This window comes from Balaenoptera musculus, chromosome 19 (genome assembly GCF_009873245.2).
Source record: "Balaenoptera musculus isolate JJ_BM4_2016_0621 chromosome 19, mBalMus1.pri.v3, whole genome shotgun sequence".
In the NCBI taxonomy this organism is placed as follows: Eukaryota; Metazoa; Chordata; class Mammalia; order Artiodactyla; family Balaenopteridae; genus Balaenoptera; species Balaenoptera musculus.
This window is the reverse complement of record NC_045803.1, coordinates 18,406,350-18,693,406: the sequence shown is the minus strand read 5'-3', so window position 1 is coordinate 18,693,406 and position 287,057 is coordinate 18,406,350. Positions and strand designations below refer to the sequence as shown.

The following is a 287,057-nucleotide window of genomic DNA, read 5'->3' as shown; positions in this document are numbered from 1 at the left end:
GGACTATCAGAACACAGGCCAGAACTGAAGACGAGGGACGAGGAGGGATGAGGAGGGACAAGGAGGGACAGAGGAGGTGGCAGACAGCCCCCAGCACCGGGGGCCGCCAAGTGCGGGCAGTTGAGGTGACAGTTTCACATCCACCCTGCACTTCCAGGCAGAGGAGAGAAGAAGCCCAGCCTCCCTGGGCTGCTGGAAAGCCACCAAGCTGGGAGTCCTTTGTTTTCACTTCCAAATTCAAAGGCCCTGGGCGGGCGTCAGCCAGCATCTGATCCCAACTCAAAGCCACAGCGGATCCCTGGTGAGCCCAACACAGAGTCTCAGCTGTGCCAGCCTTGGGGAGCTTGGAAAATTAAGGCCCCAGAAGCCAGCTTTAGAAGTTTATGAATAATAAATGCAATTAATGTGAGAGAAAACAGAATCTGGAAGCCGAGGGGAGGCCGCGGGATGGGTGACTCAGCAGGTGGCCTCCCTCGTCACTTCCGGCTGCCCAGCCCCTCAGAATGGACAGGTGGTCAGGAGGTGGGGGGGTGCCAGGCCCCTCCCTCACCTGGCCACAGCCCAGAACAATGAACAATTGGGGCCTGGGTCTGACTGGGAGACAAAGGCCCCCAGAACCCTCCCCCTGGTTCAGCCCCAGGCCGGGTCTGCCCTGGTGCTGGGGTCCTGGCTCCAGAGCGTGCCTCTCTGGCCTTGACCACACTTTTGACTAGATGTTGTCACATAAGTGCTGATCCTACGACCCTCCGCTCTCACTCACATCAGCATCCTGGGGGTCCGAATCGCCAAGGGCTGCAGGCTGAGGGCCGCCTCGGGCCCCTCACACCACATTCCCATGGGGTCCCCTGGCTGGTCTTGTGCTAGTCCGAGGCCCGTCTGCAGGTCGGTGTCCCCCCCAGAGCTCTCAGCAGGTCCTCTGCCTTCCCAGTGCCTGGCACTGAATATCCCTCAACGAGCGTCACTGGAAGGTAGAGCAGGTGTGGAGGAAGAAAGAGGCTGGCCTCCAGGAAGCAGTGAGGAGGAAGAAAGGTGGGCTCCAGTTGGGGGAGGTGAGGAAAAGCCTGAAGTCAAACTGGACCAGAGCTTCCCCCAACTTCTCGGCTCCCAGCTTGGTTTCAGGGTTGCTTCTGGAGAGAGGAGCAGGAGAGGGGAGGAGAGGTGGAGGAGGAGGGAAGGGGCGGGAGGGCTCAGACGGGCAGCCTTCCCAGTGGACCCCCAGAGCCCCACCTGGAGGCTAGAGTGAGCCTTCTCCAGCATCTCCCGCTGGCAAGGATGGGCTGCTCCTGCGTGACCAAGACCAGCACAATCCAAGCTCCAGGGCCCCCCAGGCTGAGGAGGCACCTGCCCCCGGCATGGGCCATGAGACTAATGCCCACCAGTGAGGCCTCGGGGGCTGCCCCAGATGAGGTCACCAGAGAGACTCTGTCCACTAGCCCTGTAGGGACTCAGGGGCCCATCGGTGAAGATGGGTGAGGAATTGCCAGGAAGCTTCTTTCACTTACTATAAATTGCACCTTTATGGGAAAATCAATGATATTGCCTCCTCGATCTTCCACACTTGTTGCTGGTCTAAAGTAATTACTCCACAGGATGACAGGCCAAAACCGGTGATTCCCGAGAGCCCGCCTGCCTCACGCCTGCATCCCAGGAGGGCCCGGGATGGGATGCTGCCGGGAGAGATTCATCACGCCCAGCTCCCCGGCTTGTCCATCAGGTCCCTGGGCAATACCATCCACACACCTACTATGCGCCAGTCGTGACATACTGTGACCACAACAGGATGAGTGCGGCAGACCCAGGCCCTCGTCCACGGAGAGACAGACACTACCTGATTAATCGTGACAGTGGGGAGTTGGACAAAGCAGAAGCCATGTGAGGGCGAGCACAGCCAAAGTGACGGGACTCACAGGAAGACTTCCTGGAGGAGGGGGTCTGCAGCAGAGGGCAGAGCAAGTGGGAAATTCAGAGGCGGAGAGAAGCAGGGCATGCGAGAGGAGCGGCAACAAGGCCCGAGGAGGCAGCCAGAGCTCCGGGGGCTCTGACCCTCAGAACGCCTGTGTCGCCCATTCCTGGAACTCTGAACGTTAACTTCTTCAAACAGTCTACTTTTTCCTCTTTCAAGGTTCTTTTAAATGATAGCTTGTTTAACTACCAACATCAATTGGCCAGCCATTCCATGAACAAATGGTTCTCTGCTTATCTCTGCGTTCAATCACTTTTATTTGTCCCCAAGTATTTGGCAGGAACCAGTTACATCAATAAAGAAACGTCAATTTTTAACTGCCACATGAGATGCAAAAGCTTCAGATGGATTTTCCATCAGCAAACAGGGTGCCTGGAGGACTATTATTAACAGCCATTAGAGACACACAGGCAGGCCCGGGAGACAGGGCTCTAGATTTAGACCGGATTAAGGAGATGCTGTAGACGCCGGACCTCTCGGCATCATAAATAATGCTGAAATTTTAGACTGTGGCTGAACTCTCTGTTGTCACAATCGTTTAGGCCACGGTGTGTCTGATGTTGTATAGCAAAATGACAAATATCTTTCTCAACTGCTAAGTGCATAGCGCCCACAGAAATAAATCCAACCAAATTGCCCAGTACAGGTAAGGAGACATGACATGACGGTGGGTTGAGGGGGTGGGGCGGGTGGTATCAGAAGCAACTCAGACAGTGATTTCCAGAGGTGTGTGGGCCGTGTGGAGAGGGGCTTGTTTTCTCGCTGACTCTCAACACTTCCTGTCGTGTCACCTCACTGCTGGAAGAGGTGGGGTTCCCAACCCTCAATAACATGTGGGGTCTGATACCCAGCTCTCCCCAACAACCACCACATCGCAGCAGAGCCAATGACATGGGCAGAAAAAAAATAACGCAGGAAGAATGATGGAGTGATGCGTCTAACTGTGAGATATAAGGAGAGAAGTGCATTAAAGCCATGGGTGATCCTCCCGGACAGCTGGAAATCGCCCTCCACGTCCCGCTGGCTGGCCCACTGCCCAAAGGCAAGCCCCCAAGGATGTCACCAACCAGCAAGACTTTGTGCAACGTCCAGAAACCGGGGAGGGCACTCAGAGGGCAGCCCCGGGGGCTCTGGGCTTCTGGCACAGACACTCGGCTGGGCACAGGGTGAACAGATCCATCTGCCCCTGGGCCTGGGAAATAACTGTCCCCGGGGCAGGGACGCCACATCTCAACACCCATGCCGTGCCCGTTCTGCAGGAGAAACGATGCCCATCTTAGGATCCTGCCCCAGCTCGGAGCCCCAACCAACACGCTGGGCCACTCCCTCTCTTGGGCCAGACCCGCCTGATTTTGGGGTTGCCGGAAAATGAAGACTGCAGGGCATTGAGAGAAGAGGCAGGTCAAAGGGTTCCACTGGCCCTTTAGCCCTATTCCTTGCAAGACCAAGACCTCTGCCGGGGCCCGTGACACCCCCAGCCTTGCCAGATGGTGAGCTCTTCCACTGTCCAGCCGGCCAGGCCAAACCAGAGTGGCCCCTGGGTGATGGAGGTGGGTACGGCAGGGCCCTGCTCGCACCAATAGCCGGCCCTGGCGGGGCAGCTGTCCTGAAGGAAAACAAGTCTCCCTGCACTGGTCGCTCTCACCGGAGCAGAACTGTGGAGCCAGACCAATGACGTCTCTGGGACTGAGGTGTGCTTCTATAAGAACACAGGAAACAAGGAGAATGCTGTCTAACAAAGAGGGACCTGTGCTCCAGGACAGCCCACTGACACACTTCTCCTCCCTGGCAGTGCACAAGTGGCTGCTCTCGGAGGGGACCTGAAGTGGAGGTCTGAGGGGTTGCTCCATGCTCCAGACAAGCCATGGCCTGGGTAGGGAAAATCGTGACCTGGCCAGGGCTCTCATAACCTGCCATGTCTCACAGGCACCCACAGACCCCAGAGGGTACCAGCAGTGCCTGGGTCCTACACCTCCTGGCCCCGCCTCCCCTCGGCTGGGCACCTAAGACAAGGGGCCCCAGCTGTTGGTGGCCATGACTTCTTTTTTTTTTTTTTTTTAAAACAGCTTTTGCAAATGCTAGAAGCTACTGCTTATCTTTTGTTTTGGTTTGGTTTTTTATTATTATTATTTATTTATTTATTTATTTTTGGCTGACTTGGGTCTTTGCTGCTGAGCATGGGCTTTCTCTAGTTGTGGCGAGTGGGGGCTACTCTTTGTTGTGGTGCGTGGGCGGCTCATTGCAGTGGCTTCTCTTATTGCGGAGCACGGGCTCTAGGCGCACGGGCTTCAGTAGTTGTGGCATGCAGGCTCAGTAGTTGTGTCTCGCGGGCTCTAGAGCACAGGCTCAGTAGTTGTGGTGCACGGGCTTAGTTGCTCTGCGGCATGTGGGATCTTCCCGGACCAGGGATCGAACCCGTGTCCCCTGCATTGGCAGGCGGATTCTTAACCACTGCACCACCAGGGAAGTCCTGGCCATGACTTCTGCCAGGACTGGGGAGCAGCACTAGACCCTCCAAATCCTCTCCTGGAGGGGCCAAACCTTAGACAAAGGTGGGTCGGCACAAAGGCTTTCTCCCCTGTGCACAGGGGCAGTGGGGAGGGGGACCGGGCACAGGGCAGGCTGGCATGCCCGTCGAGCCTCCCCAAGAAGCAGGGTCTCTGAGGGTGACCCGGCAGGGCCCCTGGGGCCCAGGCAGTTGGTTTTAGCTTCCTGGGGGCTCACCAAAAAGAAGATTCCCAAGTGAGAGGGCTTGGCCCAGAGATGACCACTACAGCTGGCTCGTCAGGGGCCGGCGGGCCACGCAGCCCAGCACCATCCTCGTGAAGGGTGGCTGGCGCCCCCAACTGTCAGCGTCCATGATTAAATCAGACCACAGCCTCTCAGGTGCTGCCACCCTCAGGCCTTGATTAATGCCTTTCATACATTCCCTGGAGCAAATGCCAAACCTTACAAGAAAACAGTTCCAAGAAATGTTCTGAATGATTGTATGTTGGTTTTTCCTCAAGCATAGCAATGGTTCATTTATAAAAATTCTAGACGACGTCCAGTGGGACCTGTCACAAGACGGGTGACCCTGGCTGGAGATGAACCTTTCCCCTCTGCTGCCTCAATCTCCCCAGGCACAGGTGGTCCGGACTCTTCTAGCCAGTCTCCCCCCAACCCCAATCATTTAATAGCAACTCCATCCTTCCAGGTACTCACGTCGAAAACCCTGCAGTCACCCTTGATCTGACAACAAATCCTGCTGGCTCTACCTTCCAAATCAGACAGGGACCAGATTCCACGATAACCTCTGAGCCTTCGGGTTCAACAGGTCCAGCATAAAATACACCCAGAACCTGTCTGCTTCTCCCCTCAAACGTTCTGACCCTGGACTGGGGCCCTGTCACCTCTCACCACTGCAGGGGCCTCCTAGTGGGGCCTGCTGCTGCCGCCCTTGCCCCACTGCTGTCTCCGCTCAGCACAGCTGCCAAAGGCTACTCGCCATCATCAGACAGTCCCTCCGCTGCCCGACCTGTCGCCTCTCGGCCCTCACCCCCCAGCCCTCTCCTCTCTGCCCCTCGGGCCTCTGCACTGCTCCCCTCCTCTGCCACCCCAGGGCTCGGCCCCCAGCCCCTCTGGGTCGTACCCAACCTCTCTGCGAGGCTGTGATGCCACCCAACTCAAAACCGCAGATCACTCCTAGGACTCCCTCTATCACTTTTCACGGTTTTCCGTTTTCTGTAGTATTTGTCACCAACGGATATTCTGTACATTTTACTTACTTATTTTGTTTCTCTTTCCTCTAGAGCTTCGCAGATAGGTTTCCCTCTGTTCTGTCTCTCTGCTCCTAGAACACTGCTTGGCACCTGTAGTTCCCCCAATAAATGTTTGTAATCCAACCAACTGGCACAGGCAAGCTGGGAATGAGCCAATACTTGCTGGCCGGCGGGCAGGATGGGCCCAGGGGTGGCCTGTTTGCCAAGGACAGGCAGTGTGTGGGGGGCATCTGTCAGCCTGCTCGGCCAAGACCAGCGGGAGGGTCCAGAGGGCTTCCGCTGCCCTCCCGGCGAACCCTCTGAATGGTCAACTCAGAACTCTCTGCGACGGACAACGCTAAACATAGTTCTGAGCCAGTTTTCGCCGCACGGACTATATCTGGAAACGACTTTGGAAAATCCTGGTCTTGAAGGGACAGTGAAGCTGGTTTCTGTAGGTTCTGCCAAGCCCAACGAGGTCAGCCCTGGCTGTTCCAGGCCTGCGGAGGTGACCTCGACAGCCTGCCGTATGAACATCCTTCTGGCGAGGCCGGCCTTTGTCTGGCCTCGAGACCACCTGTGAACGATTGCGCCTCATTGCGACACCAACACGCCTCTTATCTGCCAGCGCAGAGGCACAGACCCAATTCCTCAATAACCACTGGGCTGTCAGGTTCACCAGGGCCAGTGACCACATCCACAGGAAGCGAGGCTGCCTGGAAGAGGGCATGGCTGTGGGTAGGGTGGGGTGGGGTGGGATGGGGGTGGGATGTGTTCTTGCCCTGACATGCACGACTTTGGCCCCAGCTGGCCTGGAGACTCCCTGGCTCCTGAATCCTCCAAGGGTTGAGCGAGGGGCCTGTGGAGCCCTCCTCTTCCTCAGGAATAGTTACTGAGCACCTGCTACGCACCAGGCTGCCACAGGCCCTGAGGCAGGGCCTGTTCTCTCTGCCCTGTCTGCAGTCCAGAACCGTCCATCCCTGCTGGTGACCTCTGCCCGCTGGTGACCTCTGCCCGCTCCCGCATGTCTACCCGACCGCTCCCCTGCCCAACCTGTCCCTTTGTTCTGGACCTGTGGTCTCTAAAGGGCCACAGAGAATGTTTCTAGAGGCTGGAGCAACCTCTGAAGGCCACACCCTGGCCTCTAGACAATGGCCCCTGGGCTTCCTGGTTGAGATTGACCTTGACCCGGGGTGTGTGTGGGGGGGAGGTGGGGGGTGGTTTGAATGCCCTGCCATTTCTTAGGCACTTCAGGAGGCCATTTCTTCCACTTTAGGAGGCAGAACCTCTTCCTTACCTAGGGTTGGCCGGATTCCCCCCAACCCCGATTCTGGCATTAGGTTGTATGTCATCATAATTCATAAAGTGATAAGTCTTTGTCATTTTAAATTTGCATAGGTAATTTAAAAAATCAGAACTCCCATAGAAGAGACCTGGGCCTTTCTGGTACCCTGCACTGTGCAGTGATCACTGCCAGGATGAAAGCAGCAGGCCCCCATCCACTGGGCAGAGGTCGCCATGGCCGAACAGCGAAGGTCAAGCACTCTAGAGCCACGGGCCAGGGTTCCAATCCTGGCTCAGTGGATTGGCCTCTTGTCAATGGTATGGCCTCGGACAAGTTACTCAGCCTCTTTGTTCCTCACTTTCCTTGCCTATAAAAGAGTCAATTGTGCCTACATGCAGAAGGTTGCCGTGAGGGTGAAATGCATCGTACCCTCATTTGACGGCAGAAGGGGGAAAAGCCCAGGCCTCTGGAAATGCCTGCAGGGCTGTCGCTGCCGCCTGGCCAATGCCCATGGCCTCCCTCTCCCAGAACTAGCTCCAGGGTAAAGGGCCTCCTTCACTGCTGGATCCCCAGGGCTCAGAACAGTGTCTGGCACACAATTTGTGCTTAATAAATGCTTGCAGAAGAAACGAATGGGCTGAAAGAGGAACAGCTGAGGGAACTCGCCCCGGCCTCAGGGGTTTTGTGTCTTACATGCTGGACCAAGAACTTCTGATCCCCAAAGCCCCTTTGCCCCTCCCTGAGAACCACCACCTTCCTGTCCGCACAGGTCACTGACAGATCATTTCTAAGACCCCAGACCCACTGCCCCAGCTCCTCCTCACTCCTCCACCTGGTCGTCAGCCCCACGAATGGCTCTGTCCCTCTGGAGATCTGTCTGACCCACCCCACCTCCTGCCCGTGGTCTAAAGGGACCTGCAAGGGCCAGGCCTGTGTGCTCTCAGGCAGGCAGAGTGAGGGGGCGTGCTTAATGGGTGTGCACATCCCTCCACACATACACACACACACACACACACACCCCACACACACACTTAAGGCAGGGACATGCAATACAGCCAGGCCCTAATGAAAGTGCAGAGCCAGGTCCCTAGGGAGCTCTCTCCCATCCAAATGCACGGATGTCATAAAAGCACAGCCCTAAGGCAGAGCCTCTGTGTTTCAGGCCGGCACTACAGTGGCTAGGAGGTAGGAGGCGGGAGAAAAAGAAGCAAGCAGTCTGGAAGTGCGGCACCTGGAGCTGCCTGGACCAGACCTGCCTGTAAGGGGACAGGCAAGGGGCGTCGGGGAAGCGTGACTCGGCCTGCACAGCCTGGCTCGGCACCACTAGGCCGCAAGTCTGAAGCCTGGGACTCCCACCATTCCTTCTCTTCCCTCACCCCCACGTGCCATCCCTCAGCAAGCCCTCAGCTCCAGCTCCAGCCTCAACCATCCTCCAACCCATCCTCTCCTCTCACTGCCCTCCTGTGGCTGCCTCTGTCCACTTGCCACCCAAAGCCACAGCCCCAGCAGGTCAAGTCACGCCAATCACCGACATCTCCGAGGGGCGTCTCACTGACACCCGGCCTGCTACCCGCTCCTCTCTTACCCACCGGGCCCCGGTCCCTGTGCCCCTCACCAGGTGGGTCAGTGCCAGGCTGGCTCCTCAGCCCCTCAGCCTCGGTGCGAGGGTCACGCTGGGCCGTCAGCTCCCTGTTCTTTCCTGGACTCCAACTTACCACCACATGTATTGATAATTCTCCTGCTTGTCTATCTTCCCCTCTGGAATGTCAGTGGTGAACGCCTATGGGCTGAGTTGTGTGCCCCCCAAATTCCTATGTTGAAGCCCTAACCCCAGTGCCTTAGAATGTGACTGTATGGAGACAGGGCCTTTAAAGGGGTGATTAAATTAAACTGAAGCCATTATGGGCACCTTAATCCAATCTGACTGACATCCTTATAGGAGGAGATTAGGACACAGAGACACCAGGGATGTGCACCCCCTGAGGAAAGACCACGTGAGGACACAGCGAGAGGGTGGCCATCTGCAAGCCAAGGAGAGAGCCCTCAGGAGAAACCAAACCTGCCCCCACCTTGATTTTGGTCTCTTCCAGCTTCAACACTGTAAGACTATAAATTTCTATCGCTTAAGCCCCCCGTCTGTGATATTTTGTTATGGCAGCCCTAGCAAACTAATACAGACACCTTCAGGCCAGAAGGATGAGAGGTCTCCAGACGCTCTCAGGGAGGCTGTGGTCAAAAACCACCAGAGCCTGAATCGCCCATGACCTACAAGCTGAACCAGAGTCCCACCAGGGTCAAAGCTAAGACCTCAGAGGCCAGAGAGAGGATATGAGGAGCCACTCCCCCAGGCTAGCTCCAGCCACAGCTTTGTTGCCTGCCAGGAGGGGCCTGTGTCTTCATGGCCGAAGAGAGATGCAGAGCCCCCCACCCAGCCCGCCCCTGGCTGGAGTTCTGGCGCCCACCCCCACTCCCACCCCAAGGAAGGGCTGCCAGTCTGAACCATCCAGACTGCAGCCTCTTGGAGATTCATTTCTTTCCTCTTCAAAGCATTATAGATTGATTGCCAAGTCTTGCCGTAAATCAAAAGAAAGTCACTACTCATTACCTACTTAGAATTCCCTGAGTTCTTCCTGGGAAACCATTTCTCCGCTGTTTGATCTCTGAGCCACCAGCACTACCTGCTAGCGCGCCACCCATCACGGCAGCCACCAGACACTTTCTTCTTCCAGGCTCCTTTCTCAGCACCTAGATGAATTTTTACCTTTCTCCAGTTTCAAGAAGAGCTGCCAAGATAAATGATTCAAAGACTCCAGCTCCTGCTGAAAATATACGGACTGCGCAGAGCCTATTCTGAGTAACCCCGCGCTGGGGAGAAAGGCACCGACCACACTCTCATTGGACGGGCTGTGCTGGCAGCCGGGCCCCAGACTCACGCAGGCACCTGCACACTCCTTCCTGTGTCTTTTCACCCGTGGGACAGTGACTTGTCCAGCTGCAGCCAGCACCAGCTGCCCATGCCTCAGTCAAGCCCTTCCTACCTCTCAGCAGGATGTCACCCAGGGCCCCAGGGACACGCGCCAGCTGGCTGTGGCTAGTGGGACCAACAAGGTACCCCATTTGCAAACGAGGCGCCCCAGGAGGACCCTCTTTCCCCAGTTCTGCAGCTGGTACTGGTACAGTTCCTTCTCCCAAGGAACCCCTACCCCACAAAAGGGCTACTCACCACCCAAGGGGCAGAGCCCAGCCAATGCCAGCCTCTCCAACCCAGGGTGCCCATCTCCAGAGCCACCAGCCCAGTTCCAGTTCGAGCAGTCAAACCCCACTTCTCTTGCTGGGATGAACAGCAAGCCAAAGTAAAACAGCAAAAACAGGGACTTCCCTGGTGGTCCAGTAGTAAAGAATCCGCCTTCCAATGCAGGGGACAGGGGTTCGATCCCTGGTCAGGGAACTAAGATCCCACGTGCTGCGGGGCAACTAAGCCCACGTGCCACAACTACGGAGCCCACACGCGCGCACCACAACTAGAGAGAAGCCCGCGTGCCACAACGAAAATCCCGCGTGTTGCAACTAAGACCTGACGCAGCCAAAAATTTTAAAAATAAATAAAATAAATAAATGTTAAAAAAAAAACACAACACAGCAAAAACAAGCCGAGCCAGGCCCTGACCCTAACAGCCACCAGGCATCCACTGTGCGAGGGGCTAGACGGGCAGAGCTCTCCACCAACAGGCCCCAGTCACCCCAGGCTGGAGGGATGGCTACAGAGCGCCTGGCCCTTGCCAGGACACCCAGGAGAGCCGCCGGGCCGGCCACAGCGCTGCTCCTCAAGGTCGGGATGTGACAACAGCCCCACCTCAGGCCCAGGCACAGACGGTAGGGGGCTGCACTCACAAGCGAGGGGACCCAAAGTGCTGTCACAAGTGCAGGCCACCTGGCTGGCGGGGGTGTGGCACGTTCATGGAGGATGGCCCCGGGGGAAGGCACAGCTGCATGACGCTGGAGCAGAAGGGGACAAGGAGATGTGGCTGCCACAGAACTGGGTTTTCTAACGGAACAGTGGAATCAACATAAACGCAGCCAGCTGGGTCTGTGAGCAGCGGCAACCACACCAGGTTCCCGCAGGTGCTGGCCGAGCGATGCCAGCCTTTGTGGCCAGGGCTGCACCCATGGGCAGGGGCCGTCGTCTCATTCTGCTCGGAGAAGCAGGGAACAGGAAGGGACTTGGGTCATGGCAGTACTGGGGCCTGAAGGAACCCAGGACACTCCACAGTGACGACATGCTAGCCCAGACCCCTGGCCCGAGGCCTGTCACCAACACCGGACATGGCCCCCAGCCAGGCAGCAGCAGCCTGGTTCCTGGACACCCTTGTCTCCTCTGAGCCTCAAGCACAGTGTGAGGAGAGGCCCGGGTCCACGGGAGCTGCAGGAGCCCATCTCCTGACCGTCCACCCGACCCTGCACCCTTCCTCGCCCTGCGGGAGGAGGAGGCCGCAGCCAGGACCGTGGCAGGCCCTTTGACAACAGTAGAAGCTCAAAGGCCCACACGGCCCACCCTCCACGCCAGGGACCAAGGGGAGTCCCGGTGCAGGGCACAGAGGCCGGCCTGGCCTGGGGCGGGGGGGGCTTGTGGGGGACACAACTGTGGCTTCAGAGCAGCCCCTGTCGTTGAAACCTCTAAGTGGGAAACCCTCTCTGTGGTTCCACCATCAATAACCTCCGGGTTTTAGAAGCATACATGCCTGCTGGCAGATATGGGAATGGGCTTTCAGAGTTCCTGGACCAAACCCTTCGTGACATCTACAGAATTCAGAGTTAGGAGGGAAACACTCCCAGCCCAGAATAATTGCTCCCACGGGGAGTATCCTTCTGCACCAGAATGTAATAGGTCTGGATGAGAATTTTCCAAAAACCGGCACCAAACCTTGCAGCAAAATCACAACGGTCTGCTTGTTCTGGGGGCCAAACCGAAATAACAGCTCCTACAGGATAATTCCTCACCAGACGCTCCTGAGACCCAGAGCAATGCTTTCTGACCATCGGACCCAGACAGGGCAGACTGCCCTCCGAGATGGGCCCCTGGTCCACGCACCACATCCTCACCCGTTCCTATCTGCCATGGGGCTCCTCCTGTACAGAAAAGCAGAAAAGCTACTCCAGGGTCGGGGTAAGGGCCAGTACCAGCTCAGAGGCCCAGGGGCACCTGGCAGGTAACTTGTAAAGGAGTGAAGCTGACCAGAGATTTACACACAAAATATGAGAAACAGTCCTTTTATTTTCCCCACAGCACTCCTATTTTTCTTGAAATACATGACCCTTTTGACTATTTTTCCTCTTTCCTTCTTTTGATAGAGACACTGGTATGAGAAATCTTTCTCAACTACGAAAGAACCAATGTCATGAGAGCCATGAGAAAAGGTGCTGGAAGGGGTCTGCCTCAGTGCTGGGGAGGCATCAGGGAGGGGTGGGGCCTGCAGCATGTGCCCCAAAGGCTACTCTGCCCGACTGGGCTGCTGCTCTCTGGGAGTTTCAGCCCAAGGATACTATCAATTTCAATATCTAGGGAAACCCAGAGAAGTCTGATTTTTAACTGCTGACTTAGAACAACCAAAACAAACCAAAAAATTCCACTGTGTGGGCCAAACTAACGCTGCTTACGCCCTGGGTCTAGCCCAAAGGCTACCCACCAGTTTACAACCTCTGGACTTTGTCTTGCTAGAAAATTCCTCCTGGGGAGTAAGAAGTAGGGACACCAGAGATTCCACTCCCCACAAGACCCTAACCTGACAGAAGCTTCTGGAAAGCCACAGGGTCTGCAGCCCATTCTCACCAGGGCCCCCGGGGGAAGGCAGGCCACCTAATGGGGTATGGCCAAAGCTAGCTCCAGCAGCAGCCAGCGCAGGGGAGATGTCTCCCACTGCCAGAGAGAGAAGGCCTGCTGCACCCCCGGTGTGGCTCACGCCCTCCTCAGCTCCCTTGGGTGGCTCAACTTGACAGTGAATCCACAGGCAACCCAAACCTTCCTCCCCTTTTCTTCTGGGCCTCAGCCATTTCAGCGGCACCCTGCATCTCAGGGTCAATCAGACAGCTCTCGGTCAGCTGTGCAGAAGGAGTCAGAGCAAGTCTCCCTTCGGGAAACCGGAGGCGACTTAGAGTCTCTGGCCCATGTTTTTATGGGCTCCACAAGGTCAGCACATCTGAAGAGCAAGAGCCAACAGTCATGGATGGAGAAGGGGCCGCGATGGAAAGGGGCTCTGTAAGACCACAGATGTGGTGGCCAAGTTATAAAATGAGCGTAATAAGGGAGGAGCAGAGCTTCTGGAAGGGGGTCACAGGAAGTGAATGAGAAGACAAGCTTGCAAACTTTCCACCGACGCAGAAGTGGGGATTATGAGAGAAAAGATGAGAGCCCCGAGGCAGGGACAACCCCAGGCCTGTCTACACAGCTGCTGGCATCCAATGGGTCACCACGTTAGCTCCTGTAACTGAGAAGGAAGTCAGAGAGACCAGGGAGTGAAATCTGTCCAGGGTGACATGATATATAATTATATTACAGGTCTCAGATAACATGACCCAAGGGGATAAATGCCTGTCCCTGGGGAGTGACCAGCGGGACAAGAGACAGGGAATACAGAGCGTGTGACATTCTCACCTGACTGTGCACGCGGCCACTGCCTCTGGCCTGTCCTGGCTGGTGGCCCAGCTGTTCCTGACTCCACAGAGCTGTTGCTGGCATCACCGGACCTATCACCTGGATCACAGTCAACAGGCTGTGTCCTCCTCCACCTCGTCTGCTCTGTGTGTAGGTGTGACTGCTTCTCTGCTCTACCTTTCACTGGCTTAGGTCAGAATACACCTGATCTGAGTCTTGCCACTTGAGTTGTGCTGCCCTCCGCACCCACCCGCGCTGCCTGGCTGAAGAGCTGTCGGCTAACACGAGGCCCAACTCATGCCTCTTCTCAAGGAGCCACCTCCAGGGCCTCCCACCCAGCTGGCGAGGCTAGTGGGATCCATGACTCCCAAAGCACGGCTGAAGCTCAGAACGGTACCGAGACAGATCCTCGGGAAATACTGCTGCGCTCAAGAGTCCTAAAAACATCAGGCAAGAAAAGTAAAAGTTCCCTACAAAAGAGAAAGAATATGATTGGCCTAAGATCTCAGGCAACAATGGCGGGAACGTTTTCATAGAACAGAGATTAAATACGCAGTAAAGCCCTCCTTCACATAGGAGGCAACACAAGGACCCTCCAATGTGGGGGGTCAAACTAAATGCTTTAGAGGAAACGGAAAACACAGTACAATATAGGGGTCCACACTGGATTCAGTAAGACAGTGACATCTAAATAACTGTTATTAAAATGATTAACTTTTTAACACCAACTTTCCAACGACAAAAAAAAATTTTCTTTCAAAGCCAGAACAAAAACCAGAAAGCACCAAAGGAGACTCTGGATGAAAAACCAAACATACTGGTCATCACCACAGATGCGAATGGCCCTCCTAACACTGGGAGGGGCTCAATTTGGAACAGGTAAACTGCAACCAATGAACAAAATTCAAAATAAAGGAGTAAGCAAAGATACACCAGGAAAATGCAACAGAAGAAAACATTTAATAGCAAAACCAGTATCAGTTAAAGTCAGATTCAAGATAAAAAGGATTAATTAGGTCAAAATGGTTCTTAAAAGCTGTAAAAAGGTAAAATATCACAATAAAGTCTTAATCGTCAACCTTTATACGTCAAACAACTTGGGATGGAAATGAATAAAAAAAAAGCTACTAAGAATCACAAAGAGGAATTCATAAAACCATCTCTCTTAATCTTAAATATACAAAAATAAGGAAGGAGGCAGAGGACTGCAATAAGGTAAGAAATCTGATTTCATGTACACCAAAGTATGTACTCTACAAATAAAAAATAAACATTTTCCAGTATTCCATAAAAGATTGACAAAGAATATGTCTAAATAGGCCACAAAGAAAAATCTCAAAATTTACATAGACTATAATCTCTCACTATAAAGGTGATAAAACCAGAAACTAATAATAAAAAGTTAACAAACCACAACATCTACCTAGAAATGAAAAGAAATGCTCTTAGTTCGTTTCTTGGGTTAAAAAACAAATCAATCAAAACCTCTTAGGATATGGTCAAAGCAGCATTAAAAAATATATTAGCTAAAATTCACTTATTACTGAAGAGGAAAAAATAAAAAACTAAGATTCAACTAAACAAGTTAAAAGATGGATGTTCAAAACAAGGTCAGGAAGGGGGGAGAAAGAAATCAATAATAAAACTGGGAATCCATGAGTTAGACAAGCAGAACCAATAAATACATTTAATAACTGATTTTATGAAAATACCAATAAAACTGGTATAATTCTGGCAATGCTAAGCAATAGAAAAAGAACACAAATACATAATATTAGGAATGAGAAAGGAAATACAACTACAGTTATAGAGAATTTCTTGGGGGGGTGGGGAGCCACGCTGTGTGGCTTGCAGGACCTTTGTTCCCTGACCACAGATCAAACCTGGGCCCGGGGAAGTGAAAGCACCAAGTCCCAACCACTGGACCGCCAGGGAATTCCCTAGAGCACATATTTTTAAAAATTAAGAGAGTAAAATTGATAACTTGGTTCTAAGAAGTTTAAAATTCTTGATGAAAACAAAAATTTTCCAGGAAAAACTTGAAAAGGCATCAAAGAAATTCTCCCCAAAGTAACAGTGGGTTCTGATGGCTTCAAAAGACTCCTTTATACCTTCAAGGAACAGACAGCCCCAATGCTTTCTAAATTGTTCCAAAAAATGGAAAAATGTGGAGAGCTTCCCAGATCATGATCTCAAAAACTCTCATCTTAAAATATGACTAAGAAGTTAAAAAAAAAAGTCTACCTCAATCCCCTATTTTGAACCTATATACAATGCCAGTAAAATAACATCAAACAATCATTATGTCCTACACACTACTGATGAAAAATCTGAAAGTGAAATTAAGGAAACACTCCCATTTACCACTGCAACAAAAAGAATAAAATACCTAGGAATAAACCTACCTAAGGAGACAAAAGACCTGTATGCAGAAATCTATAAGACACTGATGAAAGAAATTAAAGATGATACAAACAGATGGAGAGATATACCATGTTCTTGGATTGGAAGAATCAACATTGTGAAAATGACTATACACCCAAAGCAATCTACAGATTCAATGTAATCCCTATCAAACTATCAATGGCATTTTTCACAGAACTAGAACAAAAAATTTCACAATTTGTATGGAAACACAAAAGACCCCGAATAGCCAAAGCAATCTTGAGAATGAAAAATGGAGCTGGAGGAATCAGGCTCTTGGACTTCAGACTATACTACAAAGCTACAGTAATCAAGACAGTATGGTACTGGCACAAAAACAGAAATATAGATCAATGGAACAGGATAGAAAGCCCAGAGATAAACCCACACACAGATGGTCACCTTATTTTTGATAAAGGAGGCAAGAATATACAATGGAGAAAAGACAGCCTCTTCAATAAAGTGGTGCTGGGAAAACTGGACAGCTACATGTAAAAGAATGAAATTAGAACACTCCCTAACACCATACACAAAAATAAACTCAAAATGGATTAAAGACTTAAATGTAAGGCCAGACACTATAAAACTCTTAGGGGAAAACACTCTATGACATAAATCAGAGCAAGATCCTTTTTGACCCACTTCCTAGAGAAATGGAAATAAAAACAAAAATGGGACCTAATGAAACTTAAAAGCTTCTGTACAGCAAAGGAAACCATAAACAAGATGAAAAGACAACCTTCAGAATGGGAGAAAATATTTGCAAATGAAGCAACTGACAAAGAATTAATCTCCAAAATTTACAAGCAGTTCATGCAGCTCAATATCAAAAAAACAAACAACCCAATCCAAAAATAGGCAGAAGACCTAAATAGACATGTCTCCAAAGAAGATATACAGATTGCCAACACACACATGAAAGGATGCTCAACATCACTAATCATTAGAGAAATGCAAATCAAAACTACGATGAGGTATCACCTCACACCAGTCAGAATGGCCATCATCAAAAAATCTACAAACAATAAATGCTGGAGAGGGTGTGGAGAAAAGGGAACCCTCTTGCACTGTTGGCGGGAATGTAAATTGATACAGGCCACTATGGAGAACAGTATGGAGGTTCCTTAAAAAACTAAAAATAGAACTACCATATGACCCAGCAATCCCAGTACTGGGCATATACCTTGAGAAAACCATAATTCAAAAAGAGTCATGTACCAAAATGTTCATTGCAGCTCTATTTACAATAGCCAGGACATGGAAGCAACCTAAGTGTCCATCGACAGATGAATGGATAAAGAAGATGTGGCACATATATACAATGAAATATTACTCAGCCATAAAAAGGAACGAAACTGAGTTATTTGTAGTGAGGTGGATGGACCTAGAGACTGTCATACAGAGTGAAGTAAGTCAGAAAGAGAAAAACAAATACCATATGCTAACACATATATATGGAATCTAAAAAAAAAAAGAAAAAGAAAAAAAATTGTCATAAGAAGCTAGGGGCAATACGGGAATAAAGATGCAGACCTACTAGAGAATGGACTTGAGGATACGGGGAGGGGGAAGGGTAAGCTGGGACAAAGTGAGAGAGTGGCATGGACATATATGCACTACCAAATGTAAAACAGGTAGCTCATGGAAAGCAGCTGTATAGCACAGGGAGATCAGCTCGGTGCTTTGTGACCACCTAGAGGGGTGGGATAGGGAGGGTGGGAGGGAGACGCAAGAGGGAGGCAATATGGGGATATATGTATATGTATAGCTGATTCACTTTGTTATAAAGTAGAAACTAAGACACCATTGTAAAGCAAGTATACTCCAATAAAGATGTTAAATAAATAAATACATAAAACAATCATTATGATGCTTACTAGATATACTGTTCTATATACTATACATATATTAATTCACCAAATCCTCCCAACTATCCTATGAAGTGCTATTATTATCCTTTCTTCCAGATGAGGAAACTGAGGCACAGTAAGTGGCGCAACTGGGACCCAAACCCAGGACACCAGTCTCTAGAGACCATGCCCTAACCTCTAAAGTGGACTGCCTCCCCATTTCAATCCTGCAGCTTATTAAAATAGTAATCCACCACAACAAAGTAGGGTGTGCCGGGGATGCCCGGCTGGCTCTGCACCAGGAAGTCTAGTCATAAAATTAATCTAAGGAACAACCAGCGCCCAATCTTGCTATCTGATACCATGATCCAATAAAAGGAACGAGGGCTCCTCAGAGAAATGGCTGATTCAAGGGCTGGAGCAAGGGATGTAGAAGATGAGCCTGGAGCATCCTGCAGTGCCAGAAACTAAGAAAGTGTTCAAAAAGCAAAATTATGCAGTGTGTCAGAGGGACACAGGAGCCAAATGAAAGAGTCCCCAATGGCCAAGCTGGAACAATTTAAGCAACAAAATAATGTATTGATAATATTGGTTTATAACCCAAAGTATAAAATATATATCTATGAGTCCATACAGATATAAGTAAATAAACGATTGAATAAACAGGAGACAAGAGACAAATCTTCCGTACAGAAGAATTACAAATAGTGTATGTAGATAATTCCCCGCTCAAGGAGACAGAGTATAACTCCCCACTTCTTAAGTGTGGGCTGCGTATTCTGCCTTCTGAAAAATACAGTATGGAAAGGGGGAAAACAAGTACGTTTACAGTGGAGAAACTTGACAAATACTAGCTCAGTTAGGTGATCAAGGTCAACATCAGTGATAAGTCAGTTCACTAACATGTACCCTTGAAAAAATGAGATATAAAAGTGGCACTTTACCTCTGGGGTCCTCCTCCCAGTGACACATATCTCCAGTCTAACCATGACAAAAACATCAGAAAAACTAAAACCGAGGGACGTTCTACAAAATACCTGACCAGTACCACTCAAAACTGTTAAGGTCACTGAAAACAAGGAAAGTCAGAGAATCAGAGAACTGGCCACAGCCCAGGGCAGCTGAAATGTAATGTGGGATCCTGGAACAGAAAAAGGTTATTAGGTAAAAGCTAAGGAAAGTGGAATAAAGTATGGACTTTTGATAATAATAACATATCAACACTGTTCATGGACTTCCCTGGTGGCACAGTGGTTGGGAGTCCGCCTGCCAATGCAGGGATCATGGGTTCGATCCCAGGTCTAGGAAGATCCCACATGCCGCAGAGCAACTAAGCCCATGTGCCACAACTACTGAAGCCCGCGCACCCTAGAGCCAGTGTGCCGCAACTACTAAGCCTGTGTGCTGCAACTACTGAAGCCCACACACCTAGAGCCTGTGCTCTGCAACAAGAGAAGCCGCCTCAATGAGAAGCCAGCACACCGCAACGAAGAGTAGCCCCTGCTCATCGCAACTAGAGAAAGCCCGCATGCAGCAACAAAGACCCAACACAGACACAAAAAAACAAAACAAAAACAAAAAAGACACTGTTCATGAGTGGTCACAATGTATCACAATCACATTAACAATAGGGGAAAAAGAGAACTGTCTGTAATATTCCTGTAACTTTTCTGTGATCTAAACCTGTTCTAAAGTCAAAAGTTTATTAATTGCTTAAAACACAGACACACAAGGCTGATAAAATTCAACATCCTTTCCTGATAAAATCTCCTAGTAAGCCAGGAAGAAGACACTACTTCCTTAAACTTATGATAAATATTTATTGAAAATCAACAGCACCAGGTTCAATGGTGAAACACTAGAGGCAAATCCATGAAGATGCCTGCTGGCACCACTGTTACCCAGTGGGTTCTCCAGGGGCAATTCCCCCGGCATCTGAAAAGAAAATGCCTACTTCTGTTGGCTTTGCCCCCAGAAGCTCTAATTAGGGCTGCATCAACCAGGGTGCACATTTGCAGGAAGTCCTTCCCTCTAGTTCTTTGCCCAGCTTTCTGGCTGGATATCATGCTAGTTTATGTCCTATGTGCCCATTTCTGTTACTTTTAAAGCAAGATGAGCTATCCAGGCTTTAAGCCACAGATCCCCACGACCCCTAAGACCCAGCTACGCTCCCAGACACCGGGCTCGGCAGAGCCTCTGGGTTCTCCTCTCTGCTGTCAGGTCTGCAGACAGAGCAGGCTGGGTGGGCACACAGGACCTGCCCTGCCTGGTATCGGGGGGCCCAGGATGAGGTAAAGCCTGCTCAAAACCCCAGGAATTCTCCACCCAAGACGGCCCTGACTCTTCTGTCAGAAAGGGCTCGGCTCAAATATGCCGAGGTGCGGCGGGGTGCAGGACTCATGGGCTGCCTTCCTGACGGGTGCACCAAACCGATGGGGGTTTCCTGACCCTTTCGTGGTGGGCTGTGTGTGGCTCATCTGCAACCGCCGAGGAAGTGCTGGCAGGAAAGCCGCACCGGCCACGCAACGCAAGGCAAAGAGCCGCTGGGCCACACCCAGACCTGGGGGTCTCAGCAGGCCAGGCCGCAGCCTCATCCCTCAAAGTGGCCAACAAGAGTGAGTGACATGTCTGCTGTGGAGGGTGCAGGGCACTCACCGCCCAAACAGTGACCAGGCCCACGGAGGAGGGCCCATCACACCTGTCCTTACCCAGGGGCTCTCAATGGTTGCCTGGACCCAGACCTGCCACAAAGGCCCCAGGCAAAATCTAGCACCTTCCTGAGGTAGATAAACTGAGGGCAGTCTCCCTGAGGCCCAAGCTTGCCTAGGTTGAGACCAGATTACGTTGGGCTACTCCAGGGAATATCTCCAGGACCTCCAGGAAAGCAGGAAGGAATAAGGGCCTCTTGGTGCTGTCCATCACCGATGAAACCTGGATCCCAGCATGACGCATGGGGTGCTCAGAGATATACAGGGCCATGTCTGACCACCACACCCAGCATGCCAGGCAGAGAGAGACCCAGAGTGAGAGGAGGGCCACGCAGGCCCAGGCGTCTAAGAGATGGCCCCGCAGGGGTGACAGCGCACCAGGAGGGATGGGCAGAGAAAGAAGAGGACGCTAACCTGAGAGCAGGAGATGCAGCTCCTGCAGATCTGACAGAGAAGCTGGTCCAGACGAGAAGGGGGTGGGGTGGCACTGCAAAGAGTGAGGGGTGGGTGCAGGGGGTAACTGTGCTGCGGAGGCCTGGGGGGGAGAGACAGAAAAGGTCTGACACACCTGCCTACGCTCTCTGCAGACACAATCACCACGGGTTAGTAGCGGTGCAGGGTTTCCTGTAAACTCTCCCACCTTCCAACTACCCTCACTACAGTTAAATTTTCTAATCCTCAGGAAAAACAAAAAAACAGGCCTTTTTTAACAAGAACACAGCGAGGATTTTTGCAGCCTGCTCCCTGGGTTGATAATCTGAAAGATCAACCACCGATCAAGCACCACGTGGCTTGGATGGAATCTGTGTGTGAGTGTGTGGTATGGTGTACGTGATGTGGGACGTGTGCGTGTGGTATGTGGTGTGAGTGGTGGGGAGTATGTCTGGTGTGTGGTGGGTGTGCGTGTGGTGTGTGTCTGTGTGTGTGGTATGAGTGGTGGGGAATGTGTGTGAGTGTGTGTGTGTGTGTTTTGGAGTGTATGTGTGTGGCTGTGTGTGTGTGTGTTTTGGAGTGTGTGTGTGTGAGTGTGTGGTATGGGTGGTGTGGAGTGTGTGTGGTGTGTGGTGGGGTGTGTGTGTGTGTGTGTGTGTGGTGTGGTATGAGTGGTGGGCAGTGTGTGTGTGCGTGTGGTGTGTGTCTGTGTGTGTGGTATGAGTGGTGGGGAATGTGTGTGAGTGTGTGTGTGTGTTTTGGAGTGTATGTGTGTGGCTGTGTGTGTGTGTGTTTTGGAGCGTGTGTGTGAGTGTGTGGTATGGGTGGTGTGGAGTGTGTGTGGTGTGTGGTGGGGTGTGTGTGTGTGTGTGTGTGTGGTGTGGTATGAGTGGTGGGCAGTGTGTGTGTGTGTGTGTGTTTTGGAGTGTATGTGTGTGGTGTGTGTGTGTGTGTGGTGTGTGGTGGGGTGTGTTTGTGTGTGTGTGTGTATCTGTGTGTGGTATGTGGTGTGAGTAGTGGGGGGTTGTCTGTAGGGGGGAGACCCCCACCCTCCAGCCCTGGGGGGAAGACCCTCAGGCCTGGCCCTGTCTCCCCGCCCCCAATCCGGGCCCAGTGGGCGCATTGAACACACAGATTCCTGACTTGCTCCATCTGGACAAAGGGGAGCAAAAAGCAAGGCGACTCTGAGCACGGAGTAGCCCAGCCGTGCAGTTCAACATTAACAAATGACTGAAAGAAGTGAGAGAGTGGCATGGACATATACACACTACCAAATGTAAAATCCATAGCTAGTGGGAAGCAGCCGCATAGCACAGGGAGATCAGCTCGGTGCTTTGTGACCACCTAGAGGAGTGGGATAGGGAGGGTGGGAGGGAGACGCAAGAGGGAGGGGATATGGGGATATGTGTATATGTATAGCTGATTCACTTTGTTATACAGCAGAAACTAACACACCATGTAAAGCAATTATACTCCAATGAAGATGCTAAAAAAAAAAAATGACAAAGAAAACAGGAGACTCTTATTGTGGGCTGATGCCTGTGACGGAGCACAGGGAAACCCAGGCCTTGTCAGGGGTCTCCAGATGGGGTCCGGTTGTCCGCCAAGAAGGACGCCAGCTGGGGAAGGAGGACAACGCCGTGTTGTCCCCTAGTACACCTCACAGACCCCTCTGCCTGTTAAATGACTCCCACACCCCCCACGGGAGCTGCCGGGAAAGGGCCCGAAATGCCCCGTTCACAGCTTGGAGAGAAAGAGAGCGTTATTTCAATTAAGGTCCCAGACTGTCAAAAACATCAAGTTATTAATCTCCTTGTGGCAAATGTGCACCGGGACCTGCTTACACAGCCAATTGAGCATGCTCTAAATTAGTGTTTGCCGGTAATTGATTCAGCTGCTAGCCCCATGCCAGCCGGCTATAAGCCGTTGACGCCACTAACATTAAGTAACATGAGGAGGTAAAATGCATGCCTGGTTGGGCCTGCAGTCAGATGCCATTAGCACCCGATTTACCCAAACATTAACGTCTTATTGGTTTAACACAATTTACCACACCTCAATCGCAGAAACTGATTTTCATTTTCCCTGGAACCCTGCTTGCAGGCACAGCACAGGGGAGGAGTCTTAATAAATGCCACCAGCTGGCTTCCTTGTTTCTAACATGCCTTCCAGATTTTATGACAAACCTTTGATGATAAAACAAAAAGATGAGGCTTAGAACTGGGTCTCCTGGCCAGCGGCCCTTGTCTGAGTCTGAGCGCCGTTGTGCCGGTGGTATGCCCGCCTTCCAGAAAATCAGCCCCAATCTCCCCCCAACCTGGGCCCACCCCCAGGAGTCCCTGCCCTTCTTGCCCTGTGTCCCTCCGTGGGGCTGGAGCTGGCCATGCTCTCAGCAGAACGTCCAGAAGGTTCTAGGGATGCTCTTCTAAGCCAGGGGTCGGTGGCCTGCCCGAGAGTCGCTGCCCTGGACCTTCCTGGGCATCGGTCCAGCCTGTGTTAAGGAGGCCACACCTCCTGGGGAGCCCCCACCTGCTTTAGACGCAATCTCATACTCCCACTTGGTTAAGAGAAGAATGCTGAAGTTCACAGCGGCAGAGAAGACAGGAAAAAGTAGTTCAGGACATTTTCTTCTCTCTCCTGCCCATCCATCTAACCCGCCCACACGTATTTCCTGATACCAACTGCGGGGCAGACACTGCAGATTAACGAGATGGGGCCTCAGAGAGAAAGTTCCCAGGCTCCAAGGACACAGGCCACAAAACAGCATCCCAGGCTACCTGGGCAGGGACGTGCCTGTGGGGACAGAGAAAGCGACATCGGCCCCCTCACCACTGCAGACGCCCCCGGGCTTAGGCTGGCACTGGCAGTGGGTGGTGCCCTCCTCAAATCTGGCCAGGGACACCCCAATGTCCCGGGAGAACCATCTTCCCACTGTCTCCAGGGGGTGACACCATCTGCCTCCCAGGTCACCCCTCCTACCTGCCCTTCGGGAACAGACTCTGTCTCTTGTCCTCATCATCTCTGCCTCAGCTTTTAAAACCCCTCCCCACACTCCACCCCAGGAACCCCCCTGCTCTCAGGCCTCAGGGACCCAGAGATCAGATGGCCCCCCTGCCGGGCTGAGGGTGCGAAGGTAGCCACTGCTTCCTCCCTGTACCCCCTACGGCCAGCCGCAGGGTGGGCATGACGCATAGTAGGTGCACAACAGGGCACACACCTGGCACGTTGAGCTGGATTAATGCCACTCAGCACCCTCAGGGCGGCTGCTTCGGGCCCTGAGCCTCAGGATCATTTCTCCGAGGGCCGCCCCTGGTCCACAGAGGAGGCAGCAGTGGGACCAACCTGGGACGCAGTGTGGAGCGGGAGGCTGAGCCCTTTGTAGACAAATGTAAGATCTCCTCGGAGCTCAGCTCAACAAGAGGGTCTCCTTCAAACAACAGCCAACCGCAACGTGTAGACCCTGAATCCCAACTCATATAAACCAGTTCTAAAAAGATAGTTTTAGACAACATGAACTAGACATTTATAACATTAAGGATTACTGTTAACTTACTTAGATGTGATCATGACACAGTGGTTACATGAAAAGGAAAACAATACCGTCATCCACTGAGACACCCACTGACACAATGACACAATGTCTGGGGTTTGATTTTAAATACTCCAGTAAAACAAAATGAAACAGAAAACCCTGATGGGGACTTCGACGTTCATTATACTCTTCTACTTGCGGGTGGGGGGTATTTGAAATTTGTCATTAAAAGAAAAGAAAAGACCTCTATTACCTCGGGTTGGGGAGTAGGGAGCTGGGGGAGGTATTCTGAGTCACCAGCCCCCGACCCAGAACTCACACCCAGGTTGATCTGGCTCTGGGACACCGAGGACGGCTCAGGCCCCTCCCAGGAGCCACCTTCAGAGCTGGACTCCCCACAGTTTAGGGCACAACGCAGCAGTCAGCATGGCTCCACACCGGAGCAAGCGAGTCCTGCTCCAATTTCTGGGTTGTTTTATTTGAAGCATCAGCTGTGGGTCACTGTGGGCCAATTCAGCTGGGAACAGGTTTCTGGGCCAGTGCCAATCTGAGGGACCCACTGCCCAGCCCACCTCCCTGGCAGCCCCGCACAACTCCTCCTGTCCCAGGTCGGGGGTGGGGGCGGGGCTGGGGCAAGGACCCTGGGAATCCCAGAGCACGGAGGCAAGAGCTAGACGGCTCCGCCCCTTCCCCGTCCTCCTTGGGCTGGCCTGACAGAGCCGGGTCCTTGATGACTCACTTGTTCCATGCCCCTCCTGGGAAGGCACAGCAGCGGGGCCTCCGAGGCCATGTTAACCTCTTACCTCCCAGGGTAAGGGGAGAGAAATATAGAGGCTCCCTGTTCAGGACTCCTTTAAGGGTTATTAGACTTTGAAAAAAGCCGCCTACCCCCAAGCCACATGATGGTGATTGTAAATGCCCACGGTGCCCACTGCCGACTCTGTCTGTACCTCGCCCTCACTCTGCACTGCTAAGGTGTGGAGGCAGAGTGGGCCCTGAGGGTACCTGGGGCGGACATGGGCCCTGCGAGGTGGGGAAGGGGCAGCAGCACGAAGCTCTTACAAGGCCAGGCAGGAGAGGGCAGCCCAGGGTGGAGGGTCCAAGGTAAGACGCTTTTTCGTACTCACAACACTTCTGATAGCAAATATGTAGGTTTTCCACACTAAGCAATTCTCCACCTCTCTGTGGACACCTTCTGACACTAACTAACTGCCAGAGTTAGTGCAGACCCCACAGGTTAAGGGCTCAGTCCCACGAAACTGCCCCCTCTTCAGGCCCCAATCACAAGTCCAGCCCTCCTTTACCTCTGACCCATCGGCCTTAAATCAGGGGTTCCCACAAAACCTAGCCTTGGGTTTCATAATTTGCTAGAATGGCTCCCAGAACTCAGGAGAGCGCTTTACTTACTATTATCACTTTATTAGGAAGAATACAACTCAGGAAGAGCCAAGTGGAAGAGAGGCACAGGGCAAGGTGTGGGGGAGGGGCGTGGAGCTTCCAAACCCTCTCCAGGGATGCCAGCCTCTCAGCACCTCCACGTGTTCACCAACCTAGACGCTTTCCAAACCCTTTGGTTTAGGGCTTATGGAAGTGCCATTACCTCCTTAGATACAGGATTGATTAAATTACTGGTCAGAACTCAATCTCCATCTCTAGTCCCTCTCTTCTCCCAGGAGGTCGGGGCCTCCGAGAGTCCCTCATTAGCATAAACTCAGGTGCGGTGGAAAGGGGATTATTATAAAGAACAACAGATGCTCCTCTCTATCAGGGCATTTCAAAGGTTTTACAAGCTCCGTGCCAGGAACTGGGGGCAGAGACCAAATACGCATTTCCTATTATGTCACAGGGGGAGAAAACGGCAGCTTCAGTGTCTTCTCCCCACAGGGGCTCCCACGCGGCGCAGTCACTGGTGAGAGACTCGGGAATGGGGGCTTCCTGCCCCCAGGAGGTGGCCGGGAGGGGAGCCACTGGGGCAGTTTGGGTCTGACCCCAGGGCTCCTTCATGCTGTGGGCCGCAGCACGCTGACTGACCCCTGGGTCCTGGCGCGGGGCTGAGGAGCTGGCCAGGCCACACCCAGCACAGCAGGGCAGCCCTGGGAAGGCCCCGGGTGGCAACAGGCTCCCTGCAGCCTAACTGGAGCTGCAGGATGATGGAGCTCTCCAGAACGCTTTATGAGCCACTTAACCAACCCGCAACCCAGTCGTCCAAGCACAGCAGACATAATGGCAGTGTTTACACATAAAAATGGCAAGCTGTTTTACTAGCGGCTTTCAGAGTCACAATAGCAGTTATTTGGTAGTTTCCTGCAAATTGCAGCAACAAAGTCCAAGAGTGGAATGATGGGGCACTAAACCACCCTGAAAAGTAATCAAAGACCATTACCATCAAACACTCTGCCAAGAGCCAGGGAGGCGGCCACAGTCGGAAGAAAAATCCTCTTTGCCCACGACGCCGAAGCCCTACTCCTAATTCCCACTCAATCTGTGCGCCAGGCTGCCGCGCCTCATCTGTTACTTGCTCAGCGAACGTAAATTACTGTTTTTTACATTTTAATCTTTACCCAGAGAAACACAGCAGCTTACCTTTCCATCTCATATTCTTTCATTCCCACTTTTACAGCCTTCATTACCTGGAGGATGGATATTAAGCAAAGACATTTGTATTAAGGAGATAAGTAACACCGCCTTATAAATAATGTAGAGCATTTTTTCAAAAGAGTCTCTTCTTTAAAAAATAAAAATAAAAAAAGAATGATACCTGCACACAGTGGTGCAGAAATGTGACAAATTAGAACTTTTTTAAAGCTCCGAAGTCATACAGTTTATTTAAACCACTCCGGAGCACTTCTGTTCAGAAGTCGATAAACACCTTGGGAGGCAAGCGAAGATTTAGCCAAGACATGTTTGGTGAATACTTAATGCTCAGAAGCCTATGACAACTATCCTAAGAGGTTTCCCTGCTTATAAAACACAGAGAAAATGAACTCGGAGAAGAGATTGTGTTGCCCCCCATGACCCCCATCTGTCTCCTGACACAACTCTGCAAATGTCAGTAAGCAGGTACTGGGCTATCCCAATGGCCCGGACCCATTTCCAAAAATAAACTTCCTTATTTGCTCCTGCTCCTCAGGTAAAGTGGGAAGGTTTGGGAAAGAACCAGGTGAGGGTGTTTTCAAAAAATGGATGATAGTAATAAACGTGCTTGAATCTTGGTTAAGGACCACAGATTCTTTAAAAGGAACTGGGACCGCCAGAACGCGAGGAGGGAAAGTTCTACTGTCCTGGAAGTCGGGACTTCTTGCTGGGAAGTTCCCTGAGGGCGGGTACCTTAAGGTGAGGACAGGCCCTCCCTGCCCTGTCCCCACCGGGGAACAGTAAACAGCCAGCACCGTATCTCAGGTCCGCAGTGACACTTCCTGCCTGCTGGGGGCCAGCGCCCCCCCAAGACCGTCCACCTCGACACCGCCGTCTTGCCCCACACAGAGCAATGCTGCTTCCCCAACCCACCCAGAACGGCAGGTCCAATGAGCCAGCGCCCAGCTTACCTCCTGGTGGGCCTCGCTGGAAATTTTATTGGTGTAGCGCAAAACCTCCAGCTCCATGTCTGTCTTGAAGACCCGGCTGCAGAAAGGAGAAAAACGAAGCGGCAAGTCAGCGACTTCCAGCAGGAGCTGGCAGACCCCTCCAGGGAAACCTCCACACCCTGCACAGCCTGGGAAGGAGCCCAGGGCTGCAGATGGGCTGCCTGGGCATAGGATGGGGGCAGGATGGGCCACCAAGCCCCAGGAGTGATGAGCTACACTAAGCACGGCCCATCCCGACCCAACGCCAGCCTCAGGGGTGCAGGCTGTTTCCAGTTACAAGATCGGGAAGCCGCTGTGGGTGGCAGAAGCCCAGATTCTGTAGCCAGACACATGGTGCCTTACTGAGACTCAGTTTCCTCATCCATTAAATGGGGATACAATCTACATGGCAAGGCTGCTGGACCTGAATCTTGAGTGTGCTGACTCCCAGGGCTCTGCCCAGATGGCTGAAGAGTTCTCCCATTTCCCCCCGCCACACCCACCCGTCCAGGCAGCCTTGGAAAACCATGTGACTCAGGCCCCCTGCGTGAGATAGGGTCAAGCTGGGAATGGGGACGGGGCGGTGCAACCAACAGACCCTGCCGTCCTTTCAAGGCTCAGCTGTGCCTCCTGCCAGCTGGACTCCAGGGGGGTACTGGGGTCCTCACAATAAGCTCATGTTCATTTGCCCAAAATTGGTTAGGTTTCTGGTCCTTGCAATCAATCTCAGCCCCAAGTAAGCCTCCCGTAGAGAAGCTAAATAAATATTCTTTTTCTACTTCTACGCATTTCAAATAAGCACCTCCAGCTCACGGCATGTAAGTGGCAGTGGGCCCAGCCCTTAAGCGCATGGAGTCCTCAGTGCGTCCCTCATGGCTGACCCTGCTCCCTTTATGAAGGTGACCTGCCTTCACCAAAGCTCCCACAGAGCCACCTCTCCCTCTCACAGAGGGAACACGCTCAAGCCCCCTCAAGATCAGCAAAGCGGAGAGTCATGATGGCAGATTAGCGCCTGCCCCTCCGTCCACAGCGCACCCCTCGTCCAGCCACTGCCCACCGCCGAGGCAGCTGAGGATGGCAGGGAAGGCGCCCCCACCTCCACCAGAGGCAGCTACCGACCTGTGCTGTCTCCACAACGCCCATGTAGGACAGCCAGCCATTTGTCGCTGGGAGGGGAGGAAGGCATTGTACAGCACAGGGACACCTTCCTAAGACTGTAAAACCTTCCAGGGGATGTAGGGGAGACAAACCCACAACCCACTGAGACTTCCTCCAGATGAACCCGCCTCCTTTGTTCAGGGGCAGACCCTGAAGCCTAAGCTTGCTCTCCGGCTCCACCTCGGGGCGCTGGGAGCAGCTCTACCCGGGGGAACAGAAAGCTGGTTCCCGTGCCCCGGAGGGTGTGGTCCAAATCCACTCACAGATAACCTAGCGGCCCCTGATGCTTCGTTCCTGCCCTGCTCGGCCCCAGCCCGAGGATCTGTGAGCTGGCAGCGGGTCTCTCTATTCTCCGACGCGGTGACGACCAGAGTGACAACACAGGTGGGAACCAGGCCCAGGCTACAACCGCCTCTGACCCCCTGCCTCTCTCTTCAGCCTAGAGCCCTGGTCCAGCCCTCTAGCCACCACTCCGGCCAACACTTTAGACCCCCTAGGACTTGTGCCCTTCGATCCACACAGGCTCGGCCGAACGCCCGCAAGGGGTGAACCAAAGCCCAGGCCTGTGTGTGCAGGACACGAAGGCTGAGGGGGAAAGCACTCAGCTGCGCGGACGGCACAGCCAGCTGCCACCTGCCTCCACACACCCAGCTCTGCCGGGAGCCACAGGGGGAGCGTCCAGGCTCCTCTCAACTTCCTCCACCTCGGGGCCCTCCCCGGGCTCCTTGTCACATGAATGAACTCATCCCCTACTTCCTGGAGAACACAGAAGCCAGCAGGTGGGCGTACTCTCACCTCTTCTCCAAACTCCCAAGCCCTCCCCACCCCCATCCTCCCCTCTCTCCCCGCCTACAAGGGAAGGGGTGCCCTCTCGTCAGTGAGGCTCAGCCCCCCAACACGCACACATGGGCTCAGATCCCAGCCCCCAACCGCCTCTGTGCACCTGCCCCTCTTACTGGAAGCTCCATGACCACTCACCTCCTCCTCCAGCCAAGCTTTCCCCCCCACCACCCAGCCACGCTTCCAGAAAGGAAACCCTGACAGTCCTTGCCTCTGGAGAGGAGGGAGAGCAGCTTTTACAAACCTCCTCCCCATCTTCTCACTAACCCTCTCCCCTCCCCTCTTCTCCCTTCAGGCCCTGCCACTCTGCCAGCACCGCCTCACCAACACGTGGGATAACAACCCCCAGGGTGCCAAACCCAGAGGCATTCCGTGACCTCCCAAGAGCAAGAGGCACCGTGACGCCTGCCTCTGCTGGCACGTGCTCGGCTGCCTCCCCTCCTCCACCTCTGACGGGCCCTCCCCTCCCTGCCCCCCGGCCTTGCCGCTGCACCTGCTCCCAAACCCCCCGCTCTGGCACAGGCCTCTCAGCTGCGTTCCACCTGCAGGACCCCCCCAGGCACCTCCAGCTCTGGCACAGTCCTCTCAGCTGCGTTCCACCTGCAGGACCCCCCCAGGCACCTCCAGCTCTGGCACAGGCCTCTCAGCTGCGTTCCACCTGCAGGACCCCCTCAGGCACCTCCAGCTCAGCAGGACAGAGACTCCCACCCTTCTGCAGGCTCCCGTCTCCAGCCACAGCTCCCCACCTCCCACTGCTTAATGCAGACACCTGGGCACCTCCCTCTCATCCGTCCATCACTCCCACATCCAACCGACGACCAAGGGCGGCAATTCCACCTCCGCAACCTCTCACGCCTCCCCTTTCGCTCCGTCCAGACCCCACTCTCTCCAGCCTGGACAACCTCTCCTGGCTCTTCTGGCCTCCAGGCCTGTCTGCTCCCCGACCATAGCTGTGGATCTTCGGGCAATGCAAATCTGACCAGGCTTTCCCTGGCTTAAAACCTTTAGTAGCCTCTAGATGTCGTCCAGATGAAGTTAAAACTCTATCCAGCGACCAGGAGGCTCTCTAGGCCACACCCTGCCTGTCTCCACCACTCATCCCCTCACCCCCGACAGGGACTCCTCTGCCTGGAACCAGCTCCTGCACATTCATCCTCTAGCTCCTTTCTCAGAAAGCGGGGAGGGGCTCCCTCCAGCCCCCTCCCAGGCTAGATCCCTCCCTCTATTCCCTGGGCAGTCTATGTGAATCCTCAGTAAGCTATCAGGCTTGTAATTTCCTTTTCATTTAAGTCTCCCCCTAAAAGCCCACAGCCCCGGAGGGCAGGGTCCCAGGGCTAGAACAGTGCCTGGCCCAGAGCAGACACACAGTAACTACAGGTTAGTAACAGTACCTGGGCATTGCACCAAAGCTGGAAAACACCTTACTTCCAACCAGGAGAGAGAATGGTTCATCTCAAAAAGAAAAGGAGGCCTCCTCCACCCCGCCCTCCCTGGGCTGTTCACCAGGTCGTGGTGGGATGTCGCACAGCCGGGCAGGCCCCGGGCAGCACAGGGCGTGGGGGACAGCCTCCCCGGGCCTCAGCAGTCCGAACTCCCACCACCGCTGCCTCACCCCCAGCCACAGAGGCAGGAAGAGGCAGCCCCAGCCTCAGAGGCCCACTTCACAGGCTCTCCGCTCACCTCCTCCCTGCCCCGTAGGCACCCTCAGTCTTGAAAAGAGCCGGGAAAAAGACTCCATCAGCCCAAGGAGAGAGGATTCTTGGAGCCCAGACCATGCTCCCTGCCTATGAGAGATGATAAGCACGTTGCGCCATGGAGGCCCAGAGTCCTGCTTTCTTTTCTGATTTCACTTTGGGGAAGATGACAAACCAGGCCTCTAGCTGGTTGCCTCAGGACTTATTTTTTTAGTCATGTTAAAAAAAAGCAAACTGAACCAGGGCAAAGGCAGTTCTCCAGTGAAGCCGGCCTGGCTGAGCACTGGCCTGGCCCAGTTGAATCCAAGCTTTAAGGGCCCTGAAAGTAAAGGCTGCTGTGTGCCGGCTCACCCAACTGTCCACAGGGTACTCTGGCGCTGAAGTCTCGCCCTGGCGCCAGGCGTCCCCACCTGGCCCCGTTATCTCCACAACACAAGCACCAGAAACTGTTTTTAAGATCACGGCAGAAAACAGTAAGACTTTCCAGCATTCTGCACAGTTTCTCCTCATCTGCAGGAAGACTTCACTGCCCTGAATTTGAGGAGGCTATTTCCTTTACTCCCGAGCACAAAAAGGCAAGGTAGGGGGATTCTGCTGGGGTTCAGTCTCTGTAGGCCCAGCCGCCTTGGAGTGAGGGATTCTGAGTGTCACACTCAGCCCCCGCCTTGTCCAGCCCAAGGACATGTGGGGTGGTGGTTAGAAGTATCATCTGCAAGGCTTCTATCCCCAGGGGAGGACGAAGGTCACCTCCTTCAGGAAGCATCAGAGGACCAAGGCTCAGGACAGGACAGCACTGATGCCACTTAAGACATCTGGGCAGGACTTCCCTGGTGGTGCAGTGGTTAAGAATCCGCCTGCCAATGCAGGGGACACGGGTTCGAGCCCTGGTCTGGGAAGCAGCTAAGCCTGTGCGCCACAACTACTGAGCCTGCGCTCTAGAGCCTGCGCGCCACAGCTACTGAGCCCACGTGCCACAATTACTGAAGCCTGCACGCCTAGAGCCCATGCTCCGCAACAAGAGAAGCCACCGCAATGAGAAGCCCCTGCACCACGACGAAGAGTAGCCCCTGCTCGCCACAACTAGAGAAAGCCCGTGCACAGCAACAAAGATCCAAAACAGCCAAAAATAATAATTAATTAGTTAATTAATTTAAAAAAAAAAGACATCTGGGCAGAAGGCAACTGAGGCTCTTCCGGCAGCAAGAGGAGGTGCCTGACGTGTGCAGGAGATGAAGGCACTCAGGCAGGGTCCCCAGCTCGTGGCCAGGCCTGTGAGTATCACCACATCAAGGGGGCTGCTTGAGGGGAAAGGCAGCACCACAGGCAGGGTGGCGGGGGTGAAGGCACAGAGTCCCCTGCTACTGGCCCGAAATGACAAAAACTGGACCAAGCTGAGATTCATTCGTGCAATCTTTTTTTTCCTTAAATATTCACAGGTCACAAAACTGCCTCTGGGCATTATATGCAGGATTAAGACATCAATTAAGTGAGGTCTGAATGCTCCACTGATTAAAATAGTACCAAGACAGGATGAAGTATTTCCAAAATCGGTCTCTAAGCATCAAAGTGCCACAGCGTTGCACAAAACCTACTTGAAGGGACAGGAATTCCATCTCTCCCGCAGATGAATGTGCAGGGGCTTCTGCGGGAGAGGAGTGCGGGAATTCCATACCGCATAACCCCCACGGCCATTCCATCCCTACCCTGTGACCCAGGGATTCAAAGGGTAAAATCCCAGAACAACAGGAGGGACAGAAAGGAAAGAGCTGGTTGGAATTACATATCCTCAGGAAGCTCAATCCATAAGTCCTCTCAGAGAAACCAGAGCCAGGAAGAAAACGGTGGTTCAGCCCGTGGTGAGCTGAGTGTGCCTGAGACCTGACCGGGGCCAGGCAGTCGCGAGCCACGTGCAGGGAGAGCTGGGACCAGGGCCTGAATGCTCCCACCTCCTGTGTCCAGCCTCCCAGTGCACAGTAAGTCAGGTTCTCCCCCCTACTCTCAGGTCCCCACTTTCCACTTGGCTTTCTCCTTGACTTAGGGTTAAATGCCTATTCACCGGGACACAAAGACAGCAAGCCTACTGGAATACTTTTCATACACACACCAAGAATCTGAGTCATCATCTACGTACCTTTTCTAATTTGGGACACATTACCCAGGATGCAGGATCCTGGTGCATGTCTGCCCCAAACCATTCACCCCTCACCGTCTCCCGTGCACAGATAGGCAGGGGAATAGAAATAGACAGCTTACCCCGCTGCCTGATGAATACACACAGGCCACCTCCGCTCCGTGTAATTAACAGCTCTAACACTGGCATGACACCGACTCAAGTTAACACGGCCTCACTCAAAACCCGAGAAGGTGCATAGCAATGGCTGACATGCTTGCTTTTCTGTGACGCTTCCAGAAGTGCTTAACTGAAATCCACGGCGCCGAGCTATTAGACAGCACAGAAGTATCTCCTTTTATTTCCTACCCCACCTTCAGATCAATTTAATCATCTGCTGAACAGGAAAGCAGAACCACAGCCTAAATTATGGAAGCGAGAGACGCCTGCTCTTATTAAGTTTCAACTTCTGACCTCCACGTTCAAACTGCAATACCTAGCACAAGGAAAGAAATGATCAGCTATGATCTCATGTTTGTGGGGAAGAAGAGTATGATTATAGAGGAATTTACAGGAAATCAAAAAGGTACTGCTTGAGAGAATGGAAAACAATAAAGCAGTCACAGAAAGGAAATGAGTGACACCCAAACATAAATGAGAAGTGAAGCTTCCCCTGTGCTGGGAGAGGCTGCCTGTTGCCTCCTAATCAGACAGGCTCCGGGAAGCATCCCAAATCCCCAGCTCAGCCGCTACCTGGGAGCTGGGGTACATGTGGGTGGCAGGGCGCCGTGCTGGGGGAAGCATAGCTGCACGTCCCCAGGCCCTCCACCCCACCACACCCTGGCCTCCACAAGATCTTTTCTGTGGGCTCTAAGCAGGTCGGATGGCCAAGAATGAACCGAGAGAGAGGCTGACACTCAGGCAGCACCCCCCGCCCCTCAGGGTACTCCTCAGAGCCACATGGGGCAGCATCAGAGCCTGGAACCATTGGCCTGGGCTCAGCTCCTGGCTTTTTCTTCGGCAAATCACTTTCCTGTGCCTCAGTTTGCTCACCTGTAGCATGGGGATAATCAGAGTCCTACCTTATAACATAAATAAAATACCTCTTTAAATAAGGTGACGTGTGTCAAGTGCTTAGCACAGCACCTTGCACAAAGGAAGTCTCAAAAGGTGACAGCATGATTACTAGGATGTGTTGTCACTTGACTTTTGCTCTCACTCAATCCTTGAGCCATCCATCAAGGGAGACCACGTCCACTCTGCAGGTGTGGAAACTGAGGCTTGGTGTTATACACGAACACCGTGTTCCCCCCAAATTCATAGGTTGAAACCTATCCCCAGCGTGATAGTATTTGGAGATAGGATCTTTGAGGGGTACTTAGGTTATGAGGGTGGAACCCTCATGAATGGGATTGGTACCCTTATAAAAGAGACCCTAGAGAACTCCCTCACCCCTTCTGCCATTTGAGGACACAGAAAGAAGACGGCCGTCTATGAACCAGAAAGTGGGTCCTCACCTTGGCCTTAGACCTCCCAGCGTCCAGAATTTTCAGAAATGAATTTCTGTTGCTCATAAGCCACCCCGTCTATGGTAATTGTTAGGCAGCATAAATCTTCACGTCCATGCTGTGAGTTAGGCATTACTACATCCCCATTTTATAGATGAAGAAGCTGACGCTCGGAGAAGTTAAGTGACTTCCTGAGGTGGGTGGGCTGGGGTGAGAATTTGGATATGCCCAACTGGATAGTTTTTCCATTACCCCAGGTAACTTCTCTCCACGGGCCGAGAGGGGGGCGTTGGAAAAAGCATCCAGGACAGGGGCCCAAAGATACATCAATGAGCCATAATTTAATACCATGGAAACCCAGTTTCTCCTGTAAATGAGGGGCCTGCCCGCCATTCCACCCAGAATCCTTTCTCCAGTTACCGGAGGAGGGAGATAACTCGCATGGCTCCCACCAAGAATGACTGCAGTCACTACAGAGGCCAGAACGCACGCTGCTAAAACACACCCCTGAGGCAGTAAGGACAACGTGACATTTCTAAAACAGTTCTACTGCCATCAAATGCCAAATAAGTCCTTTCTGCTGTTGGCTTTAATAAAACTGGGAAGTATCTTATGAACGCAGAATCTACCTAAGAGCCTTGGAAATGTCACCAGAATTAAAGCATGCTCGTTCCAAAGTGACAAACTAATGACTTGTCCCTCAGGAGATGCTGGGGTGCACAACCCAGCCCTGGTCTTCAAAGTACTCAGAATGTAAGCGGCCACAAGGGATGCCACATCTGGGACATAGGTGGACGCGGTCCCTGAGTAGCCAGGATTTATTCTTCTGCCAACTGGGGGCTACGGAGGGGCCAGGCATTTGTTACTTCATCAAAACAAGAAGAGGTGGCTGTGAGCTGGAAGGACACAAGCCCCCATGCTCACAGAGTGTGCGGCCAGGATGGGCACCGGGCCAGGGCTGCCGACAGAGCTGCTGGCCCGCCCACCCGCCAGCTCTCGCAAGGGTCAGTATCGATGCCTGTCGACAGCCCTCAGATCTTCGCCTCTGGACCAGCCTCTCTCCCATTGGCACCTGCCTCAAACTCAACACACCACAAACAAGTCCCTCACCTGCCAAAGCACCTGCCCCATCTTGGTGACACACCACCCAGCTGTTCAGGACAAAACCCCAGAGTCACATTCAACTCCACCCTTCACTCAGACATCAAGGCCGGTTCCTCTCAGGAGCGTTCCCCTTGACTGCCCCTTACTCTCAACTCTGTCACCTACCCCTCCACGGCCACCTGGACCCTGCAGCAGCCTCCTAACTGGCAGCCTGCTCCCACTCCTGCCCCACAGCTTTAAAAAACGCAAACCTGGGCTTCCCTGGTGGCGCAGTGGTTAAGAATCTGCCTGCCAATGCAGGCGACACGGGTTCGATCCCTGGCCCTGGAAGATCCCACATGCCGCGGAACAACTAAGCCCACGCACCGCAACTACTGAAGCCACATACCACAACTAGTGAAGCCCATGCGCCTAGAGCCCGTGCTCCACAACAATGAGAAGCCCGTGCACCACAATGAAGAGCAGCCCCCGCTTTCCGCAACTAGAGAAAGCCCGTGCGCAGCAATGAAGACCCAACACAGCCAAAAATTTTTTAAAAACAAATTAAAAAAAAAAGAAAACCTGATCCTACCATTCTCCTGCCTAAATCCTTGAAGGTTTCCCCTGGTTCCCATTTCTCTCAAGACAAAGTCCAGGCAGACACCACGGCCCACCCGGCCCCTGCCCGTCTCTCTAACCAACCTCAGGGGCCATTTCCACAGTGTGCGGCTCTAGGCTGGCCACACAAAGCCACCAACCTTTCTTGTCTCCAGCCTCTTCAAGGGCCCACAGAGGCGATGCCCAACTGGAGGCACCTTGCCCTGCTGTGACCCAGCAGAAAACACACTGCAGGTAGGGCTATCAGTACCAGCAAAAAAAGAGAGCAGGCAACATAAGACACGTAAAAAGGATGCCAACTAGTCAAGACATATGCATGACATGAGGAAAACATGTTTACCTTTCTGGTATTAGGATCATGTATGATGTTTATTTTTATTCTTTTTCACTAGCTACTTTAACTGAGCTATATACGTTTGGCTCATTTATGGTAAGATTTCTTTTAAAAACCCCTAAAGAAAAAGAGAAATTTAATTGACATTCGAGTGACGTGTGTCCTTTTGGAAAAAACAGACCAACTGACAAACAAAAAATACAAAACAGAAGAGGCTGAGACAAGAGTTCTAGGGACCAGCTTGTCTGAGGGGCTCTCTGAGATGGTGTGGGCGGGAACAGCAGGGTCTCTCACCTTCCTGGGCTGAGCATAACAAAGAGCCACAAGCCACACTCACCATTCCACAATCTCCGGATGAAGAATGGTGTTGTTGACATTGAACCTACAGACAGAAAACAAGTAAAGTCCATTAGTTCAGTGGTCTATCATCTCCCAGCAAGAAATACTTCATTCAAGACATACCAAGAGAAAGCCTGACCAAGAGAACTTTAACTTCATGACTCCCTGGACAACAGAAGGCCTGCTGCTGCTCACGTCCTGCAGCAGACTTGGCAGTCCAGGCCACGTCCTCCAAGTGTCGTCAGTTGGAGAACAAGCTGCTTGGCTGCAAAACGCCATCCTCCACCCTCGCTAGGCAGACAGCATAGCCTCTTCCATCAAGTATACCCACATACACATAATAGGAGTTCCAGAAGAAAAGGAGAGAGATAATGGAGCAGAAGAATATTTGAAAATACAATGGCCAAAAACTTTGCCGATTCAATGAAAAACATCAATGTAAACATCCATAAAGCTCAATGAACTCCAAGTGGGATAAACTCAAAAGAGATCCACACCCAGACACATAATCAAACTGTCAAAAGAAAACCTTAAAAGCAGTAAGAGAAAACAAATTCATCACACGCAAAGGATCTTCAGTAAGATTAGTGGCTGATTTCTCATCAGAAACTACAGAGGCCAGAAGGCAGAATACGGGATGACATATTCAAATTGCTAAAAGAAAAGTATCTGTCAACAAAGATTCCATATCCAGCAAAGCTATGCTTCATAAGTGAAAGAGAAATTAAAACAGTCCCAGATAAACAAAAACTGGGAGAATTCATCACTAGAAGACCTAGCTTATAAGAAATACTAAAAGGAATCTTTCAGACTATACTGAAAGGAGTTTCTAGAGAGTAACTAGGATCCATATAAGGAGAAAAAGGGCACTGGTAAAGGTAATTACATAGGCAAGTACAGAAACAGTGTAAATGTATTTTTTGTTTGTAAGTCCTATCTGATTTAAAAGACAACTGCGTAAAGCAATAATTATAAACCTGTGTAGATCACTGCGAAATGTATAAAGATGCAATCTGTATGCAATAACAGCACAAAGGAAGGGAGCATAATTTTTGTGTACTCTTGAAATCAACTGATATTAATGCAAACTAGATTATTACAAGTTTAAGAAGTCATTTGTAATCCTCTGGGTAACCACTAAGAAAATAACTAAAATATACAGAAAATGAAATAAAAAAGGAATCAAAACTGTATACTGCAAAAAAATCAATTAAACACAAAAGAAGGGAGTAATGGAGAAACTGAGGAACAAAGATTATATATGACACAGAAAACTAATAACAAAATGGCAGAAAGAAGGTTTTCCTTATCAGTAATTACTTTAGATGTAAATGGATTAAATTTTCCAATTAAAAAACAAGGATTGGCAGAATAGATGGGAAAAAAAAAGATTCAGCTATATGCTCAAAAGAGACACTTTAGACTCAAAGACACAAGATGAAAGTGAAAGGATGGGAAAAGATATATTATGCAAACAGAAACCAATATATCCATAGACTGGAATATTTCTCAGCCATAAAAATGACCAAAGTACTGATTCATGCTACAACATGGATGAATTTTGAAAACACAGTGAATGAAGCCAGATATAAAAGGCCACATACTGTATGACTCCGTTTATATCAAATGCTAAAGTAGGCAAATCCATAAAGACAGAAAATAGATTAGTGGTGGCCAAGGGAATGACTGCTAATGGGTACAGGGTTTCTTCTTGGGTGATGAAAATATTCTAAAATTGATTGTGATGACGACTGCACAAATCTATAGACATACAAAAAGGCATTTTAGTTGTACAGTTTAAGTGGGTCAGTTGTAAAGTATGTGAATTATATTCCAACAAAGCTGTTTTTAAAAACTTACTGAATTATACACATAATGAATTTTATTGTATATAAATTTTATTCTAATAAAATTGATTTATAAAAATTGACAGAAATGAGAAACAGATAAATCGACAAGCATAGTTTCAGATTTTCACATACCTCTTCTGATGACAGAACAAGCAAACAGAGAAATCAGTAAAGTTGCAGAAGATACAAACAATACAATTAACCAACTTAATTTCATTGACATATACAGAACACTACAGCCAACAACTGCAGACTACATGCTCTCATTAAGTATACATGAAACACTTATCATGAAACAATAACATATGTTGGAAGTTTCAACAAATTTCAAAGGGATGAAATACAGAGAATATTCATTGGTACAGTAGAATTAAACTAGGAATCAGTAACAGAAAAATATAAAATCCAAAATTGTTTGGGAATTAAGCAATAAACTTCTAAATACCTACAGTTCAAAGAAGAGATAATAATAAAATCAGAAAATAAAACCATGAAATATCGTAATTGGCGAAATGCAGCTAAAGTAGTGCTTAGAGAAAAATTTATAGCTCTAAATGTAGGCAGTAGAAAAGAACGTTGAAAATCAATGATCTAAACTTCCATCCCGGGACTTCCCTGGTGGCACAGTGGTTAAGAATCTGCCTGCCAACGCAGGGGACATGGGTTTGACCCCTGGTCCAGGAAGAGCCCACATGCCACAGAGCTACTGGGCTCACGTGCCGCAACTACTGAAGCCTGTGTGACGCAACTACTGAGCCTGCATGCTGCAACTACTGAAGCCCACGCGCCTAGAGCCCGTGCTCCGCAACAAGAGAAGTCACAGCAATGAGAAGCTCATGCACTGCAAGGAAGAGCGGGCCCCCGCTTGGCACAAGTAGAGAAAGCCCGCGTGCAGCAATGAAGACCCGACGCAGCCAAATAAATAAATCAATAAAAATAAACTTCCATCCCAGAAATATCTTTCTTCTTTCTCAATGAACCAGAGAAAGAACAAATAAAACCTAAAAAGATTAGAAATTTTTTAAAGCAAAAAATCAATGAAATAAGAAGCAAACATACAATAGAGAAAAATCTACAAAGCCAAAAGTTCTTTGATAAGATGAACATAACTGAAAAGGGAACCCAGGAGACAAAAGGATCAGGTTGGGACACTTCTGTCATGTGTGACTCAGAGCTCAAGCTATCAGTGAGACAGCTAGGTAAGCGCAATGTGTCTCAGCACAATGTATGGTCCTCAGCAGAGAAGCCTTGGGAAGCCTTCAATCCTCAAGATTCTGAGCCCTGCTCCATCTCAAGCCAGGATATCACACAGGGCATATAGGATTGTGACCCACCAGGAATCCTCCATGGCCTCACTGATGGGTGTTTGAAAACACCTATCTAATGCTGTGGTTGTGCACCTGGTACCCCCACTTCTGGCTGAAGGAGGGACAAGGAGGGGGAGAGGGAAGGAGGTATTAGCAGGCTGAAAGGATTACAGATCTTCGAAGCTTTCAGGATCCCTAACTATAAAAATAAGACTACTTAATTCAAAGTCTACCAAAATGTTGAAGAATCAAGCCCTACTTGTGAAATATCAAAGAGACCACAGAGAGCCAACGTGGCTCAGAGTGAAGAACAGAGCAGGAGATGACATAAATAAAGACGGCAATATAGACTGTCTCCCATTCTGCCAAATATCACTTTGACGCTAGGAAAAGCGATGGCCTATCTCCTCAAAAGCCAAACACGCCAGTAAAATCTCACGTTACAAAACATACGTACATATACACACGTGCACACACACACACACAAACAGCAAGGTGACCAGGCACAAAGACATAGATGCAAACACACAGAAACACACACAGACAGGCATACGCTTAGAAAAGAGGCGCAGGCAGACACACACAGATGTATATTCATGGACACAGGCAAATACATTCACACACACACACACACACACAAAGGCATAAACTTGGACTAACACACAAAGATCCACACCCAAATATACACACAAACAGAAACACAGACTCACACAAATGCACACTCAGACACAAAAACATCCAGATAGAGAAACACCCTCAGACACACACATAAGAGTCCAAAAGACATTCACTGCAACATCAGTGGTTTAACTCAGGTAATGAAATTTGAACATTCCTTGCTTTCGCCTCTGTGCTAGTTAGAGCTTTCCACAACGAGCATGTAATAACTGTGTAAAATCAACAACAAAGCCCACCAGAGCCCATGAAGATGGGGAATGTCCTGGAAGCAGAGGGTACCTCCCTGGTGGGCTCTAGCTGTGGGCTGGGTGATCGACAGTGAGTAGTATAAGCCCAGCCAGCCCCGCCCCAGCCCCCGGGCTCCTCCCTGCAGTTTCTAACTGGAAGATGGAGAACAGGTCCCAGAAGGCCCCCCACTCCACCCGCAATGGGGGCTGGGGCGGGTTCTTGTCTCTTCAGGAGACTCATGGAGATTCCATGAGCCATAATCAGAACCTCAATCCAAATTGTTAACTTGATACATAAGTTAACAGTAACCAGAAAGCCACTGGTCCCCACACCACAGACTGGCATTTTATTGTAACTGTCGAGTTTTAATAATGTCCCTCTATTTCTTGGGTTTGAAAATTCACATCCCTGAACGTTAATATTCCTGCATTAATAACCCCCAAATTCAGCAATTTCATATTTAACTGCTTATTTAAATGGAATTAATTTGTAACCAATCGTCGTCAAATATGCAAGGCAATTTAAGTAAATGCCAGAAGATAAGAAATATGCTTATCCTGAATAACCAGCTAATGTAAGACATCGACCATGTTTCTCCGTCAGACAACGGCGTGAAACAGCGCTCTCCACTCGCTGCCCCTGCCCAGGGCTCCTGGGCAGCCTGCCTGCCTTGGAGGGAACTGTCTCAGGCCAAGAAGGCGGCCCATAGGCCACCTGGCCCCCCACAGATAACCTCTTTCCCTTCATAGCCAGGGTCTGTCTGTCTGTCCATCTGTCTGAGGAAAGCCTGCTCTCAAGTCTACCTCCCCTCTGATGCTAACAAAGACGAATCACGTCTGCCTTTGCTCCCAGCTGCAGGACCCCGCTGCTCCAGGCAGCTGTGGTATGTGCCGCCCCCAGGAAGAAGGAGTCTTTCCTGTGGAGCTACCCTCTCCACAGACCAGCCCCGGCCCTGCCCTCACCAGCACCTGGCAACGAGCACCTGACCCTGTCCTCTGGCCGGAACCCACTACAGGGCCTGCTCCTTCCACCCCTTCCCCGGGAGCTACCCAGGCTCCAATCCCGCTGTACAGGGAGCTGTGGCCGGGGCTGGAGTCAAATTCAGCACGAGGCCTACAGACTGTCCCCACCTGCTCCCGTCACCCGAGCATAATCACACCCTGGCTCCCCAGGGAGGACAAGGCCACACCCCCTGGTGAGCCCAGGGGCCCCCGGCCATGGGGAGATCCCAGCGCATGTCTACCACCCGACCCCGCCTCTGTCTCCCCGCTCCGAGTCCTCTGCCGACCCCACCACTGTGACACCTGGCACACCCCCTGCCATGGGCAGCGGGCGACCTGGCCCTGATCTGGGAAGGCCAAGGGAGGTCTGAGGGCTCCCAGGACCAAACCCACAGCCCCACCGAGGTGACAGGCCCGAGGCAGCCAACCCTGAGGAGCCACGTCCGGAGAGCTGACAGGCTGACTGCCTAGCTGGGTGGACAGCCGAGGCCACTGTTGCATCACAAGCTCCCTCCTGCCCCCAGGCCAAGCGGTGAAGGTGGCCTGGCGTGGCCCATCAGGACAAACCGAGAGGCCAAAACCTGAACTTCTGCCAGACCAGGTCAATGAAGGATCCAAGATGGGAGGTGCTGCAGAGAAGTTCAAAAGGGTCAAAAACAAAAATTCCAGGAATAAAGCACTGCATTAGGGCAGTGAGAAGCGACCAACGATAGAAGCAGTTGAGTATTGGAAAGTAGGACGACAGCAAGATTCATCTTGCATAGGAAACAGGCTATTATTATCCCTGCAAACTGCTGGAGGTGCTCATGGCTGGCAAGTGAATGCGGTCACTGAGCCGCAACAGCTCTGGAGGACAAGGGCCTCTCCAGCCTGGCGCAGGGGCCGAAAGGTGGCAGAGCTGGGGTGGGTGGGAGACAGGGGGCTGAGCTGCACCCAGACCCCAGGAATACAGACACGACTTTCTGCAGGGAAGGTGCTGGCAGGGGGCCCGAGGTCAGTGGCCACAGCACGCAGGTTGGGGGGGTACCCAAATGGAGCAACCCCTAAGGGCGGAGCTACACGAAGGGTGCCACAGTGGGATGTGAGGCCCAAAGCAAGGTGTGAGGGGACAGGAGGGGAGGGAGTACCACAGGGAGGCGGGGGGACCCCAAGGCAGGGAGGGCTCTCACCTGCGATACTTCAGCCAAGTCAGAAAACTCAGCCTGCCACATGGGTGTGGAAATGAATTCCCCCAGCATGGCGGCAGGCACTCAGCCCAGCAGTGAGGGGCCTGGGGAGCGGCTCGGAGTCAGCCCCCGTCTGGACTGGACCACGGGTTGGAGAGGGCCAGCCTGGGAGAGTGTGCAAAGTTAAGGCTCTCCAAAAAGCCTCCCAAGGTGGGGTGGGGTGTTGGCCAAGCACAGGATCCTCTGGGCTCTTGGCAGGGGCCACGGGGACTCAGGGAGCAGCAGGGAACAGAGGCTGGGGTCTGCTCAGTGGAGGGAGAGGTCAGTTCACAGTGGGACTCCTCCCGGGGGAGTGGGGACGAGGCCTCAACTTCCAGTGCTCACAGAGAGTGATGATGTCCCTGGAGTCCCCCACCGCTCCCCCAGAAAACCTTAGGGAGCAGCCAGGAGCCATCCCCACCACACCACCCCCGGGGCCTGGGCCCTGGGTGCTTGAGAAGGCGTTCTCTGCAGCAGAGACCTCGGCTGTGGGGGCGGGGAAGAAAGACCCCACAGCTCACTGACATCCAGAAATCTTGTCATCGGAGATCCTGAAGTCCACTGGCCCACTACACAGCTGGGGAAACTGAGGCTCGGAGGGGCACTGGGGCGTGATGGGGGTTTGCTCGTGGGCAACTGTTTATTAAGCACCAGCTCCACGCCAGGCTCCGGACGAGCGGGATCTCATTTCATCCCACAGCAAGCCTGAGATGCACCGTGCTTCACATGGGAGAGCTGAGGCTCAGAGGCGAGTTCTGCTAAGGTCACAGAACCGGTCGGTGTGGCAGCAACCACGGCTCCCTCCTTCTAGCTCAGGGCTTCCCCACAAGGCAGGGAGACCCAAGTCGAGACTGGAGAGGCCAGCCCACGGGACCAGAGTGGAGGCAGGTGAGCAGGGCACAGGAGCCGCCCCGCACCGGGCAGTACTGGGGCACCAGGGGAGGCTCGGATCAGGAGAGGCCGCAGCAAGCTGCGCCCCGTACCACTCCCCTCAAGGGCCTGGAGAAAGACAGCGGCTCCACGGCCAGCATCTCAACGAGCTGGGCTAATCACTGCCGGTGTGGGAGGCGAGGCCGCTCTGGGGAGCTCCCAAGAGGATGCGGAGATGCGTGCGATGAAAAGAAGCAAACCTGATGCCCCACCACTCTTATCGCTGGGGGAAGTGATACATATTTATGAGCTCATAATCTCTCCTAATCGCATCACGCATCACACATACGCACAAATTCCCGTGGCTCAGGCTCATACATAATTATAAGGCACTTCCTCGGTCCACCAAAGGACAGAGGATGCCGTGGTGCAGAGTACAGGTGGGGGGGGGAGGGGCTAGGGCCGGAGAAACAGGAGACCAGGCGAGCTGTCCACACTCGGCAGCCCCAAGGAGCAGCTGCCTCCCCTCAAGGGCTCATCTGCTGCAGCCTCGGGCCCTACAGACCACCTCCCGCAGGGCCCGTCAGCAGCCAGCCCGGGGACACAGGGGCCAGGGTGTGAGGGTGGCAAGGCGGGAGAGGTGCTGGCTCCCTGTGCCCAACACCTGCCCTCCTGCCTGGAGAGGCCTAGAAGGGGAACAGAGCTGGGGGGCTCGGCCTGGGGCTACGCTGGGGAGCAAGGGCAGGTAAGGGGGGGGCCATCTGGGACTGGGGCAGCAGGGGACACGGGGAAGTTGTGAGCCAGGCTGCGGCAGGTCAGGGGCTAGGAGTGAGGGGAGGGGGCTGATAAAAACGAAGACCACGGAGCTCAGAGCAGGTCCCTGGAAGGAAAACAGCCGCCCCATGTGTGTGCACGGTGGCCAGGGCTCCCTAAGCACGTGGCGGGCCTGTGCTTTCACGGTAGAGCTTGACAGGGAAGTGGCATCGATCCTTAAAGTCAAGGTTGGAGTGAATTTAGGCAAATTATTTTTCTAAGCATGTCCTCGAATCACCCAATCTAATCCCTTTTTAGCATCCTCCTGTTTGTGTGTTTTGTGTCTAGTCTGTAGACTGGGCCAGCCTGCTGGTGAAAATGTGAGCTGACGGAGGATGAAGGGAGACGGTTCCCGGGGCCCCAGGACTCACTTGCTGATGCCCTCGAAGGAGGCCTCCCTGCAGATGCTGCCACTGTCGGTGTTGACGCCGCGCTGGAGAGAGAGAGGGAACGTGAGGGCGCGGACCCACCACACGGGGCGACGACGGGGAGCCCCCGCCTCAGCCCAGCCAACCCACCCCTGCCCGCCTTTCAGGTAACTCCAGGCCAGGCCCCAGCACAAGGGCAGCCCTCCTTTCTCTGCTGCAGCTTGAAAAGGAGAGAAAGCAAGGCCTCCTCCATCCAAGCACCTTGCTGACCCCAGCTCAGGCTGCCTGGGCACAGGTGGAGGCTGGGTGAGAAGACCTCGGACCAGGACCACCTCCAACCACAAATCCCTCCGCCGCCCCAAGGCTGGCTGGTCTCCCTGTGCACGTGTGTGCACACACGCTCCCCACAGACAGTGTCCTGAAAAGCACTGCCAAATCCGGCCCTTCCAGAGACGCGGGTGTGACCCGACTCAGGCAGGAGGGGCCTTTCTCCGTGACACCGAGACTCTGTGTTACATTCCTCTCCTTTCCCTAATTGTAAGGAGACTCCAACTGGAACTCAGACAGGAGCGGAGACAAAACAGAAGATTCAGAGGAAAACGTGCCATCACCAGAGAGGCCAGGCCTTTTAATTCTTCCTCAAGACCTTCAGGTCGATGTCTAATTGTATCCCCCCAAATAAAACACACTGAACCCTCCATGACCACAGTCGTAACGCTTCTTCTCAGCCATCAAAACAGCAGGGTGGAAAAAAGAGATCATGTGTAGTGCTAACAAAAATAACTGAGAAAAACTATTTCAGTAAACATCAATTAACAAAGGAGAGAAGGGTCACTTTGGGAGGGTAGAAGGGCTGCATACTCTTCATATTTGAAGCTCCCCAAGGTTGAAGAAGTATAAGGAAGCAGACTTCTTCTCAGAGTCATTTCAAAGCCTCAGCACCCCCTCCCCGCCCTGCGAGGATGCACCGTGCACCCCTGCCTACCCCAGGCTGCAGCAGGCCCTCCGTCATTTAGTGCCCCGAGTCCAAAATCTGATGCCACGCAGCCCAGCACCCTCATGGGCAGATGCAAAGGGTGTGTTTTTCAAACTCTATCAACAACGGAGGAGACACAGTGTGGAAGCAAACTGATATTCTACATCCACAAACCCCGAGAGTTCAACCTGACACAAATACATCCTCTAGTCAGGTTTTAACCCTCGGAGTACACGTGGCGTCTTGTCCACAGTGGCCTCGGGACAGGACACAGCCCAGGTCGACTGGAGAATGGAGGACGGGTCCTGGACACGTTTAGCAATTCAGACTGAGGTGTCACTATTTATCATCAATGACCGTTGCTCTCAGTTTTCAATCCTCCCCATGCCCTGACCTCTGCAGGGGCAAGCGGCTCCCTAAAGCCCCTCCCCGTACTCAAACGCTGCCTGGTCCCTGAACACCAGCCACTTACCAAAGTGAGGAGGACGGAGGGGCTCCGTGATGTCAGGACGCTGGCGATCTGAAAGGTCAGAAAGAAAAATCCACTTTAGCGCCACCACGTGAAGCCTGATGGTGATGACGTACCAGCGTTATTAAATACTGACAGCTCACACTGATCAAGCACGTCCTTAAAACAGAAGTTTACAGAGAATAAGGGACTTCTGAAAGCCACACAGCTATCAGGTAACAGAGAGGGATCCAAACCTAAACCTGGCTTCCCCACGTGCTGCCCTGGCTCCGAGCCCCACACAGATCCCAGCTCCAAACAGCCAGACCCACCCGCCCTCCAAGGCTAGCACCTCTGTTCATCTGCCTGGTCCCTCATGGAAGACCAACTGAGGCAATCTCTTCGGCACTGGTGCCCAGGGTAGACACCCTCCTCCCTGCCCCCGTTCATCCCCCTGACCACATGGACTTACCACCCCCAACCCCACATCCTCGCTTTCCATCCCTCCCACGGCCCACTCAGGCCCCTGCACGCTGGCTGTTTCCCACCCGACCCCCTGAACGAGCTTGCCACGCAAGATCACCTCCCCATGCCTTTGCCTGGGCTCTCACCTCTGCCTGGGACGCCTTCTCCCCATCTTAGCCGCTTCCTCAATTTGAACTCAGGACTGAGGTCTCTGGCCCCCCGGCGGGTTGGTCCACTCCCTCCTCTACTGCCCCCCTGGCCGATCACACTGCCTCGGCCATGACATCCTCACCCCAAGGGTGCGGGCCACCCCGGTGGGACCACCTTCTTCCTCTCCTGGCCCCACCCCTCAGTGTGCTCTGCATCTTGGCCACTGCAGCTCCTACCGTATTGAGCCCCCTCCCCACGCTCCCACCCTAAACTCTCACACCCTGACACAGGGCGAGAGTGAGGAAGATTTGTTGTTTGTTGTTTCAACAGCTTTATTGAGTCATCACCGACATACTCTACGCTGCACATTATTTGAAGTGCACATTTTGATAAGTTCTGACACACATATATATATATATATATATATATATATATATATATATATATATATATGCTTTTTAATACTGAGAGGCTCCCAGAGAAAACCTGGAAGATACCGAAAACTATAAAAAGATAAAATACACCTACAAAACCATCCCCTGAGACTTTTTATCTCTGCACATAAAAACAGAGATCTGTAATGACATTTGGATCATATGAAGTTACATGCTTCGCTTATTTCCTGTCATTAAATATTCTTCAAACACGCCATTTTTACCAGTCACTACCGCGGGGGATGGTAAAAGTCCAGGGAACACTTGATTACACAGCCTGTGCCAGTCACTGCAGACTCATCTCATGTAACCACCCAGGAAGCTGGTACTGCAAATGTCCAGATTTCACCAGTGAAAAGGCTTATGGGTTAATCTGCCCATAGTTAAAAGAGAGCACAGGGGTGGCTGTGTCATATTCTCTTAACAGATCTGGCATAGTTTATTTATTCATTCCTCTACTGGGCACTTACATTATTTCTAATTATTAACTTTATAAATCATGCCCTGATGGACATCCTGATATAAAGTCTTTACTTCCTTAAAAAAAAAAAAATTGACCCGGTGAAACTGCTGGGCGACAAGCCCCGTACTTCGTCAAGGTTTTGATGCTCACGGCCAGATGACTCTCTGGATGTGTACCAACCACCCTCCCACCAGCAAGCCCAACGCTCCATCTCCCTGGACCCTCCTCGCTTGCTCAGCAACTGCTCTGAGAATGACTGAAGCCCAGCCTCTGAGCTGCACACACAACAGCGTGGTGAGTCGCTAGCACGCCCCAGGCCCTCTGCGAGGAGGGGGCGGCTCATTAGAAGGAACCAGAGCCGCACTTGTCGGGCCCTGGGTGTGTTGTTACGGCGACTGAAGGGTCTACATTCATCAGCACAGAGCGCGTCCGTCAATTACGGCAGCACAACCAGAGCACGAGTAGGCACTTGGGAATTGTATGTGCTATTGTCCTTGGGAGAGGGGAGCAGGATAACAAATGTGTGGGCTGCTGGTTTTTCTCTCGGCTGTGACTCAGGACGTGCTGCTTGGGGATAATGGAGGAGAAAGCAGCCCTCTCAAAGCCACCCGATGTGCAGACGGATGGAGGAGGCCTGACGAAGCAGGCCGGGCGTCTGCTGGTCCGGGCAGGGCAGCATCTTTTATTGATCATGAACGCTTGAGTGGGCCCTGGTTACCTCTGTGGCTGCAAAACCTCCCCCAGCCAGGCCGCTGCACCTGTCCTTCCCCGTGGAGACCAATCAGTGCTACACTCTCGTCAGCACACCCTGATTCCCTGCCTCCGAAATTAAGGCAACGGACGTTGAGGCAGCTATGCGTCACCGGTGGGAAACACAGCTCCGCACACAGGACGACGTGGCTCTGTCCACACGGGGCCTCATTTCCATGGACCAGTGGTCACTGGGGACCCACCAGCTCTCATGAACCAGTGCTGTTAAACGCCTTGCCTTGCTTCATGCCACAGCATCGGTTTCCCAGGTAGCCTGGCCTCTCCGGCAGGTCACAGTGGACGGCACGCACAGAACTCCTCAGGGCCCTGTGGACAAGGATCCTCCCCTGGGGACAGTCAGAGGCTTCCCGTGGACACCTCACGCACCCTCGTGCCCAAAGCTCCCACCAGGCCTGCTGGCCACTCTTCAAGGGTGATGATCCAGAAAAAGGGGCTGGACAATCTTTGACCAGTGCTGTCAAGAAAGCCTGCACTGCTCCGGGAGCTGGGCTTCACTGTGCAAAAAGCAAAGCTTTTAAAAATAAACCTTTTTCACGGCAGTCTGAAACAGGGCTGCACGCTGGCGGCCAGCAATGCATTTAAAATTTTCAATTTGGGGGGAATTCCTTGGCAGTCCAGTGGTTGGGACTCCGCGCTCTCACTGCCAAGGGTCCGGGTTTGATCCCTAGTCGGGGAACTAGGATCGCACAAGCCGCGTGGTGCAGCCAAAATAAATAGCTAAATAAAAATTAAAAAATAAAAATTTCAATTTGTTTCTAAAATTTAAACATTGGGAAAGACCACGAACAACATGGATTTGCAGCTACTCATGAACAACTGGTGTATCTAGTAACCTGGGGTGAGCAGTCCCACACAGCATTCAGAGGGCCTGCCGCAGACCCCACCACTCCCTGACGCCTCTACCCACCGAAGCAGAGAGGCAGGCAGCATCTATCACTGTGCTGCCACCAAGGCCTCTTACATCCAAGCCAGTGACCCTGGCAACATCTGCCTGGTGCCATAAAGGAGAACACAAAACGTGCCCTCCGCCCGGCCAACTCCCGTCCCCATGAACACCAGCCACTGCACTGCACCTTGATAGCAATGTCTAGTAGCCCCTCTCAAGGTTCTCCTGAGCTCCCCCCTCTCAGGGGAGCCACCATTCACTCTACCTTCTCAATAAACTCAGGATCACCTACAGGAGGAGGGAAACTAGATAGCCAGGTTTGCTACATCAGACACCTGTACTGTACATGTGGTATCGAGTGACGGGCCACAGCCTGGGGTGGGGGCTTCCTGCCTTCTTTCACAGGAGACAAGTGTCAGCTGCTTCTTGTCTGTGATTTATAGCCAAGGCTGCCCAAGGTTAGATCAAGCTGAGCACCACAGAACTGGTCCAGGGAACCCTTCCCCAACATAAAGGGCTTCCTGTCGCTCTCCATGATGGAGTAGCCCCAGGCACCCTCGAGTGCCTCCCAGCCCAGGTGTCTGTACTTGAGTCGGGCACCATTTCAAGCCACAGAAAATCAAAGGCACTTGGGAGCCTTGTCACCTCTGGAGGCGTGTCCTGCAGCATCTGTTCACTTCTGACAGGGCAAAGGCAGAGGTGGAGGGCGAACCCCTGGGGTCCAAAGTTGGTGGGGTCCGTGGCCATGCGGCCGTGGATGAGGCCCTTCACTGCTTGGAGCCTTGGATTCCTCTTAACGGGGTGAGACTGTGGCCCACCACGGGACAGGGTGGAGGGAGGAGGGGATCTGTGTGAGCTGCCGAGGTTGCTGGAACCCACAGGTGCCACCCTGGAGTGAAGCACCTGTCCCACGGTCCACAGGAGCCCTCGTTTCCAATAAGATCCATAGCAGTAATAGTCACAACGAGGCCGATTAACGATGACAGTGATAACGGCGCGGCCCCGCAGAAAGCTCCGTGCTCTCAACTCCACTGAAGCCTTCACTTAAGATTCTGCTTCATAAATACAGACTCAGAATGAGCTGGTCTGTGGGGCTGTAATTCTACACTATCATGACAGGCTTTCCTGGCCTGACACTCAAGACCTCTTCTGTTTTACTGCATTTGGAGGCCGGCTCTCCTTCTCGCCAGAAATCACTGTGTAAATGGAGCTGAGTTCACGGCCACCACCCCCCTCCCCGCCCACCCCGGTCATAAAAGCAAAAACACCAGACTGTGGCTGGGAGGCTGCGGCAGAGAGACGCTCTGACCTGATGCGCTGAGCCTCAGGGCCCATCCCAGGCTGCCCCCTCCAGGTTTCACACCGAGGAGACCCAGAAGGTCAAGGTCCCAAAGAGCAATAATGTTAAGATGCAGTTTACAAAGGCAGGAGGGATACACCCACCAAAGGAGAGGGTCAGAACAAAATCAGAACTAAGGATGGGTGTCCCTCTCTCTCTAGCACTTCAAAAATACAAGGTACAGTAAGTCCCTTACACATGAACCTTCAAGTTGCAAACTTTCAGAGATGCGTAAGTGCATTCCACCAACATCAGGTGTGAGTGAAATTGCAGCTTGCCCTCCATCTCCTATTGCTGATGATCCTTCAGCTCTACCATCTCCCACCTCCTCTTCCTCCTCCAGTCAGTAACTCTTCTTGCCCGTTCACTCAATGCCAGCCCCTGTATGCCAGCTGTTGTACTGCACTACTGTACTTTTCAAGGTACTGTACTGTAAGATTAAAAATGTTTTCTGTATTTTTTGTGTTTGTTTTTTATGTATTATTTGTGTGAAAAGTATCATAAACCTATTACAGTACAGTGCTATATAGCCGATTGTGTTAGTTGGGCACCTAGGCTAACCTTGTTGCACTTACAAATTGAACTTACGAACATGCTCTCGGAATGGAGCTCGTTCATTTGTAAGGGACTTACTGTAAGTGGCAAATGACCTCATTAGGGGTGTACAAATAAATGTTCAGACTATTGGAGATCCTATACCCAAAGGTCGATGCAACACATCACGTGTATATTAACAGACTCTTTAGATGCTATGAGTCACCCCCAATAACCTGGTATTGAAATCACATGACATAAAATAAAGACCCACCAAAAGCCCCCCTGCCTTCACACTCTAGCCAGACAGAAGGTGCTGCAGATACAGGCCCCATGGAAGTAAGGGGCACTCCTCCACGACGCCCTCCTGACTGGGCACCACCCTACGGCTGACTATCCACCCGTGCGGTCACCTTCTGCACCAGACCGTGCCCCTGGCTGCTGAGTTCAGCCCTGGGTCCCAACCAGCTCTGATGTCCACACGTCCCTGGGACTGGGCAGGGAGAGAGTGTGATCGTAAACTCTGGGGAAAAAGAACTGGGCCTTAGTGACACAGACAAGACAGTAAAGGGCAGGGTACAGACCAGAACACAGCCAGGGTCCATAACTGGTCCCAAGAGCCAGAGGAGGATTGCCAGTGTGGACCGGAGCTGGTAGGGGATGCCGTGGGCTGCACGAGGCCTTGGAGGATCGGTAGGATACTGACAGAGAAGTGGGCTGGCCTTCCAGGACAGCAGAACTGCAGCAGGACTGTCCTGTGCCCAGGATGATGCTGGCGCTGGCCTGCCGGGGGCTGGGCACAGGTGTTCATCGAGGTGAGCTGTCTGCCCCTGAGCAGGCCGGGCTGGGACACACCAGTTCCGCACTGTGTGCCTGGCCACAATCCCTGGGAAGCAGCCCCTCACCCACTGCTGTCATTCCCTGGCACAGACTGTGTCCTGCCCAGGGGAAGTGGGGTCGGGGGCTGCTCGGCCTCCAGCTGGCTGGCTCCTCCGGCAGCTTCCACACTGCACCCCAGCTCTTAGTGTACGACGACCTCTGTCTGGGGAAATGCGGCACAGGGGGGCTCCGTGCAGCCGATCCTGCCAGGCCAGGGCTGCACCCCGGGCGGCAGGCACTCACCTCAGAGTGTTCATGCTCTACCCAGCACCGATCTGCACAGAGGATGGGGGTTGTGACAGCACCCAGGGACAAGCAGAGACCTCCTGTGTGCCTAGCAGTGGTGCAGTATCGGGGGGACTTGGTCCCCCAAGGAGACGAGGGGGGCACATGGCTGTGCCCTCACCTTTGCCACGGCCTGGCCCTAACAGCAGTGGAAGTCAGGGGCAGCCCCTTTTGACTGCCTGGATTGGGGGACAGATTCATAGCCCCAGGAGGACGGTCACATACCCACCCAGGCCACATGCCACTGGGCAACCACGCTGGGAAGAGGATTAAAGCCAGGGGCCCTCCAGGTCCACCCCGCCCCACAGGCCTCTCGCTGTCTGGGGCTCTTCTGACAGCGGCACCTGCAGCTGGTGAGGGCCTGTGGGAAGGGCCTCCCAACGCGCGAAGGCCCGGCCAAGCCTGATCAGACCTTCACAGAGACAGCCTTCCTCCGGGCAGCTCAGCGGCCACATGCCGGGTACAAGACACCGGCTACCGAGTCGGGCACCGCCCCAGCAAACCAGGGGCCTCCCGGGGAGGTCTGAGAGGCATGTTTCTTGCCTGCTCTCTCCAAACAAGGGCACTGCTGAGGGGGCTGGTGGCTGGACCGTGCTGTCCCGCGACGTCCAGCCAGGCTGCTGCAGTGGGAGGAGTCGGCCACTACTGACCTCGTCTGTGTACTGGACGTCGTCCACGGCGTACTTCTCCTTGAAGTGCTCCTTCGAGTGGATCCTCAAAAAGAAGCACAGGGAACGCCAGGGTCAGGGTTTGGCCGCAGCTGGGTCCAGGCTGCCTTCTGAGCCCAGGCCAAGAAGCCCCGGGCCCATCCCTGCCCCAGCTGGCACCTGGCACCGAGCCGGTCTGCCCAACACAGGCTCGGAGGGCAAAGGACACTGGGCCACAGGGTGACTGCTGAACCCACCTGCATCTCTCCACCTCCCCCAGCCAACCTCTGCTCCTCCTTCGAGTTCGTGACCCTGGCCGCCTGGGGCAAGCAGCTGCGGACAAACCTCCCTCTACTACCAATGAGAGCCCACTGGGCAGCCAGCCAGCCCACCCATGCTTTGGGGCATGAAACTAGCTCCCTCCCAGGCCCCCACAGAGCCTCTTTAAAGAAAAGTTTAAAAGTTAACATTTTAAAGAAGTCAGTAACAGTATTACTCACTGTGATGAGAAACATTCAAGCTTACTCATCGTCCCTGAAAAATCAGCCAGTGAGAAGACAAAGACGCAGGGCGGAGGAGGCTGGGTAGCCCTTGCCCACCTCACAAAGGGCTCCTGGTCACGGCTGCGCTGAGCAGGGCTGGTGGGTCCAGCAAGCACCATCCCCACCCCCCAGCCTCTTGGTAGGTGGATGAGTCAATGTCACTGCTGGTGACAGAGCTCACATCAGGAGCTCTAGCCGCCTGGGGGAAGGGTGTCCAAGATGCACACACACACACACACACACACACACACACCGTCCCACGCCTGGGCACCACATCAGCATGGGGGATTCACTCCCGTCCTGCCTGTGATTGCATGATATTCTAGTCACCAAGTGTCAGATCTGAAAGAAGCCTCAGAGGAAATAGCAGATGGTTTTCAGATTGTGCTGCCTGGGCTCTCAGGGTGAGCAGACGACAGGCAGGTGGAGGTGCCAAGGACAGTGTACCTGGGGAGGCCCGTAGGGGACAGGGAGGGAGAGCGCTGTGGGACTCGGAAACGACCACTCTAAAAGCAAGCTCCACGTGCCTCTGAAACACCACGGACCAACCAGCACCGCTACCCAGGAAACAGATTCCCACTCCCCTCTCTGAGCCCTGCACCATTTTCCTCTCCACCCAAACAAGCGTCCCAGACCGGACTGTGGCCAGGAAACACAGAGCACAATCCAGGGACAGATGGGCGGCCTCGGGTGTCAGCAGCAGGGAGCTCACAGCCGTAGGCAGCGAGCCAGGCCGGGGAGACAGTGGTCCACTAAGATCGGCGGCCTGGTGCCCCAGAACCCTTTTTGCTTTACCGCCCTTTTGGCCTCTCTGAAGCGGGCACTGGTTATCAAGCTCCATTGTTAATTAAATCTGCACGATCCAATTGCGTTAGCTTCTATGATTGAGACGGGACTCAAAGTTAAATGGCCAAAGGCTGTGCCTCCATTAGCACTGCCTGTAGCAGCTACGTGGGGCAGGAACTGATGACAAGCACCTTGCCTGGATGCTGGAGGCCCCGGTTCCAGGGCTTACCGCAAAGAGCTCGCTGACCCTTTGCTACTGAGCACTGACACCCTCAGCACAGCTGACCCTGCAGCCATTCACAGAAGCATGTGCCAGAAAGGCAAGAGGCAGGGCCATCGGTGTCATCACCACATTCACACGGACTGCCCCGGCTCTAGTCCCTGCTCAGGACAGACGCCCAGAATTCTCAGCAGGTCCCCAATTCACCCCTGGTCCCCAGTCACTTCATCCTCTCCAGCTGTGACAGGCATCAAAAGCAAACCCCAAAAATATTCAGGAAGAGCCAAAGACATGCTTTCGAGGCCAGCCTCAATGATCCCTACAGAGGGGCGTCTCGGCCATTAGCCTGGACACTGACCTTTTCACCTCACCTCCCGTCGGGGACGCTAACTCTCCCAAGCTGTCTTGCCAAAGGACACCTCGGGAAACGTGCTCCTGCCTGCCCTACCTGGGAGTCTTGGCAGTCAGTACTCAGCAGAGACCTAGGAGACTTCAGACCTGGGAACATCTCCGTGTATTCAGCCTGAGGTCAAGGTCTTGACAAGGTGGAACCAGAGGAGGTGGGGGGACGAGGGGGAAAAGGAGAGGAGAACACGAGGCAGCTGTGATCTGTGGGCGGCCCCAGGGCCGTGCGCTTGCCTGTCCACCCCTCACCTACCAGCCACGAGCCACTTCACCTGCCACGGGAGCCAAGGAGTGGCAAGGGTCAGCCAGCCCATGGGAGAGCCGGCTGAAGCCATCCCGATGTCCAGGAGGAAGTGAGTTCAGGGGCCGGCCTCACCAAATGCCCTTCGCCCACCTTGACGCACACTGGGCCTCAAGGGCCCCAGATCGCCCAACTAGCCACAGGCCTGGTTCTCAGCAAGAATAACCACTTGACAGATACAACCCGAAAAGCTGTGAGCATCTTTTCTGGCACTTTGCATGTCATTTTTTTTCCTAAAGGACAGAGATAATTAAGTTTGAATAGTACTTATTTTTCCTGTTTGGGGGCCAATTATAGTAAAAATCATTTAAATGTCACCCTAAGAGATAAGTGTGCCATGCCACCACGTCAAGCCAGCCACCAGAGGTGTTGACAGGAGAAGGAGTGGCATGTCCATGTGAGCCCTACAGAGCTGGCTGGAGGGGTCACTGGGCAGCTATATGCCACCTGAGTGCCAGGCTGGCAGCAGCCTCACAGAGGGCTGCATGGAGCCCTGACTGGAGTTTGGGGTCCAGTAGGGCACCTCATGCCAGACCCCGTCGTGTGGGAGATCCAAGTAGAAGCAACTGGATGGGAGAGGATGGGTCAGTAGGGAAGCCGACCCCACCCCAGAAACTCTTCCCTTCAGAAGGAAGGGGCACCTCTGGCAGGAGAGAGGAGGGAGGGTCCCACTCAAAAGGGTTTGTGTCTTCAAGAAGGAGCCAGTGTCTGGGAACCCGGCCCACGCAGGCCTCTTTCACAGGCAGCTGGGCCCAGCATGCGACAGGGGAGGCCTTTCCCAGAACTCAGGGTCAGGGCAGGCGCAGCGAGTGCCCACACCCTGTGCGGGCCCTCCCATGAGAAGGAGACTCTCAATTAATGCCCATGGTGCAGACACGGTGGAGCCCTCTAGAAAATGAAATTTCCAAGCGCAGGTCTAGCTGGCGAGCTGACCACCCGCATGGGGCTAATGAATAAGTAACAGGGCCAAATCACAGCCGTTACCATCCATCTCCAGCGGCCGCAGCCTGCCTGCAGCCGCGTACAGCGCGGCGGCCTCTCCTCCCGCTCACGCCCGGCACCCCGCACTTGCCCCAGAAGGAAGTCGGCAACCATGTCAAGGCTCTCTTAGCTTGCTAGAGAAAAGCAGGGCTCTCCGAAGCTATGCAGGCGCCTGAACCTGGGCGGCGAGGCAGCACTTCCCAGCGAGGCCGGTGCGGAGAGCAGAGGTGATGGAGAGGAGGCCCGTGGGCAGCAGAGCCCGGGGAGAGGGGCCTAGCGCCTCGCCAGGCCTCGGGCTGACCGGGGTCAGGCTCCCCGCAAACCGCCTGGGGTCAGAGCCAAAGGAATTCCCTTGGCCCTCCTCAGGAAGGCCTGCACCCCTCATCAGTGCCCAGGGCGCCTTCCCTAAAGACGGGGCAGCCGGGGCCAGGCCGTCAGGTGGGCGGAGCCAGCCTTCGTCCTGTGACCCAGTTGTGTGTATGGGGTGGGGGCAGTGACTGTGAAAAACCACACCCTAAACACCCCCCAGACACACCACCCCACAACCCTACACCACACACACACACACACCCATACTCCACCCCACACACACACCACTCCACATACTACACCACACATATATCACATCCCACAGACACACCACCCCACAACCACACACCACACACACACACTCCCACACTCCACCCCCCCACACACACCACCCAGCACACATACTATACCACACTATACCCCCCAACAAACATACCCACACGCATCACACAGGCACACACACTGCAGACACATACACACACACCACAGCACACATCAGTCCCCATCCCAGAAAGTGCAGCGCTCGGGGCCTCAGCTCTGGGGAGAGCCCCCTCCTCCCTACAAACCCCAGGCCGGCCACACTGTCTCACGTTCCAAGCCCGAGGCCTCAGCCAGGGATGGGAGCAGAAAACCGCCAAGGCTCCAAAGGTTCTAGGAGGGTCGCCCAGCCTGGCCCAAAGTTGCTCACCCTCTGTCAGTGCTGAAACTGCCCAAAGAGGCAACTTCCCACCTGCTTAGAGGACCCCAGACACCCCAGCAGCCAAAACTGCCATCAGCTGAGGCTGATTCTGACGAAAATGATGGGAAACACTCTCACATCAAAAAGACACCAAACTTTTGTAAGCAAAGACCCCAGATAAAAACAAAATAGAAGCTACCACACTCCTGTCCCCACAAAGGCCTGCCTGGGGTGAGGAACAGGCGGAGTAGCAGGCTGCCCGCGAGCCCCCTGGCGTCTGCAGCCCTGACAACAGGACAGGCTGTTTACACGGGAAGCGGCAGACCTACAGACGGGGGTGTTGTTTCCCTGGATGACTTTGGATTGCAGTGTCTGCCAGATGGATTTTCAAAAGCCATCAGACAGGGACTCAAAAGGAAGCTGGGGAGCTGAAGGTCAAACGTTCAGCCCGGTGGGTCTCGACTGCAAAGGCCAGGTAATCCCGTCCGCCTCGCTCCCGCCCTGCTGATCATGAGCGTCTGGAAGCAGCTCCGCACATCAGATCTGGCTGCTCCCCGCCTCCAGCCCCAGGCAGCCAACCCCCTCCACTGCCCTGTTCCCATCGTGCCTTCTCTCCCAAAGGCTTGGGACATGGGGACTAGGGGAGGGTCACACCAGAGCGGAGGAAGGGAAAGGCCTGCCGGGGATGGGCACGGAGGGGAGCCAGGTCGGCAAGAGACAAGGGGCGAGCTATCTGCTGCGGAGCCGGAACGCCCGCTGGGACCAGCTTGCTCGGTCTGGCCTGCCCAGCGCGTGCATGGAGCCTTTCCAAGAGGGAGACCCACCCTACGGACCCATCTGTACCCTCCAAGGTGCGTACCAGACAATCAGCTGCCCAGGCAAAGCAGGGACAGACTAAACGAGAACTTTTTACCAGCGGCTCTTAAACCCAGCCGTGGTCAAAGCACAGAACATCATTCCTGTATTATTGGAGATCATGCTCTAGAACAGCCAACCGATAACAGCTGCTCCCTGACCAATCAGGTCCTGGGTTTTAAACCCTCAAGTCGGGACCTCCCTGGTGGTCCAGTGGTTAAGACTCTGCACTTCCACTGCAGGGGACACAGGTTCGATCCCTGGTCAGGGAACTAAGATCCCACATGCCGTGCGGCTTGGCCAGAACAAAACAAAACAAAAGCCCTCAAGTCAAGTGCTGTTTGGCTCCCCAGATGATGGCTGTGGGGAGGAAGGGTGAGATTTGCTCAGGTTTTCCCACTGGCGTGTGGAGTCCCAGAGGCAGGGGCCACGCCCTGGAGGATGTCCACCCTCCCCCACGGACAGGCACTCCCTGACTTCTCATGAGAGTTAGCTCTGCATAAGCAGCAGCAGTCAGAAGAGGGGACGCACTCAGAGCCCCTCCACACCTCCTGACAGAAACTCGCCACTGCCCACGCCCACGTCTCACGGTGCTGCATCTCCGACTGCAGCGCTGCTGAGCAGTGGGCATCTCAGCACGCCCTGAGCCAAGAGGCAGGGCCACAGGGAGGCTGAGAGGGCTGCCAGGCCGAAGCCATGGGTGCCGCCCAGGCACAGGGGCCACTGGCAGGACGGGCTGAGGCTACAGCTCTGTGATCACCTCAAGGTGCGGGAAGGGCTCCGGGAGAATCTTCTCACGGAGACCAGATCTAAACTCTCACCAGGAAACTCCTCCAGTTACCAGGGCTTTGTGACAAATCACCCTGACACGCAGGGGAGTAACAAAGCATGTATCACGTTCATGGACTCTGAAGGTCGGGGCTCAGAACAAAGCCCTGAGAGGGCTGGGGCTTGGCGTCACCCACTCCAGCGGGTGGTGCTGGCTGTCAGTGGGGCCTCTGGTTCCTCCACATGGGTGAGTTTGGGCTCCTCACTGAGTGGCAACTGGGCTTGAGGAGCGAGAACCAGGTGGAAACCGTACCACACTTTACAGTCTAGCCTCAGAAGTCACACGGTGACACGGCCACGTTCACGCATCGAGGCAGTCACCCAGGTCCTGACTGAGTGAAGGAGGAGGGAAAAGATTCCGGCTCTCCATAGGGAATGGCCACAAACACTGTGGACATTACAAGCTGCCTGTCCCCAGCACCCTCGCTGCCTCATTTCAGTGTCACCAATGTAACCACCCCACAGTGACCATCACTGTTGACTACAGCCCTGGAGATGCCTCACGAGGGCCATCATCGCCGTTCCACAGATGAGGCATCGGAGGCCCGACGGTGGCCAGACCCGCTCCCCGGAGAAGCCCGCTGAGGTGTGGGAGCCCTGCCCTGGCCCTCTGCACAGAGCAATGTCCCTGCAGCAGCCGGATGCCTTATCATTCAAACCAGCCGCAGACCCGCCAGCCTACCCGGTACTGAGCATTTTGGGCCCATGAGGCAGCAAAGGCTGCAATGTATACATTAGCCCAGAATAAGCACTCTCCTGGCAGAAATGACACGCTGGAAGGCGGCGAGCATTTGGCAGGATCCTCTGATCACCTTAAGCATCCCCAGTTAAGTACAGCTTCTGCGTCAGCGCCTCTGAGCAGGCAGGAACGGCTCCCGGGAGGGGTGGACAGGGCCAAGGGCCCTGAAGCTGGCAGGCACCACAGATGATGAGGGAGGCAGCCTCTCAGCCTCACCCAGGCCTCTGGCCTCACACTTCTCCCACAGCACGACCCTGTCTCCCAGGTGAGCCAGCTGAGGCAGGGCCTACACCCTGGGAGCCGCAGAGCCTAGCCCAGAGGCCGGCACGCGGGAGGCACCCAGTAACGCCCTGCACTGCACGTCAGTGATGGGCTTCAGAGAAGGGCCCCAGGCTGCTCTCCCCACCACACCCAGGGAGGGGCTGCCTCCCACTGACCCAGGCCAAAGCCTTGGGCATCTTAACAAAGCTGGGAATCCGGAATTTCAAGATTAATAAATAGCACCTCTGAACAAACCGTGGTCTGTGGCTCCAGCTCTGACACCCCTTCCCAGCAAAGGGTAACAGGCTCTGGCCCAGAGTAGGCTGTTAACGGGCCTGCCCGCTAACCCTCCCCCTTGCTAATTCTCCCCCCCCCCACCCCCGCACAGGCCCCCTGCACCCATCCCCACCCCAGCCAGCGGTCAGCAGGCACAGTCACACGCCCCGGGGTGCTCCGTACTTTCCCATCCAGGTGGCGTGGCTGGGAGGAAACCTGGGCACGAAGAGCGTCGACATCCCAGTGTCCACGTCCATCATGCCATAGCAGCCTGGCTCGGTGACACCGAAGGCCCAGTGAAAGAAGGACTCCTGTGGCGGGAACAAGGACCCAGGTCACCCCGTCAGCAGGACAGAAACGTTGAGGTACAAGGAGAGAGGTGGGGTATCTGACCGAGCGCTTTCCCCCCCGCACCCTGGAGAGTCAGCTCGGGCTCCCTGGCTCTCGGTGCCTGACCCCCAGCCTCACACCACCCTCCACCTCAGCACTCTGCCCCCAGCCCCATCTGCACCCCACCTCACCGGCCACCCGCCTCAGGTCCCAGACAGGGCAGGTTAAGACACGGGTGCCCAGGAGCACCACGGGTCCGTCTCCGCCTTGCCCGCACTCCCCTCCCTCCCCCCACCTCTCTGCTACCCCCACTGCCTGCAGGCGGGCAAGATGCCACCTTGACTTAGACGCCCAGGCCGGGCATCTGCTCAGAAACGGATTCCTCCATTTAGGACTTCTTCCTTCCTTCTCCCACCCCCGGGGCAGCTGATGACTTTAGTGTTTAGCATTAAACACGGAGCTAAAATAGCGTTATAAAGGTATGAAGTGGAGGAGGCGCTCTTCTAAAATTAATCTTGCATAACACCAGTAAGGGAGCCAACAGCTGAATTTAGGAGATCGGTTTTTAAGCCACAGACTATGGAAACCTCAAGAAGCATCAAGACTAGTCAGAGAAAACTTATTTAGACCTGCGCATCTCCAGCAACAGGGACGGCAGGCTTGCAGCTGCAAGAACGACGCGGCAGAGGGAAGCCCTGCAGTAGGAGGTGCTTTCCGTAGAAAACATTGCGCCGTGGCTCCCGGCAGTGGGTCTCGGCCTGTGCCCTGCGGGGTGGACGCTGTCCAGCTGCAGAGGCCACGCCTTACCACCCGCTCTCCGCACTTAGCTCCCCTCTCGTTCCCCTGCCTCCTCCCTGACCCGGATGCTGGACGCCCATGTCCTCTCGGCTCTGCCTGCCCCTGGGGAGTTCCCAGCGCATCAGACCTCCGCTCAGGGCAGCGCAGGGAGGAGAAGAGAGCGCTAGACTTGGGGTCGGGAGATGGGTTCTAAATAATCCCAGCTCCACCTCTAGCAAGTCATTTCCCTCTGAGCCTGTTTCTTTATCTGTAAAGTGGGGCCAGCTCAGGGCCCTCCTGGCTTTCTGGGTGAGCTCCTCTGTCCAGTGTCCTTGCTCTTGTTCCTGGGAACCGAGAGATGCCAGTGATTCTCAGCCGAGGCCACCACATCCAAGCTGGCTTCCTGCAGCTGGGCCACCCGCTGCCCCACAGGGTTCCAGAACCTCGAGGAGCCCCTGGACCACTTCCCAGAGGAGGAAACCAAAACCCAGTGAGGGTCACAGGGTCGGCACTGGCCCAGCCGGGACCAATGCCCGGGCCGCCGACTCCTGCTCACATGCCTCCTCCCAGGACCTCTGCAGCCCCCGTCCTCCTTGCCGTGGCAGAATCTGGCCCCAGGAACTCAGCCCGCCCCATCTGCACCTCTCCCGGGCCAGGGAAGGCTGCCCAGCCCGCCCTCTGAGGTCCAATCCTGCGGATACTACCCCCGAGCCCGGAACGCCCATCCCCAGCTCCACCTGTCAGAACTCACGCCGGCCTTCAGGGCTCACACCAAACACTGCCTCCTCCACGAAGCCTTCCTGCTTGCTCCCCCAGGAGCATCGTCGCTCCAGGCTCTGACCTGAGAGAGCGGAGGCTGGCTGGCGACGGCCCTGCCCCCCGCAGAGGGGGCTCCCTGGGGACCCAAGCCTCGGCCTGCTTTCAGAGAGCCTCTTCGGGGTCCCCCAGGGGGCAGAGCTGCCCAGGCCCACCAGGCCTGATGCTGGAGGAGGGCAGACAGCCCACAGCGGGCCTAGTGCACACTCAGAGATGTGGGAGGCTTCCGGCTGGGCTCACCTGGCGGAAGAGGACCCCGGTGTCGGTGCAGTAGCGCTGAGTCTCCTCCCCGCCCTGCAGCACCACGACAGAGCCGGCCTGCAGCGCCGGGTTCTTTCGCAGACGCTCACACAGGCGCCGCCTGTTCAGGGCAAAGAGCGCCAGCGGCACCTTCAGGGTTTCGTTCCCCAGCCAAAATGAGGGTCTGCAAAGACACAAGCACACACCGCCACGCAGGCTTCTGTTAGCACCACCCGGCGCGCCCCCCACCCAGAGGCACGATCCCCATTAGCGTGTGGCAAGCGGGTCCAAGCTCGGCCTGCCCGTGACCCAGAAACAGCCCCTCACTGGGCCGCTGGAGGACCACAGGGGCTTGTCAACCACACCCTCCCCTCCTGTCCCTGAGCACTGGACCACAGTGGGGAGGAGAGGCAGCTGGGTCTGTTTAACTGGTAGATGGGTGGAGCCCACGGAAGGAAAGTCTGCAGTGGTGTGGAGACACACGCCCCCAACCCCCAATTCCAGCCCTCAAGGAGCTTCCCATCCGTGCGAGATCTGGCCCAGCCGACACTGGATCCCTGCCCATGTGTCTGCAGGCCGCCATCTTCTCTGCAAGTCACAGACCCAGCAGCCTGGGCTGTTCCTCACCTGAGCCGGGACACCCGCCTGTCCCCAGCACGTACACACGAACACACACACAGGCCCAGGGCGCGCAGCACCAGGCCCTAAGCCGAGCCAGGCTCGTAGGTGCCAAATGAGCAAGGAGGAAGCACGACAAGACGGACCTGGGAGCGGCAGCCCTTGGGGTGCTGGCCCTGAGGACGGCAGCCAGTAAGCCATGAGCTGCGGCGGCCTCACTGAAGGCCAGGCGGAGGCAGGCCTGGCAGAGCAGGTGGGTGTCTCTCCTCACGCCCACACTGGCTTCCCTTTTCACTGAGAAAACACCCCCTATCCCCCGAGCGCCCACTCTCCAGACCCCTCCTGCCTCGGGCCCCTCTAGACAGCTGCCCCCACCCGAGGCTCCCCCTCCACCTGGGCATGGCCTGCCCCACCCCTCGCCTTTCTCCCCACCCGCACCCCCCCCAAGTTGCTCCAGCATCAATTTTCCCCTCTCAGGATCATTCTCAGCATCCAGACATACAGGAACCTCACCCGGCTTGAAAATAAATAAATAAAAGCACTCCCCTTGACCCCCGTGCTCGCCAGCCGTCTACTTCTCTCTCCCTTTGCAATAAATATCCTCTGAAGAGTCACCCAGCCCATCCCCGTGTCCTGGCCGCCCGTGCTCTCCTCAATCCATCCCAGCAGACCTTGGCCCACCCCCTCCTGCACTACAGCCCCTGCCAGGCCACGATGGCCCCATGCTCCTGAATCTGCAGGTGGGTTCCCAGTCCTCAGGGGGCCTCGGTGCCCAGGACACTGGAGGCCACGCTCTCTGCTGAAACCCGGCCCAGCACCGGCCGCTCCGGGCCGCCCTCCGTCCTCAGCTCACCTCCAAGCTGGAGCCCGGACCATGCAGCTCATCCCCATCTCCCACCTGGACAACCGCAGGAACTCTTAGCTGTTCCCAGTCCCAGACTCTGCCACAGCCTGGTCCGCACCCACCCAGAGGGACCCTTGAAAAATGGGAATCCCAGCAGGCATTACCCCGCTCAACCCCTCCCCGCTTTCTACTGCCCTTACAACACGGTGCAGACTTACTCCCAGCCACAGGGCGCTGAGGAGACCGGCACAGGCGTCCCACCCTTCCCGAAACCCCCAGAACGCTCCCACTGGGGGCGTTCGCTGCTGCTGTTCCCTGTGGGGCGTGCTCTCTCCCAGTGCCTACCAGGCTCGCGTTCTTGCTTTATCCAGGCCTCTGGAGAAATGCTCCCCCTTCCCGGAAGCTCTTCCAATAACCCCATCCAAACCCATCCGCTACTCTCTTCCCGCCTCTCTAGAGCCAGGCATCGCTGCCCAACAGTATATATTTACTTGCTTGTTGTCTCCCCAGGTGAAATGTAAGCTCTGTGAGGGCAGGGACCTTGCCTCCTTCCCGGCACCTAAAATAGTGCCACGTGAATGACTAAACAAAGGAAGGAAGTGCAGTCGTAGCGAGCGGGCCGGGGGCCAGCAAGGCCAGAGCCAGGGTGCAGGAGTCAGGCAGGGCGTGTGATGTGTGCTCGAGGAAGGCCCTGCAGGCTCTCTGGCCAGCAGGGAGCAGGCATGGAGGTCCAAGAGGGGAGGGACAGCCCAGAGCTGGTGCAAGAGAGGGGGCTCTGCCTGCGGCTGCAGTGAGAGTTGGGCAGATGGAACCTGCCCTCACGGCCCTGGGGCACCTCCCACACTCACCTGGCCATGGCACCCTCAGAGGAAGGTGACACCTCCTGCACATCTTGGCTCCAATGGCACTTTCTCAGGATGGCTTTCCCTGGCTTCCCTCTTTAACCTTGCAGCTCAGGCTGGGCTGTTCCCCCACTTAGCCCTGGGCCGGGCTTCCCCCACTCGTGTCTCCAAATCCACTCTCCCACTCTGTCCAGGCCTGGCCCACGAGGACCCCGTTAGCTCCAGGAGGATTTGGTGACTGGGAGGCAGGGCAAGAGGCTGGAGAGTGGGAAGAGATGGGGGAGGACAGAGAATCCATTCCCGCTCCCTCCCTGGGGAAACCTGGAACTACGAAGGCTGCTCATTCTCCCCCCACCCAACCTGCCCACAGCTGTGTAAACCCACCCTGCATTACGCTCTCTTTAGTCACCCCTTGGATTGAGGCTCGTCCAAGTCCCTGCTGAAATGACGTGTTCACTCTCCAACATAAATGCGTACTGGTGCTCACTGGTGAGGTCCGCCTCTGTCCACTAGAATGGAAACCCCATGATCGCAGAGATCTGGGTCTGCTCTAGTCCCTACTGCCCCGTGCCTAGCACTATGCTTAGCACACAGCAAGTGCTCAATAAATATCTGCTGAGTGAACAACTGTCACAACGTGGGGCCACCCACACAGCTGGGTGAAGTTGCCACATCAGCCCCAGAGGGGCAGGAAGCAGAACCCTCGGGCCAGCCTGGCCAGGAAGGGTGGAGGGGTCTTGCCCACCCCGCACATGCTGACAGGACTACAGCCTCCCTGCTGTCCCCCTTCCCGGGCATGGGCCCCACTCACCCTCCTGGGCGGGTGGACACAAGAAGCCAGGGCTTCCTCTAAGCCGTGCCACTTGCCTGCCATGCTCGGCCACAAGGATGAAAGGACAGAGGTGACAGCTCACAAACATGCCAGCGCCCCAGCTGGCCGTGCTATCAGGAACTGAAAGTGCAGCCACCAGCACCCGTGCACAGAGTCCCCCAAGCTCCCTCCCATTCTTTCCCCTCACTCAGCAAAGCCCATGGAGGGGGTGGGCTCAGGGAAGAGCCTCGTCTCTACAGACTCCCGGCGGCACAGAGGGAACGGCACCAAGGCACTGCTGCAGATGGCCTCGGCCAAAGGTGCCTAGATCCGTGCAGGCTCAACAGCACAACTGCCTGAAAATGCCCAGCCTCGGCCGGCGGCCTGCACAGCCCCACCCACCTCATCCCCCCACCCCCCATGCCTCACGCCCCACACACCTTCTTCCTTAAACACACCAGCTACCGGGTCCACCTGGACTGCCACCACGTCCCCACCTGGCAGGCTCTCAGAAGGGTGGGCTTTGTCTTATCCAGAACCTTCTGAGAGACCTAAATTCCTCAGGGCACCCAGACAGGACCTTTGTGGCCCAAGGGCCAAGCAGCCCAGGTCAAGACAGGAAACTCAACACGCTTCCCTCCTGTGAGCTTCAGCTGCTCCTGCAAAACCTACAGCGCTATCTAGTCCTCCATGGGCTCAGCCAGAACGAGAAAGGCAGCCTGGCCAGAGCCCCCAGGCAGGTCGATGGCTGCACTCATTCATTACGGCGGGGTACCCCAGAATCAAGGTTTATAGAGACATGCCCTTTCATTTCTCATGACATAAACTCACCCCTCAGAGAGAGTGCTGGGCCCAGAGCCATCGCACGTGGCTTCTTCCTGCAAGTTCAGCAAAAGCAGCACCCATAAAACATCCCCAACTGGTTTCTGCTGGAGCTTTTGCTAACTGGCACCCGGAATCTAAAAGGCAAAAGCCAGGTCGTCCCCAAGGCCAAGTATAAATAAGGCACACTTTACTGCAGGCAGCCAAGGGCACAGGCAACGCCCGGGGAAGACCGCAGGGGCTGGCAGACAAAGGCTCCAGGGTATCAAAGAGACACACGGAACAAGCTCCAGCCCCCATGGGCCAGCCCATCCCCTGCCAACTGCCAGAGCCCAGGAAATGGCCAGGGTACCAGCTCCCGCAGAAGGTGTGATACCACTGCTCTGAAACTCTCTCCTGTCCCCCAAATCAGTACTGAGTCAGCCCCTCCTTTGACCTCAATGGCCACCTGCAGGGTTCTCACCCAAGGGATCCATGCATAGTGTTTAGGGAGTCCACCTACTTGGATGGGAAAAAAAATTATATCTTTATTTTTTCTAACCTCACCTTTAAATTAACATTTTCTTCAATTATTAATGTAAGCAACAAACCACAACAGTATCAGCAGTGTGTGAATCTGTCACCAACAGAAATCAGAGGTATTTTCATGCCACCTTATTGATGTCACAGTACCTCAAAATACCACTTTTACTCATCACTACTTCAACATTAAGGTGGTTCTTAGACCTGCTGCTTTTATTATTTAATGTATAAAGAAGCATATACTACTATACCACAAATTTATTTCTTAACATCTTGATAACTGTATTTCCATATAATTGGTTTTCCCTGTAATCCTCTGTATTTTATTTCATCATGCTGAGAGTCATGTAAAGGTCTCACGGATGCCCATGGGGTCCACAGCACAGACAAGGACAAGATCCCTGCAGTAGGATGTGACACCACTTCTGGATGGGGCCATGCTGCTAAGCTTCCGGCAAGAGAGGCCAGTCAAGGACCGGCCTGCTTCCTTGGCCACAGCCTCCAGCTCAGGCCAGGCACCGAGCCCACCGAGCCCTCCGGCTGCTTGTCAGCAGGGCCAGACCGCTCACCCTGGCCGGAGGGGCCTCACGGCAGCTGGTCAGCATCTCTCACCCTGCCTACCTTTCTCCTGAGGAGGGTCGCGGGGCTAAGCACACACAGGGACCTGTGTGGAGTCAGACCAGGCCTGGGGAAGGGCATGGGAAGGCAAAGGGGCACTCAGTGGCCAGCCTGCCTCCCACAGACCCACCCCTCCCCCCCAGCCCCCAAGGTCAACCCAATGCGTCTTCTCCAAGAGCACCAGGTTCATATCAGGGTGGGGACGGGCTCTGATCCAGAACCTGGCTCCTCCAGATACTTGCCCTCCAGAAATGCTGACTCCAGCGTGAACTATGACCCCACAGGTACACACCCAGGGCAGCTCACCTGCTGCTTATCACTGGGCAAAAGCCCTCTGGGCAGCAGCTCCCTGAGAGTCACTGAGTTAAAGAATTAAAGATACTCCTTCAGAGATATGGGGATATATGTTTATGCATAGCTGATTCACTTTGTTATACAGCAGAAACTAACACACCATTGTAAAGCAATTATACTCCAATAAAGACGTTTAAAAAAAAAAAAAAGGTACTCCTTCATCCTATTCAGAGTTCTGTTCCCACTCCCGCCCACCGTTCCTTTCCTCAATCACTGAGGGCTCCGTGCAAAGCGGGATGGCATGTTGGACTAGTGTAAAGTAAATCCTCCTCTTATTCATTAGGCACCGTGTCACCCAGCACCAATCACTGGGCGGCCACAGGGCCCTGGAGACACAAACTGAACCGGTCCCTGGGCTTCAAGGATGCCGGAGAGACATGAAGGGGAGCAACCCCTCACCCAACCATGATGGGCAGGAGTGCAGATGTAGAAGAGCATCCTGCCAGTGGGAAAAACTGGGATTCTCTGGAATATTGAGCAGGAAGCCTTGACTGGAGGTCAGGAGGGAGGGGGGTCAGGAAAGGCTTCTAGGAGGAGGAACCATCTGAGCTGAGTCTGCAAGTATGTGAACAATATGTCAGAGGATGAGGACTCTCCAGGGCCAGCCGGTGAGTGGGCAAAGGGAGGTGGAGAAAGGAAAAAGCCATGTGGGGGGCCGATGCAGCAGGTCTGGCAAGAGCAGAGAAGTCTCATCTCTGTCCATGGGAAGCTCAAGGCATGACTCAAGAAGAAGGCAGGGCTCCCTCCCACCAAGTGATATTGGATTAGGGGAGGGGGTGGAGACGACGTCACGGCAGACTCTCTGGGGGCTGTGGGACCCTCTGTCTCAAACTTGAAGTCCCTGCCCAGGCTGGCAGGACAGAGCAGGATCAACCCGTAAACACTCCCCAGAAGAGCTTCTCAAGTTTCTAGTTGAATCTGAGATACTAGCTTAGGGCTTCCACTACTCCCCACATCACGTGGAGTACACTCCAAGCACCCAGGCCTCCCCGGGCCCAGGATCTGGAAGGACTCTACAGGCAACCAAATCCAACTCCTGGGGAGCCTGTGGCTGTGACTTGATGGTATGGTGCCTCGTTATGCCTGACACTCTGATCTGTCCTGTGTATGCAGCTGGGCACCGAGCTTTGCTGGAAACACACTCGAAGCCTCTTCCACTTAAAGAATCTGCTGGGCTCTAAGTGTCCAGCAGGGTAACCCATACCAGCCTGGGATGGCTCTTGCCAAGCAGGTCCTGCCAATCTCTGGAAGCTACCTGCACCTGTCAGGTCTCCCTTCCGATTACACACCTCTCCAAGGCCTCTGTCACTCAGTTTTACTGCTCCATGGCCCAGAGAATCAGTTTTGCTATAAGGGCCCTCCTTCCAGGATTCAGCCAGCTCTAGACTCACGCCCGTCCAATCACCAGCCTGGCTCCCTGTCTCTTCGGGAGAGCAGCAGACCTCAAGCCAGCATGGAGCCCTGAATCCAAATGCAGCCCCTGGAACTCCCTGTGAATACCTGGTGGCCCAGATACAGGGGTAATTGACCCACATGTGGGCACTGGCCTACACCTACTGCTCATTCTGCTGTTCAAGACAGGGTCACAGGCTGGGCTCAAGGATCTGGCCCTAGATTCCTTGACACTCATCTGGGACTTTGCAAGCACAGTTCTCTGCCTCAGGAGTGCTCAAGGGCTAGCACAAATGTCATCCAGGAAGTGAAGCCTACCCACACTCTCCTCTGAGCTCAGAATCCATGCCCGTCAATGGCACACACCAAGACTAGAGGCATGACATCTACCCCAGTGGCCCATGAACACCTAAGGGTAGGCCCAGTACTGTTCCTGGAATACAGCAGGTGCCTATTAAGTGTTTGACTTGCATGTCCTAAGCTCTCCCAACCTTGGAGTTGGGGGCCAACTGAGCGGGCCATTTTCTGTTGCCACTCTCCCTACCTTCCAAAAAGAGAGATGCATTTAGCCCACCAGTTCCCCCATTCTGATCTCAATTCCAGCCTGGCATCTGGGGCACTGCCCTCTCTCTACCACTCCCCTTCCCAGCCCCCAGCATCTCCAGGCCCAAATGCCGCCCCCATAATTGGGCCTTGCCCTGAATTCATACATAGCCCAGGGGATAGTCGTCTCAAAGGCAGATCTGAGCAGATTAAAAACCCTTGGAAGTTTCCAGTCCCTTAGGACAGAGTCTGGAAAAGCCAGCTGGGACACTGTGCCCTCCAGCACAGGGACACGCTCCACTGTCCGCCGTCCCCAGAACACTCTGAACTCTCAACCTTTGTTCAGATGTTCCTTCATCAGGGACACTCCGCAACGCTGCAGTGAGCCCACCCGTCCACATTTCCTGCCACTAGGACCATTCACCATTCTTTCATTCAGCAGAATTTATGAAGCATCTACTGTGTGCAAGACATGTACTAACAAGGTCCAGGAGCAAACCAGACAAAGGCCCTGACCTCACACTTTAAATGGAGAGAAGACAAGAAACAAGTTGTTTCTTTTTTTGTTATGTACTATATAATTTACCAGGTGGTGATAAGAGTAGGATAGGTGCTTAGGGAAATCTTCTCTGAGGAAGTTCCATATGGGCCCTGAAGGAAGAGGAGAAGTGCCGCGCTAGGGAGGGGATTCCAAGCCCATCTCAAACGCTGCCTCCTCCCGGGGGGCCCCCAGGTCCCCAGCGCCCTGGCAACGCAGTCTTCCCATCTGAGGGTCGTGACCGTGAATGCGCGCGTGGACCCCACCTCGGCCGCACAGTGGGGACTCCACACGCGCGGGTGGGGCCTGAACGCCACTGCGGCCCCGAGGGCAGTGGGCAGTGGCCAGGGAGCTGACTCGGACGCGCAGCCACACGCCCCGCGCTGGACGCCCAACCCGCGCGAAGAAGCGCGCTGCCCGCGGCCACATTGCACGCCCAGCGGGGACGCGGCCCTGTAACGGGGCTCTTAGCCACTGTCCAGCCGGGAGGCCCAAGTCCCCGCTCCGCGCCGCCGTGCAAGGGCCGGGGACAGCAGCAGCACTCACCCGGCGGCCGCCGCCATGCTTGCCCAGCTCCAGCGTCACGTGAAGTGAGGCGTCAGCTGAGCCCCACCAGGTCCCACTTCGAGGGGCGGGGCCTGGGCGGGGCCTGGAGCCATTGCCCCGCCCCCTCTAGTGAAAAGGCTCCGCAGGACCCGGAGGGGCGGAGCCCTGAAGGAGGAGAAGAATCTATCCACTCGCCGGCCCCCATCTGCAGGCGAGGGGCGGGGCTGGGGTGGAGGCAGAGGCCTTTCCAGAATAGGAGGGAATTTCCCGACGCAGTGGATACTTTGATTTTGGCCCTGACCTGGCGTCCCACCCTGCCCAGGGGGAAGACACCTTGGGAGAGGGAGCCTCTGACCCAGTCTAGGTACGGGGCAGAGGTGACAGCTGTTGCTTAAGAAGGGAAATGGCTTGAGCAAAGGCCGGGGCAATTGGAATAAACTAAAAGTTCAGTGTCCAGGAGGGGGGTGTGGGAGTGAGAGGTGCAGCCTCAGAGGTAAGCAAGGGTCAGATCTTGCACCACCTTGAATATGGGGCTGGGGAGTTAGGTCTGTTGGGACCTTTCCAAGCTCCTTCAACTGCAGGATGGAGAAGGACCTGGGGACAGGGAGGCCAGTGAGGAGGGCTGGGGAGAAGTGGGCACAGGGAGGGCACAGTTCAGGAGAACTGTGGGCATCCCCCTCTGCCCTGCTGGGTACTCTTGTTGGGTGCAGTGTCCTCCAGAAGGTTGGGGAGTGGGACAGGAAGGGTGGTGGTAAGTAGATGTTCCAGGGGAGCTCCCTGTGTTGCCGGTGCCTTAGAATAATAGTAATACTAACAGGTACGGAGCACTCAGTGTGCCCCAGTGCTTTGCAAGTGTCAGTTCACTGAATCCTCACAATAGCCCTGTGAGGTAGGCTCTGTTCTTAATGCCATTTTACAGCTGAGGAAACCGAGGCCCAGAGAGGTAGATAACTCACCTGAGTTCACACAGGGGCTGATCTCATGCAGTAGTGACTTGGTAGTGATTCACACTGGCTCAGTAAAGGAAGGGGCCCCAGGGCTGGTGGGGGAGGTTACCCCTTGAGTCCTGGCCCCCACGAGGGTTATGCAGATGTGTGTGGACAGGATGTGAGGCCCAGCACGTGCCCATGGGCTTCTTTACCCCAGCCCCCAGCTATCTCACAGCTGGAAGTAGCTTCTCTTTGAAGACCTTGGGTTAGGGGGGTGCCTCTTGTTTCTTTGTCAGAACAAGGATGCGGGTCACCATGGCTGAGCTAGGGAGGCACCAGGGACTCCGAGATGGAGAAGCAGCTGTTGTTTGTCCCCACAAAGCTGGGAAGAGAGCAGGCCCCTTAAATAGGGGGAGGAATCAAACCAGAGCATAAGCAGGGTGGGTGACACAGCGTGCCTGCTTCAAGTCCTAGCACCATCCCTGGTTTCCTCATCTGACAGGTGGGAGCTAACGGTATCGCCTCACGGGGCTGCTGCAGGATTTCATGAGCAAGCATCCCGGCACCTTTAGCCTGTGGCACAGCTAAAATGGCCAAAGCCATGAGGAGGAAGGTGGCACCTCCAGACAGCCCTTCCCACCTCCCTAACCCAGATAAGACCAAGGAGAGTTGATGGAAGAGGGGACATCCATCCTTCCTCCCCCTTCCCACTTCCTCCAGGCAGGACCCCAGGGAGGATCTGTCCGCCCTCTTGCCAGTTTCCAGGGAGGAGAGCAGAGGTATAAGCCCCACACCCGACTGCCCAGCCCATTGCCCTGAGAACTTGGACCCGCCCCCCACTTCCCATTATGCAGTTTCCCACCTTCAGCGAAAGAGACTGGACACTTTTTAAAAATAGCAAAGGGTGAGCAGAATGAACTTCTCATGCTCTTTTGTGGAAGGAAAACCTGCCCCGGAGCTAATCACAGCCCCTCCACCATTGATTTTGACAAAAAATACGTGAAAATTAAGCCAACTGCCAGCTCTGAGTGTTTATTAGTATGAAAAAGAAGTAATTATCCTAAATAGCCACAAAATAATAGGGGGAGGGCACCTACCAACTGAGTGGAGCACCCTTGTTTGTGGGCAGTGCTGGGGGGTGGGAGGGGCCTGCCCCTGCTTCCTGCCCACCCTGGTCTGTCTGGATGGAGGGCTTGCCCTGCCAGTGAGCCTGGCACAGAGGGCTGCCCTGCTACCGCTCACCCCTCCCCATCAGAGGCTCTGGCAGGGCTGTCCCCACCCGCCACCCCCCTCCTGATCAGGGCTCTGGCAGGGGCTCCAGGAGAAGCAGCCTTGGGAGTGGGTGAAGATTACTCATGCAGGGCCAACCCTGAATGCTGCAGGAAGCCAGGAGACAATTGGTAAAAGATTGATTTTAGAGAGTTGGAGCGAGAGAGTATAAATCAGCAAGGGAGAGCTCCAGCCAGCACACTCAGGCCTCACGCAGCGTCCCCTCTGAGGTCACAGACTGTTGGTTGAAAGTCTCCCCTCATCGTGACCTCCAAGTGGCTGAGATGTGTTTGCGCTCAGCCAGCCCAGTGGCCAGGGCATCATGACTCTCATGAAGTGCCCTGCCCCAGCCAGAGACCACAGAGAAACTTGGTCCCAGGAAAGCTTCTCCTTGGAGCTCCCGTGGCTCCCTTTGTCCCTGTGACACTGCCAGGTTTCCCTGCTCTGCCCACACCGCTCGAGCCGGGCACCAAGCTCTTGCAGCTCCATGGACACTGCTGACGGCTGGCTGCCTGGAGACGGTTGGCCCAGAGGAGGCGACCAGCCAGACTCTGACTTGGGGCCTCGCGGGGGCGTCCCTGGAAGAGCACGACACGGGCCCCTTCCATCTTCTGCTACATCTGAGGATGCTGGTCTGCCGGAAGGCTCTGTGTGACCACACTGGATGCCAGCTCTGCCCTTACTACCAAGCTGTCTCACGTGCCAGTCTGGGAGGGGATGGGGCCCAGACCCTGCCCTGGAGGCCTGGGCCGAGGAGGAAGAGGGGCCCTCAGCATTGTCGCCAAGGAGCCCACCATCTGGGAGGGCCGAGAGCAGGGCTGTGTGACGAGTTGGGGGTTACTGAGAGATTCTGAGCAGGAGAGCAGTGGGGTCCGAGCCCACGTCTGGAGCAGGAGGCGCTGGCAAGGAGCTCTGTGCTAACTGCATGGGGGCACCAGCCTCGGGTGATGAAACCCACACGGGGTGGCATGTGGGGTTTTTGTGACTATTTGCTTTTGCTGACGATAGAAGACTGGGCTCAGGAAGCCAGCACCAAATAGACTGAACAGAAAGAAGAGAAGGGTGCAGGCATGTGCGGGTGTGAGACGGGAGAGGGGGCTGGCATAGTCTAACCCAAGCTCTTCCCTAGTAGGGAAAGAAGGAGAGTGATGGAAATGAAATGCCCAGGAGACCACCTCTCCATCACGGATCTGGCGGATACCAACCCTCAGCCTTTGCAACATCAGCAGCAGCGGCAGCTATAGCTCTCCGACTCCTGGGGCCAGCCTAGCCTGCTCCTTCCTCCAGAGCATGCCACAGCCGTCACCACCATCCCTCAGCACCCCCAGAGGAGCCCCTACACCACGTCACACTCCTCCTGCCCTTCCTGGCCCCGCCCAGCCCTCCTGGGTATCCACCTTCCTGCAGGAAAGAGGCAGGCAGGCAGCAGCCGGGGGGGCCTTCCCTAGGAAGCCCCGTCCCTGCCTCAAATGAAGTGGTCGCTGCTGAGCACTTTGCCAAGGTCTATGAGGCAGTTCAGGATGAGAAATGGAACGGTGCCTTCGGAAAGGCAAATCATTCCAACAGCACCTTAAAAACATCGAAGGAAACAAGCTCTTTGTGTGTGTGTGTGTGTGTGTGTGTCTGTGTGTGAAAATGGGAGTATATTGTTTTTCACTCTTTGGAAGACTGTTTTCTCATCTTGAAATCACAAGCTGTTTTCTTCCAGAGAGACTTATAAATACATCCAATTATCGACATTCAATATAGGAAATAAAGTTCTGAAATGGTTTTCTTGCACGCACGTGGAGTGGGCTGGCCAGGTTGCACAGGTGATAATTACTTTTATTTCTTCCAAGTCATATCAGTGCTGAGTGGCTTGTCTCTCCACCTTTTATTGCTTTCACTTTTATTGCATTTCCCGTGTTGTGTGGGGCTATTCATTTGTGTAACTTTATTACCACGTTTCAAGATCTTGATAAAATGAACGAAATTCAAAAGCATGAGTGTACAGTGGCAGCTCAGGGAAATTGGGTTCTGTGGCTTGTGTCCTGGAGAGAAATCTCCCCGGGGGATGGGCTCTCCCTCTGCCCCGCTCCAAGTTATTGAGTGTCTCTGATGTCCCTGCTGACATTCACAACTGCCCCTCTCGTGGGTTTCCGTCAGGGTGTCATTTTAAGGGCGATGCTTTCTGCCCTCCATGAAATCACCCACAGACTATGTCCCCAGCAGCCACCTAACCTGTCTGTGCCACCACCAAGACCAGGGTCACCTGCGACTCCTCGTTCTCCTGACCTCACATCTGTCCACTCTTCCTCCTCAGTGCCTTGTCTTCCCCCCCAACTCTTCCTTCCTGCAGCCACTTCCCACTCCCCCATGTCAATGCCAAGTCTCCGGGGCTGCCTGCCTGCCTGCCTGCCTGCAGTCTCTTGCCATTTTAAGCCCCATGCTCATCAGCGTTCTTTGTAACAAAGAGCCCCTGAGTCTGGTCATCCTCAAGTAGAGGATGTGTCAGGAGGGTGTTAGGAGGCACATTTGCAGGAGAGGCAGACTCAGAAAACAGAAGGGAACCAGGCAGGCTGGTAGCTGAGTGCACGGCCAGACCACACCACACACTGCTGCCCTTAATTGTTGCCACTACCCCTACTCTTGGACATCACCTTGGACTGACACAGCATCCAGCATCCTGGCTTCACTCCCTGCATGGCCAAAGCCCTTGGTGGGCAGTGTAGCCACTGACAGAGCCCAAGCCTCATGCCCACGCTCTGGCCATCTTGTCCCTTTGGGCTTCTGCAGCGGGGAAGGAAGGGTTGGGAGCCCAGCATCTCACTAATTCCAATTCTCCTAACAGGTGGGGGTTAAGATGCTGGGAGATATACACAAATCCCTGTGACACACAATATTGTGGGTACCAATTTGGTGTTCCAGCAACTCCCCCCAAATAAAACCTTGAAAAGGTCAACTTGGACAAACTAGTCCTGAGTATTGCAATCAAAAAGTCTAGAAGGCAGCGATTTTCATTTCAGCACAAGTGTGAGTTTCTTGTTTCATGGTTTTTCTTTTCAGCTTACATGAGAGGATACATCATCTTCATTTCTTTAGCTCTAAACGTCTTACCCAGCCCTGCCTCCATATCATTGCCAAATAAATATCCCCAAGCACAAACAGCCTGTTAGAAATCATGTGGTGGAGAAAGAAAGGAAGTGCATGGACTTCAAAATCAGAAGCCTGGGTCCCCTGACTTCTCTGGTCCTCACTTTTGCCATTTGGAGACAACAGGGTGCTTTTGTTTCCCCTAAGGGGCAGTTCTAAGGGGCAGAGGAGGTCTTGAACACCAGGGCTCTTAGGGAACAGTTTAACACTATACAAATATGGCAGTGGTCACTTTCCTTATTATGATACTTATTATCCGAGAGCATGTACACGGAGGTTAGGAATGTGGATGCAGGAACCTAGATCCCATTCCTGGCTTTTTTACTTTACTCCCTGTGTGGTGCTGGGCAAGTTACCCAACCTCTGTGAGCCTCAGCTTCCGCCTTGGTAAAATGGGGCTGATGGGTCTCTGCTCGGAGGATTGTTGAAGAGATTAGATGGGTGACCCCATGAGACCCTCAGCACAGCCCCTGGCTCAGGATGGCTGCCATACTTATTTCAGTGGTCATGTGAGAAGTAGGGGCAGCAGGAAAGCACCAGGACCCTCATCCTCAAGGCGTGAAGGGGGGGTGAGATGCGCCATGACGTCACTCTTAACCTTGCCCACCTACAGAGCAACTTTGACACAAATGGGTGAGTCCATAGCCCCAAGCCAAGGTGGTCAGTGCTTATTCCCTTCAAGAGGACTTGCTGGCTCTTGGGGCTGCCTAGCCACTGCGAGCCAGCCCTGCTCTCTATACATGAGCTGGCAGCCCAGCCGAACACAGAGATGCTGAAGAGATGCAGGAAAACGGATGAGTGGGGAAGGCTGCAGAGAGGACATCCCTGGCTGCACCAGGGCTTTTGGCCCTGCCTATGAAGCCAGCAGGGCTCTGCTTGTAGGCATGGGTTTGCACGTAGGGAAGAGGGGCTGCAAGGAGTTTTGTGAGAGTGGTTAGGGACATACAGTAGATTGCAAAATCGGTCTCAAATTCTCCTTGCTGTGTCCACGTCCTTGCTTAGTGATGCTGCAGCTCCTCCCACCCAGAAGTACAGTCTCTTTCACCAGCCCTTGAATCTGGATTGGCCACGTGACTTACTTTGGATAACAAGACATTCGCGAAAGCAGAGGCCTCAGAAAGGGCTCACCCACTGGGACCGACCCTCTTGCCTCTCTTGGGAGCCCTGCCACCGGATGAAGATGTCCCAGTTAGCCTGCCAGAATGTAACATGCCCGTTCGACAGCCTGCCAACCAGCAGACACACAGGCAAGGCTGGCTTCAACTATCAGCCTCCAGCCAACCCAAGGACTGATTGCAGACCCACGAATGGGTCCAGCTGAGACCGGCCGAGCAAGCCCCAGCGTCCCGAGCCATGTAAACGGTTGTTCTGAGCCATTACATTGCATGATTTGTTATGCCGGGTTATCACACGGGGCAGAGGGAGGAGAGCCTGAAACTAGCACCCCGGAGGGGAGGCTGGGGACAGGGGCCGTAGGGGCTGCTTTCACGTGGAGCTCTGGGAGGTGCAGGGTCCCAGCAGCACCCACTGTGGGGCCCTGGGGAGAGAGTGCGACCATCAACTCACCTCTACCTGGAGCGTAGTCTGGCTGCCGGGACCTCGATTCTGCCCACCACCGTGTGGTTGCACCGCCTTGGGGGCGTGCAAAGGCACCACCCTCACATAGCTCTGTTTCTGCACGAGGGAGACTGGGCAGCGGTGGTGCAGAGACGTGGTGCCCCCAGTGGAGCTTTCTGGGCAGCCGACTTGAAGCACAGGAAGTGGGAGGACTCTGAGTTTCCGTAAGAATCCCTCTGGGGACCCCGCCAGGAATACCTGAAAGAGACTTCTAAGGGGACTGGAGGGCCCCTGTAATAGAGATGGTGCTGGAGCCAATTAAATCCAAACGATTATGCCAATGGAGCCTCGTGTGCACCTTGGGTGCAGCAAAAGCCAGTGAGCCCGGCCTGGGGACTTGGCCTGCACTGTCACACCCCAGAGCAAGGCCAACGTGGGGCGCACATAGCATGGGGTTGTACCTGGGTAGCCTGGAGGGGTAGCTGAGAGGTGACAGTCAGCAGGGAGTTCACCCCTAGGCTAGCCTTGCTCAGACAGACCCAAACCTTGTGGGAGACCGAGCACAGAGCGTGAGGAGAGCCCTGCTCTTCCCAAAGCAAAGCACCTTCTCACCTAGATGAAGACAAGCGTCCCGCTGCAGAGACGCCTGCCCAAGTCCAAGGCTTGGACTGTCCAAGCTGAGCGCCTGCCGCACTTCCAAGAGCTGGTCATTCCATCCGGGGCATCTTTTAAAAAGATTAATAGGCACCCAAGACGTTGCCGCCGCTGTGCTCAGTCCAGACAGTAGCACAGTCTCCGAATCAGATGCCAAGTTCACCGGCAACTTCAGGAGCCGGCAGGGGTCTCACTCGCTTCCCCATCCTGTCTGGACATTCCGTTCAAACAGTCTTTGGGAAAATTACAATTTTATTTCCGGAGCTCGGAGATCAATATTTAGGGCTTGAGGGAGAATTTACTGAAAATCATCTCACAGTGGAAACGCCAGAAGCAGGAGCTTCGGCACATACGGCTCCTCCCAGATCACGAATCCGCCTGCAGGACCAGCTGCTGGCCCAGCACGGGGCCGCTGTCAGCTTCCTCCGGGGGAGGCTGGGCGGCCGACCAGGGCAGCAGTGCCGGTCGGGGGTGGGCAGCCAGGCCTTCTTTACGGGGGGGTCTGGGAGGAGAACGGACCTAACGTCTCCCCTGGGCACCACCTCTGCTTGAGGGAGAAGGAGGCCCAAACTTGGAAGAGAAGAGCTCCCAGAATCTTTGCGGATGCTCGCTGAACTCCGTCTGCAGAACTGGCTGCACAGAGAACCAGTTTTAGCTTTGGATCTAGCAGACTCTGTCCCTTCTGTCACCAAGGGCACTTGCCATGTGAAGACTAAGGGCCCCTTCTAAGGAGGTCCAAGTCCCCTGGGGACGGCCCACCCAGCACAGGACAAGCTGCAAGCTCTCTCTGTGTCGTTGCTGGGGGCGTGAGGGGTGGGACAGACATGTCACCCACCCCTCAGAGATCTGGATTTGGTGGGCTGGGAGGCGACCCAGCCACGTGGATTTCTAGCCAACACGCTAGCCACCAGTAGTTTGTGGCCGGGTTGGGGTTTATTGTGTGACAGCCACCCAAGGCAGCTAAACCTCTCTCGTGGCCTCAGGTCACACGCAGTCTTATGCTGGCCTGTCAGCTGCCTCTCCAGGGATGAGGCATGGGCGCTGGGCCTCTGTCCTGAGCTCATCACCCCCATCACCCACACATTTATTCCCATCCTTTCTCCCATTGAGGGCCCTTTCACATCCCACTTTCCAGTGAGGCCCCCTCCTCCTGCCCTTCCCACGGCCCAATCAGAAAAGCTCGCTGGCCTGGCCAAGGGACCCCTGGTGTGCACGGGGCCCCAGCCCCTGCTGGCTAAAGAGCCCATAGCCCATCACTCTCACCCCAAGATGGGCATCGAGTAAAAGCGTGCCAAGACCAAATGTTCTAAGGCTGTGGGAAAATAAAATTGGGACATCTACTTTGGCGAGTACCTTGGAAATAGCTATAAAACCCCAAAATTTAAAACAAAGCCTTCTGACCTGTAATTGCAATTCTCATTATCTACCCTAAAGAAATCCTGCCTCATGAAAACGAGAGGCCACAAACCAGCAAGTTCACTGAAGAATTATTTGTGATAGCGAAAAACCAGAAGCAGTCTGCGCGTTCATCCACATGTGAACCCTTGTCTGCTCCTGCACTTGAGACCCATTAAGAGGAATGTCCTAGATCTACAGGTATCAACTTGGAGAACTCTCAACAGCATTTCGTTGAGTGAAAAGTTGAAGAACAGTGCATACTGTGTTATATCATTATGTTTATAAACCGATAAAACAATAGACAGTTCTGTGAATTCTCCGCAGACACGAGTATATGTTGTAAAAGTGCTTAAAAGGTCTGGAGGAAGATAACCAGGGATGAGGGAGGGAATTGTGAGACAACTTGGAGGGGCTATACCTTTATCTAATGGCTGAACTTTTTTTTTTAAGGAGAATATATTCAGGCATTTGTGTAATTAAAAAATAAATAAAACCACTGTAAAAAAAAACACAAAAAACCTCTGTCTCGGGAATGCCCTGCAGCCTATGGGGCTCCTTTGAAAACTGGGGAGCTTGCTTTCATCTGGGGCCCTGGAATCTGTTGGAGCCACCGCTGATGCCCTCTGCACCTTCTACTCTGTCTGAGAGGGGAGGTTGTTTGGTTTGTGACTTTTTTTTAAATTGACATACAGTTGATTTACAACAGTGTGCTAATTTCTGCTGTACAGCAAAGTGACTCAGTTATACACACATATATACATTCTTTTTTTATATTCTTTTCCATTATGGTTTATCCCAGGAGATTGGATATAGTTCCCTGTGCTATACAGTAGGACCTTGTTGTTTATCCATTCTAAATGTAATAGTTTGCATCTGCTAACCCCAGACTCCCAGTTCATCCCTTTCCCTCCCCCACCCCCAGCCTGGGCAACCACAGGTCTGTTCTCTATGCCCGTGAGTCTGTTTCTGTTTTGTAGATTGGTCCATTTGTGGCATATTTTAGATTCCACATATAAGTGATATCATATGGTATCTGTCTTTCTCTTTCTGACTTACTTCACTTAGTATGATAATCTCTAGTTGCATCCATGTTGCTGCAAATGGCATTATTTTGTTCTTTCTTATGGCTGAGTAGTATTCCATTGTATATATGTACCGCATCTTCTTTATCCATTCATCTGTGGTTGGGCATTAAGTTGTTTCCATGTCTTGGCTATAGTGAATAGTGCTGCTATGAATATAGGGGTCATGTATCTTTTTGAATTATAGTTTTGTCTGGGCATATGCCCAGGAGTGGGACTGCTGGATCATACGGTAGTCCTATTTTTATTTTTCTGAGGAACCTCCATACTGTTTTCCATAGTGGCTGCACCAACTTACATTCCCAGGTTGGTTTGTGTTTTGCAGGAAAACGTCTGGTTATTATTGACAAGGATCACAGACAGAGGACTGCAGGGCAGTGCCAAGAGGACAGTTGGGAAGTTGGGGCCATTCGGTAGGGGGACGACCCTGGCTCACGGGAGCCCGGACCGTGTGGCCAACCCCATCTCCCCAGCCCCTGACTCCCAACTCCCCATCCCTACCTCCCAACTCTGCCTCTCCCCACTACTGACCCCCATTTCCCAACCTCCAGTCCCAGAGCCCTGACCCCCGAGCCCCGATCCGCACACCCACCACAGACTGCTCCCCAGGCCCTTCTCCCCTCCCCTGACCCTTGCCGCCCCCCACGCCGGGGCATGCTGGCTGCCCCCCAGAGCCGCAATCCCTCTCCTGCTCTGCATTCTACGTTCTGGTGAGAAATGGGGGCCAGTCCCTCCGCAGTGGGGGGGCCTGCCAGGGAGAGAAAAATGGTACCTTTGGCTTTTCCTCATCAAGGAAAGGAGTACCCCCCTCGCCCTCCCCAGGATTTGCAAAACGGTTCTCAGCCCCCTCCTCCCTTCTGATTTCTGCCTCCTCTGTGGTTTCCATGGATTCAGAGATTGCTCCCAGCACCTGAGCCCGGAGTGAGGGGGAGGGAAGTGAGGGAAGTGGCCCAGTCAGCTGGCCCGGGGAGGTGGAGCTGATCCACAGCAGCTCCCACAGGCACCCCTTCCCAGAGACCTCAGAGGTCGGAGGGGCACCTGGCCTCCCAGGGCGTTTGCTGGGGACTCCCTGGGAACCTGACATGTCTCATCCTCCTGGGTGGCCCCCGGGGGAAACATGCTCTACCCTGACTGACCTCAAAGCCAGCTCACTGAGGGACTGTCAGCCCCAGGCAGCAAATGCCAACGGTGACCACAGCAAGAGAGGACACTGTCCAGACTGGCTGGTAAAGGTCACGCTGTCGCTGAGAAGAGCAGGATAGTTTAGGGAAGGGGCCAAGGACACTGCTGGTCGGTTTCCGCTCTGCTGGACCCAGGGGCCCAGCCAAGAGCTCACTTGGGTCCCCTGTGTCTTGGGGCTTTAGTGCTCCTGCAGAATCTGGGCCACTGGAGAGAAGGTGAGAAAGGGCCATGGTGGGGAGGCACAGACCATCATCCCCTGGGGAGTGTCCATCCTGCCCAGTTTAGCCCCTTCCAGAACAGGTAGAGCATTCCCCGCCCCGCCTCCACCCTGCCAGAGCCCATGGGGCACTGTCACTGTGGCTGCCCTGTGCCTCAACACCCTTTCTCTTTCAAGGGCCGCTGGGTGTGCAGGCCCAAGCCAGGCCGGTGCCCTGCCTAGGGCGCAGCAGGAGAGCCGCCGTCGGAGCCGGCACAGGCAGCTGGGCAGGCTGTGAAGGGAGCAGTACCGGAGGCTGCCCGCCATGGGCTCCTCCCCAGCCCAGGTCTCAGGAGGTTCTGAGAGCTGCCTTACACCCTTCCAAGGGCGTCCTTTCAGTATACATTTGCGTAAGTCCATTTTTGTTGTTTACATCCGGGAGCCCTGACTGACACAATGTCTGCCAGTGGGTGGGTGGTCTTCGGTGGGCAGTTAGATTCTTGGGGGCCAGCTGTGATCTCACATGACCACTACCACATGAGGCCCAGTGGTCCTCTTCCCTGGCTTTCACTGGAATCTCCTGGACAATCTTTAAAAGCTGCTAGTGCCTGCACTTCACGCAGAACAACTGAATCAGAATTTCCAGGAATGGCGATAGAACATTGGGATTTTTGAAAACTCCCTGGTTGATTCTCCTGGAAGCCAGGATCGAGAAAGCTTCAAGACAGAGTCGACAGGGACAGTGGGGTCCCACAAGAGGGAAGGCAAGCATGGTCCCCAGGCAGGACCTTCTGACTCGCAACCAATTCAGACAAGTTCCCCACAGAGTCCCCACCCCCACTCTGCTCCTGTCTCCTGAAGGCTGCCCATGCGCCCTACCCCCTCATCCTCTTTGTCCCTCCACCATTCACCCCAAATTCTGTCTCCGTCTTTACATTCAGCTTGGATGACTCATGAAACCTAGAATGGAAGCTGTTCATTTGAAACCTTAAGGCAGAGTGCCCACCTCTGACCTAGCACCTCCATTCCCTGGTGCGCACCCAGCAGAAACATGAGCATCTGTCCCTCGGCAGACATGGGCAAGGCTGCTCGTAGCTGCCCTGTTCAGGAAAGCCCTGAACTAGAACTACCCAAATGCCCATCAGCAGCAGATTGGACAAATAGAGTGGTGCTGTCATGCAATGGATGTATGCCGCAAAGAGCATGAATCTCAGAAACACGGTGCTGAGCGGGATCAGCCTGACACAGAGCAGGTGCTGTGTGATTCTATGGCTGCTTTTGCATGACAACGGCAGAACTGAGTAATTGCAACAGAGGCTGCAGGACCTGCAAGCCTGAAATATTGATTATCTGGTCTTTTTCAGAAAAAAGTTTTCCGTCTCATGATCTATAAGGTAGGGGGGATGGAAAAGGACAAGGATAGAAGCCAGACTTCTCAATGGGCACACTCTTTTATATCGCTTTGGTTTTTGAACTGTTAAAAGAAAAAAAAAAGGGGAAACAACAGGCTAAAATGGAGTCACTTGTGCTAAGCCCCGACATCAGCAAACTAAGGCTTAATACCTAACTTAATTGCAGTTTCAGCCTCTCCCAGGAAAGTGACCCTTAACCAGTCAATCTGGAATTACTTGGTCAGCACTAGTGAGATAGATGTCCCCTCCCCCATAGGAAGGTGACCTCGCCTGAAACAATCCGCTCTTTGCTAGAATAACTTCCTTGCCTGCCTCCTTCTGCCTATGAAAGTCTTCCATCTTGTACATCTCCTTGGAGCTCCTTTCTATCTGCTTGATGGGATGCTGTCCAATCCATGTTTCATTGAATAAAGCCAGTTAGATCTCCAAATTTACTAGGTAGAATTTTTCTTTTTTAAGAGAACTTAGGAAGCAATGTATTGCCTGTTTATAAAAAAGAAATATTAATAAAATAAAAACAAAATAAATGAAAAACAAAAAAGTTAAGAAGAACACTGGAAAACTCAGCTAAACAGTTGGAAGTCAAAATCATGGTTACCTGTGGCCAGTAGTGCCTGGAAGGGGGGAACAGGAGAGACTTCTGGGGCCAGTGAGGTTGGGTTGGACTCATCTGGGTGGTTCCACGGGTGTATTCAGTTTGTGAAAATGCACAGAGCTGCATGCTTAGGGTGCGTGCACTTTTCAGTCTGTAAAATGTTGCTATAATTAACTAGGCTGCCCTTGAGGAGGATACTAGGCTGCCCTTGAGGGGAAAAAATTGCATTCCCTCTTCCTAAGGCAGGAAAGGAGAAGACACCTAAACTCCGAAGTTTCCTTATTAAAGCCAGCTGAACGTTTACATCCTGCTGGAGGTCTCTCCCTCTGTGCGCCCAAAGCTGCCTTTTACCCTGACACCTGGGCTGCCTGGGGCTCCAAGTAAGAAGCAAGCCTCAGCCTGGGGGCCAGGAGTGGGGGACAGGAGGAGAGCCAGCCCAGCCCAGCCCAGGCTCTTTGTCCCTCCAGATCCACCAGACACCTTTCAGCCTCATCTTACTCGGCCTCTTGGCAGCTTAGGGCGCTGGGGATAACTCACTCCTTGTTGAAACTCTCTCTTGCTTTGTCTCCCAGCTGCCCATCCTCTCCTGACTTCCTCCTGCCTCTCTGGCTGGTCTTTTTCCAACTGCTGAGATTCAGCCCATCCCTCAAAAAATGAAGGCCCCCCACCCCAGGGGCCCTCTGTCGCAGGCCCTCCATCCTCTTAACTGCTGCCCACGTGCTGGCAACTGAAGCACCTTCATCCCAGGTCAGACTCTCCCCTTGGCTCTATTTCTGTATCTCCCAACAGCACCACTCAGGTATCACTGGGCAAGACAAACAGCCTCACGTGGTCACTACTTGATGGCCCCAATTCCCATTGTGATTCCCCATGTCAGTGACCATGCAGCCAGCTGTCCACACAGAAATCTGGTGTCACCTCACCTTCACAGGTACATCCCACCTGTCATCAAATGCTGCCACTTCTCCCCCAAGTATCACTGGAATCCCTCCCTCCTCCCAAGCCCACTGCCCTGGACCAGATTCCCTCTTCCCTCCCTGGGTAATTGCTAGAACATTCAACGAGGCTCTCCCAGCTTCTGCCCAGCAAGCTTTTAAATAAAAGAGATCTGATCTTGTCCCTCCCGGCTGCTCACAGCCCTTCAGGGATGCCACATTATCCTTAAGCTAAAGCCGTCAGGTCTCAAGCAGGGCTGCATCTTAGAATCGCCCGGAGAGCGTTTAGCGATGCTGTGTCTGGTCCCATCTCCAGGCAGGGTCGTGAATGTTGGTACAACTCCACCTGCCCCCTGTTGTCAGCCCAGGCCCCATCTTTCACTGCCCCCGCCCACCTCCCCTAATTCCACATCCCTGATTCACTGGCTCTTCTGCTTCCAAGCCTCACGCATCACATAAGCTGTTCCCCAGCCACCCTCCCTGCCCTCTCTGCCTCCACCACCTTCAGGTCCAGCCTGGACTTTCCCTCCTTCCCTGACGGCCCTGCCTTCTGTCTGCTCAGATGTCTCTCCTCCACGTGCCCCCTGCTCCCGCACTCTCCCCATCACCACATACTCCCCATTAATGTGGCTGTCTTCCCCACTAGAACTCCGTGCCGGGAGGGCTGGGCTTGCATCTGCCTCCATCTCCTTGACAAAGACTCTCTCTTTGACCAAACTCAGGCTCCTCTGAGCCCTCTTGCCCACTGGCCCCAACCTTGGCCTGTAAGGACTGCAGCCTCTCAGGACAAACATTTCATCCACTCCCCATGCTGACAGACATCACCAAACCAGCTCAAGGCCATATCCCTGGGACAGCCCACTCCCCCCACCCCCTTAATTTCCTGCCTTGGAAAGCTCAAGGCTGACAAAAAAATTTACTGTCTATTCCAGCCAACACCTGAAGATAGGGCCCCTGTCTCCCCATCTCTGGGGGAGGGTAGGAGCCGACTTCCATAAGCTTCAGTGAGCAAACCCAGGGGCCTAATCACATTGACCAACCCCCACCTGCTTTGTGCACTTTTTCACTTCCCCAGTTCTGCCTCCGCCCCTGCCTGTTCCCCCTCCCTACCCCCCATCTTCCCTCTAAAACGCCCAGTGGCCTCTACATGGAAGACTTGAGCTCAGTTCTACACTGGAGTCTCTTTCTCCTACTGCAGTGGTTCCTGAAGATCTGTCTTTACTGCCTTTATCACCCACTGGAACGCACGCTTGAGTGAAAGGCAGGCAGGATGTGAGCGGGCTCGTGCCCACCTCTACCAGGATGATGCTGCTGCACTTGACCAAGCCCACCCCGGAGAAAGTGACACATGACTGGCCGAGACCCTGCCCTTAGATGGGCTCCCCAGATGTACTGATTTCCTAGGGCTGCTGTAACAAATTACCTTACACTGGGTGGCTTAAAACCACAGAAATTTATTCTTTCATGGTTTTGGAAGCCAGAAGTCCAAAATCAAGCTGTCTGCAGGGTTGGTTCCTTCTGGAGGCTCTGAGAGGGGATCGTTCCATGCCTCTCTCCTAGGTTCTGGGGGCGGCTGGAAGACCTTGCCGTTCCTTGGTTTGCAGTGGCGTAACTCCAGTTTCTTTCTTTTTCTTTTTTTAATTAAACTTTTTTTAATATAAATTTATTTAGTTATATTTATTTTTGGCTGCGTTGGGTCTTCATTGCTGCGCACGGGCTTTCTCTAGTTCTGGTGAGCGTGGGCTTCTCATTGCAGTGGCTTCTCTTTGTTGTGGAGCACGGGCTCTAGGCGCGTGGGCTCAGTAGTTGTGGCGCACGGGCTCTAGAGCACAGGCTCTAGAGCACAGGCTCAGTAGTTTTGGTGCAAGGGCTTCGTTGCTCCACGAAATATGGGATCTTCCTGGACCAGGGATCGAACCCGTGTCCCCTGAATTGGCAGGCGGATTCTTAACCACTGCGCCACCAGGGAAGCCCCGTAACTCCAGTTTCTGCCTCCATCTTCACGTGGGCTTTTCCCTCAGGCTCTGTGTCTTCTCTTTTTCTGTCCTCATAAGGACATTTATCATTGGATTTATGATCGCATCTTGAGATCCCTAATAACATCGGCAAAGACCTTTATTCCAAATCAGGTCATATTCTGAGATTCCAGGTGGACGTGTCTTTGGGGGAAACACAACTCACCTCATGACATCCGGGTTCCTCAGGCACCCACCCTTCTTCCTGGCACTCGTGCTGGCATTCCCCAGGATGATAAGACAGATCCATGGGGAAGAGGGCTGGTCAGGGAAGTCTCAGGGGTGTGGAAAAAACTGAGACCCCCAAATTCTGGCCAACCCACCCTTCCAGTCTCTGTCAACTCCTCCCCAAAGATAAGCACTTGGCTCAGAGTCAGGAGGCCTGGACTCAAGGCCTGGCTCTGCCCCTTGACTTGCTGGGTGATCTCTGGCAAGCGGGTCCCCTCTCTGGGCAGAGATAATGCTCCAGCCCCTCCTGCAGCGCGGGCTCTGGGACTGTGCATGTGAGCTACAGCATCGCCTGTTCACATCTCAGACAACCTGGCATCCTGTACGTACCCCAGCCTAGGAAGGTACTGAATGAGTGGCGCGGTGTGCCTGGAGGTGGGATGTGCCTGAACTGGGCATGTGGCAGGCTTTGGGAAGCCCCTGAGCTTCCCAGATGGTCGTGTCCCCACTGTGGCTGTGTTTCTTCCAGCATCAGTTGAGTTCCCTGCAGATGGTGAAGGCTGACACATGGTGACCAGGCACAGAGCAGGATGTAGGAAGCCAGATGTCATGGGGAGGCCAGTTCCTCTGGTAACAAGGGTGGAACTGTGAGCCCTCACAGCTGGGCCTCCTGAAAAGCCACAAAGGGGATATGCTGTCCACATCAGTACGTCAGGGGACTCGCTTTCAAAGGAGCCTGTGGGGCAGGGAGGACCTGGGAGGAAACAGGAGATTCATTCCCAAGACACTTGTATTGCCTGCAGACCCATCCTAAGGTGTGCAGAGACAGAGAGAAAGAGAGAGAGAGAGAGAGAGCGTGCACCTGTCCACTGCACCTCCACAAGAGACATGCAGCCTTTTCTGTGCGGAGGTGACAGCCCCCTCCCAATGCACCATTGGTGGCTCTTGCTGGAGGACTCAGGACACGGCACACAGCCAGGATCAGAGGTGTGTGGCCATGCACATGCAGTGGCTAAGGCAGGGGGGCAAGGAGAGGACCAGCATTTCTCAGTTCCATCTCACTCCAGCCTCCTAATATATTGATGAAATAGGTACCATTGTTATCCCCATTTTATAGATGAAGAAACTGAAGCTCAGAGAGGCTAAGTAACTTGCCCAGATCACACAGTTCTTAAACTGTGTAGAGCAGGACCCCAGCCTGGTTGGTCTGGCTTCAGAGTCATTCTTTATACCCCACCATCGCCTCTGAGGGGCCCAGAGTGAGCCAAGACTGGAATAATGAGCGTGTCACACCAGCTCATCGACCACACCAAAGACTCTGCCCACATATTCCCCAGATTATACCTTTAACAACGGTTGTATTAGGATTGTGGGTTTATGAAGGATATTCTTCTGCTTTCCAAATGTTTGTTAGTATGCTTATATTATCTTTCAGGATAATCGTCATTCAGAAGAACTTGTTCAGGGGACAAGCCAACCAATCACAGATTCTCCAGGCCCTGGAAAGTCACACACCGCCACTGGATTTCTCTGCTTTCACACACAGCTATTTTTACCAAACTACATCTTAATGCCCAGCAGCTGTTTGACCCTCATGTCCTTCATAGCCTCACCACAGCTCTGAGAACCCTGGAGCAGAGAAGGCATTGTGCCCATTTCATGGATAAATACACTGAGGCCAAGCTGAACTAATGATGTCTCCTAAGGACTCACAGGAAGCTGATTGCAGAACCAGGGCAGAGTCCAGGTCTGAGACCTGTTAAGAAATACACCCACTGTGGCACCACCCCGTGGCTTGTGGCCCTGTGCACAGCAGACCACCAGCACCAACAAGCTAGTTACCCTCATCCAACTCCCCCCCTGCAGCCGGCCAGGGTCCAGGGTCCATGGCTTAGGGGTACCGGGCTCCCTCAGCAGGAGAGAGGAGGAGGCAAGCCTCCCATGTGGACAGAGACCTGTGGCCACTGCTGGGACAGCATTAAAGACGTCTTTCTTACACCTGATAGTTTGTACCTCCCACTCCTGAGATTCTTAATCATTTTTATCTTTGAACTTGTGCTTTATAAGTGAAGTTCAAAGGGATAATGGAATACATGTTGGAGCTTAGAGTCCCCTCCTTCCACCACCTCCCACATGCCAGCTGCCTACTCCGCGCCCTACCCAGCGACTGCTGTCACCCTCCACTCCTGGGAACCTGAGCACAGGCAGTGGGAGGCCGGGTTAGGCACTGAGTTGCAGGGTGGGACCCCGGGTGCCCACGAGGATCTGCATTCTCCCCACAAGGTTCCCCATGCCCAAGGGAGGGCAGCATTAAATGGCAAGTTAAAAAACACCATGACACATGGCCAGAGAGACTGTTGAAGAACAGAGGAAGCTTCTTCCTGCTCTTTGAACAAGGGGTCCTGCGTTTTCATTTCGAACCGGGCCCGCAATCATGGAGCCGCCCTGCCACCAGGGGCCACTGACGGTGCTGGTGAGGACCGTCCTGAACTCCATCCCGGGCTTCCTACTGGCTGCACTGAAACCCCTTCCCCGAGGGCTTCCTCTGGGGGAGGATGGGGGCTGCTCTTCTGGGGCAACCTCACCCCCAGCTGCAGGAGACCACCCCCAATGCCCCATCAACCTCTCTGAGCTCATGCCCCCCACTTTCCCCTCATCCGCACCCCCCACCTCCGTCCCATCCTCCCCAATCCCTCGCTGTTCCCTTTGCTTGATCTGCTCTTTCCTGCCTTTTCCACTGCTGGGTCCTTGGGCTTCCACTTCCAATGCCACCTTTCCGAGGGGCCCTCCCGAGCCCTGTCGCATTTCCTCCATAGCACATCTGTCTCTGAAGTTCCTTTCCTGTTGATTTGATTATGTGCCTGTGGCACCCTGCCCCTCACGCTCCCTCCACACTCCCTGAGGGCAGGGCTCTTTCTGTTTGGTTCGTTGATGTGTCCCCAGAACAGTGCCAGACACACAGTAGGAGCCCAGTATATATATTTGGGGAAGGTGGGAGAAGAAGTCTGGCTTAGCATCTGGGCTGTGAGTCTCTGTCTAAGGGGTGACTTACAAGGTGATGGGCCAAGACCAAGATGGATGGACCCCCATTGGGCTGACCACAGCAGGGTGCTGTGTGAGCTGACAGGACTCCCTGCAAAATGCCCACCCCGTTCTGTAACCCATTCTCAGCAAGGTGATAGCGAACATCGGTAGCCCAGAGGGAAAACCAGGGCTGCTTCAGCTTGAATGACGAGCGAGGAGGTGAGGTGTTGGACATACTCAGTTGTCACCTCAAACCCTATCATCGATCATAATCTGCCAGAGATAAATCACAGGCAGGTAATTATTATGTCAGGCCGGGTAGCAGAGAGAAGTTTTAAAATAGCAATCAAAGAACTTCCTGGTTAATTCAAATCCATCCTGACTCCCTCCAGGGGACAAAAGTGCTTTTGTAGAATTGACCAGGCATAGAGAAACGGGATTGCTCCATGCAGAATGGGGACTCCTGGACTTAATGTTTCTCTCTGTCAAGTTTCAGAATAGCACACCTGTCAGGAGTCCTAAATCAATGATCACCCACTTGGAGTAAATCATATCGCTGTGATGTCCTATTTCCTGGGTGTCAAATCCAAACTCCCCAGCCTGCTTGCCAGGTTGTAGCAGCCTCTGCTCCGGCCAGGCGTCAGGACCCAGGCCTCCTCACTTTGTCTTGCCTCAGGCCTTTGGCCCCTGGGTGTCCCACACCAGCATGCTCTCCCCCATCCAAATGCCACCAAGGCCCAGCTCAAGCCACTTTGCCCCCAGGCGTCCTGCACCCCAGGCGGTCTTGAGGCTCATCCCTGGATCTGCCTTAAGAGTTCCCACCTGCCGTCTGGACCCTCAAAGGACAATGCTGGGTTTCTCTGTCCCTGCACTGGAGCTGGCTCCAGGGTCTTCCCAGAGCTGGGTCTCCCCATTCTTGTCCATTTGAACAAAGCAGTCCTCTGGGGCCAGCTCCTCCACCCAGCAGCAGAAACCCCTTTGGGCTAACTTAAGCCAGAAAAGGGGGAAGTTACTGGAAGGATGCTGGGCATGGGGAGGTCTCTTGGGGTGGCAAGGGTCAGGACACCCAGCCCACTATGGGTTGAGCAAATCCCATCCAGAGCAGACTGGCCTCAACCACTAACTCTGGAATCTAGACTCTGGACTCTGGTTGACTCTGTTGGTGATATTCAAGGGCTCCACGTGGCGGTCAGGTAGTTTCTCACGTCTGTCCAGGTGCAGGTCCATTAGGACATGGTGGGCACTGCATCCCAGTGGCTCAGACAACACCCTGGGGTTAGTTCTAACGGGGCCTGTCCGTGTGGCCAGAGTCACATGTGTACTGCAGGGCCCATCACCGCGGCACAGGGGAGCAGTGTTCTGATGGGCTTGGGCCCTGGGTCACAAGCTGGCCCCACATAGGGCACAGCTCCAGCCACATAGGCTGAGAACACAGAAGGAGCGAGACCCATGGAGAATCAGGACCCTGAGAAGAGGGAATGGGTGCTGGGCAGCCCCAAACTAACAAACACCATGACTTTGTCTCAGATTTCTAACTGGTCAAATCAAAATGCCAGTAATTTAGGGGCGGTGGACAATCCCCCAGAATGTCCTCAGTCCCCCTTCCCCCAGCTGTGATCTTTCTTACATGAGCCCCTCATCCTCAGCCCAAGACCCTCCGGGTAAAGTTCAAGCTCATTACCTTGGGCATCCCTGCACAAACCCCCATCTGCCTGCAGCCTCGTGTCCTCTTCCATCCAGCCTGGAATCCTGCCCTGCTGGGACCCAGGACTTGGGCGGTCAGTGCTCCTTTCACACCTCTGGGCTGCCGTCCCCCACCTGTTCCCCCCATCTTTCCGCCAGGTGACCCCTACCTCTCTCCCACCGCAGAGGCAAGTCGGAGAGGCCTCTCTCACCTTCAAGCCCAGCAGCTGCCCCCGTCCCCGGCCAATCTCGCTGCACTGTGGGCAAGTCTCCTCCCCCCTCCTCACCTGGTCTTCCCTGGACCCCCAGTCACTGCGCTGGGTGCGGCCGGCAGTGAGGGCCCACTAACACGTGCTGGACGGAAGATCAGACGGCACAGCTGGGAGGTGGGACCATGGTTCTGTGGCCAGAACTCCGAGGGTCATGGAGCCCCCATACCACCCCCCGGCCTGCCAGCCCTTGTTAGGAAACACCCAGATGGGTCTTAAGTCAGGAAACAAGTTCATCCTTGTGGTCAGCACTGTGGCCAGGGGCCCTCAGGAAGAGACACATGGGGACAAGCCAGGAAAATCTCCCTTGGAGCCCCTGGACAAGGAGGTGGAGGGATTGGCCGCCTCCACCCCCAGCCTGGCCCTGGAGTTCCCTGAGAAGGAAGAGAGAGTCCAGGGAGAGGTAAGGCATTTGGAACTGTGGGCGTGCTGAGGACAGGAGCCCCAGCACCACTGGGAACGCTGATAGGTGTGCACAGGACTGTGGGCTCTTAGGGGCCCATCTCTGGGGCCTCAGTGGGAAGCTGGAGGTGACCCTTCTATGTGTGAGTTTTAAACAAGGGTACTTGGCCAGCACAATAAGACTGAAAGTGAAGAAAAGGAAAACCAAAGATTAGAAAGGAAGAAACAATATTCTCATTCTTGGTGAACAATATGTTTACGTTTACCGGGAAGATCCAAGAAAGTTAATTGCACAACAATTAGAGCCACTGAGAAAGCCTGGAAAAGTGGGCTGATGGAAGATACCCTGAGAAAAATCCACAGCTTCCCCTGTACCAGTGAATAGCTGCCTGGGAAATGAAATGAAAACAAAGAGCCTCATTCACAACATCAGTAAAGCTACAAACTATATAAACTGAACATGAAACGTGCAAGACCCAGATGAAGAAAACTCTAAAACACTGAAAGGACAAAAAGACAAGCCTGGTTAGAGAGAAATGATTCTTTCAGGGTTGGGAAGACTCGCTTTGTGAAAATCCTATTTCTCTCCAAGTTCATCTGGGTTCTCACCACAATTCCAATTTTTAAAATCCCCAAAACATTTCCATTGGAGTTTGAGAGACAAACGCTCAGGCTCCTCAGAAAGAGCAGGAGTGGCCGGGTTGAGGACCATTGCTGTCCCCACGCATCAGCCTCACACCTGCCCTGCCCCAGCCCTGCAGGGACATCGCAGCCACGCACAGCCATTGTCACCGTGGGGCTGGGAGTGTGCCGGCTCTAGGTCCTCAGGCCTTGACGCCGTTCCCTGGGCGGATGGCCCAGGTCGGATGGGGTCACCTGCCATACGTACTGAACCTGCAACAGGAAAGAGAGTGTCTCCTGAGGGGAATCGCGGTGGGCCCAGGGCAGGGGCTCCATGGCTGAGTCCAGCTCAAAGTCTAGACCTCTGAGAATGGCTGCTTGGTGAGGTGTCCTTGTCCTTGACGGGGCCGAGGAGACTGGGTTGGGCTCTCAGGGGTCTCAGCAGCCGCACACTCAGAGGAGAAGGAGAGGGTGGGGCAAGGCAGGCAGGACCATGAGGCTTCCCTCCAAGGGCTGGTTGCCCCACCTCTGTCCTGTACTCTCCTGTGGCTCCCTGTGGCTCCCGGGACTGGGGACAGAGACTTGGGGTCCCCTGTCTGCCACTTCTTTTGCTGTGTGACCCTGGACTATTCTTCCCCTTGATGTCTCAGTTTCTCGATCAGTAATGTGAGGGCTTGGCTGGATCTCAGGGCCTGGGTCTCTCCAACAGGGTTGCCTTTGGAGACAGCAGGTGGAAACTGCCCTCTTGTAAAAGGGAACCTGGGTGTCAGGCTGGCTGGGAGGGCTGAGTGGGCCAGACTGGAGCTGAAGGCCCAGGAGAGTCTGGGAGCAAGGTCCAGAGCGGGGCTCGTCCAGGCCTTGCAGGCTGTAACAGAGGGACAGATGGAAAACCGGGCTGCAGGGTGGGGCATGGACCCGTAAATGGGTCAGTGTCCTAAACCCACGTGCAGCCTTCCTGCAGGCCTGAAGACCTTCCCTCTCTCAGCAGGTCTGAGACAAGCTATGGGAGTTGGGGCCTTGCACAGGTGACCCAGGTGTCCTCCGTCTCCCCTCCTCCCAGCCTGCAGTGCCCACACAGGAATTAGGGACATTTTGCTGCAAGATTCATGGCAAGGCCATAGAGGGCCTTCTGCTTTTCTGCCTCAGAATTGGGGTCGCTGTCAGATTCATGGGAGCCATAAACCCTCGCCCTATTTCTGCTCTAATTGAGGTTATTTGTATTGTGACTAAAATAATCAGAGACAATTTTATTGGTAGATTAAAAAAAATAATTACGTCCCATATATTTAAGTTATGTAACTGCAGTGACAGTCCAGTTGGGGTCCCCAGGGCCCCAGCTTGGAGAGCCTGTGCTAGAGGACCCTGTCTCGCCCCAGCATCCTGCACCTCCCAAAATCAAGAGCAGAATTGATGCTGACAGAAGTGGGTCCCCAAGGCCTGGATCACAGTCAGGGGCTTTCCGGGGGCCAGGCAGGAAAGATCTGGGGGCAGGCATGCCAGCCCAGTGACCCCAGAACACTGTAGGGAAGCAGAGAAACGGGGCTTTCTGGAGCCTCCGCAGGCCCTGGCTCAAATCTGGCTTTCGTGGTGAGCTTTGCCAGCCAGCCAGGAGTCATCTGCCTTCTGGTCACCCCATGCTTCTCTGGGGACTCCCCACTCTTTGTCGTCCTGTTTCTGGAGCAGCTGATTGCTGCTACCAACTCGGGGGTGGGCCAATCAGAGCAACACACTCCCCAGCCACGGTGATTGGTTCAGGGCTAAGCACGTGACTGTTCAGAGCCCTGGAGCTAGGGCTGTCCCCGGATTGTTTAGATGCTCAAGCCAGTGCATCCCACTTTTGCTTAAGCCTGTTTGAGCTGGGCTTTAGTCCTTGTGATCAAAAGAGTTATAATTGGACTTCCCTGGTGGCACAGTGATTAAGAATCCGCCTGCCAATGCAGGGGACAGGGGTTCGAGCCCTGGTCCGGGAAGATCCCATATGCCGCAGAGCAATTAAGCCCGTGCACCACAACTACTGAGCATGCGCTCTAGAGCCCACGAGCCACAACTACTGAGACTGCATGCCGCAACTACCAAAGCCCGCGCGCCTAGATCCCGTGCTCCGCAACAAGAGAAGCCACCTCAATGAGAAGTCCGCGCACCGAAACAAAGAGTAGCCGCGGCTCCCCACAACTGGAGAGAGCCTGTGCAGCAACGGAGACCCAACGCAGCCAAAAATAAATAAAATTAATTAATTACTTAATTTAAAAAAATAAAAAGCTCAAATTTTAACAACAACAACAAAGTAGAGTTATAATTGATGTAACTTCTGTGAAGGGGGAGAGCGGTAGCACCCATCCCGTGGGTTTGTTATGAAGGTGCACGGGGAGGTGCTTGTACAGCACCAAACAGAGCGCCCCCCTAAACTGTGGCCATGGCTCTTGTCAGAGGCAGCGTGGAGCACGGATGCTTGTCACCAGTGTAAGGAAGAGAGACCAGGGAGAGTCTAGGAGGTGACTTTGCAGCCCAGGAGGGGGCCTGGGTCTTGCTGGGAGGCCCTAGCCCACATGCTCATGGGTGGCGGGAGCAGCTTCTCTGCTGGCTTGGAGCGCTCGCTGGCCTTCTGCATCAGCGCCCCTCCTGCGTGGGCCTAACACGTCTGATGGTGCTCAGCCCGGGCCACTGGGTCACAGGAGGCGCCCGCTAGGCAACCTCTCCCCCCTCCCGCTCAGCACCTGCCGACTCAGCTGAGCTGGTGGATGCCTCAGCATTCCCTCCACGCTGCTAAGCCTCCGGGCCCTGCGTTCAGAGCTAAGCGGCCCTGAGTGCCCCCCAGCCCCACAACACCACTAGCCACTGTGGCCAGAAGTGTCTGAAGCCCCACCCACTCTGAGCAGGTTTTCTCTCCCCAAGCAGCCACATCTGTCAGAGCTGCTAACAGGCAGCGGGAGCCGTGCCACCCTGTCCCAAGAAAGCCTTTTCTCTCTGTGCTGGACTCAGACCACCTTGGTCCTAAATAGCAGTTGGAGCCGAGGGGAAAGTCTACCTGGGGGAAGCAACACGCTCCATTCCTGGGGCTTATCCGATGGGTCCACTGCCCAGGGGAGGAAGGGCCGAGAGAGATGCTGGGGCTGGAACATCCAGCTGGCTCCTGGGACTCTTGACCCCCCAGACTGCATGGTTCGGTGGAGACACCCACACTTGCACACATGCAAACACACATACACTGCACACACATGCACGCTCACGTGCCCCAAAGCACTTGCTTTTTCTCCCTGTGCCAGAGCAGAGAGAGACAGGCAGATGCCCCTCTGAGGGCCTCTGCAGCAGCCACAAGCCCCGGGCGTGTGGGATGTCAGCCCAGGAGACCACCTTCTCCTGGAGGGCCGTTTCCTCCCAGTCCACAGGGTCCCCAGCCTGAGGGGTAGGTCAGATCCAGCATCTGTTGGTCCTTGCAAACATGAGCCCCACCTACCCACTGGGACGTTCTCTCTACCTGGTCCTAGGAGCCTCACCAGAGGTCCCTGACTTCAAATATTCTTTTCTGTTGTCAGCCCTCAGGTGCCACAGATGTCTTTGAAAATCCAGCCACCCTCACAAGTCCAGACATCAAGGTACAGAGGACACCAGGCCCAGTAGGACATAAAATCCTCGCAGTCACAGGGAGATGAGCAGACCCGGGGACACCTGCAGTACAGCCGAGCCCCTGGAGCTCAGTGTGTGTGTCTGGTGGAGGCACTCCCCCCACCTCTGGGTCTTGGTTATAGGCCTCCCCTTCTTTGGGTCCTAGAGGGCACAGACTGGCAATGGGGCCTCCCTCGCTCCCCGAGCTATGACCTGGCATTCCTCTCCCCACGGTGATGGCCCCAGGGATTCCCAGCCGCTACCCCTCCCTCTGGACCACCCCCCAGCTCCCACAAAGCCACCATCCAGACAAGTGGACACATGGACCCTTCCCATCCCCATCTGCACACCCAGGACAGACAAGGCCCCGTCCAAGTCACTGAGTAGCGTCCCCTCTGCCCCTGTTGTCACTGTGGGTAAAGGACACGAGTCTATCTGATCTCAGACCAGAGTCGGCACGTGCCAGTCCACTCCCGGAAGACCTCCCCTCCCCACCCCAGTGCAGCCCCCTTAGGGGGCCCTTGTGTCTCCCGCCCATAGCCTGGCCAGCCGGTCTGCTCAGTTCTTCCCTGACTCCGGTGTGGCAACAATTGACAAAGACGAGAGTGCCCTGGGAGACTGGACAAGCCAAGAACTCCTCATGGAGGAAGGCCGCCCCCTCCGTTGGCCTCCAGACCAGCGGGAGGCCTGGGTCAGGATGGTCGGCAGGCACCTGAGGGTGTGCAGCCTCGGGCGGTTGGCAGGGAGCTTGGCCTGCAGGAGCTCGGGCCCCTGAGGTCTTGCCTTCAGGCCCCTGATGTGGGCTCCTCAGGGGGCCCTGGGAGACATAACCCGTGTCCCCTGCTGTTGGGAGGTGACACACACAACCTGGAAGTGCCTGGAAGAAAGAGAGGGAGGGAGAGAGAGGGAGAAGGAGACCCTCAGAGAAGCTGATGTGCAGACTGGGGGTTGGAGAGGTATAAGGGGAGTCCAGGTGGGGTTCCTAGAAGGACAGACAGACAACAAACTGGACCACCACCCCTGGCCCCCCATCTGGGCCCCATGGGAGATGAATAGGTCCGTCTCTAAAAGGACCCCGGGAAGACTCTGCTCCCAGGATATCTTTGCCAACAGCCCTAAAGACCCCACCCCACCCCATCCCACTCCCTGTTTAGAGGACGAAACTGAGACCCAGAGGCAGACAGAGCTGCTCTGGGTTACACTGTGGACTGTGGGTGTCTAGAACCCAGACCTGCAGACTCCCAGTCCTGTACTGGGCTCTCACCAGCGACTGCCCCAAACCACGGTGCCTTTCCATCCCTCAGCCGTCCTCACCTACAAAATGGGGGCATTGGGCCAGAAGGTTGTAGATGCCCTTTCTGGCTTGGATACCTAGACACTTAGGACCCATCCCTCTGAGTCTTTGGGAGTCCAACCGGAACCCTTCCTCTGCTCTCACCACTCAGCACCGGACCCTTTTTAAAAGTCAGCTCTGTCAATTACAAAAGTCACCACCTGCCGGCTTGTTAACCTTTTTCAAACAGCACAGAAGATACAAGGCAGGAAGCGGGAAGTGCCTCCCAACCCAGCCCATCTCCACCAGGAGCCCTGAGGTCTGTGCGAATCGAGCAAACCCTCCGCTGTCTCTCTAAGCCCCTCTTCCCTCAGAGTCAAGGAGGACAGCCTGGAGTGCGTGAGCCCGGGACAGCCCTGAGCCCAGCTCAGCGATCCCACACAGGCCAGCCCCTGCCCGCACCGGCCCCTCCCCGCGCAGCCCCCTTCCTCCTACGTCAGCCCCCTGCGCAGAGCCCAGGCACAGGGGCTCATTATCCCATCCTGTCTGCCTTGGATGCCGCAGAGTGACAGCTGTTCCGTGTTTAATTACTGATGGGCTGCAGCTATGCCAACCCATGAATAAAATTACAGTTTTTCTGCAATGCAAATACCGCGGCGCCCGAGTCTGTGGGTCTGTGACGTGCTTATTTTGATTGGCTGGCTTTTTTAATGAGAAAAGTTTTATTACATTTTAAAGAACATTAGTAATGATGAAACTCGTACACCTAAAGATTTATATAGCACCGCAAACAAGTAGCAGGGAGAAAGGAAGTTATTTATAACTTCAAATACACTCCTGCCTTCTGATTGCATTGTTTTAGGGAACAGGGCATTTTTAGCTGATAATTGTTTTAATGATAAATGTGGAAACTCAAGAACCAAAATATCCAAAGCATCTTGAAAAGGCAAAAGCCTCAGCTAAGATGGGGGTGAGTTGACCTTAGCGGAGAGGGTGGTGGAAGGGGAGCTTGCCCTCCCCAGGGCACGTGGTATAAGAATATGTTACAGATACTGGGCACTGGCAGAGGTCAGTCATCTGCGGGTGCCCACTGGGCACAGGTTCAGCCTATGGAAATGGGAACGGAGACGTGACCTCTTCCTGTTGGAGCCATCACCACGGGAATATCTCTCCTCTGCTGGTGTTGAACGTTTTCCTTCAGAGTGATGTATCCGTGCTCTGAGCCGCAGCTGGGTGATAACACAAAGTTTTGAGTCAATGATCCGAATTCATATAGATTTGAATACAGAACGTCTGATTCCACATTTTTCACTTAGAGGATGGAGTTTCCCCAGGAAGGTGGGCCTTTGCAGATTTATGAGGCTGGGAGATGGCATTTTCCTCGCTAAGTTTTCCCTGCAGATCCTTCCCTCTGGGGACACTGCTGAACTCAAAACAGTAGAGCAGAGAGGGAGGGTTCTCAGCTGGCCTAGGTCCCTGTCTCCAAACAGAACAGAACTGACTTCAACTTAGCAACATGGGTGCATTCATCTGTTAATTCATTCCGCCAACACATATTTATTGAGGGCTTACCACGAGTCAGGCTCCTGGCACATTCAGACGAGGAGGATGGAGCCTGTGCTTCCAGAAGGGGTTTATTGGGTATGGCAGAGACAACGGAGCCGCACTACATGACACTGTGAGAGGACAGCCATGGAGGTATGGATGCCCAGCTCAGGGACAGCAGAGGACAGGGGCCCAGCTCTGCCTGGTGGGGGCGGGGGGCACCAGAGAAGGGTCCATCCAAGCCAGCCTGGAGGGGTACATAGGGTTCTGGAGCAGGCACCCACCGCCTAGAGGTCTGGGGGGAGGGAGGGGGGCTTGGAGGGCCTGGAGCATGGGGGTGGAGGGTGGGGTGGGGTGGGGGGGGTGTCCTTGAGGGGGGCAATTTGGGGTGACACAGGCAGCAAGCCAAAGTGCCTGGGCTCTGAGCAACTCTGCAGCTCAGAGCTGGGGTTCAGAGCGACCTGGAGGCCATCTACGGGGCGTGGGGTGGGGAGGGAGCCTGGAGAGAGGGCCAGCGCGTGTGTAAAATGGTTAGAAGGCAGAATCAGCATTTTCCGCTCCCGTCTTTTGGAGGTCAGTCGAGTCAGTGTGTCTCCTGTCCATTCAGCCAAGGGCCCCAACCTGGGACGAGTGGGCCCAGGAAGACCGGGCAGGAATCGCAAACCAGCTTTGGCATATGTGTGCGTGCCGCCTGGTTTTTGTGCACGTGCTTACCTGTGTGCCTGTCTCTCTGCGTGTGTGTGTACATGCCTATACACGTTTGTGTTTGTGCTGTGCATGTGTGTGTGTGTGAAAATGTGTATGGAGTGCTCTCATCTGTGTGAGCCCTTTATCTTTCATGCGTGAGTGTGCATGCTTGTGAGTGTGCTCAAGTGTGCCATTGAGGATTTGTGTGTGTAAGTGTGTGTGCGTGTTCATCACACAGGTTTTTTTTTAATAAAGTCTGACACTCTGGAATTGACACAGTCTGACACCACCACCACTGGCGCTTCTCAAATGAATCTCATACAGCTCTGCGCACTGCTCGTACCCTCGGGCTGCTCATGTTGCAGAGGCCTCCTCGGTGAGAAGAAGAAAATGGAAAATGAAATCACAGCACTGCCTCCTGGGACTGCCCAGGCCACGCTCGGGGGGCTGTAGGGGGCAAGAGGGCATCTAAAGACAGTCAGGTGCCAGGGACAGCCTCGGGGCAGACAGGAAAGGTACCCACAGATGCCTGTGTGTCTGTGTACATGCACATGGATGTGTGTGGTGCAGGTGTGTACCTACATGTAAGTGTGCGCATGTGCACATCTGTGAGGGGTGTGTATGCACAAGTGCGTGTGCACACAGATAAGCATATTGGTGCCTGTATTTGGGCGTGCTCATGACCTGTGTTTCCTGATCCAGGAACACCAATCTTTGTTGACCACAGTGTTACCCAAAGTTGCATCCAAAGAGGGTGGGCATGGTGGAGGGCACATATCTGCACCTGCCCCCCACCCCCATGCTGGCCCTCTCATCTGCCAGCCTCAGTGCTGTCCAGGGAACAGACTGTGCTAAGGGCTGGAGAGATTGCCCAGCAGGTGCAGGACACCCCACAAGCACTCTGCCCCACGCCACAGGGGGATGGGAATTCACTGCCTGCCCTGGAGGCCTGTTCTCTTCTTAATGGCTTCTTGGGGGTTAGCTGATGGCAGGGCCTGCAGGTACAGGGTCACTACCAGGTTTAAGGAATCTTCCTTGGGCAGCTGAGTCTCTTGAGCTCTGTTTCACTTCCCTCATTCAAGCTGAAGGAGGTGGAGGGGCTGGGAACTGGGGGGTAGCTGAGGGATTTGGTGATTAAGTGGAACCTGCCAATTTTGGTGAAAACAGCCGGGCTGTGACACAGCAGCCTGAGTGGGCCAGGGAGTGTTTGGGAGGGGAGTAGGTGGAGACACGAGTGTGGTCCATCTGCAGAGCACTTCTCCCCACAGATGCCCTCTTTATCCAGGAGTGGTGCTGTGAGCCCATTTCACAGGTCAGGAAACCAAAGCTCAGAGAGGTTGTGCAGCTGCCTGTGGCCTGCACCGAGGTCAGCTGAGCCCACAGCGCCACCTCCTCCATGCAGCCCTCCTCTCCTGTCACTCCAGCCAAACAACAGGGCCCGACCAAGACCTCAGGGTGCTGAGACCTTCCAGCTCAGGGTCCAGAGATGGGGAAACAACCTGGTGCAGACACTGAGCAGCTGTGATATTGCAAAATGCACAAGGTTTTCCTTTGATCTCAGCCCCATCCCTGTTTGCAGAGTTGTCTCTATTTGCTAATTTTGCCCAGAGGGGAAGAAAAAAAAGTTCTTTATTTTGAATTTTAGGAAAAGGGTGGAGCTCTGGGCTGCATTCCAGGATTCAGAGGCTCTGAGGGAAGAAGGGCCTGACTCTGGGTCCCAAATTACTACATTCAATATGGTTGTAAAGGGTTAAAAGATTAGTTATAAATTAGTCCCTCTAAAGTCATTATTGGGACTTCCCTGGTGGTCCAGTGGGTAAGACTCTGTGCTTCCAATGCAGGGGGCCCGGGTTCAATCCCTGGTTGGGGAACTAGATCCCGCATGTTGCAACTAAGAGTTCGCATGCTGCAACTAAGAGTTCGCATGCCACAACTAAGAAGCCTGCATGCTGCAACTAAAGATCCCACATGCTGCAACGAAGATCCTGCATGCTGCAGCTAAGACCCGACACAGCCTAAGTAAATAAATAAATAAATAATTTAAAAAAAAATAATAAAGTCATTACTGTGTGTGTGTATATGCGTATGTGCATATATAATATACATGTATATATGTGTGCATATACACATATATTTGTGTGTATATATACACATATATAAATTATATACACATATTTTTCATATATATTTACATACATAAAATATACACACGTATATGTGTGTATCTATGTTTGTATCCATATATGCGTATATATGTGTGGGTGTATATATAACTTATTATTCCTAGATGACTCAGGGACAAGATTAGTTTTATGGGATAAACCTAAATATCTCATTGGTCTTTTATTTCCTCTCGGAAGAGGTATACTTATCCACTGATGTTCTTTAGTAAAAATTTGAATTTGAGGTAAGGCGATAATCCCAACCTTAGGCTATCTGTATTTTGAAGACTCACAGCACATATCACGGTAAATACAGAATGTGCTTTCACGATAAGTAGTGATTTAACCAAACAAGGTCGTGTTGGAACAGGAGTCAGAGTGACGATTTTTCTTATAATAAATAAGGCCTAAGCACCACTTATTGATCACTTCCACTTGCCAGGCACTGTTGTAAGGGCTTCACAGATATCGATTGTCTTAATTAATTCAAGCCACAGAACCTGACGTAGGTGCTGTTATTTTCCTGTCTTCAGATAAAGAAGCTGTGCTTTCTTTATCTCCGCATTTCCCAGAGACAAAACAAAAAATTTTTTTGTCCCTTATTAAAGTTTCACTGGAATAATGACTCATCAATCTCTTTAGCCATTGACATGTGTGATTAAAAAGTATCCAAAGGGCTGTGAAGGACACAGCACACAACTTAGGCATGAGATGTGTGAAGGGAGGGTAAGGAAAATGCCTCATATCTCCCTCCCTGAAATGAAAACATGCAAAAAAGATAACAAAATTCAGGCAAGCCCTGCTGAAAGTCAAGGAAAGCAGCAGCTGCATTTTAAAGACTTGAAGGAGTCTCTGCAAGGTGCTGGGCAGCTGAGACCAGGGTGAGGTGCTGGCTTGAAGTAGACCCACAGCCCTCCTTCCTGAGTATGGAAAGAAGTGAAAAAGTGCGTGGTGTCAGGAAAGTAAGTAAAGGAGATGCTGGTGGAGCATCACACACGTCCCTTCCTCTCCAGATGAGGCACACAGCGAGCACACTCGTGGGGGACATGGCGGCCAGTGCCAACCACGTCTCAAGGGCCTTCAGAGGCCCCAGCCGCAGAGCCATGAGCACGGTCTCGGTTGCACCGAGATGCAGCCCTGGGGTGCTCGAAGCTTTCTCTGACCTGGCCATTTACTGGTGTGGAAGAACTCCTTCCTGAACCCTCTAACTTGGAGGGGTACACTAGAGGCATGAGTACTCTTTGTCCCCGGGGACCACTTGCCACAAGGAGGCTGTGCTGAGCCTGGAAAGGCTGAGTCTTCGCACCAGGCAGAACTCTGTGGTCAGGGCTCTTCTCCAACTGCCGTGGGCTCAGTCGGCCCTCAGGGACCCTGCCCTGAACAAGAGAGACACACCGCACTCACACGATGGATGGAGCACGCCCAACTTGGCAGGAAGAAACCTGGGCATGAGAGTGAACTCAGCCGTATAGCACCTGAAGAAAAGGTGGACGGAGCAGAAACCCATATTGTAATAATATCAAGGAAGGCGAAAAAATGTGAATTTTGAAAATATTTGCTCCGGGAAACAGATGAAGACTTTTTTTTTCAAAATGAAAATATTGACTCTAAAAACCAAGAGATCGAGAGAGAATGACAACAAACTGTAATCAAAATGAAGCTGGAAGTTGGGTAAACCATCTGAGGACACAAATGACACCACAGCAGACTTTTAAAAGGCATCAGCGACAGTAAAAGCCCGGAGAGGGCCTGTGGACAATTGATGCAGTGACACGGAGAGTGAGTTTGAGACGCTTTTTCAGGATGCAGCAAAAAAGGACAAGGGAAGTTGGAAGTAATCAGAGAGAAGGCAACATCTTTGGAGACAAGATATTGGAAATGCAATAAGGGTAAGGGGTGTGATGAAGTACAGAACACAGCTAGCAGAAAAGAAAAAACATTCAAAAATAAAATCGAGGAGAACCTTGCTGAACTGAAGACAGATGTAGATCTGTAGGTTGAAAGCATTTACTCTGTACCAGGCAAAACGAATGAACATCAAAAGAGAGCTGGTGAAATGATCTAATCTCCTGGATTAATGAAGAATAAGTACCCACAAAGAGATCAATACCAGGCTGGCCATAGAGTTTCTCCCTCCACCCCTACCACCCTGCCCTCCTTGAGTGGAAACTTACCCTGAACCTTCAGTCTCTTTCTCTGCTTTCTTGATGACCCCTCCCTTCTTCTGCCCTAGGTCCATCATCGGTTAATCCCAGGTGAGATAAACTTGCACATCCAGTGGCCCTGCCCTCGGGCTGCTCAGATGCCCCAGGGAGTAGGAACATCCTCAGGGATCAGAGGCTGGCCATCCGCATAAGCTGAGTCTCAGCCATTCAGGCTTTCCCAGAAGGGGGTTCCTATCTTCAAATGGGATTTGGACAGACAGAGGAGAGAGACCCGTCCTCCTGCAAATTCAGGTCAATCAATGAGATAAGCCCTGAATAGCAGAAGCCATGTAACTACTGGGCCACATTTTAGACCAAATGCGTATCTTGCTCTCCTGATCCAGGAAGGCCCACTGGGAACTTGCCCAGGTTAAACTGGATGACACCTAGCCGGGCTGCCCAGTCCCTGACCGGATACCTATCCTATGACCCAAGGAGAAACCAGCTGGTCTCCTCTGCAGCAAATGTTGCCTGGAAGGATGAGAAACATAATTAGAATCTCAGGTGTTTTTTCCCAAGGGTCATTCCAGCTGGAGAGCCTAAATATCACACAGGGTATGAATGTGCAGCATTTATTATTTTCACCATGGAGACATCCAAGAAAATTGACCTTTTCAGCTTCAATAAAAACGGATTTTCCTGTAGGTCCTTTGGCAGCAGCTGTGATCATGAGCAGGGCTGAAACTCAATATTAAACACCAAAGAACAGAAAAAGGAGGTGCCTTCCCTTGTCCTGTGAGGGTACTGCTACCTGTTTGCAGTTAGATGCAGGCAAGTGTGTGGGGGCCTGAGACCTGCTCAGAGGAGAGGCCCACTACTTCTCTTGAATCCTAAAGGCTCAGGCATCCTCCCAGCGTCAGAGGTGCCTGTTATTCAATTACATTCAATTCAAGGCAGGTTAGACTAAGAACAAAGCCACAGTAGCAGGCTGCTCTGGAATTCAGCAGGACTGCGTACTGGCATGATTAGAATTCAGTGTCCCCTCCAGTAATATGCCCAGGAGTCCCCAGACATCCCACTTTGACTCATCTTCCCCTAAATGAAACTCAGGGCTGGCCATCTTGCCATTACTTGGCTACACTGTTGAGCAAACCCTTGCAAACTTCCTATTCCACCATTTCTCCTGACCGTGATAGTCAATACATAGAAGGATACAATGACAGTCAAATGGTAATAGTGCTGCCTTGCACTGGAACAAGGTGTTTAGCAGTAGCAAAACCTGGAGTGAGTGCCTATTAAAAACCAGTGGCTTGACCTCAGGCATCTTCTCCTCCCCATCCCAACCCTGCCACCATGAAAGTAAAGCAATTTTAAAAGGTATAAACCAACAAGGACAAAGACAAATGAGGTACAATAGTAGCAGTGAGGGGTTTCAATAAATTTTGGAAGGCAGAAAATAGAGGGAGGAGTGCATTCTGATTGAGCAGAACAGAGAAAGTAATATCAGAGGTGTGTTGGAGGGGGATGTTGGTGAGCACGAGCCCATTAACCACAGAATTCCCAGGCTCAGTATTGGAGGGGCTGGGCTCTGGAAGCTGGGGCTGGGAGTGGGGTTTTAGCGTGATTAAAAACAGGGAGGTTGGGTAGTGTCACTGAAGATGGTAGGGTAGGAAGCTAAAGGAATCTGTCCCTCCATCCAAACAACTATTGAGTTAGCTGGAGTTGTCTGAAGCAATCATTTTGGAACTCTGAAATCCAGTTGAACACTTGTAGTTTCCAGGGGAGAGCTTGATGAAGAGGCTGGTAAATTTTGGTAAGTTCTCACATTTTATATAGTGGTTAGCATTCTCCAGCCACCAGCCCCTTGGCAGGCAGTCATGGGGATGGCAGCCCACATTCCTAGTATGGTTGCTGGTGTCAGGGTGGGCAATGAGGACCTTGTCCTACAAACATAAGGGTTGTGTGTTTTGATTGCTGAATACTGCTTTTGATCACTGAGGGGCTGGCACAGAGGCCAATCATTGTTTGAAGTCCCATGAACTAAAGCAGCTTTCCCACCATGAGGAAATTTAAAGAAAGGGTACCCCCCCTCCCCCAGCCATTTAAGAGAATATCTGTCAGGTCACTGAACAATCACAGAGACTATGGAACAGAAATTTCAGTGACCACACACAACAAAGAATACACACTTCACATAAATAGTTTGGAAAAAATCATAAATAGATGACCCCAGCCCTCAACATGCAAAAGTCAGAAATCCCTAAGAAGTGTGAAAATCTGAGTACCAGAGTTACCACACCATAATCCTCAGAATGTCCAGTTCTCAACAACAAAAAAATTAACAAAACATACAAACAAACAGGGAAGTGTGGCCTATTCACAGGAAAAAAAGAATTTGATAGAAACTATCCCTGAGGAAGACCAGACATAGGAATTAGTAGTCAAAGACATGAAGTCAACTGTCTTTAATATATTCAATGAACTAAATGAAACCATGGACAAAGAACTAAAGGAAATCAGGAAAATTATGTCTTAAAAAATGAGAATTTCAACAAAGAGAAGTTATAAAAAGGAATCAAATAGAAAATTTAAAGCTTAAAAGTACAATAACTGAAATAAAAACTCACAGGAGGGGTTCAGCAGAAGATTTGCGTAGGCAGAAAAAAGGATCAGCAAACTTGAAGATAAGACAATTGAAATTATTCAGTCTGAGGAGCAGAAAGAAAAAAGAATGAAGGAAAATAAACACAGACCAAGGGACCTATGGGACACCATCAATATAACAACATATGCATCATAAGAATCACAGAAGAAGAGAGAGAAAAGCAGAAGAATATTTGCATAAATAATGGTGAAAATGTCCCAAATCTGTTGAAAGACTTGATCTAAACATCCAAGAAGCTTAACTAACTCCGAGTAGGATAAAGTCAAAGAGATCCACACCAAGATATAGTATACTCAAATTGCTGAACCCAAAGACAAAGAGAATTTTTGAAAGCAACAAGAGATAACCACCTGGTCACATACAAGAGATCTTCATAAAATTAACAGCTGATATCTCCTCAGAAATCATGGGGGTCAGAAGGCAGTGGGATTACATATTTCAAGTCCTGAAAGAAAAAATACAACCAAGAATTCTACATCTAGCAAAACTACCCTTCAAGAATGAGGGAGAAATTAAGACATTAATTAAGACATCCAGATAAAAGCTGAGGGAAAACACTACCAATAGAACTTGCCTACAAAAAATGCTAAAGAGAGTCCTTCAGGTTGAAGTAAAAATATACCAGACAGTAACTCAAAGCCATAAGAAGAAATAACACCGGTAAAATCAACTGCAAAGGTAAATATAAAAGCTACTATTATTGTACTTTTGATTTGGTTTGTAACTCCTCCTGTTTTCTTATATGATTTAAAAGGCAAATGCATAAATATTGTAAATCTATGTTAATAAGCATACATTGTATAAAAGTGTAATCTGTGACAATAATAATAATATAAAGAGGAGGGATGGACATGTATAGGAGCAGAGTGTATACTACTGAAACTAAGTTGGCATTATTCAAATTAGATTCTTATAAGTTTAAAATGTTAATTGTAATCCCAAGGTAATGACTAAGAGAATAACTTAAAAAATACCAAAAAAGGTAATCCAAATGGTTCACTACAAAAAATCAACAAAATACAAAGAAGGCAGTCATGGGGGAATTAGGAATGAAAACCATAGAAGACATACAGAAAACAAACAGGTACATATTTGTTTCTATTTACAGAAATAGAAACAATACAGTAAATGGCAGAAGTAAATCCTTCTTTATCAGTAATCACATTAAATGTAAATGGATCAAACTCTCCTACTAAAAGAAAGAGATTGGAAGATTGGATAAATAAAACAAGATCCATTTATATGCTGTCTATAAGAGATTGTAGATATAGGGACACAAGAAGTTGAAAGTAAGAAGATGGGGAAAGATATTTCATGGAAACAATAACCAAAAGAGAGGTAAGGTGACTATATTACTGTCAAACAAAATAGACCTTAAATCAAAAAAAGATTAAAAGAGACAAAGAAAGACTAGAGAGAAAGATAGATAGATAGATAGATAAAAGTTTCAATACAAGAAGATGTAACAATTATAAACATATATGCACCTAACAACAGAGCCTCAAAATATATGTTGCAGAATTGAAGGGATAAATAATTCTATAATAATAGTTGGAGACTTCAGTGCCCCACTTTCAATAACAGATAGGACAACAAGACAGAAAATCGATAAGGAAACAGGACTTGAACAACACTATAAAGCAATTAGACTTAATAGCCATATACTGAACACTCCACTCAGTAACAGCAGAATAAACATTCTTCTCAAATGCACATGGGACATTCCCCGGGATAGATCATATGTTAGGCCACAAAACAAGTTTTAATACATTTTTGAAGACTGAAATCATATAAGGTATCTTTTCTGATCACAGTGGAATGAAACTAGAAATCAGTAACAGAAGGAAAACTGGAAAATTCAAAAATATGTGGAAATTAAACAACACACTCTTAAACTACCAATGGGTCAAAGAAGAAACCACAAGGGAAATTAGAAAATACTTGAGACTAATGTAAACAAAAACACAGCATACCAAAACTCACGGGATGCAATGAAAGCAGTGTTAAAAGTGAAATTTATAGAAGCCAACGCATATACTAAAAAAAGGAGAAATATCTCAAATCACTAACCTTACTGTACACCTTAAGGAACTAGAAAAATAAAAACAAATTAAACCCAAAGCAAGTAGAAGGATGAAAGAGTAAAGCTTAGAGGGGAGAGAAATAAAATAGAGAATAGAAAACTAAAATCAATGAAACCAAAATTCGTTCTTTGAAAAGATTAACAAAATTGACAAACCTTTAGCTAAAATAACTAGGAATAAAAAGAGAGAGACCCAAGTTACTAAAATCAAAACTAAAATTAGGCACATTACTACAGAGTTTATAGAAATAAAGAAGATTATAAGAGAATACTATGAATAAACAATTATAACCAACAAATTGGAAAACCTAGATGAAATGAATAAATTTCTAGAAGCACATAATCTACCAAAACAGACTCAAAAAGAAATATAAGATCTCAATAAACTCATAACTAGTAAGGAGATTGGATCAGTAATTTTTTTAAAAAAAAATCTCATAACAGAGAAAAGTTCAGGACCAGATGACTTCACTGGTGAATTCTATCAAACATTTAAAGAGGATTTAATGACAATATTTCCTAAACTATTCCCAAAAATTGAAGAAGAGGGAACACTTCCTAACTTATGCTATGAGACCAGCTTTTTCATTACACCAAAGCCAGAAAAAGATACTACAAAAAAAGAAAACTATAGACCAACCTCCCTAATGAATATCAATGCCAAAAATTTCAACAAAACACTAGCAAACCAAATTCAGCGGCATATTAAAAAGCCATCATGACCAAGCATAATTTATGCCCAGAATGTGAGGATGGCTCAACATTAAAAAAAAAGAAAGAAAAAAAAACCAGAAAAACAAACCAAAAATCCACAAAGAAAACCAATCAATATAGTACACTACATTAATAGAATGAAGGGGAAAACACATGATTATTTCAATTGATGCAGAAAAAGCGTTTGACAAAATTCAGCGCCCTTTCATGATAAAAACACCCAGTAAGCAAGGAATAGAAAAGAACTTCTTCAACATGACCAAGGCCATTTAAGGAAAACCCACAGCTAACATCATACTCAGTGGTAAAAGTCTGAAAACTTTTCCCCTAAGACCAGGAACAAGATAAGGATGTCTGCTTTCAGCAGTTCTATTGAACTTCTATTCACAACTTCTAATCAGTAGTATTAGAAGCTCTAGGCAAAGCAATTATGCAAGAAAAAGAAAATGCATTCAAATTGGAAAGGAAGAAGTAAGATGATCTCTGTTTACAGATGACATGATCTTGTATGTAAAAATCTCTAAAGTAATAAAAAATGTAGAGCTAATAAATAAATTTAGCAAAGTTGCAGGATATAAAATCAACGTGCAAAAATCAGTTGTATTTCTGTACACTTGTCATGAACAATTCAAAAATGAAATTAAGAAAGAAATTCCCTTTATAATAGCATCAAAAATAATAAAATATTTAGGAATAAATTTAACCAAGGAAGTAAAAGATTTGTGCACTGAAAACTACAAAACATTGCTAAAAGAAATGAAAGGAGACCTGAATAAATGGAAAGACATCATATGTTCACAGATTGATATTATTAAGATAACAACACTACCAAAAGTGATCTACAGATGTAATGCAATCCCTAACAAAATCCCAATGGTACTTTTTACAGAAATAGAAAAACCCATTCTAAAATTCATATAGAATCTCAAGGGACTTGAATAGGCAAAATAATCTTGAAAAGAAGAAAGTTGGAAAACTCACACTTCCAGATTTCAAAACTTACTGCAAAGCTGCAGTAATCAAAACAGTGTGTTACCTGCATAAGGAAAGACATACAGACCAATGGAATAGAAGAGAGAGCCCAGAAATAAACTCTCACATACAGTCAATTGATTCTCAACCAGGGTGCCAAAACTATTCAATGGAGAAAAGACAATGTTTTCAACAAATGTCATATAAAGAACTGGAAATTAGAATGACATCAGGTTTTTCAATAGCAAAGGTAAAAACTGGAACACAATGGAGCAAAAGTTTTTAAATTCTGAGGAAAAATTATTTTCAATATGAAATTCTATATCCAGCCAAACTATCAACCACAAATGAGAGAAGAATAAAGACATTTTCAGACCTTCATGCACTAAAAAGATTTATTTTCCAAATACCCTTTCTCGGGAAGCTGAAGAACATGTTCCAGCAAGATGAGAAAGAACATAGAATCCAGGAAATGGAAGATCTACACAGGAATAGAGTGAAGGCTGCTCCTAAAGTGACAGCTTCACAGCAGATTGTGACAAGAAGGAGAAAGTTCCAGGAGAGACATCTTCAAGAGTGAGACAGAAGGTCTGTTAGAGCAGAGGTTCCCAGATTTTCTTGGTTCATGGTGTCCTTGTCTTGGTAATTTTTTCTTGATACGCCTAGGTTAAAAGAAATACCTAACAGTTCTGTTTATAAAATAGTTAGGTCTGAGCAACTTAATCAATATTTATGTCCTAACAACCTAGTAGCCTTTTGAAAAACCAGTACACATAAATTGAAATCAAAATATATGAATTTCATTCTTTAATAATCACAATTACTTCCTAATGAGGTGTGTGCACCTGTTTGGACACTGCACAGCTTCTCAAACCTTTGAATCAGATTATACACCTCCACCCTCATTTTCTGTTTCACACTGATATTTACCCAGTATTTGCATATTATCACAGTAAATGCTGAAAACCCAGCTTTGCAAAAATGTGACATCAGTTGAAGGAATGTAGTTCACACTAACACTGAAACAGTGAACTGCCTTATGCTAGTAGTTTGTGACAGCTAACAAATGTTGACTATCACTGTATTTCTCTCAAAAATTTAAAATACCCCGTGATGCTTCTGAATGTTCACTGCAATATCCTGGTGTGCCTCGATGCAGGTTGGTAATTGTGATATTAGCATGTATCAAAAATTATTGTTAATAGACTGTGGCAGAGATTTCAAAACATGTGGAAAAAATTAATGATGGGTATGTTGAAAACCAAGCAAATAAAAAAGTGAAGCAATTAATAACTCTAGAGGGAAAAAAACAAGGTTGGATAAGAAAGGAGATGAGATGATTATATATTCTTGACTCAACAATAAACCACATTTGCATAGTCAAAATAACATAAACACTGGCCGTAATTGTAACCAGAAGTGTGATGGGGGACGGTGGAGGAGAAGTAGGGAGGGGATGCCCTAGGAAAGCTGGGAACTCATTCACAGGGTGGCATATCAAAATAGAATGACAGAACCAATGAAGGAAGAGGGGGCCATGGTTGTGAATGTGGATTGGAAACATGGAGGTGAATACAGGAGGGAGCAGGCCCAGGAGGTAAAAGCGTTGTCTCTGGGAACAAGATTGGGATGTAGGGAAGTATTGTTCCTTATTATAAATCTTTTGGCAATATTGGACTTTTTGAACTATGTGCATGCATTGCTTTAATAACAACTTGTAAAAATTAAACAAAACAATACTAAAACCTAACGAATGTAACCCAGATGCCCCTTATGGTCTAAATAATATTTCACATGCAAGAGAAAGCCTAAGAACTCTACTGAGATTTCTGCAGAGCTGAGCCTGAGAGTAGGGGGTGAATTCTATTCTCATGTCGCTCCTGCTCCATTTGCCACCTCTGCTGAATTCTTGTCCTCTGCTCTCGATCATGCCGTGATGACCGTAATTTAGTCATCATGGTCCACCTTCCCCAGCCTCTCCAAATCAACTAAGAATGCAAGCTGAGGCCTGCGAGTTTGTGGACCTTGGAGGAGGGGCTGCTTGTTAGATACCCCTTTTCTCCATGTCAGGCCTGGGCTCCTGGCTTCTGGTCTCTGACCCCCACCTCCACCCCAGAGGCGGCTGCCCCCGGGAGTACCAGTTCTTCCTCCTACAGCTGGCTCCAGGGACACCATGGATGTGCGCAAGCACACACACACACACACACACACACACACACACACGAGGGTCACTGGGGCAGAACAAAGAGCAGGCCCTCTGAGAAGAACAGCGGAGATCCTGGAATGATCATCTTTCCCTCACCAGGCTCCATCCTCCCAGAAGAGAGTGTCAGTTTGAAGCAGCAATTTTTTCCTCCACTGCGCATTATTCCCCCTACCTTGATAAGCAAAGAAAAACAGCAGCTGTGTATTGTGACCGGCTCACAGTGGCCTGAGGATATGATGATAACAAAGCTCTTTCCTGGAAACTGGTGATGCCCACGCCCTGTCTGTCTGCGTGCGGGGAGCCGTGCAGTGTGGCCCGGCCGCCGTACACTTTAGCAGAACACTAAGATGAATGATTGATGCACTGATACACAGACTTGAATTTCAGCAATCCCAAATAGCTCACTCCGTAGGCTCCTGGTGGGAAGCCCGCGGTCAGATGTTTGAGGTGTAAGGGCTTGTGCCTCACTCACCCAGAACAGCTGAGATAGGACTCTGGATCCCTCTGAAGCTCTTGCCGTTCCTTCCCATGTGGGACAAGGACCCCAGTCTGAAGAAGCTTTCTCTGTCCCTGAAGCATAATCCTAACCTCGTGGAGACCAGCACTTTTGCATTTTTCTCCATCTCCCTAGCAGCCCTGGGTGGGCATCTGGAGTCCAGTCCCTCTTTGTGGGGTGGCCAGGACCCAGCTTCAGTCCTCCTGGGCTCCCTGAGGACACTGTCTACCAGATGTCCCAGAAACTTGCTGCCTGCATGGGGCCTGGACCTTCCAGGCGGCTGGCCCATGGCTGAAGCTGCAGGTTCCTTTTCTCCTGCAAGGGGCACTGGCAGGGCTCCCCGAGGACGGGGCAGCCTGCGGGAAAGGGGCCCGATGGTCCTGGCCAGCACCCGCATCTTTGGGTTACACATTTACATCACCCATATGTAAATGATCCTCTCCGCTCTGCCCTGGGGGGCTGCAAGGAGAGGGCAGTGGAGGGTGCAAGGGAAACGTCCAGCCTCCAGGACGAGGACAAACCTCCAGCGCTGGCAACGAAGGGAGCATCTCAGTTAGAGCGCACGCAGAGGCCACTCCCAGTGACCGCTGGCCCGGCTACACCGGCCTCCACTCCAACCTGAGGGTAGATATACCGCCCTTCCCTTTGGGTTCCGGAGGACGAGGTCCAGGACAATAAAAGGGGACAGAGGCCAGCATGCCCTGGACAGCTAGGGCCCCTTCTTGGTCCTGGTGGGCCTGCTTTCCTCCAGATGCCGGCCGTCACCTGCAAGCGTCATCGTCCTGGGGGCCATTGTCTGGAAGCCACATCTCAGGGCTTTTGCCTCATTTAGGATCTGCCTGCCCCACCTCTCCCGCCTCCCAGCTGAGCGGACACAGCCTTCTCCACTTGCCCGGACTTCCCTAAATGAGGCCCTGAAGAACACCGGAAACAGTCTTCGCTTTAGGAAGATCCTCTGCCCCATCGACACCACACCCGCCCCCTCCTCACCAGGACATGCTTCCAGAAAACCCAGCTGCCATGAGCCATGCGAAGGGGAGCTAAGAGCCATTGAGGATGGAATGCCAAAGTCCCATCACATCTGCATCTCAAATATTCTCCCTGGAGCAAGTCAGCCTTGCGGCCATCATCAGAAACCTGAGGCACATGGGCTCTTGTCGTGCCCTGCCTGGTCATCCCACTGGCAGGACTTGTGTGCTGGGCATGCCCTGGGCTGCGTGACTAATGCTCTCCTGAACTGGATGCAATGGGGCTCTTCCTTTCCATTTCTTGGAAGCCTCCTGCCCTGGCTCATAATTCCATGGAACCCCCTTTGGCTTGGAAACTGGGCTTGTGCCCCGGGCTTGTGTCCCAAATGTACCAACTCTGACTGCCTGGGCCGCCATGCCTGCCCCCCAGCCAAGCACAGGGCATGGGGGAGCACATGCTGTCCTGAGATGTTCTTTTTTTTTTTTTTAATAAATTTATTTTATTTATTTATTTATTTTTGGCTGTGTTGGGTCTTTGTTGCTGCACATGGGCTTTCTCTAGTTGTGGCGAGCAGGGGCTACTCTTTGTTTTGGTGCACGAGCTTCTCACTGCGGTGGCGTCTCTTGTTGCAGAGCACAGGCTCTAGGCACATGGACTTCAGTAGTCGTGGCACGAGTTCTCAGTAGTTGTGGTTCGCGGGCTCTAGAGCGCAGGCTCAGTAGTTGTGGCGCACGGGCTTCAGTTGCTCTGCGGCATGTGGGATCTTCTTGGATCAGGGCTCAAACCCGTGACCCCTGCATTGGCAGGAGGATTCTTAACCACTGCGCCACCAGGGAAGTCCCCTGAGATGTTCTGCATCGATTAAGACCTTCAGTGTCTGTGAGGCAGGAAACTCCCCTTTCACAAGCAAGCCTGGTTCTCACTGGCCTCCACGCCACTGCACGGCCGGGATCAATACCAGTGTGAGTGGAGCTCCGTCCTGAGCTGTTAGCCGTCCTTACTGGTTTGGGGCATAATCCATAATGTTTGGCTCCTGGTGCCTGGCTCCCCCGCAGGCTCTGGGGTGATGCCAACGAGCAGGGCGTCCAGTCGAGGTGGAGGCACAGAGTCCTGGGGACAGTTGTGGGAGGCCAATGGGGGGCACGGGGGCTGAGCTGGCTGACAGCCCCTCCAGCAAGGAGCCTGGCTGGCCCTGATGTGGAGGCGCACGAACCCCTCTCCCCTCAGCACCAAGGGCCTGGAACTTTCCCAGACCTCCTCATGGGGCTGAACTGCCCACACATCCCTGTCGGCTGAGGACAATTTGTTAAGAACCGTCTGTTCAGCCAATAATGAGGCTCGGCCCTTCCGCTCCGGCCCTGGTCGGGGGTGTTTCAGGGAAACTAGATTTCCAGGGATGCTTAGGCAGGGCCGTGTCGTATCCTGGCAACCAGACCCAAAGCCAGGTCCTCCTGAGACCCCGGCTCCCGCCCAGCACTGGGCAGCACGGGGAATGGCAACGGTGCAGGCTGCCCTCACTGCCCACCCCACCCCTTGGCTGGACCCGAGGTGTGCAGGGGTCCACACCTCTCCTCGGGTGGCCACACCCTAAGATGCCTTGGCCTGCTTTTTCCATCACCACCCCTCTGGGCTCCCAGGGCTGCCCTCGGCCGTAACCTCATCTGCAAAGGGGCAGGCGTGGGGACACAATTCCTCCAGCTCCTGCCCACGCCCCTCTGCCACTTCTTGTTCTCAGGATAATTTGTTTAAAAGCAACAGCAGTTGAGGTGACTGGGATGGGGGTTTGGGGCCAGAAACAAACCTCCCAGTCTCCAGGTAGCCCTTCTCTCCAAGCCGGGCCGGGCCCAGTCATTCCCGGGCAACTCCCTCTGCTTCTCCGATCCAGCAGCTGGAAAGCGAAGCACCAGCCTCCCAGCCACAGGCCCCCCACCCTCCATGGGAACACTTCTCGAGAGGGTAAAGCTGCCCATGTCCTCTCAGCCCAGAGAGGGCCAGGGCATTCGCTGAAGCCCACCTTGCTCTGGCCCGCTGACCACCCCATCAGACTACTACCCTAACCCTACAGCAAAGCTTGGGGGAGACAGACCCCAGGATGGAGCATCCGCACGCCAGGGTTTCACCCTTGACCCTTAGTGTTCCCCCTCGCCAGGTTTCTGAGAACATCTCCCCTGAGATCTCTCCCAATGGCAGCTCTGCCAGGGAACCCAAGCTCCACGGAGCCCACGGGTAGGCCCCCCACCCCCCCCCAGGGTTCCACAGAGGGGACCTCCTTGAGGGTGAGTCCGTCCCAGTGGCCTTGGATCTGCGGCTCCCTGGGCTTGCCCTCGGCCCCTCTCCTTGGAGAGTCACAGCAGATGGATGCCTCCAGGAGAGACTTTCCCATCCCCACATGGAGGGGACACTGTGGCGTGCCACCCAGACCTCCTCTCCAGGGCTGATGCCGCCACCCCTCGGCTGCTGGGAATTTCACTGTGTACTGAAGGGCTGTCCCAGCTCCAGAGCTCTCATGGGACTGGACGAGGCCTTGGCTGTAACCCCACTGTGGTCGGCTTCCCTCTCTGCCCACTCCCACACTCCTCACTTCCTTACAGGGGTCCGTTCTGAGAGCCCTCAGCATAAACCCCCTGCCCCAAAGATGCCTGGGCTCTGGGGCCAGCTGGCTGTGGGTATGAGGGCCTGGGGCCCCCATCCTCTTGGAATTTTCACTGCAAGCTCAGAGTTGTAACTTCACGTCTCGACCTCCAGCTGACCGTGGCATTGATCTGACCCCCACAGGCCTCCCCTAGCTCCCGCCTCTGTGAAAGACTCCCTGTGTGGTAGACACAACTGATGCTCCTCCCAGAGCCCCTCAGATCCCCACACCTGGGCATCTGTGCCCCGATTCTATGAGCTGCACCTGCAACTTCTCGGGATCTCCCTGGGTCACAGGAGCTGCTCTGCCCACAGGTGCATGTCCCTTGGGCAGCCCTTAGTCGATGACTGACAGGGGCAGGAGTATGAAAGACCAGCTCCTTAACAAACCACATGGATGCTCATCTTGGGGTCTGTTTTTAGGAAGCCCTACCTAAGACACTCTTTTCTTATAGGAGAAAAAGTAGAGTCTGGAGAAAACCCACACGCACACTTGAGCCTGTGGGCCTTGGATTTTGTAGTTTCCATGTCAGGCCTGGAAGGACCTTCTCACACTCAATATATGCCATGTGAAGATCACTCACCCACGTTTCCTTCCATTATTTTTGAGAACTTCAGTTGTTATAATTAAATCTTCAATCCACTACTTGGGACTTATTTTGGTACATGGTATAAAGAAGGAAGCTAATTTAATGTGTCCATAAACAGTTAACTATCACAGTACCACTTTTTTATTTATGTGATTTTTAAGTTAAAAATGAACTGGTAAAAAAAATTTTAAATAAAAAAACAATTGGTATATGAAATGATCTCCAAGATATCATTAAGTAAAAAAAGAAAAAAAAAAAGAACAAAAATCAAAGTGCAGAACAGTGTGTATAATAAGCTTTTATTTGTTCAAAAAAAACTACATACAAGTGCTTCTATACACATGGACAGTTCCTGAAAGGGTTTATAGAAACCCTTTATATAAACCGTTAATGGTGGTTGGTTCCAGAGAAAAGGACAGGGGTCTGGAGTGGAAGGGAGAACTACTTTTTTTTAATTGACCACCCTTTGACCTACTTGAATTTTTTAGCATGTTCAGTTATGACCTTTTTAGTACAAAATATATTCATTTTAAAAATTCAAGACTGTAAGTTGCAAGTAACAAAACACAGCTGAAGCTAGCTTGAGCATAAGGGGGCACATATTTTGAAGGATGCAGTAGTTACCCATGGAGCCCACGGCCAGGAGGGCAGCCAGTGTTGAAAGGCCTGGAACTAGGAATGTAAAGCTAACAGAACCGTCCCTCCTGCCTGTCCATCTGTCCCCATCCTAGATCAGAGGACTTCCTCCCAATGGAAAGGTGCCTAAAATCCACATGTCCCTGTTCCCCGCCCCACCCAGGCAGCTGTGTGGCTCCTCTTCTCAGAGCTCACTTTCTTTTTATAAGGAGCAGGTCACTCTACTACTCCATCGGTGCCTGGTGCCACCCTAGGCTGAGTAAAAACTCATCCTATGGACAGTGGTGAGTTTCATTTATAAGACTGGGATACATTAAGAACATTCTTGAACAGAGATACACCCCACTCAGTTGCCAGTCCAAAGCAGATACCATTTCTTCCTGCCCAGAAAGGATGTGGGAGTGATGGGACCGGAGGTTTCTTGCCTTCCACAGTGCTTTGGTGGCTTGCTTCCCTGGCCAGCACCCATCCCAGGGGGGATCTCCAGATCCAGTGTCCTGTGGGGACCTTCCAGAGAGGAGCCCTGGGGAAGATTCCCCCCAGGGGGTCACCGCCTCTATGGCTCACCCCCAGCTAGAGCCCAAGCTAAGAATTGTGGATTTCCCAAGAGACGGAAAATCCCAAGCCCCTGTTGGCCAGGCTTTCCTTTTTTTTTTTTTTTTTTTTTTTTTATAAATTTATTTATTTATTTATGGCTATGTTTGGTCTTCGTTTCTGTGCGAGGGCTTTCTCTAGTTGTGGCAAGCGGGGACCACTCTTCATCGCGGTGCGCGGGCCTCTCACTGTCGCGGCCTCTCTTGTTGCGGAGCACAGGCTCCAGACGCGCAGGCTCAGTAATTGTGGCTCACGGGCCCAGTTGCTCCGCGGCATGTGGGATCTTCCCAGACCAGGACTCGAACCCGTGTCCCCCGCATTGGCAGGCAGACTCTCAACCACTGCGCCACCAGGGAAGCCCAGCCAGGCTTTCCTTTTCCTGGAAATATATCTCATGAAAACCTAAGCCGTCTAAGTGTAGGGATCCCCTACAGCCTTGTTCTCTGTTAGCCCCTAATCCTAGGCCCAGGAGCAAACAAGCATCATAATTGCTTCTCCAATATTTACCCCAGTTGGGAGGCTTCTCGGTGTTGGATGGGACTCCCCACTGTGGTCATCCCCACTCTCATCCTGCCTCAGTCAGCTCACTGTCTTTCAAGGACTGTCTACTTGTAACTCCACTTCTGGTACCAAGGTTGATATTGCTTAATACTCTTCTGATTATACCATCCAACTAGAATAGGCTTAAACAAAAATATGGGTTTTTAGAGGCTGTAGAACCTGCAAACAGAAACCTCAGGAAGGTTCACCACTCAGAGCCTGGAATGGTTAAAAACAAGGCCACCCAGCTTTCCTGGCTGTGTAGGTTACTGGTTTAGCCACACAAAGGACTGACTTTCTCAACCTGATTTCAAATTCCTGGTCAGAGGACCTTGACTGGCCCAGCTTGGTAACTGCTGTCGACTGAAGAAACATGCACAACCTAAATACTGTGAGTTATGTTTTATTTGGGGACTTTACTAAGGACTATAGCCCAGGAGACAGCCTCTCAGAGAGCTCTGAGGAACTGCTCCCAAGGGGTAAGGGAGGAGCCAGGATACAAAGGAGTTTCTTTTGCTGGAAAAAAAAGTAATCGAACATCAAAAGATTACTGGAAAGCACAAAAAACAGATAGCTCAAGTTAATGATCTTAGTGCTTTTCTAAGTATCGGAAAATGCAAGGGCTCACTGAAATTATTCCTTAGATATACATCTTAACCATCTAGGGCCAGGATTCTGTTTTTCTTCATCCTGGATCCCCTCAGGGTGCCCTATGGTGGGGGGGAGCGGCAGTTGTAGTGGCTGATGGCTTGACCCTTGTAGAACTGGAATGACGGGCAACGTTGTTTACTGGAATGGCGGGCAATATTCTTTATTTATTGGAATGGCAGACAACATTCCCTGTCCACACTACCCACCCCTGGTTCAGCCCCTCAGGCTTGCATGGAGGCAGGTTTGGGGATTGGGAGCATTTAAGCACATTGTACAAGACAGCTAGACACCCACCAACACTGTCAAAATAAGGGGCGAGGATTAGAGATGATTTTGAGTTGAGAAGACACCTCTGAAAGGTACACGAAAGTCTAACAGTATAGAAGATTGCTTTTCTGTTTCAAGAGAAATATATGAAAATTACAGAAAAATCATAAAATTCAAGAAAACAGGAAACACCCTTGATTTCATTTATCCAATTAGCTTGTTCAACTCTCCTGCCCCTCCTCCACTTGGATACACATCCCTCCAGTCTTTTTTCTCGGTTATTTATAGTAAATTTTACATATATGTGGTAGCAGACTCTGCATGCTCAGCCTGCTTTATTAAAGAATCGAAGCTCTTTGATCTTGTTATTTGTTTTGTTGCATTAGAGAGACAGAATGCAAATATTTCATCTCTCCTCCGGGAAGCGTTGCATATTAAGTTCTTCCTGCCCTTGAGGAAAGAAAGGGCAACCAAGTTTTGGTTGCTAAATGATGGGCTTAATGGTTCATCCAATCAGAACTATTGTGAAAGAATGAGGGAAGATAAGGAAGAACGAGGGGTTTGTTGGCATTTGAGGTGAGCAATAACAAGTTTCGAACCACTTGCAAAATAAAATTCAGTAATCAGACAGATGGAGATGAAATCGTCAGCTTTGGGTATGATGAGGCTGACGTGAATTCCCTAGGATATCCAGCCCCTGTTGGGCTTCCTAATATTACACCCGCCACCAACGCCCTCCCCCAATAGCAGGGACAGTGTTTAGTGACACCCTCTGCATACGTATCTACAAAGTGGGTCCTACCATATTCACTTTGCTCTGAAACCGGCTTTGTCCCTTTATTTTATGAACCTCCATTCACTGGCATCAGAGTTGTTTTAACATGGAGACTATTATGAACACCCTTATTCATATGTTGTTTTTAACCTGTTTGATGATTTCCTTATGATAAATTCCAAGAAGTGGATCACATTACAATTGTGTATGCATTCCTGCTATGTTACTCTCAGAAAGATGGTAACAATTCAAAATCTGCCTAACAGGGTATGAACGTTCCTGTTTCTCCCCATGCTCATCAACATTGGTAATTATCCTTTTTTACTCTTTGCAAATATGAAAGACCAGAAACAAATTGCGTTAATGTATATTTCTGATGACCGTTAAAGTTGAACGTCTTTTTTTATTTTTATTTTTTGGCTGCGTTGGGTCTTTGTTGCTGCGCACGGGCTTTCTCTAGTTGCGGCGAGCGGGGGCTACTCTTTGTTGTGGTGTGCCGGCTTCTCGTTGCGGTGGCTTCTCTTGTTGCGGAGCATGGGCTCCAGGCACATGGGCTTCAGTAGTTGCAGCACGCGGGCTCTAGAATGCAGGCTCAGTAGTTGTGGCGCACGGGCTTAGTTGCTCCGTAACATGTGGGATCTTCCCAGACCAGGGATCGAACTCGTGCCCCCTGCACTGGCAGGAGGACTCTTAACCACTGCGCCACCAGGGAAGTCCAAACGTTGAATGTCTTTTAATGTTTGTTGTGTATTTACATTTCTTTTGGAACTGATTGCATTTGTTTTTACATGTTTCTCTTATTGATTATTCAGAGCTGTCTGTACCTTGAGGATAACTTTTGCTCATCGTAATGTATTACAAATCTCTGTCCACATACACACTCCAGTCAAATTTTGTTTTCTGGTTTGGTGGGTGGTGTATGGGAATCATTTGGAAAATTTTCAGTATTCACATGCTGACTACATTTATTAAGTATTTACTGTATGACAGGCACTGCTCTAATGGATTCACATTAACTTGTTGTAATCCATACAGCAATAACCCTTATGAGACAGATATACTATTGTATCAGTTTTATAGGCAGAGAGACATCTTGCCCAAGGGCCCACAGCCGGCAAGTGGGATTCAAGCCATTGCCTGTCCACAGGATTCTTGCTCTAACCATGACTAGTGCCACATGTATTCACTCTAAACCCTGGGGCGTCTGAAACGTTTCCTTGACGTGTGACTGATATATGCGTATTGAGAAAGCTCCCAGTTTTGATATACCCCCAGGATAAGCACCAGTTGTTAGTGGTGTTTTATTTGTTTGTGTTTTGCTGTGTGGAAGTTTTACATTTTTTACCTAGTCAAATTTGTCCTGTTTCTATTATCCTCAAAAAATTAATCAGTAGTCAAACTAAGAAAGAAATGAAAAATTTTATTCGAGCCAACCTAAGGATTATAACCCGGGAGACAGTCTCTCAGAGAGCTCTGAGAACTGTTCCGAAGAGGAAAAGGGGGAGGCCAGGATATATGTGATTTTGGCAAAGGGGTGTGTGCAATCAAGCACACATCTTGGTAGAAGGTTGCCACTAGCCACAAGGAACAGATATCTCAGTTAGTGGTTTTAGTGCTTTTCTAAGTATAGGAAGATGCAAGAAACTAGGTTCACACAATTTTCTCCTGAAAATATCTGGCCCTATCTGAGGGCCAGTTCTGTCAGTTTTCTGGGGGCACAAAGTGTCTCATCCTGATCTTCACCCTGAATTCCTTTCATGGTGTATTGTAGGTCAGGGACTGCAGTAGCTAATGACTTGATTCTTGTAGAACTGAATGGTGGGTGACATTCTTTATTTTACAGTCTCTTCCTTTTTGGTCTTTACTTCAACCAAGGTTTGGAAGGTATTTTATGACCAGTTTGTCCCATGGTGCTAGGAATGCTTATTCCCAGGTCAGGTGAGGATTTTGTTGATAGGACACTCAGTGTGCTATTACTGAACTAGGCCCTGTTAACAGTAACCAAAGGCCTCTGGACCACCTGTCTTACTAGTCTGTTATGGTCCAGGAAATGGTTCCCTCTTGTTGCTTCTTCCCATATCTAGAGTAACACTATTACAATCACTGATCTTATAGAACTATATATATTTTTTGTTTGTTTGTTTTGTTCTGTTTTGTTTTTTGGCCACCCCACATGGCTTGCAGGATCTCAGTTCCCCAACCAGGGATTGAACCCAGGCCACAGCAGTGAAAGCCTGGAATCCTAACCACTAGGCCACCAGGGAACTCCCTAGAACTATATTTTTGACCAATCATTTCAAGTCACCTAATTATCATTAATTTTATCTGAGGCTCAGTCACACTATTTGGCAATGCAAGAAGCATGACCAAATACCTTGTAAAATAGGCAGAATACAGGTAATATAGCTAGTAGCATTAATAAGGTCATAAGTAAATATTTAAGCTAAGAACTTCCATTAGGTGTGGCCCAGTATCTCCCCAGGTCATCTGACTAGTCTGTTCTGCACCAATCTCTATGTTTAAGAGAAATGATATATTGGCATTGTACATAAAGTTCACCAGAGATGTCTGCACGTACAAGGTGAGTGGTGGGTCATCGTGACCCCTTACAGGATTGAGAAGGGAATGTTATCTTCTAAGGAGTTACATGGCTGGTGCCAGAAGAAGGAAAATTGATCTTTATGGTTGAGCAGGTATTTCTGCCATCAGGGAGATATGTTAATACATAATGCATGTGCACAAGGCACACTAGAGGGGAGGGAGGAGGCCAAAGGGCAGAGGAAAAGTTTTATGTTCATATTTTTCTTGTCTTGCCTTAAATGTGATTTTTTATTTCATCACTATCTATTTTTCTTTACCACTGCATTAAAAAAAGCCTTCCTTAGCCCAAATGTATCAGTTATCTACTCAGGTATCAGTGCTCAACACTCCACTCCAAAGCATAGTGGCTTAAAACATTATCCATCTATTATTTTTTATGATTCTCTGGATGGCATTTGGGTGGTTTTTCTGCTGGTCTCTCCAGGGATCACTCACATGACTAAAGCTGCAGTTGTTTCTGGCTATAGGCTGGGGTGCCTCAGTTCTCCAACACATGCCCTCTCCTGCTCCAAGAAGCTAGCCTGGCCTCCTTCATGGCACGGCGGTCTTAGGACTATGAGAGGGTAAAGTAGAAGCTGTAACATCTCTTACATCAGAGGATCCAGACCTGGCCCAGGGTCACTTCCCCGCATTATATTGGCCAAAGCAAGTTACGAGGCCAGCCTAGCTTCAAGAGATGGGGGGACAGATTCCACTTCCTGATGGAAAGAACACCAAGGTCACATTGCTAAGGGGCACAGACACAGGAAGATGTGATTCAGTGGAGGCCAGTATAGTAACGCTCTACCCCAAGGTGTTAAAGTCACTCTTTCCACAGTGTCTTCCAGTACTTTTTTTTTTTTAGGTAAAATTCACATGAGATAAAATTAACCATTAACCATTTTAAAATGTACAATTCAATGGCATGTAGTATATTCACAATGCCGGGAAACCGTCATCTCTATCCAGTTCCAAGACATTTTCATCACCCTAAAAGGAAAACCCATATTCATTGAGTGGTCACTCCCAAATCTCCTCCTACTTACTCTCAGACCCTGGAAACCACTGCTTTCTATTTCTATAGATTTACCTATTCTGGATGTTTCATATAAATGCAGTCTTTCAATATGTGGCCTTTTGTGTCTGGTTTCTTTCACTCAGCATAATGTTTTCAAGGTTCATCTACATTGTAGCATGCATTAGTCTTTCCTTTTCATGGATGAATAATATTCCATGGCATGGACTAGCCACAGTTTGTTTATCCATTCATCAGTTGGTGGACGTTTGGGTTGTTTCCACCTTTTGGAGATTGTGAATAGTGATGAGCATCTAGTACCCTTGATTCTTCTTACATTGAAATCTTTCCCATATCTGGGATTCAATTTTGCACATGATCTGAGGTAGGAAATCTAATTCCATTTTCTTCCTTTTATCCTATTGATAGTCCCATAGACTATCCTTCTTAACCAACTTTATCTGTCACTCTTATCATAATGGTGTATGACCTTGGGCAAGTTATTCAACTGCTTTGTGCTTTAGTTTCCTCATCTGTAACTTGGGTTAGTAATAGTAACCAACCTCCCAGAGCTGTTGTCAGGATTAAATGAATTAATACATGTAAAGTGCTTAGAACAGGGCCTGGCACATGGATTACTTACTCAGTAAGTATCCGTTTTTATTCTTAGTAATATCAGATGTCTACATATGCAAGGATCCATTTGGGGAATCCTGTTTCCTCTTCTGTTGTTTTGTCTATTTCTATTTTTAAGAAGCATCCCTTTATTTTCTGGTTCAATAGCCAATAAACCAAATCTTCTTTCATTGTTCCTCTTTTTTTTTTTTTAATTTATTATTATTATTATTTTAAATTAATTTATTTAATTATTTTTGGCTGTGTTGGGTCTTCGTTTCGTGCGAGGGCTTTCTCTAGCTGCGGCAAGCGGGGGCCACTCTTTATCGCAGTGCGCGGGCCTCTCACTATCGCGGCCTCTTTTGTTGCGGAGCACAGGCTCCAGACGCGCAGGCTCAGTAGTTGTGGCTCACGGGCCTAGTTGCTCCGCGGCATGTGGGATCTTCCCAGACCAGGGCTTGAACCCGTGTCCCCTGCATTAGCAGGCAGATTCTCAACCACTGCGCCACCAGGGAAGCCCCTCATTGTTCCTCTTTAAAGAACAGTTCTTAGTTCATCTTGGTCATTTGGAAATCTTCCAATTGAATTTTATTATGTCTTCTCCCTAAATACTGCTGGGATTTTTTATTGGAGTTACATTTATAGATTAATTTAGGGAGAATTGAAATACCTTTATTACCAAGTCTTCCTATGCCATAACATGGCTCTTCATTTATTAAGCTCTTATTTTATATTTCACAGTACAGTTTTATAGATTTTTTTTGGTACAGTTATTGCATATTTCTTTTGGTTCATCCCTGGATATTTTATATATTTTGTTGCTATGGTAAATGGGATTTTTTTCATTATATTTAGCGAGTTACAATTTGTATATCGGGAAACTATGCATCTCAGTTCTTTTTTTGATATCAATGTTCTAACAGTTTTCCATTTGTTTTTTTTGAAATGCATATAATCTTCAAGTAATTACCTTCTTTTCTATTTTTTGCATCATTATACATATCTATATTTTTTTCTTGACTTATTGCACAGGCTAAGACTCTCAGAACAATATTGGATAAGAGGCGGCAGCAGGCACAAGTGCGTACTGAGGCGTGGCAGTGGGTGGCAGGGGAGGCATTCCAGCAGAACAGCGTGAACGGGAGTAGGCAGGAAGAAAGCAGTGATGCATCTAGAGAATGGTGTAAAGAAAGGAGAAGTTGGTCTTAAATTCCCAGGGTGGGGATTGTGGATTTGACTTGACAAGTGGTAGACATCAGACTGGTGTGGTCAGGTTGTATTTTAGAAGCACGACTCAGACTGTGGTGGAGGGTGGACCAGAGGGATGTGAGACCCAGAAAGGGTGACCAGTTAGGTCCTTACAAATCATCAAAGGGGAGGTGGTGAGGACAGGACCTGTGTGGGAGTGTCTGCTGGTGTCCCCTGTGATGAGCAACACCAGGTTGAGATTAGGTTTAAGTCTTAAGACTTTGGGGCCCTGTGTAGCATGGGGACGTTTGTGCTTTCTCCCAAAGAAGTTCAAGTGTGGCAGGACAAAGCTAACGATCCTCCCCAAGGGCAGCCTCTGTGCTTTCCCTGTCTCACCCTCCAGAAGAATGTCTACACCCTCAGTTATACTTCCAAGTGGGGATGGGGTCTTGTGGGATTTCCTTTTATTTTTGTTATTAGTCATTGAATGTCACATAAATAGCAATCCATAAAAACTCAAGATTTCAGGCCTCAAAGGGCTATGGCCCCAGACTTCAGTGTAACATCTGAAACATCAGAAAGTGGTCAAGGCTTCTCCACCCCCATCCTCCATTTTCTGACCTTGGTTAGTTCAGCCCCATAAAAGTCTGGGACCTCAGTGAGCATCTGTAGGTTAGTGGGGATGGCTGGACCTCAAGGGTGTGGCATGAGAACGGGAAGCAGGTCTGGGAGATGGTGACTCACTGTGGTGCCAATATCTCCCCACTCCCCACAGCGTCTCCAGGGCGGCATTCAGACTGCTTTCTGACCCTCCCTATCCAGCTATCAGAGCAGCAGAAGAGCAAGAGGTGACCAGAGGATGAGCCCAGATCTTGAGACTAGAGAGGAGAAGCCATCTCAGCACCCACAACAGCAGGGGCAACAAGGAACAGGCAGGCAGCAAGCAGGCAAGGGAGGAGGGATGGCCCTTGGGGGACAGAGAGGGGAGCAGGTGGATGGAGGCTGTCCCCGTGAGGAGTTGGGGAAGTGGGGTGTGTGGGTTTTTTTTTAATTTTTTTATGGCTGTCTCACAATGCTGTTTATTGTAACTTTTAAAAAATAATTAGTACAGAACTTTTTTAAAAAACATATATCCACTCTTTTTTAGACTCTTTTTCCATATAGGTCATTGCAGAGTATTGGGTAGAGTTCTCTGTGCTATACAGTAGGTGCTTATTAGTTATTTATTTTATATATAGTAGCGTGTATATGTCAATCCCGATCTCCCAATTTATCCCAACCCCGACCCTGCTTTCCCCCTTGATAACCAAGAGTTTGTTTTCTACATCTGTGCCTCTATTTCTGTTTTGTAGTTAAGTTTATTTGTACCATTTTCTTAGATCCCATATATAAGTGATATCATATGATACTTGTCTTTCTCTGTCTGACTTAATTCATTCGGTATGACAATCTCCAGATCCATCCATGCTGCTGCAAATGGCATTATTTCATTATTTTTTATGGCTGAGTAATATTCCTTTGTATACATGTACCACATCTTCTTTATCCATTCATCCGTCAATGTGTTTAAAAACGGGTGTTTGACCAGGGAAACAGGAACCCCTCAAAGTCCTCAAGGGAAACCAGCACAGGAGGAGTCTGGGAGGAGAGCCCTTTGATCCTTTGACCCCAGACTCCACCAAGGAGCCCGAGCCCTAGTGGTGAGGAGTCTATCCGGACCCCATTCCCAAGCCTTACTCTGGTTCTCGGGCTTTCTGCTGCCCCTAGTCGTCTTTACTGGCATGAACGTGAAAGCATTGCTAGTGTCCATGGCTTCTGGGACACCAAGGTCCAAGGATGATGGTGAACAGGAGACGGACTCCGATTTTCTGCTTAAGCCCAGCCCTGAATTCCTGGCTGGGGACTCTGATTTGGTAGTTGGCAAACGGGTATCTGGTGGTGATGCAGGTGATGGGCTGCTGGATGGGCAGGACTGCTCCAGCCACACCTGACGATGCTCACAGCCTCATCTGGCAGTGCCAACGCCTCACGTGGGCAAGGCAGAAACCTAGATCTATCTTTGGCAATAGAAGGCGCAGTTTTCAGAGGCATCCAAAGCAGACCCCAGACTCCAAATAAGGTGGGAGACAACTCACCCTGGCAAGCTGCTTGTTCTGATTACAGGGACCATGAACCCTGCTTCAAGGAGGACTCTGAAGTTGCAGCACCCTCTTTCTGTGCCAGACCTTGGCTCCTGGGCAGTGCCCCCACCCCGTCTCTGCTTGACCTGTTGCTCACGGTGGGCGTGAAGAACCAATACAAGTCTGATTTGGGCTTTTTTTGTGCGCTCACATTTGCTGGGAGGAGAGCCTATTGGAAATCGGCATAGAGGGAGCATTTTAATTAATATAGCTGGTCTGAAACATTAGGCTGATGCAACTTTGCTCCATGCTAAGGCTGATCACAGTTTAACATAGGGAGAAGAAAGCAATGAAGGAAATAGATCAGATGAGGCAATATTGGGAGTTTATGAATCCTGTGCATTTTCTTGTGGCTTCACAGTGATTGCTTTTAAACTGGCTGTCACCCATACATGAATTATGGCCTCAACCTGGGAGGATGGGGAGGACGACAAGACATACACCCGTGCGTAGGACACCGGCACTCACCCGGCTCATAATTCCTTCTTATGCTGCAAAAGTGAAGACCGCTGTGATAGAAGAGAGAGATGTGACCCTTGTGATGTCTTCAGAAAAAAAAAAAAAAAAGACAGAAAACAACTTGGGGGCAGGGGAGGGAAGAGGAGAGCTAAGAAATAAATAACAAAGCAGGATGCTATTTACATACCCAGGGAAGACCTTTGAGACTGCGCTCGGGGGCTTGGATGTCAGTAATAACTCGGTGATGGAAATAAAGAGATTCCACTGCAAACCCACATTGCCCGAGATGGTATCAGCACAGTTTTTCCCTTTGTTTCCAGACAAATTCCGGCACAGCAGTGGGCAAGACAGTCCCCCGTCAAAGGGAACAGTGGGGTGGGGGTGGGGCTGAGCCCGGTGGTCCCCATGAAAACTCAATTATGTTGGCTGTGAAGAGATTAATTAGAATTGAATTTTCTATTGATGTAAAACTGCCTTTTGCACCTGCTGCTGGCATCCTCATCACTGGTTTTCTATTACAGGGGATTATATGATGCAGTGAAATAAAGTTTATGCTTCCTGAGCGATGCTCTTAAAATAGGTTTACTGTACTTAACTGGTGGAGAAGAGGGTTACCTGAGAGAACTATGATTTAATCCATTTTTTTCTTCTGCTTTTTATTAAACAAGGGAACCTCTATCCACCTCTGGAAATTGCAAGGCACGGGCATTTGAATGTCCACTGGGCAGGCGATAAGCTCTGTGAGGGGAGGTCTGGGCATGGCTTGCTCACTCTGTGCCTGACACTTGCTAGGAAGATGACGTGGAAGGAATTATCAGCTCCCTGTACTGGGATGAGTCACAGCAAGTGACTCGCTGGAATAGGTGGCCCAGAGATCTGCCTGTAGGGAATTGGAATCCCCGAGATTTCTAGAACTTATTTCTTGGGAAGCGGGGTGGAGGTGCGTGTGGAGGGGCAGGTAGCATCCGTGCTCTGGGAAGAGAACTGCAAACAAATGCCAGATGAGAGGAAACTGGCTCCAGTCCCATGAACCACCTGCTCATCCTTTCCAAAGTCAAGTTTGGGAGGCACCGGTCATGAGTGGGACCATCTATGGAAAACAGAGGCATCACCCTCGAGAGCCCTTACTCCTCTCCAACTGGAGTAATCCGGTAACTCCCTGGCCTCTGCTGTCCCAGCTGTTAAATGGGTATAAACCAGGATAAAGGGGGCTAAGGGAAGCAAATAATTCTCAGCAATTTTGTGTAAACCTAATTTCATCTAAGTCACTTTAAATGATGCTACCTTCCAAACATGCCTTGAATTTGGGTCTCCGAGGATAAAGGTTGTACCTCATCTTTGTATGTGGGTACACCTGGAATCCCCGTGTTCTTGGGGACCCTCAAGGGCAGGGATGGGAAGCAGAGCGGCAGAGGGCCTGCACACACCAGTGTCAGCCCATGCTGTCTTTCCCTGATGTTTTCAGAAGGAATCCTCTTGAACCCTAGAGCCCACAGATATCCCTCCTTCTCCCATGGCAGTCACCATGGCAAATGCTTCTCCAGGAAGGGGGAAGTGCTTCTCTGAAGCATCACCAAACTCTGGTTCAAAATGAAGGTGAAAGGATGATCCAGCCCCACCCCTGGCCTGGCCAGTCCTCTAGAAGCAGCAAGGCATCCTTCATAATTGTGGTTCACCAAGGAGGATCTCCCTGTTGGTGGGACGGGTGGTATCCAAATGTGGGCCAGAAAATGACCTCAGAGATGTGGATAGGACCAACTCAGAAACAGGGAGGAGACGGGCCTTTTCGTGGTGGGGTCACAGTAACTTTTATGTGACCGATTACACTATACATTTCTCCCCGACAAAGAGAAACCACTGAGTCCAGCTTCTGTCATACATTCATTCAAGGAATATTTATTGAGCACCTACTACATGCCAGGTGCAGCTGGGAATACAGCAGTGAACACGGCAGGCACAATCTCTGACCATCTGGAGCATTTATTGTGGTGGGTCGTTGGGTCCTTCTAATTAGACATTCGGCATCCTTACTCTGGAGCCAGAGCCCTAAGGCATCATATTGGGAAATCAGTCACAGCCACAACCATTGCCTCTCGGCATGTGGAGAATGAGGATGAAACTAGGGATGGGGAGAATTTTTTAAAGAAGTATTTTCATTGCAAAATAAAACAGACAGAAAAAATAAGCCCAACAAATGTATAGCTTAAGGAGTTATTATAACAACCACCACCCAGAGCAAGGAATAGAACTTCACCAACATCCCCAGCTGCGCCCTCATGTGTCTGCTTTCAATCTCAACTGCCTTCCTCCCTGCATAAGTGACCCCTCTCCAGACTCTGATAGGAATCTGGTCTCTTGTCTTTCTTGACACTTGTATCACCCGAGTGCCTTCCTAGACATGTGCTGTAGTCTTGCTATTTTTCAAAATCCAATCTACCTTTTGAGTCTCTTTTAATCTAGAGGTTCCCCCCCCATCCCTTTCTGTTCTTTATAATTTATCTGTTGAAGAGTCTGAGCTTTTTGACCCAGTTTCCCACTGTCTGGGTTCTGCTGATTGATACTCTTGGTGGAGTTCAAGGTGTCCCTCTGTATTTTCCTGTAAAATTTGCAGCTGAATCCAGAGGTTGGATCAGACTCGGGTTCAGTCCTTTCGGCAAGACCATAGGTGGTGGTGTGTTCTTTCATAAGGAGACACATAATGTCTGTTTGCCTCTCCTTTTGTGAGTTTAACAGCTATTGCTGCACAATACCTACCTCTGTTCATTCACAGGGGCTTTAAAACGGTGATATTCTATCATTTCTCTTTCATATATTAACTTGAGTACTTCTATAAAGAGATGCTTGGGCTTCCCTGGTGGCACAGTGGTTAAGAATCCACCTGTCAATGCAGGGGACACGGGTTCGAGCCCTGGTCCGGGAATATCCCACATGCCGCGGAGCAACTAAACCCGTGCGCCCCAACTACTGAGCCTGTGCTCTGAAGCCCATGAGCCACAACTACTGAGCCTGCGAGTCACAACTACTGAAGCCTGCGTGCCTAGAGCCCGTGCTCCGCAACAAGAGAAGCCACCTCAAAGAGAAGCCTGAGCACCGCAATGAAGAGTAGCCCCCGCTCGCTGCAACTAGAGAAAGCCCGCGCACAGCAACAAAGACCTAACACAGCCAAAAATAAATTAATTAAATAAATTTAAGAAAAAAAAAAAAGAGATGCTTCCACTCATACACTGTTTGGCTACCCAGTGGTAGAGTTCACATATTAAAGGCAGGATAAATGTTTGATTCTTTCCCTTCATTTACCAGTTTTGGAGAGAATAAATTTGTTCTTTCTCCTCTGAAGGTGACTATGTTTTAAGTAGCTTTATGAATTAAAGGTTTAAATACATTTGATGGGTTTTAATTCATTACAATTATAATCTTTGTTGAAGCGCAAATGGTTCCATATTTGGTCACCAGGAGCCTCTTACAGATGGTTTCCATGTCCTTTTGACATGTCTTTTAGTACTGCCAGTCTCCTTGCTATCTATACATAGTGGATTCTATCTATCTATCTGTCTACCTTTTTTTATTTTAAATAAAATGTCAAGAAAATGAAAAGACAAACCATAGACTGGGAGAAAATATTGTAAAATACATATCTGATAAAAGATTGTTGTCCAAAATATACAAAGAAATAAAAAGAATGAGCTATCAAGCCACAAAGAGACACGAAAGAAACTTAAACACTTATTGCTAAGTGAGGGAAGCCAATTTGAAAAGGCTACATCTGTATGATTCTGACTATAATACATTCTGGAAAAGGCAAAACCATGGAGATGGTAAAAAAGATCCGTGGTTGCCAGGGGTTCAGGGAATGGAGGGAGGGAGGGAGGGACGAATAGGTGGAGCTTAGGGGATTTTTAAGGAAGTGAAAATATTCTGTATGATACTATAATGGTAGATACATGCCACTATGCATTTGTCAAAATCCATAGAACGTACAACACAAAGACTAAACCCTGATGTAAACAGTGGACTTCGGTTGAGGTTGGTCAATGTTGGTAGACTGACTGTTATAAAGGTACCACACTGACACTGGATGTTGATGGTACGGGAGGCTGGTTTCGGGGGATGGGGGTGGGTGGAGGGGAACCCTCTGTACTTTCCACTCAGTTATGCTGTGAACCTAAAGCAGTTCTTTAAAACTAACTCTATTAATTAAAAAAAGATAAAATGCCTCATGAGTGTGCACTGATTCTTTCAATCCAATTTGAGAATTATCAAGTGTTTATTTAAACTCTTCTTTCTTATACCTGAATTCCTTTTTCTCACCCAAAATCATACTTCTCAAGAGTACACAAGAATCACAGAATTAGAATATCCAACACTTATTTACTTTATCCCATATTATACGCACAAAAGTCTCAGTGTAAAACACTAATACTACCTCAATCAACATCATTATTAAAAATAGTTAATGATACAATGAGGTATCACCTCACACCAGTCAGAATAGCTATCATTAAAAAGTCTTCAAATAATAAATGCTGGAGAGGGTGTGGCGAAAAAGGAACCCTCCTACACTGTTGGTGGGAATGTAAATTGGTGCAGCCATTATGGAGAACAGTATGGAGGTTCCTTATAAAAAACTAAAAATAGAGCTACCATATGATCCTGCAATCCCACTCCTGGGCATATACTTGGAGAAAACTCTAATTCGAAAAGATGCATGCACTCCAATGTTCATTGCAGCACTATTTACAATAGCCAAGACATGGAAGCAACCTAAATGTCCATCAACAGAGGAGTGGATAAAGAAGATGTGGTATAGATATATATACAATGGAATATTACTCGGCTTTAAAAAAGAATGAAATAATGCCATTTGCAGCAACATGGATGGACCTAGAGATTATTGTATTAACTGAAGTAAGTCAGACAAAGACAAATACCATATGATATCACTTATATGTGGAATCTAAAAAAATGATACAAATGAACTCATTTACAAAACAGAAATAGACTCACAGACGTAGAAAACAATCTTATGGTTACCAAAGGGGAAGGGGGGCAGGGATAAATCAGGAGTTTGGGATTAACATGTACACACTACTATATATAAAACAGGTAAAAAACAAGGACCTACTATATGGCCCAGGGAACTATATGCAATATCTTGTAATAGCCTAAAATGGAGAAGAATCTGAAAAAGAATGTATATATACATATATTATATATATGTATAACTGAATCACTTTGCTGTACACTTGAAACTAACACAACATTGTAAATTAACTATACTTCAATTAAAAAATAAAATAAAAGAATTTTATCATACCAAGTTATTTTTCTTGCTGACAAAATTGGAACAGATATAACAAGATCTTATTTGACTTCTATTAAACCTAGGTACAATAAAAGTATTATACTTAAAAAAATTTTTTCCATATGCTTTCCTCATTTTCTTATTCCTCCCATTAATAAAGAGCTGTACTATGTCTATATTGTCAGAAAGTATAGCCATTACATACTATACTCTTTCCTTTTTAATCCTCAATTATTCTTAATTCCATAAACAACCAAATATTTAGAGCTCGTGTTCATCTCTTTATTCATGTTTCTCTTAGTCACTTTGGTTCTCTGGTAGATTCCTCAGGAAGGGCTCAATATTTCCTGAATTTTTGCATATGGGTAAGAGTTTGTACCCTTTATACTTGAAAGTCAGTGTTCCTAGATTCTTGGTTCACATTTTATTTCCTTGAGTATCTTCAGTATGGTACTCTATTTTCTTGTGACACAAGTGTTACAGTCAAAAAGTTGGTGATAATCCAGTTTTCTACCAAATCATATGCTACTTTCGCTTACCCAAAGGAATTTTATTTTTTTTTAAGTCTCATTATTTTACTAAAATTATACCCTAAAGTTGGTCATTCTGGGTCAGTATTCTCAGGAACATGGTGTGACCCTTCAATATGTAGTTTCAACCCTTTCTTGTTTCTGACAGTTTTCCCTGAATTATAGCTTTTAATATTTGTTACAAGCCCTACTTTTGTTTTTTCTTCAGGGACTCCTTTTCTCTGCATGTTAAGTCATCTTTACCTAGCTTCAACATTTGTCACTTTCTCTTGAATCCTTTGTATCATGTTCATTTCTTATGGATTTTTAATATTTTCCATTTTTTTCCCATCTCCTATTTCTTCTAGTGCAATATCTATCATGTTTATTCACTCATGTATTCTTTCTAGTTTAGTCTTAATTTCTGAAATATTTTTTCTTTTTAAACCAAATTTTTCCTGAATTTGTCATTTCATTTCTGAGTTTTTAAATTTCTGATTTATGTTGTTATTACCATTTCCTTAATTTCTTATGGCTTTTATCTTTGGAAATCGTAGGTTATAGCTTCTTATTTGTTTTGTAAGCATATCTTTCTTTATGCTTTTTCATTGTCTGTGGAGATGGTTATTCTACTCCCTATTCTCTCTCTCCTCTCTCTTTTTTATTTTTTACTTTGTGTGGGGTATGACCTTGGTTCTTTTCTTGTGCTCATTTCTGTAAAGAGGAAATTAATTTTTCTGAATTTTTAGGAGGAAGTTTAGTTCAAGGTAGCTTTTCTAACTTCACAAAGCTCCCTGTTTCGTTTCACGCAGTTAAAAGATCTGGCAGTTTGATTTCCAACGTTCTGGCTCTTATAAACGTGTCTCCACTTTTATCTGGATATTCTGTTTCCTTCCCCTCTTTTATCCCTTCTTGGTTCAATTCTGATTCCTCTTTCAGCAGTGTCTCCTCCTGGAAGGAACACCTGGCTGGTCAGTTTCAGGATGCTCCATCCCCTTTAAATCATCTTACCTGATGCCTTTTGCACTTCCATGCTGTTGGAGGGGGCAAAACGCTCCCAGCTTCAGCTACTGTTCTAAAACGGGATCTCTATGCTTCCCAGTGAATACCTACTGGCTATCTGGGGGGTGCTCATGTTCTCAGGCATGACAAGCACCCTGTTTCTTCCCTTTGCTAGTATTCTGATGTTTGGAGGGATACGTTGCCCACCAGTTTTTTTGTTTGTTCGTTTGTTTGTTTTTTGGTCGCACTGCGTGGCTTGTGGGATCTTAGTTCCCTGACCAGGGATTAAACCCAGGCCCACGGCAGTGGAAGCACAGAGTCCTAACCACTGGACTGCCAGGGAATTCCCATTGCCCACTAGTTTTACTGAGAATGTTTCCCACGGGTTTTAGGTCTGGCTACCTAGTTGGTCTGTCTGTTTTTATTAGGGGATTCAAAATTATACAACCAGCACTGCTGCCATATTCTCAAAAATACCACAGGGAGAACTTTTAACCTTGGCTCTTTAACACCACCAAGGAATGCTTTATCACCACCGAACCAGAGGAGAAAAGCTATGTAAACATTAATTTGTGTAGAGTGTCTTGTGCTGATAATGACATTGTAACAAACTCTATTGATCCCCTCAGCCCATCTGAGTTCAACCCAGGAGATGTTTCCAACCTTAAGCTCCTGCATCTCTTTTCTCCCTATAGAGCTTTCCCTGGAACCATCAAAACTTGTTAGCCTGCCTTGGGCTTCCTGAGGTCACTCTCAAATAAACTACCTGAACCCAAATGCTTGTCTTGGGTCTGCTTTTGGGGGACCATAACCCAAGACAGAGACTAAGCTGTGTTCCAGTAGCTTTGCCTGTTTCAAACATTTCTCATGTCGCATAACCTGCTTATGATTTTCAAAAATGGGAAGATGTTGGCTTAATATTTTTAATAGCTTTGATGAGACATCTTTTATTCCACACAAATAAAATGCTTGTCTTTCCTTGTCTACAACCTCTTTACTCCCTCAAAAGGGACTGATTGATTGTTTCCCCTAGACAGTGTCATTCCTAAATGCTACACTCGTTTTCCAGAATTCAGCAATCCTACTTTCTAATTGTAGAGTCTACCCTTTTTCTGGGCGTGGAAGTGAGAGTCTTTTATCTGTAGGTGCCAGAGTATTCTTGATGTTTAACCAAATATACGTAGAATTATTGTCCCCTTGGTTCTCTGTGGCTGTGAGTCTTTTTTTTTTTTTTGGCTGCGTTGGGTCTTCGTTGCTGCACGGGCTTTCTCCAGGTGCGGGGGAGCGGGCTTTAATCTGCGGTGGCTTCTCTTGTTGCAGAGCACAGGCTCTAGGTGCACAGGCTTCAGTAGTTGTGGCGCACGGGCTCTAGAGCGCAGGCTCAGTAGCTGTGGCGCACGGGCTTAGTTGCTCCACAGCATGTGGGATCTTCCCGGACCAGGGATCGAACCTGTGTCCCCTGCCTTGGCAGGCAGATTCTTATCCACTGCACCACCAGGGAAGCCCGGCTGTGAGTCTTAGGAGTGAGAACAGGCCAGGTGAGGTTAGGTCAGGCCAAATGCTACCTCCTCCGTTAAGCCCTTCCTGATCCCCCCGGGGAAGGTGACTCAGCCACCTCTGTCATGGCTCCATCATGATCTGCCTTGCCTTCTACTCCATGCATCTGTCTTCCTCCTTTACTGTGAGCTGCTCTTCCCTTTGCTTCCCTCATCCTGTCCCTAGCAGTCCGTCCATGAAGGTGGGGCAGGACAGTCTGTGCCTAAAGGCAGGTGGCCAGAACCGTAGAAGGGGCTGGGCTTCACTCATGGGCTTGCCTCCAGCTGCTGCATCATCTCAGCACACCTCTAAACAGGGCTGAGCCTGGTTCATGTCCTGCACCCCGCCCCCGAATCTTGGGACAAGCCACCAAGGCTGGAACAGGCACAAAAGGTGGACTCATTTGAGCCCAAGGCATCCAGGAAGCTCTGTCTGAGGACAGGGATGGGGGACAGAGTGTGACAGGCTCCACGCTGGGACCTGCAGGGCTGCCTCCATGCCACAGGGCCCTTCACATGGTGTCAAAAGAGGCGATTTGGGTTGTCTTGTTTTTTTTAAAGCTAACTTGCAACCCTACTGACAGCAAGATGTCTCTGGCACAAAAGCTGACAGGAAGGCAACGGGCTCAGTGTTTCCATAGCTACTGACAGGACGCCACTGGGCAGTGCTTTGAACTCCAGAGCATTTCAGGCTCTGCTTGCAGGATGAAGTTTCCTCAGCTCTGGGAGAACTCAGCAATGAAATGGCAGTTGCTTATCTCAGTTTCTGTCGCAACTGCCTTCTATTTTCAATGACAGGGTTTAATTTCTCCAGGTATCCAAAAGGGTTTCCCTGCAGAACACTCCTGCACCCAGGAATCCTAGGAAGCTGGAGGTGTCCCTTCCCCCACAAACCTTCCCAGGTGGTGTCATCTCCTTCCAAAGCCTGGTGACCTTGGCACATTTTCTGCCCTGGAGGATGGCTTTGCAAGGTGGGGAGGGGAGTTTCCTGGGTGGCTGGCTGGCTCTCAGCGATGTGCTGGGCATGGAATAGGAGGGGCTGACAGTAAGTTTTAGCATGACCTGCTTCCAGCTTGGAAAACCTTTGGAGGGTCTGAGGAACTAAACCTTCTCAGGATTTTCCAGTTTCTCCTTCACGGGGAACCTGCAGGAGAAGGGTTCAGGTGCTTCCCTCCAAGGTAAACTTGGGTGTCTCCTGTGGAGGCATCTTCCCACGGAGGAGTGGGTAGCAGAGGCTGCAGGTTAGGGACCCGGTTTGGGTGTTGGACCAGGGACAGGCATTCCTGATCTGCTGCCCTTGGATGTCCCTCTTGGGGGCATGCTGCCTGATTGATGGGCTTCTCCTGATCTGTTTCCTTGGATGCATCATGCACCAGGCTTTTGTTTTCAGTCCCGGTGGAGAGATGCATGCTGCCAGGCGTTGTGTGGGCCCCCGGCACACTGTGGAAATGCCACTTGCTCAGGATCGCCTGGAGAAGAAGGGCAGTACCTGCCACTGCTTTATCATCTCTGCTGTGGCCGCCCACGTGGTTTATGGCACAACTCGCCTTTGCTAAAAGGGTCTGAGAAAACCTTGAGACTAACCCACTGCATCTGGGAGATTCTTACAGTATCTGTCTTCAGGAAAGCACACATCGCAACTGAGCTTAGTGACCGTCTTGCTTTCCAGCTCTGTGGGCGCAGAATGCGGCTGTGGCTCCTCCAGAATGCGGTTTTTCTAGCCTGCCTAAGAAATTGCCACTTGTGTGTCCTCTATCTTTGTGTCACATTTCTAAGCTCATCTGATGATAAACCTCCCCCAACGGGGAGGTCTCAGGGTGTATCTCCTTACCCCATGGCATGCTCCCAATGGCACCTGATAAATGTTTCCGGAGTGTCCCTATGGAAGTATTTTGTTCAGTTCAAAGCAATCCTTTCTTTTCAAAAATCTCCAAACATGATTCTTAATGCTAAGCATTAAATTTAGAATAGCATTCAAGTTTGCATTTTTTTAAAAGCGCTTTTAGCTATCTCAGGAACTCAGAGGATACTTAAGCCCCATTTTCTTACCACATAATGGAAAGAGATGAAGTGATTTATGCCCCTTGGTAAGGGCATATGGGCTGACGATGCTAGAGAGGAAATTCTGCCCTCAGAGGCCCCACTGCCTCTCTCAGACCCCATGGAGCCCTGGATGAAGTTGAGTAACCTACAGCCACTCTACTCTGGGCAGTGACCGGCAGACACATGAAAAGCTAAGCCGTGACAATCTGGGCTAAGCCAGAAGGAGTCCTAGAGAATCAGCAAGCTCTCCCAATTAGGGAGTGTTTAAAAAGAAGTGCCATTTATTTATGTCATACAGTAATTTCCTCATTTTAATAGTCATCTCAGTTAATGACTAACAACACATAGCCAAAAAAGAAGGTCAGCCAAGTGAACTTGATTGAATAGGGAGAACTCTTCATAATGAGCTCATTTGTATCTGGATGCAGATAGATGCACAGGAACACTACAGTGGCAAGAGAAGTCAAAACTCATTTATGCTCCAGGTAGGGAAGACATGCCCCCTACCAGCCAATTTCCACTGTCTTTGACTGACAGTGAAAAAGTAAACTTCAGCCCAGCCCCGCATGACGTGAATGCTGAATTCATTTGGTCCAAATTAAATAGCATGTACTGAGTTGTGACATATAAATAGTCTAGAATTTTAAACTCTTTACCCCAAAGTAAAAAGAAAAATCTCTACCATTTATGTTCAAGGTCTATTGGACCCCCTCCTGCAGTTAAGCCCCACCTTAGTGTCCTCTCCCCATAGGCAGACCGCCAGAGGATGATGGGGCTTAAGGATTCGTGGGAACTGAAGGAGTGACCTGCAGCAGACTAGCTCAATAGTGTTTTGTGGTTTGTTTTTGTTTGTTTGTTTGTTTTGTTTTTTTAATTAAGAAGCACCAAAATGAACTTGATATTGGCAAGACTCAACAGAGAAACCAGGCTGGCCCTGAGCCCAGTTTGCATGGATGGGCTGGACTGGGACTTGAATCTATCTGGCTGCTTCTTGGACTCTGGAGTCAACAAAAGGCCATCTGCAGACCTGTGGATCTTAGATTGGAAGCAGGGTATCCCTTCCTGGAAAGCCCAAGGGTCCTCTAGCCCTCTGCCCTGGTTGCTGAGGCTAGGCTCCCTCTCTGCTCTGAGACCCCCAGTGTCCTTTCAAGAAAGCCTCCCTTTTTACTCAAGTTAACCACAGTCAGTTTCTACCATGTGCTACCCAGGAAACCCTATCTGTCCCCAGCTCTCATCGTGTTAAGGATGGACACTGGTGTCCCCAGAAACCTGTTCTTTAAAAAGGAACTGTTCTCACGATGGTGGAATTTGAGAAATTATAACAGGTATCTGGCACGCGTGGGTGCCTGGAACCCCAGCAGCATTGCTAATGCAGCCAACTTTCACACAGGCACGCTGACACTCAGGGAATTTCAGGCAACTCAACACAGAAGGAAGCAAAGCGACATATTCCCTCCAGCTCCTCAGAAACCCAAGGGTGGACAGAAAAGGAGAAAGGTCATGGCGAATGGAGGAAAGGAGCAAGGAAGGGGACATTCATCTGACAAGATCCCAGGTGGCCAAGGGAATCTCTGGGCCTCCTTTCCAGAAGAGGAAATTTTAGGAATCATGGAATCACAGCTCAGGCCTGGAGGAGCCTCAAGAACCTGGGCTGCACTCCCCTCACTATTCAAATAGGGAGGAAAGGCTTGACCACCAGCCCACAGCAGGACTACAGCAGAAGCAGCTGGGAAGCAGCTAGGTCCCCGGGGAAGAGTCGTCCATCTGAATGGTGCTCAGATCAGCATGTCATGATGTGGTGAATCGACTTTGGGAAACCTTGGGGTCGTGATATTTTAGAGGCCAGTATAGGGCCAGATGCTGGATCCCCTCCTGCACCCACCCCTTTGGCAGTAACAGAATGGCTTCTGAACCTCTGTTACCTCTGCTGGGGCCTGGGATGTGGACTCAGGGGGCCATCCAGTGCAAATGTCTTTTTACCTTAGTTGGGATGCAAAGGGAACAGTTTGCCACTAATCTTTCAGTGGAGACACACATATCAAGAATTGTAAGCGAGCACAGGGCTTCCTGCCTGGGATTTGCAGCGTTTCTCCGCCTTCCTTGCTGCAGAGGCTGAGCCTGACTTTCAAAAAAGGGCACACAGCCCTGGACAAATCCCGAGGAGGAAATCTCAGTGTACGTTGGTGCCAGGGACCTCAGGCCTCCTTTGGGGATTTCTCTGAGGGCCTCTCAAAACAAGAAGGAAGTCTGAGTGCAAAACTGGACGTGTAGCGTATGTCAAAGGAATGCAGTATTGCTGATTCCTAGTGGGTCTGCCCGAATATTAGATGCAAATAAGTGCTAATAAGTACAGTTGGAAAAGCTAATGGAAAAACCGTCCTTCCCAGTAGGATCACTGCACACAGATGCACAGGGCAGCTGAGACAGCCTGACCAGCCACACTCACTGTTAGCCTGGCCGGGTTAAAGCCTGTGTAGACACGCCCTGTGGAAGTAGAGCTTGTGTAGACTCATCCCGTGGAGGCACCTGTGGTCCAGAGCCTCCTCCTGACTGTAGGGCTGGGGTTAGGGAATGGGAACTCCTCTCCCCATCCTTTTCCCACTGCCCAGTGAGTGTGTATGTGTGTGTGTGTGTGTTTGCCCGAGTGAGTGTGCATGGTACTGAAGAGGTTCCCTTGACCACCAGGCTTCAGCAACCAGCCCAGCTGCCCAGCCAACCAGCAGCCAGGACCCCAGGTGGTGAGAGGGGGCTGGAGGTGTAGGGACGAGGGGGCACAGGGGCAGGTAGAGGGGCAGGGCACTCTGGGCTCCTCAGGCAAGTAGCTTTCTGCCCACTTCACCACCAACCCCTACCCCTTTGTTTGCCACCTCCTTTCCTCCCTCTCAACTCTGACAGCTTTTGGTCGTGGGATGGATAAGGACACCACTGTCCTGCGCTCCCTAACGCTTGAGTCCTTGTCCCTTACATTCAGTTTGTCCAATCTGCACCTGACTGAGGTGGAGCAGGTAGATTTCAGCCATATACATCCCCCTCCCTCATACACACAGGAGTAACACGCAGCCAGTGGAGCACGGCTGGGCCTAGGGCCTGGTCTGGGAGAGGGAACCCCAGCGCCGAACCCATTCTACTTTGGAATCAGCAACCCAATCCTGGCTCTGCCACCCTCCAGATGTGTGGAATCCAGCAACCTGGTGGCTTGTAACTTGTATGCTGGGGGTAACCTTGTACCTCACTTTCCTCCTCTATAAAACAGGAATAATAATGCCTACTTTGTTGTTGCAGAAACTAAGGGAGATCATGATAGTTTATCAACCGATAAAATGAGAGGAGGGTGAACATCCTTCACTTTATTTTACTAAAGGTTTCTCTACAGGTTTTTGAAAATACTGGGTGTCCCTTCAAGACTAAGAGGTGACTGATTAGCAGTTTCATATAGCTCCTGTGAGAAGCCAGCCCGCCTTCCTTCCTGGCACCAGCCGGCCCCCTGCAGGTGGGGGCTGCCTCTTCTCTGGAAGAACAAGGACCAGAATATCAGAGCCCCCCACCGACTCCCTTCACGTCCCTGCTCTGCCCTGGCTTTGTGTGGCTATGGCTCTGTCACGTGCCCACTCTCCTCTTGGGGGGATGTATGCAGAGGGGTTGGTTGACCCAGGTTGACCTCGTTCAGGACCCCTCCCAGCTCTCAGGCCCATGACACAACAGGGACTTCAAGGAGGTAGCCCTCAAGGGAGAGCCTGAGTCATGGGGCGCTTTCAGCAGAATCCAGAGCCCTAGGAATTTGGGGATCGGTGGGGACACGGGGGCTCGAGGCTGCCCAAGACCTTGACTGAATTCCACCGAGGCTGTAGCCCAGGGACCTCTCACAGTCTTCCTCGGATCTATCCTCTGCGTTTCCCCAGCCCCGCGACCCCGCAGAGTCGGGTCCTAGGCGCGCCCTCCGGCCCAGCTGTGGTCACGGCCCGCTCTGGTAACACCTAGTCCTTTCCCGGGGTCGGCGCCGGCGTGCGACCCCCCCGAGGCAGTGGCAGCACTCTGGCCGCGGTCTGGAGCCAAGTGGCAGCCGGGAGTCCGGCTCTCAGGGAACCCGGGAGACCGGCGCCGCGCCGGGCATCCCCACCCCCACCCCGGCGGCCGCCAGACCGCGCCCAGCGGCGTTTACCTCCCAGCGCGCGGCTCCTAGGGCCGCCGGAGTCGCAGAGCGCGCGGGGGCGCGGAGCCTGTGAGCTCCCAGGAGGGACAAGTCGATTGCAGGAGTGATCCCCTCCCGACCCCGCCACCGCCGCTGCCTCCACCACCGCGGGGCGGGGCCCGGGGCGGGGCCCAGGCCGGGGGCGGGGCGCCGGGCGGGCGCGGCGCTATTTCCAGCCTAGCCGGAGGCTCCGCTCACACTTCGCTGGGAGCCTTCCCAGCGCGAGAGCGGGGTCCGGCGGCGCAGTGAGGAGAGGAGACGACGACGACAACGACGACGGCGACGGGAGGGGGACGGACCGGAGCCGGGGACCGAGGAGGAACACGCCACCGCGCCCTCCCCTCTTCTGCGCGCTCCGGTAGCCGGCCCCACGCCTCTCGCCTCACCCACTGCACGGGGCTCCGCTCCGAGCAGGAGGAGGCACCGGGCCCGAGCTGGGCGGGGGTCCTCCCTGCAGCCCGGGCACACCGGAACGGAGGATTCGCCGTGAGGACCGCGCCCGGGCCGTGGCAACCCGCGGCCCCGCCAGCGCCGGCTGCGCCAGGTAAGTGCGCTGCGCCCCCGCCCCACCCATGTCCCCGCACTGTGCCGGCTCCCCGCCTGGAGCGGCGCCACGAAGGGTCCCGGGAGGGCCCGGGACATGCACTGAGCCACATACCCGAGAACCGACGCGGTAAGAGTCCCAAGCCGCGGGCGGAGACAGAGCGCGCGGGGTTCCGGTCTGGCCGCACTTTGGGGCTGCTCCTCCAGTAGCGGGAACTTTAATTAGACTTTTGCTCCTTGGATTTTAGTCGTTGCCGCGCGTCTGTGAACTGCCACCCCGCGGACTGCCTCGGTCCCTGCGGATCCTCCGCTTCTCTTCTTTGCACTGGATGCTGGGCGCGGGGAGGCAGCGTCGGGCCCGGAGAGAGCCGGGCTGGAGCCCCGGGGCGCCCAGAGCTTTCCCGCGCACTGGGGACTGGGACTCGGGGACCGGTTGTGGCGGGCAGGCGAGGAAGGAGTTAGAGGCTGCCTTCTTGGCTTCCTACGGAACGGCGGAATGTGCCTACGGGTTCCATCGCGCGCATCCTCACCCCACGACTCTCCGGGGCACCAGCTTGTTTTGTACTCGAGGAGAGTGTGTGTGCGTCAGTGATCGTGTGAAGGTGTGTGCGTGCGTGTGTCCAGGAGTGCAGTAGTAGTGCAGGAGCCCAGGAGTGGGCGGTAAAAGGATCCGCTTTGCCGCGGGACCCAGCCGAGCTCTGGCGGCGGCTGCAGCTCCAGCTGCTGGCTTCTAGTTCTGCACACCAGCCTCGCCGGAGGCCTGCCCGGCCGGGCGAAGGCGCGTTCGCGGGATTTAGTTGTGCCAGTGCTGGCGCTTGTGTCGGAGGTGACCTCTCTCCCTTCCCCTAACTTTCGCGGTAGGTCTGGGCTCCAGGCCCCGCGACCCCGACGTGGAGCTGGCGCGGCAACTATGCAGCGCCCTCGGCTGTGGGCACTCGCTGCCCAGCTGTCTGTCCTAGACGAAAAGTAGGGGCCAACCCTGGGACTCTCTGTCCCTTAGCCGTCTCCGATATTGCGGTGGACCCCGGGTCTTTGGGCCCCCTCCTACCTGGAGGCTGAGCCGTGATTGGCTATGCTAAGGGGAACGGGTTGGGCCCTCTGTATCTGTTTGCCTGGGATCTGGCCTGGCAGCGGAGCCTGAAGGAGAGGCCTGTGAGTGAAGGGACGTGTGTGTGTGTGTGTGTGTGTGTGTGTGTGTGTGTGTGTGTGTGTGTGTGTGTTGGGGGAGGGGGGGGGGGGCCGTTGCAGAGGGGTAAGGGGCAGAATAGCTCCTTCCCCATCCCTGGGCTGCTTACCAGCTGCACTACTAAGCCCACTTTCTTTGGCTAACCTCTGACATCTGTGTTCACCTTGACCCTTGCTCACGGGGTGGAGAACTTTTCCTAAGTCCTGCCCTAGAACAGTGCAGCCTCTGGGGCAAGAGTGGCAGAGCCCTCTTTAAAATTTCCCAACTGTCATAGCCTCTCCTACCCACCCCCTGCCCCTGTCCCAAAGGCAAGGCAGATAGGCCACCAGAAGGGGTTGACACTCTGGTCCCTGGAGGAGACCTCGTTTTAATCCAGACAGCCCACTACATATGGCAGGATGGGTTCTGGGAAGCCCTTGGCGGGTTGGAAGCACATTCTGAAGACTTCCTCAGACTTGCCTCTGTGACGTGACCCAAAGGAGGGGTAAAATTCAGACCCTGAAGAGAACTGAGCCTCATAGGATGATCGATAATCCAATAGCATTTGAATAGAAAAAAAAAACCCTCAAAGTCTGACCCCATCCGTTGCCTGGCCCATTCACCCTGGGACAGAGGGAAGGCATAGCTTGTTTATTTATTTACCTGGAATCAGACTCCACAAGAGTGATTTATGTTCCCCCCAGTATTGATTTTTTAAAAGACTCCAAATTAGAAAGTCAAGGCTCTCTTAAAGCAAGGTCAAGGATTAATTATTTATAGAGACACATCAATCAACCAGTGCCGGGGCTCACTTCCAAATTGGCTGAGTGGGCAGAAGGAGCATTTTTTGATTTTCCCTGGTTCCGGCTGGGAGAGGAGCAGCCTCACCTGACCCCCTGGGCTTGGCGGAGCTTTCCTGAACTGTGACCAGAGGAGGATGCTTTGTAACTCAGCCTGCTGTTTGAGATGCCTTTTTAATCTTGTAGCCAGAATACCACTTGGGAAATTTCATGCATATTTGCTGTGTTTCCGTAATGAACATTTACTGATTACAGAGTGTCAGGGGAATTTCATTTTTTAAACATTTATTCAAATCTCTGTTTGTGTAAGCTAATAAGTCTGGGAAAGTTCAGTAACTACTTTTTTGCTGTATGGTTCTTGGGAGAAAGTGCCTGGTGGGCTCATCTCAGAATTCACCTTCAAAAGGAGGAACGTCAGATTCTCCTGATTGGAAACGTCTTACAGGCTGCTTCTCTGCTCTTCACCTGGTTTCTGCCACCGGTGGCCTGATAGGCTTTTTGTGGTTTTGCCGATCGAAGAGATGGGAGCTTTTATCATTGCTAGCTGATGCATCTGGTTAAAGGCACCTGCGGTGCGCACTGGAGTCTTTTGGGGGCTGCTGGGGGAAGGTGTGGTTCCCCATCTCCTGCCTGCTGCCTGGTCTGGAGTCTCAGACACCTGTCTTAGCTGCATCTGCCACACCTCCCTGATTTATCCGTGTGCGGCAGCCACATCGGAGAGATATGGATCAGGGAGGGAGTGTATGGGCAGGAAAGTGGACAAAGGACTATGGCAGCTCCTTCATGAATAGCTATGGCAATTCGAGTTAGTAAACACTGTGAAATAAGTACCCAGCCTTTCAGCTAATCAGAAGGTAATGAGTTATAAACAGGAGATTTATGTAGTGCTGGCCCAAGGAGATCAATGTGGCTCTGACACGGGACAGCGAGAAATAAAAAAGCTATCAAGGATGGCTGTCTGGATGTATATGCGGCCACAGTGTCTGGGAGCCTCAGGACGTTTGACGGAAGCAGGTGGCCTGTGCGGCGACTGCGGGGTGACCGTAGGCTCCCTGGCACTGTCTTTGGAGCCACTGCCAAGGCTCGTCTGACTCCAGAGCAGCTGTGTTCCCTCCCTCCTGGGAAAAGGCTGCCCAAAGGCAGAGGAAACCCCTGGGCTCAGACAACCAGGGGACAGAGCCACATTAGCTCAGGTGGCAGAGGACACCGGAGATGCCGTCTCATTTCTTTCCGGCTGGAGGATGTGTGACCCTGTGGTCGGTAAATCACTGTGGCAGAGCATGAGACTTACAAATTGGTCATGGGATAAAGTTGTGACTTTTACCCTGTACAAAACTACCTGTCATTTGTGATCTGGTGCTCTAACCTGCACCTGCTGGCCACAAATGCAGCCTTGGCCACCAGCAAAATGGGGGAAGCCTGCGTGTGACCAGGTGGGTTGACATCAAGGAGCAAAATTCCATCTCGAAACCCACCTTTGGGGAAGTCAGAGAGTGTCTGCAGGCAAGGGGCCTGGGTCTCAGCATTCCCACTCCCCACCTTGAAGGCTAGGCACTTCTGGGAAATCAGTGCTTCTTGCTACTGGTGACGGAGGGCAAGACACCCTGTCCCTGCCAACCCAAGGTCAGAGCTGGCCCTGGTGAGTGACATTTATCTGAACTAAATTAGAGTTGTCAACATTGAAACCAGAAGCCAAATGATGATCCGTCCCACACTCCCAGCGTCAGACTCCTTGTCACCCTCCATTCAGTGACCGGTATATGAGCATGTATCGGGTTGGCCAAAAAGTTCGTTCAGGTTTTTCCGTAACATCTTATGGAAAAACCTGAACAAACCTTTTGGCCAACCCAATATTTTGTGTCTGTTGTTGGATCAGGCTCTGGGGAAAGCAAGACTAGGAGGGGCACCTGCCCTTGGGGTTTGTCATCTGCAGAAACTCGCTCACCATCCCCTCATCACGCACCGATTCATGCTGTGCCAGGCGATCCCATTACTAAACAAGTCACCAATACAAGTGTGATTCTAGGCCATGATAAACGTATAAAGGAAGCATCTGGGTGGTCACGAGATGTACAATACGGTAATCTGACCTAGACCGAGGGCTCTGGAGGACTTCCTGGAGGAGGTGACTCTTCTGCTGAGCTCTGAAGGAAGAGCTGGAACTAAGCAGGGAGGGAGCTTCCCGCCGCAGAATGTGAACGAGTGAGAGAAATCGCAGAGCGCCGTCCAGGAGCTGTGGGAAGGCCCATGTGGCCAGCAGGGTGAAGGAGGGGGAGACGGGGCTGGAGACACAGGTGGAGTCCTGGCCGTAAAAAGCCTTGAAGGCCAGGGAGGGACTTGGGACTCGATGCTACCAGCTGCTGCAAAGGAAGGAGCCCAGTGAGGAGGGGGGTTGCAGTAATCCTGAAGGAAGGTGTCTGTGGTCCTACAGAGGGGGTGCGTGGACATGAATCTACCAGGGCTTGGTTAGGTGCAGAGAGGAGATGATGACCGTGGTTGGGACCGTGACTTCTGGATCATGACTGGGACCTGTTAGTGCTCCTCGGACCAGAATGTTCCAAGTGCCCATCCACTCTGGTTGGGTTATATCCTCCAGGTCTGGTGGGCCAGGCAGCCACCTGTGTGCCCCTGCCTCTGTGCCCCTGCCCACCTGGGCCACCTCCCAGCTGTCCCCTAAGCCCTTGGGCCTTCTTCTACCTTCTCCCGTGTGTTCACCGTTTAGCCCTGGCTCGTGGTGGGCACTCAGTAAGTGACAGCTGAGTGTCAGTGCTCTCTCATGAGTACAGGCTGCTTGGACGCCCACCTTCATGCCCACCTGCTGGCCAGAGGTGGCCTCGACCTGCGTTTCATCCCTGGTAGGTCCTTAACCTGCCACCCACTTGTATCTGCCGCCTGCCCCAGAAAGAACTCCTCTCCTGTCCCCTCCCCTCACTCTCCATCCTCTCTCCCTTCCCTCCTCCCTGTGCAGCCAGGCTGTGCCTGCCCCCCACCCTCTGTGAGGGGCTCTGCCCGAGGCCCTGAGCTCCCAAGCCCGCTCTGATGCCGGTGAGTTCCCTGCAACTGGCTGAGCTCAGCTCAGGCCCTGGCTTCCCCGCAGACATCAGCTGGGTCCCCCCGGCTCTGTCTTCCAAAACTAGAGTGGGGGGAGCAGGTCTGTGAGTCACCCCGCTTCCTGTTGTGCCCACGCTGCTGGCTTCGGGCCCTGAGCCGAGCAGCCCCTGAGCTGCAGGCAACAGGCCAGGTCACTGTCACCTTGTCCTCACTCTGCCAGCTCCTCCCTGGCTGGGCCCAACTCTGGGCCGGGAGAGATGAGTACCAAGGAGAGGACGCTAGGAGGGACAGATCTACTCCGCAGGCCCCAGGCCTCCCTGGGCTGATTCCTCCAGCCCTTGGGCTCTTTGCCTGGAGTGCGGCCTCACCAGATCGGCCTTCCTTTCTATTCTGGCTGCTGCATTCGCCACTGTGGACCACCGGTCATGCCCTCGTGCTCATCAGTGGGAAGGCAACACAGGAGAGCCCCCTGCCAGCAGCTCCTAGCCCAGGCTCAGGTTGACTCATACTTGGCAGACTAGTTGTCCCAACCTTTGAGGCTGCCTCTTCTTGGGGGGCTGACTCATCTCCCTGGACAAGACCCATCTGTCCAAACCTGTGAGCACTGAGACCCTCTCCCAGCCCGGAGATGGGGGGGCTTTTCTCCCTGTGCTCCTGAGGGAAGCATCCAGGCCCCCAGCAAATACTGACTGTGGTCCTTCACGCGCAGCACCTCCTGCCAGGTCTGGAGGAAGCCAAGGGAACACAGCGGGTCATGATGCTGGTACAAGCACTGCTCTCTCCGCTTGGAGAAAGGTACTCACTGATTGCTGAGGGCAGGCAGAGTGAGCTTAACTGTGCAGTCTGTCTATACTGGTGGAACCAGTGTGTGATACAGATACTTTACACCAGCTGAGCCAGTACATGGTGCAGGCAGTCTGTCTACACTGGCTGAGTCAAGGGTGTGGGCACTGGAACCTTCCGTTTAGTCCATGCCTGCCCCACTTTCTGTGGCATCTTTGCACAAGCTCTGAAACTCTCTCTCTGGCTTCGGGGACTTCCCTGTGGCTGAACTCAGCTCAGGCCCCCGCTTCCCCTCAGACATGGTCCTGCCCATCAGGCTTTGTCTCCCAGAGCTGGGGTGGTTGAGCCCAAAGTGCAACACAGTCTGTCTACACTGGCTTGGCCCAGTTCATGATGTAAGCCATCTGTCTACACTGGTGGAGCCAGTGGGTGATACAGCCAGCCTCTTTGACACGTTTGCCAGGAATACTGTTTTCTACCCCTTCCCTTACACACATCTGGGTCCAAATTGAGTCTTACTTCCAAGGAGCTTTTCTTGATGGTTCCCTCAGTTTCCCACATCTTATTCGAATCTCTTTGGCAGAGGCTGGCACAGGGCTGGGGGTGGTGTGCGCGTGGGGCGTGGTGACCTGGTGCCATATGGCGATCTCAGCCCGATGCCGCCTCTCCCGTCACTGTGCTTGGGGGCCGAGCCTGCCGCTGCTGTGGTGCAGGGGCTGCCTGCTGGCCGTGGTCACGGCCACCTCAGCATCCCTCACAGCACCCACTCCCACACATTTTTCTCATGAAAGTCATTTAGGCGTGGATTACTGCCTCAGTGTGCGTGGTGAACTGCATTGCTCCAGATTGGGTCCATCTTGCCGTCTCCTGCTTAGATTCTGGGCCTCTGTCTCCAACTGATGTTATTTCCACTCCTGAGGGTTGGCCTCATCTGCAAATTTAATTTCATGACCATTCATCCCTGTGAAAACACAATCTATGCCTATTACTTAACGCTTCCCAGTTCCCTCTGCCATGAATTAAAGTGTCAATGGACAGCCATGGCAACCGGCTCCACCCCTTGCCCCACCCCGTGCAGCCGCCTCGGGGCTGTGACAGAAGCCAGCACCTGGAGTCAGACTGCCTGGATTCAAAACCCAGCTTCACCACTTGATCACTTTGTGGACTAGGGACTCAGTTTCCTTATCTGTAAAATGGAGATGATAATAGAATACACCTCATAGAGCAGCAGATAGCCCAGCCCAGCAGATAGCCAGCCCACAGTAAATGGAAACTGCTATTATTTCATCGTCATTATCACCTTCATCTCCTGGGTTTGGTGTTTCAGCCGAGGCTTCCTTCTCCATCTCAGGTGCAAGGAAGCATGTTGATCAAGGGCCTTGTCTGGTGATGTGACAAAGGCTTAGGGGGCATGTGCCCCTACAGACTGGTGTCCCTTTTCTTAGCAATTTCCCATGGATGCCTTTTCCCTGTCCCGCATTCAGTACATTTGAAAACTTTTAAAAAAATTTTATTGAAGCATAGTTGATTTACAATGTGTTAATTTCTGCTATATAGCAAAGTGATTTAGTTATGCATATATATATTCTTTTTCATATCCTTTCTCTTACGGTTCATCACAGGATATTTAATATAGTTCCCTATGCTATACGGTAGGACCTTCCACTCCATCCCTCCCCCACCTCCCTCCCTCTTGTCAACCACAAGTCTGTTCTCTATGTCTGTGAGTCTGTTTCTGTTTCGTAGAGAAGTTCATTTGCATCGTATTTTAGATTCCACATATAAGTGATATATGGTATTTGTCTTTCTCTTTCTGACTTATTTCGCTTAGTATGATTATCTTTAGGTCCATCCCTGTTGCTGCAATTGGCATTACTTCATTCTTTTTTATGTCTGAGTAATATTCCATTGTATATAGATACACCACATCTTCTTTATCCATTCATCTGTTTTTGGACATTTAGGTTGTTTCCATGTCTTGGCTATAGTAAAGAGTGCTGCTATGAACATAGGGGTGCATGTATTTTTTCGAATTAGGGTTTTCTCCAGATATATGCGCAGGAGAGGGATTGCTGGATCATATGGGAACTCTCTTTTTAGTTTTTTGAGGAACCTCCATACTGTTTTCCATAGTGGCTGCACCAATGTACATTCCCACCAACAGTGTAGGTGGGTTCCCTTTTGAAAACTTTTAATTCCAAGTACGGTATGCATACTGAAAACACACAGATGGTGTGTACAATGCAGTGAATATCTGCAAACAAAACAGGCCTGTGTGCCCAGCACCAGAGCAGGGATCAGAACATGGCAGCACCCCTGTGATCCCTTCCTGATACTTCCCTTCCAGCATGGGTAACTGCTCTCCTTACTCATAATGGCACGGATTGGTTTTCTTTGTTTTTATTTTTTAATAAATTTATTTATTTATGGCTGCGTTGGGTCTTCGTTGCTGCGTGCCGACTTTCTCTAGTTGCGGTGAGTGGGGGCTACTCTTTGTTGCGGTGCATGGCCTTCTCGTTGTGGTGGCTTCTCTTGTTGCAGAGCATGGGCTCTAGGCACATGGGCTTCCGTAGTTGTGGCACACGGACTCAGTAGTTGTGGCTCGTGGGCTCTAGAGCGCAAGCTTCAGTAGTTGTGGCACATGGGCTTAGTTGCTCCGCAGCATGTGGGATCTTCCCGGACCAGGGCTCGAACCCATGTCTCCTGCATTGGCAGGTGGATTCTTAACCACTGAGCCACCAGGGAAGCCCGGTTTTCTTTGTTTTTAAACTTGATGTAAGTGGAGTCATAAGTCTGTGGGCCTTTGTGTCTGGCTTACCATCATGTTTGTGAGAGTCCGCCATGCTGCTGTGAGTAGTTGTAGTTTGTTTGCTCTTGTTACTGTGTAGGATCCCACTGTGTGAAGACACCCTGATTTATTTATCCCTTCTCCTATTGATTGACAATTGGGTTGTTTGGAGTTTGGGGCTTTATGAACAGTGCTGCTGTAGACATTCTTGCATGTATCTCTTGGGCATATGTTGTACACATCTTCATAAGCATGTACCTGGAAGAGAGTTTTTGGGTCTCAGAATATGCATATGTTCATCTTTGTAGGTGCCGGCAAACAGTTTTCTAAAGTGGTTGTACTAATTCCCCCAACACATACCAGTTATATATGAGAGTGCAGCTGCTCCACATCTTTCCCAACACTTTGTGTTGTCAACCTTTTTCATTTTAGCTCTTCTATGAGTATGTAGACGTATCACACTGTGGTTTTAATTTTATTTCCCAGATGACTAATACAGTATTTTTTATTTTTGCCAAGGATGTGTTGTAGTTGAAAACATTATTCAACAAATTTGAAAACTCACTTCCATCTCCAAATCATTAAGTGCCTTAAATGTCAAGGGTGCTGGTAATTCCCTCTGCCAGGTGGGTTTCAATCCTCCATGTCGTTAGGCAATGGGTGGAGTAGACAGGTATTTCTCTGGATGAAGCTGGGACCTGGCCACCTGTCCCAGAATGACCAGATGGATTCCCGTGGTCCATCAGTCTCTCCGGGGCTCGTTTTTCTTTCCCTTCACAAATTTCAGGAGCATTGAGACCGCCCTGTCTGTCATGTGCACTGCTGTGTCCCAGTGTTTAGGACAGTCCTGGCGCAGAGTGGGGCCCATACATACCCACTGAACGAAGGGCCAGAGGACGGAGCACTGCCTGTTGGCTTTGTCCTCTCCCACCCCAGCTGACTTGACAGGGACTTGTTGGAAGCCTGGACTGCTATGGGGAGGGCTCTGGAAGTCGAGCTCTCAGACCCTGGAGGGTGTCCTGTCCTGGTGCTCTGTTCCTTTAAATGACCTCCCCCCAGCAGCTGCGCTCACCTCCAGTGCTCCAAGCACTGGCCATTTAGGAGCACCTTGAGGGGGCCCTCATCCCTGATGGGCTTATCTGTCATTGGGTCCCTCTGCAGAGAGCAACATTCCATCCCTGCTCCATGCAGCGTGCTAGGCTTTTCAACACCACCTTTTCATAGATGACACACAAAGGGCATAGATGACATGCCCTCCTGTCAAGTGAAGGCGAAAGGGCCAGTCTATTACCGCCTCATCCATTCCTGTCCCATCACATTTTGATGGGGACCATGATAAAGCCTCCTTTCTTTGGGTGTGACTTGGTCCTTTTCTCCTCAAGTGTGACAATTATGTGGAAAGCAGCACTGCCAGGGGGATGAGAGCTCTGGATCAGACCCATGTTCAAATCCAGGTTCTGTTCTTGTTTGCTTTGGGGACCCAGCCGTTACCTCCAGGAGAGAGATTCACATACAACTCTGATGCAGCCCATGGGGGAATAACGGGGTGGGGGGGGCTGGTTTGAGATCTCTGAGGTTGGGGAGTGAGGGCAAGGGATTCTGGCCAGAACATCTGCCGGGGGCTCTGGAAGAGGGAGGCCTGGGCTGGCCGTCAAAGATGGGGAGCAGGGAGACGACACCTCATGGATCACTCAGTGTGAGCCCCATCCCTGAGGGTCCAAAATGTGAAGTCCTCAGGGAAGGAAGTGCATTGAGCCCCCAGGAAACTATGGTCTAGTTGACACGACACACAAGGGCATAGAGCAGGGATCAGAGTTCATCGGTGAGTTATGGAAGGCTTCCTGGAGGAGGCGTGCTTGGGACTGCACATCAAAGGCCAGGGGTGAGAACTTTATCCTGGGCTGTTACTGAGTCCAAGCTCTCTCTGCTCGCTGCACAACAGGCCACTGAATGGGAGAAAAGGTGTTGAGGCAAGGAATACGACTTCATTCGGAAAGCCGGCAGACTGAGAAGATGACAGACTAGTGTCTCTGAAAAACCATCTTATCGGGGTCTGGATACCTGTTTCATTAATAGAATCAGAGAGGGAGAGGCGGTGAAGTAACGTAAAAGGGCCATCAGTCTTGCAAAACATCTGGAATGACCAGCCTCGGTGAGGGGATGTGTTAGTTTCTTTTTTCTTGCAGCCATTCACACGTGGGAAGGGTTCCCTGAGGCAGGCCGTTATGTATGATTATAATAACAAAAGCAACGAAAAGCAAAGGTTAAAGTCGAACAGATCCAATGTGGAGTCCGATTTACCTCTGCCCTGTTACAGTGCCAGTAGAAATTTTCTCCAAGGTCATGGGGCAGGGGCAGTGTGAGCTAAATACCAATCACTTTTAATAGGGCAACAAAGAATCCATGACACACACGTTGTTTATGCCGATGTGGAGGCGGGTGTGCAAAGATGGAAGAGCTAAAAGCAGTTTGAGAAAAACAACACCTTTTTTTTTTGTGGAAAGACAGATTAGAAAGGTTTATGCTCTTCTGTGATAACTAATATGAAAAGTTTATCAAAGTTAAAAAACCTTTGACACTTTCTCCGAATTGATCTGAAGACTTGGCAGATTTGAGGAATCGTTCAGTAACGTTTTATGGGTTGATGCTAATTTGATGCAGCAGACGCATGCATCGTGCCAATTTACTGCCAAACCAACATTAAGCATGGACCTTTCATGCAGGGTTTCTAGGCGGACAGCTCATAAAGATGCGTGCTTGACAAGGATTCTGCTTCTCTTAGGATGTGCTATATGAAGTGTTTATCAAAACCCAACTAAATCACCCTCGCCTCTTACTAGTAAACAATCTCTGGGGACTTCAGGCCTGAATTCCATACAATATTTCATTCAGTGTTTCCTATGCAGTATTTCATGCAATATTCCACCACTCCAGGTCCTGGAACATGGGGAACCTATGTCTCTAAAAGCCACGGGTACTGGGTAGTGGTAGAAGAGGGAGCCCTTTGGGGTAGAGGATGCCCTAAGGGACCACTTTGGAAATGACTTGTTACCCGGGTCCTGGGAAAGCTGGTGACACTCTTCCTAATGGGGTCTCCTAAAACGAATCAAGGGTTGCACCTAAACGAGATCTGTGGCCCCAAGGAAATACATTTCATGCTTTCGTTTCTGTTTCCTGGGCTGATGTGTGATGAATCACCGCTGCCCATCTCTCTTCATCCAAATACGCTGTCAGAGCCTCGTCAGTAAGGAGATCGCCGCGCTTTGGCACTTTGTTTTGCCTGTGGGAAAGTGTTTAACAATAAATATTATCAAAACTCCTGTCTTCCACCACTGAAAACCACTGCTTTTGTTTTCCACAAAGGAAAAGTGGGCTTTCATGGTATTAGTCTAGTCTGCACCACTCCAATCCCTCGGTTCCTCCCATCCAGTGTTTATTACCCGGGTTTAAATGGAGAAGGTGGCTGGAGAGGGGGCAAGAGGGCAGACCGCCGTCAGCACAAGGCCTCATGGGGTTTCGCAAGGGGAGATTTGATCTTGGGCAAATGTCAAGGCGTTTTTGAAATCTGTGTTATGGTATCAGCTCATTGCCAGGGTAGGGCTTCATCTGGATTTCATAAATGTTGTAGGGGGCTCTCTTCCTGCCACTCGGCCCCCTGAAGACCACAACAGCCATCCCCCCCCACCCACACACACACACAACCCATCGCAATTGCAGGCTATTGCAGAGGTGATATTTCAATCACAATATTCCTGTAACAAATTCCATTCACATTCCGTTGGAAAGGGAGTTAAAGCTTCCTCCTGCTTCAGGGAGAACCATATGCTAAATGTAGCTTCCCGGGGGCCCTGGCAGCTAGCCAGGGCTTTGTAATTTATAGTTCTCCTTCCTGGTTCTCCAAGTGACCTTGGAACCTCCATGCCGGTGGATTCCTTAGGTTCACACGTTGCCCTCTCCTGTCAACCTCTCTTGTGAGAATGGTCCTTAAGCCAAGCGAGCGCTCCCAGCACCCATCAGGCTGGAGCTTGAGAGAAAGGATGTGAGCAGAGGCGCCCAGGGAGCTCGTGGCAGGTGATTGGAAGATTGCTTGTTGCTGCTGACCTTTCCTCTGAAATTTATGTCAGCCATGAAACAGTCCAATATTGTGTTTAAAGGCAGCCTGCAGGTGACAGGAGCCTCTCTCGGGCACACAGCAGGTAATCCTTGGAAAAGAAGGGGAGGGACAATCTGCAATTACATTCATCAGCTATTTTTGGTTGAGGAATAAACAAAATGACCCAAACTGCTGCTGTTACAGATTCTAGCAGAGGAGTGGCGTGTAGGAAAGATTAATGTACAATTAAAACCCGTGTACGGGTAAATTACAGGGTGACAGCTATCTAATGCAAACACTGCAGACGTGTAATTAAGAGGAGTTATGGGCTCTCGAGGGTGGATTTGCTGAGGAAGGTGCCAGGGAGCTGTCTGTGGAGCTGGAAGGGCAGGGACGCATGCTGGGGACAGGTGGGGGCTGTGCGGGTGGTGAAGAGGAGCGCCCCACCCCCCTGCAGCATCTGGGATGTGACGGACCGCAGCTCCTTCAGGTGGCAGCTCCTTCAGGTGGCACAGCCTGCCTCTCCAGCGTCCACCGGTTCTTGTTCCAATCTTCCAGCCCTTTCTGGAGCCATCCTGCTCTCCCCCTCCCCACCTTTGGCTTTGTGGCAGTGAGCGCCCCTGGATGTCTTTTCTTACGTTTTTAATTTCTCCTGCTTTGTCAGCTTTTTAAGGAATATGTTACGTTATGTGGAAATTGGATGCTAACAAGATTTGTATGAATAAATTAGACTCTTAACTTTTTATGTTATTACAAAATTGAAATGGACTCTAATGACAGTCAGAATTAATGTTCTGTTTCAAATAAATGCCGGGATGGGACTGAATTCTCAGCGCACTCTCCGCTCGCGTCTCTAGCTCGTCCTAGAAGGCCTCGCCTGCGAGAGAGCACTGGGCTGGCAGCACCCCTCCGGGACGCTTCCCTGACCACTCCCAGGTGGTGCTCTGCCCACGAGCTCCCACGGGGGCTGCTGGGAAATTCTCCTGCTGATGCTCCCAGTGGTACCCCTCCTCACCAAATAGGAATTGCCCTCGACCTCTGGGGGCTCTTTGCCCAACCCCGTCTGCACCCGATGACTGGCAGTGTCCATCCCCGCTCCGGAGCCCCCTGTGGGACGGGGCTCAGGCCTCAGCTGTGAGGCATGGCCTCAATTTCTCCGTCTGCCCACTCCTGTCTTCCTCACTTCCTCACAGGGGCCTCTTCCAAGAGCCCTTCCCAATAATCCCCAGAGTTTCCAGGAAACGAAGCCCCCAACACTGGCTCTTAGGGATTTCGCTTTTCCTAAACCAACTGTCTGCCAGGTGAGTATCTTCTGCCAGGATCAGAGTTCCCCAGGGACCAACATCCTTCTTTTTGCTCTGTGTCCCCTTCTTGAGCCCAGGGCTGGGGTGAGGCAGGGACCAGGTCTTGGCCTCAGTCCAGGTCCCCCTGGGGAGGGTTTGAGCAGCAGAAGGGCCAAAGGGCTCCCTCGGATCTGAGCTGCCCCCCCACCCGGCTCTGGGTGGGGGGCAGACTTGGAGAGATTTTCTGCAACAAAAACCCTAATGTCCCAAAGGGGCAGGTCAGAACAGGGGCTGAGGTTCCCACAGCCAATGGTAGGAGGGAACAGGGGCCTGGTAAAGTGGGGAGAGGGCATGATGTAGCCCAGATATGAACAGCCCGAGTGGAAAATTCAGCCCCCAGTGCAGCCAGGCTTCCTGGAAGGAAAGTGGTGCAGTTTGGAATGCCTGGGGACACTTGCCCCTTCGGAAGTGGGGAGGGGAGCTCAGATCCAGCTGTCATCGCAGGCAGGGCTAGGGGTTCAGTGTAGCCAGGTATTCGAATATTCAAGAGTGGGTAGATTTTTATATGAAATCTCTCCCCTTCTGAAATCGGGAGACTAATTCAGCATTTAAAATCCAAGTCCTACACTGACCAAACAATATGCCTGTGAACTGCATTTGGCTTCTGGGCTGGAGGAATTTGGACCCCAGAGCTTCACTGGCAAGGTGGACAGTTCCCCACTTGGAGGGTGGGGGCCAGAGCCCCAGAAAGAGACAGTAACTGCCAAGACTGCAGGCCATGCTGAAGAACTGCCGGGCTGCAGGCAGCTGTGGCCTGCCCAAATATGGCTTCCGTCCTGGGACCCCCTTGCCCAATCTGCTAGAAGGGGGTCCTTGCCGCTGTGGCTGCGGCCATTGGGCTGCTGCCTGGACCCTGAGTGCAGCTGGATCCTGGCAAGTCCAGCGCTGGCCGGCTGGTCCACTCAGCTTGGGGTTTGGTGGATGAGTGAGTAGCAGAGGGGCCTGTGCAGACTCCCACCCCACTTCTGAGGGACCTCACCTTAGCATGCCTGCCTTCACCTTCACAAATCTTAGTAACTCCCTGCCTTAAGAGCAAAAAGAAGAAAATAAAAGTCTCATCATCCAACCTACCCTCTGGATCTGGGGTTCCCATACATTTTCACAGGGTGGGAAGATCTTACGTTTAAATCACTTTATGTACATAAACTCATGTCATATTCATTTTCTAAAAGTGCAATAATTTTTATGCCTACTGCACATAACCTGTTTAATCACTCTATACATCACGAACGCCTTTGCCTGGTAACGGATCTCTTTCCATCCCGCTCTTGACACCTGCACGGCATTCCTTCCTATGAATTTATCATAATTTATATAAACCGTTCCCTGTTGGACATTTGGGGGGATTTTCATTGTTGTTTTTCAATTTTAAAGAGTGTCAGAGTGAACATTCTTGCTGTATTCCTTTGTGTCATTTCAGGATAAATTTCTAGAAGTGTAATTGTTGGCTCAAAGGGTATGCCTGATTTTAAGACTTTTAATACTTCCCTACAGATCACCTTACAGAAAGACCCAGTGGTGCATGAGTGTGCCTTTTTTCATACCAGCAAATCTTCATTTTTAAAATCTTGGTTAACTTGACAGGTTAAAGAGGGGCATGCTTATTGCTTTTTTAAAATAACTTATTTTCATCAAGGTAATATGTATGTGTCATTTAAAAAGCATAGATAATAAAAGGAGTGTAATAAACCCAGCAATCCCCCGCTGTATCCTTCCCCACCTCTCCCACTCCTGCTCCCCAGAGGCAACCCCCCAGGACTCTTTGAGCTATTTCCCTGGCGTGTATTACTACTTCTATATTTATTTCCACATCACATACATATACTGCAGGTGTAAAATGGCCAGCCAATTGTCCCAGCTTTATTTATTGAGCACTCACTCTTTGCTTACTTTTTTTAAAATGCTAGCTTCCTCATTTGGTTAATTCTTGTATTTCCTGGGGCCGCTTTGGGACTCCTCTATTTTAGTCTGTCTATTCTAGTACCAGGACCCACTATTTTAATGATAGTAGCTTACGAATACATTTGTAATATCTTAGAGTGGAAGCAAACCATCTCACTGTGCTTGTGTGATATCACATTTTTATTCTTTTAGGTACTCTCGTGGAAATGTTGGATCAAATTTCAAATACTATCCAATAGTGAGTTGTATTGGGATTGTGTTTCATTTGTAGATAAATTTAGGATAAGTTGGCAGATAAATTGACCTTTTACTTTATTTATTTATTATGTTTTACCATATTGAGTCTTCTGATTTATTTATGCAACAAATATTTATTGAGAACCAGTTGTGTGTCAGGCGGTATTTGAGGCACTGGGGATACGTCAGGAAACAAAGCAGAGGAAGATCCCAGTCCCCCATGAAGCCAGCGTGAGAGTTGCTTTGAAGAGCCAAGCAGGGTAAAGGGGATTGGCAGTGGGGAGTGGGGGAGGAGGGAATGGGGGGGTCAGAGTAGGCCTCATTGTCAAGGTGAGATTTGGAGGAACTGAGGGCGTGGGCCATGCAGGTGATCTGGGACAGTGGTTCTCAACCTGGGGCAATTGTGCCCCCCCAGGGGAATTTGGCAACACCTGGAAGATGCTGTTGGTATCTAATGGGTACCACGAGGTGAGGGATGCTTCTCCACATCCTGCAATGCACAGAACAGCCCCCACAGCAAAGAATTGTCTGGCCCCAAATGTTGATGGTGCCGAGGTTGAGAAATTCTGATCTAGGCAGATTTTCCAGGCAGAGGGGCACTTAGTGAAAGGTCTTAAGGCAGGAGTGAGGAACGGTAAAACGGTGGAGAGATGCAATGGGAGGGCAGCTGGGAATGAGGTCACTGGTCGGAGGGCAGATGGGAAGAGGGCCGACAATTTGGGTTGTGCAGGGCAGGATAAGGAATTTGATTTCACTCCATATGAGGTAGGGAGCCACTGTGGGATTTTGAACAGAGGAGTGCCATGATCAAATTATGTTTTGAGAGGATCATTCTTTTCTTGCTGCCACGATAAAGGACAAAGAGAGCTGGCAGGCTGTTGCAGTGAGAGATGGTGGTCTGGGCCAAGACAGTGGCAGTGACATGGAGAGAATGGGTCAGATTCCAGATAGATTTTGAAGGCAGAGCCAACAGGATTTCCTTATGGATTAGATGGGGTGTGAGGAAAAGAAAGCTTTTGTCTGAGCAACTTGAAAGATGGAATTACCCACAACTGAGATGGGAAAGGGGCAGAACAGGTGTTGGAGGGAATTCAGTTAAGAACACACTGTATTTGAGATGTCCAATGCACATTCCACTGCAGATGTTGAATATTTGGTTGGATATATGAGTCTGGAGTTACAGAGAGAGGTGAGAGCTGGAGATGTAAATTTGGGAGTCCATCAACATGTGGTTTTGAAGCCAATAAACTGGATTGAGGTCAGTAAAGGAGTGAGTGTAGATAGAGAAGAAAAGAGGACCAAAGACTGAGACCTGGAATATTCTAACATGAAGAAGTCAGGGAGATGAGGGAGGGACCAACCAAGGGACCAAAAAGTGACCAGTGAGGTAGGAGAAGCAAGAGTGTGGTGTCCTAGAACCAAAGTGAAGAAGGTACCTCCTGGAGGAGAATGTGGTCACCTGTGTCAGATGCTGGTGGCACGTCAGGTAAGATGAGGACCAAGGATTGACTAGTGGATCCACCATGTGCCCTGGCAAGAGGGGCTTTGGTGGAGTGGGGGAAACAACGTTCTGATTTAAGTGGGTCTATGAGACAATGGCAAGAGATGAGATTGTGAATATGGGTAACTCATGTTTTTCTGTGAAAGAGAGCAAAGAAATGGAAAGGAAAAAGAGTTGAGAGAGGTTTTTTGTTGTTGCTTGGTTTTTCTGATGGGAAAAATAACAGGTTTTTTTTTTTTTTTAATAAATTTATTTATTTATTTATATTTATTTTTGGCTGCATTGGGTCTTCGCTGCTGCGCCCGGGCTTTCTCTAGTTGCGGCGAGCAGGGGCTACTCCCTGTTGCGGTGCACAGGCCTCTCATTGTGGTGGCCTCTCCCGTTGCAGAGCATGGGCTCTAGGCATGTGGGCTTCGGTAGTTGTGGCACATGGGCTCAGTAGTTGCGGCCCGCAGGCTCAGTTGCTCCACGGCATGTGGGATCTTCCTGGACCAGGGCTCGAACCTGTGTCCCCTGCATTGGCAGGCAGATTCTCAACCACTGCACCACCAGGGAAGTCCATAACAGGATATTTTTATGTTGATGGGAATGATCCAGTAGAATGTGGAAAATTCTATAGGCTGGTTCGAAGTCCCTGAGAAGGTAAGAGAGCACTGGAGCTGGTAGAAGTGGAGGGCTTAACCCTTGGAGTACAGACACGTAACCTCTGGCAAAGCATAGAGAAGGCTAAGAAGGCAGAATAGTGGGTGCCAATATGGCGATTGGAATCTGGAAGTTCTCTGTTTCTCTCTGTCTTGCTCTCTCTGCCCACCTCTCTAGTATAATTACATACTGTACCATTCACCCATTTAAAGTGTACAGTTTAATAGTTTTCAGGGCATTCTCTGGAGGCCCACGCTCTCACTGCCGAAGGCCCGGGTTCAATCCCTATTCTGGGAACTAAGATCCTATGAGCCTCGCAGTGTGGCCAAAAAAAAAAAAAAAAAAAAAAAAAAACAAAGAAGTTTTCAGGATGTCCACATAGTTGTGCAACCATCAGCACAGTCAATTCTAGAACATTTCCATCACCTCAAAAAGAAATTGTGTACCTATTAGTGGTCACTCCTCATTTATTCCTCCCCAGTCCTGTGCAACCACTAATCTACTTTCTGTCTCTGTAAGTTTGCCTATTCTGGACACTTCATATAAATTGAGTCGTATAGTATGTGGTCTTTTTTTTTTTTTTTTTTTTTGGCTTTTTTCACTTAGCATAATGATTTCAAGGTTCATCCATATTGTAGCACTTCATTCATTTTTATGGCTGAATAATATTCCCTTGTAATGTATATACTACCTTTATTATTTTATCCTTTTATCAGTGATGGGAATTTGGATTGTTTTCACCTTTTGGCTATGATTAATGAAGCTGCTGTGTACACATTATGGGACAAATTTTTTTGTGAATGTGTGTTTTCATTTTGGGGGGCATAGACAGAGGAGTGGAAATCATGGGTCATTTGGTAACTCTATGCTTAACCTTTTGAGAAACTGCCAGACTACATTCCAAAATGGCTGTACCATTTTACATTCCCACTAGCTGTGTATGGGTGTTCTCATTTTTCCACCTCCTTGCCAATTTGTTATTGTCTGTCCTTTTGATTTTAGCCATCCTAGTGGGTATGAAGTAGTATTTGATTTGCATTTAGTATTTGATTTCATTGTAGTTTTGATTTGCATTTCTCTAATGATTAATGATGTTGAGCATCTTTTCATGTGCTTATTGGTCACTTGTACATCCTTGGGAAATGTCTATTCAGATCCTTTGCCCATAACTTAATTTTTTAAAATTATCAAATTGTAAGAGTTCTTTGTATATCCTGGATACAAGTTCCTTATCAGATATATGATTTACAAATATTTTATCCCATTCTGTGGGTTATCTTTTCACTTTCTTGATAGTGTCATTTGCAGCACAAAAGTTTTTAATTTTTATGAAGTCAAGTTTATCTTTTTTTTTTCTTTTGTTGCTATGCTTTGGTATTGTATCTAAAAAGGTCTTGCCTAACTCAAGGTCATGAAGATTTACTCCTTTCTACTTTTTATTTATATATGTTTTTAATTTAATTTTCCTTTCTAATTAAATTGGCAAATCTTCCCAGGGCAATATTAACTAGTAGCTGGCTTCCCTTGTTCTATTCCTGACTTTAATGTTTCATTATTAATCGTGATGCTATCTATGAGATAAGATTTTCAGAATTTAAAAAAACAAAGTATCTCACCTTACTAGTGTTTATATGTAATCAAGGGCTTCCCCCTCCCCTGCAAATGTATTTAATCTATCTATGTAGATAAACATGGTTTTTATCCTTTGACCTATTGATGCAATAAGTTATATTAATAGATATTCTAATATTGAGTCATTCTGTAATGCATTTCTGGATTAATCTTAATTTGTTGGGGTACATAATTATTTTATTATACTGCTTGTTCGATAGCCAGAAGTTGTATAATTTCCTTTGTGATTCTTTGTCTCATGAGTTATTTAGACTCTTAATCATTTCAAAGCCATATTTTTCTGTTCTGCTTTCCAATTTTACTGCATTGTAGCCAGAGATTGTGGTTTGTGTGCTATTGATTGTTTAATTTTAGTTGAGAATTGCTTTGTTTCCTGGTTAGTATATGGTCATATTTTGTTCCATTATGTTTGAAATAATACATATCCTCTAATAGTTGGGTGCAGAATTCTATTATCTATAACTATATTACATTCTTAGCTCAATCTTTTAATTGTATTGTTTGTATCTTCTATATCTTTAAATTTTTGTCTTTTTAATTATCAATTTCAGAGTGAGATGTATTAAAATCTCCTAATAATGGTTATCAATTCCTTGATTTTTTTCTTTGTAATCTTATCAACTTTTACTCTATATTTTAAAAAAGCTATATTATTGAGTGCATACAGGTTCAAGACTGTTATATCTTCCTAGTGTGTAAGAACTCTTTTAATCCCCATTGATGCTTTTTCGCCTTAAATTTGGTTTAACCTTATATTAATATTGTAAAAAACAACTTTTTCTTTGTCTTTTATATGGTATAGCTTTATAGTATCTCTTGATTTTCAACATTTCTGAATCATGTTTTGGAAGTTTCTTGTAGCAAGATTAATCTGTGTGTGTGTGTGGTTACTGGTGTATTTGCATTCTTTTTTCTGTTTTATTTTGTGTTTTCTACTTTCCTTGCTTTTTTATTGTTTCTTTTTAAAAAATCTTTTCTGCTTTCTAAAAGGTTAATTGTATTTTCTTTTTTCTTTTTTGCTCCCTCTATTGATTTGAAAGTTATACATTGTTTTTTATTCTTTCAGTGATTACCTTCAAATTTTTAATATGCATACTTGGCTTAGCACAGTATGAATTAAATAAAAGTTTCTACCTTTTTCCAAAGCAACACAATGACTGTAGAACACTTTAATTCTGATTATATTCCCATCTCATATCTTTTGTCTAATTTTAGCACCATATTGTTGACAAACTCCCCAATTTTTAAATCATTATTACTGTTATTATTACTTACAGTTAGTGATTATTTAGATTTACAACTCTTTACCAACTTTTTGCTTATTGCATCTTACTCCTTCTCTCTGAGTTCCATTTCTAACTGCCCCTCATAACCCTTTAGTAGTCCTTTCAGGGAAGACCTGTGTGGAAGACCAAAGACTCTCTGGGACTTTGTTCATTTAAATACGATTTTGCCCTTAATGGTTAAACCGGGTATAAAATTCTTGGATGATAGTTATATTTCTTTAGCTCTTTGAAGACTTAGTCCATTGTTTTCTGGTGTCCACTATTCCTCAGAGAAGCTGGGAGTTACTCTGTCAGTAATTTGTGGATAATATCTTTATCTCCAGTAGTTTTTGTGATTTTCTCTTTGTTTTGATATTCCTCAGCTTCATTCAGATATATCTACTTATATAATTTTATTTCTCCTGCTTGGAAGTTGAAACACTTATTTATTCAATCTGATGACTTTCTTAAGTTCTGAAAAATTTTCAATCATCATCTCTTCCAATAGTTCTTTTCCTTTATTCTCAATGTTAGCCTTTGAACTGCCAACCACATGTATAGGGACAGTATAGCATGGTGGTTAAGAATATGGACTCTGCAGATAGCTGCATGGATCTACTCTACTTCAGTGCATAACAGTTGAGGAGAATTATATAAACTCTTTCTCAGTTTTCTCATCTACAAGTTGGGCATAATAATATTACCAAACTCTTAGGTTGTTGTGATAATAAGTGAATTAATGTATGTAAAGTGCTTAAAATAGCTCCTGGAACATGGTCATTTCTTTGTAAGTCTTAGTTATTAGTGTTCTCTGGAATGCTCCAGAGACCCTACACTGACACTAACACGTTTGCTTCAAGATCATTATTGTAAGTTTTCTAGAAGGATCTGACTTTCTTTTAGTCCCTGGGGATGCATTTCTGCCAGAGTCTCTATGGTTATTAGCATTATCTGGGACCTTCTCATTCTGTTCTCTTCCTTGTAACCTCAGTCTCATATTTTCTATGTATGAATTTTGGGTGATTGTATCAGATTTATTTCCTAGATCACTACATCTCCTGGTTTACTAATTAATCTGTTATTAAACTCTTGTAGTGTGTTTTTTTTTTTTTTTTTTTTTTTTATTCACACACACACACACTGTATTTATTTTTACAAGACATAAATAGACTGACACCAAGCATTGTACATGGATGACCACAACAAAAGCAACAATGATTGCAATTACCAAACATGAAACACACTCATACTATGTCATAATATTGACATTCAGTCCAGTAATCCTCCACTGTAACAGCTCCTTTACTTTGCAGTGAAAATTGATTTGTATATTCTTTGCCTCTGAGTCCTTGTGGGATTTTTTTTTTTTTTTTAAATTCAGACAGAAAGTCACAAAAATTATACTCATCCTCATCAGTTCACTCAGTCCCATGTAATTAATTTTTTTTTCATCTTGATCTTTTGTTAGCACTTTTATGAGTTCATCAGTTTTTCATTAGAGTTCTGAAAATGCTTATTCATTCAGTTCAGCAGTACAGTCAGTTACCAGAAACCTGTACTTGTCAGAGTCTTTTCCATGAATTTCTTGAAGATGAAACCCTTTTATAGGAACATATTTGCAAAATCATCAGAGTACACCCAGGACTGTCTGTAAATGACAAAAGACTTAAAAATGACCACGGTTAAAGATTTGATGAAAGTTCATAATAATGCAGTTGACAAGAAAATTAGTTATTTCTGAGATATACATTTTAAAGTAATAACTAGGATTATTACTTATAACATTATACCAGAACATATAAGATTTTTAGAAATTTCATGTAATGTCTGAAACATTTATATTAACATATTTCCATACATATTTCCATACAAATACAAATATAAGATTTTTAGAAATTTCATGTAATGTCTAAAACATTTATATTAACATATTTCCATACATATTTCCATACAAATACAAATATAAGATTTTTAGAAATTTCATGTAATGTCTGAAACATTTATATTAACATATTTCCATACAAATAACCCAATGAAAGTTTAGTATTAGTTGTTTTGTTTGTTTTTTTATACTGCAGGTTCTTATTAGGCATCAGTTTCATACACATCAGTGTATACATGTCAATCCCAATTGCCCAATCCAGCACACCACCATCCCCACCTCACCGCAGTTTTCCCCCCTTGGTGTCCATATGACCATTCTCTACATTTGTGTCTCAACTTCTGCCCTGCAAACTGGCTCATCTGTACCATTTTTCTAGGTTCCGCATACATGCATTAATATACGATATTTGTTTTTCTCTTTCTGACTTACTTCACTCTGTATGACAGTCTCTAGATCCATCCATGTCTCAACAAATGACTCAATTTCGTTCCTTTTTATGGCGAGTAATATTCCATTGTATATATGTACCACAACTTCTTTATCCATTCGTCTGTTGATGGGCATTTAGGTTGCTCCATGACCTGGCTATTGTAAATAGTGCTGCAATGAACATTCGGGTGCATGTGTCTTTTGATTACGGTTTTCTCTGGGTATATGCCCAGTAGTGGGATTGCTGGGTCATATGGTATTCTATTTTTAGTTTTTTAAGGAACCTCCATACTGCTCTCCATAGTGGCTGTATCAATTTACATTCCCACCAACAGTGCAAGAGGGTTCCCTTTTCTCCACCCCTCTCCAGCATTGGTTGTTTGTAGATTTTCTGATGATGCCCATTCTAACAGGAGTGAGGTGATACCTCATTGTAGTTTTGATTTGCATTTCTCTATAATTAGTGATGTTGAGCATCTTTTCATGTGCTTCGTGGCCATCTGTATGTCTCTTTGGAGAAATGTCTATTTAGGTCTTCTGCCCATTTTTGGATTGGGGTGTTTGTTTCTTTGATATTGAGCTGAATGAGTGTTTATATATTTTGGAGATTAATCCTTTGTCCGTTGATTCATTTGCAAATATTTTCTCCCATTCTGAGGGTTGTCTTTTCGTCTTGTTTATGGTTTTCCTTTGCTGTGCAAAAGCTTTGAAGTTTCATTAGGTCCCATTTGTTTATTTTTGTTTTTATTTCCATTACTCTAGGAGGTGGATCAAAAAGATCTTGCTGTGATTTATGTCAAAGAGTGTTCTTCCTATGTTTCCTCTAAGAGTTTTATATGTCCAGTCTTATATTTAGGTCTCTAATCCATTTTGAGTTTATTTTTGTGTATGGTGTTAGGGAGTATTCTAATTTTCATTCTTTTACATGTAGCTGTCCAGTTTTCCCAGCACCACTTATTGAAGAGACTGTCTTTTCTCCATTGTATATCTTTGCCTCCTTTGTCATAGATTAGTGACCATAGGTGCGTGGGTTAATCTCTGGGCTTTCTATCTTGTTCCATTGATCTATGTTTCTGTTTTTGTGCCAGTACCATACTGTCTTGATTACTGTAGCTTTGTAGTATAGTCTGAAGTCTGGGAGTCTGATTCCTCCAGCTCCATTTTTTTCCCTCAAGACTGCTTTGGCTATTCGGGGTCTTTTGTGTCTCCATACAAATTTTAAGATGTTTTGTTCTAGCTCCGTAAAAAATGCCATTGGTAATTTGATAGGGATTGCCTTGAATCTGTAGATTGCTTTGGGTAGTTATACTCATTTTCACAATGTTGATTCTTCCAATCCAAGAACATGGTATATCTCTCCATCTGTTGGTATCATCTTTAATTTCTTTCATCAGTGTCTTATAGTTTTCTGCATACAGGTCTTTCGTCTCCCTAGGTAGGTTTATTCCTAGGTATTTATTCTTTTTGTTGCAATGGTAAATGGGAGTGTTCCATAATTTCTCTTTCAGATTTTCATCATTAGTGTATAGGAATGCAAGAGATTTCTGTGCATTAATTTTGTATCCTGCAACTTTACCATATTCATTAATCAGCTCTAGCAGTTTCTGGTGGCAGTTTTAGGATTCTCTATGTATAGTATCATGTCATCCGCAAACAGTGACAGTTTTACTTCTCTTTTCCAATTTGTATTCCTTTATTTCTTTTTCTTCTCTGATTGCCGTGGCTAGGACTTCCAGAACTATGTTGAATAATAGTGGTGAGAGTGGACATCCTTGTCTCGTTCCTGATCTTAGAGGAAATGCTTTCAGTTTTTCACCATTGAGAATGATGTTTGCTGTGGGTTTGTCAAATATGGCCTTTATTATGTTGAGGTAGGTTCCCTCTATGCCCACTTTCTGGAGAGTTTTTATCAGAAATGGGTGTTGAATTTTGTCAAAAGCTTTTTCTGCATCTATTGAGATGATCATATGGTTTTTATTCTTCAATTTGTTAATATGGTGTATCACATTGATTGATTTGCGTATATTGAAGAATCCTTGCATCCCTGGGATAAATCCCACTTGATCGTGGTGTATGATCCTTTTAATGTGTTGCTGGATTCTGTTTGCTAGTATTTTGTTGAGGATTTTTGCATCTATATTCATCAGTGATATTGGTCTGTAATTTTCTTTTTTTGTAGTGTCTTTGTCTGGTTTTGGTGTCAGGGTGATGGTGGCCTCATAGAATGAGTTTGGGAGTGTTCCTTCCTCTGCAATTTTTTGGAAGAGTTTGAGAAGGATGGGTGTTAGCTCTTCTCTAAATGTTTGATAGAATTCACCTGTGAAGCCATCTGGTCCTGGACTTTTGTTTGTTGGAAGATTTTTAATCACAGTTTCAATTTCATTACTTGTGATTGGTCTGTTCATATTTTCTGTTTCTTCCTGATTCAGTCTGGGAAGGTTATACCTTTCTAAGAATTTGTCCATTTCTTCCAGGTTGTCCATTTTATTGGCATAAAGTTGCTTGTAGTAGTCTCTTAGGATGCTTTGTATTTCTGTGGTGTCTGTTGTAACTTCTCCTTTTTCATTTCTGATTTTATTGATTTGAGTCCTCTCCCTCTTTTTCTTGATGAGTCTGGCTAATGGCTTATCAATTTTGTTTATCTTCTCAAAGAACCAACTTTTAGTTTTATTGATCTTTGCTATTGTTTTCTTTGTTTCTATTTCATTTATTTCTGCTCTGATCTTTATGATTTCTTTCCTTCTGCTAACTTTGGGTTTTGTTTGTTCTTCTTTCTCTAGTTTCTTTAGGTGTAAGGTTAGATTGTTTACTTGAGATTTTTCTTGTTTCTTTAGGTAGGCTTGTATAGCTATAAACTTCCCTCTTAGAACCGCTTTTGCTGCATCCCATAGGTTTTGGGTCGTCGTGTTTTCATTGTCATTTGTCTCTAGGTATTTTTTGATTTCCTCTTTGATTTCTTCAGTGATCTCTTGGTTATTTAGTAACGTATTGTTTAGCCTCCATGTGTTTGTCCTTTTTACGTTTTTTTCCCTGTAATTCATTTCTAATCTCATAGCGTTGTGGTCAGAAAAGATGCTTGATATGATTTCAATTTTCTTAAATTTACTGAGGCTTGATTTGTGACCCAAGATGTGATCTATCCTGGAGAATGTTCCGTGCGCACTTGAGAAGAACGTGTAATCTGCTGTTTTTGGATGGAATGTCCTATATATATCAATTAAATCTATCTGGTCTATTGTGTCATTTAAAGCTTCTGTTTCCTTATTTATTTTCATTTTGGATGATCTGTCCATTGGTGTAAGTGAGGTGTTAAAGTCCCCCACTATTATTGTGTTACTGTCGATTTCCTCTTTTATAGCTGTTAGCAGTTGCCTTATGTATTGAGGTGCTTCTATGTTGGGTGCATATATATTTATAATTGTTATATCTTCTTCTTGGATTGATCCCTGGATCATTATGTAGTGTCCTTCCTTGTCTCTTGTAACATTCTTTATTTTAAAGTCTATTTTATCTGATATGAGTATAGCTACTCCAGCTTTCTTTTGATTTCCATTTGCATGGAATATCTTTTTCCATCCCCTCACTTTCAGTCTGTATGTGTCCCTAGGTCTAAAGTGGGTCTCTTGTAGACAGCATATATATGGGTCTTGTTTTTGTATCCATTCAGCCAGTCTATGTCTTTTGGTTGGGGCATTTAATCCATTCACGTTTAAGGTAATTACCGATATGTATGTTCCTATGACCATTTTCTTAATTGTTTTGGATTTGTCTTTGTAGGTCCTTTTCTTCTCTTGTGTTTCCCACTTAGAGAAGTTCCTTTAGCATTTGTTGTAGAGCTGGTTTGGTGGTGCTGAATTCTCTTAGCTTTTGCTTGTCTGCAAAGCTTTTGATTTCTCCATCAAATCTAAATGAGATCCTTGCCGGGTAGAGTAATCTTGGTTGTAGGTTCTTCCCTTTCATCACTTTAAGTATATCATGCCACTCCCTTCTGGCTTGCAGAGTTTCTGCTGAGAAATCAGCTGTTAACCTTATGGGAGTTCCTTTGTATGTTATTTGTCGTTTTTCCCTTGCTGCTTTCAATAATTTTTCTTTGTCTTTAATTTTTGCCACTTTGATTACTATGTGTCTCGGCGTGTTTCTCCTTGGGTTTATTCTGTATGGGACTCTCTGCGCTTCCTGGACTTGGGTGGCTATTTCCTTTCCCATGTTAGGGAAGCTTTCGACTATAATCTCTTCAAATATTTTCTCTGGTCCTTTCTCTCTCTCTTCTCCTTCTGGGACCCCTATAATGCGAATGTTGTTGCGTTTAATGTTGTCCCAGAGGTCTCTTAGGCTGTCTTCATTTCTTTTCATTCTTTTTTCTTTAGTCTGTTCTGCAGCAGTGAATTCCACCATTCTGTCTTCCAGGTCACTTATCCGTTCTTCTGCCTCAGTTATTCTGCTATTGATTCCTTCTAGTGTAGTTTTCATTTCAGTTATTGTATTGGTGATCTCTGTTTGTTTGTTCTTTAATTCTTCTAGGTCTTTGTTAATCATTTCTTGCATCTTCTCAATCTTTGCCTCCATTCTTATTCCGAGGTCCTGGATCATCTTCACTATCATTATTCTGAATTCTTTTTCTGGAAGGTTGCCTATCTCCACTTCATTTAGTTGTTTTTCTGGGGTTTTTTCTTGTTCCTTCATCTGGTGCATAGCCCTCTGCCTTTTCATCTTCTCTATCTTTCTGTAACTGTGGTTTTTGGTCCACAGGCTGCAGGATCGTAGTTTTTCTTGCTTCTGTTGTCTGCCCTCTCTGTAGTGTGTTTTTAATTTCAACCATTATATTTTTTATTTCTAGAAATTCTATGGAGACCTTTTAAACCTACATGCTTGTTTTCGTAGTTTTTGTTCTTTCATTATTTTAAGTCTTCCTTTTACTCACTTAATAATTTAAAACATAATTATAGTATCTTTTGGGGGTTTTCCTTATTGCATCATGGAGTGCTAGTCCTTCTGTTTGTTTATCAGCTGATTTCACTCACGGTGAATCATTTCCTTGAGCAGATTATAATTTCTATATGATATTCTAGGGAAACAAAAATTATCCAAGCTAATTTAAGATTGGTGATTTCTTTCTTTTTTTTTCTTTTTTTTCTTTTTTAATGGTAGCCCTGTGCTTCCTGGGTTGTAAAAGTGTTGCTTCAGTACATTTCAAAAATTGTTTCTGCTGGGAGTTCCATGGATGCAGCAGTTGGGACCCATTTTCCCCATTATTTCTACATGTGGGGATTCTAACACCACATCCATAGTGTAAATTTGGATTTCATGACTATAGTGCAGGGCTGGGATTTCCTTTCTTTCTGGAAACTGCCCCCCTACAAGATCTTTTGTATTTCCCCAGACAGAGGTTGAGTGTTCCAGCCCCCATTTCACTGAGGTGAGATCCCCTCTAGAGCAAGAGCTCAGTTTTAGCTCCTCTTTTTATGAGAGGTGAGAGCCAGGCTGTATCTCCTGCCCCTTGTGGACACTAACGCCCCAGCTCTGCCCTCTTCCATCTGCCATCTGCTGTTCAGGGCCTCAGGGGCACCAGCTGACAGTTTATCGCTCCAGTTCACACATCTCTCCATTTTTTGCACCCAAGGATTTCCCTTTTTTCCCTTAAGCCTGATTATGTATTTAATTATTTTATATTATATTTTATCCAGCATTTCCATACATTTGGAACTGGGGGTGGTGACGGTGGGGGCTGTGTGTGTCTGCCATGATCTTTTATTTAGGATTTTTACATCTAGAGTGACAAGCAAGATTAGTCCATGATTTTATTTTTGTTTCATCTTTGGCAGGTTTTGGTGCCAGGGTTATGCGTTATTCATAAAATTAATTAGGAAGTTTCTCTCCTTTCTTTATCCTCTGGAACATTTTAAATAGCATAGAAAATTTCTGTTCCTTGAAGCTTTGAAATGTTCCAGTGAAATCTGTCTGAGGACAACGCCTCTGGGGGTGGGGATGATTGTTTTCCACACTTACTTTCTATTCAGCTTTTCTACTTCTTAAATCAGATTGTGTAACTTCTGCTTCCTGAGGCTATCATACATTTAATCAAGATTTTAAAATTTATTAGCATAGAATTCCACGTGGTATTCTTATATTTTAATAGTTTTTTTTTTCCGTCTCCGGTTATATCTCTTTCTCTTCAATGTTTTTCTCTCTTTCTTTTCTTGATTAGACTTACCAGAGATTCGTATATTATATTGACCTTTTCTAAGAAACAGTTATTGAATTTATTCATCCTGCTGTTGAACTCTTAAAATTCTGTAGTTTCTTCTTTCATCTTTAATCCCCTTTTAAGGTTTATTATCTTGTTCTTTTTCTAATTTTAAGTTGAATGTCCAGTTCGTTTATTACCTTTTTTCTTTAAGAATAAAACACTTAAAGTGATAAAAATTTCCTCTGAGTACAGTTCTGGCCACATTCCATAAGTTTCGGTGTGCATAATTTGCCATTATCATAATTTTTCATGGTCTAAAAGTGCTGTTTTTATTTTCTCTTTGATATGAGAGAGGTGTTCAGGAGAGTATTTTAAAGCTCTTTATTTTTTCTTTTGTTATTAATTTCTAGTTAGTATTGTATCCCATACATTTTTCTTAAACTACCATATTTACATGAAATTTAAATTGATGCTGATTGTAATGCATACCACTATTTTATATGCCAATAAGAAGAAAAAAAACCAAAACACTGCTAGTTAAACTCTAACATCCCATCTATTGTAAGATGTATCTTGGTTACATCAATGTTATGAAAAAGTAAATCTTAGAATGTATGAAATATGGAGTTTATCATTTATTTTATTAAAAAAATGTTTTTATTGAAGTATAGTTGATTTACAATGGTGTGCCAATCTCTGCTGTACAGCAAAGTGACTCAGTTACACACATACAGACATTCTTTTTTTATATTCTTTTCCATTATGGTTTATCACAGGATACTGAGTATAGCTCCCAGTGCTATACGTTAGGATCTTGTGGATTATCCATTCTAAATGTAATAGTTTGCATCTACCAACCTCAAACTCCCAGTCCATCCTCTCCCTCCCCACCTCCCCCCTTGGCAACCACAAGTCTGTTCTCTATGTCTGTGGGTCTGTTTTTGTTTTGTAGATAGGTTCGTTTGTGCCATATTTCAGATTTCACATATAAGTGATATCATATATCATTCATTTTAAATTTAAGTACATTGTGGTCAGAGAATGTGATCTGTAGTATATTAGTTCCTTGCAATACATTGTAACCTGGTATGTGGTAGGTGGTCAGTTTTTATATATGTTTACATGTTCTTGAAAATAATGTATCTTCTCTATTTGCTGGCTATAGGAATACACACACACATATTTATATTTGCATATTCCACATATGCACACATTCACACACATGCATATATAAAATCAATCTTGAAACGGTGCTTTTCAAATTTTCTGTACCCTTGCTAATTTTTTTATTGGTTTGATCTTTCCATTTCCGAGTGAGACCTGTTAAAATCTCCCACTCTGGTGGTAGATTTGTTAATTTTCCATGTGATTGGCACTTTCTGCTTTATGTATTGTGAGGTTCTGTTGTTAGATGCCTACAAGTACCTAATTGTTACACCTTCTTTTTCAGATTGTTCTTTTTCTCATTGTGTTGTGCCACTCCTTACCTCTATTAATTCCTTTTTTGCCTTGAATTCACTTTTATTTGATAATAATATCAATAATATCATGTCAGTTTTCCTTTGGTTAGTACTTCCTGGCATTCCACTTTCCAGCCACTTCCAGCCTTTCTGTATTGCTTTTTAAAGGGTTTTACCATCAAGATTGATGGTTTTCATCTGGCTGGCAGTAGGCCAGATGAAAGCACCTGTTTCTGAAGGCAGCAGAGAGCATGAGAAAGTGCATAAGCTGGGGATCCTGCGTGTGCAGGTCTATATCCTGGCTCTGCTCTCTACCAGCGCGGGTGCTTGCACACGTTCCTTTAACCTCCAGGGCCTCAGTTACCCCATGTATAAAATGTGATCATAACAATACCTAGCTCATGCACTTGTTTGGAGGATTAAATAAGCCAATACATGTAACATGCTTAGTTTGGCATATAGTGAGCATTGCTAATGTTAGATGGGCTTAATCTCTTAATATTTATTGTTATCACTAATATTTTGGATTTATTTCTATCACCTTATTTGTGGCTTCTGTTTACTTTCCTTTCTTGTTTTCAGTCCAGTCAATACAATTTTCTTTCTTTTTCTTTCTCTCTATTGATTTGAAAACTATAGATTTTTTCTATCATTTGAGGACCCTCAAAATGTTAACATACATATTTAACTATAAATTTTTTAGCAAGTCTAAAATTATTATCTCTGTCATCCTCCAAAACAATCAAGGATCTTTGCACATAGGGACTGCACACCAAACACTTTCTCCCTCCATCTTCCTTGTTGTTATAGTTGAGAATTTTTTGGTACCTTAATGCAAAAATAGTATTTTTAATATGTACGGTTGATGGTTAATTAAATTTGCCAACAAATTTTACCTATGTTCCTGTTTTTTAAATCCCACTCATTCTCTCTGAGTTAATTTTTCTTGCAGAAATGTATCCTTTAGTAATTCTTTTATTTTAGCTGGCACACCCTCAGCTTTCGGTATCTGAAAATGTCTTTATTTTTCCCTCATTCTTGAATAATTGAATAGAATGACCTTTATTTCCCTAGAGCACCTACAAAAAATAATATTCCTCCACTGTTTTCTGGGCATCTCTTGATGCTAAGATGTCTGCTATGGTCTAACTGTTGGTAGATAATCAGTCTTTTCTTTCCGGTAAACTTTAAGATTTACCTTTTTGGTATTCTGGAGTTTTACCAAGATGGGTGAATTTTTAAAATTTTTACCCAGATTTTAGCATTGTGTGTACATTTTCAGTACAAAAAAAAACCATGTTTCTTCCATTCTGGAACATTCTCAGCCATATTCCCTCAATTTATTGCTTTTTCTACCAGTACCCCATTCTCTTCTGCAACTCTGTATTAGATGAATGAGGTGATTCTTTTCAGCAGTTGTATAGGATTCCAGAGTTTGGAAGGACCAAAATTTAATTAAACATTCTTCTACTAATGGGAATTTATATTTTTTGAACTTTTTTCTATTGAAAACAATGCTGTAGCCAACATTTTTACCTCTCTTTTTTTCGTTAGAGTCTATTTTTACTGCATCATGGTAAAGTAATGACTTTTTTTAAAAAAAAGATTTATTTATTATTTATTTAATTTATCTTTTGGCTGCCTCAGGTCTTAGTTGCGGCACGCAGGATCTTTCGTTGCAGCACGCGGGCTTCTCTCTAGTAGTGGCATGCGGTTTTTCTCTTCTCTAGTTGTGGCGCGCGGGCTCCAGGGCGCATGGGCTCTGTAGTTTGCAGCACACAGGCTCTCTAGTTGAGGCACGCGAGCTCAGTAGTTGTGGTGCGTGGGCTCAGTCGCCGCGCGGGCTCAGTTGCCCCGCGGCATGTGGGAATCTTAGTTCCCTGACCAGGGATCAAACCCGTGTCCCCAGCATTGCAAGGCGGATTCTTTACCACTGGACCACCAGGGAAGTCCCAGTAATGACTTCTATTGAGATTTTTTTCTGTAGTCTAATATAAGCCCATATTTCTAAATATTCTAAGAGTGATGAGAAAACTGCATTCTGTTTGCTGAGCACAAAGCTGTGAGAGAGAGCGCCAGATTTTATTAGTCAAGTCTTTAATATTCTCACTTAATTTTGTTTGCATAATTTATTCATTTAAAAAGTGTTAAAACCTTTATGACTGGCGATTTGTCAAGTCTCCTTTTGCCTTTAATCATTTGCTTTATAGACTCTGAAGCTATGTTGTGAGATGTATTGGTGCCCATCTGTGGAGGTCACTCCATGGGGCTGACCCTTGGCGTCCCCCTGAAGCTGTCGTGAACCTCCTTTGTGGCTCTTGGACTGTTCCAGGCACCCTGACCTCCCAGAGGCTGCCCTGTCACCCTTCCTGTGCCCGCTGCACTAGGCTTGCTAGAATTCCTGGCTGTGCCTGATTTCCTGCCCCGTGACCTGACCAACTTTCCTCCATGGATACAGGCTGCACCCCCCCACCCCGCCCATTTCTATATTTATTTGATTCTTTCAAAGTAAGCTTGGAAGGAAAGAAGTTAGACAAATGGTGTTTGTTGTCATCCTTAACACAGAAGTCCCTTTCCTTCCGACAACTGCTTTTCCAGGCATGAATGTTCTTTCCTTACTCAGCTTGACCACCTTCCTTAGCCCCAGCACCCTCAGGTGTCCATCTATACATGTGTTCATGGCAGGAAGGAAGGTTTCTAACATCCCAGCCCCACGTGAGGGCACGGAAGCTGTGTGGAGCTGGCAGCCTTGTCTTGATTCCAATCAATGAATGAAAAGGGACCCAAGGTTGAGCCCCATGTGTGTGGTCATCCAGCCGGTCAGTAGTCCAGTGGGATTTTCACCCAGGTCCTCTATTCCTGGCCGCTTCATGAATTTCAGCTGGAGAGAGCTCAGCACCCCCTGGAGCCCCTCTCTCCTTCCCCAAGAGAGGGTCAGTCTGGCGCCCCATGGTTGGACCAACACGGCTGGACCTTCAGGAGAGAGGCGGTACCCACCTCCCAGCCACAATCTTCCTTGCAACCTGCACAGCCCCTGCACAGTGTGTGTGGGACCCCTGCTCCTTTGGCCGATGTTTACCCAGCGCCACTCAGGCTGCCCCTGGGTGGGTGGAGCAACTTCCTCCATCAGGTCTGTTCTCCATCAGCAGCTGGAGTGGGTCTTTTTAACGAGAAAATTGTACATATTTGGTGGGAGAGGTTCATACCCCTCCCCCATCCCTTACCTGCCCCGCTCCTCCTTCAGTTCTCACCTTGCACATCCTTTTGCCCAGACCAGAGCCACATGCCATGGTCCCTTGCCTCAGGACTGTCTTGGCATCACTGGGAACTCTTTGAGGGCAGTATACACAAGCTGGCACATAGTGGGTGCAGTGTTCAGTGAGGGTTTGTGGAACAAAGGGAGGAGGTAAAGGTGGGGGGATGATGAAGGCAGGGGGCAAAGAGGAGGAGATACAAAGGCGGGGGGAGGTGCTCATGAGTCAAGTTCCAGGCTCTGCCTGTTCCCAACGCCCGCCTTTGCTGCACTGTTCCCAGTGGGTGCCAGCTCTGAATGCCTGTTTAAGTCACTCCGCGAAGCTCAGCTTCTCAATCTGTTTTTTATTTGCAAGGGCCAGATTCATCTTCCTTTTTTAAAAGTCAAGCTTCTGAGAAAGTCATTTAAATTCACAGTGATTCTCCTTTCGAATAGCTCGTTTGAGTGGTGTTTTTGGAGTCATGGTTCTTAGGGAGTCTGCCAGGAGGGGCTGAGGGTCATGCAAAGACTCCTTGAGGGGGCACAAGTTGTAGACAAGGACCAGGGCCTCCGGGGGTGGGGAGTGCCTTCAAATAGATGGGGTGTGTGTGTGCCAGGGGCCTGCAGTGCATCAACTGAAAGGTTGCTTTCTGACGTGACCGGAGGACGTTGGCTCCTCTTTCCTGGGAAGAAGGATAGCTGGTTATGCTAAGCTCAGCGGCCTCTCCAGATGTTTGTGTGCATTGAGATCAGAATTTGCATCACCCAACCTTCAAATATTCTAGGTGGTTAAAAAGCATGTATTTTACTCTGCCTCGGAAAAATGTCCAAAATGTATTGTTAAATTAAAAAGCAGACTGTGAACGATATGTACTTATATACCATTTATGGCTTAAAAATATGTGCATGCAAAAAAAGCCACAACTGTATATTCTCTATTTACATAATTGTAAATACATAGCTAGAAAGAAGTCTGGAAGGAATTATGACAAATTATCCCAGTGTGGAGTGGATTGGATTGGGGTGACTTTCAAAGGGATCTTTAATTGTACTGTTTGAAGTTTTTTCCTATGAGAATATATTCCTGTGTGTATGTGTCATTTTAAGAGATGTATGGATTTAGAATTGAGATTCTATATGGTTTACCTTGAGCTTCTGGGATATTCATTTTTATATCTTTGAGTGATGGTGTTGAATGGCTTACTCAAAGTTTATTGGACATCCCAAAAGTTTACTTGACTGCTGATTTATAAGTGAATTATATTTGCAGTTCAGGTCGGAGGTCAGCAGACTTTTTCTTAAAGGGCCAGGTAGCAAATATTTTAGGCTCTGTGGGCCGAAAGGTCTCTGCTGAAACCGTTCAACTCTGCAATCGTAACATGAAGCAGCCATAGATAATGTGAAAACAAATGAGCATGTCTGTGTCCCAATAAAACTTTATTTACGGAAACAGGTTGCCAGTGAGTTTTGGCCTGTGAGCCGTAGTTGGCGGACTCTTAGGGGTTTAAGACACAGATGGGTATGAAAGTAGAGAAAAATGTCAAATGGAAATATTTTAGGCATCTAATCAGAACCATCATATCGAAAGAATTGTTTGGGGATCTGCAAAACTGAAGGAAAAAGAAAAAAAACATTGCTTTTCTTAAGCGCTGCCCTACAGCCTCTTCCAGGGTGGAGCTAGGCTGCCAGAGCCCAGGAAGGAGAGGCAGGACTTCTCCTCTGTGGCTCTGGGGGAAGCAGGCCCTCTGAGAGGTGCTTCCCAACCCTGTGCTGGTCTGGGAGAGGCCTGAACTTGCACACGGTTGCACTCAGTAAGCTTTGTTTGCCTGAAGAGGACTCTGAGTGGCCTACCCAGCCCTGGGGAGGTGGTGGACAGGGTCAGATTGGGGCAGATGAGCCCCTGGACCACCCTCGACCCTCCTGGCTGGGGCATCAGAGCCCCTCTGCCTCACTTGGCTTTCTCCCGGGCCAGGGGGCTGAGGTTAAGCACCATGGGCTGCAGGACAGGAAGGGCCTATTAGCGCCCAGCTACGTAGGCCACGTTAATTAGACACGTGGCTTAAGATGGAGCACTTGTTTCTGGGACTGAGCACCTTACACCCCATGGGACCCAAGAGTATGTGTGTCTCCTCTCCTTCATGGTAAGTGAGCACGTGTATGTGTGTGTGTGTCCCCGCACATACACATGCAGACGCCTGCAGAGGGGTGTGGCTGGGAAACAATCTCTAACAGGCGAGCACTTCAGCATCCCCTCCTCCCAGCCTCATAAGGAGAATTCTGTCTTCCTGGTGTTTCCCAGGCCTTTGTGTAGTCAGGGTAATGAGAAGAAGAAAGACAGATCCCATTGGTCCTGGAAGGAAGAGGGAACAGGGTTACCCAGGAAAGTGCAGAGTTACCACAGCAAAGAAAAGAAGGGAGTGGAAGGTGAGAGGGGCTGGGTGGGCTATGGAGCTCAGAGCTGGGTGTGAGGAGAGAAGGGGTTTGGGGCATTTGGGCAGAGGGAGGAGAGGGACAGGGACAGCTGGTGTGCATACACACAAAATACCGAAGCAGGATGGGGACAGAGGGCTCTAACAGGCAGCTGGGCGTTACCAGTGGGATCCCTTTGTTATCTTAGTGAGCTTTGGGGATAGATTTAATTAGAGGTTGGTTGTAAAGTGGGTATTTTTTTTTTATAAATTTATTTATTTTGGGCTGTGTTGGGTCTTTGTTGCTGCATGCGGGCTTTCTCTAGTTGCAGCAAGTGGGGGCTATTCTTCATTGCGGTGCGCAGGCTTCTCATTGCAGTGGCTTCTCATGTTGCACAGCACGGGCTCTAAGTGTGCAGGCTCAGTAGTTCTGGCTCACGGGCTGTAGAGCACAGGCTCAGTAGTTGTGGTGCAAGGGGTTAGTTGCTCCGCGGCATGTGGGATCTTCCCACACCAGGGCTCGAACCCGTGTCCCCTGCGTTGGCAGGCGGATTCTTAACCACTGCACCACCAGAGAAGTCCCTAAGTGGGTGTTTTTTAAATTCAATTTATTTAAACTAAAAAAAAAAACCCCACAGAACAGTTCACTATGTCTCCCACCCCCCACCCCCTGCCTCTGGCAACCACCAATCTGTTATCTGTATTTGTGATTTTACTTTTGTTGCTTTGGCTTTCAGTGTCAGATTCAAAAAATCATTGCCAAGACCTATGTCAAGGAGCTTACAACTTATGTTTTCTTCTAGTTTTATGGTTTTAGGTCTTACGGTCTTTAATCCATTTTGAGTTAATTTTTGTGTATGGTGTAAGATAGTGGTCCAGTTTCATTTTTTTTACATGTGGCTGTCCGGTTTTCTCAACACCATTTACTGAAGAGACTCTCCTATTCCCCATTATATATTCTTGGCTCCTTTGTAATAAATTAATTGACCAAGTATGCATGGGTTTATTTCTGGGCTCTCTATTCTGTTCCATTGATCCATGTGTCTGTTTTTCTGCCAACCCCACACTGTTTTAATTACTATAGCTTTGTAATATAGCTTGAAATCAGGGATCATGGTGCCTCCAGCTTTGCTCTGCTTTAAGATTGCTTTGTCTATTTGTTGTCTTTTATGGTGCCATACAAATTTTAGGATTATTCTATTTCTGTGAAAAAGTGTCATTGGAATTTTAATAGGGATTGCCTGGAGTCTGTAGATTGCTTTGGGTAATATATATATATTTTTTTATTTAAAGAGGGGGAGACTTCTAGACTCCCCTCCCACCACATTTTTTTTTCTTTTTTTCTTTTTTTCTTTTATTTATTTATTTATTTATTTGTCTGTGTTGGGTCTTTGTTTCTGTGCAAGGGCTTTCTCTAGTTGTGGCAAGCGGGAGCCACTCTTCATCGCGGTGCGTGGGCCTCTCACTGTCGCGGCCTCTCTTGTTGCAGAGCACAGGCTCCAGACGCGCAGGCTCAGTAGTTGTGGCTCACGGGCCCAGTTGCTCCGCGGCAAGTGGGATCTTCCCAGACCAGGGCTGGAACCCGTGTCCCCTGCATTAGCAGGCAGACTTTCAACCACTGCGCCACCAGGGAAGCCCGCTTTGGGTAGTATTTTAACAATATTAATTCTTCCAATACGTGAACATGGTATATCTTTCCATTTTTTCATGTCTTTTTCAATTTCTTTCATTAATATCTTATAAGTTTTCAGTATACAGGTCTTTCACCTCTTTGATGAAATTTATTCTTATTCTATTTTTGATGTATTTGTATAGGATTGTTTTTCTTAATTTCTCTTTCTGATTGTTCATTATTAGCATATAGAAATGCAACAAATTTTTACATATTGATTTTGTATTCTGCAACTCTGCTGAATTTGTTTATTAGTTCCAACAGTTTTTTGATGAGGTCTTTAGGGTTTTCTGTGTAATATGTGATCTGTAAATAGTGACAGTTTTACTTCTTCCTTTCCAGTTTGGATGCCTTTTATTTATTTATTTTTCTTGCCTAATTGCTGTGGCTAGGACTTAATACTATGTTGAATAAAAGTAGTGAGAATGGGCATCCTTGTCTTTTTCCTGATCTTAGAGGAAAAGCTTTCAGCTTTTCACCATTAAGTATGATGTTAGCTGTGGGCTTGTCATATATGGCCTTTATTATGTTGAGGTATGTTCCCTCTATACTCACTTTGTTGAACGTTTTTGTCATAAATGGATGCTGAATTTTGTCAAATGTTTTTTCATCTATTGAGATGACCATATGATTTTTATCCTTAATTTTGTTAATGTGGTATATCACACTGATTTGCAGATGTTGAAACATACTTGCATCCCTGGAATAAACCCCACTTGATTATGGTATATGATTCTTTTAATGTATTGTTCAATTTGGTATGCTAATGTTTTGTTGAGGATATTTGCACCTATGTTCGTCAGAGATATTGGCCTGTAGTTTTCTTTTCTTGTGGCATCCGTGTCTGGTTTATGTATCAGGGTAATGCTGGCCTTGTAAAATGAGTTTGGAAGAGTTCCTTCCTCTTCTGTCTTTTGGAAGAGTTTGAGAAGGATTGGTATTAATTCTTCTTTGAATGTTTGGTAGAATTCACCAGTGAGGGTGTCTTGTCCTGGACTCTTGTTTGTCAGGAGGTTTTTGATAACTGATTCAATCTCCTTACTAATAATTAGTTGTTCAGGTTTTCTATTTCATCATGATTCAGTCTTGATAGGTTGTATATTTCTAGAAATTTATCCATTTTTTTCCTAGGTTGTCAAATTTGTTGATGTGTAATTGTTCATAGTAGTCTCTTATGATCCTTTGTATTTCTGAGGTATCAATTGTAACATCTCCTCTTTCATTTCTGATTTTATTTATTTGAGTCTTCTCTCTTCTGTTCTTAATGAGTCTGGCTAATGATCTATTTTGTTTATCTTATCAAAGAACCAGCTCTCAGTTTCACTGATCTTTTCTGTTGTCTCTTTAGTCTCGATTTCATTTATTTCTACTCTGACCTTTGTTATTTTCTTCCTTCTACTAATTTTGGGTTTCATTTGTTCTTTTTCTGGTTACTTCAGGTGTGAAGTTTGGTTGTTAATTTGAGACTTTTCTTTATTCTTGAGTAGGCATTTATCGCTATGAACTTCCCTCTTAAAACTGCTACTACTGTATCCAATAAGTTTTGGTATATTGCATTTCCATTTTCATTTGTCTCAAGATTTTTTAAAATTTCTTTTCAACCCACTGGTTGTTCAGTGGCATGCTATTTAATCTCCACATATTTGTGAATTTTCCAGTTTTCTTCTTGTAATTGATTTCTAGTTTCACACCGTGATGGTGAGAAAAGATACTTGATATGATTTCAATCGTCTTATTTTTATTAAGACTTGTTTTGTGGCCCAACATATGATCTATCTTGGAAAATGTTGCATAAGCACTTGAGAAGAATGTGTAATCTGTTGCTTTTGGATGGAATGTTCTGTAAGCATACTTAACAAAGTCCATATAATCTAATGTGTCATTTAAGGCCAGTGTTTCCTTATTGATTTTCTGTCTGGATGATCTATCCATTGACGAAAGTAGGGTGTTGAAGTCCCCTACTATTATTGTATTGCTGTCTATTTCTCTCTTTAGGTCTGTTAATATTTGCTTTATATGTTTAGCTGCTTCTATGTTGGGTGCATTAATGTTTACAAATGTTACGTCTTCTTGTTTGATTGACCCCTGTGTCTGTAATGCCCTTCTTTGTCTCTTATTACCATCTTTGTTTTAAAGTCTATTTTGTCTGATATAAGTATAATACTCCAGCTTTCTTTTGGTTTCCATTTGTATGGAATATCTTTTTCCACCCTTCACTTTCAGTCTGTGTGTGTTCTTACATCTAAAGTGAGTCTCTTGTAGGCAGCATAGGGTCTTGTTTTTTTTATCTATCACCTTTCTATGATTGGAGAATTTGGTCTATCTACATTTAAAGCAATTATTGATAGATATGTGCTTATTAATCGTTTTCTGGCTGTTTTTATAGCTCCTCTCTGCCCCTATCTTCTCTTGCTTTCTTCATTTGTGATTTGATGTCTTTCTTTACAGGTATGCTTATATTCCTTCTCTTTCTCTTTGTGTATTTACTATAGGTTTTTGCTTTGTGGTTACCATGAGGCTTACACATAACAACTTATATCTATAACAGTCTATTTTAAGTTGATAACAACTTAATTTTGATCCCATTGTAAAGCTCAACATTATTACCCCCCCATCCCCCATGTTTTATGTTTTTAATGTCACATTTTACATCTTTTTATCTGGTGTATCCCTTAACTAATTGTTGTAATCATAGTTATTTTTACTACTCTTGTCTTTTAACCTTTATACTATCTTCGTAAGTGATTAAAGTGGGTATTTTTCTGAAAGGGACCTCAGGCATGCCAAAGCCAGCCTCATGGGCTAGGCCCTATGTGGTCACAGGTGTGTGTGTGTGCACGTGTGTGCATTTCTAGGTTTGTACATACCGAGGCTAGACCACATAGGTGCAGCCAACATCGTTTAGCCGTGAAGAGTAGGGTTTGTAGAAGGAGGGTGAACGGTGCATTCATTTTATCTGTGTCCTGGCAGACAATAGTCAGCCCCATGTGGATGTTGCCCAGAGACCCTTTTCCTGGGCCTGGTTGTGGGAAGGGCAGAGGGAAAAACAACGTAGGAGGAAGCCTTAATGCAGCTCCCAAACGGAATTTCCTCCCCTGCTGAAAGTTAGATCCAATTCACACCCTCGCACAGCCTGAAGGCTGGTGCTGACTCTGTTTGGTAACATCACAGCAAACGGCCTCCTTGTCTCTATTTTGGTTCTTGCTACTGCTGCTTCTCTCTGCACCTTTCAAGAAGCGTTCCTTCCTTCTGGAAGGCTGGGGTGCCAAGCTCCCCCAGCTCCTTCCCATTTTGGTAAATTAAGGGACAAATCGTGCCAAATTGTTCTCGTCTCTTTCACGAGGTTATTCGTAACCGGCTTATTTTCTTTTCCTCCATTGAGTGAACACATTAAAACTAAAATTAAATCATTACCCGAAGCACAGACAACGATCCCCTTCATAATTACATCCTCTTAATTGGCATCTGAGGACCCAGCTCATTTTTATGCTTGCTGGAAAATGTCTCAGGCACATTTAATTTTTTTAGGTTTAAAGGTCAACAAGAATATCTTACCTTAATTTGACAAGTGTGCAAGAAATAACGCAAGATGGGTTTATGTTCAGGTAATGCACAAAGAAATCCATAAATCAAGCTGGGGGAGTATTAGATGATGCCATATCGGAACCATCTGCCTTCGATCTGAGAAGAATCGATACCACAGAGAAAGCACCAAAGATGTAGTGATTTATGCCTTTGTGTCGGGGGAGAAATATTGGCCATTTTTAGAGTTACTTCATTTCATCCTAAAACAACAGGGCCTGAGGGAAAGAATGAGAGTGGCCATAACCCTGCACATGTCAGAGAGCAAATCTGACGCTTGGTTTTTAATTGTCTCTGCTTGAGAAAGGATGATTCTGAGGTACCTTCATGCCCACCACTCTGCACCCTCTGCTATTGTATGCAGGAAGGCTGCCATGAGTGCTGAGTCATGCCCAGAGATGGTGTGGAAGGGAATTAACTAAACTGCATCTGAGTGATTGTTGCCAGGGGATAGATAGAGGCTTAGAGCTTGGGGACCCTGGGTTTTCCATGCTAGGCATGCTGCTTAAACCCCCGCCTTCCTTTTGAGAACCTTTACTGGTCTTCATCATGGGGCTGGGAGAACACACAGCCTCGGGGAACTCCACCCTCCACCGTGCTGGATGTTGGGGCTTGGTCCTAACCAAGATGGGAAGAGGTGCTGTGGCTTTGTGGGGAGGGAAAGAAAGTCTCTGAGCAATTAGGGCTTGGAAAACAAGTGGCATTGTTTCGCCACCTTCCCCAGAGGTGGTCGTGGACAGCAGCACTTCTCCAGGGAGATGGGAGGAAGAAGGACAGGCACATGAAGCTCAGGCAGGTGTATCAGTATCTGGGGAGGGAGAGGAGGATTTGAAATGCTTGAAAAAGAATATTTCATAATTGGAGAGGTGTTTTGTGGGGAGGGTTCAAGGTATAAAATTATATTTTCATAATCAAACTATAGAAAGGAAAGCTTTTCACAATTCTTCTGGTGGGTGGGGCTCTGCAGAATTTCGAACAAAAGAGATTTTGCTCTGTGACACTTGTGTATATTGTGGACTGTCATTGTGTGCTTATGTTGCCATGTGCACTGTGGTTCCCATTACATGTCATACGCAGAAGCGTTTTCTGTCTTAACGTGAGGATATGCTTTGAGGAAAAGTTTGATTTTTGTATTTACTAGAGAGTAGCACAGAAAAGGGCCTGTGAGCTTGTTACATCTTCAGTTTTATCCTTTCCAAGAGTTGAAGTTGGTCCTAACACTACACAAGCTGGAAATCAAAGTAAGATCATTTCCATCACCACAGGCGCCAGTACACTGTGCTCACGACTTTTTATGTGAAACAAACCCACAGCCACGTTCCTGCTTCTTGGAGCCTGGGTGTGGATGGACGCCGGGCCTGCCCCACTACCCTCTGGCTGCTGGCCCTGGAGGTCCCACTGCCGTCTGCAAATCAAATTGAGCGTCAGGACTCAGGTTTTGCTTTCTTTGTCCCTTTTGAGGTAGCTGACGATGATGACACATGAGGCTGATATCAAGGGTAGATTTATGTCTCTTGCAAAGATGCGGTCACCTTCCTTGAGGCACTGGAAAATCTGGGCAGTCAATGCCAAACCACCCTCATATCTTAAAATACGTTGGACCAAGATCACATGAAATTTATTCTGAAACCTGTGGGTCTAATTTTTTTTTCCTGCAAAACGTCATTCTCTACTTCACATGAAAGAAACTAACAACATCAGGATCTTATCACCAGTCTGTACAAAACTCTTGCAATCCTAAAGGATACAGATTCTCACCTTACTGGAAATTCCCATGAAAACTACATTGACGGCAGCCAGACCTTGCCTTAGTGAAGAAACTGAGAACATAGCCCGGAGGAATTCATTACGAGGGTGGCAGGCTAAAAGTTTTGCAAAAGGTCAGACCTATTATTTGGCTATTAGCTGTGATGAATGGGTGATAAAGGAAACCATGCATAGCTACCTAGGTGTGTGTGATCCATGGCTCAGGAGGTGATCAGAGAGGAAATGCTGTTTTCCTAAGCCTTGGAAACTACCAATAGAATTGATTATGTCTCTGAACTGGAGTCAAATTTCTTCGAAGTAAGTGAGCTGAATTGGAAAGTAATATTGGACTTCCATTAAGGGTGTTTTTGCAATGCCAAATTCAAGACAAAGACTGTGTGTGTGTGTGTGTGTGTGTGTGTGTGTGTGTGAATACAAGGGAAAACCTCACAAATATTTTCAGAATATACTCCATCATTCCCTGCCAAGCTTCAGCATTTGCCAGTTTTTTTTAGAAGACTTCAACCTTGCTAGTAAAATAATTATGTAAAAACAAAAAAAACGAAACACCTCACAACAACCAAAAACACCCACCCAAACCCAATGCATTGGATGCCGTGCTGTTCTCTTAATTCTCTGAATTTGGATTGCACACTGGGTTCTCTTGGTCTGAACTGAAATTGTCAAAAGTGCTTGGTGAGTAAACAGGCTGAAGGTAGACGTTACCATGTTTTTAATCATCAGGGAAAAGACCGACTGCATCAAGCTTTCGAAATTGATCATTCTGGAGTGTTTGGCATACTCAGCAGACATGATTGAAATAGTTTTGCAAACACGGTACTTTGAAATAAATACCAACCCCATTGCTCGTCATGACACACGCAGTAGAGGCAGCCCAAGGCCAGTGCTGGCTGCAGAGGCATAGTGCTTGGAATGGCTGCTCATTTTCCCTTCTTGATGAAGTGCTCAAGGGCCAGTTTCATGGAAGCCCTTTCCAGGAGCGTCACATTTTTCTGTGGGTCTGCCTATTAGCCTGAGCCCCTGAGACATTTCTCGGAGACCCCCATTGGAAGCTTCCACAACTCCCGTTTCTTGCCGTCATTCAGGCTTTGCTAGAGGGAGTTGTTTCTCCAGGTCCAGGTTGATGGATTTGCCTGAGAGAGCAACACTTTGGGGAGCCCTGTTCATCTTCCCCAAAGCAGCCACTAGCATGATGGAGCATTCGCTGTGTGCCAGGCACTTCCCATTTAGTCCTTATAACAACTTTGGGAGGTAACCATTATTACCCCCATTTTGCAGATGAGAAAAACAAGGCACATAGAGCTTAAGTCACTTGCTCAGGGCTACACAGTTGGTAAGTGATGGAGCTGGGATTTGGAGCCAAGCAACCTGACCACTCCAGCGCCCTCCTTCCAGTCATCACTATGTGTCTCATTATCTCATTTCCATTTCATTTACATATACCAGGCAACTGAGTTTCCTGCACTTCTAGGTATGATAACCAGCTGGGGGGGCCAGGCTTGACATGAAGAGTAACTTACAGTTTTCTCAGGATCCAGAATATTTACATGAGAAAAGCTCAGCAAGTGGACCTGAGATACACATTGATATCAGAGCATCAAAGTAAAAACATATAATTTTCAACATCATAATAAAGCCCTCTTCTAAGAGTACCAATTCTCATGAGAATGGCAGAAGCAGATTTTCATGTTATAGCTGAAATTTCTCACCCGGATTATTATGGTTGCCTGTTCCCTGACCCGCCTGCTTCTGCCCTTGCCTATCTACATGGCCAGAGGGGTCCTGCTGAAATCCAGGTCATAATGTCCTTCCACTGTCCCCCATCTCACTCAGAGTCAAAGCCAACATCCTTTCAACAGCCCACATGATTGGCCCCTCATTACTTCTTTTACCTTATCTCATTTCATCTTCCTTATGTTCACTTCTTTGCAACATACTGGGAGTCAGGAATGCTCCCACTCCAGGGCCTTTGCACAGGCTGTTCCCTAGATAACCACATGGTTCAAATGTCACTTCTCAGTGAGGCCTCCTCCCACATGCTTAGGTCTTGAGACTGCCTCTAGCCTCCAGCTCTCCCATCCCCATCACCCAGCTGTTATTCTTTTCTCCATAGCATTTATCACCCTCTAGTGTTATTTGTAATTTACTCATTTATCATGTTTGTAGCACTATCTCTCTCCTGGTTGGAATATAATTCTACAAGGGCAGGATCTTTGTTTGTTTTGTTCACCAATAGATCCTAATTGCCTAGAACAGTGCCAGGCACATGGTAGGTGCTCATTAAATATTTAACGCATGTGGTTACCTCTAGGGGGGAGGGAGGGGTTAAGTAGTAGGAAGGGGTACAAAAGAGACTCCAAATATTGGTAATTGTTTTATTCTTTAAGCTAAGGGTAAGTGCACTGGTTGTTCTTTATATTATTTTAATATTTTTTTGTCTATCTGAAATGTTTCACAATGAATTTTAAAGAATCAAACTGGGAGGGACTTCCCTGGTGGCACAGTGATTAAGAATCCACCTGCCAATGAAGGGGACACGGGCTTGAGCCCTGGTCGGGGAAGATCCCACATGTCGCAGAGCAACTAAGCCTGTGCGCCACAACTACTGAGCCTGCACTCTGGAGCCCGCGAGCCACAACTACTGAAGCCTGTGCGCCTAGAGCCCGTGCTCCGCAACAAGAGAAGCCACCGCGATGAGAAGCCCGTGCACCAAAACAAAGAGTAGCCCCCGCTCGCCGCAACTAGAGAAAGCCCACGTGCAGCAATGAAGACTCAGCGCAGCCCAAAAATAAATAAATAAATAAATTTATTTTAAAAAAATCAAATTGGGTCAAAAAGTAAGATTTATATATGGTTTGTATCAGTAGGACAGTCCCCTTCCCCACCCAAATGTATTGGCTTACTTTTGTGCACTATCCTGTGTCAGTGGCTGGAAGTGCAGGTTCTTAGGCAGTTGTGTTTGTAACCAGGAGATGAGGAGGGACAGTAAGAGAAAGTGGAGCGAGGGCTCTGACCGTCAGGGCAGCTTGGCTTGGAGGGTGAATGAAATGAAGGGATCCCCTGAGCTGACTTGCAGAGCTGACCGTCGAAACATGTTGAGAACAGACGAGGAACAAGAGCACAGCTGCCCTGGGTCAGCTTCCGAGAACAGGATGCTGGGGGCAGGGTTGGGGGGAGGGCGGTGAGGGATGTGTCTGATGACCCTTGGCAGAAGGGCTCGCATCCCTTCTGTTTGCCAGAGAAGAGACAGAAGAGAAATGATGTTTCCTGAACCACGAGGAAGGTGGAAAGGGCTCAGCTCGGGGACCTGGTAGAAGGCTCAGATGGGAGCTCCTCTGGGCGGAGATTGACCTGAGCAGGACAGAACTCAGATCTCAGCTCCATGACTTCCTGTGGCCCCATAAGATCCCCAAATCCACAAAAGGAGAGCCAGTTGCTGAGAGCCGGTTTTGGCTGAGTGGACGCCCTGGCCCAGCCCAGGGCCAGTGGTCTGCAGGTGAGGTGAGCTGGTCGTGGCCGGGAGGACACATCTTGTCCCCACGCCCGCCGGGCAACTTCCCAGACGTCGATCAATGCTTCTGACGAGAACAGTTCCTTCAGAGGAGCGCCATTGATCAGGCCAGACGGAAAACAAGTGGCGGCGATCGGGACAAGTGAATATTCATTTGGCAGTGTTAGAGGGCACGTGGAGATTATGCTTGCGGTGACCGGCAGGGCAAGATCGATTCAGGACAAGAGATGGACCAGATGTCTACAGGGGCTGAGACTCGGGCAGCGGGGAGAGGGGGCCAGAGAATGTCTGGAACAGCGAGGTTGCCATGCCACCCCACGCACAGCTCTGTGAAAGCTGACTGAAGCTGGGGCTGATGGAATGTTTCTGGGGAGTGTGGAGGTATCCTGTCTGGGGCCTTTGTCTTCAGGTGCACAGCGGCCACCAGGCCTGGGGACATCTGTGTGCATGGCAGGAGTTGAAGGGCCTCAGGACGCACAGTTGCTGGGAGAGAGAAGGGGTCTGCTGAGCCTGCCTCCATCCGAGGGTCCCGCTTCCCTCCTGGGCACACTGTGGGGGGGGCTTGAGGATGTCCAACTGGCGCCATCGCTAATCTCTAGCTGAGACCCTTCTCCCGCTCCATCAGTGCATCCCGCCCTGCACAGATGGGTCTCGAGCCAGGGAGACTGTGAGACTCGGGACCAGGGTACTGTGTTGTGGTCCTCCTTGACCTGGGGGTGGGGGGGGGTGGGGGGATGGACATGGATCCACCCGTTACACTCTGGGAGCCCTAGCCCTTGGCTAGAAGCTTCCTAGATAGAGGTGAGAGGTCATCACTGCTGGCCTGGGAGGTCAGGAGTCTTGTCAGCTCATTGCCAGGTGCACGGTCAACTAGGTGCAGCCTGCCCCCTCCCCCAGCCCCAATTAACCATCTGTAGGAGCTGCTACCAACATGAGGGAGGGGCTCGGTTCCACTTCTCTGTGCAGGCTGCTCAGCTAATGAGGGGGTTTGTGAAATTTTTAATTATGGCTTCCATGCCTGGCTTAATTATGTGCGTATGGCTTTTACAAGTGAGAAGAGGATGCCTGCATGCAGCGCTTCTCCTCAGCCCCACGTTTGACTTTAATTAAAGGCAGAACCTGAGGTCTTTCCATCACTAATGATCGTGAAAAATTAGCTTCCAGTTCCCAGGGGTCACCAGAGTGACGCACCCTGAGGCGGAAAGGGGACGGAGTGGGGAGAGTGGGAGGCACAGCACAGATGGCAGATGGCCTTTCTGGGCTGCCACCCCTGAGCACTGCCCCCCGCAGCCCACCCTCCCGCCACCTTCCCTCCAGGCCCTGCAGAAAAGGGATCCTTGCTCTCCTCTGCCAGGAAGGAGGCCTGACCCCAGGCCGCAGCTGGGGGTGCGGGAGCACCGCTGAGCTGGGAGCGAGGGCTGCTGTGGTCTATGTCCTGGTGGCCAGGAGCTGGGAACGGCCTGGGCTGCAGCTGGACTGCTCCCTGCTGGTGGTCACAGGGCAGAGGGGATGGGAGGTTCTGGAACCGCCACACACGGGCACACACACGCACACGCATCCACTCACACACACATGTCCACTTACACACACGCTCACCCAGGCACACATACCCGGCCCTTCACCCACTCCATCCACAGGACGGAGTCACAGAGACACGTCTGCACGCTCACACATGTGTGTGCACACATGTAGTTACAGACGCTTTCACGCATGAGCCGAGGGCCCTCTTAGGACCTTCCTTGCTCTCGCTGTCCCTCAAGCTCTCACCAAGGCCAGTGTCTGCTTGGGAGCCAGTAGCCCAGTGCTGCAGACAAGGTGCGGCTTAGAGAGGGCTCCTGAGAGCGGCAGAGCAGCCCTGACCGCCTCCCCGCTGACCGACACAGGTCTGTGCTGGCGTGTGCCTGGGATGTGGCTTCCTCAGTCACAGGCAGGGTGAATTCCAGGGCTCAACAGGAGGCGTGGTGGAGAGCACGTCCTTTGGACTTTTAGACCTGAATTCAAATCTGACTCCACCACTTCCTAGCAGTGTGGCCTTGGGTAAGTTATTCAGCCTCTCTAAGTCTGTTTCCTCATCTGTAAAATGGGGGTTATACTTGTTCATGTGGCTTTTATATGGAGCAAAGGAGATTATTGTGCAGTGAACTCAGTGGCTGGCTCCGGGTCACCCCTCCCCAGCTCGTACCCTACTAGTCTTTGGGTTTGGGAGGGATTGACCCCACCCTCAGCTCCAGGGAGGCCAGTTCCATCCCACTGGCTCCAGTAACCCAGGCCTGCATCCACCAACATAGGGCATTCCCCCAGCCCCAGAGGCGCCATTGGCTCAGGGTCCGGTTGGGGACAGGGCTCCCTCTGTGCTGCTGGATGTAACGAGGGTGCCTGTAGGCTGGACTGTGGCCCAGCCATCGTACAGCCATGAAGGAGCCACGTGAGGATAAAACCTGCCTGAGGACAGAGGAGTGGAGCCACAGGAAGGACCCGGGTCCTGGTGACACCGTGAAACTGCGGGATTCCCACCGAGCTGGGTTTTCTATTACTCACCTCCAAACACATGCTGGTTGTCACAGGGCTCATGGCACATGCTTAGTCTGACACTGCACACAATTGATGGCAACCACCCAACCAGGCAAGAGCTGGTCTCCTGGCAACGCCCCAGCTCCTTCCTGTCCCACCGAGGACGCTGTCCTATAGGTGGGGGCTGAGCCTTCTGCCACGGGAGCTGTATTCCTTTGCTGGGGCTGCCATAACAGAATGCCACAGATGAGGGGTGCGCTTAAACAACCAACAAATATTGTCTCACCATTCTGGAGCGTAGATGTCTGAGATCAATGTATTTGCAGGGTTGGTTCCTTCTGGGCGTGGTGAAGGAGAATCTGTTCCAGGCCTCTCCCCGAGCTTCTGGGGGGGATTGCTGGCCGTCTTTGGCATCTCTTGACTTGTAGATCTCTGCCTTTATCCTCCCAGGACATTCTCCTTGTGTGCATGTCTGTCTCCAGATTTCCCCTTTTCATAAGAACATCAGTCCTATTAGATTAGGGGCTCACCTTACTCCAGTGTGACCTCATCTTAATTAATTACCTCTGCAATGACCCTGTTTCCAAGTAAGGTCACATTTTGAGGTACTGGGGATTAAGGCTTCAACATATGAATTTGGGGGGACACAATTCAACCCATAACAGGCGCATACAAGTGTGAGTCTGTGTGTGTGTGTGTGTGTGTGTGTGTGTGTGTGTCACTGCTGGGTTGGGATCCTGTGTCACTACTCCCCTGTCCTACCACGGTGACTATCCTCCAGGTGGAGACAGATGCCCTGGGCTGGAAGCCACTGTTTCTGCGTGAGTGCCATCTGGTTACAGAGCTGTAGGAAGCAGCTCCTGACCAGCGAGGCTGCTGCAGTTTCACTCCACTGCAGCTGACTCACAAGCTTTCTCTCCCCTCAGATGATTTTGCACAAAAATTCTTTGAACTGTTAGGCATCATTTTTATCCAGAGGTTGGGTGCTTTTCCCCAATCCAGGCTATGCTTTTCATGGCAAGACTGGCAACGGGTGGACCCCGGGCCAAATCCAACTTGGACATGAGTTTTTATTGGGTCAAGTCGGTTTTTAAAATGTACATTACTTGCCAATTTGAGAATCAGGAAATATCAAGTTAAAAATCCAGGTTTTCAAACTGGAAAATCTGAAGGTCTGGATCTGCTACCAAGGGATACTTTAAAAGAATTTTCATATTAAAATGTCTTACGGTTATTATAGGAAAGGGCTGCTTTAAACAAGTGTTCACTGAAGACCATCGATTGGCCAGTCTGAGTCTCGTCATAAAAATGTGTATTTGCACCTGTGTCTTCCTGTATTCAGCAACCATATAAAAAGTCAGGGCTCAAGTGACCCTTTGCATGCAGTGTGGTGTAGGGCACAACGTGGGGCCTGTGTTGATGCCGTTCTGTTTTCAGATGCTCCCAGTTCACTGGGTGTTGCCCACCACTCCAGCCTGGCAAACATGCCATAGAGTGCCATGTCCAGGGATCATAAAGGTTTAGCCCCTTTTCTACCTGTGTCCTTGAAGCTGAAAGATGAGAACATCCAGGACACAGGGCAGCAGAAAAGGGGCTGCAGGCTCAGGGAGAGGAAAACCAGAACCCCTCCCCCTGCCTTGTATGTTGTTCAAGGTAAGCAGAGAAGTCAGCAGAACTGTTTGGAGAGAAGGGCAAGACTAACGATGGGGAGCACGTGCCCTGCAGGGAAGGGACTGGGTCTCAGAAGCTCACTCCACCTGCCCTGAGCCTCTTTCCTCCACCCCAGGACAGCACCCCGTCACAGCAGGAATCTTCACAAATACCCCTGTGGTATCAGTCCACCTGGGACTGACTTACTGGTTGGGAAAACTGAAGCTCGGAGCTGTAAAATGACGATCCCCAAAGTCTCCCAGGGAGAAAATTTAGTACTGAGAGTAGCACACACTCAGAGCCCAGTGGTCTTTTCTCTACACTCACTTCTCACTCTTACCTGTGTTGGAGGAAAGCCCAGGGGCTCTTTGGATGCCTCACCCGGCCTGGGGGCTGTCAGGGAATGGTGAGGGATGAGAACGGGTACTCACTTGCCTTGTGGGACATGCTGAGACATTTAAACTTGGACTGTTCGGCAACTGGGCGCCCTCAGACGGTTTTGAACAGGGAAGGACAGCAAATGCACTGCCGGAAGCGGTGTGGAGGTGGGGGAGCTGTCCAGGACCCCGGTGCTGAATCAGCCACACTGAGGGGCTGGAAAAGATAGACAGGACAGGAGCAGGGGACCAGGTGTACGGTTGGATGTCGGGGGAGAGGGAAGGGAGGGGAGGTTGGTCCTAAATTTATGTCTTTCCAACACTCTGTGGTGAAAAAGGGGGAAGGCATTGAGGGGGAGGAGACTTGAAATACAGGAAGTCAAGTGGAAGGAGACATGAGGCAGAGTCTCATAGAGAAGGCAGGCTCCTTACCTCATGCATAGCCGCTCATTAGGACTTCCAGGTCACTCACAGCCTTGGTCCCATCCTGATAGCCTGAGACAGACCCAATTCTCCACGGAACAGTCAGGACAGAGACGATAGACTTGGTTATTCTGCCATATCCTTAGTCTTTGAGCCCTTAGATTGGAAGGAACCAGCCTGTTCTGAGAAGAGGTCCAGGGAAAATCATGCTGGGCTAGTAGGAATCATGAATGTGGCGGTCAGCCTTGGCGCCAGCTTAGAAAGGCCAGCCTGATCCCACAGGACACCAGGGCACACCTGCTGGGCTCCACATGACCTCAACTCAAAGCACCCAGCTGGCCTTAGTGTACAAGCATCCCTTCCCTTCCTCCCTCCTCCTCCTAGCCTTTCATCACTCACTACACATTGCCCAAATACCTCCTCTGTGCCAGGCACTTTTGGCAGCTGGGAGCACAAAGGCAAGTCCTCTGGGGCCTCCTTGCGCCAGCCGCAGGGAGAGGGATTCCCTGGAAGGAAGCCAAACCTCCTTGCCACTCTCTACTCCTCTGGAGTCTGTGGATTCAGTCTGCAACTTGGAGGCAGCTGCACTCTGCCAGGGGCCAGGGCATTCTGGGTTTACTCATACACTCCTTTCTGTTCATATTATACCCCAACTTTCAATTTTGAGAAGTAAATATGCAATTTTTTCCTCCCTGTAATTTTCCCTGCTGTGGCTGTGGATTTCAAAGCAGCTGGAAAATGTGAGTAGCTCAGTGCTTTCTAAAAGTAAAAGGAGGCCGTGCAGCTTCGTACATCGTCTGCTGCTCTTCGCAAGATCCAGCGGCTCTACTGTAGGGAGATGCTCTCCAGGCTGTACTGTCAGGGGAACTTTTAACCCAAATAATCCACGTCCCCGCCTACCATTAGCAACGAGTTAATTGCCAAGAAGTAAGCGTGTGTGTGTGCACAGACGCTGCGTGTTGCAGGGATGTTACTAGTGCGTGTTGCAGGTGAAACAAAGGTATCTGCTTACGCAGTCAAACTTTCTGCATGTTCCTCTGGAGACTTTCAAACCTTCGTGCCTCAGTAACTGAAGGTCAGGATAATCTGATCTATGCTTTTGTTTGGAAGAAGCGAGGCAAACAGATCTGGGATGGCTTATTTACCGTGTAACCTTGACAGTCTCTCTGGGTCTTAATTTTATCATCTGTAAAACAGAGCAGTGGACTTGGAGATACGCTGCCTGGATCCCCTTCCAGGAAGGACTCACTGACCACCCACGGGACAGGTGGTCAGCTGTCATCTCCTTAGGGATCTGCAGCAAACTGCCTGATCCCAGGTCATGCCCTCCCCTGGGCACCCCACATCCAGCTACTGAGTAAGGTAGAGGCATACAGGCGGAGCCATTTCTGCCTGCTGCAGGGTGCTCTGACAGCCAACACCTACTCCAGAGTTCCCATCCAGGCTTTGCTGGACCTGAATCCCTGACCGACTTCTCCTGCTCACTTCCCCTTCCTCCCTTTTCCCTTCATAGATGTTGAGCCTTGATAAACATCTTGTACCCCAAACTCCATCACAGCATATCCTTATAGAAAACCAAACCTGTGACAAATAGGGATAAAGATTTTCACTTCAAGAGGTTATTGTGTGAAAGCTAAATGGGATGTTTATGTGGTACCCAGCATAGTGCCTGGAACGTTGACAAAGCATGACAAATGTCTATTCCTTTTCCTTTTCCCCTAAAAACTGTGACGCTAAGTCCCATTCCAGGCCTTGAGCATTTGTTCGCAGGCTGTGCTCTGTAACATCGGTTTGGATAAGGACCAGAGGGGAAAGTGGCCCTAAAAGTTTGCCCCAGCTGCTAAGTTTGAGAACCTGGCAGAGGACTCCGGAGCCACCCTTGTCCTTGTGAAGTTCTTTATCCGTGGATCACATCAGCCCTCTTCAAGGTCCCTCACTGAAAAGAAATCGAGCATGCAAACACTCTTATCATTGATTATGATAAAAGAGTATTATCCATGGGGAAATTCATGAAAGAGCCGGAAGTACATTGAAATTCAATATTGTTTTAGTCCCAATCAATATTAATAATTGTTTGCATTTTTAAAGTGCAATTTGCAATTGAAAAATACACAAAGATCAACCAGTAGTTGTTAACACATCAAATTTTCCTGTTAAAGACATAGTCCCTTACCTTTAAAATGTTTCTTATTCAACAGAGGATGGTGCTAATCCATGAAAATGGTTATCTGTTATTTATGTGCACAACATTAGAGTGTGCTTCCATTATGCATGAGCTGAAAGGCCAGTAACTTTTTAAGTTCTTGATTTTTTTAATTAAACTTTTTATTTCAAAATAATTATAGATGAACATACAGTTGTAAGACGTAATACAGAGAAATACTATGTACCCTTTATCCTGTTTCCCCCAGTAGTAACATCTTGTAAAACTGCAGTCCAATATCACAGTGAGAATGTTGACATGGATACAGTCAAGACAGAGGACATTTCCATCACCACAAGGATGCCTCATGTTGCCCTTTTACATTGTTTAAGAGTTAAAGATTTTCAAATGACAGAGTTGACCATAGATACAGTGCGATTCAAATCATTAGCCCTGTTTAGATTTCTGCCTTAAAATGATTTTTATCATTAGGTGACACACTGTCCCAACTGGGATCAGTGGGTTCAAACATAGAGCAGTGGTAACCTAGGCAGAGAGTGGACCCAGGAGAGACTCGCCTCGACCACGCAGGCCTCAGGGGTAGATCAGAAAGAACCTGAGAACACATTTTTCAGTTTGACACTTGCATCAGGGTCCCTTGCCCCCTCAAATAAGGATAGAGTTATCTCGAAGAGAAACAGCTTGGCAGCTTTGGTCCCTAGGGGCACAGCATTGACCCAGATTTGTGGCAAGGGGCCGTCAGCAGGTGTGGGTGAGGGACCTGAAAGTGGCCTCACGCAAATAAAATTCACAAGGTGCCTTTCTGTTCTCCAAGATAGGTGTTTGTCTCACACCAGAGCTGCAAGGAATTTGGAAACTCACCTATAGCGCATATTTTGGATGCATCTTGATTTCAAGGTTAGGAAAATCAAACCCTGAGGGTCAACAGTTAATTGGAGGGGGAGCCAGGCCCAGAACCTGAGCTCCCCACTCTGAGCCTTGTGTCCATCCCATGACATCTGGTCACTTTTCGGGGGGCTGCCTGGGTTCATAAACTTAGTTCCTCTATGTCCTGGTTATGTTTCACACAGGCGTGAACTTGACCATTCTGGTCTTCCTCAGCTTCTGGGCCCACACCAAGTCACCTGTGGGATGAGGAAAATGATAACATAGTGATTTCTGCTCAGTTTGCGTTCACTGATTTTTTTTTTTATTGCAGTAGAATTACTATCATTACTATTATTTATATATATAATATAAAATTTACCATTTTAACCATTTTTAAGTCCAGAGGCATTAACTACATTCACATTGTTGTGTAGCCATCACCACTATGCATCTCCAGAACTTTTTTCATCTTTCCCAACTGAAAGTCTGTGCCCATTAATTAATAATGCCCCATTCCTCCCCCCCTCCCCTGCAGCCCCTGGTAACCACTATTCTACTTCCTGTCTCTGAATTTGACTACATGGAATCGTACAGTATTTGTCCTATTGTCACTGGCTTCTTTCACGTAGCATAATGTCCTCAAGGTTCATCCGTGTTACACCGTGTGTTGCTTTCATAGGTTTTTTTTTTTTAAAGAAACTAATAAACAGTAATTTATTTATTTATTTATTTATTTTTGGCTGTGTTGGGTCTTCGTTTCTGTGCGAGGGCTTTCTCTAGTTGTGGCAAGCGGGGGCCACTCTTCATCGCGGTGCGCGGGCCTCTCACTATCGCAGTCTCTCTGGTTGCGGAGCACAGGCTCCAGATGCGCAGGCTCAGTAACTGTGGCTCACGGGCCTAGTTGCTCCATGGCATGTGGGATCCTCCCAGACCAGGGCTCGAACCCGTGTCCCCTGCATTGGCAGGCAGATTCTCAACCACTGCGCCACCAGGGAAGCCCCTTTCATTGGTTTTTGATCAACACATTCAACCTCCAATTTTGTTTGGGAGTTTCCTATCATCATACTGTATTTTAAAGGTTTGGGAATCATCCATTTTACAGCATCTAAATGACTTGTATATTTGTTTGTGCATGTGTTATGTGTGTTAATATACATCTATATATAGAAATAGAGTTGTTATTTACCTCTACAAGTATACTAGTCTTCAAGCCCCATGATTTGAAATCTGCCCTACCAACATGAGGATACAAAAGTGGCATCCTGGTGGTGAGTGTGCCTTGGGTATTTGGGAGCTGTCAGGTTCCGATGGGCTCCCTGGTGGAGCTCAGTTCCTTGTCTCTTCTTCAATCATAGGATTGGACTACTCATTGGACCTGATTCCAACCCAGACCTGATCAAAACAAACCCACAGCTCCCTGAAACATAAGTGACCTTTTTAAAATCCCAGGTTCATGGAGTGCCTCTCTCCAGATGGCCCAATCACCTCTGCCTATTAACTCATGCTCATTCAACATGCAGCGAAGTTTATCGATCACCTGTGCCAGGCACTGTGCTAAGTGCTGGGACTACAGAGATGAGCAAAGAGTCTGAAACAGGCATGTGAATGCTCTCCACACAGTGGGGGAAGGGCTATAACTGAGGTACACATGCTCACAAGATTGGAGGTACTGCCTGGGCAGGGGTGGGGAGGGACTCAGTTTTTCTACCTGTAGAATTACTATTCCACGACCCTGTTCCATTGTCATAAAACACCCTGAAAATATAAGACGCTCTGGGCAGAGATGATCCCCATAGTAGCAGTGGAAGGCACTGCAGCCTGTGACACCTTGGCCAGGCTCTCGGGACCCGCTCGCCGTGGCTGTGTGTTTGCAGGCCTTCGTTCATCCTCTTTGTGTGCGCAGTGGTGGGAAGCTGGGCTGTGGTGTTGCTAGTGGGGCCGTGGGGATATGGCTTGGGGCTGTTTGAGCCTGATTTATGCCTCGGCCTTCACCTTAGCGTTCCCCTTTCTCTCCCCCTGCAGAGAGCATGGGAGATTGGAAGGACTCCCTGCCTTGTAACAGGGGAATGTATGTCAAGTGAACTGCTTCCCCCAGGAATGGGGTGCTGTCATGCCTACTTGGGTGTGCCAAGGCTGGGCCCTGGCCATTTCGGGACCCAGGTCAGCACACACACACACACACACACACACATGTGTCAGCGGTGGGGCAGGAGTCTGCAGCCCCGCCTCAGAGTCTCAACGCTTGCAGCCATTCGTCATCCTCGCAGAGCATTGCAACTTTATGCCTACGCATAAAAACTGGAGGGACTCGTCCCAGAGTTTGCTGCTGCTACCACCACTGCCGTTAGAGCAGTTTTAATTAGCTGCAGGATTTTATAAGGAGCTGAAATCAAGAAGAACCCCATCTCAGAAGTAAGCAGGAGCCACACACACGGAAGAACTCATCTGACAAAACAGATGGAGGCGGTGTTCTCAGGGGACTGGGCTGTGTGCTTTGTTTCAGCAAAGAGCAAATGAGTTACTGAGGCCAGGAGGCTGAGGAGGGAAGCCGGGAGGTCAGCCCCAGCGCCGGCCTCAGTGGGGGGCAGAGCTGGAGGCGCGGCCCCGTCTGCTGCCCTGGCAGAACGCTCGGTGCCGGATTCAAGGTGACGGCAGTGCCTGGTTCCATTCTCCTCAAGTTGCCATAGCAGCCTCTCTCCCGATGAGCAGCTTCTCCTGGAGCCCTCAGCCGGGAGGGACGTCATTCTTCGCTCCTGCCCGTTAGAGGTGGAGACTGACTAGACAGAGAACTTTCCTGGGCCCGGGGTCTGCATGCCAAGTGAGTGCACCCCGTGGGCACGCGGCTGGATGCATCCTGCCGCCTCCAGTGGGGCACAGCGTCCTCTGGGTGACTGGGGTGAGTGTCTGGGCCTCGGAGCGTCCACAACCAAGTGTGTCCTTGGAGCCGTCCGTCCGTCTGCCTGCCGGCCCTTCGCCACTGGAGGTGCGTGTGTTTTGTTGGCTGAATTCCCAAGTCCTTGCTTGTGCCCTGAAGTGAATTTTCTAGAGATGAGTTTTTAAATCAGATAAATAAGGAAATAGGAGAAATCCTTGTCCCTGCCCTGTGTCCCAGGAGGTGTTTACAAGATTAATTGGATTTCTTTTTCTTACTGTAAAAATTGGTGATGCCATTCAGGCCTCAGGGAGAGAAGCCGCTGGGAGCACTAGAAATTGTGAGGAGGGCAGGACCTTCTGGAAACTCAGTGGGCTGTTTATTTTTCTTGCCTCACCCCTCCCCCTTCCACCCCCAGTTATCTGAATTTTCTTATTGTCTGTTGGCCTTGGAAGGGAAGCAGGGAAGTAGGGGAGGGTTTTCCACTTGTCATCGGAGCCGAGGGCGTTGCAGTGCGTGTTGTGGCTGCACCAGTCCTCCCAGCGGGGGGCGGAGGCCTGTGAATGTGTTTCTGGGCCCCGGGCAGCCCGGGCCCCAGCCTGTGATAGAGTGTGGTGTCCCCTTCCCAGGCAGCAGCTCAACTCCCAGGAGAGGGAGACAGCCTTTGGACAGCTCTCCCCACGGCCTTGAAAATAACGTGTGACTCTGCAGACAAGGACCCTCACGGGAACAGCAGGGGGTCAGATGTGCGTACCCTCTGGAGTGTCTGGTGGTCTGCTGGTGACCTCTCAGCTACCTCCCTTTAAAGGAAGGAGGTTCCTACGGATAACGTGATGTTGGCCCCCTCCTGGGGCACTGAAGACCCAGGCAGACTGCAAACCAGTCTCCCAGGAGGGGAGGCATGCTAACCTTTGATTCTTGTTTACGTGGAGCAGGGAGTTAGCCAATCAGATGGTGTCTCAGTGAGAGCCACCACTGGGAGGAGGGTCCCGGCGGGGGGAAGGCTGGGGTCCGAGGCTTAAGGGCTGGGTCTGGGCAGGGGAAGCCATGCACGGCTCTAACACCAGCTTCCCTGGGCTGGTGGGGAAGGGGCTTATATCCTCTTGGGGGCCAACAAAGAGAAGAGTCGCTGAAATGAGACACTTGAATGGTTGACGCTCCTGCCACAGTGAAGGTGCAGGTCCTGGGGCTGTGTTCTCTCCTCCCCCAGATTTGGGGGCGGGGATGTGGTCCTCATCCCGGCTCCAGGCACGTGGGCTGCTGGAGCCTGGCTCCGGGTGGGCTGGGTTTGGGCAGGTTCAGAAACAAGTGAGGACAGGTCGTGGCTGCAGGACAAGGGGAATCGACACTGGCTTGAACGGCGACGGTGTGACAGATTAGGAAGAAAAAGGGACTGACCAGCTCTTCTGTACTCATTTCTGCAGGGCCAGCCACTGTACAGACCGTACGATGATGATCACATGTGCGTCTGAATCCCCTTTTCTCATCCAATAGAGTCTCTGGGTCGAGATCAGGCAGCTCTTTATTAACTGTTTAACCGGGCAGCTGTGTACGCTGGCCATCAATTTGCCATCCTTTCATCCCGCCTTCCTCTCTCCTTCCCTCTCCCCCTCCTTACGAAATGTCCTGACGTCGGAGCTCACCCTAGATCAGATCAGCCTCCTGGCCTCGTGTCTGACTCTGCAGGCCGGTGTGGCTGCAGGAGATGTGCCAACACCATGGCCAGCATAAGCTGGGTGTCCTTACAGCTGCGGCCTTGCTTATAGGCTTACCCTGTGGGCCCTGCACTCAGGGCCTGTCATCGCTGAGGGAAGGGCCTGGGAGACCACAGGGTGCCGGGCATGCTGTGGGCAGCGCTGAGAGTGGCCTCGTCCTTACCCGGAGCCTGGGGCCTGCACTCTTGCATCTGTGTCTTTGCAGGATGATGAGCCAGGTCCCCAGGACAGTCCCATCTGGGGCAACCACAGAGGGGGAGGTCACAGCCCTTCATGAGGGGCTTCAGGGTCTGAGCCTTTGGGGACACGTGGCTACCCATTTTCACCCACCGCAAGCCCAGGGTGGAAGTGTCCCTGGTAATGGTAGGAAGCAACCATCTTTCTCTGCGGCAGGGGCCACCGCAGCGAGGTCAGGGCCAGCTGGAACCCCAGAGCCAACTCCAGAGGCAAACCGAGCCCAGCTCAGCACTGCCTCCCAAACATAAAAGCTGAGAGGCCGTGGGAAACCCCTGCTCAGGTCAGCCCAGAGAGCCCGGCATTCAGGCGCGTTCCCATGCATGGAGGCCTGGAGAAGGTTAATTAAAGTTAACTGAGTGAAAAAATAATTACAGAGACTGTAGAGGGGAGAAACCCAAACCTGCAATTTAACTCTCCTCAGCCTCAGAGCTTTGCTGAGAGCTGTCTAGTCCTTGGGAATCTTTGTCTGGGCAGAGGAGGGAGGGGCTTCTCTTAGTATCACTTCCTGCTTCGCGCCCCCCAGGTTGGATGCAGAGGGAAAAGAGTTAGGGTTTCCTCCCCCAGCATCTGGGTGCCAGGTCGGAGATGGGTTCCCTGACCAAAGTATCGCACCAAGGAGACCCCGGGCAGGGACCATCCTTGTGCCGAGCAGCACATCTGGTCTGGGGCCCCATCAGCCACCCAGCTGTGCCCTTGGAGGCTGCTGGGAGCTGCCCACCTGGCCTCAGCCTCCCTCGGGCACTGCCCTGTGCCAGGGAGGGGCAAGTTCCCAAGGGCTCCTTGGGTGGAAAGAGGGTGGTATCCCTGGGCCCGGGCGGGTAGGACCCAGTGAAGGTAAGGGGACCCAGTGACAGCTTACTGGGCGGATTCCCCTTCCGCACCTGTCCCACCCCACCAAGCCCCGCCCCACTGCAGGAACTTACATCCTTCCCTTGGGCAGATGGCCTTGGGGCACCCCCATCTTTTTTTTTTTTTTTTTTTTCTTTTTCTGGCCGCACCGCGCAGCATGTGGGATCCTAGTTCCCTAGGCCAGGGATCGAACCCACGCCCCCTGCAGTGGAAGCGTGGAGTCTTAACCACTGGACCACCAGGAAAGTCCCGGGGTACCCCCATCTTGACCCACAGCCTGGCCCAACCGATGTCTCTTGGTTGGTACTGGTGTATTTGCAATTTCTTCTACTTCAGGAGGAACGAGGGTTGGGACAAGCCACGCAGGCATGCTCTGGGTCTGCAGCAGCCAGAGCAGTGGGGGTCCATCTGCAGGGACACAGCCTCTGAGCCTGGGGTCTGTCAGATCTGGGTCTGGCTGCCCCGTCTCAGCTCCAGGCCCCGGGGCTTTGAGAGCAGGGACAACCGTGATCTGGCCAGAGCTTCAGCTCCTGCAGGTGTGACTATCCACTGCAGCCTCGATCCCACCAGCCCATCCTTCAGTCTGTCAGGGAGGGAAAGCTCTGGCTGGTGGGGGTGGGGAGTCGCTCAGTCCCTGCCATCCTCTGGGCCTGGGAGGCTCCTTCTCGAAGCCTCCAGTTCCGTGGAGACCCTTGTCCCCAGCACCCTGTAAACAGGAGCCAGGGCAGAGAGAGACCCAAGAGCTTTTCTGTCCAGCAGGCCAGTTGCGAGGGAGAAGGACCCAGATTCCTGCCTGGACATTGCAGGGGGGTGGCCGCTGTCTCCAGCTGTGGGTGATGGGTCTCCACCCTGGGCTCCCCTGGGCAGGAGCTGGGCAGTGTCTCTCTCCATGGTTTTTCTAGGGGTGCAGATACAGGAGACCCTGGCAAGAAGCTGGTGTCTTGGCCACAGGCGGTGACCGGGCTTCCCTTCACCTCCTTGGGCTTGAAAACGTGAAAGGGACGCACCTGAGTAAGGGTGGAGGGATCCAGGATTACGCTGGTCGAGTGCGGTGACTGGGGCCCTGGGCCTCAGTGATGGACCGTCTCTCTCCTCTGCTGCTCCATAGACCGTGGCCTGATGGACACCTGGTGTGGACGATGAGGGAAGAACGCGCCTCCCACACCCGAGAGGTGACCCCAGAGCGAGCCCTGGATGACCCCGCGAGCAGGAACGATGCGGCTGGCCTGCATGTTCTCGTCCATCCTGCTGTTCGGAGCCGCAGGCCTCCTCCTCTTCATCAGCCTGCAGGACCCCACGGAGCTCGCCCTCCAGCAGGTGCCAGGTGAGCCCTCACTCTCCGCCCCGCCGTCTGCTGGCCCCGGCTTTCCCGCCCGAGGGGCAGGTCTCCACGCTGCTCTGGTGCCAAGGCAGGGGTCCTGGCCTCCTTCTGGTGGTCCTCAGCCTCAGTGTGGGAACACAGTGTCTGTTGTCAGACCACCAGCCTCAGGGTTCTGGCCTCTGGCCTCTGGCCTCTGGCCTGTGCGCTCTTCTGGGGAAGGACAGACAGGCTGCCCATCTCTCAGCTGGTCATTGCCTTTGGTGAAACCCAGATTTAAGGAGGATTCTGCCACCTCTCGGGGCCTCTTCCACATGGTCTTGGACATCCGAAGATGAATGCCTTCTCCCTGAGCCCAGGCCTCCCAAATGGGACTCTGATTCTCTGCCCAGCCCTGGGGACCCCTCGAATTCAGCCTCTCCAGCCTGGTCAGGGAGGTCGGGGTACCTCCTGGCTTTGTGAAGCTGAGGTGGCTCCTGCTGGCCCCCCACCTGCTTCCTCCTAACACACTGGAGGGAAGTACCCTCCCTGACTCAGAGGTGGGGTGGCAGTGAGGGGAGAGCAGGAAGGATGGTTCTGGAGCCTCGGAGTGGACAGGATGTGGAGAGGGGAGCTCAGGCCAGGCCCCTCTTGCTGGGACACAGAGAGCACGGCAGGGCTGGAGGGCATCCGGCTCGGGGCCAAGGCCGGGGACCACTCTGCTTTGGGGTGAGAGGAAAGCGTGGTTGCCAGGCCCGAGCACCAGCGTTTCCCAGCAGTGGTCCCGGAGGCCTTGTTAGGGGAGGGTCCGTGATGACGGCCCTGTGCTCCAGGACACGAACAGAATGTAGGAGGTGTGGAGGCTGGGGAGTTAGGCAGAGAGATTCCTGCCATCCCTGCCCACAGCCCATAGCACAGGAGTGCGGGACATGGCACAGGGGCCCCTGGCCCTGAGTGCGGAGGGCTCTCAGGCCTGCACCCTCCTCCCCAGCACCCCCTCAGCCATGGCGCACACGCTCAGGGCAGCCTGCAGCCAGGCTCAGACTGGGGGCCTGTAGGCAACACGTGGAAAGGCAGAAGGAGCACAAGGAGGCCAGAGCTGGGGCGCTGGGCCTGGCAGCTGCTATCAGTGGCCCTGGTGGGAGAGGCTGATGAGTTGATTCTCTCATCACAGAGAGTCAGCTAGAGGCAGCCCAGGCGCTGGGTCTCCAGGAGGCAGTGGGTGAGTCACTGGGGCTGACCCACGCTTGGGCCGGACCCTCCTAGGGGGTGGCCGTCGAAGGTGGGTCTGGCTGCTTCCTGGCTTCTGAAGACGCAAAAGCAGGGGCCCATGACCGAGCTGGTCCTCTGCGGAGACTTTGCAGCCTCACGTGAACCCCAGAGTGGCTGGCTCACTGTGTCAGCGGAACCGGGGTCCACAGGCAGCGCCAGCAGGGGCGCTAAGAGCTGGTCTCTGCAGTTGTGGGCCATATATGCAGAAGCGAGCTCCCAGAAAAGGGCCCTCAGGCAGGGCTTGGGGTTAATGGCACCGTGTATCCTCGGCACAGGTCTTGGTGAGTGCGTGTGGTTGGAGCACACGTGGGCAGAGGATCTGCGTGTCCAGTGTCTGCGCTCTATGGGACGAGCCTGGGAGAGAAGGCATGAGTGTGTCTGCGGTGTCCACCTGGGTATCCCATCCGTGGTGTCCTCTGGGGACAGGTGTTATTTTCCTGGGTGGGCTCGGGGTCTGGTGGCCACGACACACACACCCCACCGTGCTGTAGCAGCTGGCAACGCAGAGCCCTTGCCCCTCATGTCTTCTGCAGACGTGGATTCCTGTCCCTCCCGCCAGCCAGCACTGCCTTGCACAGCTGCCCCAGTGCACGCACATGCGGATCTCCTTGATTACTGGTGGGGTGGGAGCCCACCGGATGGCTGGGGTTTCTGGGGTGGGGTGGAGTGGTGAACAGGAGAGGAGCATGAAGCCTTAGCTGGCAGGGCGTGTAGGATGGCAGGAAGCTGAGGTTCCCCTCCCGCTGCAGCCGGGGATGGCAACGGCCTGGCAAACCCAGGCAAGGAGCACACTTGGGTCTTGAGCTCCCTTCCTCGGGCTGTAGATGGAGCTGGACCACCCCCTCGCCACACGTCAGGTGACGGGCAACCGGGACATTCTACGGAAATCACATCAAACACAGTCATAAAACCTTAAGTAATGCTTACATTACTTTCTCTGAGCAAAGTGTTCCTGACACAGGCTGTTTATGTTGATTTGTTGCTATTCATTTATTCTTTCCCTGTACTTCTCACAGCAGCCTAATTGTGATTCGGTACCAAGAAAGCAATATCAAAGTAATTTTCCACAACATTAGTTACAATTTTCTTCTGATCTTTCAAGTGAAACAATCCCATCCTGTTGGCTTCTTTGAGCATATAAACCTTGATTACATTTATCTGTTGGAAACCAGTACTTACAAAGTGTATGTATCCAGTTGCATGGGTGGGTGGCCCCAAGGGCCCTGGACAAGTCAGGATTTCTACCCACGGGAGGTGTGGATGTGTGGGGTCTGCCCTGTCATCCGGATCAGGCAAGGCCGATGGTGGGGGACACCTTCAGAGGAAATTCCACACGGGCTACTCTGGCTTTCCCAGCAGCAGAAACTTCCCTGGGAATGGAGTGTCTCGTATCTGCTGTTGGTGGCACTGATCAAGGTGGAAGGGGGAGGGTGGGCAGGTGAAGACCCAGAAACAAGCTTGAGGAGGCGGGCAGAGCCTTTAGTTGTTTGTGGTCCCTTGGGGTTGGGGGTGTCCTTCAGATTTCTCCCATGCAACTACCAGCTGTTAAAAGCACCTGAACTTCTCAGAGACCAGTCAGCAAATCTCACCTGGTTTGTGCATTAGATGCAATCCTATGGGGCTGCCAACTTTTGTAAACCAAGCGATATTTTCCAAAATGTTTGCTATATTTAAAATCAAACCTCCTGGAACATAAATCACTGCTGGTTTACCTACCTTCATTCTAAGATTAGATTTTCTTGGGTATCAGAGAATCCACCTATCCTACTATTTTTCAGTCTCCAATATTGCCAGGCTCTGAGGCCTCAGGAAACTCACTTCTTGACCCAGGAGACTACACTTGCCCCTTCCTTAAGTGGAAGAGAGCAGACCAGAACCGGGAATAACACATCCCAATGTGCTGGCCCTGGGGGTACAGAAGGTACACTCCATATGTGTGCTGCCTGTCTTTATGAACTTTGTATTATGGAGAGCTTGGAACACACACAAAAGTAGATTAGCATAGTGCAATGAACCCCATGCACCCAACACCCAGTAGCCTCAAGAGGGCCCCATCCACAGCCCCATCCACTTCTCTCCTTTTGAAGCATATACCATATGGCCTATCAATTCAGCCATCAATTTTTTTTTTAATTGCTATTGGAGTATAGTTGATTTACAATGTAGTGTTAGTTTCTGCTGTACAGCAAAGTAAATCAGTTATACACATACACATATATCCAGTCTTTCTTTTTTTTTTTTTAATTATTTTTGGCCTCGCCACACCTCATGCGGGATCTTAGTTCCCCGACCAGGGATCGAACCCGTGCCCCTTGCAGTGGAAGCACAGAGTCTTAACCACTGGACCACCGGGGAGGTCCCTATCCACTCTTTTTTAGGTTCTTTTCCCACGTAGGTCATTACAGAGTATTGAGTAGAGTTCCCTGTGCCATATAGTAGATTCTTATTTTATCTACTTTATATATAGTAGTGTGTCTATGTCAATCCCAGTCTCCCAATTTATCCCTCCCCCCTTGCCCCGCTTTACCCCCTGGTAACCATAAAGCCATAAATATTTCAATATATTTCTCAGTTTAAAAGATAAGAACTCTTTTTTTTTAACATTCAACAGTTCTTTAATCTCACCAAATGACCAGTGTTCACATTTCTAGTTGTCCCACAAATATCATAAATACCTTTATTTCCAATTTGTTCTATCCAGTATCCAGATAAGGTCCACATGTCGCAGTTGGTGGATGAGTCATTTAAGTCTCTCTCAGTCCATAAGAGGCCCTGCACATCTTTATTTCTCTCTTGCTATTTATTGGAGGAAACTGGGTCGCAGGTCCTGTAGGTTTCCCGCAGCTGGGATTTTTGCTGATCGTGCCTGTTTGGTATAGCTCAGCACAGACTTCTGCTCTTCCTATTCCCTATAAATTAAGTCAATTTAGCAGCTTGATCAGATGCAGGTTGGTTTCTTTTTCTTTTTTTTTTTTTTTTTGGCAAGAATTCATGTGTGGTCCTATGTTCTTCCGTTGGGAGACGCACATCTGCCCGGCTTTCTTTTGGGATGTCAGTTAGCCACTGACCCTGTGCCTAGACCGTTCATTCATTTGGGGCTGTACAATGTGATGTTCTTTTTTTTTTTTTAATTATTTATTTATTTTTGGCTGTGTTGGGTCTTCGTTGCTGCGCGCGGGCTTTTCTCTAGCTGCGGCGAGTGGGGGCTACTCTTCGTTCGTTGCGGTGCACGGGCTTCTCATTACGGTGGCTTCTCTTGTTGCGGAGCACGGGCTCTAGGTGCACAGGCTTCAGTAGTTGTGGCATGTGGGCTCAGTAGTTGTGGCTTGCAGGCTCTAGAGCACAGGCTCAGTAGTTGTGGCGCATGGGCTTAGTTGCTCCGCGGCATGTGGGATCTTCCTGGACCAGGTATCGAACCCGTGTCCCCTGCATGGGCAGGCGGATTCTTAACCACTGTGCCACTAGGCAAGTCCAGCGATGTTCTTTTTTTTTTTTAATTTTTTAATTTATTTCTTTAAATTGAAGTATAGTTGATTTACAATGTTATGTTAATTACTGCTGTACAACAAAGTGATTCAATTATACATATATATACATTCTTTTTTTAAAATATTCTTTTCCATTATGGTTTATCATAAGATATTGAATATAGTTCTCTGTGCTATACAGGAGGACCATTCTGTATATAAAAGCTTACATCTGCTAACCCCAACCTCCCCCTCCATCCGTCCCCCAGTCCCCTCCCCTGTGATGTTCTAAATATTATCATTCCTTCTTCATTCTTTTAAGTGGGATGGATTTTGTTTTAATGGGGTGAAGCGAAGCATTGTAAGTGACCCATGAAGCCAAAGTGAACAGTGGATTGATTGGCTTATTCACTGATATATTTTAAAACTGTGACCTTATGATACAGATTCTGTTGCTGGCACACTACAAATAGGTGTTTTTGTTTTTTGGGGTTTTTTTTAAATGTTTGGTTTTGGCAGAGTGGATTTCCTTAGAGTGAGCCACCCCACGTTTTAGTGAAGTAGCTCTTTGCTTCTTCCAAAGCCATGTAGCTGTGATGGGGGGGGGGTCTCTGGGGACTGAGGCCAGTGCTGGGGTGCCGAGGGAAAAAGGCAGCCACAGTGATGGCTCAGCGGCCCCGAGTGCAGACAGGACAGCCTCTGATGACTTGTTGGTCCATAGCCAGGCCCCAGGGCATCCAGGAATAATAATAATAACAGAAGTTTACCACGTGCCAGGTCTTGTGCTAAGCCCTTTAGATGTTTTAATGCATGTAATTCTTATAATAAATGAGGTCCTGAGACTTACAGGATGGACACGCAGAAAACACTGATGGGGGGCTAACGCTCCCAGCCACTCACTGCGTGCCCACCACTAAGACAAGCACTTCACAAGTACTTAGCACTCATTTAATACTTTCGGAACCCCCTGAGTTAAGTACTGTTACACCATTTGACAGACAAGACGCCCGAGGTAAGAGAGGTTACAAGCTGTGCCCAGGGCCATAAAGCTCTGGGCTTCAGAGCCCGGATTCATCCTTAGGCAGCGGGCTGTTGCCCGCGGCACCTACTGCCTTCCCAACAGCAGTGATGCTCGCTCGGGCTGGCCTGTCTGGTCCCAGAGCAGAACCTGGCAGAGAGAAGAGCGTGGATCGAAGAGGCATGAGAGAATGTGCGTGGGAAGAGCTCCCAGTGCATTAGGGGCTGGAGTGAGACCCAGGGATCCAGACTAGTGGCCGAAGACACAGCCAGGTGCTGGGCCCCGTGAGCCCTTGGAACATTGCAGGGAGCGAGGCTTTGCTGCAGGCTCAGCAGGAAAGCTCTGGGGATTCTGAGGGTACAGTGGCCATCAGAGAGCCCACTCCAGTGACTGCATGTCGTGGACCTGTGGGCAGGAGCAGAGGAGGAGACCACAGGTATAAGGAGAGTGGCTGGGAGGGGTTGAGTGAGGCTGGAAGAGATGGCAAGGCCTGGGGCAGGCAGGCAGGGACTGGAGAGGTGGTTCAGGGCCATCATGGGGTCGGCAACCCCAGAGTTGGTGACCACATGTGTGGGAGGATGAGGAGGGTGAGGAGGGCAGCCGTCAGGGTTCAGGGTGACTCTAGCTCAGAGTGTCTGCCTCTGGTAGATGGGGGTTAGGGTGCCACTCACCGAAGCAGACACTTCAGACAGGGAGTGGTCAGAGGAGGGAGCTGGAGACCACATGTTCTATTTTGGGCAGATGGCATCTGAGATGCTGGGCAGGGTGTGTGGAGTTGCACTGTGACTCCTCCACCCAGGGTTCCAGACTCACAGACCACAAGAACGGGCGAGAAAAGCAGGAAGCTCCCACCCTGCCCATCCCTCCTCCACCGGCATCTTCATTCACGCAGGTCACACACTCACTCCTTTGCTCTCACACACCCGAGGGCAAGGTCCTGGCTGGAGGAGTCGGGAGGGCTTCCTGGAGGAGGGGGGCTGTGGACTGCCTGTTGGCCTTCTCCAGGGCACAAGAGGTGACAAGATGCTGACCTCCAGCAGAAGCAGTGAAGTGGATTTGGATGAGACTCAGTGGGAGCCCGTGGTCTCCCTCCAGAGTGCATGATGCTAAGTATTGTGCCCAATATCTCACAGTTAGAAACGAACAGAGCCAGAATTGACTCAGAAATTGACAGAGCTCCTGCTTTGGTCCCCTGGAGGCAGGGCTGTGTTGGCTGGAGAAAGCGTGGCCCTCACTCTCGGTTCCATGGTTACCAGGGACACATGTGCCAATGTGCAGGGGTCAATGTCAGAGGGTTTGTCTTGTTCCTACAATGACTGTCTTTCTCCAGGTGTGACCCCTTGTAGCCCTGAGACACCACCAGGCCAAAAGCCCTGCGTGAGCCAGGGCCACAGGGGTAACTGCTGAGACGCTCTCAGCAGCTCACCCACGTGAGGGTGATGGAATAACCATAAGTGCGGTGGCCGTCCCTCCTCCCCCTTCTCTGGGCAAGGTGGCCTTGGGGTAGGGGCAGCCTGCTGGAGCCGGTGTGCCTAAGCCCACGCTCCTTCCCCGGCCAGGGGAGCCAGCCCCTCCAGTTTCCATGGAGCTGTCTGCTTTGCCTGGGCAGGTAGGTTTTACTAGAATCCTCTCGAGTCTGTCTCCTGAAACCTTTTTCTGACAGCATTGTGGAACATCATATATATTTCCTACAACCCTTGTGAAACTGACACCTCCTTGTTGTGACTGTGAATATCAGAAGTGACATGTAATTGCAGTGATCCATCCTGTTAAGTAGCTGGCAATATATCATTGCAAAATCAGCAGGGCTGGGACTCTCAGAACCCAGTGTTTCTAAACAACGCACCTGCAAGCGTGTGTGTTCAAACTGTCTTCGCCAAACGCCGCCCAGGGCTCACGAAGGCTGCCTCACCTGCCTCGCCTCGCCTTGCTATGACCACAGCAAAGAAAATTTAACTCTGGTTAAAGCCACCCACTGAGTTTTCGGTTCTCTGGAATGCCGGCTCCTTGTCACAGAACCCACTGGGTTCTCAAAGTCAGGGCTGCAGTCAGGATGCTTGTAGCAGTGCTCCTTCCAAGCGTGGCCCTGGGGCTTCCTGTCCCCCCTTTCCTCAACTCCAGAGTGGCTTTGTGGGGGGTTCTTTCTGGTGCCACAGGGCGGGCAGTGAGCTGGGCCAGCCCAGCCATCACTGTGCCAGCCTGGGGAAGGGAACTGGTGGGGTCAGTGCGGACGATTGGAGGGTTGGGGACCAGGGGTGGCTAGAGCCCATGGCACGATGGCTGAGCCCTGCCTTGGTCAAGTGGGAGCACTGAGGCAGGGCCTACACATGTCAAGGGCACCACTCACACTGTGTTCTAGGCTAATTCCAGGGTAGTGTTGATTTCAACTGTGGTGTGAAGGGCGCCCCCTGGAGTTGTGCAGAGGACAGTACTGATGGAGGGGCAGACATGGGACTTCCACGGCAATCAGACAGTAAGTGCCAGAAAGGGGGACCATGTCAGAACACGCAGCCCTCAAGTGTGGGCACCAGAGCCCAGGCGGGCTGGTAGGCCCTGGGGGGTGCTGGTTTTGGAGCCTTCTCTGAAGTCTGCTTTGGGGGGAGGACCCTCACAGAGCCCTCCCCGGGACGCCCTGACCTCAGGAGTGTCCACTGCGGGCCCGTCTGCAGTGGAAGTTACTCTGCCCCCATCCTCTCTCACCTGAGACACCGCCCCGGCCTGCAGCCCCCTGGCATCTGCTTCTCTGCTGTGGCCCCCATTTCCTGGGCTCCTCCCTCCCCACTGCGGAAGACACCCTGGAGGCCTCCAGCTGGAGCCTCACTTTTCCTTTGGTGCGTTAGAATATGCTAAGTGAAAAATAATGAGCATGTAGGAACTAATAACAGGAATCACCAAATTAAATTAGGAAACAGACATCTTATCACTGTAATCTGAAAACTGATATTAATAGAAAATGGTCCCAGCATTGTTATGCTAAATGTTCCTAGGGGTGGAGAAAGTAAAAAGGAGAGCAGAATGGAAAATGGGGACAATCGTATCCAATAAGAGCAAGACATGTTTTAAAGGAACTAAAGTAAAATGCTAAAAATAGAATACAGGGTCACTCTGAGGCTCTAATGACGTACTGGACAAAGATGCCTTTGAAAACCACAGAGCTCCACACACGTGTACGATGATAATTTTTTAAATGAGACAATGTGATTAAGCTTCAGTGTGCATGAAACCTAGTAATAGTTATCGTTCACTGGCGCCAGGCGCTGTCTCGGGTGCCTTTATTTCATCTTCCTTCACCCAGTGAGACGCAGGCATCATCGTCCTCAGCTTACATTCAGAGAGGTTAGGTCAGTTGCCCAAAGTCCCACAGCCAGAGTGGCCGGAGCTGGGATTCGAACCCAGATTTGCCTGCTTGCAAAGCCCTTCCGAGGCTCACTTTGCCCTCCTCACCTGTTGCTGCTGGTTAATGTCACGGTCAGCAGTTCTCGTATTTTCTGTTTTTCCACCATCTCCTCAAAGGGCATTTCTTGCCGACACCCAGCAGATTTCTTGGCAGCCAGACTCCCTGCCCCAACCCCAAGGCTCCTCTGGCGTCTTGGTTAATAAAACCCACACAAAGACACCTTCTGAAATTACAGTGCAGCTGGGAAACTGGGGCTCCCATTGTGTCCGGGGCTGGGCGGGGCTGAGCGGCCGAGCTGGGCTGGCGGTTCCGATGCTCGTGCCGACCCCGGAAGCCCCGGTTTCAGGTTGTGTCTCCACAGCAGCTGATTGTTCCCCCCCACCAAGCCCCCACCTGGGAGGTGAATCAGGCTCTGTTCACCTGCGACGTGAGTCACTACTCCGTGAGCCCAGAGCGGGGCTCAGGTGTGGGGTGACCCCTTTCCCATCTGCCTGGCCCAGAATGAATAGGAAATATCCAGGGAGGAGGAGGAGGAGGGCTCAAGATCTGTGTGTGAGATGCCCCAGAAGTACCTAGTCTGGGCCACGGCGGGGAGCACGCCTGGGCCGGCATTAGCAGGGACCCCGCACCTCCCCACCTCTGTGCCCATACACCAACCAGGCACCTTCAGTGGGGGGATGGAGGGGGAGTCAGTCACCTGACATCAGAGCCAAGCCCCCCACTCAGCCCAGGAGCTCTGCCAGGGAGAGCAGGAGGGCAGGGCAAGACTTCAATCCCAAAGTGGCACAGGGCTCTGGGGGTGGCCTCCTGCTCCGACTTGCCTCCCCACTCAGCCCCACTTGGTCTGCAGTCTCAGGCCTCTGGGAGAGAGGCTGGGGAGACAGTGAATCTCACTGCCAGCTTGGGGAAGGGTTCCGGTCGGGTCCTGACATGTGCTTATCCAGGCCCTGCTCACCTTCCAGAAGTCCTAGGTTGCTAACGTGGGCAGCAGAGAAATGGTTCTCTGCCAGAACCTGGTCTAAGGACAAGGCTGTTGCTACGACTGTCATCCTTCTTCATAGCTGGTTCTTGTTTTTTTAAACCCCGAAAATGTCATGGTTGTAGTTATGACAACAGAAGTGCCGGAGGCTGGTTCTGGAGGCCGATGCGGGTCCATGGTGAGGTGGGCCGATCAGGGATGCCCTCGGGCCAGGCCAAGTGGAGCTCTCACCTGGGCACCGACTGCCTGCCGGGTGGGCATGCTGGCCCCTCCTATTATGATGATGCCTTTCTTGTAGCCTTCGGGTCAGTGTGGGTCTCCTTCCCGAAATCTTTGCAGGCAGTTGGGTGCTCAGGCAGATCCCATCTAAGCCAGAAGCTCATCGTTACGTGTCTGCCGATGTTTTCGTTGTAAAGCTTATCTCCCAGGATTTATGGCGCTACAGTTTTAACTTGAATCATGGTAGGACTCAGTGGACAATTCTCGCTTTTAAAATTTTTTATTTATCTGGGAAAAATAGCTGAACTTAAATGGGTTCCATTGTCCCCAACAGCTGCTGCTCAGGAGCCCCTGCACAGCTGGCTGGCTCCTGACGGAGGGGTGAAGAGCCCCGGGGGGGGTCTTCCCATTCTCCGTCTGGGGTCCAGGCAGGAAGCTGGGGGCTGCCCCTTACCACGCCCTGTGGCCTAGCCATGGCATTTCCCAGCCCTCCTCAGCAGTCCTGAAGACCGGCCACCATAGAGCAGGCGCTCCCCGTCCAAGCTACCTGCTCACCCCAGCTTGCTTGTCCTCAAAGCAGGTCAAGGGTCCAGTCCCCGGCCAGTGGTTCTCAGCCCAGGTGGTTTCCAAGCTAGGTTGGACCAAGGGGGTGATCTGTGAACCCCTCACCACGTTTTGGTCATGGGTCTGAATGTGCTTAGGTCCTGGGAAGAAAAGGCAGCCTGGAAGGAGTCTGGGACCCCCACCCCACCTCTCCAAAGGCTACAAGCATCTGTGGGTGCTTTCGAACTTTGCCCTCAGGGTCTGGGCCTGCCCCGCAGGGAGGGAGATAGGAAAGAGGAAGGGATGAGGGGGAATGTCAATAAAAAAAAATGGTGTGGGGTCACCAGGCCCATCAGAAAATGTATCAGCGCAGAGCTGCCAGGGCCGGGAGACCACAGGGAACGGGGTGGGGGAGGGGAGGGGGGAACAGATGGTCGGTCCCTGGCTCCTAGGGCAGGGCCGCTGCTCAGCTCCAGCCAGGAGCGCCGTGTGGAATGCGGGCCCAGGGTGGCCAGATCCTCCTTTTTATTTTTTAGTTTTTCAAAGAAACAAGGAATCTGTAACATATAATTATATCATTTCTTCTGATTTTTAAGTGGCAGCTCAAACTTTGGAAGGTGTTTTCAGAGTTGGTTGGTCACGCTTGTCACCGCCTGTTGGTTGGATGGGCTGGAAGGAGAGGCTGTGTCCACTCTCCCGCCCTCCCTCAGGCTGAGACTTGCCCCCTCCCACCCTCCCTAGCTACTCCCCCCACCACCCCCACCCCAGGACAGAGAGGTAGTGGGTCTCCCTGGTGGGCAGGGAACTCTTTATCTTTCCAGCCCTGGCAGGACTCACTTCAAACCAGGCCCCAAGCGAGTCCTGGGCAGAGCTTCTCCAGGTGTCTGCTGACCAATGGTGGCTTCCCAGAGCCCGAGGGGCTGCTGCCCAGTTCAGGGGGCCAGGAACCCTGCCAGATCACTGTTCACCATTCAGGCCTGAGACCTGGGGGGCCCAGAAGATGACTGGGTAGCGGAGGTGTCAGGGAGGCAAGGGCCAGGGAGTGGCAATGACACTGGGGCTGTGAGTGGGACCCGAGAGTCCCAATAGCACCCAGGGAGTTGGCACCTGGGGGTGTGTTGTGGGCAGTGACGATGGTATGAGTGCCAGGTGCCTCCTGTGTCCCAGGCACTGCACTTTACCTGCTTTATAGATATTTTTACACTGAAACCTCACAGCTGCTTGTCTCCATTTTATAGATAGGGAAACTGAAGCACAGAGAGGCAAAGTCACTTGCCCAAGGTTACACAGCCAGGAAGTAGCAGTGCCTAAACTAGAACCCGGGTCTTTGGATCCCAAAGACACAGGGTCTTATGGGTGACTCTGACAGCCACTCAGAGCTGAGACACACACTGTTGGAGGGCCAGCCTGGGGGCCTGCACACAGTGCCACGCTGATGTGTGGGGTGTACTTCATTCCTGTGTGTTGCAGACACGTTCTGGTTTGTGCATAGATCTGCTGGTGAAGGACGTGTGTGTGTCTGGCTCTCATCCGCGATCCTGTGTACAAGTGTGTATGTGCACAACCATGAGGTGTGTGCGTGCCTCGGGCTCACAGCTCACATGGGGAACACTTCCCACTGAAGTGTGGGGCTGGCTCCTTGGAGTGCACACTGACATTGCCATCTGCCACAAGCAGGCGTGGGACACACACAATCAGGGCCTGGGCTGGGGCAAGTGACTTGGGCACCAGGGTGGGAGTTGTCTGCGGGTTGTCACCACAGAAGTGGGTGAGGAATGAATTGCCATTCCAGCAGGAACTTGGCAAAACCAGTTATTGTAACCCCCTGCCTGCGACCAGGGCAGACCAAATAATGAAATTACATTCTTAATAGGTCAGGTCGAGTGACTGCTGCTCGAATTAGTTCCGTCCCAGAACCCAGCCAGAAGTAGCAGCAGTAATTAAAGGATTTTCTGGGCTTAAACCAAGTCTGCTTGTCAAGCAGGTACAATATACAGGGCTTGCAAAATGTGTGTGGGCCTTGTCCCTTCCTGGGGACTGGGATGAAAGTCGGCGAGAGCAGGAAGGCCACTGGCCCAGAAGGAGGTGGGTTCTTACTGCAGGGGGCACTTTTCCACTTTCATTCATTCGTATGAGAAATGTTGAGTCCCAACGTGGCCGGGCACTGGGATTCTGCAGCGAACAGGACCGTGAGGTCCCCGCGCTCATGGAACTCAGCAGCGAGCAGAGTGATGGAGAAGTCCTGGTGTTCCCCACCCCGACTCCCGCCTCCTTCCCAAGCAAGCTGGTCCCAGGAGCCCTGTGATGTCGAGAACTGCCTCCTTCCACTTGGGGACCTGTAAATTAGGGTCTGAGGCTGAAACCGTGCTGGGACTTTCCACGCACCAGAGAAAGAGAAAGGAAGGGCATTAGCGTGGCATGACCCCCATCTGACCCATCCTGTGTCCTGGAGAGAGGGAGAAGGGAGCCAGATCCAACACTGGGGGTCAGTTGGAGCTCACACCCAGGCTGGAACATCCCTCCCCCAAGCCTGTTTTTCATTTCTTCCATTTGCTTCACTGAGAGGAACACACAGCCCTCCTCAGGGAGCAGAAAATCCCAGAATCCCAAGAAAGCAAATATCGGTAGTGTGGCTGACAGAGGCGATGTGCCCACCCACCCTGGGTAAAACAGAACCTACAACTTCCTTAAAACTCCAGAAGGAAACGGAAATCCCAGGAGCCAGAAAATGAGCCGGATTAGCGAAGAAGCAGTGAGTGCCAGGGGTCGCCTGCCACCGAGCCTGCGGCTTTATTCAGGTATAATTTACATGCCATAAAATTCACGTATTTTAAGTGTACACTTCAGTGGTTTTTAATAAATTTACAGAGCTCTGTAATCACCACAATCCAATTTTAGGATATTTCCACTGTCCTCTGCCCCGCCCCCAATTTCCATCCCAAATCTCTCAGGCGCTTTGCAGTCACTCCCTGTTGCCCCAGGCAACCACTAATCTACTTTCTGTCTTTATAGATTTGCCCATAAATGTAATCATACAATATGTGGTCTTTTACATCTGGCTTCTTTCACTTAGCATCAGGCTTGTGGTCACTTTTCATCATGTAGCCTGCATCAGTAGTTCATCCCTCTTTATTGTTCAGTAGTATTCCATTCCATGGATTCTTGGTTTACCCATTCACCAGTTGATGGACACTTGGATTGTTTATACTTTTGGGCTGTTATGAATAATAGTGCTATGAACACTCACATGCAGATTTTTTATTTCTCTTGGGTAGATACTTAGGAGTAGAATTGCTAGATTGTGCTAGATGGTTTAGTAACTTTATGTTGAATTTTTAAAGACACTGTTGCCAAAATGGCTACACTGTTTACATTCCTGCCAACAATGTATGAGGGTTCCAATTTCTCAACATTCTCATCAACACTTGTTATTATCTGTCTTTTTAATTATAGGCATTCTAGTGAGTATGCAGTGGTATCTCATTGTGGTTTTAATTTGCATTCTCTAATGACTAGTGCTATTGAGCATATTTTCATGTGCTTAATAGTCATTTGAATATATTCTTTAGTGAAATATCTATTCAGATCTTTTGCCCATCTTTTAAATTGAGTTATTTGTCTTTTTATTGAGTTGTTATTTTTATTTTGTAGATACAAGTACTTATTAGATTTGCAAATAATTTCTCCCATCTGTGGTTTGTCTTCATTTTCTTAACGGTGTCTTTCAAAGTGCAAAAGTTTTTAAATTTGAAGAAGTACAGTTCATTTTTTTTTTCTTTTATGGATCATTCTTTTGGCGTTGTATCTAAGAAATCTTTGCTTAACTTAAAGTCATAAAGATTTTCCTCTATGTTTTCCTTTAAAAGTTTTATAGTTTTAGCTCTTCCATCTATGTCCATGATCCATTTTGAGTTAATTTTTGTGTTTTGTGTGAGGTAATGGTCTTTTGCACATGGATATCCAGTTGTCCCAGCACTGTTTATTGAAGGCTGTCTTTTCCCCATTGAATTACCTTGCCACGCTGGTCAAAATAAATTGGCCTTGAATGTAAAGGTTTGTTTCTGGTGTCTTAATTCTATTCCATTGATCTATTTGTTGATCCTTACACCAACAGGACAATGTGTTAATTACTATGGGTTTGTAATAAGTTGTGAAATCAGAAAGTATAAGTCCTCCAGCTTTGTTCGTCTTTTTCAAGATTGTTTTGACTATTCTGAGTCTCTGTAAAGACAGTGTAAGTTTCCATGTAAATTTTAGGATCAGCCTATCCTGCCAACAAAAAGCCTGCTGAGATTTTGATAGGTATTGCATTGAATCCAACAGTCAACTTGGGAAGAACTGCACCCTTAGCAATATTGAGTCTTCCAATCCGTGAATGTGGAATGCCTCTCCATTTATTTAGATCTTCTTTAGTTCCTATTAGCAATATTCTATAGCTTTCAGTATACAAGTCTTACCCTTCTTTTGTTAAATTTATTCCTAAGTATTTTATTCTTTTTGATGCTATAGTGAATGAAATTGTTTTTCTTTTTTTTTTTTTTTTTGTTGGGGGGCTGCGTTGGGTCTTCGTTGCTGCGTGTGGGCTTCCTCTAGTTGCGGCGAGCGGGGGCTACAATTCGTTGCGGTGCGGTGGCTTCTCGTTGCAGAGCATGGGCTCTAGGCATGCGGGCTTCAGTAGTTGTGGCACGTGGGCTCAGTAGTTGTGGCTCATGGACCTTAGAGCACGTGGGCTTCAGTAGTTGTGGTGCATGGGCTTAGTTGCTCTGCGGCATGTGGGATCCTCCTGGACCAGGGCTCGAACCCGTGTCCCCTGAAATTGGCAGGCGGACTCTTAACCACTGTGCCGCCAGGGAAGTCCCTGAAATTGTTTTTCTTAATTTCATTTCTGGACTGTTCATCACTAATATAGAGAGATAAAATTGCTTTTTCTATATTGATCTTGTACCTTGCAACTTGCTGATTAATTCTAGTTCTTTTTGTGAATTCCCTGGAATTTGCTAAATACAGGGCCATGTTGTCTGCAAATAAAGAGCATTTTACTTCATTTCCAATCTAAATGCCTTTTTTTTTTCCATGCCTGATTGTACTGGCTAGAACCTCTAGTACAATATGAAATAGAAGTGGTGAAAGTGGACATCTTTGCCTTATTCCTGATCTTAAAGGCGTTCATTCAGTCTTTGACCATTAAGTATAATGGCAGCTGTAGGATTTTTGTAGATCACCTTTACCAGTTTGAGGAAGTTTCCTTGTATTGCCAGTTTGTTGAAAAGAAAATTTTTTTACCCTAAATGGGTGTTAGATTTTGTCAAATGCTTGTTCTACATCTATTGAGATGTTTATATGGTTTTATCCTTTATTCTGTAAATATAATATATTACATTAATACATCAATCTTGCATTCCTAAGGTAAATCCCTCTTGGTCATAGTACATAATCTTTTTTATTTGTTACTGGATTCATTTTGCTAGGATTGTGTTGTGGAATTTTCTTTTTTTAATATTTATTTATTTGGCTGCACCGGGTCTTAGTTGTGGTGTGTGGGATCTTCATTGCCGCGTGCGGGATCTTTAGTTGCGGCATGTGAGATCTTTTAATTGTAGCATGTGGGACCTACTTCCCTGACCTGGGATTGAACCTGGGCCCCCTGCATTGGGAGTGCAGAGTCTTAGCCACTGGACCACCAGGGAAGTCCCTGTGTTGTGGAATTTTTTAAGGGATAGTTGTCCGTAGTTTTCTTTTCTTGTGATGTTTTTTGTCTGGCTTTGGTACTGGATTAACATAGGTCTTAGAATTAGTTAAGAGTATTTCCTCCTCCTCCTCCTTTATTTTTCTGGAAGAGTTTGTGAAGGATTGGCATTATTTCTTTTTTAAATGTTTAGAAGAATTTGCTAATGAAGCCATCTGGAGCTGGAAGATTTTTAAATTACTAATTCAATTTCTTTGCTATAGGTCTATTCAGATTTTCCATTTCTTCTTGAGTCAGCTTCAGTAATTTACGTCTTTCTAGGGCTTTGTTTATTTCACTCAAGTTGTCTCATTTGTTAGCATAAAAATGTTGATAGTATTTCTTTATATTCGTTAGTGATGGCCCCTCTTTTGTTCCTGATTGTCAATTTTATAGATCTTTTCAAAGAACCAGCTTTTAGTTTCACTGTTTTTGTCTTTTTTTTTTTCTATTTTCTATTTCATTGATTTCTACTCTGATATTTATTATTTCCTTTTTTCTCCTTGCTTTGAGTTCAATTTGCTCTTCTTTTCTTTTTCTGGTTTCTTAAGGCAGAAGCTTAGGTCATTAATTTGAGATCCTTCTTTTCTAATATAGATATTACACCTATAAATTTCCCTCTAAGCATGGTTTTATCTGTAGTCCACTTTAGTTGTCTCATTTCCTAGATCTCACTTTAAATTTCTGCATGGTCTATTGCTTCCCTCAACCCATATCACAACCTTGGGCTAGCTGAGAATTTGGAATTATTATTTTCACCAACATTCCTGGGCATGGAATGTTTCAATCTTCTTGGCCTGCTCTACCTTGGTAGAACTTCAACCACCAGGGAACTGAGTCGGGGTGATGGAAGCACCCCGGGCTAAAATGCCATAGGCTTACCTTATTCTTCCTAGAGTTGAGTAGAAGTTCTTGAATAAATGTTTCCTAATATGTTGTATACTGTTGGTCAATTTCCAGAGTCTTAAACAGTTGTTTTGATTTTTTTTTTTTCCTGTTCTGTCATTTCTTTGGGGGAAGGAATTTGCCGAGCTCCTCACTCAGTCCTTCTAGACGTCCCACCTCCAGGACTGGGATCTTGATGTCTACACAGACAGGAAGTGAGGTCTCTGGCCTGACTAAGGTGCTGAGCTGGAGTGCAGCCTCTCTATAAATAGCACCCTCAGAAGGCATCAAACCCTCTGCCCATGGGTCCAGTTTGCTTGGGACAGCCCCGATTTACACCTGTGGCCTGGTGTAATTATCATCAACACTCCCCTCACTCCCAGAAGTGGCTTTATTTTGATGATAAGTCACTGTATAAGTGTAATTCTGTAAGAAGAAAATTTAACCAGAAAGAATGGGATGCAAGAAATAATGGTAAGGAAATAAGTTGTAGGTATGTAGATAAATGTAAATAAATATTTACTGTAAAAAAAATAAACACTCATTTTGCAAGTTTAGGAAGTGCAATAACATGGAAGTGTGTATGGGGATAGTAATTGGATTTAAGCATTCTAAGATCTTAATCTTGTTAGGGAGGAAAATAAGGATAGTAATAAACTTTGGACTTTATTTTAAAATGTGGCTCAGCCCTGGAAGTATAATGTATATCTTCTGAGTCTCTGCACTGGCCCCTCTCATTGTAGCCCCACTCTTAGAGCTGGGCACCTGTTTAATCACCTCCTGTTCACCTCATTGGTAAAAGAGGATTCCCAGCCTATGGTTATGGGGATGGTGAACCCTCAACACTGGACAGATGAACTCAACAGCCATTGATTAGTCACTCACAGCCTGGGGGAGAAAGACACTGCATGCCTTGCCCCTAGGGTCACATGGCGAGAGAACAAGCAGGGGCTGTGGGAGGCAAGCTAGTAGTATCAAGAGGGTGGGGTGCCCCCTGGTTCCCACGGGAGGATGTCATTGATTTGTTTGAATAATTCCATGGGCTGGTAGGTCACTGAAATCTGCTACTCAGGGTAAGCAGAAACTGTGCCTGGTCCCCTTGATAGGTGGTTATTTAGCTAGGGGACCTCATCTGCAGGAGCAGAGTGGGGAGGGGACTTGCAGTTGGGCCATTGGAGGCCCTCCTGATTTCACCAGGTGTCAAGGCAGCATGTGATATTGGGCCTTAATTTTAGACCTTACTTTAGGCAGGCTGTCCCACAGAAGCCTAAGAGTGGAAACATCTCACCCTGAGTGGGGGCAGCCCTGAGCCAAAAGCTGGAGAGAGGGCTTCCTTGCTGTAGTCTCAGGACTCCCCTCACCCCAGCTAAGGTACTGGAACCCTGCTTAGCTCCTGCCCTGGTCACCCTCTGCCCTTGCATCCTGCCTATCTGTATATCCATCTCTCTCTCCACCATCTGTCCAACCTCATTTATAGGAACATGCTATAAAACCCCATAGCCCCCTAGTTTGTGATTCCTTCAGAAATGATGTAGATGGAGACTGGCCAACCAGTGTGGGCCCTCACCCCATGGACAGCAGCCAGGAGCCAGCCATGAGCCCCTGAGCCCAGCATTGGGGTTTCTGGTAATCACAGCCCCTACCTGCCATAGGTAACCCCAGCATCACCTGGCGCAGGTCCCTCCATCCCTGACACACGTGAAAGGTCTGTAGCCTGGCCATGCTCGCTGCTGTTTCAGGAACCAGTGTAGCTCAGTGGGTGGGTGAAATGAGGTTCCACTTGCCACCTGTGGCTTCTCCCAGTCTACAGGGATCTGTGGAGGTGCCACATCTTCCAGTATCTTCTCTCCAAGCAGAAGAACAAGGATTGGTGGCCCTGGCAGTTACCGTTGCAGCAGTAGTGAAGTGGCAGGCTCCCTCCTCAGCTGTCTTTGAGGCACCACCTCAAATGCCACCAGGGCGCACTCACCAGCACAACCCTCTTTCCCTCCCCAGGGTCTTCATTCTTTGAGGCATGTAGCTACAAGGCAAAACCTGAGCATTTCAAACTGTTATTGCTGGAGAGGATGAGATTGGGGTTTTGAATCTGCCAGGTTTTTTGAGCCACGGGTTCCAGACCGAGCCTGGCTGAGGAGTGCAGGGCTGGGTGAGAGCCTGCATGCCACAGCTTCCATCTACCCGGGCACCGGGAGGGGCACCCACAACTCAGAATAACAGTTCTCAGCCTGGGCTCCGTGTTAGAGTTACCTGTGCAGGTGTTAAAAAGCTGATGCCCAAGCTGCCCCATGCCTAAGACCAATCAAATCTGAATCTCTGGGGGAAGAGACCCAAGCAGCAGAAGTTCTCAGAGCTCCCCAGGCAACTCCGCTGTGCAAGTGATTTTGAAAGCCACTGGACTCAGAATAGTGTTTCTCAGAATTTAACATAACTACAGATCATTTGGACAACCTGTTAAAATGCAGATTCTGATTCTCTGGGTCTAAGTGGGGCCCAAGATCCTGCATGGCTAGCGGCAAGGGTTCATCATGGGAATCGTGCTACTTAAAGTATGGCTGTGAACCGGCAGCCTCCGCAAAGCTTGCGAGCTTCCTGAAGATGCAGACTCTCGGGCCTGCCACCAGATCTACTGAATTAGAATCTGCATTTTGATAAGATTCCCAGGTGGTTCTTTTTTTTTTTTAACATCTTTATTGGAGTATAATTGCTTTACAATGGTGTGTTAGTTTCTGCTTTATAACAAAGTGAATCAGCTATACATATACACATATCCCCATATCCCCTCCCTCTTGCGTCTCCCTCCCTCCCACCCTCCCTATCCCACCCCTCTAGGTGGTCACAAAGCACCAAGCTGATCTCCCTGTGCTATGCGGCTGCTTCCCACTAGCTATCTATTTTACGTTTGGTGGGTGGATTGAATGCACTTTGAGGTTGAGACACACTGGTTTAGGAGACTTTTACGGCCCAGCAAGCCTTAGAGAGAGGGGCAGGCTGTGTCCAGGCCTCATCAGACGTCACAGGCAAACATCTCTTCGTCATCAGATGACAAAGCCCAGGCTTGGGTCCTTCCAGAGTCTTGACAGCTCTTTCATTCTCTTGCTCTCCTACTCTGGGACCTGACCCAGCTGGGTGTGGCCCTCCCTTTGCCTTCCCCATGCCCCCTGCGCCAGCCCCTCCTTCCCTATCCCGCCTGGCGTGGGATCCTGACGCCAGGCTTGCTTACACCGCCCGAGGCCTCAGAACTTTGGCTCCGGCTTCGCAGAGCAGCCTTGCCCATCAGGGGGAAGGCACAGCCTGCTGACACACAGCACTCTCTCCAGCACAGTGTCCCCACTGCACCCTCCCTGCAAACCCAGCCAGCCCCTCCCTCCACAGGCCCCTAACCCCAGCGCCAAAGACGCTGGCTGCCACCTTCTCCCACACACCCACTTCTCTCTAGACGGCTTGTCCAGGATGCTTGCCCTGCTGTTTTCATGTTTGCCCTGTTGCCATCTGAGCTGCCCCTCTGCTCCAGCCAATATAGAACTCCAGCCCTGTCTTCAAACAAGTCACTAGCTCCCCCTTGGTCCTCCCCTTCCTCACTCTCCCAGGGCTGCTGTTTGGTCCAAGCCATGGGTGTTCTGTGAATGGCCTGCAGCTCCCAATTCTCTCTCTGGCTGTGCCCTCCCGTGCCTTGTCCCCTGCATGATCTGAGCTCTTTCGGGAGCTGGGACTCCCATTCCCAGGGGTGGGGAACCTAGGGGTCTTGGCTGGCGTCTTGCAGCTTCTCCTGGAACTGGGGTCAGGGAGGGAAAGCAGACCCAGAGGGCTGGTTTCTGAACTGATAGGGACAGGCCTTGAGGTAGGGCTGATAGGGCTGTGATTTAAGAAATGGAAGATAAGACTTCCTGGGACTGTCAGCTCTGCATCCAGCATGCTTCTGGTTGCCTTGGCAACTCAACAGGTTCAGCCTCTTTTCTGGGCATCGCTGTCTGCTCAGACGGGAGGTGACAGGAGTCCTAGAGGTGTGCAGGTCTTCAGCAGGCAGACAGCTCAGCGCCCAGGATGCCCTTCACCTCCTTGCTGGGTTAGCTGACCTCAGTTGTCATCTAGCTACCTGCATGATCATGTGATCGTGTCCCACCAGCCAGCCATCCTCCCATCCATCCATCCATCATCCATCCATCTGTTTATCCAGTAAGCGGTCACTGAGCGTCTGCTGTGTGCCTGGCCTCAGGCTGGCTTCTTCAGGCAGGTAGATGAGTTCCTGGGCCTCCAGGTCAAACACGAATGCCTCTGTGGGTCCAGACGTAACTGGGAAAGCCTGGAGGTCAGGAAAGCCATAGGCATTTTTTTACTATCACATGTGTGAGTCCATTTAGAAGATATTCCCAACCCATAAACACTGCAAGCCCGCCTACCACCCTCTGCCAGGCCCTTCTTATGTACGTGTAATTTGCATAAACGCAGTCACATTCTGCACACTGTAATCTATTTTCTTTCACCTAATGCCACATGGTGGACCTCTTTCCACATAGAAACATAAAGATTATTTTCACCCTTTTTAACAGCCTTATGGTATTCACTGTAAAGATGCACCATTGGTTTATTTAACCAGCTCCCTACTGATTTATGTTTAAGGTGTTTGCAGTTTTTGGCTGGTTCATGAATTATTTCTGTTTCCTCTAGGGTCATCTTTATCTGTTTGCTTCTTTTGGTCTCTCTCGTGTTGGAGGCTGTCCTCAGATGCTTGGTGACCCTTAGATATCGATTCATAGTTGAGAGCAGGTCACCAAACACCTGATTGTTTGAAGTAAGGCCGGGGGCAGGGCTTTACTTCATGAAGTGTGGGGAGGAATCACCCATCTAACTGGAGTCTTCCAAGGGAGAGTGTCTTATCTGCTAGGGCTGCCACAAACTGCCACAGACTGGGGGGTGTAAACAACAGAAATTTATTCTATCACAGTCTTGGAGGTTAGAAGTCCAAGATCAAGGTGTCAGCAGGATTGCTTTCTTCTGAGGTCTCTCTCCTTGGCTTACAGATGGCCATCTCCTCCCTGTGTCTTCACATGATCTGTCTTTATCTGTATTTGAATTTCTTCTTCTTATAAGGACTCCAGTTATATTGGATTAGAATCTACCCGCATGACCTCATTTTAACTTCATTGCCTCTTTAAAGACCCTATCAGTCACATTCTGAAGTACGGAGGGTTAGGACTTCAACATATGAATTTTGGGAGGACACAACTTAACCCATAACAGAGAGATCTGCAATCTCCAGCCTGAGGGGGAGACCCCTGGTATGTGCAGTTAATCCTCTTATTTCAGAGCTGCCCTGCTCCCCTCCCAGCCCGGAGTCCTCAGGCCCTTTGCAGTTTCATCAGAGGTGAGATCTTCCGTCTCCTGCTGGGTGGGGTCAGGGTGCGGGTGGTGATTAGGGGACAGTTTGCCTGGCTGGTGATTAAGGGACAGTTTGCCTGGCTGCTGGACTTTCAAGCCTACACGTCAACCCTGGCAGCTGTGCTTCTCCAAGTCCTGGCTCCCGTGACACAGATCAGCCCTCCGTACGCGCCTCTGCAAGCTCAGCTACGCATCTCCGTCACCTTGTGGGATCTGTTACCACCCTCCAGCCACTTTCCAACTTCCAAAAATCTGTTGGAATCTGTCATCTGCTGCTGTCCCCCTCCGGGTCTCTGCTCCCATGGGCCTCTATCTGTTTTATTCCCTGGCTGTCATTACACTAGAATCTTGGGATGACGACGAGATAAATGTATACGTTCAATCCACTCTGCCACCCAGAAGCCTCCTGGTCTGCAGGGGAGGGCACAGAAGCAGCGTAGACTCAGCCAAGGGCTCTCGGGCCCCATTGGACCCAAAGATGAGGAGCTATAGCCACCTGGGGCTTGGGGGGATGGGTTTGGGGTGAGACCACGGCTGTGGGTGAGGCCTATGGAGCTGCCCTTTGAATCCTGAATCCCTGTTGCTGCTGGGAGCGAGGGAAGGAGATTCCTAGCTCTTGCTGTGCGTGACGGTGGGCTCTGGACCCCAGGCTTGGTTCCAGGGCCTGGAACTGCCTTGCCTGCCAGCCCCTCTCCCCCTGGTGGTGTCACAGGTGTGACACTCTAGAGCCAGAGATGGGGGGGGGGGCGTCTGACACCTCCAAAATAATACATGTTTTCCAAACTGTTGCTGAAGCTGCTAAAATGTTTTTTAAAAACCGTTTACACTTCCCTTGATATAAGGCAAATACCTTCTGTCAGCCGGATGTGGGTCGGGAGGCGGGGCGCCTTAGACTGGAGAAACAGGATCAGAGCAAGGCCTCTCCGTGGGGGAGAAGGACAGGCTTGGAGGGAGACACAGGCCTGGGGTAGGGGACCCTGTGTCTGTGAGGGAGGGGGGCCTGCAGGGCAGGCAGGAAGGGGCTGTGCTGAGTTGCCGGATAAGCCATGGTGACAGTCATCTGTGTTTAGTCCCAGTTGAATTTTTCCTTCCGAGTCTCTCTGTGTCCTTGTGAGGGAGCGGGTTTGTATCTGAGGAGACGCGGCCCCCCCCACCCCTACTTTTGGCTTCTGTTTTGGAAATCCTGAGCTCACTGAGGAATTGTTCTAGGGAAAAGGAACGGGGAATGTCTTTGAAAGATGTGAGGCAGATTCAGTGTCCAAAGCTGGGAGGAATGGAGTTTGCCCAAGGCTAGGAAGGGGTAGGTGTTTGGGGTTCCCTGGGTAGGGGGTGACAGGCCCAAGGAGGTGGCAGGACAATGGGGGACACCTGAGGAGACTGGACAGTGCCTGAGGGTTAGACCTCCACCTGCCTGCAATGACCAAGGAGGACAGAAGGCAAAGGGCCTTCCCTGGACACCCCAGACTGTGTGGGCCTGGGGGCTTCTCAGGACCCTCGAGAGGAAGCGAGGGGGACACACATGGCGGAGCCTGAGCCTCCCCTCAGCAGAGTGGGGCCTGGAGCAATTTAGTTTGGGTCACAAGAAATAAAGAAACTTGTGCAGGGGAACCAGAACCACGCACAGCAAGCCGGGCTTTCCACGGCCTGTGACTGTCCTGCAAACATCTCTCCAGCCAACCAGAGAGGCTGCCGGCCTGTGTCGTGACAGTGCCACCGCACACTCAGCGTGTCAGCTGCTGGGTGACGATGGGAAGGCTTAGGGCCGCAAGGAGACACTTGGGCTCCGGCTTCCCTGCTGCGGGAGCTTCAACACTGATTTCTCCACGGGCAGCGTTTGGAAGGTGGGGCAGCCCCGCTGCCTGCCTCAGTGGCTCTCTCCTGCAGAGGCTGGAGTTACCCCTCCGAGCGGTGGAGACTCCCGGCCAGACCTTCCCGACCAGAGAACCGGCCTGACAGAGGAGGGAAAGGACCTGAGGTTCCTGGTACCTTGGGAGGGGCAGGGAGAAGCTGTGTGGTCCCTGTGGTCCACACACACCCACACGTGTACACACACTCACACACCCCGCATCACACAGTACATCACACACACATACATACACACCGCACTCCATCCCATCGGCTGCGGTTCACCTGCCAAAGTCACGCACAGCCGCACAGCCGAAGCTCTGCTGCCAATCCTGGTGTCTGCTCGCTGCGAGGGGCAACGCTTTTCCCCCTTTTAACCCTCTGGGGCTCCCATGTTGACTGCAGCACCTGCCCTGATGAGAGCTGGGCAACGTCTCCACTCCAAAGCCATGAGGATGCAGCAGGCAGGGAGCTGGGCAGCCAAAGGTGTGCAGGGCCAGAGCTACCAAGGGCAGGACCCTGCCTGCCTATCCTAAGTGCCACCCCTTGGTTCCTTTCCCCCTGCAGGGTCAGCCTAGCCTGGGAACTGGGGTCAGAAGTGGGGGAGCCCACAACAGGGATGGCCGTGCTCGTCGTTGCTGTGCTCTGGCTCAGCCTGGACCCAGGGAGGAATGGTGCTTGGACCTGGCCCAAGCAAGGGCGGCCGAAGCCTGGTCGGACCAGACATGTTCTGTTTGTCCTCGGCCTGTGCCTATGGCCATCCCCAGGTTCAAAGCCATTTGTCCCAGATGTGACTGGTGTGTACCACCAGGAAGCCCAAAGTCCACATATCCACAAATGAAAACTTTGTGGGAACACTGGTGGTCCCTCAGGACGCTTTCTGGGAGCCCTGTGACCACCCCCTGCAGCCCAGTTCCAAGGTCCCTGGAGCCCGCGTTGGCTTTAGAGCTGTGCATGTGCCTTGCCGCCAGCAGAGGGCGCCCTGAGCCTGCTCACAGCAGTCTAGTCTACCCTCAGTTCTCTGTCCTCTGTCCTCCAAGACTGGGCACCCTCGGGACAGGGCCCAGGTCTGTCCCTGCCTCTGTCCACCTCCAGCCACCTTCTCACCTCCCATCACCATAAAGGATGCAGGACTTAGCACCTGCTAAGTGCTTAATAACTGTTGAATGGACGGAAGGATGGATAGATGGACAGATGAAGGAAGGGAGGGAGGGAGGGAAGAAGGAAGGACCTATGGATGGATGGACAGATGGGTGGGTGGGTGGACAAATGGGTAGGTAGGTGGATGGACAAACAACTGGATGGACAGATGGACAGATCAACAGTTGGATGGATGAGTGGATGGGCAGGTTGGTGAGTGGATAGATGGATGGATAGACAGACAGACTGACGGATGGATGGATAGGTAAATGCACTATAAGAAGGAAGTCAGAGGGAAGTCAATAAAGGCTAATTGATAGACTGAAGCTATAGCCCTGGCTGTGGACTAAATTCTTTCAGGAGAAAGAGAGAAAGCTTAATTTTTCCAGCATCTCCAGGAAAAAGGCCCAAATGCTGACATTTCCTCACACCCAGTGTTCCTGTGGTCTTGTCATCAAGTTTCCCTCTGTTCGCTGGTTACGCCCCTTCCCCTCTCCAACCTGGGCTGGGCCCTCACGACTGGGACACAAACCTGGAAGGAGCGTGACTGCTGAGATGATGTTTCTGGGGAGAAAGGACTGTTCCCCACCCAAGCGTAACTGCTGACCCAGCACCCCACCCCTCATCCGCACGCGGCCCTTTCCTTCCCTGCTCCTTGAGTTCTTAGCTCACCCTGGCTCGGGCTGCTGGTATGAGTACACCAAGTGGATCAATAACATGTCAGCTCTTAGTCAAGAGCAAGAGGCATCAGCCAAGTGCTGAGTGACAGCTAGTCATTTTTCACCGGGCACTCACCCTTCCCGAGACCCACGGCTCTCCTCCGAGGCCTGCTGGCGACCAGGAGGCAGTGGCAGGCTCTGTCTCACTCCCCTGCAGGCCGAGAGTGCTCCGCCAGGTCACACTTCCTCTCCCAACACGCAATCCCGCCGTGGCTTAGTGGGAACGTGAGCATGCCCTGGGCTCGTGAGTACACATGTGCATGTGAGCAGCCCAGAGGGTGAATGCCTGGCCTTTGGGGTGTGCCTGAGGGCTTATCTGTAAGTGTGTGCATATGACTGTGAACATCTGTTTGAGAATGTGTGCGTCTGTATGTGTGTGCGTGTCTGTGCACGTATCTCTTGAGTGTCCGTGTGTGTGCGTGCACAGGCATTTAGAAGCCCGTGTCTGTGAGTGTCTGTGCATGTATGTATCTACGCATGTGTGTGTCTACATGAAGGTGTGTGCCAGGTGCCTCCGTTTGTCATCAGGGTGCTGCTGTACGTGCCAGAGGCTGCAGCCCCCTTGGGTACCCCTTTTGAGTCCTCCCTCCGGGAGAGGGGTGCCTGCAGGATGCCCTACCCGGGGCCACCTCATTGTCGCTCCCCCCTTAGCTGGTGCCTGGAAGGGAGGAGTGGTGGCTGGAGCTCTGTTCTCACCCATTGTACCTTTCCTGCTGGAGAAAGCAGGTGCCAGAGAGAGGAGGAGAATCCGTAGGGAGAAGGGTCCTGGGTTGACAGGGACATCTCAGTTGACATGGACGGCATCAGGTAGGGCTGTATTCAGGTGCTGTCTCCGTCATCAGACGTCAGCTTCTCCATTCTTCGCCTCTGCTTTCCCTTTATGGGCTTCACTCCCAGGCAGCCTCTCCCCAGGGGGGTGGCCCTAGCATCTCCAGGCCTCCATTATCATCTAGCTTTGTCACTAAGCTGGTCACTCCAGCTGGATCACATGTCCCTCTTGGTGTGTGTGGTGTTGCCCCATCCTAACTGCAGGGGCTGAGAGTGTGGAGGGGACAAAGTGGGTGTTGATGGGATGGGAACGGGGAGACTGGGTGGGCAGGAACAGGATGTGGGCACTTTTCTCCCTGGTGTAGGTCTCACGTCCCGGGCACGAACAGGTGCAGTCTAAAGGGCACTGGGCCTGCCTCCTCAGTGCCCCAGCCCTTCATGGGGGCTCACAACAGCCACTCTGTAGGCCCTGGGTGAGGCCAGCTCCTCTGGCTTCAGGCTTTCCATGACCCTGGCCTTTGGCCACGTGCCCTTGACCAAGCTCCCCTGGTTACCAGCCACCCAGGCCCTAAACTGGCTCCTGCCCATGAAACCCAAACCCTACCCCAGACTCCCTGACCAGGTCCCATCTTGTCTCCTGCTTTGTTGCCTCCTCCTCCTCCCTAGAGACCCTGACCCACAGGTAGTATCTGCACCCTGGCGTGCGGCCCCTAACCCAATGCAGCCTTTCAGAAGGGGAAGATGCTGGGCCAGCCCCTCTCTCCCCGTGGACAGCATGGGGGGGGCCTCGCCTTCCCAGTGGTCCTCCCATCCTGGATGGAGACACCCAGGACCCCTCTGGAGCCCTGCCAGAGGAGCCGGAAGCAGCCCTCCGCGGGTGGCTGCCGGGTTGCTCGCAGCAGGCAGGCAGCTCGTCCAAGTGTCTATGAATAATTGAAGACACCTTAAAACGTGCGCCTGCAGCCTGGAGGACGCCCCTCCCCCGCTGCGTGCAGGAGCGGGCCCAGACGGTGCTGCTGCCTGGGCCCCATCTGCCGGGGATGGCCCTGGACAGGGTGGAGGCCAGGCCTGGGCCTGCCCCCTGCACCAGTCTCCTTCCTGCCTGCCCCCCTTGCAACCCTCAGGGCAGAAGAGGGTCTGCGGAGGGCCTGCTGCCTACGGCAGGCCTAGCAAGCCTGGAGTTGCCCAGAGCGGCCGCTTGGGGGAGGGGGAGGGGGAGGGGCCCAGGGCATCCCCAGCAGCCCCTCCTCTGCGCGGCTGTTCCAGGGGGCCCAGAGGGAGGGGCCCCACCTGGGCCAACCCCAGCTAGGGGCCAGGTTGGAGCAGAGCCAGCTAGCAGCTGCTCCAAGGCAGATCCCTGGAGAAGGGACCCAGCAGGTGATGCGGAAAGGGGGCCGGTAGTGATTTCTCCGAGCTCTGGGGAGCCGTCCAACTCAGCTGTGCGTGTGACGTGCCGGGGGTGGGGAGGCAGATGTTACAAGGGCCGGGAGTGTGTGTGTGCGTGTGTGTGTGTGTGTGCAGGTGTGTCATACTGTGTGGATGTGTCAGGAGCTGGGTGGCTGTGGGTGTGATTGAGGGGTCGCAGCTGGGTCTCTAGGTCTACGGCTCTGCATGTCACAGAGCCTTGATCAGGGCTAGGAGGTCCCGAGCCTGGAAGGACATCTCCCTTTATCTCCAGGCTGAGCCCTCAAAGCCCCAGAGACAACCCCAGGGCATCCCGTCCTGGAGCGCGTCCCCTGGCCGCTGTCGGGGCTCCTCCAGACCCTCATTCTGAGAGCTGAGCCTGAAGTTCTAATCCTTCAAACCTGGAATTTTCGGTAATGAAATTTGTGAAAGGTGAAAATTAAAAACCAAGGGGCACACTCCTTGGTCACTGTGCCAGCCCGGGCTCCCTGCTGGGCCCTGGGTGGGGTCTTGGAGGTAGTGCATGCCCTTCTCTGACAGCTCCTCCCCCCTGGCACCTTGGCGTCCTCCTTAGTAGAAAGGAGTGACTCTTCCCTCCTTCCCTTCCTCATCTGTTCCAAATGCCCCACGAGTGAGAGGTAGGATTTCTCCTGTGGCTCTTCCTCCCCCTGACCCCCCACCTGGTCCTCACCTGGGACTCTGGGGGTCTCTGTAGAGAGGTGTGAGCAGGGAAGGGGTCAGGTGGGAGGAGAAGCCAGGAGAGCCAGGCACAGGTGACCTCTGGCCCCAGCATTCCCTGTCCCTTTGTGTCCCCTCTTCCAGTCATGGTAGACACTTTGGGGAGGCTCGGCTCAGGGTGGGCTGGGCGGGGGCCTGGGCTCAGCTGGACTTGCCACTTGGGACGCTTGGAATGGGGCCCCTCGGGACTCTCTCCTGCAGGTGGTCCTGCTCTCCTGCCGGTCCAGAGAGAAGCAGCCGGGATGGGGCAGGAGGGTCACTGCTCAGCGGGTGGGGGCCTCCTGCACAGTCCCTCTTATTCCCTCCCTGGACCTGGGAGAGAGGGTGGTCAGCTGGGGACTAGAGTTGACCTGACTCTGTCCTGAGGCCTTCGTGGACCTGGGCGGAGGGTCCTCAGGCCACCGATCTCTTGAGATGACTGTGCTGCCCACTGGGAGTGCAAGGTGGGGCTGTGGGTAGGGCAGAGGACAGAGCCGGGTCACACGGGCCTGGCCACACTGGGCATCGGGCCGCCTAAATGTGAGCAAAGGGAGGCGGAAGAAAAAGTGACAGATGGCCCCGCATTCGGGCCTCCCATCTGCCAGCCTCAGCGCTGCTCCCAACCCACACCAGCATCCGACTGGCCGCGCTCCCCGATGGTTCCTGACCTGACGGGTCCCCCTCCCAGCGTGTGCACCTGCTGGGACGATGCACTCTGTCCAGAGTCACGTGGGAACCATTGACGGCCAAGTGTCCAGCTCCCCAGCTGCGCCTAAGTTAGGATGCTCCCACATCACCTCCCTTTCTTCAGAACCGCGTGTTTCCTTGCTCTGAGGCTGAGTCTGTGTTCCTGCCAGGGGAGAGGCCTGGTACTGTGGGCATCCCCTCCTGGAAGTCCTCCATCTTCATAGCTTGGGATGGAAAGGCAGGGCCAGACCACAGTCTCGTGCTAACCTGGGAGGCTGGACCAGCTCCCATAGCAGCTCTTAGCACCACCCGAGGAGTCCTGCCTATGAGAGAGACCCGAGGACGGGGGGTGGGGCTGGGGGCCTGCAGGCCTGTGGGCGGGTGCATCCGTGCACGTGAGTATCAGTGCACGTGTGTGTGCCACGTAGTCCTGGAGTGGGCCTCAGGGGAGCCGAGAGTCTGCGGCTGACCGGGCTCCTGCTCCCAGCCGGAGGAGCGGCGCCGGGGCAGGGGGTTGCTGCTTGCTGGGGGTCGTGCATCTTGTCTCGGCTGGCTTCTTTATTCATCCATTTGGTGAGCAGACTCGGAGTTCATGTTGTGAATCCGGCCATTTGCTCCTGTTTCCTCCGTGCCTCCTGGGGGGAGGAGCACATGTTAAATATTTGCGGTTTTGCTGCGTTAGGTTTTAAAGTTCAGCTGTAATTACCGTGACCAGGTGCCAAGTGAATCTGCTCCCTGGGGATGCCTTCCGCTGTAGCGGGCTGGTGGCTGCATTCCAGGCCAGCCTCTGTGTGCTGTTCGCAAAAACCTATGTGCCTCCCCTTGCCTCTCCTCCCAGAGTCCCGCTGCCCTGGCCCCACTGAGCCCCGAAACCAGCCAGGCTCTACCACCTGTGGTGGGTCATGGATGGGTGTGTCCTCAAAGGGTCAAGGGCAGGGCCGTGGGCAGCCAAGTGCCGATGTGGGCCTGCTGTGAGCAGAGCCTGGAGGCTCCAGCCAGCCTTAGCCTCATGGCAGGCTCACAGCCCCACCTGTGGCCGTCAACAGAAATTCTGCCTTAGCAGGCAGAACTTTATTTGCAGAAGAGATCTGAATTGTTTTGTTCTAGATCCCCCAGCCCACCTCGTGCAGACTGCTTAGCTACTCTTTCAGATAAATGCAGCCCAACCCATGATTTCCTGGACAAATTTGGGATAATAAACACGACCCCATCCCGTTCAGAAACCTCTCCTGGCTCCGGCCGGGCCAAGGGTGGTGTCTACGGCCTCCATCTGGTCGTATGCACATGCTGCTTGGGGGGTGGCTCCTATTACAGGGGTGGTGGTGCCCCTCAGCTTTCTGGGCAGTGTCTGCTTCTTCCCCTGGCTTTTCCCAGGACTACACATCAAAGTCCCCAACAATGGATGTCCTTCAGAGTAGCTGCCAGATCCAAAGAAGGCAGGTGGAGAAGTAGTGCCAACTGGTGCCAGGTGAAGAACGGGCACATTTGGGCTGGACCTCATATAACCATGCCTCATGCAGTCTCAGGAGAGAGCTCCCAGCCTATCCCCTGATACTTGGGTTTGGTTCAGTCAGCATCCTGGTCTCTCCTCTGGCCATGCCTGGCCTGGCTACAGGTACCCAGACGTGCACCTGCCCTCAAGTGGCTCACAGCCCACTGGGCAGAGAGATGTGGGGGAGCACAGAACAGGGTGGCGGGGCGGGGGGGAGGGAGGCAGACCCCACCCCTTCCAGCTGCCTGGGAGACTGTGAGCTGAGGTCAAGAGGCGCTGGGGCCCCCAGGGAAAGAATGCATCCTAAGGCAGGGTTGCCCCCGAGGGAGCTTTGGGCCTCGGGATGGAGGCAAGCTCGCACACCTGTGGTGTCGGCTGCTCTAGTCCAACTTCCGGCCCCACCCTCTGTGGACCACATCTTGTCCTGTGGGAGGGGCTGGGAACAGGCAGGACGAGCAACTGACCAAGTGCTGACAAAGCACAGGGAACTGGTCTACTGGCATCTAACAGGGGTGGGATGGAGGGGAGATGGGCCCGCCCCTGTCTTGTACCAGAGTGCCCTGGTATGTGGGCATCCCAGGAGCTCCAGACCTCAGTCACCAGTGGAGCTTAGAGGGAAATCCAGTGGACGCTCAGAGCAAAACGGGCCACAGTCAAGGTGTAGCTGGGGCAGCAGTCTCATCTGAAGGTTTGACTGAGGGTGGATCTGTTTCCAAGCTCAGCCAAATGGCTGTTGGCAGGAGTTATTCCTCTCAGGCCTGAGAACTCCCTCAGTTCCCTGCTTGTGGGCCTCTCCGTAGAACAGCTCACAACACAGGAGCTGGCTTCTTTCAGAGCGAGGAAGCAGGACAGGGCAGACCAAACAGGCATCTCAGTGTCTCTGTAACTTACCCTCAGAAGTGACATCCATCACATTAGCTGTCTCCTGTGTGTTGTGTGTTAGAGGCTGGTCTCTCACATGTGGGGAGAGGGGATTGCAAGGGAAGTTACCAGGCAGGGATATCTTTGGGTACCACCGCGGGGTCTGGAGGTGCTTTCATAGGAAAATGACATGTTCTGATTTACCTTGTAAAGGATCACTCTGGCTGCTGTGTGGAGAAACAGTTGGGACGGGGCAAGGATGAAGCAGGGAGACTTTACTTCTCTGAGATTCGTTTCCCTATATGTAAATTGGCTGTAAGGTTAATCACAGAGCCTTCCTCACAGGTCATTGTGAGAGTTAAATGAGATAATATGGGGACCAAGCTCAGCATGGGGCGATGCAGACATGTAATCTTTTTCCTTCAGACATGGTTTTGCCCCAGCCCCTCCCAGGGTCTGGCATTTGCCGCTGCCCCCTTTGCTGTCGAACCCAAGTTTGTGTGCCCGACATACAGCGAAGCCAAACAAACCGAATCATCAGAGTTTGGAGGAGAGAAATATTTCTTGACTGAGAGAGCACCAACCGAGAAGATGGGAGACATAGGCTTGTTTCAAATCCATCTTCCTGGCTGGTCAGAGCATATGGTTTTTAAAGGTATGATGGGGGTGAGGGCTGCAGGGGGCATGAATTTCTTCTGATTGGTTGGTAGTGTTTCAGAAATCTTAATCATCAACCTCTGGCTCCATCCAGTCTGGGGTCTGCATGCTTGTCCTCAGCATGTGGTCACCACCCTCCACCTGGTGGGAGGGAGGGGGGGTTAGTTCCTGCAGAACAACCATATAGCCTTTGAGGAGGAACTAGGACTCTGTTACTGCTGAACTGTTGTTTCTTGACTGCTTTTCCTTTGTTCCTGCTTTCCCTCATTTCCCTAATTAGTAACTGCTTGAATCTGCTCTTTGGAACTCAGGGAAGGCCTTGGAGACTAAAGCCTTTTTCTACAAACAAGAAACAGAGGACACAGAAAGGCCTCTGTACCCAGGAGGGCCCTGCAGGGTCTTGCTCAGCTTCAATCCCCCTTTTCTTTGATATTCCTCAACCCCCCTCAACAGGTGCAAGACCAGAAGGGGAATAAAGTTTTGGATAGAGAGGTTAATCATAGACTCGGCAGGGGAACTCAGTTTTAGGGGGACTCGGTTTCACCTTCATCTCGCTGGATGTGTCTTTATGTGTCTAGATGTTTGCAAACAATGATTGGAGACAAGTTCAAGTTCTTCCCCTGGAGCTCTGGGCCCTGTGCAGCCAAGGGTGGCCCAGTTTTCTGGTTTGCCCAAGAAGACCCTGGGCGGAGGAGAGGTGCGAAGATGTTCTGTTTTCCTTGCTGGATGCCTCAGACCCCATTTCCACCTGAAGCAGCTCACAGTCTCAGAGAACTAGGAGAGGCATCTCAGCACCTTGATCACATGGAAGAGATTGGGGTGCGGGTGTGGCGGGGGGGGGCCCTTCATCCACACGCTGGGGCCGCAGAGCCTCTACTTCAACCCGGCCAGGTCTGCCACCACACTGAGCGTTGCCCTGTGAGTGCAGCTGGATGTGCTGGATGTGCTGCCTTGATGCTGCCTCTTTCTTTGGAGGGTCTGGAAAAGAGCCCCCTGAAGTTCATGATTGCCTTTAATTTAAGCATGAGGTCAACAGGGATCTTTGTTCTGTGTTGGCTCTTGAGAAACTCATGCCCATGTTCTGTTTCTCCCGCCACTGGGAGTGGGGTGGGTTCTACAACACAGTTCTGACTCTGACACCCAGAGTTGGTGTCAGACCCCACAAGTGGAGGGCAGAGTCCTGAGCTTCCTGCAGACACCAGCCACAAGTGGGGTCCCCGGGCCACCCACCCTGCTCACCAATGGGCTACAAATTCAGGGGTTCCACGATCCCCTCAAGTTTGATAACTAGTTAGAAAGACGCACAGAACCCAGGGAAGTGCTGTATTCACAATTACAGTTTCATTATAAAGAATGCACATAGAGCAGGTCCGGGAGGGTCCTGAACCCAGAGCTTCCATGTCCTTCCCCATGGAGTCAGGGCACAGCACCCTCCTGGCACATCATTGTGTTTAACCAGGAGCTCCCCTGAGCCTCGATGTCCAGAGTTTTTACTGAGGTTTCAGAACAGAGGCAGGATCAGTTAATCATTGACCAAACGATGGAACTCAGTCTCCAGGCCCCCACCCACTCCCTCCATCAGACGCTGAAATTTCCAACCCTCTAATCGGGTGGTTGACCTGTCTGGTGACCAGCTCCCATCCTGAAGCTCTCAAGGGGCCCAGCAAGAGTCACCTCGTTAGCACAACAAAGACCCCTACCACTCAGGAAGTTCCAAGGGAGTTTGAAGCTCTGTGCCAGGAACCCCAGGACAAAGACCAGTCATATTCTTTATTATATCACAGCCTGTTCCCAAGTGAATATATGTCATTGTGAAATGCAACTTTCAGCTTTGCTTCTGGATCCGTTTATAGCCCCTCACTTGTTTTCCCTTTGTCAGTCCCACTTTTAATTTATGCTGTCATTTCTCGTATGCCATCTTCAACCCTCTCTGCACAAGGTGGAGTAGAATAGATAAATCATCCCTGGTTCTAGCTTCAGCTCCAAAAGAACATGTGACCTAGGAGTGGAAGCTTCCTATGTGTGTCACACCTGACATCTAGGAGCACGGTTCTCAGGGGGCCCCCACTCCCCCCCTGCGCCTGCTGCTGGGACTTCAGTTGATGATCTTGTAAATTCTTCAAGTCAAGGCGCATTGCTCTGTGAGCAGACAGCAGCAGGATGTGTCTGCTGGGGTGTGCCCCCAGAACGTGACTTGGGGTGCTGCCCTCAGGTGGGGTGGAGAGGAAGGGGTGGGCGTGGTGGCTGGCCAGGCCAGACCCCAGGCTCCTAACTCCTAGGAGTGTGCCCTGCCTTTGTCACCCCGACTGAAGGAGCTCTGTGAGGGGAGAGGGAGGGAGGGCACTTGTGCCCAGGCAGGAGGGACACCAGCAGCAGAGTCCGCTGGGAGTGGGGACCCAGCTTCCTGTTCCCAGAGCGGCCCCTCCCACCATGCCCAGCCCCCCTCCCTGGGAGCTCGGACTTACCCAGGGTATCCTTCCTGCCCAGGGTGTGAGGGAGTGGGTACAAACCCTGCATGGTGAGTCGGGGATGAGGTCCCAGTGACGACCGTGAATCCTCCCGAGTTGGTCCCCGAAACATTCTCCGCTCCCCTCATCAAGCTGAGCAGAGGGTGAGTGGGGTCTCTGTCCGAGGGTCCTCCATGCCGTGGCCTAGAGGCTGTAGTAAATTTCAGGTGGGGAAGTCTGTGGCCCGGGGTGGGTGAGGAGGAGGGCAGCCTCTAAAGGCACGTGCTTTCTGGCAGGCAGCAGTACCAGACCTGGCTTTCCTTTAGAAAAATCCCAGCTGTTGGCAGACATGAAGACAATCCCTGGACACAGCCTGGCTGGGGAGAAGTGGAAGAGAGGCGGGGACAGCTTTGGGCCCCCTCTCCCCGCTGGCACTCATCCCACCACAGAGGCCCCTTGCTTCTCAGCAGGGGGTGAGGGGGCACATCCAGATGAGGCTTCAAACACCTCACATGCAGAGCAAGCAATTGAGCTGGAGAAGAGAACTCACAGACTGATGGGGAAAGACACCAAGTGTGCCCCTGGCAGCGCGAGAATGTGGCTGTGAGAGGGGGCGGTGCCTGCCTCCCACTGAGTGCTGTCTCACCTCCTGGTTCCCCAGCCTGCGGACAGCCAGGGTGTCTTACCTAGTCCGTCTCCCTCCATCCCTCCCTCCCTCCTTCCTTCTATCTCTCTCTCTCTCTCTCTCTCACACACACACACACACACACACACTTTGCTCTACACCAGCCATAGAAAATCAGACTCTCTGCCTTCCACCAGAAGGATCACTCACACCTGTGAATGGAATCGAACGTCTCCTCCACCTGTTTCTAATTAAGGATTGCGCGTTTTCAAAGGTACCATCCCACCACCAACGAGGAGGATGGCTCCTTGCTGAGGGGCCACAAGTGACCTCAGCTCAGCCAAGCCAAGAACTTGTGGTGACCAAGACAGACACCTGAGCCCCAGCCTTCTCTCAGAAAGGCCTCTAGCCTCGCTCCCGTGCATGGACTCTTAGCCTGGGGACAGTCTTGGAGGCCTTCTGGGTGGAGGCGGTCTCGGGAATCCCTTCCTAAGCCTGTGCTCCTCTGAGTTCCTAACAGTAGCCCAAACTCTGCCCTCAGGCTGAATGATTTGCTTTCATTCCTGTCCTATCAGCTGTGCTTACTGAACTGAGAAGTGGACCCCTCAAGGGCAAGAGAGGAGGCTGGAGGACGGATTAGAGAGTGCTTCAAAGTCCAGGTGCTTTTTGGAAACCAGCAGTGAAGCACTAGCCAGGAACTGATTAAGCCAGACTCGGTACTGCCCTGGGGTCCTGCCTGCCTTCCCGGGTGCCCTCCAGGACTCCACTCCCAACTGCTGTGGAAACCGCCTTTCTTCATCAACTATGAGCATGATGGGGTTGGGGGGTGGGGGGGAGGAGGCATTAGTCGAACCAGGGGCTCTCAACCCTGGATGCACATCAGGATCACAGGGGCCTCCCCCAGAAGATGAAGGGGCGGGGTGGGTGGCGCTTCCTACGGGCACTTAGAAAGGCTCCCCTGCTTCCCCTCCCCTGCACCTGGCTGTTTCTTTAGCTGGGCACTGCCATCTCCAGAGAGCGGGGCTTCACTTTTACAGAGAAGGGATCCCTCTGAGGACCCTTCTGAGGCACTCTGGGGTCTGCTTGAGCTCAGACTAGATGCACAGTCCGTGCCTGCCAGGCCAACCTGGGTGACCACTTCCTTGGCAGATAAGTGTGTATGGGCAGTTTGGGGACCTGGGACACTGCAGAGGTCCCATGTCCTTGGCGCTGTCCAGACTCCCTTCCTGTTCCTGAAGAAATGGTCTAGCACCAGCAGACACACTACCCTGCCCCCCACCTCCTTACCCCACACCACTGAAGCTGGGGGTCTGTGGCCATGTAGGATACAGCCCACAGCCCTGTCCCCAACGTACATGAAAGAAAGAATGTGTGGTGTGTCATTGTCATTCTACACCCAAGTGCAGGGCCAGTGGGACATCCATTCAGAACTGTCCCCTGCAGTGGAAATCGACTGCCTGGTGACCAGGGATAAAGGTGGACTTGATTAGAGCTGAGACAAATGGGGAAGACAGTTCACTTCCCCTTGCCATTAGATCCTTACAGTCAGCTTTTCAAGATCCAGAAAAAGGCCACAGGACAGAACTCCAAGAAGGAATTATCGCCAGGGAGTGCTTGGGCCTGTCACGCTCTCCTTCCAGGATGGATGTCCTAGCCATCTCTTCCCCTGGGGCTCCCCCTGGGCCTTCTCCAGTTTGTTCTCCGCCCAGCCTATCCCCTTGCCTAATCCTGGGTTCTCCCTCTTCCCCTGACCGCCTGTCACATGACCTCTGCATTTGATAGCCACGCACCTGGCCCCTGGGCTGTGACTCAGCATTTATCCCCGAGTCCTGGAGAATTGTCTGTCATCTTCAGCAACAAGTGGTTGCACTTTTCATTATCATAAGACCAAAAAAAAAAAAAAAAAAAATGTAGCTGAGAAAATAGAGATGTGCTTTCCACCCTACACTGGGAACATCTTGACATTTAAATCCAATTACCCTTTTCCCATTCTTGATGAGGATATGACATGCAGCTAGAGAACATTCTGCTAGATAAATGTATCATAGTCTCTGCCTGCTTATAATTTCCCAGGGCTGATCTGGGGACTCTGTGTCCCCTGGCCACCCTCGGCCTGTGTGAGAGGATGGAGTCACGAACTGGGTATTTCAAAAGGCCCTGAAAATGTATGTTTGGAAAATTTGGGCAGCATTTGGTCTCTGCCCTTCCCCGAGTCATTAAAATTAATTGGGGAAAGGGCACAATTGCAGAGGCAGGAGGACTCGTGTCAACCTTTGTAAAGATTCTGCGGTCGTTCTGAGCTCACCATTCCCCGGCTTTTGGCAAAACGCCGCAACCCAGGTGGCTGTAGCAGAGTGGAATTTACCAAACACATTCCCATATTACTTCAAAACTTCAGTTCTGTCAGATGCAGGGAGTCGTGGACTTCAAATGAGCCAGAAAGCCAGTACGGACCCTTGTGCTGTTGTTCTGATGTCCATATTAGTTCTCTTGGACATCCGGAGAGATGAGGCACAAGTTCTTTAGCAAGGCACAGATGGTTCCACAGAGGAAATTGCCAGGATTAATTAAGGCTGTGAGAGTCCTGTCTCCTCTCCCTTCCAGCCGGACTCCCTGGGATGGGCTGTGTCCAAGGAGATCGGACACAGCTCCCCCACCCAACCCTGCAGAAATCCATTTACCACTTAAACTCACAGGGCGTGCCTTGACTCTCCTCTCTCCATTTCCATCTGCAGAGAGAGAGGGAGAGAGCAAGGAAAATGTAAGTTCAGGGAGATTTAGAGTCTACTTTTAACTTCATTCCAACCCTAATCTCTTCCCCAGCCCACTCCCAGCCATGGCTATTACCAGCCCGAGCTGATTCTTTTCCCACTCCCACAAGATGGAGCGATAAGAAGCAGAGAAAGGTTATCCCCGCCCCGACGTCACCCATCCCCCCAGAAGTCATGGAAGCAGAAAACCTTCCCTCCCCTTCCTTCAGAGCTGGGTGACCAGTTGTCTCCCTCCCCTGAGGCTCTGATCATCCTCAGACACCTCACACGGTGTCTGGACTTGTTCATCCCAAATTACACTGTTGTTTTCTCTTGTGTGCTCAGGCTGGTTAATAAATAGAAATTAAGTCATTTATTTACTTTTTGCTGCAAATCACAGTGTGAGACTCGAGTGGTACTTACCTTTGTGAATGCATAGGTGTGAAATTTTGTGTCTGCGTGTTAAATGGAATTCAAGGCTCATTCCATCAGCCCCAAAACATTGTTCCCAAGAGTTCACACGTATTATGTATTTTTACAAAAACACATTTGTCTCTTCTAATATTCCCTGAATGCTTAGGTAAGCGTTGCAAATGAGATCTCTCTTCTCTGACATCCAGGCTCTGGGCACCTCTCAGAGAGAGAAGGTCAAGGGATCTAATGGGATTTGGGGCTGATAAACAAGGAGCCATAGAGAACTAGACAAGCCTACATCCTGGCAAGTGGTGCCACACGCTCAAGGCTTTGGTCAGGTGCAGCCTGGTTAGAGAAGATTAACTCTCAGAAAGAAGGAGGGGTAAGAATGAGGACCCTGTCAATTTCCTTGTAAGTCCTTCCATACTACTTTTTAAAAGAAATATGTGCTTTAAAATATTTTCTAAATCAATTTGTAATAAATGCCAACCACTTGTCCTGGAATTAGATGAAAATATGAGGCTGTGCTGGAACCATCCAGCAAACCATAGGAGCCCTGAGTAGAGAAAGTCAAACCAGGTCATAGAGCAGACCTCTCGCAGCTCCCTCCAAGAATGCCTCACGATGGTTTGTGGGGTTCCTTGGTAGAAATTCCCAATCTCTGAAGGTAAGGGGACCTCTCCAATGACCCTCAAGGGTGAGGGTATGTTTGTAGAACTGTGTCATGAAAACCAGGTGCCATACTAAGTTCAAAGTCAGCAGTTACCAAGCTGAGAAGACACAGGTTTTCCCCACACAGCATAGGCCGTGTGGCCATGTGCCATGCGAAGGTGAGTCTGGGACAAAGACACTGCTGGACTATGTCACTTTAGGGAATTAGTGGAAACACCCTTTCCAGGGAGAGGAGAATCACTCTGAAACAGGCCTAGGCTGCCAGTTTAAGACATACTCTTTGACTCTCGCGATTAAACCACAGCATGGAGTTTCAGCCAGAGGAGTGGATCCTAACATTTTGGGGCCTCCCTCCTCCTCTCCTCTCCTCTCCTGTTTGTTCTCTCTCTCTCTGTCTCTCTCTCTCTCTGTCTCTCTCTCTCTCTCTCTCTCTCTCACACACACACACACACACACACACACACACACACTGCTCACCATCTCAGGAGGTTCAAGGACCCATAAAGGGGATTATAAGTTGACCTACATGTCTTTCCCACTGGACAGTGAACCCCTCTGGAGATAAATGATTTATTTTTGTATCAGCCCCCAGAACTGGCATCATGTGCATGTGCAAATCTTGGCTTCTTAGTTTGAGGAACTGTCCGTGGTGTTGACACTCAGTTGCAGTCATTTCACTTAATTATGCTGATGGCCAGGACCTCACCTGGTTATCCACAGTGATGTTTTGACAGACTTCACACTGTACATTACCAGGGGCTCCTGGTACCAGAGACCAGAACACTACCTGGGGCCAAACCTTGGAGGTGGAATAGCGTTGGGAGCTGTCCATGGTCCTGGAAACAGCCACCCTTCTTCCAGTTGGCTGAGTTGCCACCACAGGGTCCCATTTTCAGGAATGTCTTAGTGCCAGGCCTCAGCCTGATTTCAGTCACCTAATTGCTAGTTGCTGTGCTTCTTGGTGCAGCTTAGATTCTGGCAAGAATCTGGCCTTTTGCTTCAGTCATGCTCTCCTAGTCCTTGCAGCTGTTGACGTGATCCTGTCTGAATCAGCTCTGCCTATGACCTCAGTCTTGAGGCCCTGAACCAGGGTTTGGCCTCTGATTGCAAAGCTGTATTTCCATTTCATCCTATTGCATGCTTGGTTCCTTGGGAAAGCAGACTCTGAGACAGAGATTTATGTGCAGGAAGTTTATTGGGACTATATTATGACAGAGGACAGGAGAGTTAAAATAGCTTTGGAGCAAACTAAACGTTTACTGTTGTCCATTCCAAGTCAATGTGAACTGTTTCTGATACTTTTTTTTGACACAGATGGAAAAGAACCTATTTGTCAAACCATGGTCATATACCATGTACCCAAGGCCACGTAAATCTAGCAGATATCACACGACACAGTGATTACAATTGGGGCTACAACTTGATAGAGTTTGCAGCAATCTCCTGTCTTCCTCCAGGACTCATTTGTCATTTGTAGGGACTAGACTAGTGAATTACATGGCGATTTGATGGTTTGACTACTCCTGCATCTTTTAGGTCTTTAAAGGTAGCACTAATCTCTGCCATTTCCCCAGGAATGGCAAAATAGAAAATTAAATATTACCTTTGATTTAATATCTTGGCTCAGGAGATATGGTAACTTCCAAAGGCTTCCCAGGTATTCCTTACTATGGTAGCTCTTATCCCATGGGTCAAGGACACAGCGGTTCTGCCAACTATCGCATATGTCCATTTCAATTGTACATTCAGAGATGGGGAAAATGATCACTGGGGTGGGAGAGTCTGTGAACCTGACTTGAACCAGATATGGGCCATTTATTACCTGGTCCCTATATTCCCTCACTCTACCTGAAAGGCTACATGTCAGGTGCCCAAGAGCCAAGTCCCTAGGTGTAAATGTCAACTCAGACAAAAATCTAGAAAAGTTTAGATGTCATTCCCCCCAACCCCTGCAGTGTACATTTATCCAAGTAAATGGCTACCAGTCACTTTGAGGAAGGACTACTGGGTATACTTGCCGTGATGACATAAGGTTCTTCCTCTTGGGGACCCAACCTCCCGTCAGTCATTGAGTTCTGGATTTGAAAACTGGTCCAGGGATTGTGCCATTTTATTGGATCAGTGGCCCTCAACCTCCTGATTGTCCATCCTTGGTTTCTTTTGGTTGTATATATTGGTCGATACCCTTGTTGGCTGCCCATCTTTCTTGCCCTTGGGATGCCGTGTTCTATTAACCTTCTTCATAGCTTTCTGCAGGCCAGCTTCTCTTGGCTGACGCTCTGACATTGCTGCTCATTAAGATTCGTTTATGGTGGCTAAGCACCACCACGTGGGTTGTATTATTTCAGGAGCCTATCGTCTCCCATTGATATCAGGGAGTCCTGATCTATAATGGCATCTCTCTATTCAGCCCTGTCCTACACAGGAGGGCCACCACTGAGCTTCTCATTGATGCTGGTGCCTGTCTCACCAGTGCATTCTCTATTGCTTTAGACAAGGGAGTACCCTGCAGGTCCTCCTACAAAACTCAGTCATGTGGTGAGTTCTCTAGCCTCTCATAGATCAGCTGGCATGACCACCTTTGTGAGCCTTTTGATCTCTTCCCCCACTGTGTGTTACAGCAATTCTATTATTTCTGCTTCATTTGTGTGGGCCATAGCCTTCTCTGTGTTTCTAAGAGCCATCCTAGCAGCATGTTAACATCATCACCTGGGGGTCCTCGCCATACTCTTAAATCCTGTATCCCAAGAGAATGCTCCCCTATAAATTGTTCCTCCTTATCCAACTTGATGTTCTGCTTTCTTATCTAACACCCGCAGAATCTGTGTATACTCCTGGCTCCTGCCCGTGCCTGTTTTATGGATCCTTATCCTCTCTCAGGAGTATAGTCCCTTTTCTCCTCACATACGTCAATCCAGATGTCCCCATCCCATTTCTCAGGCTCCCGTTCCTTCTCCATCAGGTGCCTGACATTGCTGAGAATGAACCGTCTCTGCAGCTCTGCTGCTCCTACTATGAAGTCCTGGGGCTGGTCCTCCTGCTGCAGAAGATGAGAGTCTCCTGATAGGCTGCCAAAGAGGCAACAGCCAACCAACTCCGTTGTCCCTAAATTACTACGTGCCCCATATTTCTCAAACCTCTCATACATTTTTGTATACACCAGTGCATTTCCTTCCACTGGTATGCCATCCTAGTTCACCACCAGTAAAAATTTTAACGATTGTATTACTGCCTCTTGCCAGGGACAGTCTGTTGCTCCAACTACCACCAGGTCCGTGGTCCTCGTTGCTGGCTGGCCATCAGGTGATTCAGATCTAACACTTCATCTTAGCATCTGCTTTCTCAGACCACTGGCACCAACTGTCTGATTCCTTTGGAGCAGACTCTGAGGAAGTGCAGGGAACGTGTGGCGGAAGGTGTTCTCTTGGATCAACACCTGTGCGGGAAGGGAGAGAAGCAAGAGTGGGCAGAGGAAGAAGTCAGACTGTGATTTAGTCAGCCAGCCCCATATGGAGCTTTGGAGCAGGGATGGCCCTGAACTGATGCAAGGAGCTGGAGCCTTCGTACTCTGCATCAACCAGTTACTGGGTGCAGGCAGCCCCAGGGAAGATGCGACCTTGGGTGAGGCGACTTTCTGCAGCCGGGAGTAATCTCTGGAGGGAAACTCGGGGAGCAGTTTTTCCAAATTGCTTTGCTTCCTCAAGTATCACTGAAAATTAGCCGTAGCTAATGTTACTGAATTCACTTCTTTTTTCAGTTTTATAAAAGTCTTTTCCTTCCAGGAATTGCCGTTTGGTTTCTGAGATACAAGCATGATCTCTAAAACGGAAATGGCAGGTTTTTTTTAACATGGCACTTCAGAGTTCTAAAATATGTTCACACAATTTTTTATCGATTTAATTGAGGTGTAATTTATACACAGGAAAACACATTCATTGTGCGTTCTGACAAATGTATACCATCATCCCAATCGAGATATACAACATTTCCTTCATCCCAGAACATTCTTTCATACGCCTGCTCACTCAACTTCCTCCGCGCCCCCATCCCCCGGGCAACCACCGATCTTATTCTGACTCTAGAGATTAGTTTTGCCTGTTGTAGAATTTCATGTACGTGAGATCCTGCAGTACATACAGTGTGGCTTCTTTTGTTCAGTGTGAGGTCTGTGAGCTCATCCATGTTGCCATGTGTATCGGTAGTTTGTTTCTTTTTACAGACAGTAGCATTCCATTGTATGGATATGCCACAATTTGTTTATCCATTCATCTGTTGGTAGGCATGTTCTTAGAGTTTACTGTCACGGCATACCTGGACACAGGTAATGCGGTCCTTAGTGAAGTTCAGTAAAAGGATGTGACCTTACACAGCCGTGCAGCCTTGAGTAGCTAGGAGGGGGACTCCATGAGCCAGGAGACCGGACATCACTTCACTCCAACATCACTTAACCAAAGAGCCCTGGGAAACAATGCTCTGGCCAAATAACTGGTGCATTTTGTAATTTCTTCCAAGGCATGTATTTTTCTAGAAGATGCTCTTGGCATTTTCTTTGGATGCTACTTGAGTTAGTGTCCTGCCAAGCAATATTAATTCTCCTTTTTAATTCAGGGTAATAGTAATTGAGGGGCAGACCTGCAGAGCAATGGGTTTGGGCACATGCATGTCAAACGGACTATATATCATGACATCAGACATTTCGAGAAAATTGCTTTTCCTCCCTGAATGCCAAGTCATAAATAATTTCAGGTTGGGAAGAGCTCTGGTAAGCATGTGCTTGACTCCAGGGAGTGGCCTGTAAATATTGTGAACTGTAGAATAAAAAAACGAGGGGACAGATTTGTGGGGTCACTTCTAGTCTGGATCTTGCTATAACTCTTTGCCCCGCCCAGATCTGCTTTCGCAGTGATGCACCCATCACCCGCCACCGGAAGTGTGGGCTGCTGATGGCTCACAGCTGCACCCTTAATTCAGAGATTTGACTTCGGCTGATAGGAGCCTCATCTGGAAGGTGATGCCTTCCTCCTGGAGGTGACCTACAACCAGACACACTCTGGTTAACGTGCTTTGGGTGCAGGGGACAAACCGAAAAAGCCCTGATTTGTAGCACTTTCCAATGTCTGTGGTGTAACTAGTCCCACTGTGGCCAATTCCAGGCTACCTTGCAAAAATAAATAAGTTGCTTAGGAGTGTAAGCACGTGCCAAAAAAAAAAAATGACATTTAAAAGGCATGGGAATGATAAACACAGAATTCAGTGTAGTGGTTATCCTGGCCGGGTACCAGGGATGTCTGAGAGGGGCTGAGGGAGTCTGGGTGATACTGATACTATTAATAAAGCTCTGTTTCTTAAGCTTGGTCGTAGATACCTGGATGTTTGTGCCCTTTTTCTTTGTACTGTGTACATTATATGTTATATATCTTCTTTTGCGTGAATGAAATGTTTCATGACAAAAGCAATTCTAAAGAAGCCTTTTAAGCTTTGAACTCGTCTTCACCTACACACATAAGGCATGGCTTTTTGGTAGAGACTGTGGAAGCAGCTTGAAGGCTGGTCTTGACTCTCCCTGCGTCTGCCTGCTGGGTGCAACTACAAAGTTTACACCCCTAACAAGCCCTAAGTGTGGTCCTGTGGATGGAGATTCCCATTTCTCTCAGGATGGGCAGCAGGAGGAGATGAGTGAGGGCCTGTGGACAGAACTGCCCTGTGCAGCACCTCCTCCCATCGAGGACCAAGGCATGCTGCCCTCAGGCCTGAGGCTAGATCTGCGCCCACCTCACCCAAATCAGTTCTTCTTTTGACCCGGAGGGGCTATTAGAGCCAGGCCATCCCACTGTGTGATACTTAGCATTCGGATCTAAATTTGCCGCAGGTACTTAGCTGCCCTGGGCACTCTGCTTTTCATCTCCCGTGGATGAGCTCCTGCCGCCCTCCCCAGAGTCCCCCTTATCATCCCATTTTCCACGTGAGGAGATGCAGGACCGGAGCGAGTCTGGAACCGGGCAAGGCAAGAAGTGGAAGCCACAGCTTCCGGCAGGAGGGCTTGCTCTTGCAGCCACATGGTGCCACCTGCATTCTGGTGCCAGCGCCACTGAGCGGCTGTGGCCCTGTCCCCTCCAGCAGCCCAGGTTCCCTTCACCAGAGCCTTCTTTCCCCGGGGTTCACTTCTGCTTGCAGCCTGGGTGGGGCTCCCAGCTGAGGAGGGGAAGATGGAGGATCTGGTCCACACCTGGGCACCCAGGAGCTCCTACCATCTGAACACAGTGGCTGCATGCCCCTTCACCAGGTTGTTCATGTCGCCCTTTCCTCTGGGAGACACATTCGTCTGTGGGTACCAAGTCACTGATTTCCCATTATAGAGTTGGTAAAACTGAGGCCGCAGGCCAGTGAACAGCTGCTGCTCATGGGCTCCGTGGGGACTCTCACAGCTCAGACCCTCAGGGCCAGGCCACCTTCATTAATGCAGAAGCCGGTGCGGTGAGGGAGCAGGGACCACAGCCCAGGGGGAGGCAGCCAGGACTGAAGGCAGACAGCCAAGGAGAGTCTAAAGAAGAAACTCAGGCTGGGAAGCTCACGTCCCACAATTGCACACAGATGCCTGAGGGCGTCAGAGAAGTTCCAGAAGCTGTTTCAGGTACGGCCCAGGCTGAAGCTGGAGGGAGACAGCAAGGAAAGTCCCCACCCTGAGTCAACCCCCTGAGAGGCCGTGCGGAGTGGGAGTGGAACGGGGGAGCTGGGTGCTGAGGAGAGGGAGCAAGGGCAGCCCGTGTCCGTGCTCAGCAAGACCCTGAGAACGCAGTAGGCGGGGAGGAGAGCAGCCCCTGGGGCCAAGGACCACTGGGTTTAAATCCCAGCTCAGCCACTGACCAGCTGCGCGCCCTTGGGTGGCTTAACATGTGTGCATCTCTGTCCCTTCATGGGTCAAGTTGGGTCAAAATAACACCGACCTTGTGGGCTTCTGTAAGGGTCCAGAGCTTCTACAAGGGTACCTGGAATCAACAAATACCCTCACTGACAAGGAAAACAGGGTCGGTGCGGGAGCAGAGTGGGCTCTTCCCTGGGTGGCCCCCAGGGTGGTCTCTGGGTGCGGTGGGTGGGCTGCTGAGGTGGGAGACCCAGCCTTCTAGGATCAGAGCCCCAGGGAAGGGAGGCAGGGGCCCCTTGCAGAGGGTGGGCACGTGCGGTGGGTTCACACAGTGCTGGGGTCTTGAAAAGATTGGGGTCATTGCGCACATCAGGTGAGGAGGGGCCGTACCAGGCGCTCAGATGGGTGGCTCCTGCCCTTCCTCTGTCCACAGGCTGCATCGCCTGAGTCCTGCAGGGCCCAAGGGCCTCTGTGAAGCCAGAGCCTGGGTTAAGGGTGATCCCAGGCAGCTGACATGACTGAGGGGCCACAGCACCCAGACGCAGGCCTGAGGGGTCAGGCCTGGAAGGACCCAGACCCTGCACCAGGGTGGTCTATCAGGCCTGCCTGGGAAGTGGGGTCTCTCCCCAAGGAGGAAAGGCCAGGGGTCTGGAAGCTGAGAGAGAGAGAGATGAGGCCTGGGAAGGGTATCCTGAGCAGGGTGGTGACAGCATGGGGGCACTAAGGAGACCCTGATGGGGTCAGGGAGTCTGTGACTAGGGGAGGTTACCGAGTGGGGTCAGTGGGGGGTCGGAAGGATGTGTTCTTGGGCAGGGGCCTGTCACATGTCCACGGCTGGTCACAGCTGAACTCAGCTTTTCCAGCTGCACACAAAACTAGGTGCCCTCACCGGGGGCTCTGGTCCCCAAGCAAGGGCGTGTACTGGGACAGACCCTTTCTCCTTAGAGTCTCTTGTTCATTCCTCTCCAGAGCTGCCTGGGCCACCCCTCCCTCCACAGCCCCCTCCCCCAGCCTTGGACCAGGCCATCCAGTCTGCAGAGACTCTGCCAGAGGAGAGTGCCACAGCCCCACTCCGCCAGCAGCCAGGCTCCTGGGGCCCACCTTCTCAGCTCCCTGTGAGGGGCCCAGAACTATTGATTCTCTTAATTGGTTGCTCATAGAGGACCGAAGGGAAAAAAATAAGCAAAGCAAAATAAAGCATTCCTTTTAGCTTTCCACAAGTGTGGGCACCAAAGCCTCGTGGTTCTCCTATGAGACCCTGGACACCGGGTGTCCACCCCCGGAGGAGGGAGAGGCAGCCATGGGCACTGGCCCAAGCCCCTCGGACTGAGCTTCCCGCCCAGGACGGCCCTTATGTCCCTCAGCCACAGGTAAGTGCACCCCCTGCCAGCCCCCGACCCTCCCAGCCATGCCAGGGAGGGCCTGAGGATTTCATTATGCACTCAGATTATTATCAAGTACAAGAGGGAGTGCAGGGGACGTTATAAGCTCTCCTTTTAATAATGAATCCCATTTCCTCTTGCAGTTGGTTTTCTTGCAACAGATGCTGTTGCAGAAAATGGAACAAAATGGAAAAGACGAAAAGGCGAGTAACTCAGCCCCAAAGCATTCCCAGCAGATGTCAGGGATGGCAGGGCACGGTGCCCAAGGCCCGCCCACCGCACCCTCGCCTGGCACAGAGGCACGGCTGCTGCCACGGCGACCCATATGTTTGGATGATTCTCAGCTTGGCTCGGTATTGGGGAAGCTCGATATTGGGGAAGCGTGGAGCCGCCCTCCCGCTGTTCAATAACTGATGACCATTTTTCTCCAATTAAACTGAAATTGAAGGATCCTCAGACTTAGACACCCAAGTAAAATAATTAGTGCTTAAAATGTTAATTGTGCTCAGATGTGCCTTTGCCTCTGGAAGCTGTCTGCAAGTGAGCATGCAGGAAGGCAGTCCTTGGTGGAGAGAGCTCTGCCCCCGTCCACCCCCTGCCACTGCCCAGCAGGCTGGCCTCCCCAGGAACCCCAGAGTGGGCAGCACAGGTGCTCATTCTGTCCATGTGATGCCAGCGTGATGGCTCTGTGAGACCTGCTGTGACCCCCTGCCTGGCCAGCCCACTGTCCCCAGACACAGACAGGCAGTGTTGTATAATGGTTAGAACAAGGGCACAGAGTCAGACAGGTCTAGCCTGGACCTTGGCTCTGCCACCCACAGGGCCAGCAGTGTGGACCCAGGCAGCATACGTGACCTCTCTGAGATTCATGCTCCCATTCATGCAAAACGGGAGCAAAACCTCCCCTGCTGAAGTGCATGAGACACCCTTGGGTCCTCAGCACCCACCAGGTCCCAGATGATTCATTCCAGAAGCAATGGACCCCTTTCACCAGGACCAGGAGGGTTGGGGGTCGAGGGCAGGGCCATTGTGTTCTCTCCTTGTGGGCTGTGCAGCCTACTTCCCCTGGGAACGGCTATTCTTCTGAGAGGAAGGGGTGTGAGGGCCGTCCACACCCTCCACGGTCCCACCAACCTGCTCGCCAACTAGGGGAAACATCTCCCTGCCTCTGGAGAGGATTCACCCTGCCCCGGGCATTTTCTGCTCGTGACTCTGCCCACTAGTGCGCCCCAGTTCTATTCTCTGCGGAGACGACACGTGTAAGAGGCTTAGGCTCCTTCATGCTGTGCGTCCCAAAGAAATCCACTTAGATATTCCGTGTTCCCTGATCCCCCGCATAATAAGATTCCTTTATCTCTTGTTGTCATGGGAAGTATATATTAACTGATTAATATTAATGTGTTGGCCGATTAATATTAATACCGAACCGGTTCATACTTCACAAGGCAGGGATGTTGATGAGCGCTGCAGAGCCCAGACAGCTGTTGGGTTTCGGCAGATCCCGGGGGAGACGCTGACCCTCTCCGCCGCGCCTCGTTATGGACACCATGTCATTAGCGGTGTTTGTCAGAGCCGGCATAGAAGTGTGTTTGGACTCTGAGTGTGGCAATTAAAATCCTTGCCATCCAAGACAGCATATTTTATCATTTAAATAGCATTTTTACATTCTCCTAACATATTTTCCCAGTAACGTTGTTAAATTAGGTGATAAAAGGTTATTTCTTGCTTCTGAAGTTGAAATACGTTACCATTATTCCTTATCTGCCTGGAATTAGAAAAGTTTTGGTATTATATGTTCTGAAGGTTTCATTATCAAAATTTGCCAGATTTTATAAAACAAACAACTTTGTTTGGGGGGGAGGCCCTTGTTTTAATCAAAGATGGACAGAAGCTTTGTCTTCTGACGTGTTGGAGATTGCTCTCAGCATTTGGTGGAAAGGGAAGTGCCATCTTTTGAAGCGGCCAGGATGTACACTCAGGGCTCAAGGGGGGTCAGAGGGGGTGCCGGCTTACCTTTGATTTGGAGCTGTTACCTACGCCACCTCCTGACCATCAAGGAAGCCAAAGATGGTCAGGGACTGAGCTTCCCATCCATCTTGCCCACAGGGAAGCCACAACCAGAGGCTGCATCTTTGGCCAGTGGGGCTGGACTGGAGCCTGCCTGTGTCTGTGTAGCCTCCTCATCCGTCCGTCACCCCTCCAGCTACCCACCTGTCCAGTCCTCGCCCAGCATCCATCTCAAATCCCTTCCCTGATTGACATATACACACTACTATACATAAAATAGATAACTAATAAGGACTTACTGTATAGCACGGGGAACTCTACTCAATACTCTGTAATGACCTATATGGAAAAAAATCTAAAAAAGAGTGAATATATGTATATGTGTAACTTTCACTTTGATATACAGCAGAAACTAACACAATATGGTAAACCAACTATACTCCAATAAAAAACATTTTTTTTTGAAATCCCTTCCCTGGACCTCAACCCATCCATCCACTATCCACTTTCCATCCACACCCCCATCCACCAACCATCTACCCACCATCCATCACCACCCACATGCCATCCTCTTCCCTTCCCACCCAGTATCCTCTGTGCTGTCAGTGTGCCACTCACGTGCCATCTCCCCAACCATCACCTGTGCTGCATCGCGTCTGATGTGGAAGACACCCTCTGTGCACTACATGAGCCTCCCCCCACCCTGATTTCCCCACCCACACCTCCCAGTTATATGTGCCATGAGCAGGGGCTGGGGCCAATACCTGGTCACGCATCACTTTCCCCCAGTGCCCAGCATCCCTGAGTCACCCCGTCTCATGACCTCCAGTGGGCACACTGTCTTTGATGTGGCATTTAAGGCCATGGGGCTCCTCCGAGAACACATCTCTTTGCCTAGGAAGAGAGTGCCAGAAGAGCTGCTGTGTTCCCGTGGGATCAGCAGACCTCCCCCCAGAACTTGATCCCAGTCCTGCCTCCTCCCATCACCTTTCCCCCAGTTTGATGCCAGGGACAGGATTCATTTTACCAACGAAAAGGCTTGGACTCTCACAGACTTCTGGCCAGAATGGAGCATCAGCTGGTCTGGTGGGAACTGTCCAGGGTGCTCTGTGGCAGCCCCTCAAGTGTTCGCCCTCCTTGCGTGCCAACTCCAGCCTCTGCCCTGCCTCACAGGGACAGCCATTGGGGGCATGGGTGACAGCCTCTCTGACAGAAGACTTCAGCGAAGGACGGGAGCTCGGGAAGCAGGGCTGTGGGTTTCTTCCTGAGCCCAGACTGGGGTCCTATCTAAATCCTTGGCCAACCTTGAGGTTGACTTCAGTTCCTCTGAGCTCTGCTCTGCAGGGTGATGTCTCGGGGGAAAGAGATCACTCTCTGTTGACCATCTGAGTGAGAGATGCCAGCCCAGGGGCACCTGTCTGCAGCCCGATTGGCCCTCGTTCTTCCCGGAAGCTCAGCCCCGAAGAGCCATTCTAGCCTGGGCCATCCAGGTCCTCCCCCCACCCAAGACAAGGCTGCAGACTGGCAAATGGCCCCAGTGTGCTCCGGAAGCTGTCCAGTGCACAGAGGAACGGCATACATGGGTTCCTGGGCCCTGACCTCAGCTGGCTTGTGCCCTCAGTCGGGGATGCAGCAGGGGAGACAGTGGTTGAAAGCTGGAAATGATATTCTCAGGATGTCCACCACCCGTGAGCCTCCTCCAGCGCCCAGAATAGTGCCTTCCTGCGGATTTCCAGCTCTTCTGAAACCCCTGCCATCTCCAACCACAAACTCTCACAAAAACCTCAGGCATTCACGCATCCCTCTGCCTGATGCCACGTGTGTCCTGGGCACTCCCTGCCCCACATGAGCTATCACACAGCAGCCCCTCGTTCTGTAATCACCTCCCTAACGAACAGAAAACACTCTAGTCGCCGTTGTAAACATCCCTGGTGTGATTTATTGCCATCATCACAATATTTTGTTTGGAGCTGTAAACCTCCAGACATAAATCAAGTCATTAGAAGGAATGATGTTTAATCCTGCAGAAGAAGCCTCGGTGGGCTGCGCTGCTCTCACCCAGCCAGAGAACCATTCATTCTAGAGAGGATGGCCCCAAACACACCCACGTGGGCAGCCCCTCAGCTCCACCGCACACAGGCATAGAAGGACAAGGCACGAGCCAGGTTGCTTTTGTTTTGTGGGATTGCACATTCTCAACTGCAAAGAGGTGCCCAAAACGCACGCCCAGTAATCCAGACAGGAATCTTAATTCCGAAGGAAATGCACACAGCCGGGAGGGGCTGCATCTGTGCCTGTGATCTGTGCTCGTCGTCCTGAGAGCAGCTGCTGGTTGGACTTCAAAGGAAGCAGAAAGACAGCTCAGAATATCTTCTTCAGCTTTCTGTTCACAGTGGCCCTCGCCACCCTGTGAGCAGCTATCACACAGGGACCACGTTCTATTTGTAAAGCGGGCGGGTCTAACTTCCAGAGCTTTGCTGCCAATGTGCAGGCCAAGGCTAAGAGGAGAACTGAGCCTTGAAGGGAACGTTCAGGGACCTCAGACAGTGCCTGCCAGGAACCCAGCAGCCCCCGTGCCCCACCCAGGCAGTTCCCTGTGAAGGGTGCCTCTCAGAGTTAAGGTGACATCCCCAAAATGCTGCTGACCAGAGGGGCACTGGGGTCTCTGCTGCTTTGGCAAATTCTAAGTACACATGACAATTGTGAAAATGCTGGATGATATTTCCAGTGTGTAGTTCTACTTAATATTCTTGTGCTCAGAGCTAAGAGGGTATTGTTATGCAGTGTTATGTTGGCTCGTGTTTCAAGGATGTTGGAAGTTTGGGCTGGGTTGTGTCTAGACACTGTTTCCAGCTTTTAGCTGCAGGTCTTACTCAAGTCTTGGGTCTCTGGTTCAAGATGAACAAACCCAGGGTGTTGTCTTCCCCCAGTGGCTCCTCCCTCCCCCTGGACCCACCCCCCAGACAGCATTATGCGGGGCACCCCAGACACTTCCCTCGTCCTCACCCCTCATACCCCTGACTCACCAAGCCCTCCAGCCCTCCCACCTGGTGGTTCTCCAGAATCTATCCTCCCCTTTCATCTCCCTGCCCTGCGTGAGTTCAGGCCCAGCATTGCTCATCTACATTAGGGTTTAAGAATCCCGATCAGTTTTTCCTCTTCCTTTAGGCCTTCGGTTTCTGCAGGCCATTCCCCAGTCGCCTCCAGAAAGACCTTTGAACACGCAGCCCGCAGGGCCCCTCTGCCCTCCTCTTTTGTCTCAGCCCTGCAGTCAGTGCCCCAGGATTGGTTACCTTTCGTGAGCTGGGGGCTGGGGACACAGGGCCTGTCGGTCTTTGCATGAGTGTGTGATGTGGGTGTAGAGCCCAGCTCCAGCACGCTGTGATGGAGCAGTGGGAGGATAGGTTTTCTGTGCTCCCCAGGATGGCTGGGGATGCCATGGTCAGCCCCCAACCAGCCAGGTCCACTGCTGGCTGGACCCCAGGGTGATGAGCAGAGCCAAGAGCTGGCCAGACAGAAGGGAGAGTGAGTGGGTCTTAGCCAGATGTCCCGGGAAGGTGGCGTCTCCACAGCCAGCCGCTGCCAAGGCCAGGATTAATGCCTTACCTCTTGGAGGACCCGGCCAAATCCTCAGGCCGAAGACTTCCTGAGCTGCTGGTGGCCCGGTCCTTGGCTGGACCGACTCCACTTTCAAGGCCCTGCCTTGGGGTTAGGGTTAGCTGTGGACTGCAGCTCTCCAGACCCATGGCAGAGAACAGCTGGGTTGACTGCCAGGGCCCCCTGCCTCGCCCTTGCCATCTGTGAGTCACCAGGGGCTCAGTTCTGCTCAGGGGCACACAGGATGATCCCTGAAATGCCACTGCCCCTCGGGGAGGCGGGGGGGTCCCGATGGTGCTGGAGGAGACACTGGAGAGAGGATGGGCCTGGGAGGTGCTGGAGTCGGGGCCAGGGGCCCCTCCGGGCACGATCAGTGGACAGCGTGACTGCCGATGCACGGCCATCTGGGGCGGCCCTCTGAGGACCCGCGCATCCATCCCTGAGCCCCTGGGCGGCCCTTTGCAGTCTCAACTGCAGGAGCCCGACTCCCCCCTGGGAACCTGGGCTGCCTCCCTCACCAAGCGGCCCCTGCAGCAGGTGGGGGGCCCTTCGAGGATGCATCAGCTAGGACGGATTTACTGTTGTGGCTCTTCAGGGTATCACAGGCAGCAGCTGTGATGGGTCTGACAGCCACAGGCCAGCTCAGTAATTGATGCCGCGGCCGGAACGTCACATCCTTAAGCCGGCTTGAGCCGGCCCGATCATTATCTTGTGGCCAGGCCATCGCGGTAATGAGGCTGCCCCGCCGGCGGCTTCTGATGGCCTGACTCGGCTCCGGCGAAGGAGAGTCTGTCACAGGCCTGGGCCAGTCGGTGTTGTTGGCATTTTCCCTGCGAACAGGCAGCCCCTCAGTGGGGCCATCTCAGCCTCAGGCTCCAGAATGACTCACCGTTTTTATTTTCTGGCAACCCCCAGCAGGATCTCACCAAATTAGGCCCCTTCCTGCAGAGCTGGCTGGAGACCAGTCACCAGGGGCCCCTGACAGCCGAACAGGAGGAACGTTACATCCATCCCATTTAACCTGGTCACAGCGACTCAAGAGCCGGAGCCGTGGCTCCCCGTGGGCTGTGGACAAAGGCAGGACTCAGGCCAGGCCCACTGCCTGTGCTTCAGGTAATTGGCTGCGTCTGCCCTGCTTTCTGTCCTCTGGAAAGTGCTGGTCCCACACCATCACTGACCCCAGAGAGCCACAGGCCATGGAATGTGCCCCAGCTCATACACCTGCCCCCCATCGTCCCTCCTTCAGCTGCCCTCTGGACATCTGCACTTGGGAGACCCGTAGGCATCTCAGACTCAATGAGGATCTGCCCCCCTTCGCAGGAAGTGCCACCAGCACACCCCTGCTGCTCAAGCCGGAAGCCAGGATCCCTGACTCCGCTTCCAGTCAGTCCCCAGGTCCTGCTGGCCCAGGGGCCCACTGGTACTAATCCACAAGGGCCCAACTCCACATTTACATCAGTAGCTTGGCATCTGCCATGGTAGGAGTACCTACACGACGGAAATCAGCAAACACTACAAGTTAGGCTCCTCCCCCACCCCGCCGCCCACGGAGCCAGTTGTTAAACATTTGCCAGCACACCTCCTACTGCCGACTGTTCCTCCTGAAATATTCTTCACACGTTTCCCCACTTTCTACCGTCGTCACCTGGGGCCAGGCCTCAGACCTGTCCTGCGCGGACAATGGCAACATCCAAGGACCAGCCTTTCCGCTCTGGCTTCAGCTCTTCCTCTCAGAATCACTCAAATTCAAAATAACTCACAGCTTAAAGCCCTTCTAGGCTCCCCTTGGGGACTTAGGAGAGAAGTTAAGGACCTGCTACCTTTGCTGGGACCAGACGGCCCCTTTCTTGCTGGTCCTCCCTGCAACCACCATGGTCCTGCCATTTCTGGACACCCTTCAGTCTCTGCATCTCTGCATCCCATGAGCCCTGCTGTCATGGTCAAGGCCATCGACCTCTGCCAGGAATGCCCTCATTACCTTCAGGTGTCAATTAACTGTCACTGCCTAAGGGAGACCTCACCTGATGCCCTGGACTTGCTGGCGTCCCCCTCCACTTGCCGCCTGCCACGTCCTCCGTGACTGCCATCATAAGTGGAACCACTGTTCAGCGCCTCACCTCCTGTAAACTCCATGAGGGCAGGGCCACAACTGTCCCGTTCATGGCCAAGACGCCGTCACTGGTGCCTAAGACACTGCCTGACACGTACAGTGCTCAGTCAGTGTGGAGTGAAAGGACAGACGGTGGTGGCCTGCCTGACTGTGTTCTGCCACCAGCTCCCACGCTGCAGGTGCCGCCGGGGGGCACCGTGACTTTGCCGGCGAGGGTCACAAGCTTGGTTCTTTCTCATCTGCAGCAGCATTCACTAGCTCCTGCTTATCCTTCCAGGCCTGTGTGTGCTGAAGGAATACGTAAAGGGAAGGAAAGGCATGGCTTGCTCTAAAGCATGTGCCACGTGCTCCCAGAAACCGTACATGGATGTGAACATAGCCTCCCCGCCCAGCGCAGGCCGCGGCACACAGCAGGAAGCGTGCGTGTGTGCGGCACACATGGTGTAGCAGCACGACGTACCAGGTCCTGTTCCAGGCAACGTGCATATGTGAGGGTGCAGAGCAGTGCATGGCACGTGCGCTGGGGCCACACACACACCCTGAACGTGGTGGAGTCACCCCCAGGCTCTGACACAGGAGAGCCTCGAAGTGGGAGCTGGGGACCCCTCCCCTGTGGACAGGCGGGCACACGGAGGATGCCCAGGGACCCCCCACCCCCACCCAACCAAGTGATGGGCAGATGGGTAGGGGTGGAGCGGCAAGACAGCTGTTGGCTTTGCAGACCCTCTAACTGGCTGGCTGGTTGACTGACGGGCAGCTCCAGCACTCCACTCTGACAGCTCCAAGGGAATTCACAGCCAAGGCTGAGCGGACAAGGAACTACCCAGTTGAAATGTGGATCCTAATCTCAGAGGCAAGGGAATGGAATCGCTAAACAAAACAAGTAGCGGTCCGAGCTGTCAGGTGCCCATCAGCCCAAGACGGGAAGATTCCCGCTTCCCTCCCCCGCAGACAGGTCCCAGAGGTCCTGCGATCGTGCGGGAGCTGGGCTCAGGGAAACTCAGCCGGGGCGAAGGTGTCCATTTGATGGGAATACCAGCTGCCAGTGGCTTCTATCCTGTGTGCTCTCCCTATGCCCACCACTGCATCGTTTCCTTTACACCTTTGTGGAACTGGGAGAGGGGTATTTTTATCCCATCTTCCTGGCGAGGAGACTAAATTTGAGTGAGGTTAAGGTCACACAGCAGTGTTCTCGTTTTCTTTTTTCCTTCTTTTTAAATATGCTGACCCCTTGTTAAAAGCTGTGACTCAGAGTGGAGTCTCTAGGTTAAGGGAGAGGAAGCCCTTGCTCTGGTCTGGGGCCAAAGGTGACCCCACTGTGAGTTTGGTTGTCTCAGAGCAACTTGAAGAAGTTCTCCCCACTCCCCAGAGGCTGAGGCAAGAGGACAGAGCCCTGCAGGGCCACCTGCTGTCCCGCCCAGGACCATGTGTGGCCTGAGCCCCGCCTTTCCCCAAGGTCCACACTGACTACAGAGCCACCTTTTGGTTCCAGGAGCAGCCGGCACCTTTGTCTGGGGCCCCCTGCTGCCTGGAGCCCCATTTGCCTGCCCTGGGCCCTGGGGGCAGCAGAGGTGGCATGGCTGTGAGCTGAGGCCCTAGCAGAGAATTTAATGAGTTGAATTTTCCAGTGAACACAAGTGAGAATTTAAGGCCCTTTGGTGAGGCTTCTTCCATCTGAATTCTGTGCCTTGAGTCCAGGCTGCCCTCTAATTGCTGAGTTTTGCACAAAATCTGCATAAATTAACAATCTGCCCAGATGAAGGGAGCAGCTCACAATGAGGCAGACAGAGGCCGAGGGGGCGGTCAGGAGGGCTTGCCCCTCAAAAGGGCAGAGCCTGAGCTGGTGGGAGAAGAGCCAGAGGAGATACAGCCACTGCGAGGACCCAGGAGCAGGCCCTGGCCAGGTGGCTCCCAGGTGGCAATGGGAGGGAGCCAGCTGGGTGTGTCCTAGTTCCGACCACACAGACCCCACACAGCCGGAGTGGGGCGGACAAACCCTCAGCCGGCGCAGCTCCTGTCTGCATCCGGCTACTCGGCTCCTGCCACCCAGACACACAGACGCTTCTCAGGCTACCAGGCCGAGCCGGAGAAGCCCAGCCGGAACCCTGGGCTTGCACAGAGAAGCCCAGCACCCGTCCCCCTCTCCAGGGCCAGCTCTCAGTCCAGGAAGCCTCGGCTTTTTCACAAGTGTTTACTGAGCTCCTGCTGTGTGCCAGACCTTGTGCCAGACTCTGTCTGACACAGTTTCTGCCCCAAGAACACGGAGAACTAACACAATCCTTCGTTATTAATTGGACCACCCAACCCAGCAAGGGAAGTGTTTTCTCACCTCTTCCAGGCTATTCCTGCCCAGTGCTCTTAAAGCCCTCTGAAGTCGCTTCCCCCCTGTTATGAATTGAATTGTGCCCCCCCCAAATAGGTTGAAGTCTCAGCCTTTAGTACCTGTGAATTTGACCATATTATAGGCTCTTTGCAGATGTCATCAAGATGAGGTCATTAGGGTGGGCCCTAATTCAAAACGACCAGAGGAGAAGGGACAGGTACATAAGACAGCCGTGTGAAGACAGAGGCAGAGGTTGGATCTAAATTGCCACAGCCAAGGAACATCTGGGGCAGCCAGAAGCTAGACGAGGCAAGGAAGGACCCTCCCCTTGAGGCTCCAGAGGGAGCAGGGCCCTGCTGACGCCTTCATTTCAGACATCTGGCCTCCAGAACTGTGAGAGAATAAATTATTGTTATTTTTACTCCAGCCTGTTTTGTGGTACTCTGTTACAGCAGCCCTAGGAAACTACTACACCCTCTGTGAGGGTTAAGTTTATATGTCAGCTTGACTAGGCTGTGGTGCCCAGATGTTTGGTCAAACACCAGTCTAGACGTTACTGTGAAGATATTTTTTAGATGTGATTACCTTTATTTTTTTATTTTTTGATGTGGACCCCTTTTAAAAGTCTTTATTGAATTTTTGTTACAATATTGCTTCTGTTTTATGTTTTTGGTTTCTTGGCCCCGAGGCATGCGGGATCTTAGCTCCCCGACCAGGGATGGAACCCGCACCACCCCCTGCGTCGGAAGGTGAAGTCTTTAACCACTGGACCGCCAGGGAAGTCCCTAGATATGATTACTTTTGAATCAATAGACTTTGAGTAAAGAGATTACCCTCCACAATGTGGGTGGGCCTCATCCAATCAGTGGAAGGCCTTAGGAGAAGAGAAGGAGAGAATTCTGCCTCCAGACGGCCCTCAGACCCGAGCTGCACCATCAGTTCTTCCCTGGGTCTCTAGGACGTGGCCTGCCCTGCAGATTTCACCCATCCTCCACAACTGCAAGAGCCAATTGCTTAAACTAAACCCTCCTCCGCATATATATATCCTATTGGTGGTTTCTCTGGGGGACCCTCATTCAGAAACCTTTCAGACTCCCTGCAGAGTGGGGCCTCGCAGCTCCCTCAGGGTCTCTCCCCTGACCCGAGCAGCCAGCACATGCACCCTGGCTGCCGTTTCTCCTGCCAGCATCCCAGCCTCACACCGTGTAGCTCATCACCGCTTGCGTGAGGTCCTGCACACTGGCCAGCCAGGCAGGGCTGCCCCAGGGCATGAAGACCTCTCACCCAGTACACATGGTAGGTACAGGATCAACTTCTTTCTAACTGGGATATGGAAACAGCAGAGCAGGGCAACGGTGTTCATCCCACCAGATGCAACTGCCAGGGAGTCTGGGGTGGGACCGATGCTTGGAGGCAGGATCTCGCACGTGGGGCAACCGAGGTGCAGTGGGGGACTTGCCTTTTGTGTCTCTCCTGGCTCCGCCCAGCCTGAAACCCCTGGAGTTTCCTGGCCTGATGGGCAGCATAAGTGAACATGTGGGTGGACAGCACAGATGGGTGTGGGGATGTCCATCATGCAGACTCAGCCGCCGGAAGAGCCAGGCTGTGGAAAAGGAGCCAAGGAGACCCAGCTCAGTGCAGGAAACTCTGGGGAATCCAAGGACCACGAGTCTGAAACTGCGGAGAGTGCAGGGACTTCGCACTTGCACTCATAGCCTGTGGCCCCTCCTGGCCCCTCCAGTTCTCTCCCATCTCTGTCCCTCTTTGTGGCTCTGACTCCTTCAGGACAGCCGTGCCTTCACCAAGGCTGCAGTGTTTAGAGTGGCAGGACCCTCCCCACTGCCCATCAGGGCCCAGGGCTGGGACTTGAGCAGCCAGAACAGCAGTCACTCTCCTCAAATGACCAGCCTGGGGCTATAGGGGGTCAAGGGCTCATGAGGCAGCCCTTTCTAGGCACTTGAGTCCTGTTTTGACCCACGTCAGTGTCACCTGTCTACACAGCCAGACCGAAAGGCTGGTCCCCAGCCCCCACCCCCCCTGGGTCCTGGGCATCCAGGATTGGGACTTCTGAACTGAACCCAGCAGGTTTCCCTCCTGTGATTCAGAGAGCAGTGGTGGGCTAGGGACCGTCCTCCCCAACAGCCCACATGCCAGTGACCCCCCTCCCCAGCTCTGCTGCAGACCCAGGCTGCATGGCCTAATTATAGGGCTGGCCTCTCACTCTCATCAGTCCCTGCATCCCCTTGGCAGGCAGCCAGGAAGCTTCTTCAGCCAATGGAGGGCTCACAGTGTGGAGCGCGCTTGGCAGCCCCAATAGCTCACACCGTGTTTACTCTCACCGCTGCTCACTGCTATCGTACTTCATGTGCTTCAACCACTCTGCGAATCTCCTCTGTCCAGAAAGAGAAAGTGGTCGTTTATTTCTTTCCGTGCAGGGGGATAGGGCTCCCTTACAGGTTATTAATATTATGCTGAAGGGAGAGGACAGGTGACTCAGACTCTGAAAGCAGAGGGTGTACATGATTGGCCTTGGGGGTTCCTGCAGCAGGGTAGGCGTGAGGGAGACAGGCGAGGTGAGACGCAGCATGGTGACATTGGATGGAAGAGAAGGCTGGGGGCATATGGCTTTTATCTACCTCTTAGACTTATTTGGGGGCTGGGCAGGTGGTGTTATGTTGAGGCCAAGTCCCCCATGGCAAGGGTTCTGGGGGCTCCTGGTGACAATACCTTCCTGGTGGTGCAGCAGATGCAGGGCCCTTCCCGGGCCGCTCCCTGGAGCTGTCCAGGGTCCTGAAGTGCAGCTCTCTGGGGAATGCGCAGGCCCCAGGCTCAAGATGCCCAAGGCTCCTCCTGGCCGTCACAGGCTCAGAGCTGGGGGTGGTCTTTGCTTCAGCCTTTATCTGAACAGTGTGTGAAAGAGCAGCTTCCTCCAAGAAAAAAGTAAGGACACTGGGACCCTGGCCAGCGGGGCCATTTCCGGCCATTTCTGTTACATTTCCTTCCTTAAGTTTCTTTATTCCAAAGTGGCCATGTGAGATAGGCTCACAGTCTGCAAACAAGCTGCCATACGTTTAAGGGTCACGAACATGCAACTTGTGGCAAACTCAGGCTCCACATAAGATCTGTTGTTGGGTTTTCCACAAGATAATTGTTTTTTTTCAAAGGGGGCAATTGCAACCAGGTTGGCTTTGTTGGGCAAAAGTGGCCAAGAGCTCAGGAGACTCACCCAGCCCTGGGCTCTGTCCAGCAAGGACTTTCTCTCCAGGCTGGGCTCAGAGCTCTGGCCTGACCTGTCTTGGAAACCCTTCAGGCTCAGAGCCCTCCTGTGCAGTCTGCACAGATAAAAATGGGTCAGACCTCACAGCCCACCACCCTCCAGGCTGAGGGGATAGAGCTGGTGGGAGGTCACAGCCGTAGGGGCTGTGACTCTGTAGGCATATCCTCATCTGACTTCACCTGCTGGCAAGATGCCTTTTGTAAGTGGCTCCTCAACCCCATTCTCGGCCAAATCTGGCGCGACTCATTTGCTCCAGAAAAGGAATATAAATAAGCACCATCGCACCTTGACAAGTTGACAGGATTGACAAGCAGAGTAAATTCCTGTGTCTGAGGCTCTGAGGAGGAAAGGTGATTTAGCAGAGCCAGCTGCCATCAGAAAATAATTAAGGAAACCCGGCAGCATGAAGGAAAACTGAGTGTGCAGAGGGTCCCTTCTGGTGAAGGGATCTGTGATCATTGGCTGCAAGAGGGAACTTGCACGTATCAGAGGGAAATGAGCTCAGGAAGCTCATGCTGGCGACTGCCACCTGAAGAGATGTGGAAGGGCGTGGGGAAGGGGGGGCGGCAGAGGGAAGGAGGCTCTGGGCTGAGAGGGGGACCCTTTGAGGGGCTTAATTCTAAGAGGCTCCTGCCTCAAGGTCAGGCACCCGCTGCTCACACCCCACCCCCTGAGGGGTGCAGCCAATTCTACATGGAGCTTCCCCCTCTCCATGGAAGAGTCTGGAAGGCCTGTTTCAGGGCTTAGCCACATGCACACACACATAATGCACATAAGCTGGGGGATGCCCAGGAAGGTGTGGACACTCTGCCCTTTGCCCAGGGAAGGGTCATCCTCTGGGCAAAGAGGTCAAAGAATAGTATTGCAGAGAAGAAAGATGCAACATAAGCTGTGCCTTCACCTCCACCTGTCTTGGGACTCGGATAAGGTCCAGGCAGGCTCGGGGAATTTAGGTTTTCCAGGCTAGGGGTGACCTCACGTTCCCCCACTCTCACTTGCAGATGAATGAAGGAGAATTGTGGGCACATCCTCAGACTGACCAGTATAAGGCCAGGGTCATAGCAGTGGCTGAACCTGTAAAAATGGACCTCACAAGGAATCAGCGGAGTCCCTGGGTCAGGGACAGAGGACCTGGATGTCCCCTCGCCAGCTGGGCTTCAGCCACTGGACCTCTGCCGTGTACACAGAGACAGCAGGGGAAGTGCCTTCAGAACAATCCCCACCCCCAACAGCAGCCAGAACTCAGTCAGGTGTGGTCAACATGGCGCCCCATTGTGCCAGCTGGAAGTTGGAGCTTTCCGCTTGTTTAAAGGATGGCGGGTTCTGACTGTGACTGTGGCTTTTGGCAAAGCCTCAGAGCAGAAATGTCCACTCACGTGGCACAGGGGCAGGAAGAACCCCGATGCCTCAGAGGCCAGGCTGGGATGGGGAAGGAAGCCAAGACTCCTAAATAGGCTCCCCCAAAGGAAATCCTCTCGTTCTCCTAGGACCTCCCCTGAAAAGGACCAAACTGGGACCAAACGGAGCAAAGCAAAATCCTCTCCTCTGGTCAAAGATTCGACTCCCCAGAGCTTATCCTGAGCGGCCCCCGCCCCAGCGCAGGCAAAGCACCTCCTTGGTGGGCAGAGCGAACAGTCTGGAGTGTGGCCAGTGATGCGCTAATCTCTCTCCATCTGCCCCTAGTTGCCAATAAAGGCTCACCAGGCAATCAATCACTGTGCTGGCCTCTCTTCAGCCCTTTGGAGGAAACCAGGGTGAGCAGGATGAAGCCCGCTCACCCCGGAGCCCCAAGACCAGCTGAGATGGCCAAAATCACAAAGCAGATGCCGAGGTGAAGGAACTTTCTGGAGCCAGTGGGGAGGCCCAAGTCGGAGGGGAAAGAGTGTGTTGCACTCCCAGGCCTGTGTGCCGAGGTATGGATACGAGTGTGTCATCTTCAAGCACAGAAAGGCTAGAGCTAGGGCAGTGTACGAAGAGAAGATGGACAGATCTTCCCGAAGGGCGCTTCCCCATGACTTAATGAAAGTGTGAGGTGGGGGCAGGCTGTGAGGTTCCTGGCGGCTCCACTGGGCAGGTATGTGGGCATCCTTGGGCAGGGTGCCTTCTGGACCCTCCTGATGGTCACATCAGGAGGTGGGACACCCAGAAGTGAGCATCAGCTGGGAGCCAGTGGGACCAAGTCTCTGCTGCACTCCCACTCTCTGCATGGGTAGGAGAGTGGAGGGGCACTTGCACCGTGCCATGCCTCTCCTCCCACCCACCCTGAACTGCCTTTTCCAGACCAGGCACCCACAGTCAAGAGCCTGTAAGCAGGTCCCTGTGGACCACATGATACTTCCACTGCTAATACTATCTTCTCTGTTTGCTTTTCAGGAATAAAGTTCAACATCAGGCCACAGGAGCCCCACAGCGTGAGTTCTGAGAGTCTGATGAATCTCAGGATGGGCAACCTGGGGAAAGTTGGGGAGGGCAGGGAAGAAAACTCAGAGCTCACGGTAAATCCATTCTTGGAAAGGAAAATGTGTCCTGTCTTTCCCAGGAGCCTTGGGAACAAAGCCTGGGACCTTGGACCCATGAATTTCCCTTTCCCGTTGGAGGGCGGCTTTGGCCTGTGCTGATAGAAGCTTTACCTCTGAGCCTGGCTCCTCCAGGCCACCAGCTCCCCCCGCCCCTCGTCACCAGGAGGCTATTCCTGGGAGACCTGCGCCATCTTGTGGCCTAAATGACACTTGCACCTCACACCACGGCCTCTTGAGGGGAGAGGGGATTGTGGGGGCTGTTATGGGGGCTCAGACCAAAGGGGTCGCATCCTGCAGGACCAGCCTGTCCCCCTCCCCCTCACCTGGGAAAAAACGCGGTCTACAGAGGGGTCAGGGACCCTGGCCGTGGCGAGGGCCTGACCTGTGTGACCCTCAGTGCCAGCTGACCTGTCCACCCTGCTAACCAGTTCTCTTCTTGCCCCAGGACCTCCCATCAGGCAGTTCCCAGGATGGTGACTTTAAGGCACCCACAGAGAGGGTCACCCGAGACTTGCCCAGCCGGGCCCCGAGGGGCCTGAACCTACAGGTGTCCCAGCAGCCTCAAGCCCACCTAAACGTGGGGGCCCGTCTGCGACCCCGGCAGCGCCGCCGGCGACTGCTTATCAAGAAAATGCCAGCTGCGGCGGCCATCCCGGCCAACAGCTCGGCTGGTACGTTCGTCCGGCCAGCACCCCGGGCCCTGGACGGCCGCTGGGTCAGCCTGCACCAGAGCCAGCAGGAGCGCAAGCGGGTGATGCGGGAGGCGTGCGCCAAGTACAGGGCGAGCAGCCTCCGCAGGGCGGTCACGCCCCGCCACGTGTCCCGCATCTTCGTGGAGGACCGCCACCGCGTGCTGTACTGCGAGGTGCCCAAGGCAGGCTGCTCCAACTGGAAGCGGGTGCTCATGGTGCTGGCCGGGCTGGCCTCGTCCACCACCGACATCCAGCACAACACCGTCCACTACGGCAGCGCCCTCAAGCGGCTGGACACCTTCGACCGCCAGGGCATCCTTCACCGCCTCAGCACCTACACCAAGATGCTCTTCGTCCGCGAGCCCTTCGAGAGGCTGGTCTCTGCCTTCCGCGACAAGTTTGAGCACCCCAATAGCTACTATCACCCCGTCTTCGGCAAGGCCATCCTGGCCCGATACCGGGCCAACGCCTCTCGGGAGGCCCTGCGGACGGGCGCCGGCGTGCGGTTCCCCGAGTTCATCCAGTATCTACTGGACGTGCACCGGCCCGTGGGTATGGACATCCACTGGGACCACGTCAGCCGGCTGTGCAGCCCCTGCCTCGTCGACTATGACTTTGTGGGCAAGTTTGAGAGCATGGAGGACGACGCCAACTTCTTCCTGAGCCTCATCCGCGCGCCGCGGAACCTGACCTTCCCGCGGTTCAAGGACCGGCACTCGCAGGAGGCGCGGACCACCGCGCAGATCGCCCACCAGTACTTCGCGCAGCTCTCCACCCTGCAGCGGCAGCGCACCTACGACTTCTACTATATGGACTACCTGATGTTCAACTACTCCAAGCCCTTCGCAGACCTGTACTGAGGGGAGGGGCCAACTGGCCGTGGGTGGCCCAGCCCCGCCCACTCGCCTGTCCGCAGGGGCACCCCACGCTCCATGGCTTCTCACCTGGCAGCTGAGATGCACCCAGAGCAACAGGGTTCTGAGGAGGCGAGGAGCCGTGCCTGCTGGGTGGTGCAGGCCCTTCAGAGGGGGACAGAGGCCCAGGCCTTGGATGGGGGCCCTGGCCTCTGTCCCATACCCGCTTCCATACTCCTCAAATAAGGGAGATGCTGGGGGGTGAGCTGGACACCCCAGGAGTCCCAGCTGCCCATACCCAGCTCTACCAAGAGTCAGGATGACCAGGGAAGTCTGAGGCCCAGAGAACAAAGGCCCCAGCTGTAAGGGATTTCCCGCATCCCTTAGCCATTGCCTTGTACCAAACCACAGGGTTTGCAGCTTTTCTATGACCCGGGGGGGAGGTTCCCTTGGAATGAGGTTCCAAATAAAGCACATGGTTTCCAGAGCAGCCGTGTCCATACTCTGTGCGTGGGTGGGGAAACACAGGGGCCCTTCCCCGTGCTTTCTGGGGCTCCTTCTCTCTCCTGAGGACAGCCTGAGCCCCGCGCCTGCAGACCCCGCCCAGGGGAGCCCAGGGCACGAGCACAGGAAGCAGAGGACCCAGCAGCTCACTTTCAGGGTGCCAGCAGCATCTCGCCTCAGGCTCCCAAGGCCACGTCTCCATCAGTAGGGTCCTCCCGTCTTGGTACCGGCACATTCATCCCCGAAGAAGATAGACCTGTCCCCGTGAAGGACCATCAAGGTCCCTTTTTGTCAGTGCACTTTGTGGGGGGCCCTCTGGGGATTGCCAGAGCAGTGACAAGCTCTCTGGGCAAGCTGCTATTTGGGGGCTGCCCCTGGGGTCAATGGGACACTGCACATGGGTCTCAGGGGGTGTGGCATTTCCAGGCAGGGAGTGATGCCATCCTTGGCTTTCTGAACCCTGGGATAAGCAGGGCTTTGGCCGAAAGATGTCACCTGCAGACCCCCTGACCTGGCCTTGATCCCTGACTGCATTCCCTGACACAACCACTTCAAAGCTACCAGGATTGCCTGCCCCCATGTGAACCAGCTCTGGGGCAGGAGGAGGAGGAGCTATAGAGGAAACTTCTCCTCCAAAAGCATACACTTTCACAGGCAGAGATGGTCTGAAGTTGTCAAAAGGCAGGGTGATTCTTGAAAGGTCTCAGAGAAAGTGTTTGTGGGAGCTTTGAGTTTGGGTACGACTGTGGCTGTCTTGGGGTCTTGTCTGTAATGGGAAGTGCTGCGTGGCTATTTCTAGGGGCTGTCTGTCTGTCTGCCACTGCTGGGTCTCGTCGCTCTGTCAGCCTCTCTGCCCGCAGTCTGCCGCAGGCCCTCCTGAATCTTTCTGTGGCCTTTCTCTCCCCAGAGCTTGCTCTCCATCTGCTCCCACTTGCTAAGCGAGATGCTGCCAGACCCTGAGGGGGCGCTGCTGCTCCCCAGGGTGGGACATCCCAGCCAGCTTCACACTGAGCGGCTCCATCTTTCTTTCTGGGCTCTGGAAAGGTGTAAAGGCAGAACAAGGGGCTTGAGGCTGCCAACTGCCTGCTCAGGGCCACGTGTATCCAAGAAGCCTGAGCAGGGCGAGGCCTCCACTCGGGTTCCAGCTGAAAGTGGCCTGGGCCATCGGACAGAAGGAACCCAGAGGGGCAGGGAGGAGGCTGGGGTCAGGGCCTGAGGGGTTCACAGGTGTGGAAGGCAGGAAGGCAGATGGTGAGAGGCTCAGAGACGCCTCAACACCTCAGCCAGGGCCAGGTCAATGTGAGAGGAGGCGGGGGGGGCCTGGCTGACCATGACCCAGAAACAGCTGCCCCTGGGCTGCGGTGCTCACAAAGTGAGGTGGAATTCCTAATGCAGAAACAGTGCCTCTGGTCAAGGATGCATTTGGCGAAGACTGTGGCAGCATCACTGGTCTTCTACTCAGCAAGAAGACACCCAGAAGCCGGGCTGGGGCAGCCTGCAGGGCACCTTCACCCACTGCTGCTGCTTGGAGGTGATCAGAGTTGCCCAGGGACCATCCTTCCATGGTGTGAATGAGTGTGTGTGTGTGTGTGTGTGTGTGTGTGTGTATTTGAGGGTAGGAAAAGACATCTTGTGTCATCTCTCAGAGACAGCCAGGCCTGGGTTGGGCAGATGTACACACAAACACATCCATCAAAGAGGGGCTTTCCTTCTGGATGGTGATGGCAGAAACACAGTCCAGGCAATGACCATGATCACCACTTGATGGTCCCCAGTATGAGCTCCAGAAGCCCAGCCCTGAGACCTCACCCTGCACCCACTGATATGGTGCTGGACCCAGCTCCAGCCCCCAGGGCCAGCCTCATATAGCTCTAAGGACAGTGGACTTAACTGCCAACACAGGAAAGTATGTGTGTGTGTGTGTGTGTGTGTGTGTGTGTGTGTTTCTGGGGGGCGCATGGTGAGCATGTGAGTCTATGTGTACGTGTATAAGTGTGTGTGAGTGGTGTGGTAGGTGTCAGTCTTATGGGCATCTGTGTCTGGGGTGAGGGGGTGTGTACACGTGTGTGAGCCCGTATACGTGTTGGGAGGATGGGGGGAACGTGGGCCTTCCTCCCTCCTCTCTGGGACCATCGCGTGCTGCCCCTCCCCTGCCCCTCCCACCCCATTTAACCTGTTTACCACTTCGTGGTGAAGGAGGGGGCCCTCTGGGTCAGGGACCCAAGAAGGGGTCACAGGCTCCTCCCAGGGGCCAAGCCGGCCCATCAAGTTGGGAAAATAACCACTGAACTCCCAGTGCCCTTTGTCAGCTTGGTCCTCCAAATAGGCCCTCTCTGGGGCAGCCCACAGCGAAGTCCCTGCAGCGGAGAACTCCCTAGACATGAGACCTGCTCTCTAAGTGGTGAAGAGAATAAACATCCCCAAAAGCCCTAGAGTCCCCTGGGGAGATGAGATGTGAGGTCCAGCCAGATGGTCAGACATGAGTTTCAGTTACCTCTGGCCTCCCAGACATGACCAAACCATCCTATCTGCTGTCACCATGGGCCTGGCCACCCACAAAAGGGCCCAAGACAGAGGTGGGCAGACAGTGGACGGAGGGACAGTCATCCAGAACCCCTATCCCCTCCCAGGCAGGGCCTGTTTACCAATTTCATCCTCAGGGTTGAGCCACCTCGGTGGGGGAATGGGCGCCCCAGGAGAGCCCTGAGGGCAGAAGGTGGTCTCCCCTCACTCTCCCCATCCTCTTAGTCCTTTCCTCTCTGGGGAGCACCCGTGGCTAATCATGGGAGTTTTGTCCTGGTATCTCCCCCGACCTCACCCAGAGCTGGGCACAAGGGGATTACTGTTGACCTATGGGCCCAGGAGTGGACCAGGGTGGTCTCCAGGCACTGGCGGTGGGCAGTCTGGGGCTGAGCAGGGCTGAAATAGTCCTGCCCCCATGCTGCTGGGTACAATGACCCTGGCTGAGGCTGGGGGAGCTGTGCCTGGCATGGGGAGTGTGCTAGCCCCGGCTGATCTTGCTGGATGGAGGGGGCTCCATGGTCCACGGGCCCAGGCTCAGGGGAGGGCACGTGACAGCCCTGAGCTATGGTTCTTCGGGGCGGCCTGGCCTGGCGGTGAGGCCTGCGCTGCTCCCTGACTCTTCATGCTGCCCAGAAGGGCCCTTGGCACAGGAGGCTCGGCTGTAAGAAGACAGCAGAGGGTGGCCAAGGGGGCCGCTGGGGTTGGGGCCACGTGGGAACAGACGCTCCCGCCCCCTCCCCGTCTCTGGGCCGGCCTCCAGGAGGGGAGGTGGAGAGAGGGGGCTGGAGGTCTGCTCCCAAGATCCCCTGAAGCCTAGGGCAAGGGTCAGGTGTCAGAGGTCAGAAGTAATTCCAAACCATGGGGCCTAGGGTTTGCCACCGCGAATCAAGCGCTCCTGATGGGCTAGTGCCGTGATGCCCTCTCCCACATGCTGCCTGATATACCCTCCCAGCAGCCCTGACCATGCCTTCCTTACCCTACTTTATAGGTGAGGAGACTGAGGCACAGAGAGGCCTGCCTAGAGCTGCACAGCGGCAGGACCTGGAGCTGAAATCTCACCCAAGCAGTCCCGCTGAGACCCCTCACTATTGGGCCCGCCTACCGCCCCGCCCCTGGGCATCTATATTGTTAAGGAGTGGGGGAGCGCTGGAGGGCGCACGTCTTCTCAAGCAGAGACAGTACTGGGCCACCAGAGGGCGCTAAGCCCTCACTCCTGAGCAGAGGCCTGAGCATCCCCGGCAGGCCCACGAGGTGGCAGCAACACCCCGATTGTGTGCAGCTCACGCGGGTCGGAGCATCCCCCAGAACCACTGGAGACTGCGTCGGTCTTCTGCCCTCTGTCCCTCTCATCTATAGGGTCACGGGGACCCTGCCTCTCCAGGTCTGTCTCCGGGCAGACCCTGGAGGTCAATCTCAAACCCTCCAGCTCCAGAGGACACATCTGCCCTAACACCAAACATCCCCAGCGCCCCTCCCGGGCCTAATGGGACCAGAAGGTTTCAGGAGGCCCTGGAAAGCACAGACTGGTCAACACGAAGGACACAGAGAGCAGAAGGGCCAAGTGTCACCAGGAGTGTTGGCGGAGGGGTCTGCCATCATCCCTGCAGGCTTCACTCCCTTCTTTGGCAAGCTTAGATTTGGGGTTCATCCTGACCCATCTTGGCCATTTTTCCTTCTGTCTCCTGCCCCTGGCAAACCCCAGAGCAGCCAAGCCCCTCCAGCCTGCCCCCCTCACTGCAGGAGGAGAGGACTGACAGGGCTCTCCTTACACTCACCATCACAAACCTCTCAGGGCCACCAAAAACCTGCCGACGTTTGTCCTCCACTCTCCATGAGGGTGACGCAGGCCTTCTGTGACTTCAGCCACATCACACACCCATGCTCACATGGGCACAGACATACACAGACATGCACACACACACACACACACACACACACCCCTTCTCACAAATACATACACATCCAGACCTGGGGACACATCCGCAGAGGCATAGGTACAAACACACATGCAGACACACACACAGACATATAAGCATGCACAGAGACCCAGGTGCACAGGGACACAGAGAGACACACATCCACACACTTACACAGACATGCACATGCACGCACACACACACACACACAGAGAAATGTGCACAGTTCACGGTGTGCCTCTGACTGCAGTGAAAGGAAAGGGGAGGACCAGAAAGGCCTTCACTGTCTCATGTCAAACTGATGCCCTGTGTGCACTGACCCCGCTTCTCACTCCCCGCTGCCCTACCAGCGTCAGCCCTCCACTGCCTCTTGGATCCCAGCCCTTTGTCTCCTCCTCAGAGACATGGCCCTCTCTCTGCCAGCCCATCAGGCTTCAGCCCCCTCTTCAAAACTTCACATCCCCTCCAGCCCTTGCCCCATTTCTGTCCTCTCCTTCCCAGCAAAACGTATCCTGCTGCCTCACGCCTCCACTAGCCTTTTGCTCTTGAACCCACCATGGTCTGCCTTCCAGTCCCCCCCCCCCACAGAAATGGCTCTCTTCAGAGTCTCCAACTACCCCACGTTCTGAATTCGACAGACACCCCTTGATCGACACACTCCCTGGGCCAGCTCAGCCAGCTGCACTCCATTGTACAGCTGGCGCCCAAATCTGCACCTCCAGCCCTGACCTCAGACCCCACACCGCACCTCTGTCGGCATACCTCAGGGCACCTCACATCTCACGTCCCCACCAAGCCTCCCATCTCTCCCAATCGGCCCTGGACTCCTCCTTTTCACACATGTCATTCTCTCTGTCCCCTAAGCGTATCCTCAATCCACGTACTTCGCTCTCTGTCCAGTGCCTTCATCTTAACTCAAGCCGCTTCTCTCCCTCCTAGGCCCCTGAAGCAACATGAAGAATTCTGGCTTTACTGCTTTACCGGAGATTGCTCTAAGCATTTTGTATATACTAGCTTATACTAGCATATACTAGCGTATATGAAATCCTCACTACAACCCTGTAAGGTAGATACAGTCATTCTCCTCCCATTTTTTACAGAAGAGGAAAGTGACACACGGAGAGGTTAAGTAATTTGCCCAAGCTCACACAGTTATAAAAAGGATGTTCCAAGATTCAAACCCTGGCATTTTGGCCCTGGTGTCCCCCAGTGTGGTGTCTCGCTTCTCTAGCAGCACAGAAAAGGTTAGAGCTGGGCTCCTCCTGGGCACGTGGGGTGGAAAGAGGGGAGGGGAGAGAGAAACAGTGGCCCAAGGGATCTGGGGCAGACAAGGAGGGGCATGAGGACAAGAAGGGCTGATGGCAGAGGGCAGGTGGGAGGGTCTGTGGAGGAAGTAAGGTGGGAGTTGGGGATCTATAACCTTGGGGATGGTGTGGTTTCTGTGTGACAGGGACAGACTGTGGCAGGAGGTGTATGTGGGGCAGGGTGGGCAGAAGAAAAGGTTGCCGGACAGAGGCGACCTCAGTTCCAGAGCTTGTAAACAAGTCCTGTCCCATAGACATACCTTCTTCAGCCTCCTCTTGGGTCTAAAGATGCCACCATTCCACACGGGTGTCTGCACCCAGCCCCATCGCGTGACCGCGGGCTACGTGGCAGTTGCCTGGGCTATGAGCCGGGCCTCTATTTGGGGAGCTGGTGGGAGAGGATGTTGAGGGGTGGAGCCAGCACCAGCTCGTGGGGAAACGCAGGCGCACGAAGGGCAGTTCTGGCAGACGCAGGGAAGAGGACCCAGCCTGGCAAAAAGGGCCAGGGCAGCGAATGCAGGTCAGCAGGGAAAGCTCGCGTTCTCACCCTCCAAGCCGATGTGCTGAATTTTACTTTTCCTTTTATTTATTTCTTCTGCTTAAATCCTGTTTCTCTCCCCGAGGCATCTAATCTATTATTTAACATTGGATTGTGCGATTGAACTCCCAGGCAAATTGAAAATTATTTGTGTTTGAGGTTTCAGGCATGAAGCCGAGGCGAGCATTTCTGGGAGATCCTGGGAACCTGGGTGAAGGTGAAGAGCCCGCAGCCCTCCTCCTTGAAGGGGCGGGCGGTGTGCTGGGGGCGGAAGGCGGGTGTCCAGGCCACGGAGCTCCCCCGCCAGCTCCACCCAGGCCTTGCGCGCCCACAGCCCACAGCTCAGGGGTCATTCATCTCCACGCGGCATTTCACTTGGGAAACGCCATCCACACCACCCACTGGCAAAGTCCTGGCAGGCCGAGCAGGTGCCATCCGTCCCCCAGCCCCGCACCCACCCTGGGGGGAGGCCACAGTCACAGGAGAATTAATGGCACAGGGACAAAGCTCGCCATCATTTTTCAGGGCTTGGGCTTTCCGTGGGATTGCAGCCAGGGTTGCCGGCCTGATGGGGGTCTGTGCGGAGAGAACTGAGGTGGGAGGGGCCAGGGTGGGGCTGAGGGCCCTGCCCCGGGGGGCGCAGTCACAGGCCTCTGGAGCCCGAGGGCTGAGGGGGCATGTGACCCTGCAGGGCTGCCCCCAAGGACAGGAATTGGGGCCACCCCCGAGGCAGAGAGCGCTTGAGTCTGGGCAGGGTGCACGCCTTCAGCACGTGTGCGGGGTGCGGAGGGCAGAACCTCTTGGCCGTGAGAAGGAGATTGGATTTTGTGCTGGAAACAACAGGGAGCCAGACTTTGAGACAGGGAGATGCGACAGGTTTTCTGTGTCAAAAAAAGATCCATGATAACGCAAAGGCCGTCGGCGCCCATCCACTCCACGTTTCCTGAATGGTCACATGTGCCAGGCGCCGTGCTAGGGACACGTGGTGATGGCACCCGTGTGCTCCCGCCCGGAACCAGGGCCCAGCGTGTGGGAGGACAGTGGGAGTGGGGATCCCCACATAGATCCTCGGCCACTCAGACGGGTCACTCGAGCGTCCGCTGCTCCTGCAGGAACACTGGGGGGGCGGCCCACGGGGCACAAAAGAATCTCCCAGACCAGCCTGCTGCCAGCCCCTGCCACAAACCCCAGAAGCTGCTCAGACCCTGATGCAGCTTCCCCTCAGCCCCTCACCCCAGGCCCCTCGGTGCAGCGATCCCCCACCCTACCCCGCTGTAGCCGCTGACACCGCAGGCCCTGCACACAGGATCTGGCACCAGGTCTGAGAGGGTGCTTGGCCACATCACCCTCCTTCCACCCCTGACCCAGAGCCAGGCCCGGAGACGACCCAGCCCGGCCCCCTGCCAGGGCCAACAAGGGGCTCACGCTGACATGCTCATAGTTAGCATAAATATAACTTTGCACCCCCCAGAGAATGCATCATCTTTTCAGAGACCTCTGGAATATATACAAAAGTTAATCACAGACCCCTCCGTCTCTCTCTCTCTCTCTCTCTCACACACACACACACACACCCCTCATTTCCCATGGAAGGAATGTAAAATGTAAAAGCCACATATTTAGACAACAATGACAAGAATTGGAACTTTTAACATCTGGGACCTTTTGGTAGCAAGTATAAGGAACCTGTTGGCACCAATTTCAGGTGAAGGAGGACCTGATGAGGGGTCCAGTAAGATGGGGACTTAACAGCAGGACTGCAGAAGCCCAGAGCCTGGGACCCTGAGTGCCACCAAGGCTCTCTCTATCGGGCTTACCTCCACTCCCTCAGTGGGCTGTTTCATGCTTTCCCATTGTGAACCCACTTCCCCTGCTCTTTCTGTGCCCATGGCAGAAACTCAAGCAGGGGACTCACCAGGGGAGGGACTGCTGCCCAGGGAGGGACAGGCCCCTTGACTCCCAGTCCCAGCCTCAGGGACACTCTGATGGGCCCAGCAGTTCCATCTCTAGAAATCTGTCCTGCAGAAACTCCAGGCAGGGAGATGAGAATATGCATGAAAAATGTTCATTGCAGCATGATGTGAACTATCAAAGGACTGGAAACAGCCTGAATATTCATCAGTAGGGAAGTAGAAGGACCAAATGTGATCCACTCGTGTTGCCAAATATGATGGATCCACCTAATGAAGAAAGCAGTAGGTCCTCTCATTCACCTATTCAATAAATACCTTCTGAGCACTTGTTATGTGAGGCCCACTGTGCTCAGTGAAGAGGACACAATAGTGAGCAAAAGCAAACCCCATCCTTGCCTTGCAGAGCTTGCTCTACCTGGGGAGCCTGATGCTAACGACGGAGTAATGCTGCAGGTGTAGCATCATGAGCTTTTGAGGGCTACAGTGGAGATGACCTAGACAGAGAAGTCAGGGAAGGCTTCCTGGAGGAAGTGGTGATGGAGCCAAGATCAAGACAGGTGGCAGAGCAAGGAAAGAGCATGTGCAAATGTCCTGGGGTGAAAGATTGTGTGGCCAGGTGAGGGAGGGAAGACGGTTGCTGGGGCTGGAGCAGAGGGGCTGTGGTGGATGCCATGATGAGCCTCCCAGATCCCCTTCAGGAGTAAAGACCCTCCAGTGTCAGCAGTGCTGCTGGCAGGCAGACCTCTTAAGGGATTGTCTAGGCTAAAGACAGCTGCTTGCCTAAGGTCACAGTGCACCCAATATGTAATCAACATGGAAATAGAAAGGCCCAGTGTCCTCACCCAACAATTCTGCAGGGTCATCCAGACTCAAAGCTCCACATGCCTGGACAGAGTAACAGCCCCCAAAGATGTCCACATGGTAATCCCCAGAACTTGTGAATATGTTAGCTTACAGGGCAAAAGGGATTTTTTCCACTACGATTAAGGATCATGAGATGGGGAGACGATCCTGGCTCATCCAGGTGGGCACAATGTAGTCACAAGTGTCCTTATAAAGTGAGGCAGAGGGTCAGAGTCAGGGAGGAGAGGAAACGATGGAATCAGCGGTCAGAGTGATGGAAGGAAGAAACCACCAACCAAGGAATGCGGGAAGCCTCCAGAAACTGTGAAAGACAAGGAAACACATACTTCCTAAAGCCTACAGAAGGAATACAGCCCTGTTGACCCATTTTCAACTTCTGAACTCTGGAACTGTAAGATAATACATTTGTGTTGCTTTGAGGCACAATATTTGTGGCAATTTCTTATAACAGCAACAGGAAACTGACACAGCGTGAGAGCCCAACTTCTCCCTCCATCTAATCCTGCTTTCTTCCCCTCCATTCCACAAGTGCTGATGCCGGGAACTCTCCCTTATAAACCTCTTGCACGCTAATGAGTTCTGCTTCCCGGAGAACCCCACCTACAGCAGCGAGGGCTGAGGAGTCTGAGAAAGCAGATGCTGGGGCGGGATTCAGGAGCAGATGCACCCGTCTCGCCTGCCTGGTGACAGTGGTAGGTGGGTAGCTCCTCTTACAACATGGTGACAGTGCAATTGTTATCACTTTCACCTTTGATGAATTGAGATCGTTTACCTGTGGAAGGAAATGCAACTGCTGGGGGCAACTATTCAGACACCTGAGAAGTATCAGGGGAACGCAAAATCGGTGAAATTAGGTGGCTATTGCCAAACTTGACTAACACTTTGAAAAAAGATAACCAAAGGCTGAGAGCAATTAAGAGTTAAGTGTGAAATAATTGAAGTATAGTTGATTTACAATGTTGTGCCGAAAGGAGGTCCCTGAGTCCTGTAGCAGGAGGGCAGACAAGGTGGAGAATCTCAGAGCAGCCAAGTTCCAAAGAAGATTAAACTTGGGGAATTCCCTGGCGATCCAGTGGTTAGGACTCCGCGCTTTCACTGCCAAGGGCCCAGGTTCAATCCCCGGTTGATCCCTGGTCGGGGAACTAGGATCCCACAAGCCGCACGGCGCCACCAAAAAAAAAAACCAAAAGCCTTGAAATGATCAAGGCTACAGCAAAGAGGATTAAACTCAACCTAAGTAGCTCTGTGTCAAGATCATGCTCTGATGGGGAGAGGATGGCACCCTGACGTTTCAGATGGGACATCTGAGTTGATGCACCCCAAATCTGAAATCCCTAGATTGTCTTGAACCCTCTGAGCCTGCAGAAGTGACCCATTCTTCCCTATTAAGAACTAATGCTCCACTATTCCTTGAAGAAATGCAGAGATCTCTGCTCTGCAAGGCATTATACAGCCCCTCCAGGATCTGCCCCCACCTCCCCTTCTGGCCACTAGACCTATTAATTAGGGGTCAAGTCACACCATGACTGGGCCAAGGCAGTGCTGGACTTGATAAGGAAGGAAAGGAACTATAGCCCCTGGGTCCTGGCAGGAGCCAGGAGAGCACGGGTGAGACTGGATTTTGAAGGTGCATCATCCAAAGTCCACGGGGGAGCAGGGAGAGACACGTAAGGTTGGAATGATTGGAGAGCTTATCAATGTGAGAGCACTTTCCTGGGATGCAAGATTCCCTAGCAAGGACCACGAGAGATGGTGCAAAAATTCTGCTAGAAGCATGGAAAAAGTCATGGTGGAAAGGGGACTTAAAGGGCTCTGCAAAGTGGGCGAGCTGGAGGGAATGTGCTAAAGCCCTAAGGCAGGGAAAACCGGTGAAGGACTATGTTGGGTAAGGGGCGGACACACCACTTACCCAAGCAGCAGGGAGTGTGTGCGTGAGAGGAGCGCCAGCATCACTGAGACGATGGGTGACGGCTCCCCTCTGGGTGCTGGGCTGCTGGTAGGATCAGCTCTTGTGGCACAAGGGTCACTGACAGCAATGAGGGCAAGAGAACCCAAAAAAAATAGAGGTCTAGTGGTGACATTTACCCATCTGAAGAGAGGTGGATGCAATCGTTATAATGGGTGGTCCGGTCAGAGTGGCCCCAGGTGACCGGGCCTACAGCAGGTCCTCGAGAACAAGGTTTTCCCTGGAGGCAAAATAGATGGGCAACCAACAAATGTTACGCTCAGTCTGTACAATCAAAGAAATCAAGACTGGATAATCAGGAACCTAAGGGCAATCCTCCCAACCAAAAAAAATGTCATGATTCCTTGCCCAGTTTCTGGAGGTAAGTCAGTTTTCAGACCAGGAAACCAATGACTGAAGGAGAAATCAAGCCTCCAGGATGAGCCTGTAACATAAAGCAAGTATATCTAGTAATCATACCCCAAGTCCTTCTCCAAAGATATCGTGGGGAAAGAGGCTACCCAAATAAGTCTAGGACATTGGACAGGGTCCAACTTGATATAGCTATGCTGAGCTCTGATGTGTCATGGCGGCCCTCCATTAGAGTGGGGACATACAGGCCAGGTAACAGATGGAATGCTGGCCCAAGCGTGGCTTACAGTGGATCCATTGGATCCACAGATTCACCCAGTGGTCATTTCCCCACTCCCCAAAGTGTAATTAGAGACTTAGTAATTGTCACAAGCCCCACTTTGACTCCTTGGCCTGTGGGGTGAGAGCTTTTGTAGTGGGGCAGGCAAAGAGGAAGCCTCTGAAACTGCCCTCTGTCCGCTTCCAAGACAGTATATGAAAAACAATATCACATGCAAGAGGGAGGAGATATGGGGATATATGTTTATGTATAGCTGATTCACTTTGTTATACAGCAGAAACTAACACACCATTGTAAAGCAACTATACTCCAATAATGATGTTAAAAAAAAACAAAAAACAAACAAACAAAAACAATATCACATCCCAATTGGGGGAGGGGGAGGGTGGTGGCAGATATTGGAGCTACCTTTTTTTTGGCCGCACTGTGGGGCTTGTAAGAGTTCCCCGACTAGGGATTGTACCCAGGCCCTCGGCAGTGAAAGCACAGAGTCCTAACCACTGGACCACCAGGGAATTCCCATGGTGCTACCTTTTAAAAGCTAAAGGACCTAAGGGTAGTGGTCCCCATTATAGCTCTGTTGAACTGACCAGTTTGCCCCTGCAAAAATGAGACAGATCCTGAAGGATGACAGTGCAAACCCAGCCAAGCAGTAGTCGGAATCACAGCTGCTGTGACAATCATGGTATTCTTGCTAGTGCAAATTATCACGACCTCAGTACATGGTACTTGGCGATTGATCTGGCAAATGCATTACTTTCTATCCCTATCAGAACAGAGGATCAAAAACA

At 51.0% G+C, this 287,057-nt stretch overlaps 2 protein-coding genes and 1 non-coding gene across 3 annotated transcripts in view; 2 read left to right on the top strand and 1 right to left on the bottom strand.

Moving 5' to 3' along the window:
* PEPD (peptidase D) overlaps positions 1 to 72,297 on the bottom strand; it is a 113,452-nt gene extending 41,155 nt beyond the window's left edge. The window contains exons 1-9 of the mRNA XM_036834513.1: positions 72,223 to 72,297; positions 63,773 to 63,956; positions 61,793 to 61,920; positions 54,431 to 54,494; positions 47,599 to 47,646; positions 46,154 to 46,215; positions 37,829 to 37,873; positions 28,129 to 28,204; positions 27,167 to 27,213 (exon numbers count right to left, since the gene is read on the bottom strand). Of these exons, the coding sequence (XP_036690408.1) occupies positions 27,167 to 27,213; positions 28,129 to 28,204; positions 37,829 to 37,873; positions 46,154 to 46,215; positions 47,599 to 47,646; positions 54,431 to 54,494; positions 61,793 to 61,920; positions 63,773 to 63,956; positions 72,223 to 72,239 (671 nt within the window). The 5' untranslated portion in view covers positions 72,240 to 72,297. The remainder of the gene's footprint in view (positions 1 to 27,166; positions 27,214 to 28,128; positions 28,205 to 37,828; positions 37,874 to 46,153; positions 46,216 to 47,598; positions 47,647 to 54,430; positions 54,495 to 61,792; positions 61,921 to 63,772; positions 63,957 to 72,222) is intronic.
* On the top strand, positions 59,705 to 59,777 carry TRNAG-UCC. The gene has a single exon. It is a non-coding gene; the product is annotated as a tRNA-Gly (tRNA).
* A 73,495-nt stretch (positions 72,298 to 145,792) lies between the features above and the next one.
* CHST8 (carbohydrate sulfotransferase 8) lies at positions 145,793 to 274,573 on the top strand. Its single transcript, XM_036834219.1, has 4 exons — positions 145,793 to 146,109; positions 208,217 to 208,432; positions 272,416 to 272,453; positions 273,007 to 274,573. Exons 2-4 carry the CDS (start codon positions 208,303 to 208,305, stop codon positions 274,111 to 274,113), a joined length of 1,275 nt encoding a protein of 424 aa, XP_036690114.1. The 5' UTR covers positions 145,793 to 146,109; positions 208,217 to 208,302; the 3' UTR covers positions 274,114 to 274,573.
* The last annotated feature ends 12,484 nt before the right edge of the window (positions 274,574 to 287,057 follow it).

Coding starts and splice junctions, on each gene's coding strand:
- CHST8 (XM_036834219.1), top strand. CDS start 208,303: ATGACCCCGCGAGCAGGAACGATGCGGCTGGCCTGCATGTTCTCGTCC. Junction 208,433..272,415: donor CGCCCTCCAGCAGGTGCCAG/GTGAGCCCTCAC, acceptor TTTGCTTTTCAG/GAATAAAGTTCAACATCAGG. Junction 272,454..273,006: donor GGCCACAGGAGCCCCACAGC/GTGAGTTCTGAG, acceptor TTCTTGCCCCAG/GACCTCCCATCAGGCAGTTC.